The sequence below is a fragment of the Lingula anatina genome, chromosome 3 (assembly GCF_051362555.1).
Source record: "Lingula anatina isolate TDL-2025a chromosome 3, LinAna3.0, whole genome shotgun sequence".
Taxonomy (NCBI): Eukaryota; Metazoa; Brachiopoda; class Lingulata; order Lingulida; family Lingulidae; genus Lingula; species Lingula anatina.
The window spans coordinates 18,192,448-18,478,318 of NC_141769.1; the positions used below are offsets into that span (position 1 = coordinate 18,192,448).

Here is a 285,871-nt window from a genome sequence, read left to right on the forward strand (position 1 = left end):
GATTTCGTTGCGATATCGACATGGACTTCATTAAGGCATTCAGTTCTATTACAAGCGGACAGAAACCCGTTGCACATTTTGTCGATAACTTGCTTATATTACCTGGTTTCATTCGTGTTTGCCAATTGACGGAAATGGGCTACTTATTCATTTCGGTGGTGTGTAATGATTGGTGCCGAAACGTGATATCAATACACCATTCAGTTTGCGATGAAGTACATGGACTTTGTTTTACTGGCAACACGTACGCTTTTAATCAGTTCAAACTAAAACAAAATGTATAGGGGTAAATTACATTGGTCTATTGCGGGAAAGTTGGTATACATGTACCCACTCGAATATTAAGAGACAAAAGGTGAGTTCAGCGAGTGTTACTCAATTAAACAGAGGAACAGATCAGGTGGCAAACGGGAGATTGCTATGTTAAGAACTACACATTTGCCTCTTTAAGCAAAGTAATTCATGGCGAATACTGATGAAACATTTCCGGTTACAATGTCTGGCCTCAGCCAAAAGTATGAACAAATATGTCCGGTTAAAGTCTGACATCGATTTATGTGAGATAAGACAACAAATGCTTTATGGTTAAGTCAACAAATTCAACTCAATCCATGACCTATACATATATAACATCAAAACAGGATTTCAAAGGCAAATCAAGACAAGATAAGAACGCACATTGCGGTAGCAGAGACAACATAGACAATAAGAACATAATCATTACTTTAGGATGAACAAATCCGTGTCAAGTCTGTAATAATCTGTTACCCAATGTCTCATTTTCCGTTGACACAATATACAAGCCAAGAGTTACAGTAAAATTGCTTTGACAGTAACTCGATATATTCTAATGGTGCCAAAGTGTGGCTAAGTGTTGTAGGGCCAATTGAATCAGTCAATATAACTTGTAAAATGTCAGTTGGATAAATCACCCGATGTTAGCCTGGTATAAAACTCAAGGTAGATCGATAAGTAAAAAATTACCTTCATATTAAAAAAGGCGTTTTTCTTTTCTATTACTTATAATACTTATAGTGCAATATAATAGCATTTTCTGAACAGCGCGTGAGATGGTAAAAAGCGAAAAGGGTAATTTTAGCCAAAAGTGTTGAATTTTATTGCACTAAATATTTAGATAAGTCTTGAACACAACGGATACGAGAAAAAAGCTTTGACCAATTAAGGCCATTTCAACGTATCGATCCATCTTAAATTCGTCGGTGAGCTTAGTGGTACAATTTATTTCCAGGATGCAAGAGTTCGGCGTACACCTCGCGGTCTGAACGTCGGGTAAGCTCTAGGCTGCTGTTGTAGACGTTGGAGTACTTGCTGAGCTCACAGGTTGCCGTAGTCTCCAAAAAATTCACTGATAGACAGCTGCAGTCTCGGCAACAGAGGGCGGCACATTCTGTGAGGGAGTGGACGTCATGCTCGGACCTGTATGTAAGGGATGCGTCAATACCCATAACGTAGCCTTGGTGAACCTTAAGCTGTGCACCATAAACTGAAATGGGCATCAAGGGATTCTTTGTATTGGATTGAATTTATGCAGTGCAAACTTATCATATAATTTGGAAATACTATGGAACAAGTAAATAATTAGTATAAAGAAGATTCATGATTTGTTATATAATCATCATTATCATACTTACTAGGCTCTCTGCACAGTTCTACGGTCGTCTGGATCTGTTCTGCAGATAAAGCAGTTCCGTACCATTGGACACACTTCATGGCACCAGAGAAATATCTCGTATCTGCTGCGGAGCTGTGTCTGGCCCCCATACGCACAGGTGTATCGGTGATAAGATTCAGCTGAGGGGTATTCTGAAGCTGACCCACCTCGACCCCGTTCACCCACAACTTGACGATCCCAGTCTGGAAATCGTACGTAAAGCCAGCGTAGACCCAGGCAGTATTGGAAAGTACAGGGAGGTAGTAGGACTGTGCTTCACTATAGGGTTCCTTTATCAAAGGACGAAGGTACAATGATCCACTCACAATAGCCCATATGTGAGTCCCGTATTCATAATTGTTCTCACTACGGCGAAAATTAAAGAGTGGTCCCTGATTCGACATGTCTTCCAGGTGCACGTAAGCTAGCCACGTAAAGGAAGTGACGTTCAATGCTCCATTGTTTGGGATTTCGATGTAAGAAGAAACTGTCCCCGCAAATTTAGCCGAGCCTTCGCCGATTCCATAAATACCTACGTGGATAGCATAAAGTGAAACTGATAAACCGTACAAAGCGTCTTTTTGTGAATTATGAATTGCGTTAAACTGTTCTGTTTGATATTTGCCTCGGTTCGTGTGGCAATTCTCTTTTGCCCCTCGTTAGAAAAATCTCCAGGAAAGTGTACATTACCAAAAAGCCACAAGTAGATTTCAGCCAAGATTTAATTGAATAAAGGAAATAGATGTGCCTACAAATTGAGCCCAGCCTTCCATGATATTATAAATACTCAATTAAATGATAAGTTTTATAATCCTTTAATCTGATACCATATCGCTTTTCTTCAAGTCTGTGATTAATTTACCTGCATCAAAATCGACTCCTTGCACAATGGCATGGTTACCGTTCCCACTAACGTCCAAGCCTCCAAATCGTTTAGTGAGTGGCCAAAATCCAGCTGGGCGGGGAAGATCAGCTAAATATGCAAATACCATATGTAGATAATTTTTTTTTCTCGATAAGTTGTTATGAATGGGACTATGAAAGTTTGTGGTACACTGGGTTGGAGGAGTCATAAAGGTTTTTTTTCCCTAAAGCACTTCTTAATGTTGACAGCCTTACTGTAGACGCTAGTAAAACATGCAAAGTTCGTAGCAGAGAAAAATAGGGGAATAATTATGAAAGTGGAATAGTTTCAACCGGCGAATATCGGCAATTGCCGGTGTGACATGAATGGTACGTGTAGTTATCTAGGAACAGTAGTCTGTACTCCATTATTTTGTACAGGTGACATTCGCCCCATATATAGTTTTAACCCCAATGCTCCGATAAAGCCTAAACTGTATTTATCATATGGGATCCCGGACTTCCATTCCATGATTAAACTTTGTGTAGGTGGGTGTGTGTGGGGGGGGGGGGGGGGGGGGGGGGGTGCAGGAAATTGAAGTACCTTTAAAGCTATACAAGTTCTTTTTTTTACTTTTCCTTGGGCCTGCCGCAATATTCTGTATTTGACACCAGTTTTTAAAAAGAATCGTAATATCATTGTAGAGCAAAAAGTAAACAAAATGCTGGAAATATAGACATAATATAAACATTTACTATAACATATCCTGTCCAATTCAATTGAGAAAATGACAATTTATGGGTCCATTTCAAACTCTTTCTTTCAAAACCTTTTTTAGACCGGAAAGTGTAAATTTTATCAGTCTTCGTCTTCATAACGACAGCAGCCCAAAACCAATACTTAGTACTAATTATATTCGCTCAATTCAAAACCATCAGTTCAGATTTGGTTGGCAGCGGCTGGTGCGATGTTAATGTCTGCCATAAAATTACAGTACATTATCACAAATTAGAAAATGAACACACAAGGGGACTATACTCACAGCTTGTATCGCCAAACGCAATTTCGGCAAGTACGAATACCATGGATGACCAGGGAAGTAATAAAAACATCTCGTGCCCTTGGACGCGTGTAGTTGTTTTAGAAAAAAGCATGAAATATAAAATGTTAAGTTTTCTGACTTTCGGATTTGCTTGTCGTCAATACTGCATACCCCGACAGGCTGACAAAAAGACCGACCAAAGTGTTGTAGGCTTGAAAAGATCGTTTTTATCCAAAGAAAAAGGAAAACAATGTCATCATTCAAAGTAACTATCAAATATTCATGCAATCTAAATTTTCCTTCCGTCTGCTAGTACAAAGAATAAGGCAAATATATATTGTTTCCCGTCGTCACACGTGTCACTTAAAACTCTGGGACCAAGAAGTGCCGGATCCGGCAGTGAAGGCCGTACGGCCAGTATTATGACGGCCAGAGGTTTGTTTTGAAGGCAATCTGTGAAAAGCACACTGCATGTGAGGTTTAATTTTTTCTTTTGCAATCGACCTCAAATTTCGATGTTGTAAATGATCTGGCGCCCAGTACCTAGACCAAAGTAGGGGAAGCGCAAACGCAAAGGTTTCATTGAATGAGCGAAAAGTTCTGGCCTTCATTCAAGAACATACTAGTGTTCTTGCAGTATTTTTCAGGGTGGTCATATTTTGTTGGTGCCCATTACTTTTCGTGTTTATCTTCAATCATTTAACATGTTCTTTACATAAATTCATGTATTTTTACTGAGCAAATGTTTAAATAAGTAACCATTTTGCATAACATTCAAGGCATGATTCCGAAATTGCGGAGGTTTAGATTTGAATGAATAAAAAAGTAAGGAAGAAAAAATGCGCCACTTTAAAGATCTTCAATAATTTCCTTCAAGAAACACAATAATTTCGTTCGGCCTTGTCCATTGCTTTAGATTCCAATATGTGTATTTACTAGATCTATTGCGTAGATGTTTTTCATCGACAGCTTTGTTCTCGTGTTCAAGTTGATGTGTCAAGTAAATCAATACATGAAGTTCCATAACAATGACTATAGTTCCATAATAATGGCACGTCGAGAGAATTCTCTCAATTATTAAACATCTCTTCTATAAGCAAATAAAAAACAAATATTTAAATAGCATTACAAAAAACATATTCCAATGTTTATTTTGAAGACAATCTGTGAACCAGATGTGCGATATGGATAAGCACGTTGCATTTGACATTATAATTTTGCGTGTATTTATTCAAAAAAACGTTGTGTGCATTGAAACCCTCGTTAAAACGAAAACTTAACCCGGGAACGAAAGAAAGATATAATTTAGCTGAAAAACTTTACTTATGATTTGTTGCAATATCGACATGGAATTCTGTTAAGGTATTCGGTTCTTTAGCAAGTGGACAGAAACCCACTGCACATGTCGATTACTTGGTTATATTACCCGGTCTCCATTCGTGTTGGTCAATTGACGGAAATGGGCTACTTATTCATTTCAGTGGTGTATAATGATTCCTGGCGTTATGCGATATCAATACACCATTCAGTTTAAGATGAAGTACATGGACTTTGTCTTATATACAACACCTTCGATTTTAACCAGTTCAAACAAAGACAAAATGTAACTTACATTGGACTATTGCAGGAAGTTGGTAAACCTATTCCAATACAAGAGACATGTGAGTCCATCGTATTACTCGATTAAATACAGGAAAAGAGAGACGCATCGACCCATCTTAAATTCGTCGGTGAGCTTAATGGAAAAATTTCTTTCCAGGATACAATAATTCGGCGTACACCTCGCGGTCTGAACGTCGGGTAAGCTCTAGGCTGCTGTTGTAGACGGTGGAGTATTTGCTGAGCTCACAGGTTGTCGTGGTCTCCACATAATTCACTGATAGACAACTGTGGTCTCGGGAACAAAGGGCGGCACATTCTATGAGAGAGAGGACGTCATGCTCGGACCTGTATGTAAGGGAAGCGTCAATACCCATAGTGTAACCTTGGTGAACCTTTAGCTGTGCACCATATACTGAAATGGACGTCAAGGGCTTCCTTGTATCACATTGAATGTATGCACTGTAAACCTTTATGTCACTGGGGAATACTATGGAACAAGTAAATAAATAGTATAAAGAAGATGCATGATTTGTTATATTATTATCATTATAGTGCAGCCTATGGGTCGTACACCATGCGCCATGTACTGAAAGACACATCTTTTCGTCTAAAATAATATTTAGGGACATGTTCGAATCCCAATTCAAACGGCAGTATCGGAGCACATAAATTATATTTGTAAAGATGTATACAAAGATGTGAAATAATCATACCATTACCATACTCACCAGGCTCTCTGCATAGTTTTACGGTCTGCTGGATCTGTTCTGCAGATAAAACGGTTCCGTACCATTGGACACACTTCATGGCACCAGAGAAATATCTTGAATCTGCCGTGGAAATGTGTCTGGCTCCCATACGCACAGGGGTATCGGTGATATGATTCAGCTGAGGGGTGTGCTGAAGCTGACCCACCTCGACTCCGTCCACCCACAACCCAACCATACCGGTCTGGAAATTGTAGGTAAAACCAGCATAGACCCAGGCAGTATCAGTTAGTACAGAAAGGGAGTAGAACTGTGCTAAAGTATAGGGTTCCTTTATCACAGGACGAAGAAAAAATGCTCCACTCCCAGTAGTCCATATATGGGTGCCATAATCGTAATCATCCGCTGTGCGGCGAAAGTTGAAGAGTGGTCCCTGATTCGACATGTCTTGTAGGTGCACGTAAGCCAGCCACGTGAAGGAACTGACGTTTATTGCTCCATTGTTTGGGATTTCGATGAAGGAAGACACTGCACCTGCAAATTTGGCCGAGCCTTCGCCAATACCATAAATACCTAAATGAATGGCATAAAGTGAAACTGATACATTATGTTAAGCGTGTTTTTTTGTGAGGTACATGTTTGAATTGGTTAAAATTGTTTTAGGCTACTGTTTTATATTTGCCTTGGTTAGTGTGGCATTTCTTTTTTTCTCCCCCTCCCCCCTCCGTGAACAAAATCCTGGTTCCACCAGAGTGTACATTACCAAAAAGCCAAAAGAAGATTTCAGCCAAGCTTTTACTCAATAAAGGAAGACACTGCGCCTACAAATTGAGCCCAGCCTTTTCTGATATTTTACATACTCAATTGAATGATAACTTTTTATGATCCCTTAATATGATAACACATCGCTTTTCTTCAAGTCTGTGATTCACTTACCAGCATTGAAATCGATCCCTTGCACAAAGGCATGATTACCGTTCCCACTAACGTCCAAGCCTCGAAATCGTTTGGTGAGGGGCCAAAAACCAGCTGGGCGGGGAAGAACCGCTAAAATATGTAAATATAAATGCATATTTATATAATATAGATGCAATTTCCTTCTCGATAAATTTTGTACCTAAAGTACTTGTTAATGCCAACAGGCTTGCTATAGGCACTAATAAAACATAGTCATAGCCCAACGAATATCGGCAATTGGTGTCGTGACAGAAATGGTAGCTAGCTAGGAACCGCGTAGTCTGTTCTCAGTCATTTTGTACAGGTGACATTCGTCCCATGTAAAGTAGTAACCCCAATACTCCCACAATCCCTAAATTGCACTTATGGAATATATGGAATCCCGAACTTGTATAGCAAGAAGTAAAAAAAAAACGCTGGAAATATAAACAAAATACAGACTTGACATTTAATAAGGAACATTTTTTCCCAAATTTAAATTCATCATTTTTTTCCTATTTTGCTGACTGATAAATGAAAATGAGGATTAAAATAATATTTTAATAGCTTTTAATAATCTTTCTGGTGTCATTGCGACACCAGTTCATTAACTGGATTAGCCAGTGAAGCAAACAAAACTACATTGACTATTTTAAGTCATACGACAATCATTGAAACGATATTTTCCAATTATCCTCTTTAAAAGAGGTACACACCCCACAAAAGATCCTCATGTCAGTGTCTAGTCACAGCAATGGTCGCTGTTACGCCTGACCGCATCTAGCTGCTACCGCATTTTTAAAGCGGCAAGGTATTCCTTGGGACGGTTAGAGTTTAACCTGGAATAAAATTCCAGGCAACGGTCAAAACTTGTCCAATTTGGTTCAGATTTGTTGCAGGACATGCAGGCCTTTGATTCGGCGAGTAATGACCTACCCACATATTGTGTATGCGGTTCAAAAGTGGCGATTTTGATTACCAAGGGAGCTGCTCATTCCCTTGGTTCTGTAAGTTATCTGCTATTAAAAGTCCTTTGTGTGAACCGGCAATCTCATTTTGCAACCTAAAATTGTTCCTAAGGTGCCCCCTATCAAATGAGAGTCAAGTGGTTCCCAGATTATTCCTTTGATGTGGTTCAGGTTTTCATCGATGACTATACCATTGGTGTTTTGGCACCAATGTGGTATCCACTGCAAATACTGGTGCTGTCAATGTCCCTAGTCACTTTAGAAGCGACACACGCTTCATCGTAGGCCTCTTTAGGATGCCTGCTAACTCTTTTTGACCAGTTGAGCGGTACAGGTGAAATCTGACCTCGATAAAGAAAGCCACGCGGTTTCAGTGTTCTACCAAGAAACGGCCATGGTCCCCAATTCATTAGAGAAACATACGACGATGTTTTGCTGTTTACAGTGGCTTCCTCAGAGGACGTCTGGTATCCTAACCTGCTAAAATCAGTTTGGTGTTCGCTAAGAGCCTCATTCTGAACGGACCGGGTGGTTTTTGTTAAGTTGCAGCAGCATATCCAGAAGGACAGTGAATCCTGTACCCCGGTGGTAAGATTTCGATACATTCGGCGCGGCCTCTGTGTTGGTGCATCAGTCTGGGCATATATCTAAATTGTATGGACCATTCCGTGTGACACAATTATCTGTCTGGCAATGTCTGTATGTCTGCAAATGTCTGCAAAAGCCAAGCACTGGCCAGCCCATATTACACAATACAGCAGTGCAACAGACATGGTATTCAGTTAATTGGTAGCGACACACCTGACTTCACACTTCTCCAGTCAGATATCTTATATGAGATCTGATTTTTTTTTTAAAGAACGCATTTTTACCAAGTTATACTTTTGTAACTGAGATACTCCATATTAACTGTCAAGTCTGTATAAACCATATTACTTAGATATATCCTGTCCTATTCAATTGAGAAAATTGCAATTTATAAATCTGTTTCCAAACTCCTAATTTATGAAATTTTCTAGACCGCCAAGTGTGAATGTTAACAATCCCAAATTCCAATGCGAAAGCAGCTAAAAATCATTAATCGGTATTAATTGTTTTCGCTCATTTCAAAACATCACACGTTCTGTTTTGGTTTTCAATGTTTGCCTCTGACATCAAATTACAGTGCGCGATTAAAAATAAGCAAATGAACACACATGGGGACTATACTCACAGATTGTATGGCTTAACACAATATCCGCAAGTGCCGTCGCCATGTACATGTAGGACCAGGAAAGTGATAAAAACATCCCGTGCCCTTGACGCAGTTTTTGAAAATAGCATAAAATATAAAATGTCAAGTTTTCAGATTTCGGATTTGCTAGTTGCCAATATACCCAAGGCATTCTCGTGTGCCAGTTAGTGTATCAAGTAAATCAATACATGCAGTTCCATAACAATGACTGAAGTTCCATAATAATGGTACGTCGAGAGAATTCTTTCAATTATTTAACATCTCTTCTATAAGCAAAGAAAAAACGAACATTTTAGAAAACATTACACTGAATATAATATTTCAACGTAACTATTAATATAAAATGGTCTGGCTATTTATGTGTTTGTGCATTTGTTAATGAATACAGTAACATAAGGTTTAACTTGCCGTCGGACTGTCATATAGTCGGAAGTTATTTGCCCTGGCATTTGCTAAAATGACTATCTCTTAATACCAGTCAAAAGTGTCTACACACACTGGACAATAGAAGTGTCACCCCTACTGAACCAATACTTTGGGGGAAATAAATGACTGTGGAATGATATGCTCCTGGTATCATTATATTAACATCAAATTTACAAAAAGACCATTTGTACAATTCCAAGGCACACCGGTTTTATACTCATTAGTCACATAATATCTTTACCAGGCATTATAACTGTGATTACTCTGATTCAGGGGGTGACACTTCTATGGTCCAGTGTGTGTATTTAGTTTCCTTAACAGGGGAGAGATTACACGAACTGACGTTGCGCCTCTTGGATCATTCCCAATGCAACTATTGTTCTACGTAGATCGATCCAACTCCACGGGGACTCTCTGAATGCAATCAGACACGTCTTCCCTTGTTTCCAGCGTCCTCGTATATTATCCAGCTATCTGTATTCTATTCAACGCCAGGAGGAGCCATATTAACCTGCTAATCTGATTACATTCAGCGAAATTCCTCGCGGAGTTGAATGGATCTATGTAGAACGACAGTTTCACTGGGAATGGGTCCTCTGATAGAGGATGGTATGAATATAAAATCAAATTGTAACATTTATAGGTGATCGTTATAATTTTGATAAGTCACATGCACAAGTGCCTCTTAGTCTTCATGCAAAATAATGATAATTAAATGAATAAAGAAGTAGATATATAGATAAACAGGAAAAGCTTTCAGAAAGCGAAGACCCCCGCCGAGGCAGATTTTTTAAAATTATATATCCCTTAATTAACTCACTTCTCATTATCATTCTAATTAGTTATTAATCTTTTAACTACGTAATTATCTCAAATGACATGTAGAAAGGTGATGTGCTGTATACTAAAATGAGGTACCAAATTTCAAAAACACTACTAGACTGCAAATTGCATTTTTATATACACCGGATCAATACACTTTCTGCCAGCCATTTGATAAGCAAGTTAAATAAAACTCGAGGAAATATCAATAAATGTTATTTACTCATCTGACATTGAGTCACTTAACCCCGCTTGCCCTTTCCTGTCGTGTGACGCATAGTTGACATTTAACAAAAGCTTCTACTGCAAATTGAATTTGGAAGATGGTTTTTTACAAAGAAATCAATTAACGGTTGGATCCTTTCTTCTGGTAGGATTCAATGTAATTGCGTTCGTGTAATGCCAAACACCCCAGAATGCAAACTTATAGACGTGGGACACAGTTCAGGGGCGGATCCAGGATTATTTGAAAGGGGTTTTCGCGGATGCGAAACCGCCCCCCCCCTCCCACCTCGCAGGGTTCGGGGCCCGCTGAAGGGCCCTAAAATTTTAGGTATTTTTAGAGGGCGAACGGTGCCATTTGGTATGGTTTGAAACTGTGATTCAGTTAGTCAAAATTTCAAGAGGGAACCAGAAGTCGAGGGGGGGGGGGGGATCAGGACCCCCCTGACTCCCCATCTAAATCCGCCACTGCAGTTAAAACTCTGGGACCGTTCATGCTGAGTTGGGTCGCACCACCCAGTGCTGCAGGGTTCCTGGTCTTTTACAAAAGAGAAAACAAATTAAGAATAATATCAAATAGATTAAAGAAAATTACCTTCCTTGTATACAACACTGGAAATCAAATTTTCAAAAGAAGAAAGAGAAAGATTGTTTATTCAAGTTCTATTGTACATAATTTAAAAAGAAAATTCTACTGTGTTAAGAAGGGCAAAATGACCTAAGTATACAGTACAGGGGCGGATCCAGTATTGCTTGAAGGGGGTGGGGGGTGGGGTCCGGTTTTTAAGTTTGACAGGTCGCCGATGCGAAACCGACCCTCGCCAAACCCCCACACTCCCTTGGCGTGAGGTCTTTTAGCAGGCGAACGGTGGCCATTTAGAACTATGACTGGGTTCCCATACCTAGATCGAACTAACAGGATCGATCCATCTCCAACGGGTTTCTCGCTAAATTGCTTTCAGCTTAAGCGGGCGGCTTAGATGTCTGGCACGCCTACTGAAGCTGCTAAACGATAATTGATTATTCCCTAGCAGCTTCAGAAGGCGTGACAGGCATATAGGCTGCTTAAGTTACATGTAATTGTAATTTAGCGAGAATCCCCTTGGGGATAGATCATCAACAGTTGGTACGATATGTCTGGGAATGGTCCCTATGATTCAGCCAGTCAAAATTCTAAGTTCAAGAGAGGACCATTGGTGTGATTTTTTCCAGATATCGAAGGTGGCCAAATTTCAATGGACGCCAAATAGAAAAATATCCGAGATATGTAAGGACATAAGCGGGACTTAAAGACCTTTATAACTATGTCTTCACTTTGCGGTAGCTCAAAAAATAGTAGTTTCCAGACAGACCACATATCGCTATTATTGTGTTGTTAAGTGAATGACTTGCTCTTTCACTAATAGCTGGTAATAATTAATGAGGAATCCAATTATAAATAAAAGGATATGGAGTGATTGAGTGTAAGTTTAATTTCTCTGGGAGTCAACAAGTATGGGAACTGTTTTAGTGTAAGGAAAAGATAAAAAAAAAAAGGTCTAAGTCAGAGACAGTTTAATTTGACCGGTTAATTTCACAATAGGATTGCAATTTTCTATCACGAGTATGAGAACATGAGAATGGAAGATTTCCGATAAGCATGCCATAGACAGTGGAAAAAATTATTGAAAGTGTGATTAATACAAAGAAATAGAGTAAAAATATTTGCCAATTTGTATGATAAGTGAGTTGGTGAATATATGTTTGAAGGCTCCACTAAAAAAAATATTACGCATACCTTGCCCATTCTCAAAGGCAAAATCTATGGTGGTTGAGTTCTACCTCAACCCCAAACACAGTCTCAGTCGCATGTAAACATAATCAAATCTCATTTGATGATGACTTACAAATATGGGTATATTTGGTAATCACCAAAGTCACCAAAGCCAGCAAAAGTGTTCAAATTTCATAAATGAAAATGGTCAAACACAAGCCGAAATAATTTCATAGACCTACATTTGTACCGTTAGCTTACGACCAACCTGAAAGTAGGCCTTCATCAACTAACGGTATGAAAGTATTTCGGCTTGTGTTTAATAATTTGTAATGTTTGTAAGTGACATGAGTGAATAAGGAGCGAGGAGTGTTTTGTAGAGTAACTAGAGTTGATTGACATGCTCATATGGTATTTATACAACTGTGCGTAATGTAAACGGGGGGAGAAGGCCGCTAGAGATTGAATGAGGTAGAAATAGAAATGAAGAAAGCGGCGCGGGTAACAACCGGAAAGTAGTTTAATAAATAATAAGAAAGACTATAACTGAGTTGTATTTGCTACCTCAGGTAACATCATTAGAAGATAAAGACAACAACTTCGTCACAATTTTTTATTTATGATCCAACTACCAAGCTAATGAACATTTCTGCTCATTGTTGAAATTTCCTTTTAAATTACATGCGTGGTATAGGAAAAATTTGCCCTAGAATATGCCGTTGTATATTGTACTATAATAGTACCCGCCCGATGCCAAATGAATCCAGAGAAAGGAAATACATTATAACCTTTACGGCAAAATGTTGCGATAAGGACGCTAAGTCGAGGTGATGATTTCATTTCTTTTAATCTTGATTCAGTATATGGTTGTTTCAAAAATTAATTCAAACTGTTTTCAACTTAAAACTTTCATTCCAGGTTCCACTTTTTGTAGCAGTGTGTTAATTGTCATTTAAACAAAAGTTGATAATTAAAGGGTTTAGGATGGAAAAATTATCAGGAAGCAGGAAAGAATGGAGAAAAGGGCATTAATAAAGCCACCATTCACTCTCTTCGATTTTCTTCTTTCACCCATCCCTTCCTAATTTGCTAGGCCACTATCACCAGGTTCACAATCTAACATTGAGAAGACACTAGGACACAGGTTGAATTAAAAAATACTTATATATAGGAACTAAACCGAAGCCTTAAAATGTAATTAATGATCAATTTTTTTTTTACACAATCAAGATGCAATATAAAAATAGCTTTATTATTATTTTTCAATATTTACAAAAAAAAAGTATACGACTAAAGGTTCCTTTTTCTTTTTTGGCTGAAAAACATGAAAATATTTTTGCTGTGGAGATTTTTTAATCAACTAGTATTTTCTAAATCGAGCGACACATAAATACATAATTATTAAAACAGATGAAAGGAACAAAGAACTATGCGTTAGTAATCAATTTTAATATTTGAGATCTTAAAAGTAACTATGACAATAACACGAAAGCGCACCGAAAGTTGCGCGATGAATACCATTGGCCAGCAACGCCACACAAACTTTCACCCTAGTGTATAGTTCACGTGTTTTAGAAATGTTCCGTTATTATTCTGTAATAAGCCTTACGCATGAAATCCCTCTTTTTAAAAGCAATAGAATAAACTTTAATAATACATTATTATTGATTAACCATTTAGATCCTAACGATATTTTTACAAAGATATATATACAGGGTAAACTTATAGACTTTTCAATGACACTATGAAGTTGCAATGAATATTACGTTGATACGAAGGCGTTGATATATTTACCTGTTCACATTATCTTTAGCTTGAATATTCTGAGGCAGTCATAGGAATATTAATATATTATACGTTTGCCAGCCTTTTCACATGGTCGTGTTTGTAACAAATTTCAAACCAGTGATCTGACCTCGCAAATCAGCCAGGTCACCTTTATCTTTCTTTATTTTTTCTGTTTGCCTATGATCATCTTTTTTATCCCTCCTTTTTCACGACAAAAAGATAAACTCCAAACAATCCGACTACCCTAATTTAACATACATTTTATTTTCTCATCAACGGATATCTCGGACCGGGTTTAGGGGGTGGGGGTGGGGGGGGCTGACCTCCCCTTCGATTTCTGACAAAAATCACACCAATGGTCTCCTCTTGAAATTAGAATTTGGACCAGCTGAATAATAGTTCTAAACCGTACCAAATGACACCATTCGCACTCTAAAATACCAAAACTTTTCCTTTCACCTGGTCCGAACCTTATGCCGGGGGTGGGGGGGGGGGGGGGGGGCGTTTTGGGGGGGGGCTAGTAGACGTTTTATGTGCAAAAAATATTCATTTGTTTCAACTGTCTGGTATAAGTTAATCAAGATATTTCATATAACCTTCTGCTGCTTCCTTTCGTTTCGTAAAATCACAATAACGTGTTTTCTGTTGCTCAGAATAACAAGTCAGTTGATTACAACATATATTTCAGAGTACTGAGTAGGTGGCTGTACATGCTAAGTCCAGTGTACTTTCAATTGACTCACTGCAATTCACTACAAACAAAACACCCATGCTCCCTCAGGCTGCCTCAAAAATGCAGTCACCCTACGTCCTATTACATTATCCTCATTTTGAATCAGTGCTCGAATACCACGCACTATAGGGGCCAGCGAGCAGTTCACAGCTACCTGTACCAGTTTAACGGACATCGTGCCTATCATAATTTTGGGGAGAAGGTATGTTGCTCAGCAATTGTCCTCAAATTTGCCTGTACATTTCGCATCAACAGCTTAATACATATTATTCTTTTTATAAAATAAAATGATAAACAAACTAATCAAAATAAAAATAGTAAATAAAATGTATATGATAATAAGATATTATAATTATTATAATCAATTTTTCGCATCACTGCCAAACGCCACCCCCTATGAACATAATGACCTGTGGTGACGACAAGAACGCCACCATGTGACTATGTATGTCACTGAAGGTATATAAGCGCGAGATTTTGAAATTGCGTTCATTTAACACAGACAGATCTGGAGCAACAAGGAGGATGTACTGCGCCTCGTATCAAGCGAAAAGGACACAGGAGTCAACTCGCATTTCTCCGAATCTTTTCCTCATCCCAAGTCAACGCATCGCTCATCGACAAATGCTGTTTCTTGCACACGCAGTCGTCTGGACGGTGGATTCGACGTTTCTCTTAGCTGGCCAGCTTTAACCTTCGCTTCTCTCCACGAGGACTCGTCACTCAGGAATCTTCGCAGGATACACCATCGTCTCTCTGCTTTTGTGGGCTTCATTGTTTTAGCGTCATTGCATGTGTTTCCATGCATTCCAGGTTATTTCTTATTGCAGGTCCAGGATGCAGAGTGCTGATATAGGTAAGAAAGCTAATTAATCCGTATTTATTTCTGTTAACAGAACTCGATTATGGCGATTCCCGATAGAGCTCCCACTGACAACTGCAAGGAGAAGAGGGCCACGTCTACACTTCAGATACTTCGATCAATCCTTGGTGCCAGCGAGTCCTGTCATGGTCTGTCTACAAGGTGGCTGCATTGGGGGAAGAGTCAACGACATACGGTGTTTCACTGAGATGGAGAATCCTTAAAGGTATTGTGTCATTGGGAGGGGGGAAAGTATAGAAAACTCATTAATCCATTTTACTTTGTTTACAGAACTCAAGGTGGTTGCATTGGGGAGAACGTCCAGCGAGTCCTGCCATGGTCTGTCTACGAGGTGGCTGCATCAGGGGAAGCGGCCAGCGAGTCTTGCCATGGTCTGTCTACGAGGTGGCTGCATCGGGGTAAGAGTCCAAGGCATATGGTGTTTCACTGAGAAGGAGAATCCTTAAAGGTATTGTGTCATTGGGAGGGGGGGGGAGTATAGAAAACTCATTAATCCATTTTACTTTGTTTACAGAACTCGAGGTGGTTGCATTGGGGAGAACGTCCAGCGAGTCCTGCCATGGTCTGTTTACGAGGTGGCTGCATCGGGGGAAGCGTCCAGCGAGTCTTGCCATGGTCTGTCTACGAGGTGGCTGCATCGGGGGAAGCGTCCACGGATATGGTGTTTCACTGAGATGGAGAATCCTTAAAGGTATTGTGTCATTGGGAGGAGGGGAAAGTATAGAAAACTCATTAATCCATTTTACTTTGTTTACAGAACTCGAGGTGGTTGCATTGGGGAGAACGTCCAGCGAGTCCTGCCATGGTCTGTCTACGAGGTGGCTGCATCGAGAGAAACATCCAGAGCATCCTGCCATGGTCTGTCTGCGAGGTGGCTTCCTCAGGGGAAGCGTCCAGCGAGTCCTGCCATTGTCCGTCTATGAGGTGGCTGCAGCGGGGGAAGCGGCCAGGGAGTCTTGCCATGGTCTGTCTACGAGGTGGCTGCATCGGGGGAAGCGTCCATGGATATGGTGTTTCCCTGAGAGGGATAATCCTTAAAGGTATTGTGTCATTGGGAGGAGGGGAAAGTATAGAAAACTCATTAATCCATTTTACTTTGTTTACAGAACTCGAGGTGGTTGCATTGGGGAGAACGTCCAGCGAGTCCTGCCATGGTCTGTGTACGAGGTGGCTGCATCGGGGGAAGCGTCCAGCGAAGCCTGCCATGGTCTGCCTACGAGATGGCTGCATCAGGGGAAGCGTCCAGCGAATCCTCCCATACAAGGCATATGGTGTTTCACCGGGAAGGAATATCCTTAAAGGTATTGTGCCATTGGGAGGGGGGAAAGTATTGAAATCTCGTTAATCCATTTTACTTTGTTTACAGAACTCAAGGTGGCTGCATAAGGGGAAGCGTTCAGCGAGTCCCGCCATGGTCTGTCTACGAGGTGGCTGCATCGGGGGAAGCGTCCACGGCATATGATGTTTCACTGAGATGGAGAATCATTAAAGGTATTGTGTCATTGGGAGGGGGGAAATTATAGAAAACTCATTAATCCATTTTACTTTGTTTACAGAACTCAAGGTGGTTGCATTGGGGAGAACGTCCAGCGAGTCATACCATGGTCCGTCTACGAGGTGGCTGCATCGAGAGAAACATCCAGAGCATCCTGCCATGGTCTGTCTGCGAGGTGGCTTCCTCAGGGGAAGCGTCCAGCGAGTCCTGCCATTGTCCGTCTATGAGGTGGCTGCAGCGGGGGGTGCATCTAAGGCATATGGTGTTTCACTGAGATGGAAAATCCTTAAAGGTATTGTGTCATTGGGAGGGGGGGAAAGTATAGAAAACTCATTAATCCATTTTACTTTGTTTACAGAACTCAAGGTGGTTGCATTGGGGAGAACGTCCAGCGAGTCCTGCCATGGTCTAAGAGGTGGCTGCATCGAGAGGAAGCATCCTGTGAGTCCTTCCATGGTCTGTTTATGAAGTGGCTGCAGCGGGGGAAGCATCTAAGGCATATGGTGTTTCACTGAGATGGAGAATCCTTAAAGGTATTGTGTCATTGGGAGGGGGGAAAGTATAGAAAACTCATTAATCCATTTTACTTTGTTTACAGAACTCAAGGTGGTTGCATTGGGGAGAACGTCCAGCGTGTCCTGCCATGGTCTGTCTACGAGGTGGCTGCATCAGGGGAGTCCAAGGAGGCCTGCCATGGTCCGTCTACGAGGTGCCTGCATCGTGGGAAGCATCCAGAGCGTTCTGCCATGGTCCGTCTACGAGGTGGCTGCATCAGGGGAAGTGTCCAGCGATTCCTGCCATGGTCCGTCTACGAGGTGGCTGCATCGGGGAAGCGGCCAGCGAGTCCTGCCATGGTCCGTGTATGTGGTGGCTGCATCGGGGGAAACATCCAATGAGTTTGGCCATGGTCCGTCTACGAAGTGGCTGCGTCGGGGGAAGTGTTCAGCGAGCCCTGCCATGGTCCGTCTACGAGGTGGCTGCATCGAGGGAAGCGTCGATTATGTCAATTCTCAGAGCTGACAACTTCAAGGTAACCTGTGTTATTGGGGGAGAGAATAAGACTATATTGATTTTCCGTTGTAGTCTGTGCCATAAAGCGATCACCTTACTGGCCATTTGAAACTTTTCTAAAATCTACTGGTCTGAATCGGGGTTCAGTGGTCCAAATACAAATTTCAATAAAACTGGTCTGGATTTTAACATAATATTGTTATTAAAAAGACCTTGACTTTTTTATTTATGTTGTAACAGTTAAAAAGTAAATTAATTCAAAAGCTCTTTTGAAAACTCGCATTAAAATCTAATGGACGTAGCACTTTATTCACACATTCTCAAAGATCTACTTGTCCAAGCAATAATTAGTATGTTGCAGTCATTGATTACACAGAATGTTGAAATATTTAAAAAAAAAACAAAAGTTTGATAATTCAATAAACAGTCTTAGTAGTAATTAAAGGTGTTGCCGTTTTAGACAACAAAACGAAAAGGAGAAGAGACCCTGGAAAACCCCAACGTGAACACGAGCAGCTTGTCAACAAGAAGTGCAGTGACCTGAAGACCTGCACTTGTTTGAAATTAAAGAGAGTTTGGAAAGTGTTGTGTAGTCATTGTAAGTGTAGACATTTGTTTTCTATTTACAACTTCATCAGGAAATTCCTGGTACATACATTTTACAGGTCAAAAGCTCTTTTAATTTGCCATAAACTAAGAAAAGCCCCACTCATGCAAAAAAAAAAAAAAAAAAAAAAAAAAAAAACCATGTTGAAATGCTACCGACCAACATTCAAATCTTCAACAGACTCGATGTGACACCAGTGGCGTTGTGTCAATGGTCTAGAGTACTAGATTGGCCTCCATCTATCTAGGCTTCCTTTTATTCCTCTTATTCTTCAGTCACTTTCTTTTAGTAGTATCTTGGCACTCTCCCAATCCGTAGTGTGGTTTTCTCGTGTTGTGTTGTAGAAGTAGACCAGCTTTTCTGTGTAGATTGTTTTTTTTTTTGACTCGAATGTATTTTTTCCTTTCATTTATCCTTTCCTATTTCTTCCTGTGTTCTTTACCTCTACTGCTCAACTTTCGTATCTCCAAAAATTTTTGCAACACCCCATTGGATTACATGGAGTCTGAAGAAGTTGAGAACCAAAGCCTTATGAAACAACAAAATGCTTATTAAAGGTGTTTAAATACCAGTTACATATGTTCTTTGTTGCAGTTACCACAAGATTTCCATTGTTTTTTTTTTTACTTTTGTCTAAACATGTTGCATTTCATTTGTAGGCTACGAAAGGGAGTTTTCTAGAAATAATACCCGAACGCAGATACACTGTACCATCAAACCTTAACCAAATGTTCAAGATGTAAAACACTTTACGGCGCCAGCAAAGAGCCCATGTAGCCACTTTCATTGATGGTCGGGCGTCCTAGCAGTCTTGGGTTTTTAAGGACGGAGATTGTTCTGCAAACAATTAGAGAATGTGGAATGGTAGTGAAGAGCGATATCCTGAATGCAAGAGGAATACTGGTACAATCTAGTTATGTACCCAAGTCTTTTGGTTATTGAGAATTTTTGTGGTTCATGGGTCACAGATATGAATGGGATGAAATTGCATTTAGAAACTTTTTTCACTTATGGCAGTGAGCCATTTTATTTCAATAGCTAAAGGGAAAACTGAGGTTCAGAATGATCATTCCATAAATGATAAATTGATTAAGATGAATTGTGGTTCTGTATGAAAATTTTAAGTCAGCCTCTACAGTTATTATAATAATTTTTAAAAAATTAAATCAAGATGTTTTATCCACATTCTAAATGCAGATAGCTTTTTACTCACAAAAACAACATTTATGGTCGTCTTTGTTTTATTTCAATCTTGGTGATGTAGTCATTTTTCAAAATTGTGCTTTTGATGATGTGGATTTGTTCGTCAGTATAGCGTTTGAGAAGATCATAACCCGCACACTAACCATATCTCACAACTGTGTAAAATCTGACTTGGTGTAAATGCTTTTACACGAAGAGGTTTTACATTGATAGCCTGTGCAAAATCTGTAATGAAATATTTCACGTTTCAGAAAACATTTCATTATATTGTTTGCACAGTCTGCTCCTCGCGAGGGATGGCTGGGTGCACACAGTCAGCTTTCAAGATTGAGGATCGCACATTACTAATATTACTAATATTATGATTTTCTCGAGTGTTATAGTTGACAAACATATCTAATTCATCACATATGCACTTTTTTCTCCGGATCAAAAAATTCATATTGAAATTTACATGGACGGCCATACAGTGTAATGTGAGATCTAAAATATTTCGAAGCAAGCTTGCTATATTCTTTACTTGCATCATAGTTGCAATGTTAAAGTTTAGTTAAGGTGCCCGAGTTATAATCATGTTATCTTTGTATGTATTTTATACAAAAAAAAGAACTTTAATCAAATTTTGATGGATGCTTTCACTTGTAAAAGGAGAGAGTCGATTTATGACTTCATCCCCTTAGATAAAATTAAAATTAGTCTCGGTTTAATTATGTTAAGACTGTAGTAAATGTCTCAATTGGCTTCAGTGTCTCTTTCTGTAGGAATTACTTTGGTAAATTCTTATGCTTCTTTACGTGTACAAGTATATAATAGTGTATATAGAGGATAGTTTGTAATCACGATTGAAGTTTATTCAGTTGCACCATGCTGTCTAAAACTGGACAATATTCTTCCAATTGTAAGGCGCTGTGCCGATAAAGAAACTATCATGTTATAAAGACTGAAGTCTCCGGGCGTGGGCATTTTCCCGGCATTACCCCACGAAGGGTTTAGACGGGTTTTCCCCACGGCCCTCGAGCATCGGGCATCAGCTTCCGACCACAGGACAAGCATTATCAGACTGTTTGCATTCTGATGTTAGATGATAAAAACAGGAATGGAAAATCTTAATTTTAAGTAATACTAAGTGTTTTTTGAAATTGAATGCTACTGTTAAGATTGTACATTATAGTTGAATAAAAATTATAATCTTTAATTTTTTTTATTTGTTGATAAAACGAAAGACATGAACAGATGGCAAAATAATCACCAGACTTCAAAATTAATGCATATACACGCGGCTCGTTTAATTATCAGTCGAAATTCTCTTCTCTTCAATTGTCCCTTTTCTCACTAAAATTTAATTGCAAATTTTGCGATTTCTGTCACGCCCATTACTTCCATAAAACCAGGCAATGACCAGGTAATGAATTGATTTTTGGTCTTGGAAACAAAGCTGCGGTGTCGCGTACCTTTTTTCTCCGAAAATAACTCGAGCCGATACCAAGACTTAACTGAGTCGGATAAGTCCCTAAAATAGATCTCTTTACATAAATAAATCCCGCTGTAGATGTAAGAACCCAACACCTCCTGATGTTAGTGAAAGGGGACATTATGTATAAGGGCGGATCCAGGATTTCCTAGAGGAGAGTTTGTTTCTATTGATTCCCCACCCAAAGAAAAACAAGCATTTTTTAAATTCAATGTGTTGACGAAACTATTCGAATTGAGCATTTTTTAAATTAAAGGGATAATAGCTCTTCGTATGAGATCTATATTTCACAATAAAAACATTAATCATTAAAAATAACAAGAATTATTCTGACATATATTTCTAGTTATGAGACGTAAAACTCATATCTCTACTCTCTTTGATAATTTTTAACATTAAAAAGGCCATAACCGCGGCGTAAAACTGCCGAACCGATGCAAATGCACATTACGATTTTATAAAGGTAAACAAGAAATTATAAACAAAATTTTAATGTTCACTGATTTACATCTCTCTCTCTCTCTCTCTCTCTCTCTGATCTTCTCATTAATTTCGGAATCCGTGTTTTTGCAAATTCAACTTTTATTTAATAAGACCAAGCGTGCATTTTTTTCGGTCACACAGGCCTACGTTATTCAGGGCCAGATCCAGGATAATTTGAAAGGGGGGTTGGGGGTCGGGGGGGGGGGCGCGGATGCAAAACCGACCCCCACCCCACCCCCTTTGGCTTGGGATTCGGGGCCCGCTGATGTCACATTTTACATTGAAAAGGGGACTTTTGGTGTGATTTTTTTTCGGAAATCGAAGGGGGAGGGTCATGACCCCCCTGACACACCCCTAACCCCCCTCTCCACTGTTATTGCTTTTTTTAAAAAACCTCAAACATGGATCTTTGTGGAAATGAAATAAGGTGTAATAATATTAGACTACGTTTTTTAATGTCAAATCTAGCTTTGTTCTATATGATTTGAAAGAGCAACACCTGCCCTTTTATATGGTATAAAAATATAGGGGGTTACTATTAAATTTGATACTGAAAACAGACCTTGAAAATGACCTTTTTGGCCCTTTTAAGCAGGTTTTTCTATGCGTTATATGCTTGCTGCCGGTACATAACTAATAACTGCATTGATATGACTGAGCCAGCTCAGAGAGAAATTCAGTTTTCGGGCAAGACTTTCAATAAAAACAATCCCCTTCAAGAACAAGAAATTCTGGATCTGTCCCTTGTAAAACGATTACATTTTGGACATTTAAAAAAGAAAATGATTTGAAACCGTGAACTTGGCCTTCGGTTATCACGGACCCGAAGCGGGTTTGATAGACGCCGCAACGCAAACCAACAGCACGCATGTGCCAAAGGAAGTAAACTTGTGCACATGGCAGTCAGCGGCTCGAATCGATCGGTACAACTTACGCTTTCCTTCGAGTTGTTGGAAATGTGGTAGATTCTAGTTTTCGGAGTTTCTTTTCACATTTCTTTCTCTAAGGGCTTGTTGGAAGGATCATTCTCAATTACAAGCGCGTTGTACGTATTGTGAATGCATCAGATGATAAAAGTGTGAGGACGACTGAATCCAAGTACAGCCAGGTCAAGCAGTCAATTGCGAGTAGGAACATTTTGTTCTTTAGCCCTGGTAAATTCTTGGTTAATTAGGTATTGATATATTTAAATTTAAACAAGGAAAGCGGACAGAGGTGCATGCAGACCTCCACCAAGACAAAAAGCTGTCTAATAGTAAACAGTTAATTAATAAATAAATTGGTTTAAGGATATCCTCACCAAATCAGTCAGTATCACTTTTAAGTCGCCCATATCTGACCTATTGTGAAAATTTCATCAAAATTAGTGGCATATGCTGATGACAAGTATAAGGTAAAATACCAGTCATGCTTACAGGCATTTATTGTCAATATATATATATATATATATATATATATATATATATATATATATATATATATATATATATATATATATATATATATATATCTGGGGTAGCGTTAGCAATTTTTTTTCACTTAGCCAGATCACCACATTTTTGTCAATTTGTTATCAAAATGGTTATAATTTGGCTAAAACATGTCATATCAAGCCCTTTTTCTTTAACCAATTTAAGTCAGTTTTAGCATTTGGCTAAATTGGCGAGTGTTAGCGCTACCCCAGTATATATATATATATATATATATATATATATATATATATATATATATATATATATATATATATATGAATCAAACATCTAAGTGCATGTGTATAAAATATGAAAAATTAAAGTAATCTACTACACTAGTCTAGTCTAGTCACTAGTCTAGTGCATAGGAGGAGAAATTTCATTAATTTGTGGACTTACTGTTAAGGATAAAGCAAACTTTTTTGATAAATTTTTTCATCATTGTAGAGAGAACAGGGAGCAGTCATGTCACAAATATTTGAAGAAAATGGGGTAAAAATTGCTGTGAATAAAAATCACACCACTCCAGAGAAGACTGACACTTTCTACAACCCACGCATGACCATATGCAGGTGATTTTTTGTTCATTTTGTCATTGCAAACATAATGATACATTTTTTTTTAGGAGCCAATAATAATTTTCTTTTAGCCAAGAAATATTCATTCAATCAAGTCTTTAGAACTTCAAACTTTTAAAACTTTAAACCTTTAAAATTACATCAATGAAAATAATTTTCCTCTATAAGTCAAACTTCACCTTTAAAAAATTGCATCAGTGGAGATATTTTTTTTTTATTTCACAGGGAAATTTCTTTGTCTGTTTTGAGTGCTTTCTGCTCAGAGTTAGAAGATAAGACACCAGAGTGCCTAGACGCATTTTCAGCTACTGGTAAGCTTTCAAGTCTTCACCAATATACATACGGACACATGCACGCACATGCGTACACACACTTAGACATGCTCATGTGTCAGGAGCAGATCCAGAGATATTTTCTGACAGTATTCCAAATTATCTTTGTTGATCCATCCTCCATTTTTGATGGTCTTCCAACAGAAAAAAATTGATACCCGTCAATGTAAACAATATAAAATCTGACCGTCTTCCAGAACAATGGAAAACCGCCCCGGACCACTATACACAGAAGCACATGTACACATATGTGTACATATCACAGACTTGCAAATGTGTGACCTTTAACAAAATTTAAGTAACAAGACAAGTGGAAAAACCTGAGCTGAAATTTCCCTTGTTGGAAGATTTTCTATTTAGAAGTGGCAAATTTGGTTGAGGCTACACATGTATACAATACATTTTGTGTGTGGTACTGGGTATATATTTTCCTTCTAGATAATTTTCTCAGTGTTCTTGTCTGTTAAATTATTTAATTTTTTAATCAGGCCCGTGGCTTTGGGGGGGGGGGGGGGGGGGGGAGGGTGGAGGGGGGGTTGAAGGAACCACCTTTTTTGTCAGGAAAAAGTCCATTCTTGGTAAAATTTGATCTTAGTACACAAAGATTTCATTGAAAAAGGTCCGCTTTTTCAGAAAAAGAACCCCCCTTTTCAAATTGCTGGCTATGGGCCTGAAAAAAGTTCCTTAATTAGATAATGGCTTAAAATATGTAATTTTTCAATTATAACATTACATCTGATTCAGTGACAGCGCATTGATTTAGTGCACTTACCAACCATATTTTACACCTTTCTGATTTTTCAAAGGCATATCTGGACTACAGTGGAAGAAACACCTTGGACACAAGGTCAAGGTTACGATGAATGACGCCAATGCTGACGCAGTACAGAATATCAAAGACAATTGTGCCTTGAATGGAGTTGAATTTCACCAGAATTTAGAAATCAAACCAGGGAATGGCCAGAATGGAGGACCAGATGTTATTGATAGTGGTGAAAAGCAAGAAGACCTTAGTAAAGTGGAGGTTTTTCAAGCAGATGCCAATGTTTTGTTATACCTAAGGAGTTTTGATTTTGTGTGAGTAATTTAAAATGTTATTTGTTTTCTTCAAACACATCTCCCAACCAGTTTCATTGTCTGATATTGCTTTTCTCGTTATAATTGAGTTAATGCAATTAAAATCTGTTGTGATAGGTCCCTGTGAATGATTCCTTTTATTATTACTATTAAAAACATTTCAGAAATCTGGATCCATATGGATGTGCAGTGCATTTTCTCGAGTCAGCTTTTCGCAACACTCGGAATGGAGGGATCATCGTCATAACCTCTACCGATGTGGCGTCACTGTATGGGAAGTGCAGCCATGTTGGACTGAGGAATTATGGGGCATATGTTGTGAAGACAGACTACATGAAGGAAATGGCTGCAAGGATGGTGTTGGGGGCTGCTGCAAGGTGAGATATACTGTACCCGTAACCCTGATTTTCTCTTTCAGTGATACTGATTTGGATTTAAGTTGTTGTTCTGATTTTACCTTCAATCAAAAGATCTACATATATATATTATGTCTCAAAAATCTAGGAAACATTTAATACAAATGGTATCATGCTGATTTATCATCTGTTTTGAAACTGTTGTTGAGTTGTTGTCAAAGTTTGTAAATAGTATCTTGTCATTTTTAAATCATCTTATGTATGCAGTGTACTAGTAGATGCTACAGGAACTGAACTCTTTGAGGTGTTTTAGTTAGTGTAGTTAAAAGTTATATGTTATCCTTTTTCAAGGTGAGTTACAATATTTAACACATTGCTTTTTCCAACCACTTATACATATTGACTACAGATAATTTGGACAAAACGAAAATGACCAATGGAAATCGTAATACTCAAAAGAATCAGGCCCAGCAATTTCTTATGTCTCTTTTATTTCCTCAGATGTGCCACAAGATGTAACAAGGGGTTTGAGGTCTTGGTCTCCATTGCCGTGGAACATTTTGTACTGGTGGCAGTAAGGATATGTCGTGGCCCGAAATACGCAGATGCAATAGTTCCCCTGGTCCAGCGAGTTCTTCACTGCCAGATATGTGAAGAGAGGGTCTTCTATCCCCCGGCTCACACACCTGTAGGTTAGTATGGTGTAGACTTTCTTCTGTATATTGTTAAATGATTACAGATTTTGACATTTACCAATTGGCAGAGAAGCAGAGTCACTGAAGGTCAGTTATTTTTAATGAGATAACTTCCTGGTCAACAAACTCATTTATATTTTGGATATCCATGGTCACTATATGTCAGCAAAAATTTCTCGATGTGTCTGAACTATTTTCGATTGATTAAAAAATTTGTAATTATGTTACAAACTAGTTAAAGTGGGTTTGGTGTTTTGGTCACTTCAACACTCAACTGGGATAGGCGACTTTGGCATTGGTCAATTATCCCAGCCTCAACCTAGCCAAGAGGTGACCTCAACAGAAGTCAATCATTGTACAGCATATTTGTAGGACTTAACATATCTAGTTGATTGAAAAGATGCAGCAAGGTGTGTATATGACATTTTCTCATGCTTTGCAGTGATTAAAATCACATGCATCTGGCCAATTCATGGCATGTCCTTTAGTTTAACCAGTAAGAACTGTACACCTTCATATATAATATTTATGTGTTTTTATTTTTGTAGAGGCCCCATACACCCTGCTTCCATGTGACTGTACACAGAAGTATCCTGGGAAGACAGCATTGGACCTAGGTCCCGTGTGGTGAGTGGATGGGTGTGATGAATGGGTGGATGGGTGGGTGGGTATGGTACTGAGGTGGGTGGGTGTGGTGAGTGGGAGGGTGGGTGGGTATGGTACTGAAGTGGGTGGGTGGCTGTGGTGAGTGGGTGGGTGTGGTAGTGAGGTGGGTTGGTGGGTATGGTAGTAATGTGGTAGGGTATGGGAGTGAGGTACGTGGGTGGTATGTGGGTGACCCCCGTGAACTTGAGGTACATATTTTTGTGATTATATTTAACCTGGATTATGTGTCACAAGCATGGTGGATGAGTTTTGTGAGAGAAAGGTAGTGATGTTTTGGGGTTGGGTCTTGAAGGGGAGGTTTGAGCTTTTAACATATGGTAAGTTCTTAAAAGAGAGACAATAAAACAAATAAAAATTTGCAAAATAACAATGTTCCAATTAGAATGAGAGGTTGTTGGAAATTGAAAGCAGACAAATTTCTTTCATACTTATTAATTAGGGTGCGGGGACATTTACTCACTCCTTAAATGTGAAATGTTATGGATTTTAAAACTTTTTTATCTGTCAACTGTTAGATGTCAACCTCTTCATAATTGAAAATACACAGTTATTAGAAATAACAACATGAGATAATGTGGATTGTTGCTTTTTTTCCAGGATTGGTAAGATCTTCTCCTGCACGTTCATCAGTAAAATGCTCAAGTCTGCGAGGAATCTGAAGCTGAGTTCTAGACTATGTTCTTTGTTAGAGACAGTGCATTGCGAGGCTTTGTGTCCAGAACAAGTGACACCAAGAACTTTAACTAACCACTCACATCTGGGGATTACAGATGAAATGAGAGGAAAAGAAAGTGGCCTCAATAAAGGTGGAGAAAATGAGAGAGAAAAAACTTTACATAACCAGACCCAGGGATGTGTTAATATAAGTGAACTAGAGGATGCTCCAATTACCAGTAATTTAAAAAATGTGGAAACAACAGAGGCTGTAGCAAATGACAGTCAGGGAGAAACACCTTCATCCCTGAAGAGAAAATCTGAGGCTTTAGAGTCACCAGAGGGAGGCACGGTGGCCAAGAAGAGAAAACCTGAAACCTTGAGTGTTGAGGACCCAGTCCCTTTCTATTACAGTGTTCACAGGCACAGGATAAAGGGAGTGGATTTGCCAAAGTAAGAATAACTGATAAATTGGGATCTTGGATTTTATCAAGTACTAGTATAATAATTATTTTTGAGAAGAAAAGTAGTAATATTTTAATGCCTGACTAACCAAGAGTATCTTCATGAATTTGACTTTGAAACGTGGATGAATATTTGAAAGGAGTTACTTGGATATGTAGAAATGGTCATAATTGCTTTGAGAATTTAATTTTTAAAAAATCTCTTCCAGTAGGTGGACAATTACACAGTTGAATTTTAGCTGGTTTAGACATAAAAATGTAGTTTCTTTTTGAAATGATTAACATTTTATTGCCATCTTTGCTATTATTATAAGGTACAAACTTAAGGTAAGTTCAGCTCCAGTGTGTTTGAATGTGTAATAATACCATTATCTTTTTCTTTCTTTCAGAGCCCCCAAACTAGTCCACTTCCTCCAGTCAGAGGGATATTGTGCCAGTCGAACCCATTTCAATCCAACTGCAGTGAAAACTTCTGCCAATCTTGCACAGTTGAAGGCAGTGTTATTAAAACATTGCAAGACAGTTGATACCACTTGACCAAATTTTGTTTTGATGTCGAGCTATTAGCCAGTAGACAAAATCACAAATTATCAATTTTTCAAAAATGAACAAAATGCATTACAGACACTGAACTTAATTAAGGAAGTGACCTATATAAGAGAAGAGGGTTTTTCACATATTGGCACAGCAAACATATGGAATTTGACTTAGGTCGCATTCACAACAGATGATACTGGTTCGAGGATCAAATATTGCAGACCCTACCTGAAAACAAGACCTTCTAATCCCTTAGTCTCTATATCTTTGCCTTCCCTGCAGGGACCTAGCAATTAAACCATGAAGTGAAGTGGATATTTAATCCATGTGGAGGCGAAGAGACCATAAAAGGATTAGGCGATCTTGCTTTCATGTTGGGTCTGCCATGTTTGATCCGCAGATCAGTAGATCCGAGGATCATCTGTTCTGAATGTAACCTTAGGTGCCCAGACTGGGTTTTTCTTTCAATATTAATACAAAAACTCTGAGCCAGTTTCAAATTTTGTATGTTGTGATTTTGCAATATTAATTTGATAATTTTTTCATCTGCTTTATTGAGCAAAGAATATATATTGTAATATACTAGCCACAGTCTCGAGATAAAATGTTTTACCCCTAATTACAGTGCTTTGTGCAATTTGGAGAAGTTCTTATTAGTTTATTGTAAAATTATGCTATTTGACACACTTGTAATATTGTACGAGCTCAGTAATAGAACATAAAATTTACTTTGAAATTAAGATCAAAATGATGTATCTGAGCCATATTTGAAAATGACAAAGTTTGTATTTTCATAAAAAATTAAATAATAAAACTTCACTGGGTATCTTGTAATATTTTATTTTGTACATATATACAAAAAAATTGGCTTGCAATCTTTACAATTTTGCAATGCTTGGGTCCACATAGCTTTTTAACTGCACAGGCTTTACTTCTAGACTGCATTTTCTGGCACAAGGAAATTTCTTGACTTTTGAGACCCTATGTGTTCTAATAAACAATAAATCTTAGCAGTTGCCCACTTTTATAAACCACAATCTCGTATCTTAATGGGCTTATTTTATCCATAACTTAAAGGTGGGATGGACATCTGATTTCAGCAACACTGCTACAGAACGTGACAATGTAAACAAATAAAAGATACTGAAATTGTTTCATACATGCTACTAGTTACAGACATCATCAATATTAACACATCTTAGCTTGGAATGGACAAATATCACTGAAATGTGTGATATGAAACTACAAATACTTGAATGGGTCAATACATTGCATCACTGAACTATTCAAGAATGGGAAAACATATTGGAATTGTGAAGATGCAATGTGAAAACATGAAGCTCCATGGAAATGCATGCTTATTTTAACTGCACTAGCCAAATGCTTTACATGTAGAGCATTCTATATAAGTAGCAATAATGACAAACACTTGGACACAAATGCCTGGGTCTTGGTAATCTCACCAAGGGGTGACCATCCAACGCCAGATTTATTGTCACCTGTAAGCATCAAAAACTCGAAGAAATGCATTTTTTTTTTACCAAATGGAAAAGTCTTGGTCATCAGATGACTAACTGTGAATTTTGACCAATACGCAAGCCCCCATTGTCCACAATCTATTTGCAGCATGCTCTTGAAAGAATTTGAACATCATGTCTATACCTGAAGATCAGTTCTAGAATACCCAGTATCTAAGAATGAGCAGGATTATTATGACAATAACGATAACTGCTCCTATCTTGGCATATGAGGACTTGAGGTTCAAGTAGTGGGCGTCTTTCTTGTACTTTTGTGACAGTGTGGAAAGATTGGCTGCTTTGGTGTCCAATGCTGAAATGAAATGAAATGAAATATTGTAATATAATGTAATATTGAGCAAATGTTTCTCTGAGAACAAAAGATATGCAGTTAGCCACCATGTTTGAGTGTCTTAGACTCTTACCAACCTGGCCACACTTGGTTTCAAAGGCCCCATTCAGAATAGGGGACTAACTAGTCCAAGGGTCAAATACGGCCGACCCACTTGAAAACTTCCCCATGGGATATCTATTCAGTGTCTATTAGCGGATTAGACGGCAAGATTTGTAGTGGGTCACCATATTTGACCCTCTGACTAGTTAGTCCCCTATTCTGAATGTGGCAATAGTAGCATTTATGTCATATACACAGATACATGCAAAATCCTCTTGTGCAAAACACTTGTGGCTTATATAAAATTGCATGTCTCATAACATCCATTACATATATGACCTAGTAAAATACAATAAAAGAGCATATATAAATATGATACTTAGTGTTGAAGATGCAGAAAAAAACAATGTAAGATTCCATTATATTTCAAAGGACTGGATCTTTGCACCTTTTTCCTTGTCAATGCTTGCAAAAAGTTCCCCCTCTATAACTTAGCATTCACCAATAAGCACTTGCATATAATTCCACATGGAAATCCCCATCATAATCATTAAAATTGTTCATACACAAAGCATTAATTTACCTGATAATGCTTCCCCTCTCTGTAATACATCATCAATGTTTTGCACCATGATTCTTTGGACATCTTGTAGTTCTGTGTTGATATGTCCAAGGTTTCTTCTAGCTCTGGAGTCCATGTATGATTTTTTGGCCTTTTGAATATATGTATCTGAGAAAGACAGGAAACGATTCTATTATAAAATTATAAATGTTATATTCAAGAAATGAAAAAAGGTAGATGCTCACAAAAATATTGCCACATGTTACCTACATAACGTGAAATAAATTATCACTTTTTCATTTTTTTTCACAATTACTGTAAATTATGCCCTTCATTTTTTTTAAACAAAGGAATTTATTTCATCTTTCACTTGTCATAATATTCTACAAATAAATGCTCAAACAAAAATGCATTACTAATTAATTAAATGTATTCCAGTAGCAAAGATATATCTATGCAGCGTTCTCTTTTATTAAAAAAAAAAATGACCAAGTCATTAACATCTTTCCCACTTTGAAAACTATAATATAAATGGCCATCCCAACAGTCCATTCATGAAATAAAACATTCTGTTCATTTTCATCTGAAAGTTGTATAACTCGACTAGACCTACCAAATTCAATAAAACTGTATGGCCTGGATACTGTCTGTATTTTTGTCCCATATTGCATATTAAATTCTGTTTGTAAATCTTCTAGGTATGTGTATGCTAGTCTTTTGGAAAATGATTGTTCACACAGGACAAGGTAACACACCCCTCTCTCAATCAGGTAGCTGAAAAAAAGAAAAGATCTTCACTGCAGTACATCCACCTAAAATTTAATGCAGAATTTGTTAAATATCTTTTTAAGTAATTTAAATGATTATTAGTAACAGTAAACTAGAGACTGGACATGGAAACAATAATTATTCACAGAATGTTCATATGTTATTGTAGATGTTTACCTGTGACAGTTTGTTAAGTATTGTGTCTATGTACATTAAGTTGCATGGACACAATGTTGTGTTAAACTGCTGGTAGGCAAACTCATACGCCACACCCATGCACACACACATACGCACATGCATATGAACATACTCAAAACACACACACACACACACACACACAGACGCCTACTTACTGGAAAACATAAGCACCAGCCTCCAAGCTACATCTGACTGGGGATTGTTCGTTGAGTTTCTTAAACAACTGTTTGGCTTTATTTTGATACTCCATCAACCCTCGACCAGACTGAAAGAAAATTGGGAAAATCAAATCGAAAAATAACATTTACTAAAATGATTTTGCTGTGTTTCATTATAATTATGATAGTTCAAAGAATATGAAAAAGTTTATTTATTAATGTGATTCTTATTGTTAATTTGGTTGAGGTGGGGAACTCTAACATTTAAGTTACTAGTACATCTGTTCTACTTGTGATTCTTCATTTTTTGGGTTAACTTCTAATAATGTAGCCTTGGCTACCATCAACTGTTGAAATCAATGATTTCAGTAATGCATGCAAAATGAACATAATACTGTGAGGATGTTCCCATTCCAGATGATATAATTTACTGTTACCAAATTAGCTGTTCCTATTTGACCATTGCAAAAAAAGGGCAAGGGGGGGGGGGGGAGGGCTTGCAATCTATCATTTCCCATGGATAAGGTTTAATCAGTGCCTTTTCTTATGGGTACTTTTTTCCCCCAAGTACTCATTTCCGCCTTATAATTTTCCAAACTGTCTGTTCCCATTGGCATCATATACCATATGCACCCCCGTTATCATTTATGAGTCCTTACCAGTAATTTAGTTGCTAGTGGTATGTTTAAATAATATCTGTTATCACCATAACTTAAACATTCTGGTGTATAGAATTATCAGACTGGACTGTCAGCTTTTGCATGTTAATCTATCTAATCATAATGATTTGGTATCTTAATTGCAAGTTGGAAAGTCAAGAGTCAATTTGTGTGAGAAACTCTAATAAATTTTCAAAAATCGTTGACACTAAAACTCACCATTACTCTGCCTTTTTCCAAGTGATAAATGTACGTTCACATGAACGCCGAGTTTATCACGCAAGCATGATCTTTCAACTTAGAGTTTACGATAATGTCAACCGAAGAAACTGGCCAACGTGGAACTTGAAGTTTGAACTCGTGAAATGTCCACACTTACCTGTTCGTCTTCTTGCATTGACGCCGCTAAGGGTAGCCCGTCCACTAGACGTGCGATTAGTGTCATCAACACCATTTTGTGTATGTGCTTATTTGATGCTACTTTTATCTGAAATTTGATTAAATCTGGTCTCTCACAGTGACACAGTTAATTCAATAACACTGACGTGGCCAAATGTACGCAAGACAGGAACTATGACCTACTTCATACTTCCGGTATATTCGGCAAAGTTCGTAAGTAAGTTTTGATCAAAATTTTCTTGATTTATTGTTATTTAGTGCATCTATTTTATAAGTGCAGGGGTATATTATAAATATGCCTTTTAATTATTATATATGCTTAGCTTAAAGTTGCTTAAATAAAACTAGGTCAATAAAAACGATTACCGAAAACACGTAGCATCGACTTCGGCATTAAAATGGCCGACCTTACAGATGGTTCCGTGACAGGGGCATATTCGGCTCTTTTTCACAAAGAATAGGTGTTTGAGAATAAAAGGAGACATTGTTAACCCAAGGTAGGTAGAATAGCTCGATGTAACAGCCACACTTTAGGAAACCTAATGTGATTACATGAAAGTTAAGACATAATTCTTATTGAAGCAAACAGCTGTGTATTGACTTCCTTCAGTTTTCTCACATAATGACATTGGCTTTTATAATTAATTTGATATCAAACTGAGAACTGTCTTTAAATTGACTTTGTTGAATTTGAAAATTTATGCTGAATCGATACAGTTCAACCAGATACTAGTCTTTGGTTAGACTGGGTTTTCTTTTTACGTTATGAACGTTAAATATGGAAGTAACTGTTTTACATGTCAGGTACATTACGATAAATATAGGTCTGCGTTCTGTGTGTGATCTCTTGCGTGATAAGCCTGGGGTTAAATACAGGTGCATTTAAGTATGTTATTACGATTCCAAAAAGACTGAGATATTCAAATACAGACTAAGTTAGAAAACCTTATGCAGTGATAGTCACTTAACTGATGTGTAACTTGTCGTACAGATGAGATGTTTATTTACAGCAATCTGAAAAAAGAGGAAAATTTAATTCGAAAATGGTCAAAACATTAATCAGGCCCACCAATTACTTATAAGTGATAACAAATATTTTATTACTAGGTACTATCAAGAACACTTTGCAGCCTGTGCAGATAGAAGAAAATACAATATTGAGTAAAGTGTAATAAGCCTACTTAGAGGTGAGTAAGTGGAAAGTTGAATTTTTACAGCATTTCACACATTTATCGGTTAAAAGTGATAGTGAAATTGTTGAATCTTTTGACTTTAAATAGTGTGCTTATTATTGCTAAGTCTTGTTTTTTACCTGTAGATTGAGTTGCTGACAAGTTTATAAAGCTGTTATTAATTGTAAATTGTTGTGTGTCAAAAAAGCTTTTATGATTAAGTTTTAAAAGTAGTCAAATATTTATATGAAAAAAAATTGTGTCTATGCAATAACAGTTTCAAATTATTTTGACCAGATTTCATGACATGTACAGGACAGATTCTTTTTTTTTTTTTTTGACAGTGAATCATTAATTTACTTAATATTGAAGAAAACCCATCATAACCTCTTTTCTGTACAAAATTTATGTCTGATTGAAATGGAGAATGGTGTGGTTTGCAAGAAGCCATAAAGTAGGAGTGAAAGTTTTCAGCAAATTCAGGTTTCATTTCATTTGTTCATTTGACACTGTTAAGGATACACCATCAATTCATTGTTGGTTGATTTAAAAACTTACAAGTTTAATTTATGTCAGGGCATTTTTATGTACAAACATCACCTGCATCTACCTTGCCCTTTCAGAGATAACAGGGTAAGTTGAAAACTGTTTGACTTTGTGTTTTGTTTATGTTACAGGTTTGTCCAAGATGAGTCAAACACAGCCGTGGCAGGTTCCTGGGTTTGACCCTGCTGCCAGTGGCAAGGTGCAGATGTTCAACCCAGCCCAGTTTGACAATATTCATCAACAGCCACCATCACAACAACAACAACATCAACAGCAGCAACAACAGCAACATAATGAAAACAATCAACAACAACAATACCCAACCACAGATGGGTTTCAACTCAACCCCAATGCAGCCAGCTTTAACAGCACTGGTTTTTCCCCCATGGACCCTGCAAACATGGCAGCCCCATATATTATGAATGGGGGCTATGATAACAACTGGGGACAGCAGAGCTGGGGAACGGACTCCTGGAACCAGTGGAGCCAGCCAGCGGGGCAGTATGGCTGGAATGGTGGGGATGGCAGTGGCTATGGGGGAACTCAGGGGGATTGGCAGAATCTCGAACCAGGGGACGAGTGGGCCACCCAGGGGAATGAGCAGTGGAATACCCAGGGGAATGAGGAATGGAATAGTAATACCCAGGGGAATGAATGGAATGCCCATGGGAATGATGAATGGAATACCCAAGGAAATGGTGGGTGGACACAGGATCAGTCTCAGCAGGATGGGGAACAACTGACCAACCATGTCCAGTCTGGTCAGTTTTACTCCAGTGACCAAGGGCAACATGTAGATGGACATGTGCCACAGAACACTGGGCAGCATGTTTATCAGGAGGACACAGGGGAGCAGAAGGAACAACAGGAAGGTTACCATAGCAACACTGATTATGAACAGTTTCCAAGTTTAAATGTCGATGGTATTGATCAGGTGCCTGATCATGACAATTTGCAACCTGTGAAAAATAAAGAGGAAATACCTGTTACGTCAGATGTTTCTGGTGGTGATCCAACTGTCAACAATCAGTACCTTGCACCAGGCGGACAGACTGGTTTGGTGAGGAATTTATCAAACATAAGTGATTCTAGTCTCGTGACAGTGAACTTCTCCCGTCAGAATTCTGAGTATGAGAGGGATGATAGAGAAAAGCTAAGGGAGCAAGTGGCCACTTTATCCATTCAGGATACCCTAGGGGAGCACAGAGGTGATCCTGCTGGTGCACAGGTCTTTAACCCTCATGCTCACTTCAGTAACCCCGATATGCAATCACACTCCCCCTTTGATGACCTGGTTCAAGGGCAAGGTCATCAGCAGGGTGAAGGTCAGGTCGGAGGTCAAATGGAAGTGAAGGTTGCACCAGGTCACAGTACGGAGAGCTCTTTTAACAAGCCACTTTTTGTTGTAGGGGGTTCTGCTGACACCTCGGCTCACAACAGTGCCGCAGGGTCCCCTGCTCCTCCGGACGTTCACCCGGAACAGCAACAGCAGAATGCTCAGGTACATTCCCACCCTCAGCACATCCAACAACAACCACCACCAGAGGGCAGTGGTGCACCAGTCCAAGACAGACTACCTTCAGACCACCAGCAGCATGGAAGACCTCCATCCTCTCAATCTGTTCATTCTAATGCCAGTGGGCAGAGTGGAGATAGACTGCTCCACAGTCATGGAGAGGCTGCCTCTATTTCTACCACCACTGGTCAGAATACAGAAACTGTGAACCCTGCCAAAGATAATGTACACAGTCCTGGGGTAGACCTTAGTAGCCCACTGCCTCCTCCTCCTCCTATGGTGGGCAAAGGGGGAGAGAATCCTTACAGGAAAAGCCCTATGAATGCACCAGTACCACCAGTGGAGACAACACAGTCGCATCAACCCAGTGTTGGCAGTGGAGATGGCGGCACCTCCCCTGAGGTCCATATGGATATATTTGCCAGCACGATTACACCAAGAAAGGAGAGCCCATTCCAACCCCCGCTGAGGGCGCCCAAGATCCTCCCGCACCCGGAGGCACTACAGCACACAGATACCGCTGCTGGTAAGCCAGAGGTTTCTGAACATTCCAAGTCTGGTCATCCTGTGTCTGTGACCCAGGCGGACCTCAGGAGCGCAGATGCCCCTCCCCCTGGGAGTCCCCAGCGTAGGTTATCAACACAGAGACTACGAGACCATCACAACATGTCTCCTGCAACAACTCTATGGGAAAATCCAGCTCCACTGTCTCTGGTTGCTAATAATATACTTTTGGCTCCAGCAGCCTCAACTATAAGTCCGATGACAGTGGATCGGACTCCAGTTAAACCAGCTGGGCCTGCAGGAGTGCAGCCAACTTTACCAGCTGAAAGTCATTTAGGGATAGTCCCTCATCAAAGTGATAATTACAGTGATACCTCCTCTCTGAAGTCTGAAGACGTCGAGGTCAGTAAGATTACAGCTGCCCCAGGGGGAGAAACTGCCAAACCAACCCCAGTTAGTAAACCAACGCCAAGTCAGCCAAAACAAAATCCAGTCAATACCCCCAGTGCCAATCAGCCTCTTCCTCCTCCTCCTTCTCAACCTCCTCCTCCTCCTCAGCAACATGTGAATCAAAACCTGAGTCAAAAGACAGATGGCACGTCCATTTCAGGAAAAGAAAATGCCAAAGATGAAATCCAAGAGACGCCAAAACGTCCAGTAGAAGATCGCCAGAGAGGCAGTCGAGATCAGAGGTCCAATGAAGATACAGGTGGTGACCGGAGCAGGAGAGATGACCGACCAGATGAGAGGAACTATAGAAGAGATGACGACAGACTACAGACAGACGACAGAGACAGAGTTAGACCAGGAGATAGAGACAGAGAGGAGGACAGGGATCGTAGAAAACCACGCTATGACAGATACGGTCGTCCATACGATGACTATGACAGAGATCGAGACAGGTACAGACCCTCTAGTCGCCAGGGTTACGATGATGACAGATCTAGGGGGGAATATGATAGCTCGGCTGATCCCAGCCCCAGGGGGAGTAGACCTGGTGAGTATGAAAGAATAAATTGAGAGTGAAAAGTTAAAGATTTGTAATGAGGTGAACCAAATGTGAAGAAGTAATATGCAATTACTTGTAGCTTGTTTTGCCTGTTGTCGAATAATTTCAAAGATGGTCAAACACTGTTGATTGCTTCATTGGTTGTTGGTCGATTCAAGCTAGTCTAAAACTGGAAGTTATCCAAATGAAAGTTAAATAAATGATATCATAGAAATTTACATTTTTTTTTTACCAATTGCTTATCACCTACAAGAGGTGAAGTAAGTAGTTAAACAAGTGTTGTCTGATCAATGTGGTAGAGAATTTGATTTCTTGCTTTCAAGAAAGTGAATCCTCTGACAAATGTGTCACCCCTCAAATTTTCAGAAGATCGCGACAGACCAAGATCCAGAAATGATTATGATAGAGATCGACCAAGATACAGAGATGATTACGACAGAGACAGGCCTCGATCAAGGACCGATTACGACAGGGATAGACCCCAATCTAGGACTGACTATGATAGAGATCGACCACGATCCAGGGCCGATTATGATCGAGATAGACCAAGTTCTAGAACTGATTATGATAGAGATCGCCCCAGGTCTAGAAATGACTATGATAGAGATAGGGGAAGGTACCGACCTAGTTCAAGGAATGACGATGGCCGTAGGAGAGACAGGGATTACTATTCAGACAGAAGAGATCCATACTATAGCGATCCGAGATATAGTAAAGGTAGGTTGACAACATAGAATATATGAAGAGGGAATGTTCTAATAGAAAAGTGTGCTACCACCTAAGACTTGTTGGGTCATTGATACTCATCATTTCCCTGTTGAAGATCGTTTGTAGGTATCACAATGTCAGAGCTTTTGATGGAAATTCATATGTGTAGTCTGTTGTACATGGTAATCAGTTTTAACTTTTCACTTTCTACACTATAGCTATACCTCACAATAATTTTTGTAACTCTGTGACCTGTCTCACTCAGTGTGTAATTATGAGACTTAGCACTACTAATGTCTCAGTAATATTGTTGCCCCATGTGTGCCACAATTGGGGTCTTCCCCGGGCCCCATCTCAGCCCAGGTATGGAAACTATGCTGGCCTCACCGAGAGGGGATAGGAATGAGAGTTCCTCAGGCTTGCTTTTTAACAAAAACAGCTGCCATGTTCTAAAAGAAATGTGGAAGTAAATCTATGCAGGTGGTTGTGTTGAACAGTTTATTAACAATGAAGTTCAAATATCATTGTGCTTTTTAAAATATTGAGACACTGAAAAAAAAAGCACTAGCAAAACGGTAGTGATCAAAAATTTTGCAACAGATATTGCTGTGGAAAGCAGTTTTTCTCACTGTCCATTCTGTATTCCAGAATATTATGACTACTACAAGAAGTACTATGGCTATGGCAGTGCTGAGGACTATTACAATAGCTATTACTATGGCAGACAGAGGGACCCCTATAGCAAGGGGTATGCAGAGGAGATGAAGTTACAGGGACAGCAGCCATATGATGACAGGTAGATCTCTCTCGCTCCTTCTCTTCCACTCTCTCCCTCCCTCTCGCCCTTGTATGCCTCTTGGACTACTTTGACCAAATACTGTCTGTGGCAGGAGTTTAAAGAAAAAAAACTTGGATAGAAATTCTGACTGATTGTATAATACTTATGAAGTCCTACCATGTGTTTATGCAAAAGTGAAGTTACTCCTTTGAAGGGATCAATAGGAAGTGGGGTAGAAAACTATATTGAACAGCATTAAAAATCCTTAATTTTTTTCTTATCCAGAAAATATAAAAAAAATTTAATATGTATGTATTTCAGGTATAGAGACTACTATGCCAGGCAGTACAGTGGAAGCCAGCAGTATGGATACAACTATGACTATAGTGGGCGTGGCAGTCAGCCTGGCTCCAGGAGTCAGACTCCAGGAATGGAGTAAGTATTAAACAGTACTAATATCACTAGGCAGTCAGCCTGGCTCCAGGAGTCAAACTCCAGGAATGGAGTAAGTATTAAACAGTACTAATATCACTAGGCAGTCAGCCTGGCTCCAGGAGTCAGACTCCAGGAATGGAGTAAGTATTAAACAGTACTAATATCACTAGGCAGTCAGCCTGGCTCCAGGAGTCAAACTCCAGGAATGGAGTAAGTATTAAACAGTACTAATATCACTAGGCAGTCAGCCTGGCTCCAGGAGTCAGACTCCAGGAATGGAGTAAGTATTAAACAGTACTAATATCACTAGGCAGTCAGCCTGGCTCCAGGAGTCAAACTCCAGGAATGGAGTAAGTATTAAACAGTGCTAATATCACTAGGCAGTCAACCTGACTCCAGGAGTCATATTCCAGGAATAGAGTTAGTGTGAACAAGGCTCATATTACCATGAATAGCATATTCATATATCCGATTGGGGTAATGAAGGCCTTGGATTGGATATATGTTAGTGCGTAGTACAATTTTTTATTTTTTAAAATCATGTATTGAATCCAAATATTTAAACCTCTATATTTTCATTCAGATATTTTGGGCGATTTGCAACCAGTTACAAATATAATCATACTTCTATCACACTTGTATTTCCCTTGTATTTCCCCAGAGATCCATATGCTGGTTACTATAGTGACCCTCACAACCAATCCTATGCAGACTACTATAACCAGTATTACTATGGTGATACGTCATACAGTCAGCAGTCACAGGCAGGAGCTGGCCAGGAGGGGCAGGGTAAGAGGAGGATGCAAACGCTACTACTGTGTATAAACACGGGATTCCTTAAAACATGGGATTCATTGAAATTGCTCTGACTTGTGGTGAAATAGGTTTTTCATTGTCACTTGTCTAATGATGGTGAAAGTGGTATTTTGGTATTTTTTCCAAAGACTTGAGGTGTATTTGGTCCATTTGGCATGTGCTTTTATCTACAGTTTGCATTGATGGGTAAGTCATGTGATTTAGGCTCTTTGATGAGTGATGTTATTACCCTAGCCATACAGGTTGTTTTTGCCTTTGTTGGTTTGTCAACCTTACTCAGAAAATTGTGCATGGATTTTGATTGAATTTTCAACAATATATAAGTGTCTCAAGGTACAGAATTAACAAACTAAGAATATGTTGTATTTTGGTGGTAAATGCTTAATTGATAAATTAATTGATAATGAGAATTGAGCTGCATTGATGGTGGTCAGATCAGCTTTCCTAGTTAGCAATGTAAAACAGTAGGAGCATAGAACAGTGTAGTCATTTAACCAGTATGATATCTTTTAATGAGTTTCAAGCAAAGTCAAACTGACCCACTGAAAGATCATAGTTAATTGAGTTCTTTCTTTTCTCTGCACAGCATCTGAGTCTCTGGAACCCAAGGAACCTGCCCGCATGACTCCCGTCAAGTTCTCCATCCCCCACGTACGTGCCACCTTCAGTGCTTGTGGTCATCTGGTCAAGGTGCTGCCCAACTGTCCATCCAGTGGGGAGCCTGCCATGGTCCACATCAGCGATTTGGAATCTGTGATACCTGAGTCTGACGAGGCAGAGGAATTACGAATATTCCCTGGACCGTTGATAAAGTAAGATGGAATTGAATCATGGATAAAATGCTCTTTTGATAAGAGGATTTATAAAGAATTTTCTATGTTATAGTAATAGGTTATAGGTTTTGTACCTCTGTTGTGACAGATAAAACAGAAATTAACATTGCCCGAAGCACACTTATTAAAATTTTTTATCAAATAAAATATTTGATTATGTTATATTTTTCAAAAGCTATGTTAAACTTGGTTATTTGTTTAAATACAATTTCCTTATTTTTCCAGGGGTCAGACCCATAAGATGTTATTGTTTTAAATACAATTTCCTTATTTTTCCAGGGGTCAGACCCATAATATGTTATTGTTTTAAATACAATTTCCTTATTTTTCCAGGGGTCAGACCCATAAGATGTTATTGTTTTAAATACAATTTCCTTATTTTTCCAGAGGTCAGACCCATAAAATGTTATTGTTTTAAATAAAATTTCCTTATTTTTCCAGGGGTCAGACCCATAAGATGTTATTGTTTTAAATACAATTTCCTTATTTTTCCAGGGGTCAGACCCATAAGATGTTATTGTTTTAAATAAAATTTCCTTATTTTTCCAGGGGTCAGACCCATAAGATGTTATTGTTTTAAATAAAATTTCTTTATTTTTCCAGGGGTCAGACCCATAAGATGTTATTGTTTTAAATAAAATTTCCTTATTTTTCCAGGGGTCAGACCCATAAGATGTTATTGTTTTAAATAAAATTTCTTTATTTTTCCAGGGGTCAGACCCATAAGATGTTATTGTTTTAAATAAAATTTCCTTATTTTTCCAGGGGTCAGACCCATAAGATGTTATTGTTTTAAATAAAATTTCTTTATTTTTCCAGGGGTCAGACCCATAAGAATGATGTGATAGCATTCTGCATGCACAAGGCCAAGGAGTGCAGGGAAAACGTGGACATGATAGACAGGGAGAGCGCAGAACTGCTCTGGAAGTTCCTAGTGCTTCTTATCAAGCAGAATGGGGTAAGTTTGGCCACTTTTACTTCTGGACCTAAAAGGTCTAGTTTGCTATAATTTCCCTTTTCATGTCTTGTGGTATTGTACTTAACTGGACTAGTCCAGTTTGAGAGATTGAGAAGTTAATAATCTTGAGTATTGCGTGAGAGCGTCACCTCAATAGAGCCTGCATGCTCAACTAGGCGCATTAATTAACATGCAGTAGGAAGTGAACTTGAGAAGAAATTGTGACAGGGTTCAAATCCCCCTGTATGGTAATTTGTTAGGAGCTTTCAAAGTTGACCACTTCAGTTAGGAATACCATTTTATGTGAAAAGGGCAAATCTGATTGCTGAAAAATTAGAACGGAAGTAAGGACATTGTTAAGCAATATTTAGAGGATTAATAAGAAAGATTGAGGTGTGATTTAATAAAATCAAAATAAAATTTAAAAAAAAAACTAAATTGGAAGTAGCATTCTCTGGGATACAGTGGTGCAGGATCTGGTGATGAACTTAAAGATCTGTGTGAGATATGTTCATTAACAGGGGGGTAGTTTATTTAAAAAAAAAATTGCAGTTCTCAAATTTAAATTTTTTTAAAATTCCAGACTGTGGTGGGCACAGATGTTTCAGAACTTCTCCTAGAGGGCCACGAGCCGACGACGCGCGAGTACAACCGTATGGGAATGAAGATAGTGTCTAGTGCAATGGAGTTGGATGCCTTGGAAGAGGAGACGGACAGTGTTCAGCAAGATTCTGTTGCCACTGGCGACGACCTCAATAACACGTCTGTGACGAGTGACAGGTCATTTGTGAACAAACGAGGGTTGCTACGAGACGAGAGTGTTGATAGGTTTAGACATTTGTTGCTGTTTGGAAGAAAGAAGGTAAGTTGTTTGCCTCCTCTTTGTGTGCTGTTAGTTTAAATTTTTAAAGGCATTATTTCTACTGCCATGAGTATTTGTGTCAGTAAGTATTTTTTTATATTAATTTAATGAAAGAGTTAAGTTTGGGTTTGTGATATAATTCCCATTATGAATGCATGGATCTTTCAGCTTTATGATCCAGAAAGTTCAACCTCGGGTTCAAGTTTAGAGATGATTTAGTCAGTGTGACTCATTTTTTATGCTCAATTTATTTGATAAAATTCAATATCATCTGTACAGGATGCCCTGGAATGTGCAATGAAAAATCAACTGTGGGGCCATGCTTTGTTCCTTGCCAGCAAGATGGACAATAGGACATATGCCAATGTCATGACAAGGTCAGTCCTGGGTGCCATATAGCATAATGGTCAACTTTTAGCCCAAAATATTTTGTGGTTAATACTTTTTTTACCATAACATATTCATGTGACACTTAATTGCTAGTCTTCTTAATTTGAGTTGTAATTTTGACATTCATTTTGTTTCATTAATAGGAGTAAATGTGTTTTCATTTAAATTGGAAAATAATTAGATCTGTAGTATTTTGATAATGACAAACTACACTGTTTTTCTTAGAAGCACTAAACTGTTATTTTTGTTATTATTTTATTTACTTGAATATTTTCAGATTTGCAAACAGTGCCATGAAGATGAATGATCCCCTCCAGACCATGTATCAGTTATTGTCTGGTAGACAGCCAGCTGCTGTTACTGTAAGTAAACCAACTAGGGTTGAGATATTATAAAAAATGTTTGTACAGATTTGATACAGATTTGTTTATATTGTACTTCACCTTGGTGATAGTCACTTTTCTGATGTTTGGAAAAGGACATATCAACCACAGCTTAAGTCTATAATTGTTTCCAATCATGCACAATACTTTTCTAGTTCTAAGTGCATCATTTTTTTGTCTCAAATTTAGTCAATGACCGTGTAGTATTTGTTTAGTGAAAAATATGGTTATGTATTGTTGTCCGTGTCTCTCAGATGAGAAATTTGGTAAAACTGGGAACAATTATATTGTTTGCTGTTATCCGTCAATTGTTAAATAAGATATTTATTATTTCAGATATTGTTTTGAATGGATCTCGGAGGAAGGGTGAGGGGTTTGAAGTCCATACTTAGTACAATATGATTTTTTTACTGAGTGTTATTGTGATTATTGTTTTCAGTGTATCTCAGAAGAAGGCTGGGGAGACTGGAGACCTCACTTAGCTATGATATTGTCTAATACCACTCCAAAGCCTGAACTAGACAGGAAGAGTATATCAACATTAGGGGACAGCTTAGGTAGGTCACATAACTGTACTTATGTGTGTAATGTATCTTAAATTTGTTTAAGGCATGATATTTTTGTATCTAAAGAAACTGAATATGATTTTTTTTTTTTTTTTTTTTTTTTTTTTTTTTTTTGCCTTGAAGGCAAGACATTTTGACACTTCATCAAAAGATCTCATGACTGACTCGCCAGTGGAACATTTTCCTCAACTTTCACATGAAATAAAAAAAAAGCAAGACTGTATTTTCACTCGGTTAGAAAAATTAAAATAATTGCTGAATCAGTTAACATTTGAATTTCTCTTGTAATATTTTTCAGCTTCTCGTGGCTATCTCCATGCTAGTCATTTCTGCTACCTGATGGCACAGGTAAAGTTTGGAACCTTTGAGAGGAAGACTTCCAAGATTGTGCTGATTGGATCAAATCACAAGTAAGACACAGATCTGAATATTAGGTCAAGGTGAAGGTTAGACCCCTGTCAAGGTCAGCATGTTTTGGAGACTAAGACATAGAAGTCATTGTAAAACAACTTTTTATTTGATAAATCACACAAAACAGAAAAACAGTATAATATTAATTCCCTTACCACAGTGATTTATTAGCATTGCCTATTTCTATGCCTTACTAAATCCATCTTTCTTCAACTGGACTTATTTTCTCACTTTCAGTCTGTCTCTTGATGAGTTTGCTGTCAACCTGGCTATCCAGTGTACAGAGATCTATGAGTATGCCCAGTCCCTGGGGAGTCCATACACTGCCATACCTACCTTCCAGCCATATAAGTTCATGTATGCATGCAGACTGGCAGAGCTTGGCTACTCTGAAGAGGTGAATGTTTTATATTAAGGCATACAATGTGACTTAAATGACTTAAAAGCAAATGGTAATTATGATAATAAAATGTGATAACTTCAAAGCTTTTTCCTAAATCACAAAGATGAGCCCTTTCAAATTAAATAACACTCAGGTTTAAAGATCAAAATATCTCAACTTAAAAAGAAAAACACAATGATATCATACCTATTATTAATTTATAAAAAATATTTTGAAAAGCAAATTGGAAGTTAGCACACTGTGGTGCAGTTTTGCATATTTGAAAATGATAAATGATTGTACTTGAGTGTGCTTGTCCAGCATCTTAACATATGGTGTATTATTTACATAATTTAATATTATCTTGTAGGCGTTGACGTACTGTGAGGTGATATCTAGTACAATCCAGCAGGCACCTGGTGCATACTCCCCTGTATTGGTCAAACAGCTGTATGAGGTACATCACGGTAGTTTTACTTATTGATCACCACTGTGACAATAGTTTAGCAAACTGTTTAAGAGGAGAATTGGATTTGTGGATGCTGTCATATGGAGCCCTGTTTCACAAAACTACTTGGGGGAACATAACTCTTAGCAAAGGCTGCCAAAATATCCCACGTTGAATTTTTTTTAGCCTTTTATTTAGGTCTTTAGAGAGTTTATGAAGATTTTTATTCTTAATGGTGAAAATAGTCTGCATTTAATAAAGAAATTACATTTATTGTGGGCCAACAGTCATATAATAAAAGGGTTTTATATCATAAAATCAGCTTTTCATTACAGTTGTTTGTGATGGAGAATTAAATTAGAGCTGTCTGTTACCCATCTAAATTAAGCCTAAAATGCAACTCTTGAGTAGACATTAAGTCTATTGCACATCAGTTATTTCATGTGTATGATTCTAATTGCAGCTTGGCAGCCGACTGAAGTACCACGACCCTCAGACCATCCACTCAGCTGATGGAGAGTTTGATGATCCTTACTGGCTCAAAGCTATGCCAAAGATCATGCAGGCTTTCCAGGTAATTATTTATTTATTTATTTATTTATTTATTTATTTATTTATTTATTTATTTATTTATTTATGTAAGTATTGTTTGTAATAGAAATTATGTTATGTTGGAATGAGAAAGAAAATAATTAAGATTACTAATCAATCTTATTTGTCAGACATTATAATTTCAAGTTCAGATAATGAACATTATCAAATTGGTAGTCTGTAATGCTTCAAAACGCAGCCAAATTAAAACTAAGAATTGTATTTTATTTCTCACAGTACTTCTTTTTGTAGATCCTGTTATTGTCAGTGAATGTTTTTAAAGTCATACAGAAGAATTAAAATCATGATTACTAGTATATATTATATGAATCAAACTCTGGAACTTGCGATGCAAAATTCTACGCCAAACTAGCATGAGGGTCATGACTGACACCTTGGATTGACTGCTGATTGGATGACCTGGTGACCTGGATTATTTTGCCACCTAATATAATTTTTTTGACCACCAAGGTGCCAGTATTTGATTTCTATATCTTCAAGACCCTAATATTGTAACTTGTGCATAACACAGCTCATGATATTCGTTGTTGGGGTTCATCAAATTGATATTGCGTGATTCTCTGTCTTTAGGACGGCAGTATCCAGTACCTAAGTGGAGCAGACACTCCTGCAGGGTTCCTATCCAGTGCTGGCAGTGAGGACGCGGAGGGATTCAACCAGGATGCGTCCATGACTCATTACCAATCCTCCTGGCAGCAACAGCAGCAGTCTTTATACCAGGGGATAGATAACGTGGATGCTCAGCAGGTGCAGGGATATGATACCCAGCAGTATCAAGGTATTACTTGATTAATAAGTTATTATAATAATGCATCTATAAAGATCTACTATAAAGATGTTATGTCTAATCCAAGATTTCAGTCCCTAGGTCTTCTTCAGGGATTTGAAAAAAATGCCTAGGGCCCAAAACCTTGGAATAGACATTACATCTTTACAGTAGATCTGCATAGATGCATCATTATAATAACTTATTTCTTAAAGATCTATAAAGTGATTTGACTAGAAAACACTAATAAGAGAGGGTAGACTTATTAGATGTTTGAACAGTAGTGGATAAGCTTTTAAATCATGAACATGTCATTTAGCTGATAGGGTTTCAAAAAATGTACTATTTGTGGGGTTGGCAGCCTGATTTAGCATGACTTTGTTGAACTTTAGGTTATTACCAGCAGCCAGAGGATGGTCAGCTTCAACAACAACAACAGCAGCAGCAGGGGGACTACCAGTTCTACAACCCGCAGGCAGGGTTTCAGGGATATGATAGCACACAACAGATACAAGGTAAAATTTTGAGGATTACAGTGTAAAGTTTATTCAGTTATTGTATATATGTGTTATAATTTATTACTGACAAATACATATTATGGAAAATTTATGACCGTTTCGGGTTAAAAAAGAAATGAAATGAGGCTTATTTGAAGTAAAAATTAAAAGGTATCAACTAGAATATTAGGGAAAGTCATCTGATGTATATTTTCACTTTTGTAAATGCTTTGGCTGATATAATTTTATAAATGTAAAGGTATACATATATATTCATTTGTTTATTGATGAGTTAATTGATAGACAATTCCACAATTCCATTGTATGTTTTCTCCACTAGATGTCAGTCAGAGTCAAGACATTCATGATCAGACGGGAGAGTTCAAGCCATTTGGTGGCCACGACCTGAACTTAGCGGAAAGCTATGGCTCAAACTATACGACAACAACAGTGACATCTACAGGAAGCACAGACGACCCTGATTCACCGTTTGCTCAGAGTGCGGCAACGACAACATTTGATTACTATGACATGAATACCGCACAGCAGGTATAATTACATTCAGCTAGTATTGAACTTTCCGTTCTTTTTTTCATCCCTCAAAATAGTCATTCTGATTTATGTTTTTTTCTTTAAAAAAAATTAACCACCACTCTGTTTAATGACAAATTCATTTTGGATTATTAGAATCACGGTTGTCGACTTCTCATTTTTCAAAGTTCTGAAGTTGAAATTATTATTCATAAACATAAATAATAAAAGAAGTTAAAACTAAGTACCTGTCCTCATAAAGCTTTTACAGTTACCAAATTAATAATGTGATGATCTTTGTTTGTTGTTTATGTAACAATTGTTACTCTGCCAACATGTTTTTGCTGCTAACTTTGGTTATGGCTGTTCACAGCGCATGGGTTTGTTCTTATGTTTATTGCTTTTTTTCAGAAATATTTCTGTGCATTAACTTTTTTTCAGAACTGTGTTTTATTTTTATTACTGGTTATGCTTATGTTATTTTCTGGTGATTATTACTATGTGAAAACTTCATGGTCTCCTTAATTTGATTTAATTTGGCATCATTGTCAAAGATCATCCTTATTCCTGTATATGTGAGTTGACCGAGTACCTGCCATCATCATCTCTGTCTTCCTCATATTTTTCTGTCTTCATCTGTCATATTTTATATTTTTTCTAATGAGTTCAGATTTTTCCAAGATTTCTGTAACCACTGGCTCAAATTTATGATTTTTCTTACTCAGTTATATTCTTTTTCTGAGTTTCACAAAATATTAAAATAATCTGTTGAAGACCAGATGTGAAAATGTACATTGTGCTGTATGTATTTTTTTGCCTGTTAATTTTGCATGCAGCATGGAGGTCAGGTGGGTGAAGGTACCGGTCAGTTTTCTGGTCAGTTCTCTGGTCAGTTCATATCTAACAGACAAAAGAGAGACTCCCAGTCCACGGTAGGCAGTGGGTTGAGTGCAGAGCACACCATTACCCCACAAGGGAGCCAGCGCGGCACCCCGGGGGCGGATGCCAAGAGCACCCCAACCAAGGGGATTCAGTCTTATTTTCGTGCATCACAAAATGCCACCCCTCTGGAGTTCAAGGCAATCCAACAACAGCAACATAGAAGGGACAGTTGTATAGACATGCCATTGGGGAGTAGTGAGTCGCTGTTAATGGGTAATATGGGTGTGGCACAAGGACTGGGCAATGGTGGGCAGAAACCCCCGGGGACTTTCACCCCCATCCACAGTACCCCAGGGGGGAGTCAGAGAGGCACCCCGGTGCCAGAAACCACTGGTCACAGTGGTGGACAGGGTGCTGTCCAGTCCATGGTATCCTGGGTGATGAATCATGCCAGGAGTAGCCCTGGTCATCAGGTGACCACTCACAACACCGGTGGTCATCAGGCAAGTCCTTTATGTACTCCACAAGGACCTGGTCACAGTAATGCCCACCCATATGTGAATGCACCTAGCTTAGAACAACACACCAACCATTTGTACTGTGATAGCTCCCCTGTCAAGTGTTCTGCTAACAAGACTGTAGAGGGCACTCCCAGCCAATACAGAACTAACAGTAGCACCCCTGTCCAGTGCAGTGGTAGCAGTAGTATAGATGGCACCTCTCTCCAGTACAGTCCTAGCAGCACTGTAGGTGGCACTTCTGTGCCATTTAGTTCACTCGATCAGGTGCAGTAAACTTTAAGAGTGATAATATGCTGTGTTTTTTTACTTGCCTAGATTTATTTCTTGTTTTTCTTGTATTTTATGTTTGTTGGTATTGATTGCATGATTTTCACCACAAACTGTCACTCATGGTAAGCAGCATTTGTGGCATTTCTATATCTAAGCACTTTGCTGTGGCATAGTAACAGTTTCCATGGAGACAAAAATGGGGATGATAACAAGTACCATGGAGATATTGCATTGCACAATACAGTTACCATGGAGACAAGGAAATGCTAAGCACCATGGATACATTGTACACGTGTCCAATGAATATCCGATCTCATAGACGGCCAAGTGCAGCTATGGCCACTGCTCAAAGTATGGCATGGTTACTATAGACACAGGTTTATTATAATATTTGTCTTCTTCATCTCCTTCAACATCTTCACTGAACTGACTCTACCTCATCCCTGTGTTTGAGCTAAAATGTGTATTATGAGTGTATCACAAATTCATTAGAGCATGGCTTTTGTTTGGATGGTTAAATCTTCGTGGTGTCTTTCCATAGTTTGATGTGGCATTGTGATAGAGTGCATTTTTGTAGATTGGTTAAAGTTTGTGCTGTATTTTATTTAATGGTTGATGTTGCTCATGGTCTTGTGTTTGTGATTCTTCATGGTTGGATCATAATCTAAGTTGTCTGTATACTTGTGATGCTGGAAGTCATAGTCTGTGAGTACCTTTGTTTGTTTTTAGTGCCAAAAACATTATTCTGTTGCAGAAGACTATGGAAATAAATTTTCAGTTTCAGTTATGTGATTGATTGCTGGGCATGGTATATGTATGCTTGATATTGTGAAGATGCTTTCATTGTTTTGACTTTGATTTTTGGACCAGGTGCATTTTCAGCTCTTTAAACTGGAATGATTTCAGCTTCAGTAAATTTTCCAGGGTCTTTGTGATTATTCTTTTTCCCCAGCTGTGCAGCAGCTATTTTGTGCCAAATTATTCTATTTATTTTAAAAGGCATGAGATTTATACTGCATGGTTTGCATGCATGAGGGCACTGTCACTGAACACACAGTTTCAATCCACTTTTTATAGGCAGCAGATCAAGTTGTAGAAAATGCCGCACAAGCCACACGGACACGCACAGTAAGCGGCAGCAGCACGGGTTCCGTGATATTCAGACCCCATAATAATGTCAACAACCTTGGGAACGCGACGTCGCAACGAGTGCGTACCACGAGCACCAATAGTAATGCCAGCACTATCCGCAGATCTAGTTTTCAGGTCTGAATTGATTAATGAATAATTGTTGCCCAAATTGCAGCCCTGCACCTTGTGACCCGCACTTGATTTTTTCGAACTTTTTTCTCAATCTTTGAACACAGTGTGCTTCAAATCTACTAGCATGAATCTGTAAAAAATTAATCAGCTGTTACGCAGGAACTTTGTAAATTTCTTCAATCAGCAGCAAAAATTAGTATTTGCTGTCCAATATTTCAATGTCTGTTTTGTAATCTTTTCTAGGTAATGAGGTTTAGATCTAAATGTTCAATTGATGCTGCTGATTGAAGAAATTATAGATTGATTATGCTTCTGATTTATATACATTTTTTTAAATAGAAAATTGACCCAATGTATCGGGTCTTAAGACTGAAATCCATGCCTGCTTGAAGTAATCCTGGTTATGCCCTGATTTCATGAAGATGAGCTTGATTTGAGGTCACTGTGTGTTGATGTATTACAGCATGATAAATCTGTCATATAGCCTCTTTCTGACATGTAATGGAAATCATCTGAGAAAACCTTGAAACGAGGTTGTCAGCACTACATGATATGGGACTAGAAAATGTACGACGGTCAGAATGAGGTGGGATCAACTTTAGGCTAATATTTTTGACTCTGCTCTCCTCCACAAGTCTGACAAAATCGCACTTGATTTAGTGCAAAGTCATAAGGCTTTGGTCTATCTCAGATGATTCCCATTGCTAATGATTATGCCTGCAACTTACATTTAACATGCTGTAGTAAGTAATCTCTCTGCATGCAATCTGTGTCTCAAACTATATAGCACACTGAGAGATTGAATGTTCTGATTCAACCAGTAGTGCACTATCACATAAGGAAGAATAAATAAATCTTGTGAGTGATAAAGCTTTGATCCAACATTGCAATGAGCACCACCTATATTTCACAGAGAAATGAGGGTCAGTGACCTGAAAGACTGGTCATCTGGCAGGTCAGACAATTGGGTATCTGCTGAAGAGCCCCAGTTCAAGATGTGGGAGAGAGAAAAAATATCTGCCCTTCTTTACAGTTCAGTGACGGGTTTTTTACCACTAGACCATCTCCTCTTTAACTCTCAGTGTTGGATCAATGCTTTACAACTTTGTATGCATATTCATAACACTTTGCCTTTTTAATTGAGATTAATGTTTATTAATCTTTCGTGTGTAATGTAATGTAATGTAATAGATGTTTTCCCCTTGATCTTGGGACAGGTTTCTCGAGATCTGTTAGAACTAGAAATTTCTACTTCCCTTGTAAGTAACCGCTATAGCTTTTAATAACAGCTCAATCTTTATTTCAGCTCGAGTCTAGATAAAACTCCTTAATAACCAGGAGAAAGTTTGTTGCATGATTGCCTGTTCTAATATTTATAAATGCATTTTGGGGCTGTTTTCTCATTCTTACTAGTGAATTAAGATAATTAAATTGGAAAGAGCTTAGTTAAATGTATGCTGTGTTTTTTAGCAAAGTAGTTTATTGCGAAACTAAACTTACTAATAACAAGGAAATGTGTATAACAGTATTCAACATGATACACCCTAATATTGCCATGTAATTATGTAACATATATCACGTCACTAATGTTTTCAAGTAAATCACAAATAATTATGTATATCATACCATAATAATTATGCTTTATATTTCACATTTTGGTCTCATTTTCAGCAGAGAAATCTCCACTTTCAAAAATCCTAGGGACAAAATTGTATTTTAGAAAGTTATAGTAAATGCTTTTCTCCTTAAAGCAGCAGCCAGTTCGGCAAGAGTCAGCTGAAGAAAAGCCAGCAGCACCACCTCCAACGAAGGAAGAAAAGAAGAAAGATTCTGGAGCCAAAAAGGTACCATAATAACTAAACGTTTCAAGTGTCCATTTTTTTCTACATATTTTACTTTTTCATAATTAATCATTTTTAGATGCAAAAAAAAAAAAAAAATGTACTTCCTGACTTTAAATCTTTTTTTTTTTTTTCATATTACCATCTAAAAATTTTATGGTTAAAAGTTTTTACTGATAATTGCACAGTCAGTAACTTCTTTGCAGGGTTGTTTCTGCAGAGTTGTATATTTTTGTATTTGTAAATTTTTTTTATTGCAGGGGGGCTGGTTAAGTGGAATTTTCAGATGGCCTAAGGGAAAAAATGAGATGAAATTGCCAGATGACAGTAACCCTTCTGTAAGTATTTTGTTTTATTCTATGTATTCATCCTGCTTTCTTCTTTTCCACCACTCTACCTTGTCTTGGTTACTTAGAGTTAAGAGTAGAATAGTGCATTTTCATTAGTGTGGCAACTAAATTTTACTGAAATTTAAATCTTTCTTTTAATTTTTTACTTTGAAAAGTGTGTGTTTACATCCCATTGATGTGATTAAATCAGCTGGTGGTACATATCTAGGAGGCAGCTGAGGCTCTTTGCTCCTTAAGTTGTGTTTATATTGTGTTGTAATGGTGATGGGCAACGTGTTTATTATATTTCAGATTGTGTGGGACCCAGTCAAAAACCGCTGGGTGAACACGGATGGAGAAGAGGAGGAGACGACTGCGGCACCGCCGCCAAAGGATACTGACCTTATGGGTAAGTGGAGATTGGTTTGCATTTCTTATCTGTTATACAGGCTTTACAATAGATCCTTTCTTTTGATTATAGGGCTGTGATGGTTTGACAAAAATGCCAGAGTTGTAGTACATTTATTAAGCCATTGACCTTTTGCAAGATGTCAGATTATGAAAAAATAATGGAACAATTCATTTTCTTGCCAGGCAACTATGATTATAAAAAAAGGCTCAGATAAGTGACATATGAAGTAAAAAAAATATTATTATAACTTGTAATGTTGTTGAAAAAATTCCTGACATATTCTGCATTCTAGGTGGTGCCAAGCCTGCTCCAGCTATGGCTCCACCAGGGGGCAGCACAGGTGCAGGTACAGACATGACAGCCCCACCCCCACCTGCTGGGAACAAGTTCTCACGGCCAAAAGCTAGAGGTAAGAGAATACAGACTAGAAAATTGAGAATATGTCTGAGGATCTAGATGCACAATGGTATTGAAAACAGAGGTCTCTTTGGTTTCCTTAATTAACTTAAAATACACTGAAATCTTGTTAAATAAATTGATTTTTGTATTTCAAAGTATAATTGAAACTAATGGTGTTGACTAATTTTTTTGAGAGCTTTTAGCAATTAACCACTACCTTTGAAAAGTTGTTTTATTTTTTCTCATAAGTACATAGTTATGAGTGTCTGAAAATTAGAAATCTTGAAAAGGTAAAATATTAGAAAAAGAACGGTGTTTGAAATTTAGAAATTATTAACTTTTAACGATTTTACTGTGTGTGTTGTCTCTCCCTAGGTGCCAGGAACCAGTATGTTGATGTAATGAATCCGACCAGTGCCTCTGCTGCTGGCCCCCCTCCAAACCTACTGCCCATGATGCCAGCACCATCTGCCCTGCCTGCCAACCTCTTTATACCTCCTCCAGGTCTGTGATGTGCCAGCAACACACACACACACATACACACACATGCAGGCACACACACACGCACGCACCTTGCATGCACACATATACACACACACACACATACGCACCTGGCATGCACATACACACACACACATGCATGCACCTGGCATACACACACAAACACAAACACACACACACACACACACACCTGGCATGTGCACACACACACATACCTGGCATGCACACACACACACACACACACACACACACACGCTATCAAGTATGGTCTTTGCAACTATTCAACCTTTATTGTTTTAAATTTTCTCTATAGAAGGACCCTCAGTATTGATTTTAATAATCATTCAATATTTTTGAAATCAATTATTCCACAGCCTATGCCATTTTTCCATGGAGTTCTAAATTTATAAAATGTTGTCTTCAGCTCCAGAAGGCAGTGATGCACAGGCTGAAGGTGTTGATCAACAACAGCAAAACACTGATCAACAGCAGCATCAACAACAGGACCAACAACAACAACAACAGTTTCAGGATCCATACCAACAACAACAGCAGCAGCAACAGCCACCTCAGTCGCAAGTAAGAATGTATCCTGGATTCCTTTCAAATTTGAACAGCCAACCCAACCAGTCTGTGGGACATTGTAAATTCATCCCCACCCCACCCTACCCCTTAGCTATTTTCATTTATTATGACTCTTGACATTTCTAATTTCATTAAACTAAACACAGTGAAATACCCGTATTACCTCAGTGAAATACTGTTGAATCAAAGTATTTTTTTTTACATTACAGTTTTACAACCCTGGTCAGTTTGCCCAGCAGCAAATACAGGATCAGGACCAGGTAGGTTTTGTTTTCTGTGACACATAAATGGTATAGAGTGTGTGTGTGTGTGTGTGTGTTGTGTGTGTGTGTGTGTGTGTGTGTGTGTGTTGTGTGTTTGCATGTGTATGTGTGAGGGAGAGAGAGAGAGAGGGAGAGAGAGATACAGGGTCAGGGCCAGGTTTATGTTGTGTTCTATGTCAGATAGTATGGAGTGAGATGCTTCTGCACAGACAGAGCAGCCTTTGCTATTAGGAATTAGTCTGAGGAGACACTGGGCTAGTGAAAATTGACATTTTATATGCCACTAGCCCATTTTAAGACCTTGATTTGCCTGAAGGGCTAGTAGCCCAAAACTTTTGTGGCACAGACTGATACGGGTATCATGATAGCAGTGTGTGAGCATGTGTTATCATTTCATGTACTGGAATGTATGCATAGAGCACGTACAAGCACGCACACCCAGAAGCGTGCATACACGTGAAGTCTAATGCACAGCATTGAGTATGAAACAACTTTGTAATTCCCAAATCTCAGATTTTATTTTGATCCAGTTTTACCCGTGTATTATTATGCCATGATTTTCAATAATATTACATGTTCCCCTAGAGCTACATGTTGCATGGCTGTGGCATGTTTTATTCTTTTAATTATATATTATTGTAGTTGAAAGCCTGTGTAATGCACCTATATAACACAAACAGTGCTAGGGCATTGTAATTTGTTAACAACATTAAGTTGTATTTGGGGCTGGTTCCACAAATTTTAAAGGATTTTAGACTGAAAGTAAGTCCTAACTTTTAGATTTCAATTTTTCTTCAGTCCAGGTGTAAATATGCAGTAGTCAGCTAAAATAAAGTGACTAGAGTCTAAAGCAGTTATAGCTTTTTCTTTCCCTTTTTTATTTTGATAAAACAGTGTTATCCTGGACTAAGAGACTAAATAACAAGTCAATAGTAAGAATGAAAAAAAGCCAATTATAAGTTTAAGTGAACCACCACTGATTTGATTGAAAGTGGAAGATTAGGGTCTGAAATTTTAGACAAGCTTTTAGTCAAAAGATCTTTTGTGAAATATGCCCCAGCATTGTACTATGATCTCTGATTATTTGGTGACAAAACTTTTTTATCACAAATATTAAGAACAAGATAGTAAGTTTAATATTTTAGTTACACTTATTAAAACCAACCAAGACCAGAAAATAAATAAATAAATAATAATTAGAAGTAATTAACTAATTTAGGTCTGACTTCAATATCATTACACATAGTAACTTTGCTAAAGTTATGGATGATCACAACACTACTTGGTTCCTAGTGCTTTAAAACCCCTCATCTTTAGTTTTAGAAACTTCAGCTTTACACACTGTATTCTTTATGTTTAAGTGATGTCTTGCAGCAAATTTTAATGCTTGATTATTTTTTCGTAAAGTGAATTTAAAAGAAGCATTCTCTGTCAGTATTGATGCCAGTATCTCCCCCCCCCCCTGAATTTTATAACAAGAAAATATGGTGGGTTTAGAGGGGAGGGGGGGTGCAATAAAAGGCATTTTGCTTTAATGAGTACATAAAAATTGCTTTATGGGTCTGTCATAGTTTCCATTTTGGGTAGGAGGCTGAATTTGCCATTTTGCACATAAATGGATTGGGAGTCACCTAACTTAGATTGTAGCTCTTTCTAGCGTGATGCTTGCTTTTATTATTATTTATTTATTATTGTACCACCAGCGTTAGCGCTGGCGGTACACATGGTTTCGGTCCCGTCCGGATCGTTCCGCCGGCTCCGTTGGCTCCGCCGGCTCCGCCGGACGGCTACTGTTACCGCTTCTCCTCCTAGACCGTAAGGGCCCCCGTACCCATCTCATGGATTTAGGTCACCTATAATCTCAACTCGTTCCACGTAAAATTTGGGCTTTGTCGGTATTGGGGTCTGGGTGTGGCACTCATTGCAATGCACCCTTGTCTAAAAATGGCAAAATTAAATGCTAATTATCTACCCTACGGAAGGAGTTATGGGAAAAATTTCTATAGACGGCTTTCCAAAAGTCATATGTGTAGATTTCAAATATACCCTTGGATTTGACCTTTGACCTCTACTTCAAGGTCAAATGGGCCAAAATTTTCAAAAAAATGAAATTTTTTACGAAAAATTTTTTTTTTGCCCTGTTATTCAGACACCACACAGACTTAACCAATAATATTATTGGAAAGTGTTACCCTTCAGGTCATCTTTCATCTCCATGAATTTGGGGTCAATCGGTGCATTTTCATGGGAGTAGCGGCCATAAGATACCGAAACTGAAAACTGTCTCTAATTCGGGAACCGTTAATGCTAGAGACCCATTCTTTTTTTGCATTTTGTAGAGCATGTAAAGCCCAACACTGGAGGTGGTCTCGGTTTTTTTTGTATTCCATACGGTTTTCGAGTTACGCTGTATCAAAAAGTACATATTGGTGGTAAAAGCAAAATGTGCAGTACGGTAATGGATAATAAATTTTGAACTCTGGAAAAATAAAACATAAGGCTTGGCAAAGCAGACAACTTGTGTTCAAAAATGACATTATTTCATCAAATTTGAACTTCTGAAACTTCAGAGCACCTCCTATTTCAAGAATTTTGACCAAAATGACATTTTCTTTATTTTAATTAATTTTTTCTGTACGAAATATAAGGCACATTATGGTAACTCCAAAATTATAACATCTAGTCCCTTATATCTCCAAAACTGGCTGAGATAGGTCCATAGTTACTATTGAAGTTGAATAGGAAGTCATATACTGGCAATCTTACTATGACCTTGAAATTGACCTTTGACCTACTTTTCACCATGAACTGAACTTTGCAAATTTTTCTTCCCTTTTATCTCCAAAACTGGCAGAGATAGGTCCATAGTTACTATTGAACTTGAATAGGAAGTCATATACTGGCAATCTAAATGTGACCTTAAAATTGACCTTTGACCTACTTTACACCATGAACTGAATTTTGCAAATTTTGCTTTCCTTTTATCTCCAACATGGTTTCGGTCCCGTCCGGATCGTTCCGCCGGCTCCGTTGGCTCCGCCGGCTCCGCCGGACGGCTACTGTTACCGCTTCTCCTCCTAGACGGTAAGGGCCCCCGTACCCATCTCATGGATTTAGGTCACCTATAATCTCAACTCGTTCCACGTAAAATTTGGGCTTTGTCGGTATTGGGGTCTGGGTGTGGCACTCATTGCAATGCACCCTTGTCTAAAAATGGCAAAATTAAATGCTAATTATCTACCCTACGGAAGGAGTTATGGGAAAAATTTCTATAGACGGCTTTCCAAAAGTCATATGTGTAGATTTCAAATATACCCTTGGATTTGACCTTTGACCTCTACTTCAAGGTCAAATGGGCCAAAATTTTCAAAAAAATGAAATTTTTTACGAAAAATTTTTTTTTTGCCCTGTTATTCAGACACCACACAGACTTAACCAATAATATTATTGGAAAGTGTTACCCTTCAGGTCATCTTTCATCTCCATGAATTTGGGGTCAATCGGTGCATTTTCATGGGAGTAGCGGCCATAAGATACCGAAACTGAAAACTGTCTCTAATTCGGGAACCGTTAATGCTAGAGACCCATTCTTTTTTGCATTTTGTAGAGCATGTAAAGCCCAACACTGGAAGTGGTCTCGGTTTTTTTGTATTCCATACGGTTTTCGAGTTACGCTGTATCAAAAAGTACATATTGGTGGTAAAAGCAAAATGTGCAGTACGGTAATGGATAATAAATTTTGAACTCTGGAAAAATAAAACATAAGGCTTGGCAAAGCAGACAACTTGTGTTCAAAAATGACATTATTTCATCAAATTTGAACTTCTGAAACTTCAGAGCACCTCCTATTTCAAGAATTTTGACCAAAATGACATTTTCTTTATTTTAATTAATTTTCTCTGTACGAAATTTAAGGTACATTATGGTAACTCCAAAATTATAACATCTAGTCCCTTATATCTCCAAAACTGGCTGAGATAGGTCCATAGTTACTATTGAAGTTGAATAGGAAGTCATATACTGGCAATCTTACTATGACCTTGAAATTGACCTTTGACCTACTTTTCACCATGAACTGAACTTTGCAAATTTTTCTTCCCTTTTATCTCCAAAACTGGCAGAGATAGGTCCATAGTTACTATTGAACTTGAATAGGAAGTCATATACTGGCAATCTAAATGTGACCTTAAAATTGACCTTTGACCTACTTTACACCATGAACTGAATTTTGCAAATTTTGCTTTCCTTTTATCTCCAAAACTGGCAGAGATAGGTCCGTAGTTACTATTGAACTTGAATAGGAAGTCATATACTGGCAATCTATATGTGACATTAAAATTGACCTTTGACCTACTTTTCACCATGAACTGAATTTTGCAAATTTTGCTTTCCTTTTATCTCCAAAACTGGCTGAGATAGGTCCGTAGTTACTATTGAACTTGAATAGGAAGTCATATACTGGCAATCTAAATGTGACCTTAAAATTGACCTTTGACCTACTTTTCACCATGAACTGAACTTTGCAAAATTTGCTTCCCTTTTTTCTCCAAAACTGGCAGAGATAGGTCCATAGTTACTATTGAAGTTGAATAGGAAGTCATATACTGGCAATCTAAATGTGACCTTAAAATTGACCTTTGACCTACTTTTCACCATGAACTGAACTTTGCAAATTTTTCTTCCCTTTTATCTCCAAAACTGGCAGAGATAGGTCCATAGTTACTATTGAAGTTGAATAGGAAGTCATATACTGGCAATCTAAATGTGACCTTAAAATTGACCTTTGACCTACTTTACACCATGAACTGAATTTTGCAAATTTTGCTTTCCTTTTATCTCCAAAACTGGCTGAGATAGGTCCGTAGTTACTATTGAACTTGAATAGGAAGTCCTATACTGGCAATCTAAATGTGACCTTAAAATTGACCTTTGACCTACTTTTCACCATAAACTGAACTTTGCAAATTTTGCTTCCCTTTTATCTCCAAAACTGGCAGAGATAGGTCCATAGTTACTATTGAACTTGAATAGGAAGTCATATACTGGCAATCTAAATGTGACCTTGAAATTGACCTTTGACCTACTTTTCACCATGAACTGAACTTTGCAAACTTTTCTTCCCTTTTATCTCCAAAACTGGCTGAGATAGGTCCATAGTTACTATTGAACTTGAAAAGGAAGTCATATACTGGCAATCTAAATGTGACCTTAAAATTGACCTTTTACCTACTTTACACCATGAACTGAATTTTGCAAATTTTGCTTCCCTTTTATCTCCAAAACTGGCCGAGATAGGTCCATAGTTACTATTGAACTTGAATAGAAAGTCATATACTGGCAATCTAAATGTGACCTTGAAATTGACCTTTGACCTACTTTTCACCATGAACTGAATTTTGCAAATTTTTCTTCCCTTTTATCTCCAAAACTGGCCGAGATAGGTCCATAGTTACTATTGAAGTTGAATAGGAAGTCCTATACTGGCAATCTAAGTGTGACCTTGAAATTGACCTTTGACCTACTTTTCACCATGAACTGAATTTTGCAAATTTCTTTCTCTTTTAACTTCAAACTTGACAGAGATAGGTCCATAGTTACTCTTGAACTTGAATAGGAAGTCATATACTGGCAATTTACTGTGACCTTGAAATTGACCCTTGACCTACCTTACGAAGAACTTAAATTTGATTGTACCATATATATTTTTTGCAATAGTTTAAAAATTCTTGTTGATTGCATTTTTACAGCTTGTCAAGCATAAAACTGGTGGCTGTGTCCCTTATTTTGTGTATGTGGGGGTCTATACGAATGCGTTTGCTCCAGCTGGTGGTACAATATTTGGAGGCGGTATCGCCTCTCTGATCCTCTAGTTTTATTTATTTTTTTTATTTTTTTTATTTTATTTATTTATTTATTTATTTATTTATTTTTTTTTTTTTTTTGGGGGGGGGGGGTAATAAGAGGTTTAAGCACCATCAAACGCCCTTATACAAACACTGGTATTAAAATGTAGTTCATGGGTTAGTGCCAATAAGCAGTCTCAGCAGTACAAAGAGTAGAGAGTTTGACATGCTGAAAGTGCCCTTTCTACTAGCCATGACAGGTTAAAGGACTGATAAAAAATGTGTTCAGTAGTTCCAACAATTATAACAATTTCCTTTTTGAATTTACAGTCAGTCTGGCAAAAAGTCCTTTCGTCTGGCAAATTTTTCTTAGTTGCCGAGCAAAATGGCTGGCAGTTTTGAAAAGTTTCAGCATGTCCGAAGGTGCAGTAGAGTAAGCTAGCTCCATGTAACAGTAGAACTGATCCTTGCTGTCACCCTTTCAGCTGTCGCGCTCCAGTTCCATGAGCTCTCTATCCAGAGAGGTGCAACAGTTTACTCAGGAGGTAAATAACGATAAGGACAAGATCTGTGCTACATTACATATAGTTCTATATTAATGTGTTCTTTACAAATTCTTCCTGTGGGATTTCAGTGTTGGGAGGGAAATGGGAGATCGCAGGTGACACTTAATGGCAGTGCTTTTGTGTAGTTCTACAGTATGATGTTGTTTTAGACATTAACTTGCTTCGATAAAGTCTGTTTTTTGCGACAGTCTTTATTGAGTGTTTGCTTTTCTTAAAAAAAAGAAGCTTGTTTGAATTGGTTTGATAAATGATGCGAAAGCACTGACAAGGGGTGTCTTCAAAGTAGAGGTTTGACAACTGGTTTCATAAAAAAAGCTTGTGTGTTTACTGTCACAGCTCTTGATAAGATATTTATACTGATTCAGAGCCAAACCAATATTGACAGAAAAATTGAAAATTGATTTTTTTTTTTTTTTTTTTTTTTTTGTGAAACCAGTCTCTACTAGTTGTTAACTTACAGGCTAATACTTCAACTTTGCATGTTATACTGCTTATAGTTTGTTATTCCTGATACTAAAAAACTATTACTTATTAACCATTCTGAGTGTTTTCAGCAAGCTGCAGGGTACCTACCAAAATATTCAGAAAGTTAAATGGTTTTCCCCTGTTGATGTATTCTTTCGATTCTGTTTGGTTGGAAAATTATTTTATTTATTTATTTATTTATTTATTTATTTATTTATTTTAGTTGAGACTTGTTGGTGTTCATAAGATATTTTCGTCAGTCAAAAAGATCAATATGTACATTTTTTTTAAGTTGGGCATTTTGTTCTGTTGGGTATGTCTCTCCATTCACTTATGTAAAATTAACTTTTCACCTTGAAAGTTTTTTTGTGTTTTTATTTGAGCCATAAGATATGGTGTCTTTACTCACCACAGATACAAAATTTTTTTTTTATGTCACACTTTCCTTGTGAAGGTCAAATTAAAGGTTCAGTTAATTCTTCCTTTGTCACATGAAGATGATTATCTAACAGTACTGAGAATATCACATTAGTGTAACTTGTTAATAATGGTCATAATTTTCACCATTAAGTAGGCAGGTGTTATTTCATATCCTTCAATTGGCACTTCGAGGCATTATTGACTTTTACTTCACTGCAATTGAAAAGCTTTTATTGCACTTATTTATTGCCGTTATTCCGTCATCTATTTTTGCTACTTTAGATGTTTTATGGTAAAAGAAAGTTTGACTTGATGTATTAAAAAAATTGTGCTTGGATTGGGCAGAAAATGTATGGATAATTTGTCCATGTAGGGGAAAGTCATTGGTATTGTTGTGTTTGTGTAGAGTTAAGGTGTATTTTTGGGGGTGGAACATATTTTTAGGTGGTCATGTTAAAGTTTGAGATTTTCAATATTGTAAATAGCCTTCATTTTAAAAGATAATAATTATGTTTGTTTTAATTAGTAAGCCATTGTTTGGCACAATATGTGGATGATGATGGCAGGGTTTTTATCCTGGTCATTCCACAAAAAAAAAAAAAGTTACTCTGAGTTGCATCCAAGACGCATACATTTTGTGTGATATTTGAATAACTGTTTGATATCACTTTTCGATTAATTGTTGATTTCTTTCCACATTAAAGGGTATTGCACTATTATTAGTATAAAACAATGTAATTAAGGTGGTAAGACAGAATTATGCAGATGTAACACAAAATGAGAGCATCACTGATGTAACACAGAGAGTCGCTGTTCTTGTGGAATGACCTTTGCATTAGTTCAGATGTAGGACCACTTCTGAGTCCTTTCACGGAAATCTTAAGGTATCACATGTTAAATATTGGAAATTATCTGTGAACAGCAGAAGCACGCTAATTAGTTAGTGTTCTTAGAACACCAGGATCTTTTTAAAGAAGATGAATGTTTATTATTCTGTATAGTCACTTTTCATTAACCCAGTACTTTTTCTGTTCTATTATTTCTAACCCAGTTTATCTAACATTTCATTTTTTCCCGTTTCCTGATAGGTCTTGAAAGGCTGTGGCTTTTTTAATCTCCGCTATCAGCGTACTGCACGCAAGGCATTTTACGCCCTGTGGTCTACATGTTGCTTATTACTCTTATCAGAATCACAGCTAGTTTTTTTTGTTTGTTGTTGTGGCACTTTAAGTAGCAGCATGATAAATGTTTTGTATGAACAATTATAAGTGCTTGTGTATTTTTATTCCAATTAATTTTCCTAGGTTTTGCAAATTGTAGCAAAGAATAAGTACATAAATAAAGATTAATAATAATAATAATAATAATAATAAATAATGAAAAAATCATAAGTATCTTTTAAAAAACAGGTGATGCCATGTAAAAATGCCTATAACTGATAATGCTTGGTTATTTATTTATATAAATTTAACCATAAGATGATTCATTTACTTTTATTTAGTAATTTTGTCTTAATTGTTTCCAGGGCCATGACACAGCAGCTCCCCCTAGTGGCCCGCCAATGATGTTCAACCCAGCGTCGTTTGGTGCTCAGCCCTCTTCAGTGCCGGCTGCAGGGCCAGGACGAGGACCAAAGTATGGCCAGAGGAGGCAGTATCCTCACTGAGGACTGAACTGTGTCCTCACTGAGGACTGCAGAATATCAAATGAGAAAGTTGAACTTAATTGCAGATGAAAGATTTCTGGATTTCTTCAATAATCTGGAAATTGGGGTGGTGTATTTAGGCCCACTGACCTCCATATAGAACTGCGCGCCAATCAGCCCTTGTATTTTCTGGGTTGTGTCATAAAGTCCGCTTTCATCTCTGCTCAGTGGAGTCCAGAACATAAACAGAATGGTTGTGCGAGTGAGGAACAGTGCCCACTATATGACACTGCAGGAAATTAGACAGGATTTTGGGTAATGTTAAGATGGAAATGTGGTCATTCATAAGACAGGCAGCACTAAGGCAAGAGATGGAAAGCAAAGTGATGTTCCAGGATTTCAGTGAAAAGTTTCTGTTAGATAAAGGGAAGAAAGGGAGGGAGAAAAAGGCTAAGCTGAAGAAAGATGATTACTCTATGTAAGCTGTTGGAGGTGAACTGAAATCATTATGCTGGTTTTGTGAACCATTTGGCTCAAGTTAAAAGTAAAGATACAGGCAGTACATGACTGCGTAGACAGTGTAGAATATATTTAGTGGAATGAGGGAAGAACCAGGCATAAATGTACATGAAAAAGAGATTGAAAATTTGCAAAAGGATAAACTGATAGCTAAATAAAACAGGGTCCATGGGCCAATTGACAGATGTGGGATTGAAAAGTTTTGGAACATTTTGGGTTTCTGAGGATGTAACTGTAAGGTTGCACAACAGGAAATACAGACAGACAGGCCCTAAGTTAAAACCAAAAGAAAAAAATCCTTGCATTGTGAACATGTAATAAAACAAAAGGCACCAATATATGGTAGATTTAAATGTTATGCCATGACATACAGATTATTACATAGAAAAGAAAAACCAGAATGCACAGGGAGGCAAGAGATGGATAGCTAAGTTATGAGTTAAGTGAACTTACGTTGTAGTGTGTTCTGGTTGTAGTAAGTGAATAAATAGGTTGTGTTGCATAGGATTTATCCATGAGGAGGTCACACAAATGACACCCTGTCTATTGGCATCAAAATTGATTTTTTTGTACTGCAGCCATGGGTAGTAATGCAAGAGTATGCATCAAAATTGGTCAAGTTTAGAAGTAGCCAGGGTGGTTGTTATACAACAGTTGGTGCTTACATGAATATTTATATGAATGCTAATTAATAAATTTAGAACAGAGGACATGCAAAATATTAAGTTTAAAGGATAATAGTGAAATGTATTCACATTTGCTATATGACATATACATATTATATGAACCTGCATGTACAAATAACTATGTTTATGTACAGATTATTTCGTATATCTCAATTGTACATAGTTTACTTGGTATTAATATTGTGATGATAACATTTGAGTTTATTTTCAGCTAGCATGCCTTAATCAATATACCAGTATAGGATTTCACTATGACAAAGTCTCATTACACATACTAATTGATCTTTATTGCTTTATATATATATTGCACAGATTTGGGCAAAACAGATTGCAAGGCATCTGTTAGTGCAATTATAGGTTGGATGAACATTGATAGAGATGATGCTGTGTAAAACAATTAAATGATCTTTTTTGACATTAAAATAGTGTCAAGAACAAATATTTAGAGGTTAATGTATGCAGAGGTTTGCAATATATGAAAAGTCTTATTCCTAATATATATAAAGAACTCCTAATATTAGTGGGTAGGCTTATTGGATCTTTGCATTGAGCTTAGGGAATATGATTTTTGGTCAGCTACCAGATTTTAATGGACTGATTTCAAAGCTTTCAATTACAGAAGATGAAGGGTAAAGCACAAGAACCAAAATGTAATAGGCAGAAGTAATAAGTGATTTCATATTTAACGTAAGATTTTAATTTACTGATTTGAATGTCATCAAATAATCTTAATGGCTCATTAGAATATTCAGCTGCAGTTGTAAATGTCGTTTGCCAATATATCTTTGATAAAAAACATTGTCAGAAAACCAGTGATACTTCAGATCTATGTAAAAAAAAAGATGCATGCCGATTGGTCACAATTGTCGTGTCGTTTTGTTATGGTTGTCGTGATTGGTCAAATGTTAAAATGTTTATATGTTGATGCTCGCGTGCAATGGTTTACTTTTAAAGATGGACACGGAAGAAGGAACTAGAAGTCCTGACAGTAGATTTAATGTGTTTGAAATTGTATCTAATTATTTATATAGTATAGTATTGAATTTATTACGACGTTAGCGTGAATAACGCCAGCAACGCTGGTATTCTACACTAAATAGAACGACTCCAATGGAAATGTATGATGCGTTTACTTTAATTGTCAGTTGAATGGTATACGTTGTTGAGTGATTTGTGAATTATTTACTTGAAAATTATAAAAGGTTGAAAGAGGTCGCCACTTTTTTTCATGAAGCTCGGAAAGTAGTTTTGTTGTAGACGTTATGCATTACGATAAACCTACATCCAAAAGAAATTATATGGATTATTATCGTTATAAGTACCAATGTTATTCAAGCTCAATTGGCCCATGCTCTCGCTGTTAATAACGGCGGGGTTGATATTGTGGCAAATTGATTGATTGATTAAACGGATCCTATTGTTGCACTTTTGTTGATTTATGATATATGATATTCTGAGTAATAAATTGTCACATCATCGAAATAGCGTTTAGTTTTATGTATCAAGTTTGGTACATATTTTCTGTTATTATAATTAACAATTCTGTTAAAGAATTGTTCCAGTTTGACTATTCACTATCCCCTGCCCATCTGAGACCATTGAATTCTACCGGTGTCATGTGCAAGGTCCGGTGTAACGTGACTGATAGTCCCCTCCCCTATGATAGAGAGTCCGCTTCCCATTCATTTATACAGGCAACCCTCGCCCTAGATTTTGACCCGCTTAAGTCAGGCTAAACCTAACCTTTGTAACTAAAAGGAGGGGGGACTTTCTGTTACACGGACCGTCAGTTTCGTTACACCGGTTTCCATGGATTTAGAAAGCCCCGCCCTAGGTTATAACCCACTCGACTCACTCTAACCCGTATGAATCAAATTTAGGACATCCTCTGTTAAAGAATTGGCCCATCAGTTTCTTAACGTAACATAAATATATGCCTTCCATTGTTTTCCAAAATGAGTTTTGGGCCTCTGTGCATGTCGACCATCTAATACTAGTCATCCTCAAAAAAAAAAAAAAAAAAAAAAAAAAATGGCGACAATGACGGTGTTACTGAAAAGTTGGCTGATCGGGTAGAAGATACCTCGTGTTATCTTTTTCCTAAATGTAGGTACACACGATCCAAGTCATAGACCACTGATTTGATTATTGTTGTTGTTAGGCAATTATCTTCAACGAGTTTGTTGACATCCGGAGATCCAGGGCAGTGCAATTTTATGTGTACCAAAAATAAATAAATAGATAAATGAAACAACTGGATGATTCTACAAATTAGACGTAAATATTTCAAGGTATATCCTCTAAAAGCCGACGACCTTGAGAAGAATATGCATGTTTTTTCATGATGATCCTTCAAATATCCTGCGTTTGTCCTTAAGTAGTTCACCTAAAGTGTATGTGCATGTGATGAATTTGACAGCGGCTTATCATCTTATCCTGACGTTGCGCCACGTACGTGACAACGAGACCCTTTCAGATGGGCTCAAGCTTGACCTCTGCATGGCGAACGAGACATGTCAGTCATAGTGAATTGAAAACTGTTTAATAAATTACTCCTGTAATCCGCTTTACGGGGTTGTATCCTGCAAAGGAGTGCAGAACCGTAGGAGATTAAGGAGAGAAAGTGCCAACACAGGTGTTGCCTTCTAATGCCAAAGATGTATCAGCGTGCCTTCTGGCTTCCGTTGTTCCTTGCAGTCCTCTTAGTCTCTGAAAGCACAGGTAATTTTTTATATAAATTAATAATATTTTATCTTTTGATACACCGTAAAGTGGATCGTTATTAATCCCCGTCTTTAAAATAAACAAACAAATCAATAAAACTGAAGCGTCAACGTAAAGGTAGAACTTAGTATTAACACCTTTAGCTCATGGCAAATAAGCAACGTGACTTTTTTAGTTCCAAGTCAATCTCCTGACACAAACAAATGCCGATTTTAATGGGTTTTGACTGAGAACTGCAATTTCAGAAATCTTACCTAAGTGCCTTCTTGTTAACGCTAACGATGATAAACTGTCACACAGAAAAAATTGATACTTTTTTGTTCTAGAACCATATACACAACTTCAATTTGTAACATTGGTTTTGAACCTTTGACTCGGGCATATCGTGAAATAGCTTGAGTGAAAAAGCTTCCAAAGTATTGAATGCGTACTTTTAGACAAACCTTTTACTTAGTAGTCCAGGAATTTGGTGAAAAATTGTGCATTTTTTACCTACAAGCATGAAATTTGGCACACCTATGGACAATGAAATTCTAAGCAAATTTGGATATATGGGCATGTCTGAAAATTCCAAAATGGCCGTCAAATCTAAGATGGCCACCAAAATACCTTTTCAAATTAAAACTTCAAGTACATAGTCTTCTACTGACTTAAAATATCATATAAAGGTTAGAAAACACCATGGTATGAATCCTTCAGGTGTATAAAATCCAAAATGGCCGCCAAAAGTAAAAAAGCAGACCATTTATTCAAGATATCCATTAGAATGGTGAATTCATCAAGCACTTAAAACTACAAGCATAAAATTTGGCACGTTTGTGGAAAATGAAATTCTGAGCAAGTTTGGATGTATGGGCATATCCAAAAATTTAAAAATGGCCCCCAAATCCAAGATGGCCTCCAAAAATACGGGTCCTTATTAAAACTTCAAGTATACAGTCTTTTAAGGGTTTAAATATCATTCAAAGGTTAAAAAACACCACAATATGAATTCAGAATCAATATCTGCTTCTTGAGGTGTATTAAATCCAAAATGGCCGCCAATAGTAAAAAGCATTCTACTAATCCAAGATATCCAGCAGAGTGGTTTATCAAAAACTACAAGCATGGCATTTGGCACGTTGTAAAACAGGATTCCAAGCACTTATTGATGTATGGGCATGTCTAAAAATTCCAATATATGGCCCCTAAATCCAATATGGCCGACACAAATACCCGTTCAAATTAAAACTTCAAGTATATAATCCTATAATAGCTTAAGATAACATTTTATGGTTAGACAAGACTATGGTATGCATGAAGTATCAATATTTGCTTCTTTAGGTGTACAGAAATCCAAAATGGCCTCCAAAAATAAGAAAAACAGGCCACTCACAGCAGCAGTATGGTGAATTGATCATGCACTTAAAACTACAAGCATGAAAATTGGCACAATTGTACAGAACAGGATTCTAAGCAATTTTTTAAATAGGGACATGTCTGAAAATTCTAATATGGCCACTAAAACCCTTTTAAAGTAAAAAGTCTACTTCATAATCTGACTTACAACAAGCTTTACTCTTTTTTGGTTATTCGCCCTTTTAGTTAAATTAAGATCTAAATGACCGTAAAAAGTGGAACAGGACTCCTTTTGGTCCAGTTGTGACACCACATGCAGCAATTCTATAAATGTCAAGGATATGAAAATGTCAAGGTATTTTCAGAAATAAGTTTCAAATTAACAAAAGTTATTTAATCAAGTAGGTGTTGCACATTTTATGGACGATCAACCTATTACTTTAGTAAATGGACAATATCTCAACAGAGGATAACAGCTAGCTACACCGAAATTTCTACTTATTTGGTCAAATAATTTTCATTTATTTATGTGTGCCTAGCTTTAGTTGTGTTTCCCTCAGCTTTCCCAGAATTTGCCTAAAGCTATAGCTTCTACATGTAATCCACTTTCCCCAACAAAATACCAAGAGGTATTGGTAATTTTTAACACCAGAAAGCATCAGTTTACATGCGTGAGGGTCAATAGGAATATGAAAGTGTGGTAGGGCATATGAGTAGATGTAGGTTACTAGTGTGAGCCCTTATAGGACCAGTCTTCCAATGCTTCTGACTCCCCTCACCACAGTTAGCAATTGCACACATAACTACAAACAGATGTGGTAGGAGCTACCTGCGAAAAGTAGGTTTTGTTATCTGGGTAAGTGAATACTCCCCATGGCTTCATTCTGGATTGTCCCAAAGAGACAATGATGCCGGAAATCTCATGAATTTTTACCTTTCAAAGTCCATATTGCACTAATTTCTTGGTGTAATCCTCAGAATACACTGTGAATTTTTGAAGCTTTGTATGTATTAACTTTCTGGAGGATTTTAATTCTTTTATTTTCATGTTCAGTTATTTGAAAGCATAAGTTTGTAACTAAACAAGTTGCCAAATGATCAAATGAAAACCAAAGTTTGGCGCCTATCAGTGCTTCTTTTTTAGTGCACGAAGTGTGAAGCCTGCAATGCAACTCTTGGATATAGCACGTATCAACACCTGCCCTCTGTTTGGGGTTTTTCTTTGCTCATAAATTTTCAGTAGCCATTACTGCGAATGTACTAAATCCATTTCTTGAAATAAGAAGCTTTTCTAATTTACTTTTGAAGCATAAGATAACATCATAACATTACCGAGTGCAAATGTGCCCCTTCTTTTAGTACTTTACCAATGCAAAACACCAAATTGTTGAGACCTGTATGTTTGATTAGCTGTCATTTTTGTTATATTTGTGAGCATTTGATGAAGCACCATGCACTGATCTAGCTGAATAATCATAACCAACAGACAAAATTGGTACACCCCAAGCTTTTTTATATTTGCCTATTTAAGGCTAAGTTATTCTGGTGTTTCTTTCACATTTTATGGATTTTGCACAATACTTTTTTTCTTAGAAAGGGGGAGTCACTCATGAGTGCCATATAAATAGATCGCTAACTGGGAATTGATGTAATTGAGAATCCAGAGCAAAAAGCCAAACTGCTTATGTTGGTTTATCAAAAGAAGGACTGTTTTCAGTACATAATAAATGTATCATGCTTGATGTTTTTTTTTAACTCTGTAGAATACACACACACCTGTACCTGCACAGGTAGGAATATTCTGATTATACAGGTAGTTGTAAAGCCCACATGCCTATTCACGAGTGATTACAATTCAATAATTGTGGTCCGCTGACTTTTGGAGGCCATTTTGGAAATTTAAAACCTTAAGTGGCAGATACTTATACTACATACATACTATGGTATTTTCTAACCATTAGATGATATTTTTTATTAAAGACTATACAAATAACTTTCACCTTGAAAGGGTATTTTTGGGGCCATATTGAAATTGACTGCCATATTGGAATTTTCAGACATGCCCCTATATCCAACGTTGCTTAGAATCATGTTCTCCACAACTGTGCCAATTTTTATGCTTGTAATTGTAAGTGCTTGATGATTTCACCAAACTGCTGCATATTTTGAGTAAGTAGACTGCTTATTTTACTTTTGGAGGCCATTTTGGAATTCTATACACCTGTAGAAGCGGATATTGATAATTCATTCATAGCATGTTATTTTCTAGCAATAAAATGATATTTTAAACCATTATAGGACTATATATTAGATGTTTTAATTTAAAAGAGTATTTGTGGAGGCCATATTGGATTTGGCGGCCATACTGGGATTTTCAGACATGCCCATATATCCAAAAAGGCTTAGAATTCCATTATCTACAACTGTGGCAAATTTCATGCTTGTAGGTAAAAAACGCACAATTCACCCTTTTTTTCTGCACCAAATTCTTGGACTAAGACGCTCATTATAAACATAAACCTCTTTGCGCTAGTGGTCCATCCTCAGAAAAGTGAACATTGGAGCCACAGAACTGAAGCACAAATTTTGTGTCCTATTTGCATAATTTTGGCATGCCCCATTATTTTCGTTATTTTATACTATGGTTCCCTCAAATGTGGAAAGAAATCAATAGTAATTAAAAACTAGACTGCAACTGGCTGAAGCCAGTGGCGGAGGATTCCCCTGCAAAATAGGCGTGGAAATGCTCTTACAAGGTCATGTGAAGGTCATGGGTTAAATTTGATCCAAAATTCTGAAAGAGCATGTGCAAAATTGGGGGGGGGGGGGGGGGGGGGGGAGTCAACAAAACATCACTTTTAGCCCACTTCAATATTTCTCCATGAAATAGCCAAATGACCTTGAAAATGAGGGTCAAGGTCAAATTTGACATTTGATTTGGGGGTTTTGGGTATATGTTTGGGGTAGTTTACTATAGCATGCTATGACCAAAAACCAGTGTTTCACGGAGAAATTGCCAAACTCAAGATTTCTGCAATGTCATAAATATTTAAAAATCTATATTAAAAAAGTAATTAGGCAGTCGCTACCAAAGTACGGCTAACCTTAGATAAATATATAGGGCATCATTTGCCACTATGATCAGGGCTCTGGGCCTTCCGGTTTTTGAGATCTCGGAAACAAACCTTTTTTGAGCCCGTTTGGCCATTAGTGACCTTGACCTTGACCTACTTGCATAAAAGTAGGTCATTATCTGTGGATTTGGCTCAGTATCATTGGCCATAAGGCCCTTGGCCATATGGCTTATACTTTAGGCCTAATGGTAATTTCAAATTTTACAAATTTTGCCTTTAAAAGCCCCTGTGACCTTGAAAAGTAGGTCAAGGTCACTGAAACTGGGTCTGTGGCATATTCTTACCATAGGCTACATATGATAATTATTTCAGATTTTTTGCGAAAAAAAAACGCGCGGAAAGAATAACTATAATAATAATAATAACTAGACTGCAACTGGCTAAAGCCAGTGGCGGAGGATTCCCCTGCAAAAAAGGTGTGGAAATGCTCTTACAAGGTCATGTGAAAGCCATGGGTTAAATTTGACCCCATATTCTGAAAGAGCATGTGCGAATTGGGGGGGGGGGGGGGGTCAACAAAACATCACTTTTAGCCAACTTCAATATTTCTCCATGAAATAGCCGAATGACCTTGAAAATGAGGGTCAAGGTCAAATTTGACATTTGATTTGGGGGTTTTGGGTATATGTTTGGGGTAGTTTACTATAGCATGCTATGACCAAAAACCAGTGTTTCATGGAGAAACTGCCAAACTCAAGATTTCTGCAATGTCATAAATATTTAAAAATCTATATTAAAAAAATTAATTAAGCAGTCGCTACCAAAGTACGGCTAACCTTAGATAAATATATAGGGCATCATTTGCCACTATGATCAGGGCTCTGAGACTTCCGGTTTCTGAGATCTCGGAAACAAACCTTTTTTGAGCTCGTTTGGCCATTAGCGACCTTGACCTTGACCTACTTGCATAAAAGTAGGTCATTACATGTGGATTCACCTCAGTATCACTGACTATAAGGCCCATAGCCATACGGCTTATACTTAAGTCCTAATGTCAATTTCAAATTTTACAAATTTTGCCTTTAAAAGCCCCTGTGACCTTGAAAAGTAGGTCAAGGTCACTAAAACTGGGTCTGTGGCATATTCTGGCCATAGGCTACCTATGATAATTATTTCAGATTTTTTGCGAAAAAAAAAACGCGCGGAAAGAATAATAATAATACCAAAAACAATAGTATTCCCCTATGGGGAATCCTAATAATAATAATAATACCAAAAACAATAGTATTCCCCTATGGGGAATCCTAATTATATCAAACACATATGCAGATATTAAACAAAATGTGTGTCACTAAATGGGGCTGTGCATTAGCGGCCTGAATACTCATCATTATCTACATATACAATCATCAGCGGTAACACTAGCAGCAATAACAGTGCCATTTTAAAACTGAAACGTATAATATTTGGGGGAAAAAATCCTAACAAAAAGTAAACGTTTCATTACAGCCGTCCTTAAGGGGCTCTGGTCGTTCAATCAAGCCACATACACGCCAGGAAACTCATTCAGCGATAAGTCAACGCAGAATAATAAAGCAATCATCAATTCGGGATCTACGGCAACATTTGGTTCTGGATCTGGAACAGGGATAAAATTATCATCCGGTGCCTATATCTCCGTGTCCAACACTGATGGGGCATTCAGTAGCATGCTTGGAAGCTTTGCCGTGGTAATGGCGATAAAACCAACGGCACTGCAGCCGGCCACTCTGTTTGAGTTCAACAGTGATTATGGATCCGTATACGGATCCAAAATAGAAATGGTTGCGGATCCGGCAGGATCGCTGAAAATCTACGCACCGCCGCCTATCTATGGTGAAATCAATGCAAGAACTGTTCAGGGGATTCTGAAACGTCGCAGCTGGAACTATCTCACCATTTCCTACGATTACCAGACAGGATCAATGAAGATTTACAGCGGGTCCGATTTAGTCAGAGACTATCAACTCACAGCGTTCCCAACATCTAATACAAAAGGGTTTCGGGTAGGAAAAGGGTTCACGACGTCTTCAACGTTTACAGGCCAAGTGGCGTGCGTGCAGGTGCACGACCAACCCATTACGACCAGTGCCAGCCTTAAAAAGATGTGGCAACTCTGTGGATATGAAGGTAGGTCACATATTTCTCTTTCTTGAAATACCTCTTTGCAATTTTTGACATGCTTTATTTGTGATAAAGGCGATGGACCTTCTTTGTTGATATTTCTTCAATGCATTATGTATTATATTGGTTGCATTGATATTTAATACTAAACTAATGACATATTCTATTTAGATTTATTTTCATATTTTAGTCCCTTCGGTTCGGGATTCTCTACCTGCAGGTAAGACTATTTTAAGTCTTCTTGACTTTTGTTAAAGTGTCTCACTCCTCGGTTGCACAGTTATTTTCTGTGTATTATGATCTACAACTCAGATATACAAATTTAATGTCACCATGCAACAAAATATTGTCAAATATCGCATTTTGTCTTTGGCATTTCATGCATTTATAGAAAAAGTAAGTTGAAGGCTTCCTTGACGCTGCCATTGTAGACATTTGCAAATGATCGTCAGCGCACTGAATACGTTTTTGTTATATTTGTACAAAGCAATTAGCATGTATCTCGTGGCATCACAGTCCCATACAAAGTCATGTATTAATTGAATAAATTTCATGAAAAATTGTTATTATCATTGTATCCTTACACTTCATAAGTTTAGAACGCCGTACTGATATGTTTTCATGTTCATGAACTTGTTTGTAACCTATTTGCAAATCTTGTTTTACTCAAATATTATTGCAATAATATAGCATCAGGTTGCCGTGGGTGATATGCTTTATCATGACCAGTATTTTTATTTATCATAATAAACATTTTGCATAATTATCATCACAGAATCTTCTATCAAAAGGTTGCCTAACGCCTATAGACCTCACCTTTGCTCTGGACGGTTCGTCTAGCATGAAGGACGAGCTCTTCAACAGCCAACTGGACTTCGTGCAAAACATGGTCGCCACGTTCGCTGTCGAGCAGTCTAAAGGTACCGCTTCGATCTTTTTTTCCGTCTTACTTTAGGTTAGAAAACATACCTATATACATATTTTATGTCTTAATTGTCGCCAAAGTTTTTTCAGTAATTGCGTTATCAAAGACCGGTGTACAAAGTAGAAAAGACATTGCCACTATCTACTACTGGTATATCTTTTATGGAATGCAAACCATAACACCTGTTTGCAAGTTGTTGCTTGTTTCCCTCGGAAAATTATCTAAACTTAGGACAAACCATAGGGTAGCTAAGTTAAGTTGCTTTTATTATCAGTGGCGGATCGAGAATTTTGTGAAGGGGGAGGGTCCAGTATTTTAGAGATTGACAGGCCTCGGATTGCAAGGCCGACCTTCACCCCCTTGGCGTCAGGTTCCGGACACGCTGGAAGACCCGAAAAAATTGGTGTTTTGGAGGGGAAGTGGCGCCATTTGGTACGCTTTAGAGCTATGATTCAGCTAGATATTGTTTGAAGCGTTTTTTTTTTATCTGAAATCAAAGGAGGGAGAGGGTCAGGACCCCACTGACACCCCCTTAATCCGCCAATGTATATTATCATAACATTGCATATTTTCTATTATTTTAGATCACGTTGGATTTGTAAGCTACGGCACAAAAATTGGCACATCTGTGGGTCTTAACAAGTTCAAAACAACGGCGGAGGTACTTGAAGGTCTTGGAAAATTAACCTCTCCTAAAGGGCTGACTAACACCTATCTGGCGATAGAAGATATGATCAAGACACTGAATAATGGTAAGTTGTGCATGTTATATTACTTACACGTCCGCCCTCCTGTTCGCTCGCATGCATGCAAACAAACACACCACACACACACATAGTAAAATGGATGTGCAACCCGAAAACTAGAATTAGATATATTTTTGAAAACTTTTAATGTTGAAGCTTTTGTATCTTCATTCTAAGACAAAAAATAATAAATTTACATTTTCTCAAATCACCTTTTCATTGTGAGAGAGTCCTAAGATTCATAATAACTCATTTCTCTCTCTCTCAAGGTGCACGCACTAACGTTCGCAAAATAGCCATCATTTTGACGGACGGACAATCTCATAATTCGAAACAAACAAACAAGGCCGCCAAAAATCTACGTGGTTTGGGAGCTGAGCTCTACGTCATTGGTGTAGGGGTAAAAGACACAACGGGAGTGACGAAGTTGGCGGGAGATGCCTCCAGAGTATTTACCACGACCGATTTTAAGAATGCGCTAGATCTGAAACGTAATATTGGATCAGCTGTTTGTGGGGGTAAGTCTTGGTGGAAATGACCCTAATAAATTCTTTGTCGTGCCACACTGTCCACACACTGGAGTTCCGAATACCGATCGATATATAAACTTGTGGAAAATATACATGTGCAAGGTCCCATGTATGTTTTACATTGTACACTTGTGCCATTTTTCCATAAGTTTAATTTGTGTTATACCTACACTTGCTGGTCTTGTCCATCTATAGAGAATATTCCCAGAGACTATTGTCCTAACTTTGGATCGATCTATCTCTAAGGGAGTTCTCACTAAATTGCTATCAAGTTAAGTGGCCTAGATGTCTCGCACGCCCACTGAAGCTGTTAGAGGGCAATTAACTATCGTTCACTGCTTCAGTAAGCGTGTTAGACATCTAAGCCGTTCAAGTTAAAGGCAACCTAGCGAGAAATCCCTTGGAGATTGGTCGATCCAGTTAGGTCGATCTAGGCATGGGAACCCAGTCTATGTCTTTGCAGTAAACGCATCACTTTAGTTACCTATTACTGTATTTCTTGTTGCTCTGACATACAAGTCTTAAACATCTTGTTTAACCATTTGTATGAATAATGCAATTGTAAAATACCAGTCTGCCTCACGTTTCTCTCTTTACATCACTAATAAGAACACACTGTCATGGAAAGAGTTAAAACACTAGTGGAACAAAACTTGAGAACATATGAATATTTGCATTAGTTTTGTTGTAGATAAATGTTCCACAAATGTGTGTAGAAATGGTGGCACGTGTCACATGGGACCTGGTGGTAAAGAACGCTGTGATTGTGCCCCCGTCTTCACTGGCGACAAGTAAGATTTCACTTTCTTTCTTTGTCTATTATGTTAAATAAAAAAAGACCTCACTAAATTTCCTAAAGACTGACATTTGAATCTTGGCAAAAGCGTGTTTTTTGAGCGAATGGTCAAAAATGGTTCGGAATGTGTGACAAAAAAGTACCAAAAGACTCCCAGTATATGATCTCTTAATGGGAACAAATGTAAAAAAAAGTACGCCATGACTTACTTGAATATTCTATTGTGTGATTCAGATGTGAGACAAACATCAACCAATGCGGCCTCAACAACCCATGTTTGAATGGTGCAACGTGTAAGGTGGATCTCAAGACTGCTGCCGTCCTCTGCTCTTGTCCGCCTGGGTTCAGTGGGAAATTGTGTAATATTAAAGATCCCTGCGCTAGTCTTATCTGTGCCAATGGTGGAAAGTGCCTAGCAAATGGAAAGAATGCCATTTGCAACTGCCCGAAAGGGTTCGCCGGTGATAGGTGCCAAACCATAATTTACTGTGCCTCACACCCTTGTCAAAATGGCGGGAGCTGTCAGGAGGGCAATGGGAAATATTCTTGTGTCTGCCAGCGAGGGTTTTCTGGGGTGAACTGTGAATTGCCCATTGACCATTGTTTGTCATCACCCTGTAAGAACGGTGCAAGCTGCTCCAGCGTTCCCGGTCAGTACATTTGTGTCTGTGCCGCCGATTTCACGGGTAAAACATGTGATAAGAAGATAGACAATTGCGCGTCCAGACCATGTCAACATGGCGGCGCCTGTGTGGATGGAATCAATGACTTTTCTTGCAAATGTCCAAATGGGTTTAAAGGGAAAACGTGTAGCGAAATCGATGGGTGCCACTCAAACCCTTGCCAGAATCAGGGTTTCTGTGTCGCGGTCGACAAATTGGGAGGATTTAAGTGTACGTGCCGTGCAGGATTCACGGGAACCAAATGTGAGAGCAATATAGATGAATGTGCATCGCAGCCGTGTGTCAATAACGCTACATGTGTGGATGGTGTGAACTCGTTTCACTGCCAGTGCTATCCGGGTACCGAAGGATCAACTTGTAGCATAGTTACCAACGGCTGCTGGTCAAGCCCGTGTAAGAACGGCGCCACGTGTAAAGGGAGGTTTGGAGGCTACACATGCCAATGTCCACCAAAATATACCGGCAAAAATTGCCAAACTGAGATCAATTTCTGCGCTTCGAACCCATGTCAGAACGGCGCCACGTGCATTGACGGGAAATCCGGATTCAGCTGCCGGTGTCTCAAACACTTCACAGGGCCTACTTGTGGGACAGCGGTGGATTACTGCGTGTCTTCGCCATGTCGTAATGGAGGCACATGTCAACGAAAACTTGGCGGCTACACATGTAAGTGCAGTGCAACATTTCATGGGGCTCACTGTGAGACTGCAGTCGACTTTTGCCGATCTTCACCGTGTTCAAACGGCGGCAAATGTACAAGCCAGCCGAGCGGGTACCAATGCGTTTGTCCTCCGTTTTACACCGGCAAACAGTGTCAGACGCAAATAAATTTCTGCAATTCTTCTCCATGCCTGAATGGAGCAACGTGTAACAGTGTGTTGGGAGGTTACAGTTGTAAATGCAGTCCTTTTTACACCGGTAAACATTGCCAGACGCAAGTAGATTTCTGCAATTCTTCCCCTTGTTTGAACGGAGCAACGTGTAACAGTGTGTTGGGGGGTTACAGTTGTAAATGCGGTCCTTTTTACACCGGTAAACAGTGCCAGATGCAGGTAGATTTCTGCAAGTCGTCCCCATGTTTAAATGGAGGTATAGGGGAGAGCGGGGTGGGTTGGAACGCGGGTAAGTTGGAACATTGGCTTTATTTCTTAAACCACAAGACCGATCATGTGCTCCTTCAGCATAAAAATGTCACGTGGCATGGTCATTCATCCGGTAAACTTGTGGAAGTTTCGAAAATGCAGTAAAAGTTTTATGCGAAAAAAACTTATTTTTGCTACTCGAAGTAAGTTTTCATATTTTTGACATTCATCGTGCTGTAAACTAAAGTATAAGGATTATATCACTGAAATTGTGCATAGCGTTTAGGACCACCTTGATGTTCAAAAAGCTGTCGTTTTTTTTAAACACTTCCCACGTGTTAAAGAAATACAGTGTCATAAGTAGGCCATGACGTCATGGGGGCTGGTCGGAACATTTGACATGGGGCCAGTTGGAACACTGTCAGGGGTGTTCCAACCCACCCCGCACGGTGTTTTTCATTTTTTTAAACCTCTCTAAATATTTTAATTTCAACTTTGAAGAGAGTAGTAACGTAGTAACCCAGTACAACTCCAACTGGAGACGGAATCTAGCTGATAGAACATCTCCATGATGCCGGAATGTACATGCGTTTAGAAGATACAAGGGGGGATGGTCACTGCTTGTTAAATGCAGTTGCTAGCTGTTTGGTCGAATAGGGGTCTGCATGCCCACTGTTGCTTTTTGCGATAAATTGCTTTTAAATGTGGAAGGAAATGTCGATTATTACTCTGCTTTTCGCGGCAAAATGAAAATATTCTAGCTGAGAGCCTATGTTATGGATAAACTATACAACACCAATTCTGCCGATATTGTTTTAAATGCTTTGTGTAATGGATTGGGGGTTGCTGTCAATGTTTAGTGAACGAGGGTACAAAATCCGCCAGAAAAGACAAACATTCACCTCGTAACTTAGGCAAAGATTCAGTTGAAATCTCAGTTGCCCTCACCGGAAGAGGTGCTACAACACACTAAAGCGCACTTAAGAAAACCCCAAAACAGCTCAAGTCCAGAGGCTCACCGTCGCAGTCCAAAGATTAAAAGAAGAAAACGATGCAGTGCAGTACTAACTGACACACCTGAAAATGAGCTACTCGAAAAAGAAAAGGCCAAGCCCAACAAAATTAAAAAGGACAAGCGCAACAAAAATAAAAAACAGTTAAAGATTTCTAGTCGATAGAGAAAATCAAGAAAAAGGAAATTAAAGATGACCAGCGATTCTGTGTCAGAAGAAGAGTGGCCATGTCTGGTTTGTGGGGAGCCGTTCATTAACAGCCGACCAAAAGAGAAATGGGTTAAATGCATTGTTTGTCTAAAGTGGTCACATGAAGACTGTAAGGGTGACCGAGTGTACATATGTCAGAACTGCGATTTTGATTCTGAGTTGTTGAGTTGAAAGAGATACAGTTTTCATTTGTAGGTCTAACATACTGTTATTAATAGGTTGAAATATATGAGTTCAATTTCGTTTCTCTTAAACTACACCACTTTTGTTATCATTATGAAATGAAGTGTAACTGGATATGGTTTATACATCGAAAAGACTATTTGAAAGCAAATTGTAAACGTAAAAAATGCTTACAAACTATGGAGATACGAATACAAAGTAACACTTACTTGTTGGGAAATTAATATAGATAATCCTACTCTTAAAATGAATTATACTTTGAATTTATATGCAAGCGTTCCAACTCGCCCTCTTGTTCCAACTCACCCCACTGCCTGTTCCAACTGACCCCGCGGGTGGGGTGAGATGGAACGTTTTAGGAGGCAACTTTGAGCATTTATAACTCTAAAATAAAAAGACCTACTTGATGTTTTATTTCATAGATGAGTGCGGCATATAATTTTCCCCTATCAGATTTTTTATTTTTGTCCCCAAAGCTTTGACTGCTGAGATATCGCAAAAAACGTGAAAACTGTTCCAACCAACCCCGCTCTCCCCTATGTGTACCTCAGCTTGGTGGCTTTAAATGCACGTGTCCTTCTTTCTACATGGGTAAAACATGCGGTACTCAAATCAATTTTTGTCAGTCTAATCCCTGCCAGCATGGGTCCACGTGTCAGCCTAAACTTGGAGGTTATTCCTGTAGTTGTAACAATCATTACACCGGTATGCATTGTCAGACGCAGATAGATTTCTGCAACTCTTCCCCATGTCTGAACGGAGCAACGTGTAACAGTGTGTTGGGAGGTTACAGTTGTAAATGCGGTCCTTTTTACACCGGTAAACATTGCCAGACGCAGATAAATTTCTGCAATTCTTCCCCATGTTTGAACGGAGCAACGTGTAACAGTGTGTTGGGAGGTTACAGTTGTAAATGCAGTCCTTTTTACACCGGTAAACATTGCCAGACGCAGAAAAATTTCTGCAATTCTTCCCCATGTTTGAACGGAGCAACGTGTAACAGTGTGTTGGGAGGTTACAGTTGTAAATGCGGTCCTTTTTACACCGGTAATCATTGCCAGACGCAGATAGATTTCTGCATTTCTTCTCCATGTTTGAACGGAGCAACGTGCAACAGTGTGTTTGGCGGTTACAGCTGCAAATGTGGTCCTTTTTACACCGGTAAACATTGTCAGACTCAAGTAGATTTCTGCAAGTCGTCCCCATGTTTAAATGGCGGTATATGTGTCCCGCAGCTTGGTGGCTTTAAATGCACGTGTCTTTCTTTCTACATGGGTAAAACATGCGGTACTAAAATCAATTTTTGTCAGTCTAACCCCTGCCAGCATGGGTCCACGTGTCGGCCTAAACTTGGAGGTTATTCTTGTAGTTGTAACAATCATTACACCGGTAAACATTGCCAGACGCAGATAGATTTCTGCAATTCTTCCCCATGTTTGAACGGAGCAACATGTAACAGTGTGTTGGGCGGTTACAGTTGTAAATGCAGTCCTTTTTACACCGGTAAACATTGCCAGACGCAAGTAGATTTCTGCAATTCTTCCCCTTGTTTGAACGGAGCAACGTGTAACAGTGTGTTGGGGGGTTACAGTTGTAAGTGCGGTCCTTTTTACACCGGTAAACATTGCCAGACGCAAGTAGATTTCTGCAAGTCGTCCCCATGTTTAAATGGCGGTATATGTGTCCCGCAGCTTGGTGGCTTTAAATGCACGTGTCCTTCTTTCTACATGGGTAAAACATGCGGTACTCAAATCAATTTTTGTCAGTCTAACCCCTGCCAGCATAGGTCCACGTGTCAGCCTAAACTTGGAGGTTATTCCTGTAGTTGTAGGAATCATTACACCGGTAAACATTGCCAGACGCAGATAGATTTCTGCAATTCTTCCCCTTGTTTGAACGGAGCAACGTGTAACAGTGTGTTGGGGGGTTACAGTTGTAAATGCGGTCCTTTCTACACCGGTAAACATTGCCAGACGCAAGTAGATTTCTGCAAGTCGTCCCCATGTTTAAATGGCGGTATATGTGTCCCGCAGCTTGGTGGCTTTAAATGCACGTGTCCTTCTATCTACATGGGTAAAACATGCGGTACTCAAATCAATTTTTGTCAGTCTAACCCCTGCCAGCATGGGTCCACGTGTCAGCCTAAACTTGGAGGTTATTCCTGTAGTTGTAGCAATCATTACACCGGTAAACATTGCCAGACACAGATAGATTTCTGCAAGTCTGTCCCATGTTTGAACGGAGCAACTTGTAACAGTGTGTTGGGGGGTTACAGATGTAAATGTGGTCCTTTTTACACCGGTAAACATTGCCAGACGCAAGTAGATTTTTGCAAGTCCACTCCATGTTTAAACGGAGCAACTTGCAACAGTTTGTTGGGGGGTTACAGTTGTAAATGCGGTCGTTTTCACACCGGTAAACATTGCCAGACGCAAATAGATTTGTGCCAATCATCCCCATGTTTGAATGGAGCAACGTGTAACAGTGTGTTGGGAGGTTACACTTGTACTTGCGGTCCGTCTTACACCGGTAAACATTGCCAGACGCAGATAGATTTCTGCAAGTCGTCCCCATGTTTGAATGGCGCTACCTGTAAAAGTAACCTCGGTGGCTATCAGTGTATATGTCCTTCGTTTTACACTGGCAAGCATTGTGGGACCCAAATCGATATCTGTCAGCCCAACCCATGTCAGCAAGGGTTCGCTTGCGCTCCAAAGTTTGGGGGCTACGACTGCACCTGCCCGCCTACCCACACGGGAATCCGCTGTGAGCAATGCCTGTGTCAGAACGGAGGTAGATGTGACTACAGTCCTAGTGACGGTCACGTGTGTCGCTGCAAGGCGGGGTTTATCGGGACGAAGTGTGAGACTGATGAGAACGAATGCATCAGCTACCCATGCTATCATGGCGTATGTAGGGACTTGGTTAACGACTATAAATGTGACTGTGACCCCGGATACACAGGTAAAAACTGTGACGTTAAGTCTGGCAGCTTGATTGGTTAAAGTATTGTCAGTTTTATTTACAGTTCAAAACCCTTTCACACTTTTCTGTATTGCACCAATTTGAGAGATTGTCAATTTTGTAGCCTGGCTTTTTCATATGAGAGCCACTTTAACCCTCTACTTGATATGTCCACTTTACAGGTATAATTTTGATCCATAATTAGTATATTGGTGCTTGTTTAAGAGACAAAAAAACCTTGGCAGCGTAATTACACATTAAGAGCAGTCAAACTGGTACGATACAGAAAAGTGTACCCTAAAAAGGGCCACAGAGACTAAGACTAAATGCACATGTTTTTGCTGGAAATAAGTCCTTTAGTTGTAGTTCCTAAATAGCATTTTGTGTTATAATAAACGAACAATGTCTTCATTCTGTTGGCATTACGAGAAGGCATTCGGTCACATCTAGCTTATTTGCGACCATAGCTTTAAGTAATATTTGTCTCTTGAACTTTTATTTGTTTAATTGGATCGCTTAAATTTTAAGAATAGTTTACGGAATTTATGAAATATGTAAGGCAAGGCCTTTAAGTAAAAAAAATGTGACCACAGTCACATGTTTGGTATATACATGGATGTTTTTGTGTGATGCGAAAAGATGCTCCGACTGAAAGCTGCATTGCAATTGGCTGGATTTCAAATTTCTTTGGATTTACAGATTGGTCAACACATTATGTTTTCAGAATGCCGGTGTAACGAAACTGAGGGTCCGTGTAACAGTAAGTCCGCCCTCCATTTAGTTATAATGGTTAGGGTTAGGGGTCAAAATCTAGGGCTAGGCTTACCTATACTAATGAATTGGAAGCGGACCCTCTATAACCGGGGGGGGGGGGGGGGGGGGGGGGGGGGGGGGGGGGGTTGGAGGGGGGATCTGTGTCATGTTACACCGGCCATGTAGGGATGAGCTAAAAGACGTGCTGTTGAGTTTAACCAACTAAATAATTGGTTAGTTCAATTAAGCGAAATCCGTTTATGGAATGACTTATATTACTAAGTGAGGTTGAAATTAGTGAAACTTAAAACTTTCATTAGGAAAACTTGAAATAATGCCTTGTGTTGAATTAAGGCTTGGATGAAGAAAGGGTTTTCGGGTGTATTTTGAAAAGATTCTTGTTTAACTTTAACAAAAACGCTTGTAGTTACATTTAAGAAAATAAAAGATCAATAAATTCAAAAACAATACCAGTTTGTCATTGTACTTGTTTTTATATTCAATTTCTATATTCTATACACGAATATAGGCCAATATAATGATTAAAACAACAACAAGTCGTCTGTGTAATTAATACATATTATTTACATATTACACCACAGTAGCTTACAGTGAATATACAATGAATATGGCGACAAGTTCACACAAATTTTATAAAAAATCATATTGGATGACATTTCGTTCCAATATAAATGACTGACAACATTAAGTTTCTATACCAGCACAGGGACATTGCTTGATGTGAAGTTTTCATTTTAATGGGAAACGAGGACTGACTTAAAAAGTAAATCCATACACAACTACCAATCTATTTATGAGGAACACAATATGTTGAAAAGGTATTTGGTAAATAAATCTCAAGTATATAACATCGCACCTCGTCTTGCGCTTATTATGTAAAGGAAACATTGCACTAAAACTACCGGCATTTCATATGAATTTCCCGATGCAGTAGTAAATACGTATTAATTGCCGTCATATTTACTCAGAAATATGTATCAATCTATCTGAAAAAGAAATCGAAATATGGCGCTGTTGTCCGACACAGCTTTATTGAATGTAGCCCATGGTCTTGTATTGGTTTAAAGCAAATCATCTGACAACACACAGGGAAAAGTGCACATCTATACTGTTCAACATGTAAATAACTTTGTATAGGGATTGATCGCACAGTCTTTTACATAGGTACCAAAAGGCATTCCTTGCAGTTTGATTTAAATATCTTAAGAAATAGGGCACACAAAACTGCATGTCTCGGGGCGTCTTACGTGCTTAGCACATATTTAAGAGGATAAATCTGTCATCTGTATACTATAAATAATGTGGAGCCCCTCATTACGTATTTATCGCTCTAATAAAATAAGTGACTCGTCCTTTGGCAATATACATGTTTGGAACTCCTTATGGTTTTGGACTTTTCAATTAACACTTGGACGATCGCGCGTAAATGATAACATGCAAAAATATTTAATAAAAATATAACCCACATTTTACAAATAAAATACAGCTAATATAAAAGCATCATTACTGAAAGAGTTAAGTTATATCTTTTCTGATATACCAGATATCACGATATACAAAAAATAAGGGTTAGTACAAAACACCTACTTTAAATATCAAGGAACAAATGTAAAACATATTAACAAAGCATGGATGCATTCTGTTACATCTGTTTATGCTTTAAGCCGTTGTTACATAATTAGCGTAATGCACTAATAACAACAGAAACAGCAATAACTTAGGCCTAAACACATTACTTCGACTATGAAGCAAGTGTCACAGTGATGCTAATATAAAACGGGTCAGTTAAAACTTCGTCTAAAATATCACCGTAAAGGCTTAAGCGTGCGTGTGCTTGGTAAAAATTATTTCAAACAAAAACATTTTCAATTTTCACATTTACACAATCACCATCCAAGTTAATGACTAAAATAAGAATCCTGCATCGAGTAAAGTTTGTCAATGGGGTTTATGAGTCCCCCATTCCTACATTCATACTACTAATATATGTTTTCAAGTAAATCACAAATAATTATGTATATATTACCATAATAATTATGCTTAATATTCCACATTTCGTCTTGATTTCAGCAGAGAAATCCCCACTATCAAAAATCATAGGGACAAAATTGTATTTTAGAAAGTTATAGTAAATGCTTTTCTCCTTAAAGCAGCAGCTAGTTCGGCAAGAGTCAGCTGAAGAAAAGCCAGCAGCACCACCTCCAATGAAGGAAGAAAAGAAGAAAGATTCTGGAGCCAAAAAGGTACCATAATAACATAAACGTTTCAAGTGTCTTTTTTTTCTACATATTTTACTTTTTCATAATTTATCATTTTTAGATGCAAAAAAAAATGTACTTCCTGACTTTGAATCTTTTTTTTTTTTTCATATAACCAGCTAAAATTTTTATGGTTAAAAGTTTTTACTGATAATTGCACAGTCAGTAACTTCTTTGCAGGGTTGTTTATGCAGGGTTTGTATTTGTAAAATTTTTTTTGCAGGGGGGCTGGTTAAGTGGAATTTTCAGATGGCCTAAGGGAAAAAATGAGATGAAGTTGCCAGATGACAGTAACCCTTCTGTAAGTATTTTGTTTTATTCCATGTATTCATCCTGCTTTCTTCTTCTCCTCCACTCTACCTTGTCTTGGTTACTTTGAGTTAAGAGTAGAATAGTGCATTTTCATTAGTGTGGCAACTAAATTTTACTGAAATTTAAATCTTTCTTTTAATTTTTTACTTTGAAAAGTGTGTGTTTATATCCTATTGATGTGATTAAATCAGCTGGTGGTACATACCTAGGAGGCAGCTGAGGCTCTCTGCTCCTCTAGTTGTGTTTATATTGTGTTGTAATGGTGACGGGCAACGTGTTTATTATATTTCAGATTGTGTGGGACCCAGTCAAAAACCGCTGGGTGAACACAGATGGAGAAGAGGAGGAGACGACTGCGGCACCGCCGCCAAAGGATACTGACCTTATGGGTAAGTGGAGATTTGTTTGCATTTCTTATCTGTTATACAGGCTTTACAATATAATAGATCCTTTCTTTTGATCATTGGGCTGTGATGGTCTGACAAAAATGCCAGAGTTGTAGTACATTTATTAATCCATTGACCTTTTGCAAGATGTCAGATTATGAAAAAATAATGGAACAATTCATTTTCTTTTTCAGGCAACTATGATAATAAAAAAAGGCTCTGATAAGTGACATGTGAAGTAAAAAAAAATATTATTATAACTTGTAATGTTGTTGAAAAAATTCCTGACATATTCTGCATTCTACACACACTGGACAAAAGAAGTGTCACCCCCTAACTCAGAGTAATAAAAGTAGGCAGATCTTGGGTATTTATAATGCCTGGTCTACTTATAATGTGACTAATGAGTATAAAACCGCTATACCATTGAATTGTATTGATGGTCTTGTACATGTACAGCAAATGTTATTCCTGTCTTCCTCCAATATGGCAAGATACAGGCAATTATCTAACGGTTATAGGTGCAAGTTGTTAACCTGAAGAGGCGGAATATAAGCAATGTCAGAATATCGATACAATTGAATTGTTCAGTCAGAACCGTGCAGAGGGTCTGGTCTCGGTATAGAAACACTGGATCAAGAGACAAATTTCCTCTGATGGGTCGTCCAAGAAAAATACTGGCCGTGAAGACCGACGACTGATTTTGATGTCCAATATGGCAAGATACAAAGTTCGACACTGCTTGTCAGTTGACAACACAGTGGAACAATTTCACACATAAGAATGTGTATGTGAAAATTGCTAGGCGTCGGTTACATGCTCAGAGAGTGTACAGCAGGGTAGCAAGACTGAAACCTCTTATATCGTTACAAAACAGGCAACGTAGAGTAAACTAGGGTCAACAGGATCTGGAACTGGACAGTTCATGACAATTGGTCCTATATATTTTTCTGATGAGTGTCGCTTTGGTCTGACCTCTGATGACAGACGGGTACTATGCTGGCAAACTGATGGTAAAGCATTTGAACCACATGCACTGAATTTTCGAACCCGGAGCAGCATATTCATCATGGTGTGGGGCTGCATCAGCATGGGGGTGTCTCGATAGTCCGAAGGTTCATTGGTCCGAAGGTTCATTGGTCCGAAAAGCGGTAACATTTTTTATCGATTTTTTAATCAAGGGTTCATTGGTCCGAATGTTCTATAGTGAACATTCGGACCAATGAACCTTCGGACTATTGAACCTTCGGACTATTGCTACGGCCCCATCAGCATCCATGGCTTGGGCGAATTGATAGTGGTTAATGGAAACATGAATCACTAGAAATATATCGATGTTTTGGAGTCAGGCTTGCTAGCATCTATTACTGACATGTTTGGTGACAGGAATTATCCATTTGTTCACCAGGATGACAATGCTCCTTGTCACAGGCCCAGAGCAGTTGATGATTGGTTTGACCAACAGGACATTCGCAGGGTGATGTGGCCTGCCCAGAGTCCGGATGCAAACATAATAGAAAATGTGTGGAATGATATGTCAAAACTTTTGACAAATGTCCGTCTAACCAGCAGAGAAACTCTGTTATATTCAGTGTTTCATGCTTGGGCCAGCATAAGCCCTGAACGCATCAGACAATTATATGAAACCTTGCTTCGTAGACTGGCACCTATTATTAGGTCACGTGGTTATGCCACTAAGTACTAATTTTGGACTTGAAACTGCATATTTTGGTAGAATGTATATTTTGTGATTTTTTGTGAAATTTGATGTTAATAAAATGATACCAGGAGCATATCATTCCACAGTCATTTATCTCCCCCATAGTATTGGCTCAGTAGGGGTGACACTTCTTTTGTCCAGTGTGTGTAGGTGGTGCCAAGCCTGCTCCAGCTATGGCTCCACCAGGGGGCAGCACAGGTGCAGGTACAGACATGACAGCCCCACCCCCACCTGCTGGGAACAAGTTCTCACGGTCAAAAGCTAGAGGTAAGAGAATACAGACTTGAAAATTCTTGAGAAAATGTCTGAGGATCTAGATGCACAATGGCATTGAAAACTAGAGAGGTCTCTTTGGTTTCCTTAATTATCTTAAAATACACTGAAATGTTGTTAAATAAATTGATTTTTGTATTTTAAAGTATAATTGAAACTAATGGTGTTGACTAATTTTTTTGAGAGCTTTTAGCAATTAACCACTACCTTTGAAAAGTTGTTTTATTTTTTCTCATAAGTACATAGTTATGAGTGTCTGAAAATTAGAAATCTTGAAAAGGTAGAATATTAGAAAAAGAATGGTGTTTGAAATTTAGAAATTATTAACTTTTAACGATTTTACTGTGTGTTGTCTCTTCCCAGGTGCCAGGAACCAGTATGTTGATGTAATGAATCCGACCAGTGCCTCTGCTGCTGGACCCCCTCCAAATCTACTGCCCATGATGCCAGCACCATCTGCCCTGCCTGCCAACCTCTTTATACCTCCTCCAGGTCTGTGATGTGCCAGCAACACACACACATGCAGACACACACACGCAGACACACACGCACGCACCTTGCATGCACACATATATACACACACACGCACGCACCTGGCATGCATACACACACACACACACACACACACACACACGCTATCAAGTATGGTATTTGCAACTATTCAGCCTTTATTGTTTTAAATTTTCTCTATAGAAGGACCCTTAGTATTGATTTTAATAATCATTCAATTTGAAATCAATTATTCCACAGCCTATGCCATTTTTCTATGGAGTTCTAAATTTATAAAATGTTGTCTTCAGCTCCAGAAGGCAGTGATGCACAGGCTGAAGGTGTTGATCAACAACAGCAAAACACTGATCAACAGCAGCATCAACAACAGGACCAACAACAACAACAACAGTTTCAGGATCCATACCAACAACAACAGCAGCAGCAACAGCCACCTCAGTCGCAAGTAAGACGTTTCTTCTTGATCCCTTGAAAATTTGAACAGCCATCCCAACCAGACTGTGGGACATTGTAAATTCATCCCCACCCCACCCTACCCCTTAGCTATTTTCATTTATTATGACTCTTGACATTTGTAATTTCATTAAACTAAACACAGTGAAATACCCGTATTACCTCAGTGAAATATTGTTAAATCAAAGTTTTTTTTTTTTTTTTTACATTACAGTTCTACAACCCTGGTCAGTTTGCCCAGCAGCAAATACAGGATCAGGACCAGGTAGGTTCTGTTTTCTGTGACACATAGATAGTATAGTGTGTGTGTGTGTGTGAGAGAGAGAGAGAGAGAGAGAGAGAGAGCGAAATACAGGGTCAGAACCAGGTTTATGTTGTGTTCTGTGTTAGCTAGTATGCAGTGAGATGCTTCTGCACAGACAGAGAAGCCTTTTGCCATTAGGAATTAGTCTGAGGAGACACTGGGCTAGTGAAAATTGACATTTTATATACCACTAGCCCATTTTAAGACCTTGATTTGCCTGAAGGGCTAGTAGCCTAAAAATTTTGTGGCACAGACTGATACAGGGTATCATGATAGCAGTGTGTGAACATGTGTTATCATCTCATGTACTGGCATGCATGTAAAGAGCACGTACAAGCACGTACACCCAGAAGCATGCATACATGTGAAGTCACATTTGCACAGCATTGAGTATGAAACAACTTTGTAATTCTTCAAATCTCAGGTTTTATTTCGATCCAGTTTCACCCCTGTGTAACCACGTCATGATTTTCAATAATATTACATGTTATCCTAGAGTTAAATGTTGCATGGCTGTCGCATGTTTTTTATTCTTTTAATTATATATTATTGTAGTTGAAAGCCTGTGTAGTGCACCTGTATAACAAATAGTGCTAGGACATTGTAATTTGTTAACAACATTAAGTTATATTTGGGGCTGGTTCCACAAATTTAAAGGATTGTAGACTGAAAATAAGTCCTAACTTTTAGATTTCAATTTTTCTTCAGTCCAGGCGTAAATATGCAGTAGTCAGCTAAAATAAAGTGACTATAGTCTAAAGCAGTTATAGCTTTTTCTTTCCCTTTTTTATTTTGATAAAACAGTGGTATCCTGGACTAAGAGACTAAATAACAAGTCAATAGTAAGAATGAAAAAAAGCCAATTATAAGTTTAAGTGAACCACCACTGATTTGATTGATAGTGGAAGATTAGGGTCTGAAATTTTAGACAAGCTTTTAGTCAAAAGATCTTTTGTGAAATATGCCCCAGCATTGTATTATGATCTCTGATTATTTGGTGACAAAACTTATTTTTATCACAAATATTAAGAACAAGATAGTAAGTTTAAAATTTTAGTTACACTTATTAAAACCAACCAAGACCAGAAGATAAATAAATAAATAAATTACAATTAAAAGTAATTAACTAATTTAGGTCTGACTTCAATATCATTACACATTGTAACTTTGCTTAAGTTATGGATGATCACAACACTACTTGGTTCTTAGTATTATAAAACCCCTCGTCTTTAGTTTTAGAAACTTCAGCTTTACACACTGTATTCTTTATGTTTAAGTGATGTCTTGCAGCAAATTTTAATGCTTGATTATTTTTTTCGTAAAGTGAATTTAAAAGAAGCATTCTCTGCCAGTATTGATGCCAGTATCTCTCCCCCCCCCCCTGAATTTATAACAAAAAAATATGGTGGGTTTGGAGGGGAGGGGGGGTGCAATAAAAGGCATTTTGCTTTACTGAGTACATTAAAATTGCTTTATGGGTCTGTCATAGTTTCCATTTTGGGTGGGAGGCTGAATTTGCCATTTTGCACATAAATGGGTTGGGAGTCACCTTACTTAGATTGTAGCTCTTTCTAGCGTGATGCTTGCTTTTATTATTATTTATTTATTATTTTATTTATTTTTTTTTTTTGGGGGGGGGGGTAATAAGAGGTTTAAGCAACATTAAACGCCCTTATACAAACACTGGTATTAAAATGTAGTTCATGGGTTAGTGCCAATAAGTAGTCTCAGCAGTACAAAGAGTAGAGAGTTTGACATGCTGAAAGTGCCCATTCTACTAGCCATGACAGGTTAAAGGACTGATAAAAAAATCTGTTCAGTAGTTCCAAGGAACCGTCAACAATTATAAGAATTTCCTTTTTGAATTTACAGTCAGTCTGGCAAGAAATCCTTTCGTCTGGCAAATTTTTCTTAGTTGCCGAGCAAAATGGCTGGCAGTTTGAAAAGGTTCAGCATGTTTGGCCTTGTTCAAAATAAGGGACTAACTAGTCGGAGGGTCAAATATGGCCGGCCCACTTGAATACTTCCCCATGGGATGTTTATTCAGTGTCTATAAGAGGATTAGTTGCCATATTTGACCCTAGGACTAGTTAGTCCCCTATTTTGAATGGGGCGTTTGAAGGTGCAGTAGAGTAAGCTAGCTCCATGTAACAGTAGAACTGATCCTTGCTGTCACCCTTTCAGCTGTCGCGCTCCAGTTCCATGAGCTCTCTATCCAGAGAGGTGCAACAGTTTACTCAGGAGGTAAATAACGATAAGGACGAGATCTGTGCTATATTACATATAATTCTATATTAATGTGTTCTTTACAAATTCTTCCTGTGGGATTTCAGTGTTGGGAGGGAAATGGGAGATCACAGGTGACATTCTGTGGCAGTGCTTTTGTGTAGTTCTACAGTATGATGTTGTTTTAGACATTAACTTGCTTCGATAAAGTCTGTTTTTTGCGACAGTCTTTATTGAGTGTTTGCTTCTCAAAAAAAAAAAAGAAGGTTGTTTGAATTGGTTTGATGAATGATGTGAAAGCACTGACAAGGGGTGTCTTCAAAGTAGAGGTTTGACAACTGGTTTCATAAAAAAAAGCTTGTGTGTTTACCGTCACAGCTCTTGATAAGATACTTGTATTGATTCTGAGCCAAACCAATATTGACAGAAAAATTGAAAATTGAATTTTTTTTTTTTTTTTTTTTTTTTTTTTTTTTTTTTTTTTTTTTTGTGAAACCAGTCTCTACTAGATGTTAACTTACAGGCTAATACTTCAACTTTGCATGTTATACTGCTTATAGTTTGTTATTCCTGATACTAAAAAAACTATTACTTATTAACCATTCTGAGTGTTTTCAGCAAGCTGCAAGGTACTTACCAAAATATTCAGAAAGTTAAATGGTTTTCCCCTGTTGATGTATTCTTTCGATTCTTTTTGGTTGGAAAATTATTTTATTTATTTATTTATTTATTTATTTATTTATTTATTTTAGCTGAGACTTGTTGGTGTTCATAAGATAATTTCATCAGTCAAAAAGATCAACATGTACATTTTTTTAAGTTGGGCATTTTGTTCTGTTCGGTATGTCTCTCCATTCACTTATGTAAAATTAACTTTTCACCTTGGAAGTTTTTTTGTGTTTTTATTTGAGCCATAAGATATGGTGTCTTTACTCACCAGAGACACAAAATATATTTTTTTATGTCACACTTTCCTTGTGATGGTCAAATTAAAGGTTCAGTTAATTCTTCCTTTGTCACATGAAGATGATTATCTAACAGTACTGAGAATATCACATTAGTGTAACTTGTTAATAATGGTCATAATTTTCACCATTAAGTAGGCAGGTGTTATTTCATATCCTTCAATTGGCACTTCGAGCCATTATTGACTTTTACTTCACTGCAATTGAAAAGCTGTTATTGCACTTATTTATTGCTGTTATTTATACGTATGATTGACATCTGTTTTTGCTACTTTAGATGTTTTATGGTAAAAGAAAGTTTGACTTGATGTATTACAAAAATTGTGCTTGGATTGGACAGAAAATGTATGGATAATTTGTCCAAGTTTGGAAAGTCTGTGGTAGCATTGTGTTTGTGTGGGGTAGAGGCAAAAACTTCAATAATGTATTTATTTAATATTTTTTGGGGTGGAACATATTTTTAGGTGGTCATGTTAAACTTTGAGATTTTCAATATTGTAAATAGCCTTCATTTTAAAAGATAATAATTATATTTGTTTTAATTAGTATGCCATTGTTTGGTAGAGTCAAATCCATCTTCTGATGGGCACAATATGTGGATGATGATGGCAGGGTTTTTATCCTGGTCATTCCACAAAAAAAAAAATTCCTCTCTGAGTTGCATCCAAGACGCATACATTTTGTGTGATATTTGAATAACTGTTTGATATCACTTTTTGATTAACTGTAGATTTCTTTCCACATTAAAGGGTATTGCACTATTACTAATATAAAACAATGTAATTAAGGTGGTAGGACAGAATTATGCAGATGTAACACAAAATGAGCGCATCACTGATGTAACACAGAGAGTCGCTGTTCTTGTGGAATGACCCTTGCATTAGTTCAGATGTAGGCTCACTTCTGAGTCCTTTCATGGAAATCTTAAGGTATCACATCTTAAATATTGGATATTATCTGTGAACAGCAGAAGCACACTAATTGGTTAGTGTTCTTAGAACACCAGGATCTTTTTAAAGAAGATAAATATTTATTATTCTGTATAGTCACTTTTCATTAACCCAGTACTTTTTCTGTTCTATTATTTCTAACCTAGTTTATCTAACATTTCATTTTTTTCCTGTTTCCTGATAGGTCTTGAAAGGCTGTGGCTTTTTTAATCTCCGTTATCAGCATACTGCACGCAAGGCATTTTACGCCCTGTGGTCTACATGTTGCTTATTACTCTTATCAGAATCACAACTAGTTTTTTTTTTTGTTTGTTGTTGTGGCACTTTAAGTAGCAGCATGATAAATGTTTTGTATGAACAATTATAAGTGCTTGTGTATTTTTATTCCAATTAATTTTCCTCGGTTTTGCAAATTGTAGCAAAAAATTAGTACATAAATAAAGATAACTAATAATAATAATAATAATAATGAAAATAATGAAAAAATCATCAATATCTTTTAAAAAACAGGTGATGCCATGTAAAAATGCCTATAACTGATAATGTTTTGTTATTTATTTATATGAATTTAACCATAAGATGATTCATTTACTTTTATTTAGTAATTTTGTTTTAATTGTTTCCAGGGCCATGACACAGCAGCTCCCCCTAGTGGCCCGCCAATGATGTTCAACCCAGCGTCGTTTGGTGCTCAGCCCTCTTCGGTGCCGGCTGCAGGGCCAGGACGAGGACCAAAGTATGGCCAGAGGAGGCAGTATCCTCACTGAGGACTGAACTGTGTCCTCACTGAGGACTGAAGAATATCAAATGAGAAAGTTGAACTTAATTGCAGATGAAAGATTTCTGGAAACTTCAATAATCTGGAAATTGGGGTGGTGTATTTAGGCCCACTGACCTCCATATAGAACTGCGCGCCAATCAGCCCTTGTATTTTCTGGGTTGTGTCATAAGGTCCGCTTTCATCTCTGCTCAGTGGAGTCCAGAACATAAACAGAATGGTTGTGCAAGTGAGGAACAGTGCCCACTATATGACACTGCAGGAAATTAGACAGGATTTTGGGTAATGTTAAGATGGAAATGTGGTCATTCATAAGACAGGCAGCACTAAGGCTGCCAAAGTGATGTTCCAGGATTTCAGTGAAAAGTTTCTGTTAGATAAAGGGAAGAAAGGGAGAGAGAAAAAGGCTAAGCTGAGGAAAGATGATTTTCTATGTAAGCTGTTGGAGGTGAACCGAAATCATAATGCTGGTTTTGTGAACCATTTGGCTCCAGTCAAAAGTAAAGATACAGGCAGTACATGGTTGCACAGACAGTGTAGAATATATTTAGTGGAATGAGGGAAGAACCAGGCAGAAATGTACATGAAAAAGAGATTGAAAATTTGCAAAAGGATGAACTAATAGCTAAATAAAACAGGGTCCATGGGCCAATTGACAGATGTGGGATTGAAAAGTTTTAGAACATTTTGGGTTTCTCAGGATGTAACTGTAAGGTTGCACAACAGAGAATACAGCCCTAAGTTAAAACCAAAAGAAAAACCATTGTTGCATTGTGAATATGTAATAAAAAGAAAGGCACCAATATATGGTAGATTTAAATGTTGTTATGCCATGACATACAGATTCTTACATAGAAAAGAAAAACCAGAATGCACAGGGAGGCAAGAGATGGATAGCTAAGTTATGAGTTAAGTGAACTTATGTTGTAGTGTGTTCTGATTGTAGTAAGTGAATAAATAGGTTGTGTTGCATAGGATTTATCCATGAGGAGGTCACAAAAATGACATCCTGACTATTGGCATCAAAATTGATTTTTTCTACTGCAGCCATGGGTAGCAATGCAAGAGTATGCATCAAAATTGGTCAAGTTAAGAAGTAGCCAGGGTGGTTGTTATACAACAGTTGGTGCTTACGTGAATATTTATATGAATGCTAATAAATAAATTAAGAAAAGAGGACATGCAAAATATTAAGTTTAAAGGATAATAGTGAAATGTATGTGCAGCGCTGGAAGATAGACTGCATACATTTGCTATATGACATATACATATTATATGAACCTGCATGTACAAATAACTGTTTATGTACAGATTATTTCGTATATCTCAATTGTACATAGTTTACTTGGTATTAATATTGTGATGATAACATTTGAGTTTATTTTCAGCTAGCATGCCTTAATCAATATACCAGTATAGGATTTCACTATGACAAAGTCTCATTACACGTACTAATTGATCTTATTGCTTTATATATATATATTGCACAGATTTGGGCAAAACAGATTGCAAGACATCTGTTTGTGCAATTATAGGTTGGATGAACATTGATAGAGATGATGCTGTGTAAAACAATTAAATGATCTTTTTTGACATTGAAAAAATGTCAAGAACAAATATTTAAAGGATAATGTATGCAGAGGTTTGCAATATATGAAAAGTCTTATTCCTAATATATATATAAAGAAGAACTAATATTAGTGGGTAGGCTTATTGGATCTTTGCATTGAGCTTAGGGAATATGATTTTTGGTCAGCTACCAGATTTTAATGGCCCGATTTCAAAGCTTTCAATTACAGAAGATGTAGGGTAAAGCACAAGAACCAAAATGTAATAGGCGGAAGTAATAAGTGATTTCATATTTAACTTAAGATTTTAATTTACTGATTTGAATGTCATCAAATAATCTTAATGGCTCATTAGAATATTCAGCTGCAGAGTTGTAAATGTCGTTTGCCAATATATCTTTGATAAAACATTGTCAGAAAACCAGTGATACTTCAGATCTATGTAAAAAAAAGATGCATGCCGATTGGTCACAATTGTCGTGTCGTTTTGTTATGGTTGTCGTGATTGGTCAAATGTTAAAATGTTTATATGTTGATGCTCGCGTGCAATGGTTAACTTTTAAAGATGGACACGGAAGAAGGAACTAGAAGTCCTGACAGTAGATTTAATGTGTTTGAAATTGTATCTAATTATTTATATAGTATAGTATTGAATTTATTACGACGTTAGCGTGAATAACGCCAGCAACGCTGGTATTCTACACTAAATAGAACGACTCCAATGGAAATGTATGATGCGTTTACTTTAATTGTCAGTTGAATGGTATACGTTGTTGAGTGATTTGTGAATTATTTACTTGAAAATTATAAAAGGTTGAAAGAGGTCGCCACTTTTTTTTCATGAAGCTCGGAAAGTAGTTTTGTTGTAGACGTTATGCATTGCGATAAACCTACATCCAAAAGAAATTATATGGATTATTATCGTTATAAGTACCAATGTTATTCAAGCTCAATTGGCCCATGCTCTCGCTGTTAATAACGGCGGGGTTGATATTGTGGCAAATCGATTGATTGATTAAACGGATCCTATTGTTGCACTTTTGTTGATTTATGATATATGATATTCTGAGTAATAAATTGTCACATCATCGAAATGGCGTTTAGTTTTATGTATCAAGTTTGGTACATATTTTCTGTTATTATATTAACAATTCTGTTAAAGAATTGTTCCAGTTTGACTATTCACTATCCCCTGCCCATCTGAGACCATTGAATTCTACCGGTGTCATGTGCAAGGTCCGGTGTAACGTGACTGATAGTCCCCTCCCCTATGATAGAGAGTCCGCTTCCCATTCATTTATACAGGCAACCCTCGCCCTAGATTTTGACCCACTTAAGTCAGGCTAAACCTAACCTTTGTAACTAAAAGGAGGGGGGACTTTCTGTTACACGGACCCTCAGTTTCGTTACACCGGTTTCCATGGATTTAGAAAGCCCCGCCGTAGATTATACCCCACTCGACTTACTCTAGCCCGTATGAATCAAATTTAGGACATCCTCTGTTAAAGAATTGGCCCATCAGTTTCTTAACGTAACATAAATATATGCCTTCCATTGTTTTCCAAAATTAGTTTTGGGCCTCTTTGCATGTCGACCATCTAATACTAGTCATCCTCAAAAAAAAAAAAAAGAAAAAAAAAATGGCGACAATGACGGTGTTACTGAAAAGTTGGCTGATCGGGTAGAAGATACCTCGTGTTATCTTTTTCATAAATGTAGGTACACACGATCCAAGTCATAGACCACTGCTGATTTGATTATTGTTGTTGTTAGGCAATTATCTTCAACGAGTTTGTTGACATCCGGAGATCCAGGGCAGTGCAATTTTATGTGTACCAAAAATAAATAAATAAATAAATAAATAAATAAATGAAACAACTGGATGATTCTACAAATTAGACGTAAATATTTCAAGGTATATCCTCTAAAAGCCGACGACCTTGAGAAGAATATGCATGTTTTTTCATGATGATCCTTCAAATATCCTGCGTTTGTCCTTAAGTAGTTCACCTAAAGTGTATGTGCATGTGATGAATTTGACAGCGGCTTATCATCTTATCCTGACGTTGCGCCACGTACGTGACAACGAGACCCTTTCAGATGGGCTCAAGCTTGACCTCTGCATGGCGAACGAGCTATGTCAGTCACAGTGAATTAAAAACTGTTTAATAAATTACTCCTGTAATCCGCTTTACGGGGTTGTATCCTGCAAAGGAGTGTAGAACCGTAGGAGCTTAAGGAGAGAAAGTGCCAACACAGGTGTTGCCTTCTAATGCCAAAGATGTATCAGCGTGCCTTCTGGCTTCCGTTGTTCCTTGCAGTCCTCTTAGTCTCTGAAAGCACAGGTAATTTTTTTATATAAATTGATAATATTTTATCTTTTGATACACCGTAAAGTGGATCGTTATTAATCCCCGTCTTTAAAATAAACAAACAAATCAATAAAACTGAAGCGTCAACGTAAAGGTAGAACTTAGTATTAACACCTTTAGCTCATGGCAAATAAGCAACGTGACTTTTTTAGTTCCAAGTCAATCTCCTGACACAAACAAATGCCGATTTTAATGGGTTTTGACTGAGAACTGCAATTTCAGAAATCTTACCTAAGTGCCTTCTTGTTAACGCTAACGATGATAAACTGTCACACAGAAAAAATTGATACTTTTTTGTTCTAGAACCATATACACAACTTCAATTTGTAACATTGGTTTTGAACCTTTGACTCGGGCATATCGTGAAATAGCTTGAGTGAAAAAGCTTCCAAAGTATTGAATGCGTACTTTTAGACAAACAGTCCAGGAATTTGGTGAAAAATTGTGCATTTTTTACCTACAAGCATGAAATTTGACACACCTATGGACAATGAAATTCTAAGCAAATTTGGATATATGGGCATGTCTGAAAATTCCAAAATGGCCGTCAAATCCAAGATGGCCACCAAAATACCTTTTCAAATTAAAACTTCAAGTACATAGTCTTCTACTGACTTAAAATATCATATAAAGGTTAGAAAACACCATGGTATGAATCCTTCAGGTGTATAAAATCCAAAATGGCCGCCAAAAGTAAAAAAGCAGACCATTTATTCAAGATATCCATTAGAATGGTGAATTCATCAAGCACTTAAAACTACAAGCATAAAATTTGGCACGTTTGTGGAAAATGAAATTCTGAGCAAGTTTGGATGTATGGGCATATCCAAAAATTTAAAAATGGCCCCCAAATCCAAGATGGCCTCCAAAAATACGGGTCCTTATTAAAACTTCAAGTATATAGTCTTTTAAGGGTTTAAATATCATACAAAGGTTAAAAAACACCACAATATGAATTCAGAATCAATATCTGCTTCTTTAGGTGTATTAAATCCAAAATGGCCGCCAATAGTAAAAAGCATTCTACTAATCCAAGATATCCAGCAGAGTGGTGAATTTATCAAAAACTACAAGCATGGCATTTGGCACGTTGTAAAACAGGATTCCAAGCACTTATTGATGTATGGGCATGTCTAAAAATTCCAATATATGGCCCCTAAATCCAATATGGCCGACACAAATACCCGTTCAAATTAAAACTTCAAGTATATAATCCTATAATAGCTTAAAGTGCAGGTTTTGGGTATGGGGGTCAATTTTGGGGATCATTAGAATACATTTTAAACATTCAATATTTACACTTACTTAACTCCTATGTCAGTCATATTACGTGATATTGCCCGTTTTAGTGATGTTTCTCCGGGAGTAGCCGAGTACACACCGGAAAAGAACGGAAATTAATCAATGACGCGTTTTACGTCAATGGTAGACACTTCGTCGATTCCAAGATGGCGGACATCATAGAAACCCTTCCAGGCGCTAGCGATTCAGAATTTGAAATTTCTGACGATAATTCGGATGCTGGTTCAGTTTCTCAGGAAAGTACGCTTTCAGATGGCAGTTACAGTGAAAGCGTACCGTTTATTTCCGTTCAGGGATATCAGTTTGAGCCTAGGAAACGTGAAAGAGTTGGGCCTCTCCCCGAGAATGAGAGCGTTAACACGGAGGCACAAAGAGTCGGGAATACAGAATGGTGAGTGTTTTTATTATTCTTCAGTGCCGGCATGGTGCTTTAAAATTCAATGTTTTAAGATTTAATTGGGCAACTAAATGATATTGAAGTGAAATGCAAAGTTATTTAGAAAGAGTGCAGTCCCTTAGAGTGCAGTCCCCTTTTCGTCCAAATTTCTGTTTTACATCTGTAGTTCAACAGACTAGATATCTATCTACTGCACTAGGAGCAGTAGCCTTCAACCTCGCTGTATCTTGAGTTTTAGATAGGTAAATATTTAGAAACACTTATCCGCACCGTTCCCCGTCGTGGCTCAAACTTCACTCTGTTTACACCCCCCCCCCCCCCCCCCCCCAACAGACACCATGTTGTGTAGGACTTATGACCCCAGATCGGAGATCAGGAAGTGCTTCCGGCAAGATGAAAATAATAGAATATGCATCGGTAAATGTTTTCTTTTTAATTTACTAGTGTCATTGCTTTTTACAGGTGTGAATGTGGTCATTGTTCAGCTATGACTACAGAGGCAGAAAGTCGCTGTTGTCATGAAATTCCATAGGTGAAAAACTAGCGGAGGAGGGCGGTGTTGATTGCATTATCATGCACCCAGGATTTGGGCAAGGCTGCTTAAATCCATATGCCTTGGAAATTGCATATTTACATCACAGGCAACAATATGGTGCAATTCCTGAATCTCACAGGGCAAATCAGGCTGAGTAAGGATTCTTGTTTTGAAATAATACCACAATTAGCGTGAATTGAAAATTCTATATTATTTTTTCTTTTACACACCATTGAAATTTATAGATAGCTTTTAAATTATCTCAATTGCAAAAATCTATAATACTTTATTTTTATTTAGTGTCATGAAACTTAATGGGCTTTTCTGGTTTATTCTTTCAGAAAGTATCGTTACATTGCCTATCGCCAAGTGGTGCGGTGGTGCTGGGGCTATTTGGGTAAGCACCGCTTGTGCAGTTAGCAAAATAAGAAACACTTTTACAACCAATGGACATTACATGGGTTTCAGATTGCCCAACTTGAGATAGAAGAGAACTCATGGCACCTTAAATGACCTGAAGTTTAATGTTCTTACTGACCTATCCTGGACATCATGTTACAAGAGTCTTCATTTGTGCTCAATTGGAAATATGTACAGAAAAAGTAAATTTAAGAACCTTTTTTTAATGTTTATGAAGTTATATACATGCATGTATCAGATGTACTTTTATGAATTAAGAAATTTAAATTTGGCTGCTCTTGAACACAAAAGTTCACATGTACTAAATGAGTTGACAAAATAAGTACTTGCTGAAATATTCTCATTATCAAGACACCTTTGCTGCTCATTTAACATTTTTCAGAGGTAGAATAAGTAAACTTAAAATGACCATTACTTGGAGTTCACTACATTTCTCTTGCAACTAATCACACAGGTCTTTATGTTAAACAAACATTACAGTTCATTTATTCCACTAATGGTCAGCAAAGCGGTGCACATGTTGCTGTACTGCTTGTCTCTTGTTGGGAACATCCATGTCACTTGAGAGGGTGTCTGGTTGGTTCTGGTGAACCTCTTGAATTGAATCTCGAAGCTGAGCAGGGCTATGAGAAAACTCTTGTTGAAGCCTCTGAAGAATCGTGTCAGTGTAATCTGTAAATGGAAGGGCAGATTTTATTTTTTTTAGTATTGTTTTAATTTGAAATGTTAGTAAATATCTCCAAGAAAGTTGCAAGCTAAATTTATACAAAAATGAAAATGACAAATGTTAAAATAAAGCATGATGATTCCTAAATGGAATCGGAATATTTTGCAAACATACTGTATGTTGGCTGTGTTTTTTCCTTTCTAACTGTGTAGCCACCCTTCTTATACTTTGGAAATCTGTGGGGACTGTGAAGTGCTGGCTAGTGGTTCTTCTAAACAGGACATGTCATTTTGAGAGGCTTCTCCTGTCTCCAATCCATCTAGTAACTAAATAAGAAATATATCTGATATGAGTTTTCGAAAGCTACAATGACAACTATATCAAAATAAACAACTCCCCTTTTGCTGTTGTGAATTAAAATTGATGAGCGGTCGGAAATTGCACGGTTTTCATTTTTCGTTACTCTTATCTACGTAACCGAAATAATTGTGAATATCATATTTATATCATGAGTTAATGCAGTGTTGGGAGGCAAAATGTAACGAAATGACATTACTTACCCTGGATACTTCAAGCTTCTGAACGACCTTCACGCGACGCTTTACCGTCTTCTCGAACTGTTCACTTTCTCCGGTGTGTGGTCGTTTCATTGTCGCATGAATGGTAGGGACAGAATCTTCCTTCAACGTCCTTTTTGTCTTTAAATCCAGCGCGTTCATAAGCGGGGATGCGAAGCAATCTTCCTCGAAGTGTGCCTCACAAAGAACGGCCTGAGACGATGGTGAGGGTGCATTGAAATTCTTCCTTTTTGTTTGCACAAATTTCACCCATTGGCGACGTAAATTAGGTTTTTGCGGAAACCTATGCAAGCTGTGCCCAGTATGCTTCGAGTTTGAGCAGTTTTGGGCAACACACTTTTTAACCATGATACAATACGGACGCTTTTATAGAGAACAACATCAATTTTAACGCGGCACCAGACTAACATAGAAAGCGGGTCTCGTGTATTATATAGGTCAACCCCAGATCTACCAAATACGTGGCAGCCTGTGACAGGCTATATGGTCACGGTGACTTGTTTTTATGTAGGTCAGCAAATTCGCTCTAAAAGCGTGCGTTTTTTATCGATTTATTCACTAAAACGATGTCAGAAAATTTTGAAAAAAATATTTTTGTGCAGAATTAGTGTTCCTACATCAGGTAATAACAATATTTTAGGGTGTAAAACGGGTCAATACCTGCTCTTTAAGATAACATTTTATGGTTAGACAAGACTATGGTATGCATGAAGTATCAATATTTGCTTCTTTAGGTGTACAGAAATCCAAAATGGCCTCCAAAAACAGGCCACTCACAGCAGCAGTATGGTGAATTCATCATGCACTTAAAACTACAAGCATGAAAATTGGCACAATTGTACAGAACAGGATTCTAAGCAATTTTTTAAATAGGGACATGTCTGAAAATTCTAATATGGCCACTAAAACCCTTTTAAAGTAAAAAGTCTACTTCATAATCTGACTTACAACAAGCTTTACTCTTTTTTGGTTATTCGCTCCTTTAGTCAAATTAAGATCTAAATGACCGTAAAAAGTGGAACAGGACTCCTTTTGGTCCAGTTGTGACACCACATGCAGCAATTCTATAAATGTCAAGGATATGAAAATGTCAAGGTATTTTCACAAATAAGTTTCAAATTAACAAAAGTTATTTAATCAAGTAGGTGTTGCACATTTTATGGACGATCAACCTATTACTTTAGTAAATGGACAATATCTCAACAGAGGATAACAGCTAGCTACACCGAAATTTCTACTTATTTGGTCAAATAATTTTCATTTATTAATGTGTGCCTAGCTTTAGTTGTGTTTCCCTCAGCTTTCCCAGAATTTGCCTAAAGCTATAGCTTCTACATGTAATCCACTTTCCCCAACAAAATACCAAGAGGTATTGGTAATTTTTAACACCAGAAAGCATCAGTTTACATGCGTGAGGGTCAATAGGAATATGAAGGTGTGGTAGGGCATATGAGTAGATGTAGGTTACTAGTGTGAGCCCTTATAGGACCAGTCTTCCAATGCTTCTGACTCCCCTCACCACAGTTAGCAATTGCACACATAACTACAAACAGATGTGGTAGGAGCTACCTGCGAAAGGTAGGTTTTGTTATCTGGGTAAGTGAATACTCCCCATGGCTTCATTCTGGATTGTCCCAAAGAGACAATGATGCCGGAAATCTCATGAATTTTTACCTTTCAAAGTCCATATTGCACTAATTTCTTGGTGTAATCCTCAGAATACACTGAATTTTTTGAAGCTTTGTATGTATTAACTTTCTGGAGGATTTTAATTCTTTTATTTTCGTGTTCAGTTATTTGAAAGCATAAGTTTGTAACTAAACAAGTTGCCAAATGATCAAATGAAAACCAAAGTTTGGCGCCTATCAGTGCTTCTTTTTTAGTGCACGAAGTGTGAAGCCTGCAATGCAACTCTTGGATACAGCACGTATCAACACCTGCCCTCTGTTTGGGGTTTTTCTTTGCTCATAAATTTTCACTAAATTCTCAGTAGCCATTACTGCGAATGTACTAAATCCATTTCTTGAAATAAGAAGCTTTTCTAATTTACTTTTGAAGCATAAGATAACATCATAACATTACGGAGTGCAAATGTGCCCCTTCTTTTAGTACTTTACCAATGCAAAACACCAAATTGTTGAGACCTGTATGTTTGATTAGCTGTCATTTTTGTTATATTTGTGAGCATTTGATGAAGCGCCATGCACTGATCTAGCTGAAGAATCATAACCAACAGACAAAATTGGTACACCCCAAGCTTTTTTATATTTGCCTATTTAAGGCTAAGTTATTCTGGTGTTTCTTTCACATTTTATGGATTTTGCACAATACTTTTTTTCTTAGAAAGGGGGAGTCACTCATGAGTGCCATATAAGTAGATCGCTAACTGGGAATTGATGTAATTGAGAATCCAGAGCAAAAAGCCAAACTGCTTATGTTGGTTCATCAAAAGAAGGACTGTTTTCAGTACATAATAAATGTATCATGCTTGATGTTTTTTTTTTTTAACTCTGTAGAATAGCTCCTGCACAGGTAGAAATATTCTGATTATACAGGTAGTTGTAAAGCCCACATGCCTATTCACGAGTGATTACAATTCAATAATTGTGGACCGCTGACTTTTGGAGGCCATTTTGGAAATTTAAAACCTTAAGTGGCAGATACTTATACTACATACATACTATGGTATTTTCTAACCATTAGATGATATTTTTATTAAAGACTATACAAATAACTTTCACCTTGAAAGGGTATTTTGGGGGCCATATTGAAATTGACTGCCATATTGGAATTTTCAGACATGCCCCTATATCCAACGTTGCTTAGAATCATGTTCTCCACAACTGTGCCAATTTTTATGCTTGTAATTGTAAGTGCTTGATGATTTCACCAAACTGCTGCATATTTTGAGTAAGTAGACTGCTTATTTTACTTTTGGAGGCCATTTTGGAATTCTATAACCTGTAGAAGCGGATATTGATAATTCATTCATAGCATGTTATTTTCTAGCAATAAAATGATATTTTAAACCATTATAGGACTATATATTAGATGTTTTAATTTAAAAGAGTATTTGTGGTGGCCATATTGGATTTGGCGGCCATACTGGGATTTTCAGACATGCCCATATATCCAAAAAGGCTTAGAATTCCATTATCTACAAATTTCATGCTTGTAGGTAAAAAACGCACAATTCACCCTTTTTTTCTGCACCAAATTCTTGGACTAAGACGCTCATTATAAACATAAACCTTTTTGCGCTAGTGGTCCATCCTCAGAAAAGTGAACATTGGAGCCACAGAACTGAAGCACAAATTTTGTGTCCTATTTGCATAATTTTGGCATGCCCCATTATTTTCGTTATTTTATACTATGGTTCCCTCAAATGTGGAAAGAAATCAATAGTAATTAAAAATTATATCAAACACATATGCAGATATTAAACAAAATGTGTGTCACTAAATGGGGCTGTGCATTAGCGGCCTGAATACTCATCATTATCTACATATACAATCATCAGCGGTAACACTAGCAGCAATAACAGTGCCATTTTAAAACTGAAACGTATAATATTTGGGGAAAAAAATCCTGACAAAAAGTAAACGTTTCATTACAGCCGTCCTTAAGGGGCTCTGGTCGTTCAATCAAGCCACATACACGCCAGGAAACTCATTCAGCGATAAGTCAACGCAGAATAATAAAGCAATCATCAATTCGGGATCTACGGCAACATTTGGTTCTGGATCTGGAACAGGGATAAAATTATCATCCGGTGCCTATATCTCCGTGTCCAACACTGATGGGGCATTCAGTAGCATGCTTGGAAGCTTTGCCGTGGTAATGGCGATAAAACCAACGGCACTGCAGCCGGCCACTCTGTTTGAGTTCGACAGTGATTATGGATCCGTATACGGATCCAAAATAGAAATGGTTGCGGATCCGGCAGGATCGCTGAAAATCTACGCACCGCCGCCTATCTATGGTGAAATCAATGCAAGAACTGTTCAGGGGATTCTGAAACGTCGCAGCTGGAACTATCTCACCATTTCCTACGATTACCAGACAGGATCAATGAAGATTTACAGCGGGTCCGATTTAGTCAGAGACTATCAACTCACAGCGTTCCCAACATCTAATACAAAAGGGTTTCGGGTAGGAAAAGGGTTCACGACGTCTTCAACGTTTACAGGCCAAGTGGCGTGCGTGCAGGTGCACGACCAACCCATTACGACCAGTGCCAGCCTTAAAAAGATGTGGCAACTCTGTGGATATGAAGGTAGGTCACATATTTCTCTTTCTTGAAATACCTCTTTGCAATTTTTGACATGCTTTACTTGTGATAAAGGCGATGGACCTTCTTTGTTGATATTTCTTCAATGCATTATGTATTATATTGGTTGCACTGATATTTAATACTAAACTAATGACATATTCTATTTAGATTTATTTTCATATTTTAGTCCCTTCTGTTCGGGATTCTCTACCTGCAGGTAAGACTATTTTAAGTCTTCTTGACTTGTGTTAAAGTGTCTCACTCCTCGGTTGCACAGTTATTTTCTCTGTATTATGATCTACAACTCAGATATACAAATTTAATGTCACCATGCAACAAAATATTGTCAAATATCGCATTTTGTCTTTGGCATTTCATGCATTTATAGAAAAAGTAAGTTGAAGGCTTCCTTGACGCTGCCACGGTAGACATTTGCAAATGATCGTCAGCGCACTGAATACGTTTTTGTTATATTTGTACAAAGCAATTAGCATGTATCTCGTGGCATCACAGTCCCATACAAAGTCATGTATTAATTGAATAAATTTCATGAAAAATTGTTATTATCATTGTATCCTTACACTTCATAAGTTTAGAACGCCGTACTAATATGTGTTCATGAACTTGTTTGTAACCTATTTGCAAATCTTGTTTTACTCAAATATTATTGCAATAATATAGCATCAGGTTGCCGTGGGTGATATGCTTTATCATGACCAGTATTTTTATTTATCATAATAAACATTTTGCATAATTATCATCACAGAATCTTCTATCAAAAGGTTGCCTAACGCCTATAGACCTCACCTTTGCTCTGGACGGTTCGTCTAGCATGAAGGACGAGCTCTTCAACAGCCAACTGGACTTCGTGCAAAACATGGTCGCCACGTTCGCTGTCGGGCAGTCTAAAGGTACCGCTTCGATCTTTTTTTCCGTCTTACTTTAGGTTAGAAAACATACCTATATACATATTTTATGTCTTAATTGTCGCCAAAGTTTTTTCAGTAATTGCGTTATCAAAGACCGGTGTACAAAGTAGAAAAGACATTGCCACTATCTACTACTGGTATATCTTTTATGGAATGCAAAACCATAACACCTGTTTGCAAGTTGTTGCTTGTTTCCCTCGGAGGTTATCTAAACTTAGGACAAACCATAGGGTAGCTAAGTTAAGTTGCTTTTATTATCAGTGGCGGATCGAGAATTTTGTGAAGGGGGAGGGTCCAGTATTTTAGAGATTGACAGGCCTCGGATTGCAAGGCCGACCTTCACCCCCTTGGCGTCAGGTTCCGGACACGCTGGAGGACCCGAAAAAATTGGTGTTTTGGAGGGGAAGTGGCGCCATGTGGTACGGTTTAGAACTATGATTCAGCTAGATATTGTTTGAAGCGTTTTTTTAAAATCTGAAATCAAAGGAGGGAGAGGGTCAGGACCCTACTGACAACCCCTAAATCCGCCAATGTACAGACTTGACATTTAATATGGAATATTTTTTTCCAAATCATTTTTTATCAGTTTTTTCCTATTTTGCTGACTAATAAATGAAAACACGGATTAAAATCGTGTTTTAATAACTTTTAATTATCTCTTTGATGTCATTGTGACATCAGTTCATTAATGGAATTCACCAGAGAAGCAAACAAAAACACATTGCCTATTCTATGTCATACGAAAACCTTTAAAAGAGATATTTTGGACCTCCATATTTTCCAAATTATTGTCTGTAAAAGAGTTACACACTCCACAAAGGACCCTCATGTCAGTGTCTAGTCAGAGCAGTGGTCGCTGTTACGCCTGTCCTCTTCTGGCTGCTACCAGCGCTCTCAAGTGGCAAGGCATTCCTTGGGATATGTTTTTAAATTTCAATCTGGAATAGCATTCCAGGCACCGGTCAAAATCTGTCTAATTTGGTTCCGTTTTGTTGTAGGACATGTAGGCCATTGATTCGGCCAGTAATAGCCTACCCACATATTGTCTGTGTGGTTCAAATATGGCGATTTTGATGACCAAGGTAGCTGCTCATTCCCTTGGTTCTGTAAGTAATCTGCTTTTAAAAGTGCTCTGTGTGAACGGGCAATCTCACCATGCCACCTAAAATTGTTCCTAAGTTGCCCCCTATCAAATGATAGCCAAGTGGTTCCCAGATTATTTCTTTATTTGATCTGGTTCAGGTTTTCGTTGATGACTACCAGTGGTGTTTTTGCACCAATATGGTATCCACTCCAAATACTGACGCTTTTAATGACTTTAGTCACTTCAGACGCGGCACACGCTTCGTCATTGGCCTCCTCTGGATGTCTGTAAACTCTGTTTGGACTGTTGAGCGGTACAGGTGAAATCTGACCTCAACAAAGAAAGCCACGAGATTTCAGGGTTCAACCCAGAAACAGTCAAGGTCTCCAATTCATTAGAGAAACATACAGCGATGTTTTGCTGTTTACAGTGGGTTCCTCGGAGGTCGTCTGGTATTCTAACCTGCTAAAACCAGTTTGGTGTTCGCTAAGGGCCTTGAAAAATGCGTTTTGGTGGCAATTTACCCCTCATTCTGAACAGACTGGGTGGTTTTTGTTTAGTTGCAACAGCATATCCCGAAAGACAGTGGGTCCTGTACCCTGGTGGTAAGATTTCAATACATAGGGTGTGGCCTCTGTGTAGGTACATCAGTCTGGGCATTACTCTATAAAACTGTGCGGACCGTTTCTTTTGGCACAATTATCTGTCTGGCAATGCCTGTATTTTTCGCGCCATTCTGCCACAGATTAACAAATTTGTAAAGCACTGCATAGCTCATTTTACACACTGCAAACCCGACCACTTGCATGCAAAATTTCAAATTCTTCTATGCAGTAGTTGCCGACATATGGATAGTTTTTTGACAGAACCATGCTTTGCCAAAACCAAGCCTTGACCTGCCCAAAGGAGCACTACCAAATTAAATCACTGCATATTACATAATGCAGCAGCGCAACAAACCTGGTATTCAGTTAATTAGTAGCGACACACCTGACTACACACTTCTCCATGTGAAAAAAGAACGCATTTTCACCTAGGCATACATTCGAAACTGAAATATTCCATATTAAATGTCAAGTCTGTATTATCATAACATTGCATATTTTCTATTATTTTAGATCACGTTGGATTTGTAAGCTACGGCACCAAAATTGGCACATCTGTGGGTCTTAACAAGTTCAAAACAACGGCGGAGGTACTTGAAGGTCTTGGAAAATTAACCTCTCCTAAAGGGCTGACTAACACCTATCTGGCGATAGAAGATATGATCAAGACACTGAATAATGGTAAGTTGTGCATGTTATATTACTTACACGTCCGCCCTCCTGTTCGCTCGCATGCAAGCAAACAAACACACCACAGACACACACACATAGTAAAATGGATGTTCAACCCGCAAACTAGAATTAGATATATTTTTGAAAACTTTGAATGTTGAAGCTTTTGTATCTTCATTCTAACACAAAAAATAATAAATTTACATTTTCTCAAATCACCTTTTCATTGTGAGAGAGTCCTAAGATTCATAATAATTCATTTCTCTCTCTCTCTCTCAAGGTGCACGCACTAACGTTCGCAAAATAGCCATCATTTTGACGGACGGACAATCTCATAATTCGAAACAAACAAACAAGGCCGCCAAAAATCTACGTGGTTTGGGAGCTGAGCTCTACGTCATTGGTGTAGGGGTAAAAGACACAACGGGAGTGACGAAGTTGGCGGGAGATGCCTCCAGAGTATTTACCACGACCGATTTTAAGAATGCGCTAGATCTGAAACGTAATATTGGATCAGCTGTTTGCGGGGGTAAGTCTTGGTGGAAATGACCCTAATAAATTCTTTGTCGTGCCACACTGTCCACACACTGGAGTTCCGAATACCGGTCTATATAAAAACTTGTGGAAAATATACATGTGCAAGGTCCCATGTATGTTTTATATTGTACACTTGTGCCATTTTTCCATAAGTTTAATTTGTGTTATACCTACACTTGCTGGTCTTGTCCATCTATAGAGAATATTCCCAGAGACTATTGTCCTAACTTTGGATCGATCTATCTCTAAGGGAGTTCTCAATAAATTGCTATCAAGTTAAGCGGCCTAGATGTCTCGCACGCCCACTGAAGCTGTTAGAGGGCAATTTACTATCGTTTACTGCTTCAGAGCGTGTTAGACATCTAAGCCGTTCAAGTTAAAGGCAACCTAACGAGAAATCCCTTGGAGATTGGTCGATCCAGTTAGGTCGATCTAGGCATGGGAACCCAGTCTATGTCTTTGCAGTAAACGCATCACTTTAGTTACCTATTACTGTATTTCTTGTTGCTCTGACATACAAGTCTTAAACATCTTGTTTAACCATTTGTATGAATAATGCAATTGTAAAATACCAGTCTGCCTCACGTTTCTCTCTTTACATCACTAATAAGAACACACTGTCATGGAAAGAGTTAACACACTAGTGGAACAAAACTTGAGAACATATGAATATTTGCATTAGTTTTGTTGTAGATAAATGTTCCACAAATGTGTGTAGAAATGGTGGCACGTGTCACATGGGACCTGGTGGTAAAGAACGCTGTGATTGTGCCCCCGTCTTCACTGGCGTCAAGTAAGATTTCACTTTCTTTCTTTGTCTATTAGGCCACACTTTTTTATTTTTATGGATGACATCCTCTGGGTACCCCAAAATCGGTGCGAGAGGGCGAAAAAAAAAAAAAAACAGTCCAAAAAAAAAAAAAAACTGCTTAAGTAAAGGAATGCTGTCAGTACACAGCTGGAAACACAAATTTAACCACAGAAACACGTATCAAACTAACAATATGTCTTTATCCATGCTCTCAAAATATTAAAGCATTGTGAATACTTCGTAGAAATGTAAAAAAAGTCATGAATTGATATACTTCATATTACCAAATCTATTTAAGGTTATTTCATGCATTCATTTGGTATAGCAATCAATAAAACAAATATCAATCAAACAGTGTGTCTTTATTTGTATTCTCAGAATATTAAAACATTTTGAACACTTCACAGAAATGTTTAAAAAATGATGCAAAGATATGCTTAATACTACCAAATCTATTAAAGGTCATTTCAGACGATGCCATTTTGTCAACTTCAACTCACACGAAGCAGCTAAACTGTCAGGTGGCCTGTCCGACCTTCAGCCCACCAAATACCTCGACGCCCTTGTCGACCCTTTTTTCGCTACAGAAAACCTGGTATTAATGTGCTGCTTTATACAGAATGTCACAGAAATGTTTCGGCCGCCGCCAGCCTTTCGCACAATTGTAAAAAGGTGATATCTCCATGCCCAATATCAATGGCATACCAATCCAAAACGATGGCGCCCGTTCTCTTTATGACTTTTATTGTTGTGTAATTTGAAAGTAATCCTAGAGATGAATTTGACAGCAAAGTGGCCGCATTTCCACGTGGCGAAAATACGCATGCGCAGAAAGCTCATTTCCTTGCAAATTCAATAACAACGTTTGCGACAACCGACTTCGTTGGGGGCTGGGGGGGAGGGCATTTTTTTTTTTTTTTTTTTTTGGAGAACGGGCGAAAATCCGTGCGCGCGCAGGATGTCATCCATAAAATTAAAAAAGTGTGGCCTTATGTTAAATAAAAAAAGACATCACTAAATTTCCTAAAGACTGACATTTGAATCTTGGCAAAAGCGTGTTTTTTGAGCGAATGGTCAAAAATGGTTCGGAATGTGTGACAAAAAAGTACCAAAAGACTCCCAGTTTATGATCTCTTAATGGGAACAAATGTAAAAAAAAGTACGCCATGACTTACTTGAATATTCTATTGTGTGATTCAGATGTGAGACAAACATAAACCAATGCGGCCTCAACAACCCATGTTTGAATGGTGCAACATGTAAGATGGATCTCAAGACTGCTGCCGTCGTCTGCTCTTGTCCGCCTGGGTTCAGTGGGAAATTGTGTAATATCAAAGATCCCTGCGCTAGTCTTATCTGTGCCAATGGTGGAAAGTGCCTAGCAAATGGAAAGAATGCCATTTGCAACTGCCCGCAAGGGTTCGCCGGTGATAGATGCCAAACCATAATTTACTGTGCCTCACACCCTTGTCAAAATGGCGGGAGCTGTCAGGAGGGCAATGGGAAATATTCTTGTGTCTGCCAGCGAGGGTTTTCTGGGGTGAACTGTGAATTGCCCATTGACCATTGTTTGTCATCACCCTGTAAGAACGGTGCAAGCTGCTCCAGCGTTCCCGGTCAGTACATTTGTGTCTGTGCTGCCGATTTCACGGGTAAAACATGTGATAAGAAGATAGACAATTGCGCGTCCAGACCATGTCAACATGGCGGCGCCTGTGTGGATGGAATCAATGACTTTTCTTGCAAATGTCCAAATGGATTTAAAGGGAAAACGTGTAGCGAAATCGATGGGTGCCACTCAAACCCTTGCCAGAACCAGGGTCTCTGTGTCACGGTCGACATATTAGGAGGATTTAAATGTACGTGCCGTGCAGGATTCACGGGAACCAAATGTGAGAGCAATATAAACGAATGTGCATCGCAGCCGTGTGTCAATAACGCTACATGTGTGGATGGTGTGAACTCGTTTTACTGCCAGTGCTTCCCGGGCACCGTGGGATCAACTTGTAGCATAGTCACAGACGGCTGCTGGTCAAGCCCGTGTAAGAACGGCGCCACGTGTAAAAGGAGGTTTGGAGGCTACACATGCCAATGTCCACCAAAATATACCGGCAAAAATTGCCAAACTGAGATCAATTTCTGCGCTTCGAACCCATGTCAGAACGGCGCCGCGTGCATTGACGGGAAATCCGGATTCAGCTGCCGGTGTCTCAAACACTTCACAGGGCCTACGTGTGGGACAGCGGTGGATTACTGCATGTCTTCGCCGTGTCGTAATGGAGGCACATGTCAACGAAAACTTGGCGGCTACACATGTAAGTGCGGTGCAGCATTTCAGGGGGTTCACTGTGAAACTGCAGTCGACTTTTGCCGATCTTCACCGTGTTCAAACGGTGGCAAATGTACAAGTCAGCCGAGCGGGTACCAATGCGTTTGTCCTGCGTTTTACACCGGCAAACAGTGTCAGACGCAGATAAATTTCTGCAATTCTTCTCCATGCCTGAACGGAGCAGCGTGTAACAGTGTGTTGGGAGGTTACAGTTGTAAATGCAGTCCTTTTTACACCGGTAAACAGTGCCAGACGCAGGTAGATTTCTGCAAGTCGTCCCCATGTTTAAATGGAGCAACTTGTAACGGTGTGTTGGGCGGTTACAGTTGTAAATGCAGTCCTTTTTACACCGGTAATCATTGTCAGACGCAGATAGATTTCTGCAAGTCGTCCCCATGTTTGAATGGAGCAACGTGTAACAGTGTGTTGGGCGGTTACAGCTGTAAATGTGGGCCTTTTTACTCCGGTAAACATTGCCAGACGCAAGTAGATTTCTGCAAGTCGTCCCCCTGTTTAAATGGCGGTATATGTGTCCCGCAGCTTGGTGGCTTTAAATGCACTTGTCCTTCTTTCTACATGGGTAAAACATGCGGTACTCAAATCAATTTTTGTCAGTCTAACCCCTGCCAGCATGGGTCCACGTGTCAGCCTAAACTTGGAGGTTATTCTTGTAGTTGTAACAACCATTACACCGGTAATCGTTGTCAGACGCAGATAGATTTCTGCAACTCTTCCCCATGTTTGAACGGAGCAACATGTAACAGTGTGTTGGGGGGTTACAGTTGTAAATGCGGTCCTTTTCACACCGGTAAACATTGCCAGACGCAAATAGATTTGTGCCAATCATCCCCATGTTTGAATGGAGCAACGTGTAACAGTGTGTTGGGAGGTTACAGTTGTAAATGCGGTCCTTTTTACACCGGTAAACATTGCCAGACGCAAGTAGATTTCTGCAATTCTTCCCCTTGTTTGAACGGAGCAACGTGTAACAGTGTGTTGGGCGGTTACAGCTGCAAATGCGGTCCTTTTTACACCGGTAAACATTGTCAGACTCAAGTAGATTTCTGCAAGTCGTCCCCATGTTTAAATGGCGGTATATGTGTCCCGCAGCTTGGTGGCTTTAAATGCACGTGTCCTTCTATCTACATGGGTAAAACATGCGGTACTCAAATCAATTTTTGTCAGTCTAACCCCTGCCAGCATGGGTCCACGTGTCAGCCTAAACTTGGAGGTTATTCTTGTAGTTGTAACAATCATTACACCGGTAATCATTGCCAGACGCAGATAGATTTCTGCAATTCTTCCCCATGTTTGAACGGAGCAACATGTAACAGTGTGTTGGGGGGTTACAGTTGTAAATGCGGTCTTTTTCACACCGGTAAACATTGCCAGACGCAAATAGATTTTTGCAATTCGTCTCCATGTTTGAACGGAGCAACATGTAACAGTGTGTTGGGGGGTTACACTTGTAAATGTCCTGTTTTCTTCACCGGTAATCAATGTCAGACGCAGATAGATTTCTGCAAGTCGTCCCCATGTTTAAATGGAGCAACTTGTAACGGTGTGTTGGGCGGTTACAGTTGTAAATGCAGTCCTTTTTACACCGGTAAACATTGCCAGACGCAAGTAGATTTCTGCAATTCTTCCCCTTGTTTGAACGGAGCAACGTGTAACAGTGTGTTGGGGGGTTACAGTTGTAAATGCAGTCCTTTCTACACCGGTAAACATTGCCAGACGCAAGTAGATTTCTGCAAGTCGTCCCCCTGTTTAAATGGCGGTATATGTGTCCCGCTGCTTGGTGGCTTTAAATGCACGTGTCCTTCTTTCTACATGGGTAAAACATGCGGTACTCAAATCAATTTTTGTCAGTCTAACCCCTGCCAGCATGGGTCCACGTGTCGGCCTAAACTTGGAGGTTATTCTTGTAGTTGTAACAATCATTACACCGGTAATCATTGCCAGACGCAGATAGATTTCTGCAATTCTTCCCCATGTTTGAACGGAGCAACATGTAACAGTGTGTTGGGCGGTTACAGTTGTAAATGCAGTCCTTTTTACACAGGTAAACATTGCCAGACGCAAGTAGATTTCTGCAATTTTTCCCCTTGTTTGAACGGAGCAACGTGTAACAGTGTGTTGGGGGGTTACAGTTGTAAATGCGGTCCTTTCTACACCGGTAAACATTGCCAGACGCAAGTAGATTTCTGCAAGTCGTCCCCATGTTTAAATGGCGGTATATGTGTCCCGCTGCTTGGTGGCTTTAAATGCACGTGTCCTTCTTTCTACATGGGTAAAACATGCGGTACTCAAATCAATTTTTGTCAGTCTAACCCCTGCCAGCATGGGTCCACGTGTCGGCCTAAACTTGGAGGTTATTCTTGTAGTTGTAACAATCATTACACCGGTAATCATTGCCAGACGCAGAAAGATTTCTGCAATTCTTCCCCATGTTTGAACGGAGCAACATGTAACAGTGTGTTGGGCGGTTACAGTTGTAAATGCAGTCCTTTTTACACCGGTAAACATTGCCAGACGCAAGTAGATTCCTGCAATTCTTCCCCTTGTTTGAACGGAGCAACGTGTAACAGTGTGTTGGGAGGATACAGTTGTAAATGCAGTCCTTTCTACACCGGTAAACATTGCCAGACGCAAGTAGATTTCTGCAAGTCGTCCCCATGTTTAAATGGCGGTATATGTGTCCCGCTGCTTGGTGGCTTTAAATGCACGTGTCCTTCTTTCTACATGGGTAAAACATGCGGTACTCAAATCAATTTTTGTCAGTCTAACCCCTGCCAGCATGGGTCCACGTGTCGGCCTAAACTTGGAGGTTATTCTTGTAGTTGTAACAATCATTACACCGGTAATCATTGCCAGACGCAGATAGATTTCTGCAATTCTTCCCCATGTTTGAACGGAGCAACATGTAACAGTGTGTTAGGAGGTTACAGTTGTAAATGTGGTCCTTTTTACACAGGTAAACATTGCCAGACGCAAGTAGATTTTTGCAAGTCCACTCCATGTTTGAACGGAGCAACGTGTAACAGTGTGTTGGGAGGGTACAGCTGTAAATGTGGGCCTTTTTACACCGGTAAACATTGCCAGACGCAGATAGATTTCTGCAAGTCGTCCCCATGTTTGAATAAGGCTACCTGTAAAAGTAACCTCGGTGGCTATCAGTGTATATGTCCTTCGTTTTACACTGGCAAGCATTGTGGGACCCAAATCGATATCTGTCAGCCCAACCCATGTCAGCAAGGGTTCGCTTGCGCTCCAAAGTTTGGGGGCTACGACTGCACCTGCCCGCCTACCCACACGGGAACCCGCTGTGAGCAATGCCTGTGTCAGAACGGAGGTAGATGTGACTACAGTCCTAGTGACGGTCACGTGTGTCGCTGCAAGGCGGGGTTTATCGGGACGAAGTGTGAGACTGATGAGAACGAATGCATCAGCTACCCATGCTATCATGGCGTATGTAGGGACTTGGTTAACGACTATAAATGTGACTGTGACCCCGGATACACAGGTAAAAACTGTGACGTTAAGTCTGGCAGCTTGATTGGTTAAAGTATTGTCAGTTTTATTTACAGTTCAAAACCCTTTCACACTTTTCTGTATGAGAGAGAGAATGTCAATTTCGTAGCCTGGCTTTTTAATATGAGAGCCACTTTAACCCTCTACTCGATATGTCCACTTTACAGGAATAATTTTGATCCATAATTGGTATATTGGTGCTTGTTTAAGAGACAAAAAAACAAAAAAACCTTGGCAGCGTAATTACACATTAAGAGCAGTCAAACTGGTACGATACAGAAAAGTGTACCCTAAAAAGGGCCACAGAGACTAAGACTAAATGCACGTTTTTGCTGGAAATAAGTCCTTTAGTTGTAGTTCCTAAATAGCATTTTGTGTTATAACAAACGAACAATGTCTTCATTCTGTTGGCATTACGAGAATGCATTCGGTCACATCTAGCTTATTTGCGACCATAGCTTTAAGTAATATTTGTCTCTTGAACTTTTATTTGTTTAATTGGATCGCTTAAATTTTAAGAATAGTTTACGGAATTTATGAAATATGTAAGACAAGGCCTTAAAGTAAAAAAAATGTGACCACAGTCACATGTTTGGTATATACATGGATGTTCTTGTGTGATGCAAAAAGATGCTCCGACTGAAGGCTGCATTGCAATTGGCTGGATTTCAAATTTCTTTGGATTTACAGATTGGTCAACACAGTATGTTTTCAGAATGCCGGTGTAACGAAACTGAGGGTCCGTGTAACAGTAAGTCCGCCCTCCATTTAGTTATAATGGTTAGGGTTAGGGGTCAAAATCTAGGGCTAGGCTTACCTATACTAATGAATTGGAAGCGGACCCTCTATAACCGGGGGGGGGGGGGGGGGGGGGAGGGGGGGGTTGGAGGGGGGGGTCTGTGTCATGTTACACCGGCCATGTAGGGATGAGCTAAAAGACGTGCTGTTGAGTTTAACCAACTAAATAATTGGTTAGTTCAATTAAGCGAAATCCGTTTATGGAATGACTTATATTACTAAGTGAGGTTGAAATTAGTGAAACTTAAAACTTTCATTAGGAAAACTTGAAATTATGCCTTGTGTTGAATTAAGGCTTGGATGAAGAAAGGGTTTTCGGGTGTATTTTGAAAAGATTCTTGTTTAACTTTAACAAAAACGCTTGTAGTTACATTTAAAAAAATAAAAGATCAATAAATTCAAAAGCAATACCAGTTTGTCATTGTACTTGTTTTTATATTCAATTTCTATATTCGATACACGAATATAGGCCAATATAATGATTAAAACAACAACAAGTCGTCTGTGTAATTAATACATATTATTTACATATTACACCACAGTAGCTTACAGTGAATATACAATGAATATGGCGACAAGTTCACACAAATTTTATAAAAAATCATATTGGATGACATTTCGTTCCAATATAAATGACTGACAACATTAAGTTTCTATACCAGCACAGGGACATTGCTTGATGTGAAGTTTTCATTTTAATGGGAAACGAGGACTGACTTAAAAAGTAAATCCATACACAGCTACCAATCTGTTTATGAGGAACACAATATGTTGAAAAGGTATTTGGTAAATGAATCTCAAGTATATAACATCGCACGCTCGTCTTGCGCTTATTATGTAAAGGAAACATTGCACTAAAACTACCGGCATTTCATATGAATTTCCCGATGCAGTAGTAAATACGTATTAATTGCCGTCATATTTACTCAGAAATATGTATCAATCTATCTGAAAAAGAAATCTAAATATGGCGCTGTTGTCCGACACAGCTTTATTGGATGTAGCCCATGGTCTTGTATTGGTTTAAAGCAAATCATCTGACAACACACAGGGAAAAGTGCACATCTATACTGTTCAACATGTAAATAACTTTGTATAGGGATTGATCGCACAGTCTTTTACATAGGTACCAAAAGGCATTCCTTGCAGTTTGATTTAAATATCTTAAGAAATAGGGCACACAAAACTGCATGTCTCGGGGCGTCTTACGTGCTTAGCACATATTTAAGAGGATAAATCTGTCATCTGTATACTATAAATAATGTGGAGCCCCTCATTACGTATTTATCGCTCTAATAAAATAAGTGACTCGTCCTTTGGCAATATACATGTTTGGAACTCCTTATGGTTTTGGACTTTTCAATTAACACTTGGACGATCGCGAGTAAATGATAACATGCAAAAATATTTAATAAAAATATAACCCACATTTTACAAATAAAATACAGCTAATATAAAAGCATCATTACTGAAAGAGTTAAGTTATATCTTTTCTGATATACCAGATATCACGATATACAAAAATAAGGGTTAGTACAAAACACCTACTTTAAATATCAAGGAACAAATGTAAAACATATTAACAAAGCATGGATGCATTCTGTTACATCTGTTTATGCTTTAAGCCGTTGTTACATAATTAGCGTAATGCACTAATAACAACAGAAACAGCAATAACTTAGGCCTAAACACATTACTTTGACTATGAAGCAAATGTCACAGTGATGCTAATATAAAAAACGGGTCAGTTAAAACTTTGTCTAAAATATCACCGTAAAGGCGTAAGCGTGCGTGTGCTTGGCAAAAATTATTTCAAACAAAAACATTTTCAATTTTCACATTTACACAATCACCATCCAAGTTAATGACTAAAATAAGAATCCTGCATCGAGTAAAGTTTGTCAATGGGGTTTATGAGTCCCCCATTCCTACATTCATACTACTAATATATGTTTTCAAGTAAATCACAAATAATTATGTATATATTACCATAATAATTATGCTTAATATTCCACATTTCGTCTTGATTTCAGCAGAGAAATCCCCACTATCAAAAATCCTAGGGACAAAATTGTATTTTAGAAAGTTATAGTAAATGCTTTTCTCCTTAAAGCAGCAGCCAGTTCGGCAAGAGTCAGCTGAAGAAAAGCCAGCAGCACCATGCACCTCCAAAGAAGGAAGAAAAGAAGAAATATTCTGGAGCCAAAAAGGTACCATAATAACTAAACGTTTCAAGTGTCCATTTTTTTCTACATATTTTACTTCTTCATAATTTATCATTTTTAGATGAAAAAAAAAATGTACTTCCTGACTTTGAATCTTTTTTTTTTTTTTCATATTACCATCTAAAGATTTTATGGTTAAAAGTTTTTACTGATAATTGCACAGTCAGTAACATCTTTTCAGGGTTGTTTCTGCAGAGTTGTATATTTTTGTATTTGTAAATTTTTTTATTGAAGGGGGTTGGTTAAGTGGAATTTTCAGATGGCCTAAGGGAAAAAATGAGATGAAATTGCCAGATGACAGTAACCCTTCTGTAAGTATTTTGTTTTATTCTATGTATTCATCCTGCTTTCTTCTTTTCCACCACTCTACCTTGTCTTGGTTACTTTGAGTTAAGAGTAGAATAGTGCATTTTCATTAGTGTGGCAACTAAATTTTACTGAAATTTAAATCTGTCTTTTAATTTTTTACTTTGAAAAGTGTGTGTTTATATTCCATTGATGTGATTAAATCAGCTGGTGGTACATACCTAGGAGGCAGCTGAGGCTCTCTGCTCCTCTAGTTGTGTTAATATTGTGTTGTAATGGTGATGGGGAACGTGTTTATTATTTTTCAGATTGTGTGGGACCCAGTCAAAAACCGCTGGGTGAACACGGATGGAGAAGAGGAGGAGACGACTGCGGCACCGCCGCCAAAGGATACTGACCTTATGGGTAAGTGGAGATTTGTTTGCATTTCTTATCTGTTATACAGGCTTTACAATAGATCCTTTCTTTTGATTGTTGGGCTGTGATGGTCTGACAAAAATGCCAGAGTTGTAGTACATTTATTAATCCATTGACCTTTTGCGAGATGTCAGATTATGAAAAAATAATGGAACAATTCATTTTCTTGCCAGGCAACTATGATAATAAAAAAAGGCTCTGATAAGTAACATATGAAGTAAAAAAATATTTTTTTATTATAAATTGTTGCAAAAACAAATAAAAAGGCTCTGATAAGTGACATGTGAAGTAAAAAAAAAAATTTTAACTTGTAATGTTGTTGAAAAAATTCCTGACATATTCTGCATTCTAGGTGGTGCCAAGCCTGCTCCAGCTATGGCTCCACCAGGGGGCAGCACAGGTGCAGGTACAGACATGACAGCCCCACCCCCACCTGCTGGGAACAAGTTCTCACGGCCAAAAGCTAGAGGTAAGGGAATACAGACTAGAAAATTGAGAAAATGTCTGAGGATCTAGATGCACAATGGTATTGAAAACTAGAGAGGTCTCTTTGGTTTCCTTAATTAACTTAAAATACACTGAAATCTTGTTAAATAAATTGATTTTTGTATTTCAGAGTATAATTGAAACTAATGGTGTTGACTAATTTTTTTGAGAGCTTTTAGCAATTAACCACTACCTTTGAAAAGTTGTTTTATTTTTTCTCATAAGTACATAGTTATGAGTGTCTGAAAATTAGAAATCTTGAAAAGGTAAAATATTAGAAAGAGAACAGTGTTTGAAATTTAGAAATTATTAACTTTTAACGATTTTACTGTGTGTTGTCTCTCCCCAGGTGCCAGGAACCAGTATGTTGATGTAATGAATCCGACCAGTGCCTCTGCTGCTGGACCCCCTCCAAACCTACTGCCCATGATGCCAGCACCATCTGCCCTGCCTGCCAACCTCTTTATACCTCCTCCAGGTCTGTGATGTGCCAGCAACACACACACACATACACACATGCAGGCACACACACACACACTATCAAGTATGGTCTTTGCAACTATTCAACCTTTATTGTTTTAAATTTTCTCTATAGGACCCTCAGTATTGATTTTAATAATCATTCAATATTTTTGAAATCAATTATTCCACAGCCTATGCCATTTTCCTATGGAGTTCTAAATTTATAAAATGTTGTCTTCAGCTCCAGAAGGCAGTGATGCACAGGCTGAAGGTGTTGATCAACAACAGCAAAACACTGATCAACAGCAGCATCAACAACAGGACCACCAACAACAACAACAGTTTCAGGATCCATACCAACAACAGCAGCAGCAGCAACAGCCACCTCAGTCGCAAGTAAGACGTTTCTCCTTGATTCCTTGAAAATTTGAACAGCCAACCCAACCAGTCTATGGGACATTGTAAATTCATCCCCACCCCACCCTACCCCTTAGCTATTTTCATTTATTATGACTCTTGACATTTCTAATTTCATTAAACTAAACACAGTGAAATACCCGTATTACCTCAGTGAAATACTGTTGAATCAAAGTATTTTTTTTTCATTACAGTTTTACAACCCTGGTCAGTTTGCCCAGCAGCAAATACAGGATCAGGACCAGGTATGTTCTGTCTTCTGTGTCACATAGTTAGTATTGTGTGTGTGTGTGTGTGTGCGTGTGTGTGTGTGTGTGTGTGTGTTTGCATGTGTGTGTGTGAGGGAGAGAGAGAGAGAGAGATACAGGGTCAGGGCCAGGTTTATGTTGTGTTCTATGTCAGATAGTATGGAGTGAGATGCTTCTGCACAGACAGAGCAGCTGAATTAACCCGAGGAGACACTGGGCTAGTGAAAATTGACCTTTTATATACCACTAGCCCATTTTAAGACCTTGATTTGCCTGAAGGTCTAGTAGCCTAAAAGTTTGTGGCACAGACTGATACAGGGTATCATGATAGCAGTGTGTGAACATGTGTTATCATCTCATGTACTGGCATGCATGTAAAGAGCACGTACAAGCACGCACACCCAGAAGCATGCATGCATGTGAAGTCACAATTGCACAGCATTGAGTATGAAACAACTTTGTATTTCTTCAAATCTCGGGTTTTATTTCGATCCAGTTTCACCCACGTGTAACCACGTCATGATTTTCAATAATATTACTTGTTATCCTAGAGTTAAATGTTGCATGGCTGTGGCATGTTTTTTATTCTTTTAATTATATATTATTGTAGTTGAAAGCCTGTGTAGTGCACCTGTATAACAAATAGTGCTAGGACATTGTAATTTGTTAACCACATTAAGGTATATTTGGGGCTGGTTCCACAAATTTAAAAGATTTTAGACTGAAAGTAAGTCATACCTTTTAGATTTCAATTTTTCTTCAGTCCAGGTGTTTTCTTTCCCTTTTTATGTACAGACACAGATGTGTCTGTACATATAGCTGTCATCTGCGTCTGTCGTCGCCGTCGTCGCTGTTGCCGTCGCCGTCGCCGTGCACTTTTACCGATAACACGATAAGTGGAAAACTGTTTTTTCTTTTGGCTTGAAACTTACAGAACTGATGAATATTCGTAATACGCAGGTCATGTTCGAAAATCAGCATGATCGGGTCACTAATAGGGAATTTATGCTGTTTTTTCACTTTTTTCAGCATATATGCAGCACCGATAACACGATAAGTGGAAAACCATTTTACCTTTTGGCTTGAAACTTACAGAACTGATGAATATTCATAATACGCAGGTCAAGTTCGAAAATCAGCATGATCGGGTCACTTATAGGGAATTTATGCTGTTTTTTCACTTTTTTCAGCATATATGCAGCACCGATAACACGATAAGTGGAAAACAATTTTACCTTTTGGCTTGAAACTTACAGAACTGATGAATATTCATAATATGCAGGTCAAGTTCGAAAATCAGCGTGATTGGGTCATTTTGAGTGAATTTAGGCTATTTTTTCTCTTTTTTCAGCATATATGCAGCACTGATAACACCATAAATGGAAAACCATTTTACCTTTTGGCTTGAAACTTACAGAACTGATGAATATTCATAATGCGCAGGTAAAGTTTGAAAATCAGCATGATCGGGCCATTTTTAGGGAAGTTATGCTGTTTTTTCACTTCTTTCAACATATATACAAAGCTAATAACACAATATAAGAAAAACAGATAGGCCAATTGTCATTATACTCACAGGAGTAGTCAAACTAACTAAATCGCAGGTTGAGTTCGAAAATCAGCATAATCGGGCCATTATTTTAGAAGTTATGCTGTTTTTTAACATTTCCTCAGATTCAATTGTTAGGCATGTTAACAGTCTCATTATTGAACTAATAAGATATGTAAAAGTGTTTGTTTGTCATTTCCTGCATCTTTATAACATTGTTAGTTGATTATGTAAAAATGATGGTAAACTTGTTATTGTGTATTATGTTATAAAGTGTCAAAAATGGAAATAAACAAATATCATTGCAGTTTGTCAGATTCAGTCATCTACTATATTCATTATCTCAGAATGGAGGAAATTGGACATTTAACACTGTTCTATTGATATTTTCCCCATCTCATCAATTTTCTTAGTTGATCATATACAAATGGTAGAAAACTGTTTATTTTGTTTTATGTTAAAAAAAGTGCTTTTAAAATGGAAGTAAACCCATTGCAGAACAGTGCTGTCTTGTTTCAGCATATATGCAGCACCGATAACACGATAAGTGGAAAACCATTTTACTTTTTCCCTTGAAACTTACAAAAATGATTAATATTCATAATACGCAGGTCAAGTTCGAAAATCAGCATGATCGGGTCATTTTTAGGGAAGTTATGTTGTTTTTCACTTTTTTCACCATATATGCAACACTGATAACATGATAAGTGAAAAATCATTTTACCTTTTGGCTTGAAACTTGCAGAACTAATGAATATTCATATTACGCAGGTCAAGTTCGAAAATCAGCATGATCGGGTCATTTTTAGGGTAGTTATGCTGTTTTTTCACTTTTTTCAGCATATATGCAGCACCGATAACACGATAAGTGGAAAACCATTTTACCTTTTGGTTTCAAACTTACAGAACTGATGAATATTCATAATACGCAGGTCGAGTTTGAAAATCAGTATGATCGGGTCATTTTTAGGGAAGTTATGCTGTTTTTCACTTTTTTCAGCATATATGCAACACTGATAACATGATAAGTGGAAAACCATTTTACCTTTTGGTTTGAAACTTGCAGAACTAATGAATATTCATAATACGCAGGTCAAGTTTGAAAATCAGCATGATCGGGTCATTTTTAGGGAAGTAATGCTGTTTTTTCACTTTTTTCAGCATGTATGCAACACCTTTGTGCTATATGATGGTACTGTATGGATGTCAGTCTACAAAATTGTCCCTTGGGTGATCACTAATTAAATTAAGGTCTATAAAGTCACTTGCCTACTCATTAATTTTCAATTGGCCATTAAATGAGATTACATAAAAGACTCCTTGAGATTTCCCTGTAAAGTCCCATAGGTTTAGCTCTCTTAACTGTGTCACAAAATTAGGATTTGGTGATAATTGTGCAGATAAATGGTGTTTAACATTGCAAATAAATTTACAACAAAAAGAATGTGTTATGCCAACATGCTATAGATGAATAACAGTGCTTTATTTTTCTGGTGGGGTTATTAATATCAAGTTAATACAGCTAGATTAAAAGTTTGAATAGCAGCTTTATTGGAATTTTTTACGTTTTATTAAAAATTTTTTTTAAATTATTTTTTAAACACTAGTATCTTCAATATGTGATTTTTTACTCCCATCCACCAGAAGTGCTGTGCATTTTCTGTATTTTTGTATATAATTGTTATTTCTTCAGATTTAATTCTTAGGCATGTTAACAGCCTCATTATGGAACTAATAAGATATGTAAAAGTGTTGTTTTGACATTTTCTGCTTCTTAACAATATTGTTAGTTGATTATATAAAAATGACGGTAAACCTGTTATAATATTGTGCATTGTGTAATAAAGTATCATAAATGGAAAGGAACTCATCATTGCAGTTTGTCAGATTTAATCATTCACCATGTTCAGCATCTGCAAATGGAGCAAATTGGACATTGAAAATTGTTCTATTGATATTTTTCCTATGTCAACAATTTTCCTAGTTGAACATTTAAAAATGACAGTTTATTGATCATTTTGTTTTAAAAAAGGTGTTGAAAATGGAAAGAAAATCATTTCAGTACAGTTATCTCTTGTTTACATTTTGGCATTTTGAAAGTGTGACTCTGAACTTTCATGGCCTTGAAGACCTTCCCAAATCACATTTTCTAAATATTCATGACACTTTTATTTTTTTATAAAAAATTTGATGGTCATTATGCTGTTAAGTATTAAGTTTTATTGCATGAAAGTTGAAGAAAACCCAATTTGGACACTGCTGCCAGGATAGCGATTAAGGGAAAACCATGTTACTTACGATACTGAAACTTACTGGAAGTTTCATAAGACAGAAGTGCAGCTTGTGTTTGAAAACCAGTGTGATTGTTTTCTGTTTTGGAAGCAATGCAGGTTTATAGAGTGCTATACTGGCATTTTCAAGTTGTGACTTATCACTCCCATCTGCCAGGAGCCCTGTACTCTTACTTTGTAACATTTTCTGTATTTTGTTAAGTTACAAGAATGATTCTTAGGACTGACATACAGCAAAAAAAAAAAAAAAAAAAAAAAAAAAAAAAAAATAATAATAATAATATATATATATATATATATATATATATATATATATATATATATATATATATATATATATATATATATATATTTTTTTTTAATGAATTTAAGCAATTTTTTTTTGTGTGTAATTTTCACTGTACCTCATTCTGGCATTTCCAAAGTTTAACTCTTATCAGCCTGACACCTTAGGGACTATTTCCAGACCCTATCACGCTAACTGTGGATCGATCTATCTCCATGGGAATTCTCGCTAAATTGCAATCAATGTAAGTGGCTTAGTTGTCTGTCACGCCTACTGAAACTGGCATGCCAGAATCCTGAGACTCTCAAACTGAAAGCAATTTAGTGAGAAACCCCTTGGAGTTGGATTGATCCTGTTAGATTGATCTAGGTATGGGAACTTAGTCTAATGCTTGATACACATTTTACTTTCATCCTAATCCAATGTTATGCAGAATAAGAATTTGATGTTGGCTATGCAGTTACAGTAAGCATAATACATTAGTTCATCAGAATTGACAGTATCCTATTTCCTGCGTTTTTATTTTCTGGTTTTTGTCTGTACATTTGACAGCTTTGCTGCCTTGTTTATTTTGATAAAACAGTGTTATCCTGGACTAAGAGACTAAATAAAAAGTCAATAGTAAGAATGAAAAAAAAGCCAATTATAAGTTTAAGTGGACCACCACTGATTTGGTTGAAAGTGGAAGATGAGGGTCTGAAATTTTAGACAAGCTTTTAGTCAAAAGACCTTTTGTGAAATATGCCCCAGCATTGTATTTTGATCTCTGATTATTTGGTGACAAAACTTTTTTTTATCACAAATATTGAGAACAAGAAGTAAGTTTAAAATTTTAGTTACACTTATTAAAACCAACCAAGACCAGAAAATAAATAAATAAATAAATAAATAAATAAATAAATAAATGAATGATAATTAGAAGTAATTAGGTCTGACTTCAGTATCATTACACATAGTAACTTTGCTAAAGTTATGGATGATCACAACACTACTTTGTTCTTAGTGCTATAAAACCCCTCATCTTTAGTTTGAGAAATTTCAGCTTTACACACTGTATTCTTTATGTTTAAGTGATGTCTTGCAGCAAATTTTAATGCTTGATTATTTTTTCGTAAAGTGAATTTAAAAGAAGCATTCTCTGCCAGTATTGATGCCAGTATCTCTCTCCCCCCTGAATTTATAACAAGAAAATATGGTGGGTTTGGAGGGGAGAGGGGGGGTGCAATAAAAGGCATTTTGCTTTACTGAGTACATAAAAATTGCTTTATGGTTTTGTCATAGTTTCCATTTTGGGTGGGAGGCTGAATTTGCCATTTTGCACATAAATGGGTTGGGAGTCACCTAACTTAGATTGTAGCTCTTTCTAGCGTGATGCTTGCTTTTATTATTATTTATTTATTATTTTATTTATTTATTTATTATTATTTTTTTTTTGGGGGGGGGGGGGTAATAAGAGGTTTAAGCACCATTAAACGCCCTTATACAAACACTGGTATTAAAATGTTGTTCATGGGTTAGTGCCAATAAGCAGTCTCAGCAGTACAAAGAGTAGAGAGTTTGACATGCTGAAAGTGCCCATTCTACTAGCCATGACAGGTTAAAGGACTGATAAAAAATCTGTTCAGTAGTGCCAAGGAACCGGCAACAATAAGAAGAATTTCCTTTTTGAATTTACAGTCAGTCTGGCAAAAAATCATTTCGTCTGGCAAATTTTTCTTAGATGCCGAGCAAAATGGCTGGCAGTTTGAAAAGGTTCAGCATGTTTGGCCTTGTTCAAAATAAGGGACTAACTAGTCCAAGGGTCAAATATGGCCGACCCACTTGAATACTTCCCCATGGGATGTTTATTCAGTGTCTATAAGAGGATTAGGCAGCATGCTTTGTAATGAGTTGCCATATTTGACCCTAGGACTAGTTAGTCCCCTATTTTGAATGGGGCGTTTGAAGGTGCAGTAGAGTAAGCTAGCTCCATGTAACAGTAGAACTGATCCTTGCTGTCACCCTTTCAGCTGTCGCGCTCCAGTTCCATGAGCTCTCTATCCAGAGAGGTGCAACAGTTTACTCAGGAGGTAAATAACGATAAGGATGAGATCTGTGCTATATTACATATAGTTCTATATTAATGTGTTCTTTACAAATTCTTCCTGTGGGATTTCAGTGTTGGGAGGGAAATGGGAGATCACAGGTGACATTCTGTGGCAGTGCTTTTGTGTAGTTCTACAGTATGATGTTGTTTTAGACATTAACTTGCTTCGATAAAGTCTGTTTTTTTGCGACAGTCTTTATTGAGTGTTTGCTTCTCTTAAAAAAAAGAAGGTTGTTTGAATTGGTTTGATGAATGATGCGAAAGCACTGACAAGGGGTGTCTTCAAAGTAGAGGTTTATCAACTGGTTTCATAAAAAAAAAAGCTTGTGTGTTTACTGTCACAGCTCTTGATAAGATACTTGTATTGATTCTGATCCAAACCAATATTGACAGAAAAATTGAAAATTGAATTTTTTTTTTTTTTTTTTTTTTTGTGAAACCAGTCTCTACTAGATGTTAACTTACAGGCTAATACTTCAACTTTGCATGTTATACTGCTTATAGTTTGTTATTCCTGATACTAAAAATCTATTACTTATTAACCATTCTGAGTGTTTTCAGCAAGCTGCAAGGTACTTACCAAAATATTCAGAAAGTTAAATGGTTTTTCCCTGTTGATGTATTCTTTCGATTCTGTTTGGTTGGAAAATTATTTTATTTATTTATTTATTTATTTATTTATTTATTTTACCTGAGACTTGTTGGTGTTCATAAGATATTTTCTTCTGCCAAAAAGATCAACATGTACATTTTTTTTAAGTTGGGCATTTTGTTCTGTTGGGTATGTCTCTCCATTCACTTATGTAAAATTAACTTTTCACCTTGGAAGTTTTTTTGTGTTTTTATTTGAGCCGTAAGATATGGTGTCTTTACTCACCACAGACTCAAAATATATTTTTTATGTCACACTTTCCTTGTGATGGTCAAATTAAAGGTTCAGTTAATTCTTCCTTTGTCACATGAAGATGATTATCTAACAGTACTGAGAATATCACATTAGTGTAACTTGTTAATAATGGTCATAATTTTCACCATTAAGTAGGCAGGTGTATGGGCGGCCAAAAGGGCAAAAAATCATGTCGTCGATTCAGTTATGTTTCGTCGATTCACTGCCTTCCCATCGATTCAGTTTCAAGTTTAAACGATCCTGTCATAAATTCAGCATCTACTTTCGTCAATTCAATTCTCAAACATTTCTCATCTATGGTGTATTAAAACCAATGCTGTCACTATTTTCGTCGATCGTGTAACTATTCTCGTCGATCGTCTAATCTCGTCGATCGTCCAACTAATCTCGTCGATCGTGTAACTATTCTCATCGATCGTCTAATCTCGTCGATCGTGTAACAATTCTCATCGATCGTCTATTCTCGTCGATCGTCTCATCGATCGATCGCCAGAGGGCGCTGCGGTAGCACATTGGCCTATCAAAAATGGCAGACATGACTATCAAAATGGCAGACAACAAAATGATTGCTAGTGAAATAAGAACATTTTCTCAACAATTTCAATTTTAGTTGTTAATAATTAAAAGATGTTCGGTTGTAGGAACATTTTTTTCTAGTTGTGCTGAACTCTGACCATGGCTGGCCGAGTTAAAAATTACCGCGTGATTGACAGACAGAAGCACGTGTTGCTACCGCAGTGCCCTCTGGTGATCGATCGATGAGACGATCGATGAGACTAGTTACACGATCGACGAGATTAGACGATCGACGAGAATAGTTACACGATCGACGAAAACAGTTTGACGATCGACGAGATTAGTTACACGATCGACGAAAATAGTGACAGCATTGGTTTTAATACACCATAGATGAGAAATGTTTGACAATTGAATTGACGAAAGTAGATGTTGAATTTATGACAGGATCGTTTAAACTTGAAACTGAATCGATGGGAAGGCAGTGAATCGACGAAACATAACTGAATCGACGACATGATTTTTTGCCCTTTTGGCCGCCCATACAGGTGTTATTTCATATCCTTCAATTGGCACTTCGAGGCATTATTGACTTTTACATCACTGCAATTGAAAAGCTGTTATTGCACTTATTTATTGCCGTTATTTTTATGTATGATTGACATCTGTTTTTGCTACTTTAGATGTTTTATGGTAAAAGAAAGTTTGACTTGATGTATTAAACAAGGCAGCAAAGCTGTCAAATGTACAGACAAAAAGCAGAAAATAACAATGCACAAAATAGGCTACTGTCAATTCTGATGCAAAAGTACATTATGCTTAACTGCAAATTCAACATCAAATTTTAATTATGCTCAACAGGTAATACCAATGTAAGTAAAATGTGTAACAAGCATAAGGCTTCAGGCCAATGGGAGTTCAAGTTCACACTTTGAAAATGCCAGAATGAGAAAAATGAGAATTTCACACAAAATTGCATAAATTCAATAATAAATGATAACCCAATTGAGCTGGCTTTCTAATTTGAACTGCATGCCAATCCTAAAAATCATACTTGAAAGTTAAAAATAATTAAAAGTAACACAGTTCTCTTTTCATAATGTTTGTAGTAGCAGTGCAATAAGATTTTTGTCAATTTTGATGTAACATTACATAATAAATTACAGAATAATTATCACCAATTTTTGATTATTGACTATAAATAGCATGGACATGTAGAAAATTTGACTACCATTCGGCTTCATGTCCATGGGAGCTCTGAGTCCCATAATGAATATGCCAAAACGATAATAATGAATATTTCACTAAAATGTATAACTTCCAGAAAAAGAAGCCAATTAGAACATTCAGAAAACGTGACTAGCAAAGGTCTGCAGGCTCATGGAACTTCAAAGTTACACCTTGAAAATGCCAATATGTGAAAAATTAAATTTTCACAAAAAACTGTTTAACTGCCAGAAAAAATTACCAAACCGACTGCACTGCATACTGAAGCTGTATTTCAGCCCCATGTTTCTTTCCTGTAAGTTTGAAAACAGTAAGTGACATGGTTTTTCTTAAATGGTAAACATGAGAGCAGTGCCCAAAATAGGGGTTTCTTCAAATTTTGATGCAATATAACATAATGTTTAACAGCATAATGACCATCAATTTTTAATAATGGAATATTAATCACATGATCATTCAGAAAACGTGATTAGCAAAGGTCTGCAGGCTCATGGAACTTCAAAGTCACACCTTGAAAATGCCAATATGTGAAAAATTAAATTTTCACAAAAAACCGTTTAACTGCCAGAAAAAATTACCAAACAGACTGCACTGCCTACTGAAGCTGTATTTTGGCCCCATGTTTCTTTCCTGTAAGTTTGAAAACAGTAAGTGACATGGTTTTTCTTAAATGGTCATCATGAGAGCAGTGCCCAAAATAGGGGTTTCTTCAAATTTTGATGCAATATAACATAATGTTTAACAGCATAATGACCATCAATTTTTAATAATGGAATATTAATCACATGATCATTCAGAAAACGTGATTAGCAAAGGTCTGCAGGCTCATGGAACTTCAAAGTCACACCTTGAAAATGCCAATATGTGAAAAATCAAATTTTCACAAAAAACCGTTTAACTGCCAGAAAAAATTACCAAACAGACTGCACTGCCTACTGAAGCTGTATTTTGGCCCCATGTTTCTTTCCTGTAAGTTTGAAAACAGTAAGTGACATGGTTTTTCTTAAATGGTCATCATGGGAGCAGTGCCCAAAATAGGGGTTTCTTCAAATTTTGATGCAATATTACATAATGTTTAACAGCATAATGACCATCAATTTTTAATAATAGAATATTAGTAACATGAACATTCAGAAAACGTGACTAGCAAAGGTCTGCAGGCTCATGGAACTTCAAAGTCACACCTTGAAAATGCCAATATGTGAAAAATTAAATTTTCACAAAAAACTGTTTAACTGCCAGAAAAAATTACCAAACAGACTGCACTGCATACTGAAGCTGCATTTTAGCCCCATGTTTCTTTCCTGTAAGTTTGAAAACAGTAAGTGACATGGTTTTTCTTAAATGGTCATCATGGGAGCAGTGCCCAAAATAGGGGTTTCTTCAAATTTTGATGCAATATTACATAATGTTTAACAGCATTATGACCATCAATTTTTAATCATAAAATATTAGTATAATGGATATTCAGAAAATGTGACTAGCAAAGGTCTGCAGGCTCATGGAACTTCAAAGTCACATCTTAAAAATGCCAAAATGTAAACAAGACAGCACTGTTCTGAAATGGGTTTATTTCCATTTTTAACACTTTTTTAACATAAAACAAAATAAACAGTTTGTTGCCATTTTTATATGACCAACTAAGAAAATTAATGAAATGGGAAAAATATCAATAGAACAGTGTTAAATGTCCAATTTCCTCCATTCTGAAATTCTGAACATAGTGGATGATTGAATCTGACAAACTGCAATGATATGGGTTTATTTCCATTTTTGACACTTTATTACACAATACACGATATTTTAGTTTACCATCATTTTTACATAATCAATTAACAATGTTGTAAAAATGCAGGAAATATCAAACAAACACTTTTACTTATCTTATTATTTAAATAATGAGACTGTTAACATGCCTAAGAATTGAATCTGAGGAAATGTGAAAAAACAGCATAACTTCTAAAATAAGGGCCCGATTATGCTGATTTTCGAACTCAACCTGCATTTTAGTTAGTTTGACTACTCCTGTGAGTATAATGACAATTGGCCTATCTGTTTTTCTTATATTGTGTTATCAGTGTTGCATATATGCTGAAAAAAGTGAAAAAACAGCATAAATTCCCTTAAAATGACCCAATCATGCTGATTTTCGAACTTCACCTGCGTATTATGAATATTCATCAGTTCTTTAAGTTTCAAGCCAAAAGGTAAAATGGTTTTCCACTTATCGTGTTATCGGGGTTGCATATATGCTGAAAAAAGTGAAAAAACAGCATAAGTTCCCTAAAAATGACCCCATCATGCTGATTTTTGAACTTGACCTGAGTATTATGAATATTCATCAGTTCTGTAAGTTTCAATCCAAAAGGTAAAATGGTTTTCCACTTATCGTGTTATCGGTGCTGTATATATGCTGAAAAAAGTGAAAAAACAGCATAAATTCCCTAAAAATGACCCAATCATGCTGATTTTCGAACTTGACCTGCGTATTATGAATATTCATCAGTTCTGTAAGTTTCAAGCCAAAAGGTAAAACTATTTTCCACTTATCGTGTTATCGGTAAAAGTGCACGCCAACGGCAACGGCGACGACAGACGCAGGTGACGGCTATATGTACAGGAACTTTTTATGTGGTCATGTTAAAGTTTGAGATTTTCAATATTGTAAATAGCCTTCATTTTAAATGATAATAATTATGTTTGTTTTAATTAGTAAGCCATTGTTTGGCACAATATGTGGATGATGATAGCAGGGTTTTTATCCTGGTCATTCCACAAAAAAAAAAAAAGTTACTCTCTGAGTTGCATCCAAGATGCATACATTTTGTGTGATATTTGAATAACTGTTTGATATCACTTTTTGATTAACTGTTGATTTCTTTCCACATTGAAGGGTATTGCACTATGACTAGTATAAAACAATGTAATTAAGGTGGTAGGACAGAATTATGCAGATGTAACACAAAATGAGAGCATCACTGATGTAACACAGAGAGTGGCTGTTCTTGTGGAATGACCCTTGGCATTAGTTCAGATGTAGGCTCACTTCTGAGTCCTTTCACAGAAATCTTAAGGTATCACATGTTAAATATTGGAAATTATCTGCGAACAGCAGAAGCACGCTAATTGGTTAGTGTTCTTAGAACACCAGGATCTTTTTAAAGAAGATGAATGTTTATTATTCTGTATAGTCACTTTTCATTAACCCAGTACTTTTTCTGTTCTATTATTTCTAACCTAGTTTATCTAACATTTCATTTTTTCCCGTTTCCTGATAGGTCTTGAAAGGCTGTGGCTTTTTTAATCTCCGCTATCAGCATACTGCACGCAAGGCATTTTACGCCCTGTGGTCTACATGTTGCTTATTACTCTTATCAGAATCACAGCTAGTTTTTTTGTTTGTTGTTGTGGCACTTTAAGTAGCAGCATGATAAATGTTTTGTATGAACAATTATAAGTGCTTGTGTATTTTTATTCCAATTAATTTTCCTCGGTTTTGCAAATTGTAGCAAAAAATTAGTACATAAATAAAGATAACTAATAATAATAATAATAATAAAAATCATCAATATCTTTTAAAAAACAGGTGATGCCATGTAAAAATGCCTATAACTGATAATGTTTTGTTATTTATTTATATGAATTTAACCATAAGATGATTCATTTACTTTTATTTAGTAATTTTGTTTTAATTGTTTCCAGGGCCATGACACAGCAGCTCCCCCTAGTGGCCCGCCAATGATGTTCAACCCAGCGTCGTTTGGTGCTCAGCCCTCTTCAGTGCCGGCTGCAGGGCCAGGACGAGGACCAAAGTATGGCCAGAGGAGGCAGTATCCTCACTGAGGACTGAACTGTGTCCTCACTGAGGACTGAAGAATATCAAATGAGAAAGTTGAACTTAATTGCAGATGAAAGATTTCTGGAAAATTCAATAATCTGGAAATTGGGGTGGTGTATTTAGGCCCACTGACCTCCATATAGAACTGCGCGCCAATCAGCCCTTGTATTTTCTGGGTTGTGTCATAAGGTCCGCTTTCATCTCTGCTCAGTGGAGTCCAGAACATAAACAGAATGGTTGTGCAAGTGAGGAACAGTGCCCACTATATGACACTGCAGGAAATTAGACAGGATTTTGGATAATCTTAAGATGGAAATGTGGTCATTCATAAGACAGGCAGCACTAAGGCAAGAGATGGAAAGCAAAGTGACATTCCAGGATTTCAGTGAAAAGTTTCTGTTAGATAAAGGGAAGAAAGGGAGGGAGAAAAAGGCTAAGCTGAGGAAAGATGATTACTCTATGTAAGCTGTTGGAGGTGAACTGAAATCATTATGCTGGTTTTGTGAACCATTTGGCTCAAGTCAGAAGTAAATATACAGGCAGTACATGACTGCACAGACAGTGTAGAATATATTTAGTGGAATGATGAAAGAACCAGGCAGAAATGTACATGAAAGAGAGATTGAAAATTTGCAAAAAGATCAACTAATAGCTAAACAAAACGGGGTCCATGGGCCAATTGACAGATGCGGGATTGAAAAGTTTTGGAACATTTTGGGTTTCTCAGGATGTAACTGTAATGTTGCACAACAGGGAATACAGCCCTAAGTTAAAACCAAAAGAAAAACCATGGTTGCATTGTGAATATGTAATAAAAAGAAAGGCACCAATATATGGTAGATTTAAATGTTGTTATGCCATGACATACAGATTATTACATAGAAAAGAAAAACCAGAATGCACAGGGAGGCAAGAGATGGATAGCTAAGTTATGAGTTAAGTGAACTTACGTTGTAGTGTGTTCTGATTGTAGCAAGTAAATAAATAGGTTGTGTTGCATAGGATTTATCCATGAGGAGGTCACACAAATGACACTCTGACTATTGGCATCAAAATTGATTTTTTTTTTTTTTGTACTGCAGCCATGGGTAGTAATGCAAGAGTATGCATCAAAATTGGTCAAGTTTAGAAGTAGCCAGGGCGGTTGTTATACAACAGTTGGTGCTTACATGAATATTTATATGAATGCTAATAAATAAATTAAGAAAAGAGGACATGCAAAATATTAAGTTTAAAGGATAATAGTGAAATGTATGTGCATTGCTGGAAGATAAACTGCATACATTTGCTATATGACATATACATATTATATGAACCTGCATGTACAAATAACTATGTTTATGTACAGATTATTTCGTATATCTCAATTGTACATAGTTTACTTGGTATTAATATTGTGATGATAACATTTGAGTTTATTTTCAGCTAGCATGCCTTAATCAATATACCAGTATAGGATTTCACTATGACAAAGTCTCATTACACATACTAATTGATCTTTATTGCTTTATATATATATATTGCACAGATTTGGGCAAAACAGATTGCAAGGCATCTGTTAGTGCAATTATAGGTTGGATGAACATTGATAGAGATGATGCTGTGTAAAACAATTAAATGATCTTTTTTGACATTAAAATAGTGTCAAGAACATATATTTAGAGGATAATGTATGCAGAGGTTTGCAATATATGAAAAGTCTTATTCCTAATATATATAAAGAACTAATATTAGTGGGTAGGCTTATGGGATCTTTGCATCAAGTTAAGGGAATATGATTTTTGGTCAGCCACCAGATTTTAATGGACTGATTTCAAAGCTTTTAATTACAGAAGATGAAGGGTAAAGCACAAGAACCAAAATATAATAGGCGGAAGTAATAAGTGATTTCATATTTAATGTAAGATTTTAATTTACTGATTTGAATGTCATCAAATAATCTTAATGGCTCATTAGAATATTCAGCTGCAGAGTTGTAAATGTCGTTTGCCAATATATCTTTGATGAAAACATTGTCAGAAAACCTGTAATACTTCAGATCTATGTAAAATAAAAGGTGCATGCCGATTGGTCACAATTGTCGTGTCGTTTTGTTATGGTTGTCGTGATTGGTCAAATGTTAAAATGTTTATATGTTGATGCTCGCGTGCAATGGTTAACTTTTAAAGATGGACACGGAAGAAGGAACTAGAAGTCCTGACAGTAGATTTAATGTGTTTGAAATTGTATCTAATTATTTATATAGTATAGTATTGAATTTATTACGACGTTAGCGTGAATAACGCCAGCAACGCTGGTATTCTACACTAAATAGAACGACTCCAATGGAAATGTATGATGCGTTTACTTTAATTGTCAGTTGAATGGTATACGTTGTTGAGTGATTTGTGAATTATTTACTTGAAAATTATTAAAGGTTGAAAGAGGTCGCCACTTTTTTTCATGAAGCTCGGAAAGTAGTTTTGTTGTAGACGTTATGCATTACGATAAACCTACATCCAAAAGAAATTATATGGATTATTATCGTTATAAGTACCAATGTTATTCAAGCTCAATTGGCCCATGCTCTCGCTGTTAATAACGGAGGGGATGATATTGTGGCAAATCGATTGATTGATTAAACGGATCCTATTGTTGCACTTTTGTTGATTTATGATATATGATATTCTGAGTAATAAATTGTCACATCATCGAAATGGCGTTTAGTTTTATGTATCAAGTTTGGTACATATTTTCTGTTATTATAATTAACAATTCTGTTAAAGAATTGTTCCAGTTTGACTATTCGCTATCCCCTGCCCATCTGAGACCATTGAATTCTACCGGTGTCATGTGCAAGGTCCGGTGTAACGTGACTGATAGTCCCCTCCCCTATGATAGAGAGTCCGCTTCCCATTCATTTATACAGGCAACCCTCGCCCTAGATTTTGACCCGCTTAAGTCAGGCTAAACCTAACCTTTGTAACTAAAAGGAGGGGGGACTTTCTGTTACACAGGCCGTCAGTTTCGTTACACCGGTTTCCATGGATTTAGAAAGCCCCGCCCTAGGTTATACCCCACTCGACTCACTCTAACCCGTATGAATCAAATTTAGGACATCCTCTGTTAAAGAATTGGCCCATCAGTTTCTTAACGTAACATAAATATATGCCTTCCATTGTTTTCCAAAATGAGTTTTGGGCCTCTGTGCATGTCGACCATCTAATACTAGTCATTCTCAAAAAAAAAAAAAAAAAAAAAAAAAAAAAAAAAAAAAATGGCGACAATGACGGTGTTACTGAAAAGTTGGCTGATCGGGTAGAAGATACCTCGTGTTATCTTTTTCCTAAATGTAGGTACACACGATCCAAGTCATAGACCACTGATTTGATTATTGTTGTTGTTAGGCAATTATCTTCAACGAGTTTGTTGACATCCGGAGATCCAGGGCAGTGCAATTTTATGTGTACCAAAAATAAATAAATTAATAAATGAAACAACTGGATGATTCTACAAATTAGACGTAAATATTTCAAGGTATATCCTCTAAAAGCCGACGACCTTGAGAAGAATCAGCATGTTTTTTTATGATGATCCTTCAAATATCCTGCGTTCGTCCTTAAGTAGTTCACCTAAAGTGTATGTGCATGTGATGAATTTGACAGCGGCTTATCATCTTATCCTGACGTTGCGCCACGTACGTGACAACGAGACCCTTTCAGATGGGCTCAAGCTTGACCTCTGCATGGCGAACGAGATATGTCAGTCACAGTGAATTGAAAACTGTTTAATAAATTACTCCTGTAATCCGCTTTACGGGGTTGTATCCTGCAAAGGAGTGCAGAACCGTAGGAGATTAAGGAGAGAAAGTGCCACCACAGGTGTTGCCTTCTATTGCCAAAGATGTATCAGCGTGCCTTCTGGCTTCCGTTGTTCCTTGCAGTCCTCTTAGTCTCTGAAAGCACAGGTAATTTTTTTATATAAATTAATAATATTTTATATTTTGATACACCGTAAAGTGGATCGTTATTAATCCCCGTCTTTAAAATAAACAAACAAATCAATAAAACTGAAGCGTCAACGTAAAGGTACAACTTGGTATTAACACCTATAGCTCATGGCAAATAAGCAACGTGACTTTTTTAGTTCCAAGTCAATCTCCTGACACAAACAAATGCCGATTTTAATGGGTTTTGACTGAGAACTGCAATTTCAGAAATCTAACCTAAGTGCCTTCTTGTTAACGCTAATGATGATAAACTGTCACACAGAAAAAAGTAATACTTCTTCGTTCCAGAACCATATAAACAAATTCAATTTGAAACATTGGTTTTGAACCTTTGACTCGGGCATATCTTGAAATAGCTTGAGTGAAAAAGCTTCCAAAGTATTGAATCCGTACTTTTAGACAAACCTTTTACTTAGGCATTAACCTAAACATTAACCTGTTTGCACTAGTGTTCCATCCTCAGAAAAGTGAACATTGAAGTCACATATTTTGGGTCCTATTTGCATAATTTTGGCATGCCCCATTATTGACGTTATTTTATACTATGGTTCCCTCAAATGTGGAAAGAAATCAATAGTAATTTAAAATGATATCAAACACATATGCAGATTATAAACAAAACGTGTGTCACTAAATGGGGCTGTGCATTAGCGGCCTGAATACCTACTCATCATTATCTACATATACAATCATCAGCGGCAACACTAGCAGCAATAACAGTGCCATTTTAAAACTGAAACGTATAATATTTGGGGAAAAATCCTGACAAAAAGTAAACGTTTCATTACAGCCGTCCTTAAGGGGCTCTGGTCGTTCAATCAAGCCACATACACGCCAGGAAACTCATTCAGCGATAAGTCAACGCAGAATAATAAAGCAATCATCAATTCGGGATCTACGGCAACATTTGGTTCTGGATCTGGAACAGGGATAAAATTATCATCCGGTGCCTATATCTCCGTGTCCAACACTGATGGGGCATTCGGTAGCATGTTTGGAAGCTTTGCTGTGGTAATGGCGATAAAACCAACGGCGCTGCAGCCGGCTACTCTGTTTGAGTTCGACGGTGGTTTTGGACCCGGATACGGATCCAAAATAGAAATGGTTGCAGATCCGGCAGGATCTCTGAAAATCTACGCCCCGCCGCCTATCTATGGTGATATCAATGCAAGGACTGTGCAAGGGGTTATGAAACGTCACAGCTGGAACTATCTTACCATTTCATATGATCACCTCTCAGGATCACTGAAGATTTACAGCGGGTCCGATTTAGTCAGAGACTATCAACTACCAGTGTCTTCAACATTTAATACAAATGGGTTTCGAGTAGGAAAAGGATTCTCGGCGTCCTCAACGTTTACAGGCCAAGTGGCGTGCGTGCAGGTGCACGACCAACCCATTACGACCAGTTCCAGCCTTCAAAACATGTGGAAACTCTGTGGATATGAAGGTAAGTCATATTTATTTTGCTTGAAATACCCCCTTACCATTTTTGGAATGGTTTACTTGTGATAAAGGCGATGAACCCGTCTCCTTCTTTCTTGATATTCCTTAATGCATTATGTATAAAATTGATTTCATTGATATTTTTATATATTTTTAAAAAATGTTTTTTAAAATACCTCACCAAAGGTATATTATATTTAAATGTATTTTTATATTTTAGTCCCTTCGGTTCGGGATTCTCGACCTGCAGGTAAGACCATTTTAAGAATTCTTGACTTGTGTCAAAGTCTCACTCCTCGGTTGTGCAATTATTTTCTGTGTATTATGTTCTTCAACTCAAATGTGCAAATTTAATGTCGCCATGCAAAAAAAATGCTATATCATGACAGTGACCGGTATTTTTATTATAATAAACATTTTGCATAGATTTCATCATAGAATCTTTTATCGAAAGGTTGCCTTACGCCCATAGACCTCACCTTTGCTCTGGACGGTTCGTCTAGCATGAAGGACGAACTTTTCATCAGCCAACTGGACTTCGTGCAAAACTTGGTCGCTACGTTCGCTGTCGGGCAGTCTAAAGGTACCGCTTCGATCTTTTTTTTTATTTATTTTTTATTTATTTTTTTTTATTTTTTTTATTTTTGCTGTCTTACTTTACGTTAGTAATCATACCTACATACATATTTTATGTCTTAATTGTCGCCAAAGTTTTTTTCAGTAATTGCGTTGACAATGACCTGTGTAAAAAGTAGAAAAGATATTACCATTATCCTCTACTGGTATATCTGTTATGGAATGCTTAATCATCACACCTGTTTGCAAGTTGTTGCTTGTTTCCATCTCGGGCTATCTAAAGTTAGGACACACCACTGGGCTGATATTATTATCAGTGGCGGATCCAGCATTTTTGAAAGAGGGAGGGGGAGGGTCCGGTTTTTTTAAGGATTGACAGGCCTCGGATTGCAAGACCGACCTTCACCCCCTTGGCGTCAGGTTCCGGACACGCTCGAAGAGCCGAAAAAATGGTCTTTGGAAGGGAAGGGGCGCCATTTGGTACGGTTTAGAACTATGATTCAGCAAAGACATTGTTTGAAGCCTTTTTTATCTGAAATCGAAGGAGGGAGAGGGTCAGGACCCCCCTGACACCCCCTTAATCCGCCAGTGTATTATCATAACATTGCATTTTTTATTATTTTAGATCACGTTGGATTTGTAAGCTACGGCACAAAAATTGGCACATCTGTGGGTCTTAACAAGTTCAAAACAACGGCGGAGGTACTTGAAGGTCTCGGAAAAATAACCCCTCCTAAAGGGTTGACTAACACCTATCTGGCGATAGAAGATTTGATCAAGACACTGAATAATGGTAAGTTGTGCATGTTATATTACTTACACATTCGCCCTCCTGTTCGCTCGCATGCATGCACACAAACAGATACACACACACACACTCACACTACACATATAGTAAAATGGATGTGCAAAAAAATTAACCCGCAAACTAGAATTAGATATATTTTCGAAAACTTTTAATGTTGAAGCTTTTGTATCTTCGTTCTAAGACAAAAAAAATGTACACTTTCTTAAATCACCCTTGTATTGTGACAGAGCCCTTAGTTTAATAATAAATCTTTCTCTCTCTCTCTCTCTCTCTCTCTCTCTCAAGGTGCACGCACTAACGTCCGAAAAATAGCCATCATTTTGACAGACGGACAATCTCATAAGTCGACAGAAACAAACAAGGCCGCCACAAATCTACGTGGTTTGGGAGTAGAGCTCTACGTCATTGGTGTAGGGGTAAAAGACACAACGGAAGTGACGAACTTGGCGGGGGATGCCTCCAGAGTATTTACCACGACTGATTTCAAGAATGCGCTAGATCTGAAACGTAATATTGGATCAGCTGTTTGCGGGGGTAAGTCTAGGTGAAAATGACCCTAATATACTTTTTGTCGGGACAAAATATCCACACACTGAAGTTTCAACTACCGGTCGATATAAAAAATATACATGTGCAAGGTCCCATGTATGTTTTATATTGTACACTTGTGCCATTTTTCCATAAGTTTAATTTGTGTTATACCTACACTTGCTGGTCTTGTCCATCTATAGAGAATATTCCCAGAGACTATCGTCCTAACTTTTGGATCGATCTATCTCTAAGGGAGTTCTCACTAAATTGCTATCAAGTTAAGCGGCCTAGATGTCTCGCACGCCCACTGAAGCTGTTAGAGGGCAATTAACTATCGTTTACTGCTTCAGTAAGCGTGCCAGACATCTAAGCCGTTCAAGTTAAAGGCAACCTAGCGAGAAATCCCTTGGAGATTGGTCGATACAGTTAGGTCGATCTAGGCATGGGAACCCAGTCTATGTCTTTGCAGTAAACGCATCACTTTAGTTACCTATTACTGTATTTCTTGTTGCTCTGACATACAAGTCTTAAACATCTTGTTTAACCATTTGTATGAATAATGCAATTGTAAAATACCAGTCTGCCTCACGTTTCTCTCTTTACATCACTAATAAGAACACACTGTCATGGAAAGAGTTAACACACTAGTGGAACAAAACTTGAGAACATATGAATATTTGCATTAGTTTTGTTGTAGATAAATGTTCCACAAATGTGTGTAGAAATGGTGGCACGTGTCACAAGGGAGCTGGTGGTAAGGAACGCTGTGATTGTGCCCCCGTCTTCACTGGCGACAGGTAAGACCTCTCTGATATCCTGAAAGACTGACATTTGTATCTTTGCAAAAACGTGTTTTTTAGAGAATGGTAAAAAACGTTACGGAATATGTTACAAAAAAGTACCAAAAGACCCCAAGTATATGATCTCTTAATGGGAACAAATGTAAAAAAAGTACGCCGTGACTTACTTGAATATTCTATTGTGTGATTCAGATGTGAGACAAACATAAACCAATGCGGCCTCAACAACCCATGTTTGAATGGAGCAACGTGCAAAGTGGATCTCAAGACTGCTGCCGTCGTCTGCTCTTGTCCGCCTGGGTTCAGTGGGAAATTGTGTGATATTAAAGATCCCTGCGCTAGTCTTATCTGTGCCAATGGTGGAAAGTGCCTAGCAAATGGAAAGAATGCCATTTGCAACTGCCCGAAAGGGTTCGCCGGTGATAGATGCCAAACCATAATTTACTGTGCCTCACACCCTTGTCAAAATGGCGGGAGCTGTCAGGAGGGCAATGGGAAATATTCTTGTGTCTGCCAGCGAGGGTTTTCTGGGGTGAACTGTGAATTGCCCATTGACCATTGTTTGTCATCACCCTGTAAGAACGGTGCAAGCTGCTCCAGCGTTCCCGGTCAGTACATTTGTGTCTGTGCCGCCGATTTCACGGGTAAAACATGTGATAAGAAGATAGACAATTGCGCGTCCAGACCATGTCAACATGGCGGCGCCTGTGTGGATGGAATCAATGACTTTTCTTGCAAATGTCCAAATGGGTTCAAAGGGAAAACGTGTAGCGAAATCGATGGGTGCCACTCACACCCTTGCCAGAATCAGGGTTTCTGTGTCGCGGTCGACAAATTGGGAGGGTTTAAGTGTACGTGCCGTGCAGGATTCACGGGAACCAAATGTGAGAGCAATATAAACGAATGTGCATCGCAGCCGTGTGTCAATAACGCTTCATGTGTGGATGGTGTGAACTCGTTTTATTGCCAGTGCTTCCCGGGCACCGTGGGATCAACTTGTAGCATAGTCACGAACGGTTGCTGGTCAAGCCCGTGTATGAACGGCGCCACGTGTAAAGGGAGGTTTGGAGGCTACACATGCCAATGTCCACCAAAGTATACCGGCAAAAATTGCCAAACTGAGATCAATTTTTGCGCTTCGAACCCATGTCAGAACGGCGCCACGTGCATTGACGGGAAATCCGGATTCAGCTGCCGGTGTCTCAAACACTTCACAGGGCCTACTTGTGGGACAGCGGTGGATTACTGCGTGTCTTCGCCATGTCGTAATGGAGGCACATGTCAACGAAAACTTGGCGGCTACACATGTAAGTGCGGTGCAGCATTTCAGGGGGTTCATTGCGAGACTGCAGTCGACTTTTGCCGATCTTCACCGTGTTCAAACGGCGGCAAATGTACAAGTCAGCTGAGCGGGTACCAATGCGTTTGTCCTGCGTTGTACACAGGCAAACAGTGTCAGACACAGATCAATTTCTGCAATTCTTCTCCATGTTTGAACGGAGCAACATGTAACAGTGTGTTGGGAGGTTACAGTTGTAAATGTGGTCCTTATTACACCGGTAAACATTGCCAGACGCAAGTAGATTTCTGCAATTCGTCTCCATGTTTGAACGGAGCAACATGTAACAGTGTGTTGGGGGGTTACACTTGTAAATGTGGTCCTTATTACACCGGTAAACATTGCCAGACGCAAGTAGATTTCTGCAAGTCGTCCCCATGTTTAAATGGCGGTAAATGTGTACCTCAGCTTGGTGGCTTTAAATGCACGTGTCCTTCTATCTACATGGGTAAAACATGCGGTATTCAAGTCAATTTTTGTCAGTCTAACCCCTGCCAGCATGGGTCCACGTGTCAGCCTAAACTTGGAGGTTATTCTTGTAGTTGTAACAATCATTACACCGGTAAACGTTGCCAGACGCAAGTAGATTTCTGCAATTCGTCTCCATGTTTGAACGGAGCAACATGTAACAGTGTGTTGGGGGGTTACACTTGTAAATGTGGTCCTTATTACACCGGTAAACATTGCCAGACGCAAGTAGATTTCTGCAAGTCGTCCCCATGTTTAAATGGCGGTAAATGTGTACCTCAGCTTGGTGGCTTTAAATGCACGTGTCCTTCTATCTACATGGGTAAAACATGCGGTATTCAAGTCAATTTTTGTCAGTCTAACCCCTGCCAGCATGGGTCCACGTGTCAGCCTAAACTTGGAGGTTATTCTTGTAGTTGTAACAATCATTACACCGGTAATCATTGTCAGACGCAGATAAATTTCTGCAATTCGTCTCCATGTTTGAACGGAGCAACGTGTAACAGTGTGTTGGGAGGTTACAGTTGTAAATGTGGGCCTTTTTACACCGGTAATCATTGTCAGACGCAGATAGATTTCTGCAATTCTTCCCCTTGTTTGAACGGAGCAACGTGTAACAGTGTGTTGGGCGGTTACAGCTGCAAATGTGGTCCTTTTTACACCGGTAAACATTGCCAGACGCAGATAAATTTCTGCAAGTCGTCTCCATGTTTAAATGGCGGTATATGTGTACCTCAGCTTGGTGGCTTTAAGTGCACGTGTCCTTCTATCTACATGGGTAAAACATGCGGTACTCAAATCAATTTTTGTCAGTCTAATCCCTGCCAGCATGGTTCCACGTGTCAGCCTAAACTTGGAGGTTATTCTTGTAGTTGTAATAATCATTACACCGGTAATCATTGTCAGACGCAGATAGATTTCTGCAATTCGTCTCCATGTTTGAACGGAGCAACGTGTAACAGTGTGTTGGGCGCTTACACTTGTAAATGCGGTCCTTTTTACACCGGTAAACATTGCCAGACGCAAGTAGATTTTTGCAAGTCCACTCCATGTTTGAACGGAGCAACTTGCAACAGTTTGTTGGGGGGTTACACTTGTACTTGCGGTCCTTCTTACACCGGTATAAATTGCAAAACGCAGATAGATTTCTGTAATTCGTCTCCATGTTTGAACGGAGCAACGTGTAACAGTGTGTTGGGGGGTTACAGCTGTAAATGCGGTCCTTTTTACACCGGTAAACATTGCCAGACGCAGATAGATTTCTGCAATTCTTCCCCTTGTTTGAACGGAGCAACGTGTAACAGTGTGTTGGGGGGTTACAGCTGTAAATGCGGTCCTTTTTACACCGGTAAACATTGCCAGATGCAGATAGATTTCTGCAATTCTTCCCCATGTTTGAATAAGGCTACCTGTAAAAGTAACCTCGGTGGCTATCAGTGTATATGTCCTTCGTTTTACACTGGCAAGCACTGTGGGACCCAAATCGATTACTGTCAGTCCAACCCATGTCAGCATGGGTCCACATGCGTTCCGAAGCTTGGTGGCTACAGCTGCACCTGCCCGGCCACCCACACGGGAACCAACTGCCAAACCCGTGTCGACCCTTGCGCCAGCTCCCCCTGTCTTCACGGCGGTAACTGTATCACACGACTCGATGGAACCTTCCAGTGCACGTGCCAAAAAGTGTGGCATGGGGCCCGCTGTGAGCAATGCCTGTGTCAGAACGGAGGTAGATGTGACTATAGTTCCAGTGACGGTCACGTGTGTCGCTGCAAGGCGGGGTTCATCGGGACGAAGTGTGAGACTGATGAGGACGAATGCGACAGCTACCCATGCTGGAAAGGCACATGTATTGACTTGGTTAACGACTATAAATGTAACTGTGACCCTGGTTACACAGGTAAAGACTGTGATGTCCCGCCTGGCAGTTTAATTGGTTAAAATATTGGCACAATAAAAACCATTTTCACATTGAGGGGTACACCTTTCAGTATGGCGCCAATTTGATAGATTGTCAATTTTGAAGCCTGGCTTTTTTGTAAGAGAGGCACCTTAACGGAGATCCTGCATTTGATATGGCCACTTTTCCGGAATAATTTTTAACTTTAATTGGTACTTTGGGGCTTGTTAAAGAGACAAAAAAAAAAGAAAACCTTGGCAGCGTAATTACACATTAAGAGCTTTACCAGAAGACATTGGGTCTCATCTATTCGGAATAGCTTCTTTGTGACCATAGCTTAAAGTGATATTGGTCTCTTGAACTTTTGATTGTTTTACTGGATCGATTAAATTGTTTGAACAGTTTACTGGATTTATGAAATATATAAGGCAAGGCACTTAAAGTTTAAAAAAAGAGTTTTTATATAGACCTGCTGTGTTTATACATGGATGTACATGTGTGATGCGAAAAGATACCCCGACTGAAAGCTGCCATTGCCTGGATTTCAAACTGCTTGAGATATAAAGACTGGTTACCACATAATCTTTTCAGAATGCCGGTGTAACGAAACTAAGAGTCCGTGTAACAGAAAGTCCGCAATTTAGTCTACCATTTAGTCATTTAGTCCGCCATTTGGCCATTTAGTCCGCCATTTAGTTATAATGGTTAGGGTTAGCCTGACTTACGTGGGTCAAAATCTAGGGCGAGGCTTACCTGTACAAATGAATGGGAAGCGGGCTCTCTATTACGTGGGGGACTCTGTGTCACGTTACACCGGTCATGTAGGGATGAGCTAAAAGACGTGCTGTTGGAAATTAACCAACTAAATGCTTGGTTAGTCCGATTATCGAATGACTTATATTACTTAGTGTGGTTGAAATTAGAAAAAAAAACTTAAAAATCTAACTAAGAAAAGTTGAAATTATACCGTATGTTAAATTAAGGCTGGGATGAAGAAAGGGTTTTCGTGTGCATTTTGATTCTTTTTTAACTTTAACAAATGCGCTTGTAGTTACATTTAAGAAAATTAAAGTTGAATAAATTCGAAAGCAATACTAGTTTTTCACTGTGCTTGTTTTTATATTCATTATTTGTATTCGATACACGAATATAGGCCAATTTAATGATTAAAACAACAACAAGTCGCCTGTGTAATTAATACATATTATTTACATATTACACCACAGTAGCTTACAGTGAATATACAATGAATATGGCGACAAGTTCACACAAATTTTATAAAAAATCATATTGGATGACATTTCGTTCCAATATAAATGACTGACAACATTAAGTTTCTATACCAGCACAGGGACATTGCTTGATGTGAAGTTTTCATTTTAATGGGAAACGAGGACTGACGTAAAAAGTAAATCCATATACAGCTACCAATCTATTTACGAGGAACACAATATGTTGAAAAGGTATTTGGTAAATGAATCTCAAGTATATAACATCGCACGCTCGTCTTGCGCTTATTATGTAACGGAAACATTGCACTAAAACTACCGGCATTTCATATGAATTTCCCGATGCAGTAGTAAATACGTATTAATTGCCATCATATTTACTCAGAAATATGTATCAATCTATCTGAAAAAGAAATCGAAATATGGCGCTGTTGTCCGACACAGCTTTATTGGATGTAGCCCATGGTCTTGTATTGGTTTAAAGCAAATCATCTGACAACACACAGGGAAAAGTGCACATCTATACTGTTCAACATGTAAATAACTTTGTATAGGGATTGATCGCACAGTCTTTTACATAGGTACCAAAAGGCATTCCTTGCAGTTTGATTTAAATATCTTAAGAAATAGGGCACACAAAACTGCATGTCTCGGGGCGTCTTACGTGCTTAGCACATATTTAAGAGGATAAATCTGTCATCTGTATACTATAAATAATGTGGAGCCCCTCATTACGTATTTATCGCTCTAATAAAATAAGTGACTCGTCCTTTGGCAATATACATGTTTGGAACTCCTTATGGTTTTGGACTTTTCAATTAACACTTGGACGATCGCGAGTAAATGATAACATGCAAAAATATTTAATAAAAATATAACCCACATTTTACAAATAAAATACAGCTAATATAAAAGCATCATTACTGAAAGAGTTAAGTTATATCTTTTCTGATATACCAGATATCACGATATACAAAAATAAGGGTTAGTACAAAACACCTACTTTAAATATCAAGGAACAAATGTAAAACATATTAACAAAGTATGGATGCATTCTGTTACATCTGTTTATGCTTTAAGCCGTTGTTACATAATTAGCGTAATGCACTAATAACAACAGAAACAGCAATAACTTAGGCCTAAACACATTACTTCGACTATGAAGCAAGTGTCACAGTGATGCTAATATAAAACGGGTCAGTTAAAACTTCGTCTAAAATATCACCTTAAAGGCGTAAGCGTGCGTGTGCTTGGCAAAAATTATTTCAAACAAAAACATTTTCAATTTTCACATTTACACAATCACCATCCAAGTTAATGGCTAAAATAAGAATCCTGCATCGAGTAAAGTTTGTCAATAGGGTTTATGAGTCCCCATTCCTACATTCATACTACTAATATATGTTTTCAAGTAAATCACAAATAATTATGTATATATTACCATAATAATTATGCTTAATATTCCACATTTCGTCTTGATTTCAGCAGAGAAATCCCCACTATCAAAAATCCTAGGGACAAAATTGTATTTTAGAAAGTTATAGTAAATGCTTTTCTCCTGAAAGCAGCAGCCAGTTCGGCAAGAGTCAGCTGAAGAAAAGCCAGCAGCACCACCTCCAACGAAGGAAGAAAAGAAGAAAGATACTGGAGCCAAAAAGGTACCATAATAACATAAACGTTTCAAGTGTCCATTTTTTTCTACATATTTTACTTTTTTCATAATTTATCATTTTTAGATGCAAAAAAAAAAAAAAAAAAAAAAAAAATGCACTTCCTGACTTTGAATCTTTTTTTTTTTTTTTCATATTACCATCTAAAAATTTTTTGGTTAAAAGTTTTTACTGATAATTGCACAGTCAGTAACTTCTTTGCAGGGTTGTTTCTGCAGAGTTGTATATTTTTGAATTTGTAAATTTTTTTTTTTTTTTTTTTTTTTTTTTTTTTTTTTTTTTGCAGGGGGGCTGGTTAAGTGGAATTTTCAGATGGCCTAAGGGAAAAAATGAGATGAAATTGCCAGATGACAGTAACCCTTCTGTAAGTATTTTGTTTTATTCTATGTATTCATCCTGCTTTCTTCTTTTCCACCACTCTACCTTGTCTTGGTTACTTTGAGTTAAGAGTAGAATAGTGCATTTTCATTAGTGTGGCAACTAAATTTTACTGAAATTTAAATCTGTCTTTTAATTTTTTACTTTGAAAAGTGTGTGTTTATATCCCATTGATGTGATTAAATCAGCTGGTGGTACATACCTAGGAGGCAGCTGAGGTTCTCTGCTCCTCTAGCTGTGTTTATATTGCGTTGCAATGGTGACGGGCAACGTGTTTATTATATTTCAGATTGTGTGGGACCCAGTCAAAAACCGCTGGGTGAACACGGATGGGGAAGAGGAGGAGACGACTGTGGCACCGCCACCAAAGGATACTGACCTTATGGGTAAGTGGAGATTTGTTTGCATTTCTTATCTGTTATACAGGCTTTACAATATAATAGATCCTTTCTTTTGATTATTGGGCTGTGATGGTCTGACAAAAATGCCAGAGTTGTAGTACATTTATTAAGCAATTGACCTTTTGCAAGATGTCAGATTATGAAAAAATAATGGAACAATTCATTTTCTTTTTCAGGCAACTATGATAATAAAAAAAGGCTCTGATAAGTGACATATGTAGTAAAAATTTTTTTTTATAAATTGTTGCAAAAACAAATAAAAAGGCTCTGATAAGTGACATGTGAAGTAAAAAAAAATATTATTATAACTTGTAATGTTGTTGAAAAAATTCCTGACATATTCTGCATTCTAGGTGGTGCCAAGCCTGCTCCAGCTATGGCTCCACCAGGGGGCAGCACAGGTGCAGGTACAGACATGACAGCCCCACCCCCACCTGCTGGGAACAAGTTCTCACGGCCAAAAGCTAGAGGTAAGAGAATACAGACTTGAAAATTCTTGAGAAAATGTCTGAGGATCTAGATGCACAATGGCATTGAAAACTAGAGAGGTCTCTTTGGTTTCCTTAAATATTTTAAAATGCACTGAAATGTTGTTAAATAAATTGATTTTTGTATTTTAAAGTATAATTGAAACTAATGGTGTTGACTAATTTTTTGAGAGCTTTTAGCAATTAACCACTATCTTTGAAAAGTTGTTTTATTTTTTCTCATAAGTACATAGCTATGAGTGTCTGAAAATTAGAAATCTTGAAAAGGTAAAATATTAGAAAAAGAGCGGTGTTTGAAATTTAGAAATTATTAACTTTTAAAGATTTTACTGTGTGTTGTTTCTGCCCAGGTGCCAGGAACCAGTATGTTGATGTAATGAATCCGACCAGTGCCTCTGCTGCTGATGTGTGTGTATGTGTGAGGGAGAGAGAGAGAGAGAGGGAGAGAGAGATATAGGGTCAGAACCAGGTTTATGTTGTGTTCTCTGTCAGCTAGTATGCAGTGAGATGCTTCTACACAGACAGAGCAGCGCCCTTTGCCATTAGGAATTAGCCTGAGGAGACACTGGGCTAGTGAAAATTGACATTTTATATACCACTAGCCCATTTTAAGACCTTGATTTGCCTGAAGGTCTAGTAGCCTAAAAGTTTGTAGCACAGACTGATACAGGGTATCATGATAGCAGTGTGTGAACATGTGTTATCATCTCATGTACTGGCATGCATGTAAAGAGCACGTACAAGCACGCACACCCAGAAGCATGCGTACATGTGAAGTCACATTTGCACAGAATTAAGTATTAAACAACTTTGTAATTCCTCAAATCTCAGATTTTATTTCGATCCAGTTTCACCCCTGTGTAACCATGTCATGATTTTCAATAATATTACATGTTACCCTAGAGTTACATGTTGCATGGCTGTGGCATGTTTTTTATTCTTTTAATTATATATTATTATTGTAGTTGAAAGCCTGTGTAATGCACCTATATAACACAAATAGTTCTAGGACGTACATTGTAATTTGTTAACAACATTAAGGTATATTTGGGGCTGGTTCCACAAATTTAAAAGATTTTAGACTGAAAGTAAGTCATACCTTTTAGATTTCAATTTTTCTTCAGTCCAGGTGTAAATATGCAGTAGTCAGCTAAAATAAAGTGACTAGAGTCTAAAGCAGTTATAGCTTTTTCTTTCCCTTTTTTATTTTGATAAAACAGTGTTATCCTGGACTAAGAGACTAAATAACAAGTCAATAGTAAGAATGAAAAAAAGCCAATTATAAGTTTAAGTGGACCACCACTGATTTGGTTGAAAGTGGAAGATTAGGGTCTGAAATTTTAGACAAGCTTTTAGTCAAAAGATCTTTTGTGAAATATGCCCCAGCATTGTATTATGATCTCTGATTATTTGGTGACAAAACTTTTTTATCACAAATATTGAGAACAAGGTAGTAAGTTTAAAATTTTAGTTACACTTATTAAAACGAACCAAGACCAGAAAATAAATAAATAAATAAATAAATGAATGATAATTAGAAGTAATTAGGTCTGACTTCAGTATCATTACACATAGTAACTTTGCTAAAGTTATGGATGATCACAACACTACTTGGTTCTTAGTGCTATAAAACCCCTCATCTTTAGTTTGAGAAATTTCAGCTTTACACACTGTATTCTTTATGTTTAAGTGATGTCTTGCAGCAAATTTTAATGCTTGATTATTTTTTCGTAAAGTGAATTTAAAAGAAGCATTCTCTGCCAGTATTGATGCCAGTATCTCTCTCCCCCCCCCCCCCCCCCCGAATTTATAACAAGAAAATATGGTGGGTTTGGAGGGGAGAGGGGGGGTGCAATAAAAGGCATTTTGCTTTACTGAGTACATTAATATTGCTTTATGGGTTTGTCATAGTTTCCATTTTGGGTGGGAGGATGAATTTGCCAGTTTGCACATAAATGGGTTGGGAGTCACCTAACTTAGATTGTAGCTCTTTCTAGCGTGATGCTTGCTTTTATTATTATTTATTTATTATTTTTTTATTTATTTATTTATTTTTTTTTGGGGGGGGGGGGGGGCTTATACAAACACTGGTATTAAAATGTAGTTCATGGGTTAGTGCCAATAAGCAGTCTCAGCAGTACAAAGAGAAGAGAGTTTGACATGCTGAAAGTGCCCATTCTACTAGCCATGACATGTTAAAGGACTGATAGAAAAATGTGTTCAGTAATTCCAAGGAACCGGCAACAATTATAAGAATTTCCTTTTTGAATTTACAGTCAGTCTGGCAAAAAGTCCTTTCGTCTGGAAAATTTTTCTTAGTTGCCGAGCAAAATGGCTGGCAGTTTTAAAAAGGTTCAGCATGTTTGGCCCTGTTCAAAATGAGGGACTAACTAGTCCGAGGGTCAAATATGGCCGACCCACTTGAATACTTCCCCATGGGATGCTTATTCAGTGTCTATAAGAGGATTAGGCAGCACGCTTTGTAATGAGTTGCTATATTTGACCCTAGGACTAGTTAGTCCCCTTTTTTGAATGGGGCGTTTGAAGCTGCAGTAGAGTAAGCTAGCTCCATGTAACAGTAGAACTGATCCTTGCTGTCACCCTTTCAGCTGTCGCGCTCCAGTTCCATGAGCTCTCTATCCAGAGAGGTGCAACAGTTTACTCAGGAGGTAAATAACGATAAGGATGAGATCTGTGCTATATTACATATAGTTCTATATTAATGTGTTCTTTACAAATTCTTCCTGTGGGATTTCAGTGTTGGGAGGGAAATGGGAGATCGAAGGTGACACTTAATGGCAGTGCTTTTGTGTAGTTCTACAGTATGATGTTATTTTAGACATTAACTTGCTTCGATAAAGTCTGTTTTTTGCGACAGTCTTTATTGAGTGTTTGCTTCTCTTAAAAAAAAGAAGGTTGTTTGAATTGGTTTAATGAATGATGCGAAAGCACTGACAAGGGGTGTCTTCAAAGTAGAGGTTTGACAACTGGTTTCATAAAAAAAAAAGCTTGTGTGTTTACTGTCACAGCTCTTGATAAGATATTTGTACTGATTCAGAGCCAAACCAATATTGACAGAAAAATTGAAAATTGAATTTTTTTTTTTTTTTTTTTTTTTTTTTTTTTTTTTTTTTTGTGAAACCAGTCTCTACTAGATGTTAACTTACAGGCTAATACTTCAACTTTGCATGTTATACTGCTTATAGTTTGTTATTCCTGATACTAAAAATCTATTACTTATTAACCATTCTGAGTGTTTTCAGCAAGCTGCAGGGTACTTACCAAAATATTCACCAAGTTAAACAGTTTTTCCCTGATGATCTGTTCTTTTGATTCTGTTTGGTTGGAAAATTATTTTATTTATTTATTTATTTATTTATTTATTTATTTTAGCTGAGACTTGTTGGTGTTCATAAGATATTTTCATCAGTCAAAAAGATCAACATGTACATTTTTTTAATTTGGGCATTTTGTTCTGTTGGGTATGTCTCTCCATTCACTTATGTAAAATTAACTTTTCACCTTGGAAGTTTTTTTTTTTTTTTATTTGAGCCATAAGATATGGTGTCTGTACTCACCACAGACACAAAATATATTTTTTATGTCACACTTACCTTGTGATGGTCAAATTAAAGGTTCAGTTAATTCTTCCTTTGTCACATGAAGACGATTATCTAACAGTACTGAGAATATCACATCAGTGTAACTTGTTAATAATGGTCATAATTTTCACCATTAAGTAGGCAGGTGTTATTTCATATCCTTCAATTGGCACTTTGAGGCATTATTGACTTTTACTTCACTGCAATTGAAAAGCTGTTTTTGCACTTATTTATTGCCGTTATTTTTATGTATGATTGACATCTGTTTTTGCTACTTTAGATGTTTTATGGTAAAAGAAAGTTTGACTTGATGTATTAAAAAAATTGTGCTTGGATTGGGCACAAAATGTATGGATAATTGTCCATGTAGGTGGAAAGTCATTGGTATTGTTGTGTTTGTGTAGAGTTAAGGTGTATTTTTGGGGGTGGAACATATTTTTAGGTGGTCATGTTAAAGTTTGAGATTTTCAATATTGTAAATAGCCTTCATTTTAAATGATAATAATTATGTTTGTTTTAATTAGTAAGCCATTGTTTGGCACAATATGTGGATGATGATAGCAGGGTTTTTATCCTGGTCATTCCACAAAAAAAAAAAAAGTTACTCTCTGAGTTGCATCCAAGATGCATACATTTTGTGTGATATTTGAATAACTGTTTGATATCACTTTTTGATTAACTGTTGATTTCTTTCCACATTGAAGGGTATTGCACTATGACTAGTATAAAACAATGTAATTAAGGTGGTAGGACAGAATTATGCAGATGTAACACAAAATGAGAGCATCACTGATGTAACACAGAGAGTGGCTGTTCTTGTGGAATGACCCTTGGCATTAGTTCAGATGTAGGCTCACTTCTGAGTCCTTTCACAGAAATCTTAAGGTATCACATGTTAAATATTGGAAATTATCTGTGAACAGCAGAAGCACGCTAATTGGTTAGTGTTCTTAGAACACCAGGATCTTTTTAAAGAAGATGAATGTTTATTATTCTATATAGTCACTTTTCATTAACCCAGTACTTTTTCTGTTCTATTATTTCTAACCTAGTTTATCTAACATTTCATTTTTTCCTGTTTCCTGATAGGTCTTGAAAGGCTGTGGCTTTTTTAATCTCCGCTATCAGCGTACTGCACGCAAGGCATTTTACGCCCTGTGGTCTACATGTTGCTTATTACTCTTATCAGAATCACAGCTAGTTTTTTTGTTTGTTGTTGTGGCACTTTAAGTAGCAGCATGATAAATATTTTGTATGAACAATTATAAGTGTTTGTGTATTTTTATTCAAATTAATTTTCCTCAGTTTTGCAAATTGTAGCAAAAAATAAGTACATAAATAAAGATAACTAATAATAATAATAATAATAATAATGAAAATAATGAAAAAATCATAAATATCTTTAAAAAAAAAACAGGTGATGCCTGAACTGTGTCCTCAATGAGGACTGAAGAGTATCAAATAAGAAAGTTGAACTGAATTGCTTTCTAGATTTCTGGATTTCTTTATGCCCACGGACCTCCATATAGACTCTGTGCCATCAGCCCTTGTATTTTTTTTTCTTTTTTTTTTGGATTGTATTACAAGGTCCACTTTCATCTCTGCTCAGTGGAGTCCAGAACATAAACAGAATGGTTGTGCAAGTGAGGAACAGTGCCCACTATATGACACTGCAGGAAATTAGACAGGATTTTGGGTAATGTAAAGATGGAAATGTGGTCATTCATAAGACTGGCAGCACTAAGGCAAGAGATGGAAAACAAAGTGATATTCCAGGATTTCAGTGAATAAAGGGAAGAAAGGGAGGGAAAAAAAGGCTAAGCTGAGGAAAGATGATTACTCTATGTAAGCTGTTGGAGGTGAACTGAAATCATTATGCTGGTTTTGTGAACCATTTAGCTCAAGTCAAAAGTAAAGATTCAGGCAGTACATGGCTGCATAGACAGTGTAGAATATATTTAGTGGAATGAGGGAAGAACCAGGCAGAAAAGTACATGAAAAAGAGATTGAAAATTTGCAAAAGGGTGAACTAATAGCTAAATAAAACAGGGTCCATGGGCCAATTGACAGATGCGGGATTGAAAAGTTTTGGAACATTTTGGGTTTCTGAGGATGTAACTGTAAGGTTGCACAACAGGGAATACAGCCCTAAGTTAAAACCAAAAGAAAAACCATTGTTGCATTGTGAATATGTAATAAAAAGAAAGGCACCAATATATGGTAGATTTAAATGTTGTTATGCCATGACATACAGATTCTTACATAGAAAAGAAAAACCAGAATGCACAGGGAGGCAAGAGATGGATAGCTAAGTTATGAGTTAAGTGAACTTATGTTGTAGTGTGTTCTGGTTGTAGCAAGTGAATAAATAGGTTGTGTTGCATAGGATTTATCCATGAGGAGGTCACACAAATGACACCCTGACTATTGGCATCAAAATTGATTTTTTTTTCTACTGCAGCCATGGGTAGTAATGCAAGAGTATGCATCAAAATTGGTCAAGGTTGGATGTAGCCAGGGTGGTTGTTATACAACAGTTGGTGCTTACGTGAATATTTATATGAATGCTAATAAATAAATTAAGAAAAGAGGACATGCAAAATATTAAGTTTAAAGGATAATAGTGAAATGTATGTGCAGCGCTGGAAGATAGACTGCATACATTTGCTATATGACATATACATATTATATGAACCTGCATGTACAAATAACTGTTTATGTACAGATTATTTCGTATATCTCAATTGTACATAGTTTACTTGGTATTAATATTGTGATGATAACATTTGAGTTTATTTTCAGCTAGCATGCCTTAATCAATATACCAGTATAGGATTTCACTATGACAAAGTCTCATTACACGTACTAATTGATCTTATTGCTTTATATATATATATTGCACAGATTTGGGCAAAACAGATTGCAAGACATCTGTTCGTGCAATTATAGGTTGGATGAACATTGATAGAGATGATGCTGTGTAAAACAATTAAATGATCTTTTTTGACATTGAAAAAATGTCAAGAACAAATATTTAAAGGATAATGTATGCAGAGGTTTGCAATATATGAAAAGTCTTATTCCTAATATATATATAAAGAAGAACTAATATTAGTGGGTAGGCTTATTGGATCTTTGCATTGAGCTTAGGGAATATGATTTTTGGTCAGCTACCAGATTTTAATGGCCTGATTTCAAAGCTTTCAATTACAGAAGATGTAGGGTAAAGCACAAGAACCAAAATGTAATAGGCGGAAGTAATAAGTGATTTCATATTTAACTTAAGATTTTAATTTACTGATTTGAATGTCATCAAATAATCTTAATGGCTCATTACAATATTCAGCTGCAGAGTTGTAAATGTCGTTTGCCAATATATCTTTGATAAAAACATTGTCAGAAAACCAGTGATACTTCAGATCTATGTAAAAAAAAAGATGCATGCCGATTGGTCACAATTGTCGTGTCGTTTTGTTATGGTTGTCGTGATTGGTCAAATGTTAAAATGTTTATATGTTGATTCTCGCGTGCAATGGTTAACTTTTAAAGATGGACACGGAAGAAGGAACTAGAAGTCCTGACAGTAGATTTAATGTGTTTGAAATTGTATCTAATTATTTATATAGTATAGTATTGAATTTATTACGACGTTAGCGTGAATAACGCCAGCAACGCTGGTATTCTACACTAAATAGAACGACTCCAATGGAAATGTATGATGCGTTTACTTTAATTGTCAGTTGAATGGTATACGTTGTTGAGTGATTTGTGAATTATATACTTGAAAATTATAAAAGGTTGAAAGAGGTCGCCACTTTTTTCATGAAGCTCGGAAAGTAGTTTTGTTGTAGACGTTATGCATTGCGATAAACCTACATCCAAAAGAAATTACATGGATTATTATCGTTATAAGTACCAATGTTATTCAAGCTCAATTGGCCCATGCTCTCGCTGTTAATAACGGTGGGGTTGATATTGTGGCAAATCGATTGATTGATTAAACGGATCCTATTGTTGCACTTTTGTTGATTTATGATATATGATATTCTGAGTAATAAATTGTCACATCATCGAAATGGCGTTTAGTTTTATGTATCAAGTTTGGTACATATTTTCTGTTATTATATTAACAATTCTGTTAAAGAATTGTTCCAGTTTGACTATTCACTATCCCCTGCCCATCTGAGACTATTGAATTCTACCGGTGTCATGTGCAAGGTCCGGTGTAACGTGACTGATAGTCCCCTCCCCTATGATAGAGAGTCCGCTTCCCATTCATTTATACAGGCAACCCTCGCCCTAGATTTTGACCCACTTAAGTCGGGCTAACCCTAACCTTTGTAACTAAAAGAAGGGGGGACTTTCTGTTACACGGACCGTCAGTTTCGTTACACCGGTTTCCATGGATTTAGAAAGCCCCGCCCTAGATTATACCCCACTCGACTCACTCTAACCCGTATGAATAAAATTTAGGACATCCTCTGTTAAAGAATTGGCCCATCAGTTTCTTAACGTAACATAAATATATGCCTTCCATTGTTTTCCAAAATGAGTTTTGGGCCTCTTTGCATGTCGACCATCTAATACTAGTCATCCTCAAAAAAAAAAAAAAAAAAAAAAAAAAAAAAAAAAATGGCGACAATGACGGTGTTACTGAAAAGTTGGCTGATCGTCTCACTGTTGTAAATACAGGGTGTACAAAGTTTGGCCGACATCATTTCAATGGCTGAGCTCTAATTATGGGAACAGATACAATGTATACACATTTCTTAATCAAAAGTGGTACCGCACACACGTATCATTGAAGAAAGGGCGGCAAATTCAAGAAAAAAATATAGCTATATAACGTCTCTCAAGTTCCTGTTTGCGTATTCTGATCTGAGAAACAGACTGGGTACATTTTTAATGACCTTCGAGTTGCCGGGTAGAAGATACCTCGTGTTATCTTTTTCCTAAATGTAGGTACACACGATCCAAGTCATAGACCACTGATTTGATTATTGTTGTTGTTAGGCAATTATCTTCAACGAGTTTGTTGACATCCGGAGATCCAGGGCAGTGCAATTTTATGTGTACCAAAAATAAATAAATAAATAAATAAATAAATAAATAAATAAATGAAACAACTGGATGATTGTACAAATTAGACGTAAATATTTCGCGGTATATCCTCTGAAAGGTATATCCTCTAAAAGCCGACGAACTTGAGAAGAATCAGCATGTTTTTTTATGATGATCCTTCAAATATCCTGCGTTCGTCCTTATGTAGTTCACCTAAAGTGTATGTGCATGTGATGAATTTGACAGCGGCTTATCATCTTATCCTGACGTTGCGCCACGTACGTGACAACGAGACCCTTTCAGATGGGCTTAAGCTTGACCTCTGCATGGCGAACGAGCTATGTCAGTCACAGTGAATTGAAAACTGTTTAATAAATTACTCCTGTAATCCGCTTTACGGGGTTGTATCCTGCAAAGGAGTGTAGAACCGTAGAAGATTAAGGAGAGAAAGTGCCAACACAGGTGTTGCCTTCTAATGCCAAAGATGTATCAGCGTGCCTTCTGGGTTCCGTTGTTCCTTGCAGTCCTCTTAGTCTCTGAAAGCACAGGTAATTTTTTTATATAAATTAATAATATTTTATCTTTTGATACACCGTAAAGTGGATCGTTATTAATCCCCGTCTTTAAAATAAACAAACAAATCAATAAAATTGAAGCGTCAACGTAAAGGTAGAACTTAGTATTAACACCTATAGCTCATGGCAAATAAGCAACGTGACTTTTTTAGGTCCAAGTCAATCTCCTGACACAAACAAATGCCTTCTTGTTAACGCTAACGATGATAAACTGTCACACAGAAAAATTTGATACTTTTTCGTTCCAGAACCATATAAACAACTTCAATTTGAAACAATGGTTTTGAACCTTTGACTCGGGCATATTGTGAAATAGCTTGAGTGAAAAAGCTTCCAAAGTATTGAATGCGTACTTTTAGACAAACCTTTTACTTAGACGCTCATTATAAACATAAACCTTTTTGCACTAGTGGTCCATCCTCAGAAAAATGAACATTGGAGCCACAGATTTGAAGCACAAATTTTGTGTCCTATTTGCATAATTTTGGCATGCGCCATTATTTTCGTTATTTTATACTATGGTTCCCTCAAATGTGGAAAGAAATCAATAGTAATTTAAAATGATATCAAACACATATGCAGATATTAAACAAAACGTGTGTCACTAAATGGGGCTGTGCATTAGCGGCCTGAATATCTACTCATCATTATCTACATATACAATCATCAGCGGCAACACTAGCAGCAATAACAATGCCATTTTAAAACTGAAACGTATAATATTTGGGAAAAAATCCTGACAAAAAGTAAACGTTTCATTACAGCCGTCCTTAAGGGGCTATGGTCGTTCAATCAAGACTCATTCACGCCAGGAAACTCATTCAGCGACAAGTCAAGGCAGAATAATAAAGCAATTCTCAAACCGGGATCTACGGCAACATTTGGTTCTGGATCTGGAACAGGGATAAAATTATCATCCGGTGCCTATATCTCCGTGTCCAACACTGATGGGGCATTCAGTAGCATGTTTGGAAGCTTTGCCGTAGTAATGGCGATAAAACCAACGGCACTGCAGCCGGCAACTCTGTTTGAGTTCGACAGTGATTATGGATCCGGATACGGATCCAAAATAGAAATGGTTGCGGATCCAGCAGGATCGCTGAAAATCTTCGCCCCGCCGCCTCTCTATGGGGATATCAATGCAAGAACTGTTCAGGGGGTTCTGAAACGTCGCAGCTGGAACTATCTCACCATTTCCTACGATTACCAGACAGGATCAATGAAGATTTACAGCGGGTCCGATTTAGTTAGAGACTATCAACTCACAGCGTTCCCAACATCTAATACAAAAGGGTTTCGGGTAGGAAAAGGGTTCACGACGTCTTCAACGTTTACAGGCCAAGTAGCGTGCGTGCAGGTGCACGACCAACCCATTACGACCAGTGCCAGCCTTCAAAAGATGTGGAAACTCTGTGGATATGAAGGTAGGTCACATTTCTCTTTCTTGAAATACCCCTTTGCAATTTTTGAAATGCTTTACTTGTGATAAAGGCGATGGACCTTCTTTATTGATATTTCTTCAATGCTATGTATTATATTGGTTGCATTGATATTTAATACTAAACCAATGACATATTCTATTTAGATTTATTTTCATATTTTAGTCCCTTCTGTTCGGGATTCTCTACCTGCAGGTAAGACTATTTTAGGTCTTCTTGACTTGTGTTAAAGTGTCTCACTCCTCGGTTGCACAATTATTTTCTGTGTATTATGTTCTACAACTCAGATGTACAAATTTAATGTCACCATGCAACAAAATATTGTCAAATATCGCATTTTGTCTTTGGCATTTCATGCATTTATAGAAAATGTAAGTTGAAGGCTTCCTTGACGCTGCCACGGTAGACATTTCCAAATGATCGTCAGCGCACTGAATACGTTTTTGTTATATTTGTACAAAGCACTTAGCATGTATCTCGTGGCATCACAGTCCCATACAAAGTCATGTATTAATTGAATAAATTTCATGAAAAATTGTTATTATCATTGTATCCTTACACTTCATAAGTTTAGAACGCCGTACTAATATGTTTTTATGTTCATGAACTTGTTTGTAACCTATTTGCAAATCTTGTTTTACTCAAATATTATTGCAATAATATAGCATCAGGTTGCCGTGGGTGATATGCTTTATCATGACCAGTATTTTTATTTATCATAATAAACATTTTGCATAAATTTCATCATAGAATCTTCTATCAAAAGGTTGCCTTACGCCCAAAGACCTCACCTTTGCTCTGGACGGTTCGTCTAGCATGAAGGACGAACTATTCATCAGCCAACTGGACTTCGTGCAAAACTTGGTCGCTACGTTCGCTGTCGGGCAGTCTAAAGGTACCGCTTCGATTTTTTTTTTTTTTTGGTGTCTTACTTTACGTTAGAAAACATACCTACATACATATTTTATGTCTTAATTGTCGCCAAAGTTTTTTCAGTAATTGCGTTGACAATGACCCGTGTAAAAAGTAGAAAAGATATTACCATTATCCACTACTGGTATAGGCTATCTGTTATGGAAAGCTAAACCATCACACCTGTTTGCAAGTTGTTGCTTGTTTCCATCTGGGGCTATCTAAAGTTAGGACACACCACTGGGTAGCTACATTAAGCTGATATTATTATCAGTGGCGGATCCAGAATTTTTGAAAGAGGGAGGGGGAGGGTCCGGTTTTTTAAGGATTGACAGGCCTTGGATTAAAAGACCGACCTTCACCCCCTTGGCGTCTGATCAGGTTCCGGACACGCTCGAGGACCCGAAAAAATGGCCTTTGGAGGGGAAGTGGCGCCATTTGGTACGGTTTAGAACTATGATTCAGCAAAGACATTGTTTGAAGCCTTTTTTATCTGAAATCGAAGGAGGGAGAGGGTCAGGACCCCCTAAATCCACCAATGTATTATAATAACATTGCATATTTTTATTATTTTAGATCACGTTGGATTTGTAAGCTACGGCACAGATATTGGCACATCTGTTGGTCTTAACAAGTTCAAAACAACGGCGGAGGTACTTGGAGGTCTTGGAAAAATAACCCCTCCTAAAGGGCTGACTAACACCTATCTGGCGATAGAAGATATGATCAAGACATTGAATAATGGTAAGTTGTGCATGTTATATTACTTACACGGCCGCCGTCCTGGTCGCTCGTATGCATGCACACAAACACACCTCACACACATAGTAAAATGGATGTGCAACCCGCAAACTAGAATTAAATATATTTTCGAAAACTTTTAATGTTGAAGCTTTTGTATCTTCATTCTAAGACAAAAAATAATAATTTACATTTTCTCAAATCACCTTTTCATTGTGACAGAGCCCTACTATTCATCATAACTCCTCTCTCTCTCTCTCTCTCTCAAGGTGCACGCACTTACGTTCGCAAAATAGCCATCATTTTGACGGACGGACAATCTCATAATTCGAAACGAACAAACAAGGCCGCAAAAGATCTACGTGGTTTGGGAGCTGAGCTCTACGTCATTGGTGTTGGGGTAAAAGACACAACAGAAGTGACGAAATTAGCGGGAGATGCCTCCAGAGTATTCACTACGACAGATTTCAAGAATGCGCTAGATCTGAAACGTAATATTGGATCTGCTGTTTGCGGTGGTAAGTCTTGATGGAAATGACCCTAATATACTTTTTGTAGGGCCAAAATATCCACACACTGAAGTTTCAACTACCGGTCGATATAAAAACTTGTGGAAATATACATGCGCAAGGTCCCATGTAGGATTTTATATTGCACACTTGTGCAATATTTCCATTAGTTTAATTTATTATACCTTCACTTGATGGTCTCATCCATCTATAGAGAATATTCCCAGAGACTATCGTACTAATTTTGGATTGATCTATCTCCAAGGGAGTTCTCACTAACTTGCTAACAAGTTAAGCGGCTTAGATGTCGCGCATGCCCACTGAAGCAGTTAGAGGGTAATTAACTATTGTTTAGCAGCTTTAGTAGGCGTGCCAGACATCTAAGCCGTTTGTGTTAAAAGCAATCTAACGAGAAACCCCTTGGAGATGGGTCGATCCAGTAAGATCGATCTAGGCATGGGAACCCAGTCTATGGGTGTATTTCCAGAGATTTAGATCAATCCAGAGATTAATGTTTAGATCGACCTAACTCCCTGGGGGTTCCCGCTAAATTGCAGTCAGCCGAGCGAGCACCATAGTTAATTACCACCTTACAGCTTTCAGTAGGCGGGACAGACGCTTAAGCCGGCTAAGCTGACAGGAATCTAGTGAGACTCCCCACAGGGATAGATCGATCTAAAACCTATGGAAATGGGATCTTTGTCTTTGCAGTGCATGCATCACTTTATTTACTTATTACTTTATTTCTTGTTGCACTTACGCACATGTCTAAAACAATTTGTTTAGCCATTTGTATGAATAACGCAATTGTAAAATACCAGTCTGCCTCACTTTTATCTTTTTTCACCACTAATAAGAACACACTGTCATGGAAAGAAATAGCACACTAGTGGAACATAACTTGAGAACATATGAATATTTGCATTGGTTTTGTTGTAGATAAATGTTCCAAAAATGTGTGCAAAAACGGCGGCACGTGTCACAAGGGAGCTGGTAGTAAGGAACGCTGTGATTGTGCCCCCGTCTTCACTGGCGACAGGTAAGACCTCTCTGATATCCTTAAAGACTGACATTTGTATCTTTGCAAAAACGTGTTTTTTAGAGAATGGTAAAAAACGGTACGGAATATGTTTAAAAAAAGTACCAAAAGACCTCCAGTGTATGATCTCTTAATGGGAACAGTTGTAAAAAAAGTACGCCATGACTTACTTGAATATTCTATTGTGTGATTCAGATGTGAGACAAACATAAACCAATGCGGCCTCAACAACCCGTGTTTGAATGGTGCAACGTGTAAGGTGGATCTCAAGACTGCTGCCGTCGTCTGCTCTTGTCCGCCTGGGTTCAGTGGGAAATTGTGTAATATTAAAGATCCCTGCGCTAGTCTTATCTGTGCCAATGGTGGAAAGTGCCTAGCAAATGGAAAGAATGCCATTTGCAACTGCCCGAAAGGGTTCGCCGGTGATAGGTGCCAAACCATAATTTACTGTGCCTCACACCCTTGTCAAAATGGCGGGAGCTGTCAGGAGGGCAATGGGAAATATTCTTGTGTCTGCCAGCGAGGGTTTTCTGGGGTGAACTGTGAATTGCCCATTGACCATTGTTTGTCATCACCCTGTAAGAACGGTGCAAGCTGCTCCAGCGTTCCCGGTCAGTACATTTGTGTCTGTGCCGCAGATTTCACGGGTAAAACATGTGATAAGAAGATAGACAATTGCGCGTCCAGACCATGTCAACATGGCGGCGCCTGTGTGGATGGAATCAATGACTTTTCTTGCAAATGTCTAAATGGGTTTAAAGGGAAAACGTGTAGCGAAATCGATGGGTGCCACTCAAACCCTTGCCAGAATCAGGGTTTCTGTGTCGCGGTCGACAAATTGGGAGGGTTTAAGTGTACGTGCCGTGCAGGATTCACGGGAACCAAATGTGAGAGCAATATAAACGAATGTGCATCGCAGCCGTGTGTCAATAAAGCTACATGTGTGGATGGTGTGAACTCGTTTTATTGCCAGTGCTTCCCGGGCACCGCGGGATCAACTTGTAGCATAGTTACGAACGGTTGCTGGTCAAGCCCGTGTATGAACGGCGCCACGTGTAAAGGGAGGTTTGGAGGCTACACATGCCAATGTCCACCAAAGTATACCGGCAAAAATTGCCAAACTGAGATCAATTTTTGCGCTTCGAACCCATGTCAGAACGGCGCCACGTGCATTGACGGGAAATCCGGATTCAGCTGCAGGTGTCTCAAACACTTCACAGGGCCTTCTTGTGGGACAGCGGTGGATTACTGCGTGTCTTCGCCATGTCGTAATGGAGGCACATGTCAACGAAAACTTGGCGGCTACACATGTAAGTGCGGTGCAGCATTTCAGGGGGTTCATTGCGAGAATGCAGTCGACTTTTGCCGATCTTCACCGTGTTCAAACGGCGGCAAATGTACAAGTCAGCTGAGCGGGTACCAATGCGTTTGTCCTGCGTTGTACACAGGCAAACAGTGTCAGACACAGATCAATTTCTGCAATTCTTCCCCTTGTTTGAATGGAGCAACGTGTAACAGTGTGTTGGGAGGTTACAGTTGTAAATGCGGTCCTTTTTACACCGGTAAACGTTGCCAGACGCAAGTAGATTTCTGCAATTCGTCTCCATGTTTGAACGGAGCAACATGTAACAGTGTGTTGGGGGGTTACACTTGTAAATGTGGTCCTTATTACACCGGTAAACATTGCCAGACGCAAGTAGATTTCTGCAAGTCGTCCCCATGTTTAAATGGCGGTAAATGTGTACCACAGCTTGGTGGCTTTAAATGCACGTGTCCTTCTATCTACATGGGTAAAACATGCGGTATTCAAGTCAATTTTTGTCAGTCTAACCCCTGCCAGCATGGGTCCACGTGTCAGCCTAAACTTGGAGGTTATTCTTGTAGTTGTAACAATCATTACACCGGTAATCATTGTCAGACGCAGATAGATTTCTGCAATTCGTCTCCATGTTTGAATGGAGCAACTTGTAACAGTATGTTGGGAGGTTACAGTTGTAAATGCGGTCCTTTTTACACCGGAAAACATTGCCAGACGCAGATAAATTTCTGCAATTCTTCCCCATGTTTGAACGGAGCAACGTGTAACAGTGTGTTGGGAGGTTACAGTTGTAAATGCGGTCCTTTTTACACCGGAAAACATTGCCAGACGCAGATAGACTTCTGCAAGTCGTCTCCATGTTTAAATGGCGGTATATGTGTACCTCAGCTTGGTGGCTTTAAATGCACGTGTCCTTCTATCTACATGGGTAAAACATGCGGTACTCAAATCAATTTTTGTCAGTCTAATCCCTGCCAGCATGGTTCCACGTGTCAGCCTAAACTTGGAGGTTATTCTTGCAGTTGTAATAATCATTACACCGGTAATCATTGTCAGACGCAGATAGATTTCTGCAATTCTTCCCCATGTTTGAATGGAGCAACGTGTAACAGTGTGTTGGGCGCTTACACTTGTAAATGTGGTCCTTTTTACACCGGTAATCATTGCCAGACGCAGATAGATTTCTGCAATTCTTCCCCTTGTTTGAACGGAGCAACGTGTAACAGTGTGTTGGGAGGTTACAGTTGTAAATGTGGTCCTTTTTACACCGGTAAACATTGCCAGACGCAAGTAGATTTCTGCAAGTCGTCCCCCTGTTTAAATGGCGGTATATGTGTCCCGCAGCTTGGTGGCTTTAAATGCACGTGTCCTTCTTTCTACATGGGTAAAACATGCGGTACTCAAATCAATTTTTGTCAGTCTAACCCCTGCCAGCATGGGTCCACGTGTCAGCCTAAACTTGGAGGTTATTCTTGCAGTTGTAATAATCATTACACCGGTAATCATTGTCAGACGCAGATAGATTTCTGCAAGTCGTCCCCATGTTTGAATGGAGCAACGTGTAACAGTGTGTTGGGAGGTTACAGTTGTAAATGTGGTCCTTTTTACACCGGAAAACATTGCCAGACGCAGATAGACTTCTGCAAGTCGTCTCCATGTTTAAATGGCGGTATATGTGTACCTCAGCTTGGTGGCTTTAAATGCACGTGTCCTTCTATCTACATGGGTAAAACATGCGGCACTCAAATCAATTTTTGTCAGTCTAATCCCTGCCAGCATGGTTCCACGTGTCAGCCTAAACTTGGAGGTTATTCTTGCAGTTGTAATAATCATTACACCGGTAATCATTGTCAGACGCAGATAGATTTCTGCAATTCTTCCCCTTGTTTGAATGGAGCAACGTGTAACAGTGTGTTGGGAGGTTACAGTTGTAAATGTGGTCCTTTTCACACCGGTAAACATTGCCAGACGCAAATAGATTTTTGCAAGTCCACTCCATGTTTGAACGGAGCAACTTGCAACAGTTTGTTGGGGGGTTACACTTGTACTTGCGGTCCTTCTTACACCGGTATAAATTGCAAAACGCAGATAGATTTCTGTAATTCGTCTCCATGTTTGAACGGAGCATCGTGTAACAGTGTGTTGGGAGGATACAACTGTAAATGTGGGCCTTTTTACACCGGTAAACATTGCCAGACGCAGATAGATTTCTGCAAGTCGTCCCCATGTTTGAATGGCGCTACCTGTAAAAGTAACCTCGGTGGCTATCAGTGTATATGTCCTTCGTTTTACACTGGCAAGCAATGTGGGACCCAAATCGATTTCTGTCAGTCCAACCCATGTCAGCATGGGTCCACGTGCGCTCCGAAGCTTGGGGGCTACGTCTGCACCTGTCCGACCACCCACACGGGAACCAACTGCCAAACCCGTGTCGACCCTTGCGCCAGCTCCCCCTGTCTTCACGGCGGTAACTGTATCACACGACTCGATGGGACCTTCCAGTGCACGTGCCAAAAGGTGTGGACCGGTGCCCGCTGTGAGCAATGCCTTTGTCAGAACGGAGGTAGATGTGACTATAGTCACAGTGACGGTCACGTGTGTCGCTGCATGGCGGGGTTCATCGGGACGAAGTGTGAGACTGATGAGAACGAATGCGACAGCTACCCATGCTATTTTGGCGTATGTAGAGACTTGGTTAACGACTATAAATGTCACTGTGACCCCGGATACACAGGTAAAAACTGTGACGTTAAGTCTGGCAGCTTGATTGGTTAAAGTATTGTCAGTTTTATTTACAGTTCAAAACCCTTTCACACTTTTCTGTATGGCGCCAATTTGAGAGATTGTCAATTTTGTAGCCTGGCTTTTTCATAAGAAAGCCACTTTAACCCTCCACTCGATATGTCCACTTTACCGGAATAATTTTGATCCATAATTGGTATATTGGTGCTTGTTTAAGAGACAAAAAAAACCTTGGCAGCGTAATTACACATTAAGAGCAGTCAAACTGGTACGATACAGAAAAGTGTACCGCTCATCGTAAAAAGGGCCACAGAGACTAAGACTAAATGCACATGTTTTGCTGGAAATAAGTCCTTTAGTTGTAGTTCCTAAATAGCATTTTGTGTTATAATAAACGAACAATGTCTTCATTCTGTTGGCATTAAGAGAAGGCATTCGGTCACATCTAGCTTATTTGCGACCATAGCTTTAAGTAATATTGGTCTCTTGAACGTTTATTTGTTTAATTGGATCGCTTTAATTGTAAGGACAGTTTACGGAATTTATGAAATATGTAAGGCAAGGCCTTAAAGTAAAAAAATGTGACCACAGTCCCATGTTTGGTATATACATGGATGTTCTTGTGTGATGCGAAAGATGCTCCGACTGTGTCATGTTACACCGGTCATGTAGGGATGAGCTAAAAGACGTGCTGTTGGAGTTTAACCAACTAAATAATTGGTTAGTTCAATTAAGCGAAATCCGTTTATGGAATGACTTATATTACTAAGTGAGGTTGAAATTAGTGAAACTTAAAACTTTCACTAGGAAAACTTGAAATTATGCCTTGTGTTAGATTAAGGCTTGGATGAAGAAAGGGTTTTAAAAGGTTCTTGTTTAACTTTAACAAAAAAAAGCTTGTAGTTTAAGAAAAAAAAAGATCAATAAATTCAAAAGCAATACCAGTTTTTCACTGTGCTTGTTTTTATATTCATTGTTTGTATTCGATACACGAATATAGGCCAATATACTGATTAAAACAACAACAACAAGTCATCTGTGAAATTATTACATATTATTTACATATTACACCACAGTAGCTTACAGTGAATATACAATGAATATGGCGACGAGTTCACACAAATTTTATAAAAAAGATCGTATTGGATAACATTTCGTTCCAATGCATTTTCCTAAAAATGACTGACAACATTACATTTCTGTACCAGCACAGGGGCATTGCTTGATGTGAAGTTTTCATTTTAATGGGAAACGAGGACTGACTTAAAAGTAAATCCATACACAGCTACCAATCTATTTATGAGGAACACAATATGTTGAAAAGGTATTTGGTAAATGAATCTCAAGTATATAACATTGCACGCTCGTCTTGCGTTTATTATGTTAAGGAAACATTGCACTAAAACTACCGGCATTTCGTATGAATTTCCCGATGCAGTAGTAAATACGTATTAATTGCCGCCATATTTACTCAGAAATATGTATCAATCTATCTGATAGAGAAATCGAAATATGGCGTTGTTGTTCGGTACAGCTTTTCTTGGATTTAGCACAGGGTTTTGTATTAGTTAAAAGCAAATCATCTGACAACACAAAGGGCAATGTGCAAATCTATACTGTTCACCATGTAAATAACTTTGTATAGGGATTGATCGCACAGTCTTTTACATAGGTGCCAAAAGACATTCCTTGCAGTTTGGTTTAAATATCTTAAGAAATAGGGCACACAAAACTGCATGTCTTGGGGCTTCTTATGTGCTTAGCACATATGTAAGAGGATAAATCTGTCATCTGTATACTATAAATAATGTGGAGCCCCTCATTACGCATTTATCTCTCTAATGAAAAAAGTGACACGTACTTTGGCAATATACATGTTTGGAACTCCTTATGGTTTTGGACTTTTCAATTAACACTTGGACGATCGCGAGTAAATGATAACATGCAAAAATATTTAATAAAAATATAACCCACATTTTACAAATAAAATACAGCTAATATAAAAGCATCATTACTGAAAGAGTTAAGTTATATCTTTTCTGATATACCAGATATCACGATATACAAAAATAAGGGTTAGTACAAAACACCTACTTTAAATATCAAGGAATAAATGTAAAACATATTAACAAAGCATGGACGCATTCTGTTACATCTATTTATGCTTTAAGCCGTTGTTACATAATTAGCGTAATGCACTAATAACAACAGAAACAGCAATAACTTAGGTCTTAACACATTATTTTGACTATGAGGCAAGTGTCACAATGATGCTAATATAAAACGGGTCAGTTAAAACTTCGTCTAAAATATCACCGTAAAGGGGTCGTTCATGACGTAAGCGTGCGTGTGCTTGGCAAAAATTATTTCAAACAAAAACATTTTCAATTTTCACATTTACACAATCACCATCCAAGTTAATGACTAAAATAAGAATCCTGCATCGAGTAAAGTTTGTCAATGGGGTTTATGAGTCCCCCATTCCTACTGGTCAAAACATGGTGTTCGTGTGCTTGCTCAGCCAATAGCATTTCATCTAGGTTGTCTAGACTGTTTTCCATTGATATTGGCGCCTCGGGACTGTAGATGCTTTCCCCCAATGAGTTCGGTGTATACATAGGACCTGAAGAAGACGCATTTATTTCAGAATATTTCAAACCAATTTCCAAATTATTTGTTATATTCCAATTTTACTCAACATGTGTCAAGGAAACGTGTCACTGATTCTCAATCAAACAAAGTCTGTGCTACTTTTTCTTTAATGTCCTTTGTCAACCTCAATCCTTTCATAATGATTTCAGTGACAAAGGAGAAAAAAATTGTCATAATTTATAAAAAAACATAATCAATAAAGAATGTTTCAACGATAGAATTACTACCACTCCAATATCCAAATATTTCAATGTCTGTAAGCCAGGACCTACATGTATTACTGACAGTAAAATAACATAGTAGATGGAATGATTTTCCAGATTACAATATAAAATGGGAGTGGAATTTTTCACATGGACACTGAATTCATAGTATGATATCCATTTCGAAGGTCTATTTTACGCAGGTGACCAGTTCTATCAATTATATTTATTTATTGCAACAGCAACTGAACAAATCAAAATATACACTTTAGTATAAAGTAAGACAATCACCTTGATGACCGGGCGGGGAGTCGTAAGCCCCCATGTGGTTGGTATATGGATTGTCGCCCATTGGAGGAACATCTAAAATAAAACCAATTTTAAGAATACTCCATTTTCAAATCCGTAAACCCATGTATACTCTAAAACATCTTTGTCCAGCTAACTTTTTTTAAACTGGTCTTAAACTTGGACATACTAACGATATTATGTCCAAGTCTTAAGCTACCACATAATTGCATAATAATTGATCGTTCTTTTGATACCATTCTAGTATGTGGTCTGAATGCTTTTTAAAAATCTAATATAGATAAGAAACTAAAAAGTGAAGGGGGTCAGAATATAAAACTTACTTTGCATGTTGGCTTGGTCAGGCGTCATGGCGTTTATATTGCCCATGTTTTCTGAAAAAGGAAGAAAAGAGTCTCACGTGTAATGTACAACCCATGACTATTTCCCCTTTGCTTACCAGATGATCGTACGTCACATCGCTTTGAAATTTATGCTGTTGAAAAGTCACCAATACGAGGATAATACATCAAAACTTGCGCAAATGACCAGAGAAAATATTTTCCATTGAGACAAAATCAATTGGATGTTGCGGCTCCTGAATAAGACTACTGCATCTCACCTGTTCCATTGAGATCATCTTCATCTTTATATTTCCTTTTCTGAGATTTGTTTTGATTCCCCTTGGAGTCTAAGCCGCCACCGCTTGAGTCCTGGTTTTGACGCCGTGCTATCTTTTTCACCTATTGTAGCAAGAAATCGCATAAATGAGGAACAAAAATAGGACTCACAACAAACATTTCTACTCATCGGTTAAAAAATGAACGCTTTGCATTTTACATGTTGAACGTTGTTAGAACTTTCTGCATAGGAAAGTGCAAAGGTGTACACTACTCGACAGTCCGCATGAAAAACCCGCAGGGACCCGCATAGTAGGTAAGATTAAATTCCGGTGGCACTGTATTTGATGTTGATTTCCTTACCTTGGCCCTTTGGTTCTGAAACCATACTTGGACGACTCGGACACTCAGGCCTGTCTCCGCCGCCAAGGACTCTCGAACCTGAACGAGATTTTTCGAGATTAACTGACAAGTTTTAGAGAATAAAAATATTGAATACAATATCCATGACAGTGGAACTGTTGTTTAGATTTTACTCTGGTGTTATTTTCACAACAAACATTGAGCATATTGTATTACATTGCACTCTTTCTGACTTGCACTCTAGATATTTTAACATGTCATAGGAATGGTCAGTTAAATCATTATTAAATTAAAGATAATATCATATGGTTAACAACAAAGCTCACCTTACGACATGGTTTAGGATTCACCTCAAATGAAGCTTTAAATTTTCTTCGCTGACTTGTAGTGAGAATTGTTCGAGGTCTTTTTGGACCTTTCGTCGTACCACTGTCACTCTCGTTGTCTTCTAAACTACTGTCTTCTTCGCCTAGAATAAAAATGTTCCTCATCCTCAATAAATGCCTGAGTGCTTGAAATTTAAAGACATCCAATTTGCTTTAGATCTTTGTAAAACAATAAATGGAAAAAATAAACAAACAAATAAATAAATAAATGAATAAATAAATAAATAAATAAATAAAAAAGATGAATTATATTTTATCAACATTATCCCATTCACGAAGTCTGAAAACAATTAACCTCTTTTTTCAAGAAGTAGATGAAAAATACTCTCTATTGCCTCGCAATCACAAATGTATGGTAACCATTACGTCAACCAATTTGGAGAATAATCATTTCTTACTTTTGGGGCTTAGAGGTAACATTGCAAACTCCTTTTCAAAATCCAGCCTGCAAAGCAACTGCCCATCCTTCATTACAAATTGCTCTCCTTTTTGTAACTGATGTCCGCAGACGACACAAATAAAACATTGCATGTGGTACACGTGGTCCAGCGCGCGCATTACTAGACCGTTAGGAGGGATCGGCTGTCGACATCTATTGCACTTGGTACCGTAAAGTCTGGAATTCATAAATAAAGAACATAAAATAAAAATAATTTCAAATCTACAGGAAGGGAAGTAAAAGAGGCTGATGAGATATTTTGATTGTCTTCTATGCATGATTTTTGTGTTGATTAGTTTTGTGCTATTCAGTAGGCTACAGCAGATCGACAAGTCTTAACATAAATTAAAGAAGGGGGGTTAATGTCACCCATACTGGTCGTATATCAAACATATACAAATTCTATCACTGGCATATTAGATTTTACGTTTGCTTTAAGATCAATGAGAAGGTGAAATTCATGAAGCACTATAATGTGATCACATACAGTGCCGTAATATATTTAGACGGTAGAGATAATTGTTCGAAGTGTTCATTCCATTTGGTTATAGAAAAACAAAACAGTTTTGGACTAATTAACCAGTAAACATTGATCTCGAAAAAAATTCATGTAAAATTATATGATTTCATAGAAAAAATGCATAAATCGTAGCTTACATATAAAAACTGTCATCGCTTTGTAAGTGAAAAACAATGTTGTTTTTTTATAATTGTTTCGTAACATTTAAACGACAAATTGTGTTTGTTGAGCTGATTGTGTTAGAACACACAAGTCGAGATTTAAAACGGAAGTTTTCCTGCGTGTACCAAAACAATAAAACTACGTGATAACTTGCAATTTGACTCATCCCATTTACCATCCTCCAAACCTCTTAATATGACAACTTGACACATGAATGAAACAATGGACTCCAGATTGCAAACGACATATTAATCATTAAGTGCTTGTTTAATCATAATCTGCGACCCGATGTATCTCTACTGTAATCTGCCAAGATACTATTCCGTTTATCATGAACGCTGGGGGAGTCCTACGTTTGCCACAGGTCCCCAGCTAAGAGCTGAGGCATGCCTTTGGGACATTATGCACCAAAAGGTCTCCGGAACTTGTGACAAAGTCCTCGTGCTAATCGGCAAAAGGGGTACTTGATTTCTCAAGTAGACGGGTTATGTTTTGCTATTCCTATCTTGTACGTTGAATGATAGTGTCAATTTACAGATACTTGTTATGGAAAAAGATGCCATACTAGTTGCTTGTCATGACTATGCGGGGAAAGGATGAAAACCTTTAAGCTTAACTGGTATAGACACATTATGTAATTTTTTCAGCTTCATGCCTAACGAGTGATCCGGTTGCAAGGACAGGCATGGAATATTTGCTGTAGACGAAAACATAATATGAAGTAGCCTCCATACCTTTGAAATGTTTGGAAATTGCTGTGACATTGTAATTTTTTTTTTTTTTTTTTTTTTTTTTTTTTTGTGAATGTAAAAGTTTGAGGAAAGCCTAACCGCATAACTCTTTTTTTTTTAATCGAACCTCTTTGCAAATCTCAAACGAAGCCATGAAGCAAAATGTGTGAGGTGTTAAATGTAAAATTATCGAACAACTTGTGTTCTCACTGTAACGACTTGTCCAAAACACCCCAACGAAACAGGCGGTTGCATTGACGTTGAGATGGATTGTGATAATAATTAAATGTTTATTTGGTTCTCCTGGTGGCTTAACTTCTTGTTTCAAACGGTAGTAAAAATCAATCCCCCTTACTTGTTAAAACAAGCAATATACATTGATTATTGGTATGACAGATAATTGAATAAAAGTCAGATTCAAGGTATAAATGGTGTCACCTCTTTCTCTCTCTCTCTCTCTCTCTCTCTCTCTCTCTCTCTCTCTCTCTGTGTGTGTGTGTGTGTGTGTGTGTGTGTGTGTGTGTCAAAAAAAAAAAAAACAAATAAAAGAAAAAATAAAGAAAAGAAAAAAGAAAGTAAAATAAATCAAAAATGTCTTTTGGGGTTATTCAGTGCTCGATGGAGTCAGCCTCACACAAAAGTGGACAAAGCGTTTGTTGTCATGTTTTGAACGTCTTGGTTTGAAGGCCCCCCTAATGATGAATAATCGCAATGATGCTACTGCCACACAGGCAGTAGGTGCAATAAGATTAGCCAGAGTGAAAAATAATAATCTTGGGAAACTCCCTGACAAAGCCGTGGTGAAATCACAAGATTTTACTTATTATCAAACCCTTTCCTGGGCTCGCTGTATTCGTAGGTTGTTCAGAATGTGTATTGGTGGAGGTAAATTTAGGTTTATCCTGCTTCTGGGCATGTAACACTGACGTTGGCTACACGGGCGAGCATAGGCAAGATTTCGAAATATGATTCGCCGGTGCGTTTCTCATCATTTTTCAATTAAGGTCTATCGATCTTTTACCTGTAAGTGAGCGTTTGTTGACGGGGTTTGACATATTTTGGTCGGAAGAAGGTTATATCGGGAAGCGCCATTAGTGCCATTCTATTAGTAGTCTTATGTCATTTGCAGACCAACACGCAGGCCAACCAAAATGGCCTTACAATCAAAAGTTATAATAAACTGACTTGGTAAATAATTTTATACAAAAATTTCTCACGGAAGGCATCAAGCGTGTACATGTACTGTCAGATTTGTCCCATTATCGCAATTAATCTCACCATTTTTTAAAACTTCTCTTTGGGTATTTTCACAATATTCCATGTGACGCGACTTTACATTTTCCTACCTCAAACAAACACGTCTAAAGCAAAAATTCAAAAATGCGATTTAATAGACAATGTGAACGAATAGTAATACATTTATACCCCCTTATAATATAAGCTATAACTACCATTCTATTTAGGACTACATCTTTGCGATATTAGTCCACACATACTAGTGTCTGAACTATACATGTAATATAGGCCTACACGTAAAATCAACTCAATTTTTTTCATTTTTCTCATATTTATGTAACCTACGCAGTTTTACCTGTAGAACTCAAAAACAAATAACATACATAAAAAAAGAAAATTTGCATCTATTTAAGTCACCCGGTGATAGACGAACGCTATTTGCTTGTCAACATCATTTGCCTCATGCGGAGCGCTGAGCCCTCCCTATTTCTAAACAGCTGGTCCCTCTCTACATGCGAACACCATGGCGACAGGCAGAGGGGCAGGCGCTACATACCAGGCTCGCTATTTATTTTCGGGTTTATCAGAGTTGCCTATCTATTTTGGTCAACAGACTGACAAGTGGTGTTCCAGACTGGGAAAGAGCCGAAAGGAGTCCCGTACAGACAATATTCCAATTTGATACCTTGCTTTTTTAAATATATGTGTACGGTATGTGTACGGTCTGTTGTCTCAGCAAATATAGTGTATTTATATCTGTTTTTATTTTCCATTTAGAAACAAACACTGCATCCGTTTCTACAGCGCCTAAAGAATATTATCTGTTACCATGCACCTATATGAAGTTTTTTTCGTATTATTATAAATACGAAACATCGTTCACACTCCGTTAAGATTTGCTTTAGGGTATATGTTGCGTATGTTTACCTTTCTCTAACAGTAACATATTCAAATTCTGGAATTTGCTATTGTTTTGTTTTTAATTATATGTTCGATATTTTAAAATCATCAATCATTCAAAACAAAATTAAAAAGTAAAGTTGAACATCCAAGTCGACGACATTTGTTTTGAAGAAAAAAAAAAGAAGGAAACGAGGATCGGTATACAGTCCACTGTTAATAATTGAATAGTATGTGCAGTCCTGGTTAGGTTCCTTCACTCATTTACACAATTAAACTTGAACCAATGGCAGTCTGCCAACTGGTACCACCTCCTTACGAGTCTCATGTGCCAATAACGGGAGATTCCAACGGAGCACAGAGCGACAGTCAACAGCTGAAATCACGGAGCTTAAAGGGTGGAATTTGAGCCGCTCTGTAGTAACCATCCATCACACGGGATGTCAGAAACACCTTGGTCACCGTAGAAATCGTTCACTACTCCTGCAATCACTATTGTCTGATCTATCCCCGCGTTCTCAAGGTACCTCCACGGGGCCGCGGGTGGACTTCCAAAGGCCCTATCAGGTTATTTTTAATATCTGATCAAACTGTTCTTTATTCCCCACTGCGCAGTACTTCCACTTTACAAAGCATTGGTCTGCTGGGTAAAATGGCAAGGTCTAGGTAGTTTTATCAAAAAATCTTATCAAGGTGTTCTTTGCTGTCATCAGTGTTGTGTTCGAACGGAACAAAAAAAGAAACCTATTGGCATGCATGCCGCAGCGTTTGCCGGGTCTCACTTCCCGAGGAGATGTACCCAGATACCCGCTCATCCTGTCTCAAACTAAACCTAAACCAGCTTTTATTTGATAAAGATTAGATTACACGAAATAATATATTTCTAGAGCTGTCACCATCTTCTTCCGCTCTGTACAGGGACGAAATTTATGCTACAGTGTTATCCGTGTCACTTATTGACGAATTCCCCACGTATGTAGGTCTATGGTTTTCTTAATGGTATACATTATCATCGGTTACATATTCAATTTCTAGTGGGATCTGAAAAATAATTCAATGCCCAATCCAGATATTACCTTTGGCACAATTTCTTTACATTTTAAATAGTTATGCAGAGTCTAAGACGCAGTGATGAACTATGATAACTACCTCCATCCATAGATGAGGCCATAGTAATACTCAGCTTCTGTCGGGAAGACGCTGTTTAAATATTTCAAAAACGTTTTGTAGTCTGTCTTCAGCCAATGACGGCGAATGACTTGTGGCTTTTTTTCTTATGTCGTTGACTGGTCTGACTGATAATAATAATCCTCTTACACTTACCCTTAATAATAATTATGAACTGGGCGAGAATCACACTGAAAGTACACCGACCAGCTCATCACCAGAAAGAAGGCGATGACACTCAATTTTCTGAAAAAATATTTCTTTATGCATCACTTCACTTCAATAAAAAAAGTTCATCAGATAGTTTCACGTTGCTTCATTTTGTTTAATTCAGAAATGCTGTCCCCAAGGTAGCGCTGCTTATGAATCACATCGGCAAATTCACAGAGTCCAAAATAAAAATAGCAAGTGCTTCTAAAATTCTGTAATAACACGTGCTTTTATGCAGATATTCACTAAGACTAACGTACTTTTGTCGACTAGTATATTTCGATATAAACATGTAACACACAAACACGCTCGAGGACACGAGGACGCGCGCATTAAAGAAGTCAAGTTTTGAACAAATCCAAATCAATCTTATATCATCACTCGAAATTGAGTTACATATATACTTATGTTTGGCACTGAATATTATTTACAGACATAATGTTCCCCAGTGCAGTTTTATCACAACACTCGACTAGATACCAACGTGTGAAAAGATCCCGAGTTTTGACCTGCATAATCAGCCCCATACGCAGTCTTATACGTCACGATTAGATAGCAGCTTTTGCGGCAGGTACAGGTGCCGGTATAGGCCGCTTAACAAGGTATTTGCCGTAATAATTTGTTTGTTGACAAATCCTGAAAGGTAGTATTACTGGGCTATAATTTATTGGCTCATTGATATCAAGCATTGTCTTAAGGCATTATAAGATAAACTAGTAACCCTGAAGTTTACCGTAGAGTGTTAATTGGATGAAGGCTATTCGAATGCAATCTGTATCAATTTGGTTTTGTGATCGTGTTTGCGGTTACCGAGTTTAAATTTTCGAATACGTCTTTAGAAAGTAAAAAAAAAAGAAGATAGAGCTGAAATGTTTGTATCTTAATATGAAAGTCTCCATAAAAAAGTGACACTTTGGTTACACGTGTATCACCCTAAAGCATATAGACTCGCAGATACGGTCAAGTTTATCTGTCAAGATGTTCAAGAATATTTATGAAGGGTAAATCTTCCGCGGCGCTGTGGTGGAAACTTCACACGACCTCCAAATCACTTCGTCTGTAGAAATCCAATTTATCTCCCCTCCCTCTCTGGATAACATTGAGCATCTGGGAGCTCCTAAGTCTTGTTTGTTGACGGTCGCTACTGGCGTTCAATGGACCTAATCTAACGCCAAGACATTAAGGTATCATCCAGGACCCTCCCGCATATTTATCTTCAGTCTCAGATATCCTGGGATTTACACAGAGAATCATTTAGATTAGAAACGGTCATGTTTTACATGTGTAAACAACCATTAACCTTTGGCAAATGGCGCGTGGTTGTTTGTGCTCTTGCGTATTGCCTGGAAGCGATAATATCAAAAAGCGAAAAATACTGATATGGTGGCTTTGATATTGATACGTTTTTTGCACTCAGGGCCATGAAAAAAAAACACAATTTGCCAATTCAAAATTTTTATACGTTTTTTGCGCTCAGGACCTTGAAAAGGAAAACACTCTTTGCTGATTATTTAGCAAATTGAATAGCTTTTGACATTTTATTTAATTACTCGATTTGGATGACTAGTATATAAAGTGTCTTCTCAAATGTAATGACACACGGGCTGTAATCAAGAAATGCTGGTATTAAAATTGGTCTATTTATAAGAATTATTGATTAAATAGTTGCGAAAGGCATCAATAAACATTTGGCCAATCAATAATAATAATAATAATAATAATGATAATGTAATTTTACAACTTCGTCAAACCGTCTTATGGCTGTATACAATAATAAATGCAATTTCACACACACACACACACGCGCGCGCGCGCGCATATATGATTTCAAAGAGAAAACCAGAGAGAAATTTAACAAAAATTGTTGAGTATAAATGTACTGACTGCATATTTGAAAACAAAAATGCTTGGCATTCACTGAATGAAATTCAAAACTGTGCATGTTACTTTAAATAGCAGAAGTGTTGGATTTTTTTAGTTTTTCCCCTAAGTATGCATTTGTAAATTTGGTTTAAATTTTCCGTTTTATTGGGCCAGTGATGAAAATAAGATATCAGTCCATTGCGCAACATAATATAATAATATCAGTATAAAGATGAGTTTAATTTTCCACACCTCTGTGAGTGTTATCCGACTTGAAACGTATCGAAAAAAATAAGGTTTTGCCAAAGCAATTTAAAACAGCCTATACAGCAAAATTCCCAAGACGTACCGCCCTCATAATAAAGCTACTCATTTGATGAAAGAACAGAAGAATAAAGTTTTTATCGACAGTGTTCCCGGCTCGACAGAGGAAGGCTCGTCTCTCTGTCCCCGTTGTTCTGCGCTTAGCAACGGCGGTCAGGAGTGACGAAGACGAAACTTATCAGCCCGGAGCGTCTTGGCATGAATATCGATTGCACTTCCGAAGACCATTTTTCAATTCCTTCGCCGTCCAAAGGTGTAAAGGAGTGATAAAGAAAAACGATTTAAAGCCTGACACTCGCAGGTGGGAGAATTCTCATCGACCCCCTTAATACCAACTCTTCGTTTATGATAAATTAATTGGGAGACATAATTAAACCAAACTAACGCTTAGTTTTAATCAGTATCCATAAAGACAATTATCACCTACGCATCATTTCGCCACGTTGTTAGAGGATGGTAATTAAAAGAAATGAAGCATCCGAAAGTTATTGCGATTAGTATTAAAGAATAATGGCACAGCGGGATGTATGGAGTTTGAGGGTTTTCTACTACTAGAAACTTTTGTAGAAGTTTGGAATTAAGTATAAATGATTAAGATATCCAGTGACAAAACAAAACAATGTTTTCCATCTTACCTCTGTTATTAATGATAGATGATTGCAATCTAAGGTAAAGTATCCTCTTCTGTCATTTTTTGGTCACAATGCGTATTGTACTTCAAATAATTTTATCAAAAACCCAAGGTGTCAGTTCTTCGTAATCATCTACTTGTTAGCATAAATTCTTTTAACCAAGAACCATGTTATTGAAAGAAAGTTATTGGAAGAAAAAAATACGTCATCGTTAACAATTATTTTGAGAGTTCATTAATCTGATCGTTTATTAAAAAACGCTTAGCGTCAGAAAAAACGATAATTCTTTACACTTCTTTTCATGCGTTGCGATTCGATAAAAAAAACAACAATTATTCTGTTGGGATATAAGAGTGAATATGACCGCCCATGGTTCACGAACACTAACAGCGCATTGTTTTAACTTTTTCGTCGTATATTAATAATGCCATCCTTTTATGCGCTCACTGTTTCTCGTAGGGTGTCGTAAGCGCACTGCAGATTTTAATCATTCCAAGTGAATGCTGTAGTTTCATTTGCTGTGTATTCATTATCATTTATATCTTTATATGGTAAAAGACCTCATATTTATTAGTGTTTCAGTATTTTACATTGCTACTGACAAAAATTACATATGATTATAAACACACAGCAACTGACACTATACAGCAGTCTCCAAAGATTTGTTTAATATGTGGCCATGATTGTTAAGCATGACCACGGAGATGTTTTATATCCACTTTCGTCAATAAGAATTTTGTTTGTGTTAAAAAGTTCCAGTAGTTTCAGAGATCATCAAAAGACACTATGAAAATACATTTCACAGATCGCCGTGAGTACTGGCTGGGAACATCTAAAGTGATACTTGTATTAGACCTCAGGAAGTTTTTAAAAAAGGTATTTTGGAGATATATTTTACCTGAAAAGAACATATATTAAACAATAAAATCCTGGTTTGCCTTGAGAAATCAGATTTATAATTGCTTGATAATCACTCAAAACGGAGCTCTCTTGGAAACGTGTGTGTGTGTGTTTTAAAAGTAGTAAATTTTCCTTTAGATAGTTAAGGCTTATCATTTGTAATATAATATATATATAAGAGAAAATGTATAACTACAGGGCCCTCCGTTTTCAAAACTAATTTCAAGCCAGGATTTTAAAAGTCATTATTGCTCCTATTTTTTAAAATACTTTTTGAAATAACGCTTTCTTTTCATATTCATATTTTTGGCTTTTTATTTCGTCATCGAGCTTTCGAATTTCTCAATATCCGTCAACAGCGTGACAAAATTGAGGCAGCGTTTGCATATGTAAGACATTTTGACATTAGAAATGTTTCATAATACTTTCATTATCGTATGTTAAGCGTTTTTATTTCTGGCACTATGGTAATATATCACCCTTAAAGAACATTATTTCTTGCTCTGTCCACTATGAAGGCAATCAAGTTAAATTAATGGCTAACAAACCTTTGTTTGAAAATACGCTCTTATCTTACATTTCCTGTTTTTGACATCTCATTGTCCATACTGAACGCATTTTCTGCTTCTTAACTTGCACCAAACTTGACCGGGACTGAATGATTGTCATCTAAAATTTACTCGACATCCCAAGTTATAAAGTCATGCATTGTTCATATATTGTCAAATTATTATTAGATAATGAGATGACATAAATCTTATCAATACAAACGTATGAATTAAAAATGCAGTGATTTGTTAAGAAAAATACGAGACTTTGCGGGAAACGAAAAACTCCTCAGATGTTGTAAAGTTGTCAAGACACCGCACTTTGCACCCCGAGAAAACTGCCACGTCCTGCGCGGCGTACAGCTTTCTCAGAAGCGATAATTTCTCCAAGAAACACACCTTTGTTGTTTCTTTTCTCTCGGCAAATCGTCGTAAACTCACAGCCAAACATAAGAAAGCATTGCCTCTGCGGCTTTCATCCCGCGAGAAGAGCCCATTCATCACGACTAATCACCAATTGCGCAGATTGAATGTCGGGGCTTTCAATTGGAATTTTATGAATTGTTCTTGTCTCTGACGCTGGCATTATTCATTACAAGGCCCAATTAGAAGCAAAACGATTATGATTTTCCTCTTCTGTCCTTTGATGTTTGCAGACTTAGATGAAAACGTCGATATTTCGCGACCCCGTCTGCATGACGGCATGCCAGAAGCATGTATTTAGGCGCTTACTTCATGCCGCTAAACCATGGTCTTCTTCCCCATATTTTCTGCTTTTTGTCATTTAAGATAATTTTCCCATCATATCAATCCATGCTCTGTCTATTTACTATTGTTTTTGACTTGCGCAGTAAAGATGCGTAGAATATAAGTGTGATAAAATTATCAAAATATTTGCGGTTTTTATCTGTGTCAACGATAAGTCATGTTTGGAAATAGTTTACTTCTCTAGCTACAATTATTACACATGTGATACGCATTTAAATGTGAAAACCGATTGAAATTCAATGAATGATATTGATTTTATTGCAACATAACAATAATTTTGGTTGGTTAACCAGAGTTATATGTCTCAAAATATTTTCCATATTTTATAAACAAAATTAAAATTATTCTTTACAGGAACAAGTCTATTATTTTTTTTTTTCAGTATTATATAATGTAAAGAAAATAGTCTTTTTTTTTCATGACATGGTTTGTTTATGTAAAGGTATAAATATTTAAAAATCAAAAACGTATGAATTTATCGGCCTTAATGAAACTTGACGGATTAAAACGACGCTGAGAACTCTCCAGCCATCTTGTTCGTTATGAAGCGTTAGTCTGCCCTGTTACTGCAATATACGACAAGAAAAGAACCGCCGTATATTCGAGCGAACATTGTATTGAAACATTTTTTCAAAGATGACCACCTATTAAGATGTGATAAAAAGTGATTAAATTGTCTACAGGGCAAAACTACTTCTTTTCATTTTTTTTTTCATCAAAATTTGAAGTTTTATAAGTTGGGAAAAGTAATTAAGAATTTGCCTTTGAGGGCCCTCTTTTGCCGTCCGCTTGTTAAAAAAGACCATGAAAAGTCAAAGCTTAAAGAATTGAAGAAGTATACACATCAACCCACGTGCCCAGACTCACACAAACATCACAACAAGCAGTGATTATGAAATAAAAGAATCATAGCTCCAATCACAAATAATAATAATAATAATAATAATAATAATAATAATAATAATAATAATAATAAAAAACCCGACTGCAAAACGACTAAGTGAGGTGGTGCGAGTTAAATGGAAGGATTCCAAAAAAAAAAAAAAAGGCAGATTATATAAGGAAGTGGTTAGAATGGCCACACATGAGAGGAAAATTTAGAACGCTACATCGGTCTAAGCGGCGAGAGATATCAGTAATTTATTAACAATGATCAAATCGCTGACCACAACACCTGTATTAATAATTTTATTTTTTAAAACTAAATTTTCTTGTGATTGCGCGGCTCCGTGTGTCCGCATGTTCATGTTTACCTTTGCAGTCATGTGTAAGCACGTGGCAGTCTGCGCTTTCACGCGTCTGTGTCTACGCCCGTAAGCGCGTGCGTGTGCATGGTGCGTGTGGCTGTGTGTTTGTGAGTGTCACTTCACCCTTTCCTGACACCTGTTTCCCTATTGTTCCACGGTATCGGGAACTATCAACAGACAAAATAAATAACTTGACACATTCGTGTACCCTTGATGGGTATTAGGACGTTTACGATATCTTTGTCAAGAGACAAGACAAATACACTGACCGATGACAAACACGCTGGACCAATGTCCGGAACGCCGTTAATGGCTTGACCGGGCAACGTTGGGGAGTAACGGATGTATGTCCATTCTTCAAATTCTTAATAAACTGTATACTTATTGCACATTGTCTACTTGTCAAATTAAACGTTCTCTTGTTTGACCGCTCTTCAGATAGTTGAGATCCAATAACATAGACTTAAACAATGGGGTATTTACAATTTTTCTTGCACAATAATAAATATTATTGACAGGCGTGCGGTAGGTAGTAATTAATAGCACACGCGCGCTCCTTATGACGCTGGGGTTAATTCGTGGTTACGACAAGACAGTATCATTTTAATGAAATGCGCTCGACCTCTGACCATTTGAATGCAACGTTTATCAATTAATTAAATGTTACGCTCATTCTTAAATCAGAGAAATAACAATCGATAAAACATCGCAGTGAGCGTTTTAAACCCGTATGGTTATGACTACGTAACGAATTGCGCAAAGCAATTAGGCGCCTAAATACAGAGGCGTATGTAGCTGAATTAATAAAGTTTTGCTTTATTGTATTTCATGGCTGGAACCTTCACGTATTAATTACCTGCTGATGCCGAAAACCCCGAAGTGAAACATTTTTCAAATTAAAACTTGCCAGCAGAAAACAAGCTCCATTTATTAAATATGGCGGGGATATAAGTATAGACTCAAATATATGTAAGGATAAATAATTTGTCGTGTAAAAATCTGTATTACACAACGATCAAATAAAAAACACTGTGGGGAAATATTTGAAAAGAAACTTTTGAAAAATGGAGTGAGATCGGCCATAAAACATTTTATGTGAATTTAACATAGAGCCATAAATGTTACGGTACGTAATTATGAAGTACATATTCTTTAAATGATATTAGCTTTCTAATACTTTACAATATTTGTCTTTTTACAAATACTACTTGTATACACTGAAAACCTCCTCCTGTGCGCTTTTCAAACTATGACATTATGACACTGATTTTTACAGCTTTCTTTTTCGTCTCCTCCCCCCCCCCTCCTAAATAATTTCAACATCAAAATTTTCTGTTTGATTTACCCATATTGAAATTAACTTGGGATTTTCCTTTGATCTGCTTTGCAGAGACACTACCAACCCCCTCCCCTCATCTCTCTATCAATCAACGCTTAACGTTTGGCAAAACGCCAATGTATGTTGTGTTACACAACTGAAAACGAACATCCTTTTGAAATCCAATTTATATCCATATTTTTTTATTATGTTGTTTTCAATTACCGCTCCGTATTCCATCTTATCCTTTCCATTGAGATTTTTTTCTTATTAAGAAACCGCCATCTACACTGTATTTTCACATCTTCATTTTATAATTATTTTATTGAATCATCCTTCCTCCTCCCAACCCTTTCCGATGCTCCCGTCTAACGGAACATGCATTTCTTAATCTCAACTTTTCATCATTTCCCCTGTTTTCTATATTTCAATATGAAAAAATCACCACCACCACCCCCCCCCCCCCCACACACACACACCAACCAAAACTCCCATGTTTTCCTCTCACACCTGTGTCCAACCCCGCAACTCTATCAGCCCGCTATTGTTCCTCTCATGGCTCGAGGCACGGTCCACGTATTGAAGATCAGGCCCCACCACCGCAAGACGCATAACTTTTCGGTGAGTTAACTTTGCTCCCTTTCTTCTCTCCAGTGAGAAGGCACTGACTAAGCTCAGCTTTTCTGTTTAAGGTGACAATGTCCGCTCTTTCGATGTAAAATAGATCAATTTGTGCGGCATTGTGCGTTAACACCGGCCGCTGTGTGATTCTAACCGCCCGCCGGCTACAGATGTTTCATACCTTCACGAAAATTCGAAAATAATGATATCCTGGGTCTGAAGACTTTTAACTCCCGAACAATGAGTAGTATTGAAGAGAGACGAAAGATTTTACTTTGATGTGAACTGGCCTGGGAGAGGATTGAGAGAGTGCCCAAGAAATCTTCAACCCAGGTTCATCCCACTACAAATGTTCATATATCTCTCTCTCTCTCGCACACACACGCACACACACACACGCGCGCACACACACACACGCACGCTTTCTCTCTCTCAGACACACGCCCACACATCAAAAACAGCTCAGTAAAGCGCGTACTACTGCACATATTACAAATGACAGACACATCACTTGAATGATCAATAATAGTTAACTTAACTGTGATATCACAAATGCGCGACAAGAATAACGGGAAAAAATACACAGACTTGTAAGATATATGTACCAAAATAATTATTAAACCCCGGCAAAATGTTGTGAAGTGGACAATAGTATAATAAATATCACTTTTACAGCCTAATCTGTTTTTCGTGATAAATAGAATTGCGTAAAAACAGCCAAAGAAACGAAAATCAAGTTCAGCATTACTCACACACAAACAAATAAAAAATAAAGTATTAAACTGGGTAAAATTGACAGCCAAAGTATCAGTATTAACATAGACTAATATTCAAACTGCTAGTGCGCCGAACGAGTACAATATAAATGATTAATCTATCGCTTTAAACCAATACTACAAAAATCAATATGAGAGCAAAGTTAAAAATTGTGAAAAATAGATATCACTGACAAATTTATCAATAACGTGTTCATCAATGGAAGAAAGCGGGATTGATTATCAAAGAAAAATATAAACGGCACATTTATCTAAATGGTGATAAAAAACAAAAGAATCGAGTGGAAATATATCTGCAGGAAATAAATGTGAATGATAAATATATCTGTGCTGTGATGTTTTACAAAAGAATGCAGAAGTAAATAACTATTGAAATGGTGATTAGTAAATTTATCAAAAATTGCGATTGTAAAAGGAGGAATGGACAGGCACCAGCACTTTCCCCGTTCCTGCGTGATTCACCCGAACCCAAGTTGCTGTCTGTGAAGCCCAATTATTCATTTAACGGTTATGAATACATTGCGCACGCGTCCGACCATACGTTGGGAAAGTGATTACCTTAAACATGTCTTAATCCATCAAAATATAAAACGTTGTGTTTTCTAATAACACGTGGCCAATTGACCATAAAATCATTTTCAATTAAGGCCCTTGTGTCAAGAGCACTCGTGAGTAGGGCAAGAACAATCGGCAAGAAACAGACAAAGAACAGTTAACAAAACGGTACTTAAAATGGCGGAAGTCAATCACAGGACAAAAACGCCGGAATCGTCTGCCTGATTTCTGCGGCACAGCAGAAACTTCACCGACTCGTACACTAGTTGAACTCTCCCATTGTTTTTCTCGAAATCATAATTTATCAACATATCAAAATTAATGATGAGAACGCTGCCGCTTTTCGACTCATAATTTGGACGTGTGGCAAGCAGTCCAAGATAATGATAGTATTTCCCTATTTTACGTTGGCGTGTGAGCGCAGACATAACTTTAATTGATCAAAGGATGCGTTGGTGAAATTGATCGCCATCAAGTTTCGTTTCAATTACCGAATGAATGGGACAGAAAATATTACGATAATGGTGAGCATTTAAGATCGCCCGGACACTAATATTAAGACTCTTAAGCCAGGTGAAACATCCTAACGTTTTTTTTTTTACTACTAAAGATGAACAACAGTATTAGAAAAAAAGATTTTGATTTGCATTGAGAAAGTCAGTTAGTACATAAAGACATAATATGTCTATATTGGTTGCAAAACAGATATTAAAAAGTATACATTTTATAGTGAACAAAGCACTGCAGAAACCAGATAATTCTAAAAAATCTAAAGGGATAAAAACAATCAGTTGCAAAAGGAGTTTCTTCACAATAACAGATAAAATCAGAGTTATTTTCACTCAGATGTTCGGTGTCTTTCCCCTCACTTTCTTCGGGAAATGATCTATAGGAGCAAAATTGACGAACACAATATTATTTTAATTGAGTGTATAGCAAAGACGGTGAAATTATTTAATTAAAAAAACAGTAAGTGATTTTATAATGAAAGCTATTTTATGGTCTGATAACTGATGTTCGTGTATATATGTTATTTTCTTCCTTAATGTTAAATTGTGCTGTATTTGCTCCCTTTTTATCACCAATGAATGCTTCTACTCGTGTGACCTGATTGTCTATTGCTTCTTTGCGGAAGAGGAAGATATAATTTCAGCAGAGGAATTACAAATAAATAAAGGGAAAACCTAATGGTGACAATTCCTCGACAGAGAAATAGTTACAGGATGATTGGCACTATTGTAAAAATCTATATTATTTTGGAATGATTACACATCAGTTTTTGCCACTTGTCTCAACAAAAAATATAGCATATGTGCTTTTATCTAATTTTATGTAAACTAACCTATCCACGTTAAAAACGTCTACATGTGGAAGTAATTCAACATGGCAAAAGGACGCTTGGCAATCTCACCTGACAAAGATGGCGCTTAATTATTGATCACAACTGTCACTTCGTCGTAAACATTTATCAGGGAAATTAATTGTAATGGGGACCTACTACAATTATCGGTTGTAGGGTTCAAGTTTTATTCTCGGGCCATGAAAACATTACTCTTTTCTCTTCATCTCAGCTGTTCACTTTCTCATAGTTCTAGACAGTGGCTTTTTTTTCTTCTCCACTAGATCGTCTGCTACTTGCGCCTAAGATAAGCCGTTATCATGCATACTTGAATCGCCTTGTTTCCAGTTGTCCGACTTATTGAATATCAATAATTAGAAGGCACCACGTCTTATTAATTACCAAAGATTAAAATCTCTTAAACGATCCCGGTGGATGTGGGATCTTGCTTGGTGCGCGCGGTGGCGAATGGTTGCTAACTCGAAGGCGCGTTTTGTATCAATTTTTTTCTATCTCTCTCAAGCCTTGTGTTGCAGTGTTGTAATCCCCCGTGTAGGTAAATACACTAGAGCGGACATATTTGTATAGGTTATAATACCCGGGATGCGGAGATATTTAGTAAGTGTTCGGTCTTTATAGCGTGTGATCGCCCAAGTGTTTGCAGCAAACACGCTACTTGTGAAGACCTTAGGATACACACACATCTTTGCTAACCACGCATTGGTGCTGGACGCTTAAGAGGCCCCACTTGGGGGCTGTTAGTGTCATCGGCGTTCTCAGTGCCCTCAAATATCTGCGACACGGTGTTACATGAGGCCGGTGAAACCTGCTTCATACACGGAGGTATATTTCACAAGCCCATCACACCTTATATACTTTATTCTATGAACAGTTTTCATATTAATTATCACAATCTGTGTCGATCTTTCATAACTGATCATATGTTGTTTTGCCCTGTCGTCAGATATGTCAGCTCAGTGTTACAAAGATCAATCGCGTCACCTTCGCTGAAGTTGTGAAACGACAAGAAATTCTGTAGAAGAAAGATTGCTTTAAGATATCAGTCACACCCAATGCTAAATATAATAAATAAATTATAATAATAAGAAGAAAGACAATAACATATTATAAAAATAACACGTATATAAAATTTGCCTTACATTCTCGATTTAAACAAAGACATAGAATAATACACGCTAAAACTATACAACTAAGTTTGATGTAACACCGTCCCAAGCCCCCTATGTTGCCTCGGCCTTCTTTCAATGGTCGACAGCTGCGCACGGCAGATTCGTATTGTTTGCACTGCAATTTTTCAACGAAGTGTCCCCGCGCTCTGCTCCTTGAGTTCAAGTGGCGAGCTTGCCTCTTCTCTTGTCAAAGCGCCGGTGCTAGGCGATAGAGAGAGAAATGCTTGGGCTATTGTCCCAAATGCCAGTCACAGACAAGTTTAGCGAGTGCTCACTCTTTTTTTTTCTATGGTGCCTACACACCCGTGAAATACGAGGTGGAAATTTTTTTTCATTTTTTTTTGCTGCGGTCGCTATTTACGGGTACGTTATCTGAGTTATGGTAACGCGGTTCGCCTTCGATACATGAGCTTTGCTATCAGGTTCATATCAAACATACGCTACAAAATTAATTCACTTAAATCTTTCTATCTGCATTTTTTTTTTCGGATATTTTTCCATTAGACAAAAAAGAGCATATGTTATTGCTCAGATATCATACCTGAAATATATAAGGCGCAAAACTAACATGGTCATTTTTAATAAATGCTGTATATGGGAGAGGAGTGAAGAGACAGATAGAAAGAGAGAGCGCGTGTCTCTCCCTCTCTCTCTTTCTAATTGTGTGTCTAAGAGAGAGAAAGAGAGAGAGAGAGAGAGAGAAGAAAGGAGTATCGAACTCTCACTCACTCAAACAGTTGTAAAACCGCACTGTTTGCCGAGCGCTGTTCCAACACTAGCAGCTGTCAACTCCTTTATTTATGTTCAACACTTTTATCAACAATCTCATAAATCGTACAAAAACAATAGCAGCACCATAATGTTATCTCCCTCGACTTTGCAGCAGTGCAATAAAATACTCGCCATCCATCTGGTAATGGTCATAAAATTCAAAGCAGTGCAAATGTTTGTGATGCTAAGGGGTGAAGGTGGATTTTAAAGAAGCAATAGAACAGTCATTACGATAAAACATGACCTGTTCATCACAGTCGAAGGAGACATACAGTAACCCGTGGAAATATCTAGGACGCATATTTTAATGTCATTGGATTTAGACTTAAATATTCACCTCTGTTTGTGCTGAAACACGACTGTGTCGCTTCTTAAAAAGTGTTTTTACATTCAGGCCGAATGTTAAGTGTTCTTTGGGATGTTACGTTCTCTTTTGGTTTCATTGAAAATAAAAATATTAAGCAATTTCAAAAACTATATGAATTTGAATTAGGACATGTCTTAGAATAAGGGAAGATTTCTTCCTATATTTTCCTTCCAATTCATAACAATTAGGCCTACTGATATTTCTCGAACCAACTTAGATTCCAGTCGGAACATTTTTTCATCAATTGAGAATTATGGATAGAGAAAAGTTATAGAATAATATATATGACTTATCAATTGGACAAAGCTAAAATATATTTTATATTGCTCTTTGGATTATAATAGTTATCGGGGCATGCGTGATGAAGTATATTTGATTTCATGTCATCTTTTGAGACAAATTATTGTGGTATTTCGTTCTAACAGAGTGCAATCAAACACAATATATAGAGAGAGCAATTAAACGAAAACATTATTGGTGTCTAATGGCAATGAAAAATATAGGAAAAGCAATAATACAGCTGACAAAAAGTGGCTGTACATTATCTAGTCGACGCCTTGCATGACAGGCCTCAAAAACCGTTGAAAAATTTTCCTTATTTCTGCTCCACTTACTTGTCATAATCCATCTTGCAGTAGAGTTTCATATCTTTGAAGAAACAAGATTGGGTGAGAGGCAGACGACACACACAGCATTGAAGACATTGCTCGTGCCACGTGTTCGCCATTACTTTCAAGAAGAACCTATCCTCTATGGCTCGCTGACAGCCGGTGCACACCTCGAGCTTCTTTGAGGTCGGAGAATTTGAAATGAGATTTCCTAAAAAATAATAATATAATAACAAATGAATTATTTTCAATCGTTTTTAAAAAAAAATGCCAAAAACAACCACAGTAGAAAGTAGTATTTCTATGATGTTGAAAATTAAAGACGAAACCAAAAGATCTCGACTTGCACACTTGTACACGGTATACTGAAATTCTTTTTCGACGGTATATGTACTACCGAAAGTTCTGCGTCATATATGGGCCAGAGTTAGGATTGAGATTTAAGTATACAAACAGTATCCAAAATCGTAATTCGCTCTCAATTATTTCCCCCATTCAACGAGGGAATTAAAGCGAAAAATTTTAATAAAAGACAAATATCTTTTAGCAAACATAAAAAGCGTGAGCTTTTTCTCTGAATAAAAAGGAAATGAAAAAAAAAATGATAAAACCAGAGATAAATACAAATTCAATGTATCAATTAGTGAGTGTTTCTGGCCACGTTAAAGGCTGAAGCGCTGTTACCATCATCTCTCTGCAACGAATTTCCGCATGTACATGTCGTTGAGCTTAATTAATAATTTTATTAATCTTCCATCCTTCTGTACATTGTTTTCCTACAGCGTTTAATGTGTCACTGGTTTTTTTCTTGATAGAGAAACCAGATAATATCGATAGAAGCGTGATGAGATTTAATCCTAATATGCCTGAGTGTTGAACTATCAGGAAAAAACACAAGAGAACGGGATTAACTCAAAACTGAAGTAAATAGATAAAAACAGTTTTCTTGTTTCCAATCACCAGCAAAACCTTCCAGAAGCAGATGTCACTGTGGCCATAACCTGTTTCTGTCAATAGGGTTAAACAAAAGGTCACCAGGCGGACTCGATTTTAAGGAGATAATTCAACTTATTTCTGTTGCAAAACGGGCGAGAACAAGAAAATGATTTTCAGCCATGATTTCAACCAGGAAATCTTGAAGATCACCCGGAAACCAAGGAAAGGCGGCGGCAGGTGACTGGCCCTCTTCAGCGCTTCCGCCATTTTTATAATAAATTGAATAGAATGCATATTCAAGGGATCCGATTTTCTATCAGATACATACAGGACAGACGCAGGCATTATGGAAATTAAGACAAACCAGTCTCCAAATGTTCACAGGAATAATTCAATGTCGGCCATTTATAATCAACGCTAGCTTAACGAATTGCAAAATAAAATCAACACAATGTTGTTAACCTTATGCGTTCATACTTACGTATTTCAATATGATTTTCGGACGATCGGTTAAGTATTGCATTTTTAATTGTTGTCCTTAATAAACATGGTGACAGATAGGTCCATGAGGCCGGGAGTTGGCCTTGACATAAACAATTATCTACTGCATGTGTACTTGTGTGTGCCTCTCTCTTTCTCTCCGTGTGTGTGTGGGTGGGGGTTACTCATTCCTAACACTCGCCTTATGTTTAAATCCACTGATTAAAATTCGAGTTTTATAAGCATAGCGCTAATAAACATTGCAATCCATGAATGTCCCTACGTTTAAATGCTTTAAATGCTTTCAGCGTAAAAACTACGAAGACGTGTAATCAATTATGAAAGCTTTTAAGTCTAGCACGCATTGGACTTGATTTAATTAGCAACTTGACATGATCTAAATTAAAATAAGGCCTGTCTCTTGTCAGCACATGTTATTGCAGTCTTCAATCAGCTGATTAATAAGCAAACACAAATCTATCCTCTTTTGCGTTGATTCTTTTCAGTTTGGGGGACATCTATTTGCTTGATTCTCAAGAAACTATTACAATGCACTGCACTGGTCACGTACTAACCTCTGATTTTACAAGTATTGGATACAAATATGCTAGTGATATACATCTCGAGTCATCGGGCGTCTTCCCCATTACTTGCAGTTGCCATGCCGACCTCGGATCTCCAGAACAACGTTTGAAGTCTGTTTGACAATTCACGACTTGAGACAGATTTAGAGGGATTTCGATACAACTAACCGGATTTAGGAGATACAATTGTTTACGATGACAAATGTTACGTGTCTTGACCCAAATCTGGTCTCAAACTTGGCAAAAATTCTGCGCACACCTGTACTTGTACCAGTACATACTGTGGTGGGGGGCCGGTGTCGCCTTCAGCTTATCTTTTCAATTCATATTTTTCTATTTTTTAAACAAGTGGAATGCTTCTTTTAATAGGGGGAAAAGATTGAGAGAAAAACTTTGCGCAGGTTATGGTTAACTTTCAGTTTACTGAGCTAAAAGTATAAAATATGTTAAGATTTGTCGTTCGACCTTCGAATTTGAAAACCGGAAATTAAGATACAAAGGAGAAAAAAGATGTTTCCTTTTTGGTTAATCTCCTTTGTGTTAAAACATTATCTCGCGTCTCAAATGTGACTTTACTCATATTTCGCTCAAAGATAATGAAAATTTGAAACCGGTCACAGTCACCACCAGAACAGTGACGTAACAGGCAAGACGATTTCGTGCAAATGTTTCCCCCTCTCTTTTCTATTAAAAAAAGGCAATATGTAAACGCTATAACTGACGGAGAACGATGTGTTGCTTAGAATTCGTGGAAATGTGCCCTCTTTCTCCAGTCGGAAGTTGAAAGAGGGAAAAAATGAACAAATCAATTATAACAAAAGTGTGTCATATATTAAATGACAAAAAAAGAAGCTTTATCATTTATATTATATTATATTATATTATATTATATTATATTGTTAACTTTTTTAACCGATATTTGGGGAGTGGTATCTTAGGTCATAATGAAAAAAAAACTTGCATTTTTTGCAAACTTACATTGACCCTAGAAGAGGCAAACAATGTTATTTTATTTTATTTATTTTTTGTCATTCTACCGTCATTCTATTCTTCAGAGGTTTCGCCTAAGCCTGCCGCAAGTGGAAACAACAAAGTCGTCTGCGTTTTCTTTGAACTTATTAATCATTAAAACAACTTTTAGCTTCCGCGCACACGACACGTTATATAACACTGCCTTTAATCAAAACGCAGGCGACCGTGCGTTTGTAAGAAGACAAAAGATCCTTGAGCTTCTGATTATTAGAAGCAGCAGCTTTGCGAACACCAGAGACTCTGAAATGAAACGCGAAGCGTTAACCTGGATTTGGAGGGCTTGAACGGATGTATTCGAGTAAAGAGAATAAACTGGCATCCTTATCCAAATTTAACCATATGTATCATAATTTTCAAAAATTGTATATAATACCTGGTCCTTTATTTCCTCATTCAATTCCTTTTTACAAGAAAAAATATGCGCGTTTCAGTGAAAAGTGGGAGAGAAACCGATAATGAATTCGAATATTTTCGAAGAAAAAGAATGGCCGGTGTCATCTTTAACTTTGCAAACCAACACACACAATTTTACAAGAAAATAAGCGAAAAAGTCATCCATTTTTACCAAAGAGAAATGCCATTAAAACACCAACGTAGCAACACCAGTATAAAACTCATAAATTATATTTCAGTAAAAAAAAAGAAATATCGAAATTCAATCACTTGTATAAATTGTACCATTACCATGAAATAAAGAGTACCTCTCAAAAAACAAAAAAAAATCAGGTTCGGTCATTCAAGTTTTCTAATGGTGACATTTTAATCGGAGTTTAATGAATCCCAACGCTTACTACAACGTGAACTAGGCTCTCCACACGCTTACTACTATTGGGGAAATCACAGCCAGCATAGGAAAAAATCACCGGGCGAAATCCACTTAGTCTTGCTCAATTGCGTCTCGTAGATTTCAAATTAAATGCTGCGACAGTTCACTTTCTGAGAGTAGAGACCTTGGATGACTGGGCAACAACTGAAAGAAATCTGCGTGATAGCGTTTCAATGGCGAGGACTGAACAATGAACAGAAATAATTAAAAGTTTGAAATTTTGCTTTGTTTTTGAATCACTTCATAAAATCGATTCACCGGCTACAATGCAATAAATGAATTATCTTTTGTCGTAAAAAAAAGAAGAAGAAAAAGCTGCACACGAAATAAACTTACATTTTTCAGGTCAATATATTTTTAAAATCAAAATTGTCTCCCCTTAACGGATTTCTCTACCCGATAACGACACGCGCCTTACATACAAAGATAACCTTTGTCTGATTAAAAACCTCGATTGAATTCTATCAAATATAAATGCACTGAATAATACGGAATAATATCAACAGTAAATAATCTTTTTATCTCATTACATATTAACGCGTTTATCCTTGCGCATAAGGTTATGAGAAGTTAAAGCTATTTCTAAAGTTGTTTAAATGAAATTTATTCTAAAACTAGCAATTAAGAAAAAGATAGAAGAATTATGAAAGCTACTGACATATTTTATGTAAATGTAATATATAATGGTCTTCAAAAAAAAAAAAAGATGTAAATGTAATATATTATAGTCTTCATAAAGTCAAATCAATTATCAGCTTTTTCAGTCTCTGGTCAGTGATCATCCACAACTGCAATCAGAGCAGAAATATGCGGTCTAAAACCAAATATATTCTATTTATTTTGAATATTTACAGCAGATCGGTCAAGAATCTGGGCAAGGCGCAGAAAACAGTTTTAAAACTTCTGATGTAACAAACGTAACACTCTTTGTTCAGACATGCAGACCGGCTGGCAGTAGCTTTAGACTTTTGGTTGGCGTCCGCTGTGATGTTCAACGTTCTCTATATTCAGTGAAAAGGAATTATTGTATTATGCAACTCAGACTGCCCGATGCATCGTCTTACATGTCAGTTGTCACTACGTGCGCTTTGCTCAAAGTCAACAGTTTTATTAACCGCCGTATACATGTACATTGTAATAATTGAAATCACTTTCATTTTTGCAAGATGAAATTGGCTGACTCCATTCCATCTTCTTTTTATAGGTGCAGTAAGCCACTTATTAATGAGCAAAGATAAGTCAAATAATCTTACAGATATGCACACAAAATAGATGTTAACATAGTTGTTCATCGCCTGTGAACAACATATAGAGAAAAAGAAATTTATGAGTCAATAATTCTGATAGCAATAATGCGTTTTTTTTTCAAGAATTATATTAGCTAAATTCGCCATGCATTTTTAACCTTTTTTTCTAAATTTTAAATTCGCTTGGCATGAAAACATATTTCAGAATTATAACAGACATTTTCTACCGAGTAAGACGAAATAAATAATTGTTTTTAATTTGATATTATTATAGGCCTGGTTCATAGGGACTTGGCAACAGTCTTGCGTGTTGTCTATCACGAGCCCTGAACCTGTATTTCTAGAATTAGGCACACCTGTGCGGGGCCAGGTGTATGAAGAGAGAGAGAGAGAAGGGGGAGAGAGCTTGGAATGCTCAAAGTTCTTAAGTGATCTCTATAATTAACCACTCGACTGTTACAAATCTCACTAAAGTCGCTACTCGTTCTGCACTGCGAGGAACGCAGGTGTCACCGAAGAGAAGAAAACGACAGAGTGCGAGAGAAAACAAACCAAAAATCGCGGAGGTGCTAAATCACACAGAGATAAACTAAATTACAAGAAGCGCCCCTATAAATATTGCATTGCTTGGCTTGGCTTTGAAACGCTTTCGGTTTAATTTTAAAATTCTCATTGTTAACTGGATGAAAAATAAGCATCGCACTGAAAAAGATGAAAATATCATCCAAACTTGCACCTACAAAATGTACGCCCTCCCTCGTTCTTTACTCCCTTCTCCTAAAATTCACACTCATGGTTTTTATACGCATATTTTTTTATGTTGTTGATAAAACGTCCGTGGTTATATTTATGCTGATATCAACGTTATCCAAACTTCAAGAAACTACTGTCGCGCGTATCCAAAACAGACTACCAAACAGTGTTTTCATTAAAAATACTAATCGTATTTTGAGATATCCAAAATCTTTTTATCACAAAGATATGCAAAATCCTTTACCTTGCTGCATCGGGTAAGATATATAAAACTTACCGTATCAAAATTTCGACATGCCGACGTTAACTGACCAAAGAAAGGTGTACCTTCTCCGAGCTCCTCGACATAAAAGGCTAAGAACGCTACAGTAGTCGACAGCATAATCAGACGTCTTCTTGGCAACACCGTTACAAATCATGCGGTAATTTCTATTAAGGTGGTTTTAATACTCACAATCAAATGCAGCGCGGATTTCAAAGCGAAGACCAATTAATCACACGATAAACGGATCAGTCGGAATATCGCAGTGTAATTTCTGTGTTTTCCATTGAAATTTTATTTACTTATAAACAGCTTAGCGGGCCAGAGAAGTCTCATGAGGCTCAGATTGTGCGGGTATTGACAGATTCGCGATTATCGTAACTTGCTCTTTTAAAAACGCCTCCGAACAATTAGACCGGAATTTCGAGTGTTTGCTTGCCCCGGTACCCAAGTATAAATAAATCGGATCTGAAAGACCGTGGACTTATTAATCATATCATATCGTATACAAACATAACACCTTGTGTTCCCTTTTTAGAATATGATTTTATAATATGTAAAAAAAAAAATTTTTCATTTTATACTTATGAATAATATTATATTAACAATCATGTATCCCAGTAATTTTGAATAATTATAGTGAAATGTTCTCTTTACAGCCCCGTAGTATCAGAGTATAAAAGTATATTGCTACAAAAAATTCAATCATTAAACTTTTAACAAAATATGGTAGAGAGATCCAGCTTTGGTTTATGGGGGTATCGACGTTGCATCATTCGCAGACTCTAATACTGCACGTCTCTCTTAGCTTTCCTCAGTCAGTTTCGATATCAAATCCACCCAGGTTAGGCGATTCACATTTTTTTCATAATTTAGTTTCATTTTTATCTTCCCACAATATGTCAGCTGTGATTCAGTTGAGGAGGTTAGTTAATCATTTTGTCTTACCTGTGTTTACGTGATCATAGGCCCTGGACTCGTGGTTCGCAGGTAAGACATTGCAGTTTGGGTCCATAGTCAGGCTGTCGGTGGCTGGGTAAATCCTTTTCTTCTGTTCGCCGCCGACAGTAAGTGATACAGCGAGGAGGCTATCTTCTTCTACGAGAAGTGATCCTATAGTTCTATCACGCGTGTTTTTATCGCAATGACAGCACGGTTGTTGTATGACAGCTTTCAACCCGGCTTTACGGCCAGGCTGCAGTATAGCTAGTGTCACCGTAATAGTCTCCGTCCCTGTGACAAAACACTGTCACCGGGGTGGACTAAATAGCGTCTTGGAGCAGCGTCCGTCGAAGATCATTCGCCGCAGAGGAGGGGACCGGTGTTCAATATTCATAGTTGACCCTGTAAACTTAAAGGCTTATAAATCACAGTGCGCATGCTCAGGGTGGGATGTCGCTCAGCGATCTGTCCCTCCAGTGAGATTAAGATGTTAAAGATCACGACACTTCACACCTTTAGAACGCTATCCGCAGTGCTAAGTAAGAGGGGAAAACGCATTGTTATTTGCAGCTGGGAGTAAATTGAAAGCGATCGGGTTTCAACGTCAAAGCACCGTTTGCGGTGAAGAAGTTGATTAATGAAGCACGCTCTCAGTTTCAGTAGCGTTGTGAATATTGAAAACAAAACAACCCTCTGCCGGAGAACGTAATGTGCAGTTTTCCGGACTTAATGATAATAAAATTAATAACACACGCTTCTCCTTCTAAAGGATCAACTCAAAAAAAAAAAAAAAAAAATGATGGAAAAATAAAAGTAAAAAAGTGTCATTACGAAATTATCCTTTCACTTTTCACATTTCACTATATATAGCATTTTCAATCAAGAAAATCAAATCAATTCTTGTCCCTTTTACCATCAAGTCAATTCTATGATAAAAAAATTGTGTAAAAAAAATAAGACCTGTTACGTTCGACATAATTTGAACTGATGTGACTCATTTGGTAAGATTTTGTCACCTATGTTTCAAAACCCTTCCCTTGAATACAATGTTCTAGGTTAAAGTCGATTTTTTTGGATCGTCATTATTCATTTGTTCTCTTCCAGATTGGCAATTTTCATAATTTCATTTTAGAACCGCTCTCCGAGTTGCCCATTTTCACAATTTCATTTTTCACCCCCCCCCCCCCCCCCCAAATGTATTTTCCTCTTATCTAATTCGAATTTCTTATTTGATACATGTTGATATCTGTTCTTACACGAATTACAATTATCATTTTTAAAGCAATGTTTGAAATAATTGTTAAACTTATCGTATTAAGACAAGTAAATTTTTATTTGCTATTTTTCCACGCGTTGTCTTTCATTGTTAATTTGTTTGTCTGATTGTTTGAATATCTAGTTTTTCTAAATTATAAATTTCGTGTTTTAGAATTTTCTTGAATTTTTACGTGAAGTTTTCACGCCCCCCTTTTTTTTAATAAGCAAGGAGAATACAGTATAAAAATTCAATGCAAAAATCAGTTTCATTTTTTTCCTGCAAGGCTTGTTTGAAAATGAATAAACTGCTTTCATTATGTAACTTAATTCTGATTACTTGCTCGTAAGGTACGAATGCCGTTGACACATTCGAAATTGAAATCCTGGTTCTCAAAAAGTCAACACGGATATTACAAAAAGAGAAAAATTAATTAAGTCTGACGAATATACATCATGAACGACCAGAACCTCATTTCGTCAAAAGGAAAGCTAAATAAGAAAATTAACTTCTATTAAAAAATAAAAGCTAGAGTTGCTTGGTACAAGTCTAAAATGTTATGGCCTATTTTATTCAAGAAAAGAAAAACAATTTTATTTTTTGTTTACAGTTATACAATTTACTTGCACGAGGGAAAATGTTATACTTTTTAGGTAAGCCAACTCATTTAATTCTAAATGTCACGTCAAGTTACATTTCTAATTTATTGAATGGAACTTTTTCATCTTATAAATTTTATAAATATTTAATTGCCGTCTTGTTAAGTTACAGGAAAGTCGATGAGTAGGAAGTCACGTTTAGTTTCGAGAATTATCTAATGAAAACATTATGGAAAATTCACTTCAGCAAAAGCACGCGAAAACGCTGGCTTTTGTAAACAGATCTAGAAGGAGAATCACACACTCTCTCCCTCTCTCTCTTTCTGTTTCTCTCTTGCTCTCTCTTAATCCCGCCTCTCCTTTTCCAACAAATACCGTGCTCAAGTTGTGATCTGAAGCAACTTCGAAGGTGATATAACAGGAAAGAAATCGTCTGCAATATTGGTATAGCGTGCCAAACATGAATATGTCTGCTTGAATCTGCGTCATTAATTATGGAAGTGTCAAACCTGCAGATTTGTCTCACCCAAGGTGTTCGTGCTGAAGACAGGTGCTAAAACACTATGGAGGATGTCTTTAAGTACACATTGTCAGCATTGCAGTTTCGGCTTCTTTCTTTATTGTTTACTTACTTACGTACTGTCTTACTTTCTGTCTTTTTTTATTTATTAATTCATTTTTATCACGTGGAGTTTATCTGTTTCCCCCTGTAGTATCAAAGGAACATTAAATGACAGTCATATCTGGCATAAACGCACTAATATGCTGCAGTAAAGTTATTAGTGAAGAGCTTTGGCTAAAAGAATTAAAACGCCAAATGGTCCTTGTTTTCAGTTTCTCAGAAACGCTTTCGGCGTCTGCATTCATGTACAGCACTTGTGTAGAAAAGGCCTTTGAAGAAAACTATCATATAGTCCAATTACAATTTCAAACGCGGTGATTACCAGAATATGCTGTCTACGCTCTCTCTCTCTCTCTCTTGGGTATTGCTTTACGAATAAATATCCATACCCTCGTGATTATAAGGGAATCTTTCTCAAACAAGTCTGCTCTGTCACCTTACAAAACAAGATTTTTTTGCGGGAAATTATTCCATAAATTCCGAGTGATTTAGACCAAAAGAAAATTCCTCCTGTCGTCTTAAAGGGTTCAACAATGCCTTGGATTGTGAACCATCGATTCTTTGTAAAATACCAAGGTTTATATTCAAAAATTTTTGTCAGTGAGATAGTTTTAAATATTTTGTAAGAATTGTGTAAAAACATACATTTCTAGACACTCTGTACATACGAAGAGTTAAGACAAGGCACATGACTCGTGATAAGAGCGGGACGAGATATCAGACAAATGATAAAACTATAAATAATCACTCTGAAAATAATCCTCGAACGATTGTGCGTCAACCTAGATATATTTTCACACTTGTAGAAGATAAGTAGAACAGTGAGAGGGTATCTTTCATATACCATATTTCTTTATTGTCCCAAATATAGGAGATTCCATACTGCGACAGAGAAAAACAAAACCGACTGGTATGACGTTGTTGTGACTTCAATATTACTAGGGATTACAAGTGCGTTACGCAGGGCAGTTTCTTAAGTCTTTTTTCTTTATCAGTAAATCCCCTCCCTACTTTTATCAAATTTTTATTTTCAAGCTTGCCTCAACATAACAAATCTCGAGATAAACAGAAGAGACGAATATTATGAAATCGTGTCCTCAAATGTATCGACTCAAATTTGTTGATAATGTTAACTCCCCTTTTGCCGAAAGCAATGCAAAATTGTCATGTTTGAACAAAATGCTGCATGTATATAAAAATTTATAATGACATAATTTTTCGGCTAACAAATCCTTTTTTCACATGGAAAGGGAAGTTAAGATGCATAAGAGTATATCCGTTACACGCAACGTGGACACCGGAATGTGGTAGAGAAAATGAATGACGCAGAGCTCTACTAGCGCATTTTAATTTCCGAGTACAAGAAGAGGCTTTTAAGATTTTCACTCAAAACCAAATGAAATATCAGAAATTGTTTTAATACATAAATAAATATAACAACACAAATTGATATAAAAGCCGTTATTATAACGGTAATTTTATGATAATGACCAGTGGATGTATTTTTATGACTCAAAATATAAATTATTTTCTACGCCATTTCTCATGTTGGGTCAGCAAAAGGACTGAAAAGGTTCGCTTTTTTTTAAAATATTTTTTAAAACATCCCCTCTTTTATGCTACCGGCCAAATGCCTGCTTGGCCGTCATTGGACCATTTGTTTTGTTTCTGTTCTAGTCCGAGTTAAATTCACCAGATGGCAGCACTGTAGGCAATATGACACACAGCCCATATTTCCTGATGAGATCTGATCTTATAGAATGTGTCACCTAAGTGTGACATTGACTGACGCCAAGGCTTCCACGGCCCACTCAGGATAGTCTTTACTGGGGAACAAAGCTGACATGAAGTCCTGAACAAACTTTGGAAAACTGTTCTCCATGATGCTTTTTCTTATCCCTCTCATAAGGTTTAACTGAAAAGAAGACATATAGTTGAATGAACAGATCATGAAATCTTGTGGAAGAAATGTTTTTCTTAGGTATAAACTGAAGTTTGTGAACATTGCGTAACTCTACCCTCTACCAGGCTGCAGATTAATATTGTGCACTTTCTCCAACAGGGAGAAATGTGGAGAAATGTGCCATGATATCTGTAAATATCTGTGAATATCTGGTGAAAAATCAATTCTGTGGCACTGGTAGAGGGTAGCCTAACTCAAGTCTTCGTCTAACTCCTGTAAATGTATGGTGCTGCCCCCCCCCCTCCTCCCCCCCTCTCCTCTAACTAACCTGATATTTCACATTGTGGACAGTAATCAACTGGGCCGCCACTGGTTTATGTCCAGCGATAGTGTGGAGGTAGCTACGAGTGTACTGTGAACACGTGGAACACCCACAGTTCTCATCTATGGGGCGGAAGTCCTGGGAGAATTTCTCTAATTTCAAGTTCAGCAGGCCTGTGGGAACTAACGCTGTTCCAAACCTCTGTAATGTGAAAATAATAAGCTTTTTATGTAAAATAAAATAAAATAAAATAAAATAAAATAACATAATGTAACATAACATAACATAGCACAACATAACATAACATAATATAACCTAATAAAATATAAAGTATTTTGCTGTTATTCCTTATCGTGAATATTTCGAGAAAATCAATGAAATATTTCAAGAATATTATACTCACTGCAGTTCTTGTAGGATATACACAATCAAACATATCACATCCTAATGCACAGCAAACCACCAGGTCAACGGCAAATCTGGAACACAAGCAGAATGTCCTTAGTTTCATGACTTTTAAATAGTCAAAAAAATAATGAAAAATAAAAATGACTGTCAAACCTATCACTGTGCAACAGACTGTCTGTTATCAAGAAAAAATACATTCAAGAATTCAAGATGTCAGCTTGCAAAAAAAAAAATAAATAAATAAATAAAATAAAAATAATAATAATAATAAAATTAAATTAAATTTTAAAAAAAAGTAAAATTCAAGATGAAATGTCAATGGGAAATTCACATATCCATGTTTCTGAAGTTTCACTTATGTTCTTGGTCTATACCTAAAATCAAATAGCCAAAACCTTTTATCTAATGATTTCAGTTTATAGGGAAGCTTTTAGTACTGTGCACTATAATTAAACCTATATCAGAAAAAAAGGTCATTTTCTGACCACTGAGTGCCTTACCCCACTCCCATGAGATATCTTGGCTTGTCCAGGGGCAGATGGTCAGTGGACAGAGAGACCATCCGCCAGAACTGACTCTTTTCTTCCCCTCCACTGAGTCCTCCAATAGCAAACCCTGAGACATCTCGCTTTGTTAGCTCTGAAATAATCAAATAGCAAATGCTACAACATCTTGTCTTGTTCTAAAATTATTAGCTATCGCCATCTTCTTGACTATATATATATATATATATATATATATATATATATGCATCTGTACATTTTTTGTCAGTACATACTGACAAATGAGCTACAATAATACTTATATCTAGTTATTTACCAAAATTAAACAATATATCACTTTACCCTGAGCACATTTCTTCCTCAGCTCAGCATCCAATCCGCCTTGTACAATAGGAAAGATACTTTGGTCATGAGGTCTGCCGTGTGCCTTTAAGCAACGATCCAACCAACGGATAGTTCTGAAATAAAAATTACCTCAGTAAGTCCATTTCAGATCTCCTAAGTGCAGTTTCACAAATGAATTTTTAGTATATAAGTCTGTTGCAACAGTGTTACTCTCAAATATTAAGATAAATGGAGTTAGCTTGCACAGGTAAAATTACAACATTACATGTATGTTAGGTTTTATTTACATGCCTTTTAAATGCTACATTAAATAGAGTACCAATATTGTACCAATCTAGCAACTCTGTACCAATGCCATATATGGACTCTGTAGCAACGTACCAATATATAAATAGCTAAGCTCTGGTCATTTATGCTGTTATAGTACAGTGTATAGTACAGTGTATAGTACAGTGTATGAGGACATTCAGAACAAGTTGATCTGCAGACTAACAGATCTGTGGATAAAATATGGCTGACCTACCGGTACATGAAAGCAGAGCCTACTAACACCCCATTTCCATAGATTTTTAGATCGATCTATCCCTGTGGGGAGTCTCACTAGATTACTGTCAGCTTGGCTGGTTTAAGCGTCTGTCCCGCCTACTAAAAGCTGTAAGGGGGTAATTAACTATGGTGCCCGCTCGGCTGACTGCAATTTAGCGTGAACCCCCAGGGAGTTAGGTCGATCTAAATTTTAATCTTTAGATCGATCTAAATCTCTGGGAAAGCACCCTAATCCACTGATGGTCTCCCCGCCTCCACATGCACCGTCCCTGCATGGGTCTAGCAATTAAACCTCAGAGCTGTGATTTCATCTGTGCAGAGGCGGGGAGACCATCAGCAGATTAGTTGGCTCTGCTTTTATGTGGGTCGGCCATATCTCATTCGCTGATCTTTTAGGGCGCTTTCCCAGAGATTTAGATCGATCTAAAGATTAAGATTTAGATCGACCTAACTCCCTGGGGGTTCACGCTAAATTGCAGTCAGCCGAGCGGGCACCATAGTTAATTACCCCCTTACAGCTTTTAGTAGGCGGGACAGACGCTTAACCAGCCAAGCTGACAGTAATCTAGTGAGACGCCCCACAGGGATAGATTGATCTAAAAATCTATGGAAATGGGGTGTTAGTTGGCAAATCAACTTGTTCTGAATACCCTCGGTGATGTACAAACCTCCACATGGCTTCCTCCACTCTAGGTCCTGTAGTGGTACTGTGAACCACATCATCTAACTGCATGATTATGTCAGCACCTGGAACACAAAAGGTAAACTTCTGCCTGGAACTTTTGTGCTTTTTAACTTAAGTTTTGTTTTAACTTAAGATGATAGTATTATCTGATATTATAATTATACCTTTTGTAGAATTTTAGACCTCTATTAAGTCAATATATTAGTGTTATTATAGTACCTAGCAGTAGTGGTACAATGTAAAAAATAAAAAAAAAGACCAAGTCTGAACAGACGCTGCAAAGTGTTTAACAACTAACCAATGGAATTCTGTATTTCAATAGATTTTTCTGGAGTTAGCATCATTGTAGAGCCATCATGTGGTGACTCAAACTTTACGCCTTCTTCTGTGATCTCCGCCAGCTTTAATAAAGATACCATCTGAAAACCTCCGCTGTCCTGAAATTGGGAAGAAATATTTATTCATTTTGTGGAACATAATTACAACTATTCTACTTTACTTCAACTACAATGAAATGCAATTTACAAATCCCACTCTTTTTTAATTATTTGAATCAATTTTGTATGTGTTTCTCCAGGTTCAAGTTATATGTAAACAAGCGACATCTTGTTGCTTACCGTGAGCAAGTTTCGGTTCCAGTTCATAAACTTATGTAGACCTCCTGCCTTTTCAAGCAACTCTGGACCCTATGAATGATAATACAAAACCAATCAAATATAGTACATTAGACATGATACAAAAAGAAACTATATTCAACAAGTAGTTTTAAAGTGCAAAATATACAGTTTCATGAAATAAAGAATTTTAAGATGATATCAGCAAATCGTGGCCATGTACTTCTTCCATCAAGTACAGAATTGGCTGATAGATTTTAAAGTGATAGTGCCAGTTAAACTCAACCAAGTCGGGATACTTGATTTTAATTTTACACCAAAAAAACAATATTAAGTTGTAGTGCACAGCTCTGAATATTTTAATATAAATCATGTTCAATCAAATCTTATTTACCCAGTGTTTTTTTCATAAGAGACACGTGTGTAAAGCAATTTTTAAACAAATGAATTATTATAATTATTATTATTATTACCGGTCTGTGCCCTAGGTGGTAGGTATTGCCAAGAATAATTTGACAGTCCATTTCTTCTAACTGATCTGGTAACATCGCCTTCAAAGTACCCTGTGTCCCGACCGGCATAAACACGGGGGTATCCACTTCATGATGTGGCAGAATTAGCTTACTTACTCTTGCCTTAGTGGTTGAACACTCCGCTAAAACTTTGAAGCTTAACGCATGTGCTTTTCTCGTGGCAGACATGGCTGTCAACTTCCGCTTTTCGCTAAAAATACAATCCAATCAAAATCAGTGTTACAATCTCTACAGTGTTAAATGATTGTTTTAGGGTATATTTACTCATTTTTAAAGGGTGGGAAGTGAGAAAAATTATATTTAAAAACTCAACCATACATTGATCGTAGCAATCACATGCACAGAAGTAATTTGGTTTACAACTTTGAGAACTTTCTATTTTTTTCAACTGACCAATCACAAAACCGATTATAATATCAACAAGCGCATGCGTGTCACGTTGCCGTAATATGGCTTCCGCAAGTGCAGGTGCTTCCGCGAATGCAGACCTCCCGGAATTTCGAGACGACGAAATGGTTAAATGGAAGGCAATTTCACTTACACACGTAGACTATCCAGAAGGTGGGCTGGCGGTGGATTTGTTCCTAATAAGATACTCTTCCTTAGCTTCACACAGGCACTACTGGCGCTGCCACCTTGATTTTGATTTCTGCCGTTTTTTAGATGAATGGGATTTATAAGTAAAAACTGCAGCGGAGATATAAATATATTTCAGAGGGGCTATGTCAACGAGTTCTTGCTTTTGTTTGTCAAAGACAAATGTTACATTTACACTATGGCCTATGAAAAAAGTTATAAGAAATATTGACCACAAGGAATAGAGTTATGTATGAATGTATTAAAGCCAGATAATCCATGCATTAGCACTCCTGTTGACGGTTTTTGTAAGAAGGGGGTACATGTCAAAATCGTCAACAGGGGTGCTAACGCATGAATTTCATGTACAGTTGTGGAGATGTTTTATTAATATCACCCAAGAATTTAAATTATAATATAATTTTTAAGATTATACAGTATTCTCCCTCCTTCAAAAATTGCAAAAAAGATTATTAAAATGAATAAGTTAGACAATTCTACAATGTTTTTTCAAGATATTTTTAGTCCATTTTCAAATCTTATGGGAATGGCAGTCAAAAATGAACATGGTCATCAAACATCAAAAATCTGTTAGAAATTGCCAAACAGATCAATTTGAATGGAAGAGACTGATAAAAAAAAAAAAAAAAAAAACTGCCAGGTAACTGAATTTAATAAAATCAAAGACTTACAATGTGTATATTTGGGGGCATATTGCATAAGTTGTTAAGTAAAAAAAAAAAGAAAAAAATATTTATTTCTTGTTATAACCCTTAACCCTTTTTCAGGTGATATATTTGGATTCCTTTTGGCTTGCTCCAGTCTCCTCCCTGTTTTCATACTGGGATCCTTCTTCACACTGATTATTTTTAGAAGAGACTTGCATACAGTAAGTGAAATGCTGAGGTTAATTCATTTAATACTGTAGTTGAAGAGATGAATGATGATTCAAACACGCACACACACACACACAGGCAAGCATGCGTGCAGGCACCCCCTTTCTCACAGAAAAAAAGGTTAACCTGTTATATTTTTTATGAGCTGTCACAGTATTTTTCCCCAATTATTTTCCATATTTTTATGGACATTATAGATTACATTATAGATTTCATTTTGGAATTTTGTGAATGGAAAATCTGGAAGTTTTGTGAATGTATTCATTAATTAATAATGTTAATAAAAATTTGAATCTGAAAATTTTTACTATTTCAGATTTGTTACTTTGCTGGCTTAATTCTTAATGAGTCAGTAAATTGGGTAACAAAACACATTATTAAAGAGCCAAGACCAAGAGGTAAGTCCATAGTTAATTTTGTTTTGTAGAACTTGATTTAGTGTCACTACATGTATATATAATGTACATAGTGAAATTTTTCCACAATTTCTCCTGTTAGAACAGATCCTTTCTCTTCTGCAAAGGCGTAATAATGAGTGCTTTTTCTTCTAAGAAAATATTAGTGCTTTGATTATGATGTTATTTTGAGGTGTTTCTCATGCTAATTTGATTTTTTTTCTCATTCCAGCCCGATCAGTATTACATACAGAGTATGGTATGCCATCTAGTCATTCACAATTCATGTGGTTTTTTGCAACATATCTCGTCTTCTTTTTATTTATAAGGTAAGTGAAGGATACTTCATGTTAATACTTAAATATATTATTTGCATGTTTTAAATGAACCTTTAGATAAATCTTAAGGTGTTATTAAAACCAGTTGTCAGATCAGTTTTTATGTGTTTGAGATCTAGATAATTAAGAAAACTAAAAGTTGGACAAACTAAGCAATTAATAAATAAATCTTTTATAATTATTGATGATATATAAAACCTGTATGTAAGGCTCTCTATTTTATTTTCATTGATTTAGTCTTAAAATGATTTCTAAAGACAGTTATAATAATACACAAATGACTGTGTCTAATTTCTTTATTTCCACCACTGTTTTTGGCTCTGTTTGTCTTTCTGTCTATTGTGCAAGAACGTATTAACACATCTTGATGAAAATGTTCATTATGTGTGTTAATTAAGACAAATGTAGCTCACTTTATTTGAAATAAATATATGAAAATTTAAAGTATATAATATATATGAACCGAGCTTCGGTGTAGTGTGGATTCCCAGTAACACACATATGGTAATGACTTGATCTTTACACTGGGCAAATAAAACCTCAGACTTTCAGATACACAATTTTATAATCACAAAATTATATATTTCTGTATAGCACTTGTTGTGCTTTTAATGCATAAAACAGAACTAAGGAATACCCTGCTTTTCAATTTTGTTGCTACCACACATAGAAATGTTCTGATTTTAAGAAACTATAACCTATAAAATGTAGTATCTGTAAAGTTCACAATTTTCCCCCATTTGAAAAGATTGAGTAGTTACTGTAAACCACTTGTACTTGTTTCTGATACAACTCTAATAAATTTGACATGCCAAGGAATGAACTAAAGAAATCACTCGATCAACCATAAAAGAGCTTTAAAATGCTTGTTTCCTTAGATTTTTGGTGGTAAATTTAACCTACTTATCTGTCCAACTTATTGGCCCCATTTATATACAGCATAGGAAGCTAGCAGAAAAATCCATTCAAATATCATTTTTCGGGTAATATTAAACAATTTATTTTCAATTGGTTATTCTCTTAGTTATACTATTTGAAACTATATGCTGGCATTTGATAAGCTTTAGTGGCAAAAAAACGGACTTTATGTGCATCTTTAATCTAAATAAATGGCCAGTAATTGACTGTAAACAAAACTTAATAAAATTAGGTCACATGGCATAATTGACAAGTAATGGAATTGCGTGTAATGGAGATGTGATTATTTTCATTTCAGGGTTCATCGGAACAATAAATTTGTAGATGAGCTTTGGAAATATGCAACATTAACTTTTGTGTTCTCTTTGGCCACAGCAGTGGGATACAGTAGGTAAGTTACAAACCAAGATATGTTTTCAAAAATGTTTTTCTTTCTTTTTATTGTATATATTATATCAATCCAAGAGATAAATTTTTAAGACATCAAAACCATAAGATGAAAAATAATATACTGAAAACTGTATTGACACATATGCACACGATTCCATTAGTAAGAGTTGTTAAAAATAAAACGATTTTTTTTTTCACTTAAAGAATGAAAGTTTTGCTGACTTGGCAGAGGCACTAGTATGTGCTGTCTGATTGCTTTAAATTTCTTTTATTCCACACTGAAACAATTTGTTTTCAGAATATACCTGGGGTACCACACATTTCGTCAAGTCTTCTGGGGTGCAGTGTTGGGGGCAATACTAGGGGCCCTTTGGTTTAGCATTGTGCAGTTAGTTTGTACACCATTCTTCCCCCTTATTGCAGCATGGTAAGTGAAGACCACTCTCCACCAAAAAAATTATAATTGATTAAAGAATTTAATTTCTTTTTCTTGAATTTCACTTAAAAAGAGGCATAGAATTTGTGCCATATTATATTTTTATTGAACAGGTATTGTATTTTCACAACAATCTCTCAGTCTCTGATCCATAGACATGTTAGCTTTTTTTTTTGTTTATGCTGTTTTAAAGATTTATATATATATTTATTAATTCATTCATATTTTTTCTATTGAAAACTTCAGTATTAATTTATTTCATATTTTGTATTAATTTATTTTGCCTTTTTTTTTTCAGGCCCATATCAGAGTATTTAATGATTCGAGACTCTACTCTAATTCCTAATGTTATGTGGTTTGAATACACTTCACATAGAACTGAATCTAGGTAAGTTGTGGTTGGGGGGATTTAGTTTAAGTAAAAGTTACATATTTACATGGATTTCCTGTAACTCATATAAACTACTTATACTTGTTTATACAACTTGATTAAAGTCAACTTGCCAAAAGAAAAACCAAATTAATCACTCGGTCAGCCAAAAATATACCTGTAAAACTGCACCTTCATCAAATTCTGGTCATAAATTTGACTTATTTATCTGCCCATCCAGATTTTAAAAGCCCACCAAATTAGGAAGTAATGCTTGATGCATGACTACTGCATGCTCAATAGCATGAACATTTGAGTGAATGGCAGAAACTGCTGAGAGTTATATATACATGCAGCACAGAAAGCTAATAGAAAATATATGTTCAAAAATAGTTTTTCAGGAAGTATGAGACGATGCCTTTTGGTCTTTCCACCAATTAAGTTGTGCTGTTTAAAACTACATAATTGCATTTGGTCAGTTTTACTGGTTCTGTTTTGGCTTCATCCATAACTTTAAAGATATGACAAATAGTATACTATAGAAAATATAGAAATATAATATAGAAAAATTGTTTTTTCTGTCAGCTATTGGAGACTTTCACATATATGTATATATTTTTTTGTGGTTTCCAGGAGCAGATTAAGAAAACAAGGCAGTTGGAAGTCCTCCTGACAACAACAGAAAAATAACCATTATAGGAAATTTTCATTTTGAAAATGATTACTTATTATAACTAAAACTAACTCTAAGAAATATTTCTTTTGAATGTGATATGCCATTTTACTGAAAATTAACCACAGGATTTTTTCCTCTTTTTATTTTGTTTATTTATTCATGTATTTATTTATTTATTTGAAAAAAAGTTATGTAGTTAATATTGAATAAAATAATTTGAACATGTAACTTTACTGAAAAAAAAGTAAATTTCTATTTTGCAAGTGCTTGTATCAAAAGACTTGAAACTAATCATTTTGGAAATTAATGTTATTTGAATGAAAACTGGTGTAACAGGGAAATTAACTATGAAGGGCAAATAGATGTGAAGATTGTTTTTCATGTTTAGAAGTGTATTTGAGTGAATGTAAAAGTTTAAACAGTACTAATGACTGACAATTATTGTAGCAATCAAGTGAAGAAATGGTGTGAGTGCAATCACAAAATAATCAAGACTTGATCATTTAAGCAGGAACAGAAGTGTTTGTATTTTAAGTGTAACATTGTGTTCACTTGCATTGGTAATAGATAATTAATTTGTAAATAGCAGGCATTCAGACACAACACTGTCTCTTCAAATGCACTTGTTTTATATCAAGTGAGTTCATTCCAAATGTTTTCTATGGCTGTTCCAGCTTTTTGTAGGTTCAGGTGTTGGAATTACAGTTTCCTCAACTGATGCATAAAAGAGATATGCATTCCCAAGCACCATTGTAGCCTGTAGGAGGTGGGGAATTAGAGTTTAAATCTGGGAATCTGGACTATTTTCTGATCAATCTTATAGTTGAACTTAGGTACTTGAACTGTTATAATCTAGGTTATATATGTGTACTATAAGGCTCTTCTCACATCGAGCTATACACTGAACTTGTAATTGTGCTAGGTTTGGTTTTGGCTGTTTAGTTATGTTCAGGGGTGGATTTAGGCCGTCTTCTGGGTCTTCTGGAAGATGGTCAGATTTTCAAGTTTACATTGACAGGTATCTAATACTTTCTGTCGGAAGACGGTCAAAATGAAGGATGGATCAACAAAGATAATTTGGAAGACTGTCAGAAAATCTCTCTGGATCCGCCTGGGATGTTTAATGAAAATTAGAAAGCTATGCTGAGCTCATGCCTCTGTGTAAGTGACTCTCTGATGTAATAACCAAGTTATTATGTTGTCACTCTCTCAGAGTGGTCAATTTTGTTGTACTGCTTGATGTGACTAGGGCCTTAATTGTAAATTATCAGGGATTGGAACTGGGTTTGCAGTATTACTCTTTGTGTCTTAAATTGTGCGAGTGGTTTTCTACAGGAAAGTGACACTGAATTAATTTTAAAGTCCTAACAGTGAATTTATGTTTAAAAACTGCTTTTGAATTCAGTTTGACAATAGAATCAACTTAAATACTAATAGACATTTATTTTTGTAGTACTAACCTCAAGGATTTTTAGCAATTTTCCTGATGACAGTACTGATTATGATAGCCAGAGAAGTACATCTTGTTGTTTATCTCTTATGCAATATAATATCTCAGATGAAGAATTGGCTTGTAGGTGGCTTTAATCTTTTCTATGAAAAGGGTAATTTGTAATGATGGGCAAAGTTTAAAAAGAAAAGAATGTTTGCACTGCTATTTTCCTTGCTGATTGGGTGTGTGTTCTTATTTTTTCTTTCACTGTTTCTCTCGAGCAATGCCATTTTCATGGAGAACTATTTGTATAAAAGCCACCGTTATGATAAATAACATTTGTAAGACTAATGCTTTGTTTGTTTTATATATGATGAACTGTGCACTTTCTCCTGAAATGTGAGTTTACAGATCTCTATTACATATTGCAGATGGGGGTGGGGGTGTTCCTGCACTGCTATAAATAACTTCAATTTTCAGAAATTGATGTTATTCATCTTGTAAAATACGAATGGGTGACTAACATACAGAGTATTTGTTCAAACATAGCTGAAGGACACTCTGACAATTTTCACAAAAATACCCTCTGCGTAATGTTCATTATGTATAATCACAACAATCCACTTGGGTTGCTTTTACAGAGAGAAGGCTTGAGATAAGACAAATACTTTCATAATTCTTGAGTCTATAAGCATTTTAAATATTTTTAATTGTCATTAGAATGGAATCACCAAAGTTTAATGTCTTGTGTTAGTTACATAAACATATAACATCTATGGCTAAAATGTCACAACTTTTGGTCCTTTCTTTTTCTTCTTCAACTTTGGGCTCTCATGGAGAGTGGGTTCATCCTCCACATTGGCATATTTATGGACCTTGTCTATGGTTGTGTCTGCAATCCCTGCAAAAAAAGTTTTTAATGAAACAGATGAAAATTAATGGAAAAAGTGACAAACAGACAGGCATGAAGCCAGTGATTTTAAGAGGGGTGCAAATTTTTTTTCTGGTCTGGGAAAAGTCACCCTGAGCTTCAGAGATAACTTGACACTAACCTCTTCACTATAGCCTATCTTCATCGTGTCGAGTTACCTCTGACCACATTCGATTGCCTCCGCCGCCCGCCAATCAAATTTAAAGCCCGCACTCAATGACTCATTGAACGATCTAGCCAATGAACGCGAACTAGTCAAAGCGCGCTTTGTTCAAATCCAGACCATTCAAAGATAAGGCTGAATATCAGGGACTTGCCGTAACCTGTGGGCAGCACGCAAAATACATCATCCCTCAGTAGATAATTATGCAGGGCATCAAACTGCTCTGGTTTCAATTCCGATATACTCCATGCTTTCTTTGTGTACGGTTATGCACTCGGAACTACTCGGATGTCTCCGCACTCGACAATAACTATGTTGTTAGTATGGAGCTTGCGGAATCAGCCGAGGATTGCCGATTATCGGTCAACCAATCAGCGTTTTCACCAAACTTTGGTGAAAAATTTTGAAACATGGATTCGATTGGCTTATATAAACTAGGTCAAACTATTTTCGTCAGAGGTAACTTGACACGATGAAGATATAGGCTATAGTGAAGAGGTTAGTGTCAAGTTATCTCTGAAGCTCAGGGTGGGAAAAGTGCACGTTTTTGCCATTATGTTATAGACCCAAGATCAGATTTTGATTCAGTGCAGACCTTTTTAGACCAAAATAGTGATTGGTTTGCTTGACCCCCATTCGCACCCTCATCCCCAGCCTAGAGACATGCAAACATGTATTTGTGGCACTAGTACACAAACAATACAGAGTCAGACAGGGGCTAATAGTTGGTCAACAGTATAGTACTCCTCTTGCACCCTGAGTTTCAAAGGTTCCCCAAAACTTGCCTATTTACAATCAGCTTGCCTCTACTGTTTTCTGGGACCTTTGAAACTTGGGGGGGGATCCTTCAAAAACACTAACAAGTAGCACTGAGCACAGATTTTTAGGTAAATTGTATGTATAACGAGTACAACAAACTGAAATCAAGACAAAAGCCAAACATGAAAACTTGTCTAGCTGATTATCACGGCCAGACAGTACTGAGATTACCAGGTCCTACTGACAGATAAAAACAATTTGAAATTAAATGCTTCCGGTTTCTTAAATGGAAGTACATAACTACCTTGCTGTTTCTGCAACTCCGGGCAATCCTTTCTGAAATGTTCCACAGATCCACACATCCTACAGCAACCCCCTGAAACGGCACAATTTTATTGTATTTTATTCAGGTCTCTGAGCATCTGGTACAGCAAAATAGGTTTTTTTCATTCTTTCTTGCATAATGCTGGTAAAAATGTAAATAATTTCTTCAAAGATATTTAACATATTTACAAACCCTTCATCAAAAGGCTTTGATAACATGTCATTGACTGACTCGCGGATAAGAGCCATTCATAGGTAGAAAACATGTTTAGTCTCTTTAGAAATAATTTACTTATTTTACCATTTTTATTAGTCAGTAAAAATAGGACAAAAAAGGACATAAGGGCACTTGATTCAAACAAAGCCTGAGTTTTTAAAAGCCATATACTCTTTAATCTAATATTGTTGCTAAATGGTAGCTTAATTTTTATTGTGTTTCTTTAACATTGTCCTGTTGTCAGTGTTTTTGATAATTCTTTAACAGTGTAAGGCACACTGAGATTTTAACTTTATGTGCTATGAAAGAGTGTATTATAATTATCATTTATATTATTATTATTTCACCTTTTGGATACAGTCCTCTTGGGTTATCTGGACACTGCTTAGAAATGTGACCCATTTCAGCACATATAAAACACTTGGCATAGGGGAAGTGACCTGAAGAAAATAAAAACACATTTGAATATCAGATGTGGCCATGACAAAATTAAGACCATGATAAAAGACTACCTCAGTTTAAAAACTCACTGTTTTGATTTCATATTACAAATGCATAGATAGCTTATTATGACTTTAACACTGGTACAGTCAATTAACCAGTTAAAAGGGATCCTAGTCAGTTAAATCTGTTAAATGTGTTACGTGCCAGTTGCTCTGCTTTGGTCCAGTAGATTCTTAGACTTGGGTGACTCAAAGGGCATTTAGGCAAAACCATTTTCTGGCTAACACTGTATATGAATGTGTAGAATTGGCCATCTTTTTCATTTAATACAAATGGACACACATACATACTGAAAATACCAATGACATTATAACTATTTAAAAGCACAAATATAAAATTATACTTTTGTCTTTTTGAAAAAAAAATGGAAATACAATTTACAAACTTTGGCAATCTAAAACTGCTACTACTCACCTGGTTCAACCTTGGCCTTGCAGGTGGCACTGCTGTGCTCTGTGGAGCCACATTTAAAACAGATCCCAGTGCCCTGGTCAGTGTCTCTGGTCACTTGTGGGCAGTCGGCCAGAGTGTGACCGGACTGTCTACAGTTAAAACACACCTGCAAGATAAAGTGTAATCTTAGCATTTATCTTGATAGCAGAATGAAATAGAAAATACTTCAATTAAGCTTGTGTCTACCAAAAATGAACAGATGGATGGATAAATGACACCAACCACATCAGAAATGTCCCAAAAATAAAGTGAAAAACATTTAATTAACTTATTCAGAGGATAAAATATTTCTAAAAATGTCAGCAAGCTTACTTTAGAGAAATAACATCGATGTACTGGTATGTGTATAACCAATATTATAATTCAATGCAAACATGTATTTTAAACACTCTATACCACCTATGTACTTTCCATTAATAACACTGATGAAAAATATATATATCACATAGCTCCCCCAATCAACTAAAAATAAAAATAAACAATTAAATAATTACCCTGGCAGCCTCTCTTTCATTAATCCTCTTCACTCGTCTGTATTCACTTCGAGCTTCCTTGTAGTCCTGACTATTTGCCACATTAAACTTTCCTTTAATAAAAGCCTTCTTGCCAAACTTCTTCTTATGTTTGGCCACACCCCCTTTCTGAGGCCCTTTGTGTTGATTACTTTGTGTTTGGCCATGCTTTTCCAGTTTAAAATGAGTGTGATCTTTTTTAGAATTGGTGTCTGTTGGTTTTGGTTTCTGTTCACCTGTCTTCATCTCTGTCCATGAAGAAGCTGACAGTTCCTTCTTTTTGTTGGCGGGTCCACCTCTAGCCCATCGCGTCATGGTTTAAACTTGTGTAAAAACCAGTTTTTTCTGCAATATATTCCACTTGAAATATCTTCCTGCACTATTAAGAAACAGGTAAATAGGGGTCTCTGAAAAATATGACATTGCAAGAATATATATGAATGTAAGTGTGAACTGTGTTGAGTTTATAATATAAAAACAAGGTCAAAAGTGAAAGTAGTGTTGCTTTGTCTCAGTTTTTCGGTTTTACATGCAGGTTCAAAATAAACACTATAATAAGACAATGTGGCATATTATAACCGAAAACTAACTGAGGCACATGTAAACTGATGCTAAGGCTGGGACTCGTTACAGTTGTTACATGTATTTACTGGTGAACTGCAGTATTTGCGCTAGGGTTACTGAACACCTCATGTATCCACTCTTATATATTTTATATCTAATATCTTAAGTAAAATTTTTATCTCATCTGATTGGTAAAACTAAGTCTGAGATCAATAAAATAGTTAAAACATTAACAAGTACCTCAAAACGTGTCAGCCATACATTGCACGCTACTTCCGGTGGTATCGATGCTGTCTAACTATCCTTTTTCCACATGTGGATAGTAAACACGTGTTATTGAGTCCAATTTGTTGGATCGCATTCAGCGAGTTTTAGATTTTAGCATATCGCACAACAATTGTAAATATCAGACTATGGATCAAGCTGATGACGGGCTTTTGTTAAATTTAGTGTCCTTCGGAGGAGAGGGAGGAGGGAATAAAAGACCCAAGAAGGAGGACAAGGTAACGATTAAATTTAATGGACTGTAATCTTTTAACTCAAATAATTTTTTCTGGGTTCGAGCCCAACAAGTGTTTCACACAGTAGACTAGTGAATATGACATTAATGGCCACAATTCACTTAAATTGATGTTACTTGGTCTATTTTTGGTTACTCTGTAATGCCTTTTTACTTGAATTTTGTATATGTCTTTTATTATTTTTAAATAGAAACAATAACATTTCTGATAAACAACTTTGAGTTTCAAAGTCCTCAGTTTGCATGAGCACACCGTCACATAAATTTTGTTCATTTACTCACTTGTCCTGTTATAATTTTAGTTGACTCGTCTGAAAAGACAGAGAGCGGAAAAGCGAAGAGCTTTAATTTCTTCAAAAATAGCAGCTTCCAAACAAGAAACACCCACAGGAGCCAAAAAGCCAAAATTAGGCACCAATGGCCCCACCATAGAAGAGGACAATCACTCTCCATCACCAGCAGAAAAAGAAAGGAAGATCCCTTCAGAGACAGAGAGCCCTCATGAAAAAGGAAAAAACTTCAGAATTGGTCCACAGCAGATTGTAGCTTCCTTATTCAGAAATAACCCAGAAATACCCAAAGTATCAAGGTTAATTTCTCGATCTTTAGAAAATTTTAAAATGCGATCTATATTTCTGTGTATTACTCTTAAGAGTTTCTATGGTTGAAAGATTTTAGGGGTTTAGATACATTTTACTAATGAAAATTAAGAAAATAACTACATCAGTTTTAGAATAATTTATGATTTTATATTACATGCATGTATTTACAATTATTATTAGGTATTTTTCATGTACCTTTTTAGCCATGCAGTTGAACAACTGAAAGAGAAGATATTCTCTTCCGATAAATTTTCGGAGCTTCAGTTACATCCTTTTTTGGTAAGTTTGTGAAATGTTTCCCTTTAATTTGTTTGCTATTAAAATATCCTTGAAGTGACGACAAATATATTCTGATCAAAAAGGTCTTTAATTTGTTTGCTATTAATTTATCCTGGCAGTGAAGGCAAATATATTCTGATAAAAAAAGGTCAGTTATCTTAAGTTATCCTGAAATCAAAACTGTTAATTCTGTTCAAGCCACTAGTGTCTGAATGTTTTAGATGTAAAAAAAATTGATGTTGAATAAAGTTCATCAGTGTGGTAATGATAGTAAATCACATTATTATGTTCTTCATTATTAATCAGTGCAACTTGAACCAAGTGAAGACGACAGAATGTATCTTATCATATATAATTATTTAAATTGAGACAGAAGAATGTTTTAGCCTATAAAGAAGTTGATTACTAAATAAAGTTTGAAGGTTTTTTATTTGATGTTTAGGCTAAGTATTTGGAAGAGAAAATGGGCCTTTGTCACATGACAAGCATTCAACAGAAAAGCATCCCGCAGATTATATCAGGGCATGACACTTTGGTCAAATCCCAGACTGGATCAGGTATATTGATTTGTCAGTATTGAAAGTGATGATGATGACGAAAATACTAATATTATAATTAATTTTAGTTGTTACTTATTTAAAGTCTAAAATCCAACTTTGTTTTAAATCAGTAGATTTTACTCAGATTTTACAATTTTGATAAATGCAAGTGAGAAGGAAAAACTTGAAAAATACCTTTTATTTCAAGTCTGTTAATTAGCTAAAATTGAATGAATATATTAAGAAATAGGTTTTGTTTAAATACTTTATAATAGTGATAAATGTCAAAGATGAAGTTATATCTCATTGCTGAATTATAATTTAATCTTTAATAATTAGGGAAAACGTTGGCTTTTGCCATCCCGGTGGTCCAACATCTACAAAGTATTGTTCCTAAGATACAAAGGCAAGATGGACCTTATGCTATTGTGATTGTTCCAACAAGAGAGGTAAGTGTTTTGGGGTCTCTGGTATAAATAAACTACTTTCCTTTCTGTAGATAAAAACATACTGCATTTCATTTTTGTTTATAGAAAAATATTCATAATTTCTTTACTGTTTTTATACTGTTTCTTCTGCTAACAATAATGTCAGTTTGAATTATAACAAGTGAATTAGATTTTAAGTGTAATTTTTGTGGTTTTGATAATTAGTTTCAATTTCTACATTTGTTTATTTCCAGCTTGCTCTGCAAAGCCTTGCAATCTTTCTAAAGTTAGTTCAGGTAAGTTATTAAATACCTTTCCAGTAAGATTGAGATGTACTACAAGGTAATGAATTAATCTCTCCTTTGGAATGATGCATGAAAACTCTTTGATGAAGTTTCTTAATCCAAACATGTTACAGATAGGTTTTTGAAGTAACAAATTGTAATATCTGTGATAAATTTGGAAAAAAATCTGGAAAATATTGTTTTATTTTGCAGATGTATAATTTGCTGCTTGAATTCTACTTTAAATTGCTAGTGTATAATTTGATGGATAAATCGGATGTATAATTTGTTGGTTTAATTCTACTTTAAATTGCTAGAATGTCATTAGAAGTAAACATGAATTGGCCATTCATTTCTTTAACATCTTTTTTATGAGCACAATGTTGAAATGGAATTTCAGTGATTATCAAGTAACTGTCCTTAACTTTTGAAAGTGAAAGTTGTCTCGTTTCAGCCATTTCACTGGATTGTGCCAGGGTGCTTGATGGGAGGGGAACGAAAGAAGTCAGAAAAAGCAAGGTTCATGTTTTGTTGTTGTTTCTTAATTAAGAAATGGAATATGTAAATCAAACCTTATATGAAAAATATTTCTGATCAGGTAGGGCTTCAGAGAGTAAGGAAAAGAATGCGTTAAATGTGTTTATGTGTATTTGTAAATGCCGTTTTGAGTGGTGTAAGTGCTAAATTCAAAGAAAACAGTTACTGCTGTGTGGTATTTAATTTTAATCCAGCCTTATTGAGAATATAGAATACAGCTTGATATTTTGCACAGAAGGCTTTGATAGAATATAAATCTTATAGTTTCTGAAGTTACTCATGAATGGTATTAGTTTCCTGAACATAATTGATCATAATAATTATTTCTCATTTGGAAATAATGACAGTTTATAGAAACCTTCTCAAGCATCCATTGTTTATATCTCCAAGGGGTAAGAATGTCTATAACAATCTTGAATCAGCACCAAAAATAAACCAGGCGTATCGTAAACTGCACTGAAGGGTAATACAGTTAGTTGATTTGTACCAGAATTTACTTTAATAAATATTTTCAGGCTGAGGAAAGGCATCAATATCCTCGTGTCCACCCCTGGCCGTCTGATTGACCACGTCCAGAACACAGAGGCTCTGGGACTGACCAAGGTCAAGTGGTTGATCATAGATGAGGCTGACAGGTTGGGATCAGATGGGTCTTTTTTCTTCATCTTTTTAAAATTTAGTTGAATTTTAAAATTATAGTATTATACAACACTCTATTTGTCTGGTTTTTAGTAATTTTCATTTTTGGTTCAATTTTAATTCAAGTATCTAATACACTCTGAATTACTTCATATTAATCAGCCTTTGTCAAAAAGGCTTAAAACTATACTCTTCCAAAGCAGAAACTGTGACCAGTAACAGACCATGTTTACAAAATTATTCTGGCTGGCAACAGCTTTAGTTTTATTTATTTATTTTTTTTTTTGTGACTTGGGACCAGCTTTAACCATCAACAGATCACATTTTCACTTTTTTAAAGCATTGATGAAAGTATATGTCAAGTTGCTGTCCCCATGAACTTGTACATTTAAACAACTTTTTTGACACTTTATTTCCAGGCTGTTAGATATGGGTTTTGAAAGAGATGTTGCTCAGATTGTGAACTCCCTGAATGAGAAACAAGAAGGACACAGACAAACTGTGCTGCTCTCAGCCACACTTTCGCAAGGTATTAAATTGTTACAAAATTTGATAACAGTAATAACTCTGTCTTTTTCAAATCCACTCTACCTCTTGATCTTTTTTTTTTTCTTCTTTTTTTTTAACAAATAACCTCTTCATCCACTAACTCTGTCATTTGCTGGGATTTTCAAACATAATATTTGTATCATTGATTCAGAAATTTAATTTGTATATAAGTTCACTCAGTACTTAAAATTTTACAAACATATTATGAACTTGTTTGTTATGCTTTTTAATTATATTTGATTAAAATTTATAATGAAGGTTGATGAAAGTTTTACAATGAATAAAAATTAAGTATTTGTCTTCTCTACATTGCATTTTCAACTAAATTGTTCACTTAAGCATTGAAAAATACTACTGAAATTGATGATAAATATGTAATAACAGATGTTGATGTTGTGGAATTCTGTTATGTATTTTCAAAAAAAATTTGACCATCGTTTCAGGGGTGGAAAGACTTGCTGGCATGAGCCTTGTCAATCCCCAGCTCGTAGAGGTCTCCAAACCCGTCACGGACACCAAGGTGTCAAAGCCAGACAGCGTGACAGTGACACAGACGACTGATGACAAATTTGTGATACCAGAACACTTGCAGCAGCACTTCATTGTGGTTCCTAGTAAACTGAGGCTTGTCACCTTGGCAGCGTTTATTTTACAAAAGTGCAAGGTAAATAGACATTTTGTTAGACAAAGAGGGGGAATTGAAACACCTGGAAACAGATCCTCATTTCATTTTTGGTGTGTCCTTCTTAATTCCTTATGTCAATTTCACCTTATACATTCATTAAAAAAATAGTAATTGTATTGAAATATATTTGCCTCTCAGCCATTCTACCATTTGTCACTACTATAAGCCTCCATATGTGTGTGATCTTAAAATTTTATGTTTTTTTACAACTTAATCTTTCAGACATGGTATATTATGTATAACAGTCGATATTATGATATTGAAACGCTGTTAGGTCATAAAATTTTTTTTATACACTTATAAATAAAATGTCCTTACAGCTCATACAACATCGTATTATATCCTCACTCTGGTCTTGCATCCTGACCTGTTATATTACAGCCGGTATTTTCTTACTGTGAATTTTGATATAATTTATTTCAGTATGCTGCAGAGAATAACAAGATGGTGGTCTTCATGTCGACCCAGGATTCCACGGAGTTCCATCACTCCCTGCTTGTTAACACCATCGCCAGCTTTAAGGAAGAAGAGGAGGAGGAGGGGGATGAGAGAGAGATTGAGATCTTCAAACTACACGGAGATATGGTACAAAAAGTGAGTGGTTTGTGGCCAGGGGCTGCAGCTGGTTTCACCAAAGAACTTAAGACCAAAAGGTGGTAATTGCATAACTTTTAGACCCAGTTTTTGGTATGACTTCTTTGATTTAAATGAAAATGTGTAGTAGTCCACCATAATAATGAATTATTGGTCTGAAAAAGTAGCTGCTTCTTTCTTTTGAATCTTACCCTTATAGTTTTGAACAATTTTCATTTTCAAGTTCTCATTGACTTATGATTACTGGAGAATTCTTTAGTTTGGCATACATTTGATTTGATGCATGTTCTGTGTACATTGGCCAGTTTTGCTGGCTAATCTTTTTTTCTCATTTGTATCAGAGGTGTTTTTCAGTTGGAATGGAATGCTGAAATTGACTGTGAATCATGTATTTTGTTGTGTTTCAGGAAAGAACTCAGGTTTTCCAAGACTTCTCTAGTACTAGATCCGGAGTACTTCTCTGTACTGTAAGTGTCAAAAAACATTATATTATTGAAATAATATTGATAATAATGAAAAAGTGAAAAGTCTCAATCATTATTGAAATTCATTTAATGGACTGAGCATAATCTAATAATATATATCAATAATATATATATGTGAAAATCTGATGTGGATTGTTTTGTGTAAATTAAGTCACTGTAATATTTTGAGAATATTTTTTTATTTTTATTTTTTTCTGGACTGACAATTTTATGACTTTACGTGAAAATTTCAAAGTAGATTTTTGGTTGTTAGACCTGGTAGTAAGGAAAAATGATAAATCTTTACAAGATTACATACTAGAATGTATGAGGGCTTTGGTAATGTCCAGTAATTATGGTTATTGTGCCTGGGTAGGATGTAGCAGCCAGAGGGTTGGACTTACCCAAGGTGAAGTGGATTGTGCAGTACAATACCCCAGGGACCCCCACCGAATACATCCACAGGGTGGGGCGGACGGCTAGGGCAGGGACCAGGGGGAGCTCACTTCTATTCCTGTCTCCCTCAGAAGTGGACTATGTCCAGGTCCTCAATGACCACAAAATAAGGTGAGGACAGCTGCTGCATTGGCTTGACCAAAGTGATGATTGGTTTTTGATTGGGTAATTTTTGTAATGAGATTGAAATTAAAATAAATCAAAATTCCATTTCATTCTTTTATGCCCATTCTACAGCACTCTTAAGTAGAAATACATGGAAAATTTACTATAAAAAACGTCAAGCATTTTCAAACCTATCAAATTGCAATTGTTTAACATTGTGCTGCAATTTATTTATTTAGGAAAATTCATCTTCATCTGAACTAAGATTAGCCTGGCTTTCATGGTTTATTATTATGATTAGTACTATTTTTGTTCAGTTTTATTTGTTGTTGTTGTATCTTGTCATATTGTATATTATTCTGATGAACCACTGGGCTAAAAGATGAATAAATCTAATTGAGTGGATATTAAATTTGTGAATGTGATATTAATTGGTTTTTTAGTATGGAGGAAGTTTCTATGAAGGAAGTGCTGCAGACATTGATGGTACTTTGTCAGGAGTTGGCAGAAGGAAGGAAAAGCAAGGTATATATGTTGAATTGCATCAGTCTGTACCTATACAGATATCAAATATAAATTTAGTCTTCAAGGGTCATTATGTGCATATTTTGCAGAGAGGGCTTTTTGTCCCTGATTTATCTGATAGCCTATAAAAAAAATGAAGAAATGATCTCTAAATGGAATAGTTACTGAAAAAATGATGTTTGTAAATTTGACTTGAATATTAAAATTGTACCTCTTAGTTTGGATAGTTCTGTGCAGCCATACAGAACAGGGCTTGCAAAGGAGACAATTTTGAGCATTTCTTTTAAGCAAGAAGTTCCGTTTTTATGTATTGAATAATTTTAACATAATTTTGAAATGGTTCAAGCACTCAAATAATACTAATAATGTCAATTAAGTAAGGGAGTTGCTTTTTATAACAACTTCATTCTCAAAAAAAAATTTTAGTACAAAATATTGCACGTAATAAAAGGTGGCAAATTTTGAAGTGTTATATGCTCACCTTATGATAAAAACAACAGGAGTTGATGATTTATTTTAAATAGTATAAGATTGTTTGTTTTTTCTAACTTGGGTGCTGTGGTATTCCAGGGTCGCCATCCACACAGCGTTGAAGAGAGTGCCACGCTGCTTCAGAACAGATTTGAGACATACCTGTACCAAAACAAAGAAAGAATACAATTAGCCAAAAAAGGTAACAGACTGTCATTTAGCTTTGATTTTCATGTTCGTTTTGTAGTAACTACTAACTTTGTGATTTTTATTTTTTGTCGACTTTCAAAAAACATTTTACAGAAATAATGTACGGCTCTGGCATAATGCCTTTAGTTATAATTAAACTGATTAGTTAAAAGTTTTTATATTTTTTTTAACCAAAATAGGGAACAAAATATGCCTTTTTACCAAATTTAAGTATTGCTTTCAAATCATTGACAAATTTTAACATTCAAATGACTTGTGAATTTAGCCAAAAGGTGGATGTGCATAGCATGTTGTACATAAATGTCAATATTGTTTTCAGCTTACCAGTCTTTCTTGAGATCATACGCCACCTATCCATCCAACCTGAAGCATATCTTCCATGTGAAGAATCTCCATCTGGGACATGTTGCCAAGAGCTTTGGTCTGCGTGAAGCTCCAAAACATATCTCCCAGTTCAAAGACAACAAATATGCTGTAAAACTCCAGCGTAAAACTGAAAGGAGGTAAAATTGTTGTTTTTTCTGAATTTTTGTGACTATCTCTTTATTAATATTGCAAGCTCTAATCAATCTTGTTTCTTTGCAAAGTTACATGGTGACTCGTTCACTGATGTAAGCTCTGTATTATGTATTTTTACATGTTTTCACATCACTGTTTATGTTGGAGATTTGAGTTTTAATTGTAAAAGGTTTTTGAAGTTCATACTTTGAATTGAAGGAAAAAACCTCTTTCACTGCAGATACATTGGGTGTTATCACAAAATGGTAATTTATTGGAATAGAATGTAATATCAATATACATAATCAATAAATTTGGAAATGGAAAATTGGATAATGGTAAAAAAAGGAAAGAAAAAATCTCCCCCGTATAAATGACTGTTGTTGGAGTTCTTACACAAATCTAGAAACTTGGGAAACTTGTTTCTTGCAAAAGAGGGAACTGTTAAAAAAAAAAGACAATCCCTGTCCTTTAGAAGCTGTGTATTCATACACATATCTGTTAGCCTTCCTGAACATTGCATTACAATGAACATTTTGCTTGAAATTTCAGAGAACAGTTGCATAGGGAGGCTTCCCTTCCACACAAGAGGGTCAATATGTCTGAATATGCTAGTGGTCTGGATGAGGTAAAAACGGTCAAGAAAAGAAAACCAAGGAACAAAAAGGCTGGAAAATTCAAGAAGAGAAAGTGATGAGAAATGGGAACCAGTTTGAAACCTGAGCTGCATATATAAGTTATTTAAGAACAGGGTGCTGTTTTTCAGCCAATTTAATAATGTAGCTAGTTCAAGCCATTTACAACTATTGCCCAAATTTATTTCACATTAAACTGAGACTGCTGCAGAGGACTAAAATTCTGTCACTTTGTTAAAAATTTAACCAATCAGTGACATATTTATCTTTGTTTGTTGGAAAATTTTTCTTCAAATACAATTTTGTTATTCTTCATTATCAAATCATACTCGCTGAAGTACCCGTTTTGCCCACATGGAGCTATAATTTTTTTATTGTGTTAAATGTTTGTGTCCATCTCTCCAAACACAATCGGCAATATGCGCATTGCTGTTTTTTTTTTTCAAGATGATACAGTTTAATTGAATGTTTTGGTACAATTTACATTGTACTGTATTATTTTGTGACTAAACTATTATTTTTACATCCTTTTGTTCAACCATTGATTAATTTTTTCATTGATATGTGGCTCACTAGACCAAGATTGTTTTTATGAGTAACTTCTGAATCACATAAAAGGCCAAAAAATGAATTTACCTGGGGTAAACGACAATTTTTCCATAATTACCAGTGGTTAATGAATCCATTTCTACATTCAAAGTTAGTCCCTGTTTTTTTTTTTTTTCTTTAAGGTTTTTTTTTTTCTTTTTTGTAATAATCTCTTAAGAGATAAAGAGCTTATTACAGAATAGCCATCTATGGAGGTCACGTGGTCCGATGATAAACAGAGATTTCAGAATAATTGCTATAACTGCCATTTTTGTGGAAGAATAGAATATTTTAAATATCGAGTTGTTTACAATGCATTTATTGTGAAATAAAGATTTTATACGAAGAGTTGTTATCCCTTTAATTTTATTTTTGAAATGATGGATTCGGTACTTTTAATCGCTCTTATATTATTGTGTGAGAGATCTTTATCAGGTTTGTCTCTGACTTTTAAAAGAAAAGCCTTAGGTTGGCGTCGCCGGAAGGTAATGTTATCAAGTTAGGTTGTAAAAGTTGAAAACAAACAGCACACTGTTTTCCAAGAATGTATCATTCACAAACATGTTTGTGTGAAATTACTTGGATGCTAATTATCACATAGCTAATTAATATCCAACATTCAAGATTTGGAGGAAATATTACTTTAAGACTTCCACATCTGGGAAATTGCACCTCCCGCAAGAAAGTAGGTTGTTGACTTTATATGATGTTATGTGTAATTTGACCAAGAAAAACGGAAGTCGTACAGGCGAACGGCTGAGCAAGGGTGATGACTGTACAGTGGCGCCATCTGAAGGCTGTTTGTTACGATTGTCAAAGGTTGACTTCTGAAGAGGCCAGCTGTGCAAAATTTCTAAGATTAACTATTGTTATAATATATTATTATTATTGTTATTTTCCCCAGAATTTTAGAAATGTGAGCAGAAATAGGTAAAAAATCATTAAATGTCTAGCGAAAAAATTCTCCACGGCACTGGTACAATTTAGAAATTATGTCAAAGGCGTGCACCTGTTGTCACATGGATTGGCAATTCTTTTTCTCTCTCATTTTGTTGTTAAGTACTGTTTTTATAAAATATCTAGTCAACAGTTTCTGTGATTGACCAATAATTTATAGTATTGTGGAAGAACGTCTGAGTATTTTATTAATCCTTCATTTCTTTAGTTGGGAAAGGGAGATGGGTTGGGAGACGTTTTTCAGTCCCAAACTAAGACACACTGGCCACTGATTTTTCAGCTGGACAAAAAATCTTAATAATCTATCTTAATTGTCTGTAGAATGTGCACGCCAAGGTCGGTCCGTACTATGGGAGACCTATGCCCTTTGGACTGTTACCTAAAAAAAACATGCCTATGCCAACAATCCCCAAACTGCTGTTCCTCTCAAGAATTTCGAATGGAGATAAGAGAATTCCCCATGACATGTTGAACATTGTTATTATAAACTTCAGTGCTCGAGTAGCCACAGTGATTCAGCGTCTATGAGCTTGGATTAAACGCATTATAAACTACTGGGCTGTGCTTGCAAAATGATGGTGTACGAGGGAAAAAGGCACACCACACAAATCTTATGTGTCTGTGAGACAGGTGTGAGAAAAAATGATAAATTTTCCTTTCAATAGAAAATGATACTTTTTCAATAATGGAAACATCTTTTTGGACCATACTATATTATTCTGGGCCCTGTATCTTGAGGAAAAAATCAAAACTTTCTTGGGATTTACTAGCCTCGATAAAACAGTGAAATTTAATGTTACTGTTAGCTTTCTCATATATATATATATATATATATATATATATATTTTTTTTTTTTTTTTTTTTTTTTTGCAATTGGAGAGGAGACTGGGTGATTGGACATTTTGAAGAAAACCTTTTTATCTAGCTATAATAGACAATTGGTAGGATAAACATATTCTACGGTATAATGTAGGTGTTGGATAGCAGAAGTTGATTTAATCACGTAGAGGATGTTAGCAGTGCAAAGTTATACAACCTGATATACTTTATTATATATTTATGATTATATTGCACATTGGTGGTGCGTTGTGAAATACAAGTATACCGGTGTAACAGGAATGGAAGTCCGCTAGGAACCGCAGTCCGCTCCCCATTTCTTTGTACAGGTGACATTCGTCCGAAATACTAACCCCAGTAATGCAACTAACCCTTACCTGTAATAATCATATGGGACCCCGGAAGCTTAAAGAAGGGCTATGTATCCCCCATATCTCGTCATTGCAAAGGATACCAATATATTTAGTTAAAGAAAAAACAAAAGAAAAAAGATAGCATTGAGACAGATACCATGTGGCGAATTTCAGCTTAAAGCAATATTTATAAACTCGGGATTTGATACAGAAATGTTAGCTCTCGGAAACAATATCATTTAAGCAGTTCAAGATTTTTTAAGTGATCCATAGACTTATGGCGTCTACGCCCCTACAACAATTTGTATTCAACTACAAGAGCGCGAGCGCATGATGATAAACTGTATATGTAAAAAATAATAACAATAACATTGAGCGTGTTCGAATTCTAAAACTCTCTCTCTCTCTCTCTCTCACACACACACACACACACACACACACACGCACACACATAAATGCACACACAAGAATCTAGCCTAGTAGGGATTCCGCGGCAACTTGTATTTTACATTTTTTCCAGTCACTCTATCTCATTCACATACAAAAACATACCCTTCACGGGCAATGTAGTCATAATAATTTTAAGGCAATTATTGCTATCCTATTATTAATGCAAAACATCTGATGGTTAATTTTTTTCCTTTCAGAAATTATTTCTAAGATAAATGCAATTATTGCTATCCTATTATTAATGCAAAACATCTGATGGTTAATTTTTTCCGATCAGAAATTATTCCTAAGATAAATGCAATTGTTCATATTTTTCTGAGAAAAAGTCCCGTGTCCCAGCCACATTAAGACCTGTAGGTTGACTAGTTATTTTCCCGACCTCGGTTTAATCAGCCCCTACAAACCAATTCATAATACTAGATGATCATCCATAATCAACGCTGGTAATACACTTAAACACAACAAACGCCTTAATCAAACCTCATTTTCTTGACATTAAGAGATACAGTTATTTCAATTAATGGTATCGACTTTGCAAGTCGACGTAGAAAAGCAATCCACTTTCTTTAATTACAAGACAAGAACGTAGCGGACTAATTCCCCGGTAATAGGCGGCCTCTGGAAGCCCGGCTTCTGCACGATTTTTGCCCGTAGTGTGCATCAGAAATACAAGGAAAAGGGCATGGGAACTACCAAGGGCAATAGCAACTATGATGCATAGAGGGAAATATCCTTTAATTAGTATTTATACCCTCCCTTGGGGAGAGAATGAGGCCCCGGGGATGTTAGTCGACAATTTGACATACCGTTAATCACTCAGCGCTCAAGGGGGACGCTATAGTAATAAGTGGTTGAGACAAAACTTTTTTTAAGTTGAGAGTAAAGTGTTAGGGCTATTTGGTAATGATGTCTTTTAGTTGGCGTGTTTTCTAACCCACCCTGGAGTAAAACTGAATATATTAACACTTAAATAATGCAATGGGTGCGAAGTCGGGACCGCTCAAGGGAGGAGATTGCTAAGTGTCGTGTTTACCGGAATAAAGCCCCTTTCTTTATTGTTATATAATTAAATTTGGGATTTGGATTTATTCAATTAGCCCGTCAGGTTGGGCCTAGGGTTTCCACTTTTGAAGATGACACCGTGATCAGTTTTTGTCATTTTGCACAGTGCATCTCCCCACGGGACAATTTGGTGTTCTCGCATTTTTATATTCAATTGTACATTATAACCGCTGGCTACACTTATTTATATGTAGTAAAGCATCTTTGGACCTAAGTTGGGATTTAGCCACGAATAAAGGATCTACATCGAATTCTATTGTACATATAAATCGGAAATAATCTCACTTTGATATCAAACTGTCGACAAACGATGGTGGTCTATTTCTCAAGACATCAAATTATCTGATATTCTACTGTCACCGTTTTCTATTTATTTGATTGGAATCTTCACACATGAAGACTTCAACATATAGGCCTACTTCTGCATCATGGGTAATCATTGGCAATATCATTATAAATTGATCATCGATTTCTAAGATGTGAAGTTAATTTTCGCCATACTGTAGCTCAAAAAGACTCATTGCGAATATGATTTTAATTTTCCGGCGAGCTGCTTTGAAGAGACAGATTATATATAACAAACTAATGTTCATTAAAATTTTTTTTATAAATTAGCTTGTCAGGATGAAGGTTAATCATATCTTAAATACTTACGTGGTGTGGTGTGGCGTTTTTGGTTTCACATTTTTGTGCAGTTGAAGAACGATGCGTTTCATTCGAAAATATCCATAATCTCTGTTGTATTGATTTAAGTTTTATCTGTACTTTAAATTTGAATTTCACCATAGCTTAACTTGTTAGACACCATAAAGTAACACATAATTTCTGCTATAGTTCAAGGTATATACAATACAACTGTTTGGTATACGTAAGTTGTTTGACTAAAATCTGCCAGCTAGATGGTTATCGCTAATTGTTTTCATTGTCTGGTAGCAAAAAAATACATTTAGACGTGGAAAATGAACGCCTATCTATATAAGAGACGTCGCACACTCTCCCTTAACCCACCCCTACATTAGTATGCAGTTTCTAATAATGGGATTGCTTTCTTCTTCTAGCGCAGTAAATTGCGTTTGTTTAATTGACCAAGGCTTTTTTCTTCAGGGTATCTCAACCCCTGACTGTTAAACTGTTTATTCTTTTCTTAAAAGAAGGAGAAAAAACGCTTATCAGAAATGACAAAATTGCCCCCCTCCTAATTGCGGGACTTAGCCGTGCAAATGGAACTGAACGCTGCCTTGAGGGGAGAGAAACCTTTCTTCGTAGTCGGGGATGGTGAGAATTTTCTGGTGATGTGCCGTTCTCCATCCATCTCATTTCTGACACATGGGACACGGGAGGATGAGTGCTCACAAGATTTAATTAAGGGACTAAATAAATAACTGAATAAAAATAAACTTCTAAGGTTTAAACCCCCATAACTCCATGATGTTTCCAAATTTCATATATTATGGATCGAATATTTTCTGCAACCGAAAGATGTGATTTTTATCATCTGAAGGACGTAGGCGAAGTTCGCAACTTTTTCAAGTGTGGAATTGTACTGTGAAGGCATCGTGCTTTGCAAATTCAACAGCAATTTAGATAAATAAATAAATAAATAAATATGCACGAACAAGGGTATTAGGCTCTAAAATATTTACTGATTAATATAATAACCGAAGTTCTTCAAACAAAGTTATTTGCATTTGACGAACAAATTATTCCTGCGAACCAGACAATGAGTTGTAACAGTAATTGAAAGGGTCAAAGAAATCGACTAAGGTGATAGATGAAGGGCATTATTCATCTAAAAGATAGATAAGTAAAATAAAATGCTAATAATAATAATAATAATAATAATAATAATAATCTCCAAATATATGCAATGTTTTGAAAAAAACTGACAATAAGCAGTAAAATGGCAATGAAGTACACTATTTGCACCAAAAAGTAAATAAACAAAGTGAAATTGGAAAGAAAAGAAAAAGATGGATGAATAAAAACTGTTTTTATACAGTTTTATACGTTCATACAGTTTTAAATATACTATGGCCCAGTAGGTAAAATACCCCCCCCCCCCCATCACTACTATCCCAACTTCGCTTCATGTGCAATGGTTATAGATTATTAAATGTGCCACTGTTACCTCTGCCATATTTCTTATCTTTCCAAGAAAACACAAAAGCATCAGTCCCACCGAATTAAATGCCATGACTAGGTAGATTTCAGTTCGTGACGAGTTGGCGTGAGTCGGCTTAATGTCAATGGCCTTTTTGACCGCTAACAGCTGTTCTAATGAAAGAAAAAAATAACAGAGACGCTGGTTCTGTTTTTAGATCGTGTCGCACCATCATTCGGTAATGCACGGCTAGTAATCCTATGTTATTGTTGTCAAGGCGTTTTAAGACCACAAACAAAATTTATGGTTTTTGAGGTGTTTTATTGTCCTAACAGTGAGACAGCCCCACCTTTTAAATCGGTAGAGGGCGCTTTATAGTGATGATTATTAGGTTCACTTTACACTTGTTTTTTTTCTGAAATCGAGTTTTTCTTAAAACTATTATCGTAATCTTAAACGAGTCAGAATAAAGATAAACGTAGAGCAAATGATACTAGAATATAGTGATATATATTGATTTGAACTGTTAAGGACATACATAATTTTGATGATAACTGTGTAAGAAAAAATGGTGCTTCACACAAAATATATAAGTTCACACCTATTTAATTTTCATTAACTTTTAAATAATACGAAAAGATATTTAACAGGATATAATCCATGTCTACTACAATAATTTTTAAATTGTCAGTGTGGTCAAATTTCTTCACCGCAAAGACGTAAAAATAACGAACAGAATTCGAACAAAATTGTTTTGCAGCGTACTCGTTAATTTATGGGGGCGTCCCAATCATCCGCAGCTGCAAGTCCCCGATCTTTTCCAAAACCCGGTCGCATCTATCGATTTTGTCGTAAACACAAAAAAGAGGGAGAATCGCGCTAATACATTTGCATGTTTTCAGTAATTTTCCTAAAATTTGTAATTAACATAGATTAGCTTTGCTTTTACCAATCTGATTGCGGAGGTGATGGAAGGACACGACGGGTAGAAGATGCAGAAAACAACGTCATCTGTCATAATAACGTTGACATATGGCGTTAGAGTGGATTTTAACAACTTTCTAGTATAATACCGAATAAGAAAAAATTGAAATCTCCCCTGAGGGAGAGTGATTAAATAATTTTGTGTAAACTTTGTTTAAAAGACAGCTCCTCTTGACATGAGTTTTTTACTATCGTCACTTTAAAGTTGACACGACGGAAAGGGGGCAGGTGATCAACAAATTAACAGGTGCTACGAAAGGATTTTGAAGGCGATAAAAGACTTGTTCGCCCTGAGGGAAAATCTGAAACAAACACATCGTGTCGACTTTATTGTTACTGCAATCAAATTCAAATTATATCAATCGCCCGCATGTGTCCTGTTTTTATTTCAAATTTATCGTGTAGCGTCGTCACTGTAAAACGGAGTTGACATGTAACACTGAAGGCCGAAATGAAAAATGGATATGTGCCAAAGCGCAATGAAATAAGCGATGGCTTGATTGTCCGACTGTCTATCAGCGAGAGAGAGAGAGAGAGAGAGAGAGAGAGAGAGAGAGAAGAGCAGAGAGAGAGAGAGAGATGCTTACGATGTTATCTTCCCGTCCGCAAGGGAGTGTCATAGTCACGCTAATCTACTAAATCCTTCCCTACAAACCGAGCCCACCACCCCAAGCATTAGTAATTAAGACCCGGTGACTTATGACAACTGAGTAATTAAGATGCTTGCATTTCACACAAGTTCCGGCATTGTGAGGTAAGAGGTCCTGATCGTTATCGAACGTGTCGGTAAATGGTCAAAATTATTGCGTCAATGCAATCACTTGTGATAAAAATCGGACTTCCTTTTGTTCTATTACGTCCCGTGATCGCCCGCGCCTCTCTGAATTTATGTCCTAACGTATCCGAGAGATCTGTCCAATTTGCTGCTGATTATCCTGCTAAATCCTTTGATATTTAAGAAATTGACCAAAATGCAACGGAAGGCGACAGTGGACGTATTACAGCTTAATTTGGTGATGATAATCTTAACGCTTACGTTGCATTAAGAAATTATCTAAAAATTTTGCAATTTGATATTCGGTATAGACTATGGTTTTGAAGTGGATTGCATGTTACGGATGAGAAGTTTTGGTGATAAAGAACCGCGACAAGACATTCAATTGTAAATACACGACAGTTTTTAAAATAAATAAATAAATAAATAAATAAATATAAATAAATAAAAAGCAAAGAAAGAAACATGATAATAATAATGATATAATATTTACACATTGTTGAGCGGTATTAAGTCCACAATTTTTGAAAATACTATCCTATAGCTAGGACCCAAAATATCCTCTATTTAAGATTACAGTAAATTCTAAGTATATGGAGATCCGACTAAATTTTCGGCTTTTAAAAACCAGTATCAGTCATGCAACTTGTTTTTCTATGGCAACTGAGGTACAAAGTCAAATAAGACGTTTTAAAACTAACCTTTTCAATATCTAATTTCTGTTACAAAATTATTGTCGATAATTCCATTAATTTGCACCACAATGTTTTTTGGAAAGAGTGTTTCACGTAAATACGGACATGTTTACGATGATAAAGGTGAATATCCTTATTATATTGTCCCATTTGATATTTTAGATAATATTCCAACAATTATTTTGAACAATTGCCACTAACGGTATACCTAATTATCACTTTCTCTTGTCCACTTTCTGGTTTGAAAATCACAAAAACACAAGAACAGAATAACAACCTTCGATACAAAACATACACTGAAACCATGTCGTTAAAAACTGGATGCATTAGAAATTGACTAGCTTTTTGTACCATGATTTATTTATTTATAATATAAACAGAGGCATAATAGCTTCATATAGACAACGATATTTATTCGCAAAAAGCATGTAAAGCTATGTCCTTTTGTCAAAATGCACAAAAATGTTCATGGGTAAAGTGAAATAAAATATTGATACATATATATTAAAAACAATACAAAGGGAATGTAATTGATATGATATGGTGATTATTACAAATTCTCTTTGTTGGCATTTTCTCATGCCGACACACTAAAAAAAATGACACATAAGATGAAAAATAAAAGGAATGAATATGTTGAAGATAAATATAGAAAGAAAATGAATGAATTAGTTTTTAAAAATTCTGAATTTAAAAAAAACAACAACAAATTTTGAAAAGTGCCCACTGTTAACTTGCACGGGTATAAACCACACGCTGTCTGTTTATTCAACAAACTGTTTAACACTTAATGTCACAAGGGGAAATTTATGGCGCGGATATGGCAGCCAGGTATGTTATCACGGACCCTAAGTCCGCTTCTGCCGGAACCAAGACCCTCACTTTCTTAATTAACTTGGACCTATCGCCCGGGCCATCTTCATGCCCGTGTTCCCCTAACCACCCAGTAAAGACACCGAATTCGGTCGGAAATTGACGCCTGCACTTCCCGATGGAAAGATCTGTAGATCGATGTCAGCAGAAAATTGCGCGGATAGTGTTATCATCGCTTCCCAATGTGACGATAATTGGGGCTTAATTCGTGCTGTTCTAATTGAAAAAGTATAATTTTCCAGTTCAGATCTTCCGATTTCGCCTCTAATCGCAGTTTGTTCTGCTATGTTACCGACTAATTTCGAGAAATTTAGATCCATGTGAGATTAAATTGAAGATTTATACTAGTTTTAATGCATTTGACCACGGAGTTTTATCGGCCCACTCCTGTCTCGCCACCCTTGGCTTGCTCAATATTTTGTTCACCGAAGTGATGGCAATTTTAAGCTTGGAAAAATATGTATAATGAAATAACTCTATATTTGGAATAATCTCTTGGATTTATATGTCTTAAATCAGTGCAAATTAAACAGTTGTCCAAGGTGAATTCTTTAGTGGGGATTTTTTGTTTTAGTTTTAAACCAACTGACAAACCTATAAAAATAATCCGATTTTTGGATACATACTTTTTGTAGATCTTATCACTGATTTGGTTTTAATTTATTGTCATTGTAAGAATATTTATGGATTTCATTTTATTGAAATTATTTTTCTACTTCTATTTTTCTGTTTCCATGTTTGAATATCTGACTTACCCAAAACTTTATCCATATTTTCATGAAAAGGGTTGTAAGCTGGTACAATGAACTAATGGTATTTTCACACTTGTTTTATATAATCTTAGGTATTCCCTATGGGTTGGTTTTTAACTGTTAACATTACGTGGATAATAAATCATTTCTAGGACTGTAGAATAGCAGCTCGGAAAGCTTGGTCTTTTATGAGTAATGTTTTGCTGACACAGTTAATTATGATACTGTTGAAATTTGTGTGAATCTACCTAATTTTTTTATATCTGTGGTTTTTATGTTGTGAAGTAAATTTCTCATAACTTAACTATATTAAAAAATGCTATTTTTTCCATACCTGTCAAAAAAAAAAAAAGATCGACATCAGGAAAATCTTTTCGTTTTTGATTTGCAGATCGTTTGTTTAAATGTTGTATAATCGATATCTTTAAACTACAAAATAAGAATTGTATTATCCACGAAGATCTCCTATGAAGAAATTTGTTGATAAACGATAAAGACAGCTTTTATGTCAGTTTCGTAACTGACATAAACTTCTCAGACGTGTAGCAAAAGGTTCAAAGGGCACAGGTAAAACGACAGCTATTTTTTCTTCCTTCACTATTGCGTGTTTTACAGTCACACTGGTATTCAGCTAACTGATTATGTTTGAATGGCGTCAGTTTCTCCAATTTGGCAATTTTCTTCTGCACCTGCCTAATTCTTTTAATAGAACTTGGAAGCGAAAAAACTTGATTTTGACAGGCAAATTTTCTGCCTTAGGCTAAACGAGTGGTCTACTCGCTGTTAGCATTGTTTGGGTGGCAGCCTCTCGCTCTGCCTCGCTGGTCCGTAAAACTGCCAGGGAAAGTTTACGTTGGTGTTTTGTTTTCTATTGTTCCATTAAAATCTAGGACACGAGCATTCTACAATACACAAAAGTCCCAGTCTCCAATAATTACAAAGGCAAGGCCCGCATATATGCCGTTTGGGTAGATAGGCCCGCTCAGCCTTCAAGCAAGTTTGGTCTGAGATGAGAACCACGAAACTTGTATTGTTTGTTCAAACTAGACAGTTTAAAATAAGGATAACAACATACATGTGGAACAGAAACAATAGTGTTTTTTTTTTTTTGGCAAATGGGGGAGTGGGGGGAGGGGGTAAAGTCATTTTCTTTCTAGAAAAAATGCACTGCTGAGTGATTGTATGATTTAAATTAACTTCGGTCAGATTGCCTGCTCCTACAGTAACGATTGTCTTTGTTTACTCTTTGTTTTGTCAAACCCCCTTCCGTTTTCCGTTCAAAAGTAGTACCTCTGTGCTACCCATTTAAGTTTTCCTCTCTAAGGAATTGTTTTTCAAACATTATAACTCTATAAATACATTTTCACAATATTAATTTTCTAAGCCTTCTCTTTTTTCACTTTCCGTCTGCTGATTAGGTTGGGGTGGGGAGGATTTGGAAGGGGACATGTCGCCTTCTCATCTGGCCTTTATGCCCGAGTGACAATTACCTGTCATCTGGAGAAATGAACTGCTGCCTTGGCGGCCCGTTCCCCTAAGCATCCATTCGGTAATTAAAATTGCACTAATTAATGTCAGACTTTCTGATGCGGTGCCGGGTACGACGCAGTTCAGCAAGAAGACACCCTGAAAGACGCCAGGGTGATGACGACCCGACGCATTAAGACGAGCAAACAAAAAACCTTTCTAACAAAAACCATTAATTGTGAAGGCAGCGTTGTCGCGAATGGACAGTGGGCGTCCGCCAGTCCCTAACTGGTCATTATTTCGACTACAACACCGGACATTGGAATTAATGGTTCTTATCATTTTCCCTGATGTAAATAAGATGTCGAAAAAATACCATAGACTAATAGATGGGGTTGAATATGATCTACATGACACCTGTGAAAACAGGTAACTTTTAAAAAAGAGACTTAATGTCCTCCCTTGTCATTTTGCGTTGCCCAAGGGACTTTTATACCCGTAATTTAACGGAGAAATGAGGGGATTCTATTCAAGAAGTCATGTTTCGTACAATGCGTTCAGAGCGGTATAAAATTGCCAGTTACGTCTCGTCAACTTTGAAATGACTGTGTCAGTTAACCTACCTGTTCTGCTACCTCATAGAAATTAAGCTATCACCCCATTCTTTCTTTATCGCCATCAACTAAAGAGCACAATTGTAAAGAATTCCATGTTTTTTTCTACCTCTCCCTTTGTGGTGACTGTTCTTATGCACCTATTTGGTTGTCCTGAGCTGTGCTTTTAAGATGAAATGTATTGATTTATTGCGAATATTTTGGTGAACCTCATGTATAATAATATCAGTCCTCCCCGTCCTCCTTTTCTTTTATATGGTTTTGGATGTCTTATTTCTAAAGACAAAGGAGATGGATTTGTATATGAAAATATCACACAGGTCTTGAGATGCTGTAATTAATTTTACTTATAAAAGTTCAGTATTCGAGATCACGAAACGGCGAAAGATGACACTGTGTTTTGGTTTAGTCAAACGAATTTGAATACAATGATATGGAGAAATACGGTCGAATTCAGAATTTTGAAGAAGTTTGTATTAGGCATCAAGAAATAAATACCAAAAAGAGCATCCAAAATTAATATCAATAGAGGATGAGATTTTATGTATTTGAATCCTTTACACTGTAAGCATTGTCAGTTATGCGCAAATTTTAAGTCACTCGTGTCCTTAGCAAACAATAGTTTTTTTTTTTTTTTTTGCAATTGACTGCTTCCTTTCTTGAGTTCTGTGTTAGCATATGGACACCTATCCAATGGAACTGGGTGTGCATTTGTTTACAAAATAATTTGTTCTGTTTACGGAAAAACACGGTGAGAGTGGCCCGATAAAAAATGATGAAAAAAAAAAATGGACCAATGCTTTGGGCTCACTGTGATTGTTCTCTCTCTTGAAATTTATCCTTTGTCAATTATCTTATCGTTACGTTTTAAATGATGTCCAGTAACTCCTCTATATACCCCCTACACCCTAAAATCTTTCTTTTGCAAAAGTTTAAAAACAATGTTCTTGTGATTACGACTTCTTCCACCCATCAGTACAGCCCCCCCCCCCCCACACACACACACACACTCACACGCACATAGGCACACTCAACGGCTTGAAGGGGTCTTATGTAAGATTGTGTCCATTGATGAAACTGAAAGGGAAGTTGGATGTAACATTTACAGGCAACCGCTTGTCAAAGTGCCACAGAACCAAAAGCGCAGGGGGGGGGGGGGGGGTTGGGGGTAAGAGAAATGGGGGGAATATAAAAGGGTCCACTTTTCAAACAAATAGATATTTCCTTTAAAATGGCTGGCAACAGGCCTGTTGTTACGTGATACCCTTTTAAAGATATCAGTCAGAAGGAAAGTTAATATCTCCACCCAAGTTAGCGTGACTTGGGCGTCTGTGTTAGTAAACTTGATCTGCCCACGTGACCTGCATCGCGCGCCAGTATCTCCGGTGCTAGTCCCAGGTAATTGCGGGACATTTGACAGGACCAATTTATCGAATTTCACGAAAAGAAATTAAACTGTCAGCCGGCTATCATTATCCAGTTGTCATTGTACAGTCGGAGGCGGTTTATCCGGGTCCATTTAATCTTATGTTTTCCCATTGTAAAAGTCGAAGTCGATACGTTGATGTATGGGGCTGACATCAATATTTGCACCTTTTTGTCATTGTTAATCTGCGATTTTAGATTGGAGCCAATAACCGAATGCAAACACGCGTCAAAGTAAGATGTAATGGAACACTGTACATGAGGGTACTATCAGTCATAGCGTGGCACGAAAGACAGCAGGTCGCTTTTTCTCTTTTATTCACTTCAGGTCGATTCAATTTTTTATTATTTTTTATGTTGTTTTTTTTTATTTTTTGCAGAGAGAAGGGAACCGGACGGAACACGAATTAAAAAGCGAAGTCTCTCTCTCTCTCTCTCTCTCTCTCATGTGAAATTTACCCTATTCTTTAAATCAGAAAATGTTCATTTGGAAATGGTTAGACATTGATAATAAGGTCTGTTTAAAAACGCGCGCGCGCCTGCAAGTTTCGATGTTTCAAAATGATTCAAAGTACGCCATTGCACGTCAAGAGAAAGTTTAAAAGAGCGATCAGCGTTTGTGTGTGTGTGTGTGTGTGTGTGTGTGTGTGTGTGTGTACGTGTGTGTGTGTGTGTGTGTGTACGTGTGTGTGTGTGTGTGTGTGTGTGTGTGTAAATATCTTTGAAATAAGTTAATTTTTGAGAGGACTGGGAGAAGAGATTTTAAAGATAAAAACTGTTCGTATGAGATTCTTATTTCACGATAAAAACATTGTCAGTGACTCATAAAAATATAATAAACTCCAATTTACCTCCAAAACAGTGGTTATAACAATAATTCTGGAATTTGTGCTTGTCAGTAGACCATGTGGACCTTCATGGATATTCTTAAGAGATCATACGAAAAAACCTAACTTTTTAGGAAAAAAAAGGACCAAATTAGAATGTCCGCATTGATTCAATAACCATTGGTGAGTATGGAAAAATCGTCGTTTATCCAAGGAAAATCCGTTTTTGACCAAAATTTATTTTAACGAAAAGATTCCATTGAATTTGTAAAATTATAAGTTGTTTTCTCACGAAGAAAAAAACTCTCGAAATAATTCATTATATTTATTATTTATTATTATATTATTCACAGACATAATCGGCTTACAACTGAATATTATTTTCATTTCATACTCATTATCTAATCACCAAAGTTTCTTGTCTATAACTGACAAACCGAACATTTATGCAATCTTCAACTCTAAAAATTTGTTTTCCGCTCTTAGGCTATATAGGCCTATCGTTAAATGCATCAAGAGGTTAATTTTTTTTTTTTTATCAAAATGAAGAGAGGGTTCAAATTCATATGTAGATGACTTTTGGTATGTTAATAACACTCAGTCAGATTTGATTAGCCACGAAAAGAAAAAAAAGTCGTATTTGACATAACACATAATATAATGGGGCCTAGGCTACCATGACAAGAGACTACCCTGCCATGCAGGGTGGGTCGTCTGTCTCTGAGCCTGAAGAAAATTTATTTCAGAATTTTTTTAAAGATATTAAATGCGAATGATCAAAGAAGATGAGTTCGTACAAATGTCATGTGAATTGTGCACCAAACATCGGAGATGATATCAAAATATACAGTGTGAAATTTTATATTTCACGGATAGGGATCAATAGGTCTTTGTGTAGCCAGTTTAGCATGCAGACGGTCGGTCTTAGAATATTTTTCAAATAATTAAAAAAAACATATAAAAATGGTCACTTCCCCAATCATTGGATCTAAAATTGAAATAAACTATCAATCACACATTTTTCATATATTCTTACATAGATCTAGAGTCTAGGCGTTTTAGAAAAATCAATTTGTTTGTTTTCCCTGTTGACGCAACAGAGACCAACCCAATGACTGGTTCACGCAAATTCTCGCGAGATGTTCATGTCACGTGATCGTTGCTAAGCAGGCGCCATTGTAAACTATTGTATGCCTTAGAAAATAGCAACACAACACGTTTTGGTATATAGATTAGAGACTGACAGACCGACGTGAAGATAAACTAACACCATGTTGCGCTTAGATGATTACAGCAAGACGGCCACTGGTATTCTCGGTGAAAAGCGGGAGACCATGTTGGATAATGAGTTACTTTTGAGGGTAGGTGGAATATCATAAATGAAATAAACCAAATTTTAATAGGCATAAATTGATCTACACGGTGCAATGTTTTAACTTATACATATAACATTTGTGTGTTGTTGCAGTTCAAACTAGACTAACATCGCTGTTTATGGTATTTATTAATGGTGAAACTTATCCGTGAATTTTTTTAGATTTTTAAATAAAGCCCTAAAGATTAGATAATTATAACGTGTTGCTAATTAATTTAATATGATGGTCTATGAGCATGTAGCAAGTAACTTATTACCTGAGAGTTTGATCAGCTTTTGATCTCAATTTCGGGTCAAGTTTTAATTTTACCACGTCATGTTTAGTGGTGCTCTAGAGAGATGTACTGGATATAACCTACCTCAGATGGTGAATATTTTACTGATATTTCAACCTGTATATAATTTTTTAATTAATATTATCATTATCATCATATTTTATGTATTAATTTAGCCACAATTAGGCCAGACAATGAGAAGAGGCTACACAATTCCTGATGGCTTCACATTTGGACGTCCAAATGCTGTTAAAGATGGAGGAACTGCTGAAGGTTTGTTCTGATGAATAACATGTACTGTATTTATAATTATAATATTTTAATGTTGGACCTGGCCTCCCTCTATTCCCCCCCCCCCCCCCCACACACACCTTTATCTTATAACACCCACACAAACACACACACATATGTGCACACACATATGCACATGGATACACACACACACACACACACACACACACACACACACACACACACACACACACACAGCTGTGGCTGAAAGACATTTTGTATGTCCATAGATCTTGATATCAGAATTGTTGTTTCCCCTTTTAGATTGTAGGCATTTTATGCTTTCATATTTCAAGAAACATTATATTAAATTTTTAATTTTATCTATATTGCGTGTCACTGTGTGTAATCGTTGTTGTGCATTTTTCAAGCTATGACTGGTTGGGCTGGTTCAATATCTCTTCCAATGCCAAGGAAACACGAAAAACAAAGAGGCCGGGATTTCATCTCTCTTAACAGAGCAGCACTCAATGCAGGTATGATGGCAACAATTTTTTTCCTAGGCTCTAGCATATATTTATGAAATCAGTGTAATTATTGTTAAATATAGAGGCATATATTTATGTGTTGTAGGCCAAAAACCAGGTTGTAATCTCAATAACAATTTCTTTGTTTAACTTGATGAAATCTTGAAGCATACATGTATATTACGTATTAGAACTTAGATGATATAGCACATTATCTAAGTAAGATATTATGTGCATGACCAAGTTTGGTATGGTATGTTATTGTCACATACACTGATACACATTAAAAAAAATTAATTTTGGCAAAAAAGCTAAATATCTCAAAAGGGACTGACTATATTTTTTTGTTTTTGTGATGGATCACATGCAGACAATTCAGTCACATCAAGGATGAATCGTCTAAAAGATTCAAGGATGGAAATGTCATGCTTCAGAAGTGAAAAACACATTTTTTTCTCTCTGAAAACAATTTACTTTTTTTCATCATAAATTGTGTCTATTTGATTTGATTTAAGGTCTGACCAATGCCTCTGACCAGTATCAATTCAGAGCAACTCATGACGTCCGCCTCAAAGCTCAAGATGAGGACAGGAGCAGAAACAGAACGCGTCGAATTCCACCTAGCATGGTGTTTGGAATCTCTACACGGTAAATAGTACATGCAGACATTGACAAATTTCTTTATATTTATTTTTGAAATTACTTTCTTTTGTATAAATGTGGCTTGGTTGTATTTTGTGCCTTCTCTTAAATTTGGGAATCGCTATACATATATGTGTGGAGCACAATTTAGAAAAATGTCCCATCATGCATGGATGCCTGCACATGAACACACACATGCACATGCATGCACTGATTGAGATCGAGAACCAAACAAATGCAGGGTAACTTTTATCAATTAATCAATTTCACAGGGCTTCTGGCTTTATGCTGGCATTGTGCAAAACCTTGCATAATGCTTTCCATGCATTGATTCTACACACATTATGTATATTGATAATATTGAGAATGAGAAAATGAGAATGCCTTGACAAGAGTGAGGTATCGACTATTGTAGAAATCAAGGCTAAGACAGAATTTTTGATTAACTTTCTGTGTTGATATAATTGCTATGGTAAACTGGAAGTTTGGTCTTCTTAAAAAAAACATATATACAACAGTAAAAAGAATGATGTTTTTATTGAAGTGAAGTCAATAAGGAAGCAGATCAATCATAATATTGTGATGCAGAAATAAAAAAAAAAATTGTCAGAATAATACTTACAATGGTGCTATAACAATAAAATGAACATTTCTGATTGTCTTGGATGATGTCAAGGTAAATCATATTTATGTTGTATAGTGATGTACCAGAAACTAAATTTGATTCTCAAAATAAAGATTAATTTTATCTTTTTTTCTTGCAATACAAATTCTCAAGATTGAATATTGATTATTAATGTTGATTGTGCAATTTTCTCTCTGTTGAATAATTTAGTTACTCATTTTAGTGTTCTTAAAAGAAATGTACGAAAACAAATCAAGACGTTATTGATAGAGGTATTGCAATCAATAATAAGAATTGAAATAAGTGGGAAAATGGTGCATTTCCATTTGAACCTTTTTCAATGGAGAGAAAAAGAACAAAACTGTCAGGAGCATATTGAGATTGTCAGTTAAGGTATAAATGCAAAACACTTGTAACCGAGAAAATGGCAATCCAATTAGTGGAAATGATTTATCTTTTAATGAAATTACCAAGCACTAAATGCATGCATGGAGTATTTCTATAGATCAAACGCTTAACTGTCTTTGTATAATCTTGCACTGGTAAATGCCTGAAAACTTACCTTGGGTTTGTAAATGATTTTTATTCGTAGGAGGAAACCCGTCCTCCGCCATTTTTATTCTGAGATCCTGCAGACGGAAATTGGTGGGCAAACAGAGTGCCATGCAGGCAATTTTAGATGCTTGGTGGCGATAATTGCAGCTATTTGTATGTGAATTTATGAAAATGAACAAGCTTGTGAGCAGTTTGATGCAGTATTAGGTGTCTTCCTTGTCCATTCATGCGACTAACACCGGACAAAAGCTGCCTCTGAATACACATTGTTTGCAGGTCTTCAGATCGCTTTCCTGGATGCAGGGCTGGTGCTTACCTTCCCAGCCCCTGAACATGGATAGCAGAAAGAAAAAAGTCACATGATATACATATACTTATTACAGGGCTCTTTTCGGCTGTGACTGGCCCTGTTCGGGGATCAAATGTAGCCTAAGACACCAAAATACTTTTAACTGTGTTTTAGTCAGTACAAAAAGCTTAAATGGATTACATTTTATTCCATTTGCACATATTTCATGGCAAACGATCAAAGAGGGTTTGATACCTGACTATAAAAATATCCCTTTTTGACTTCTAGAGAGGCGTGAATTTTCAGCACTTAATTAAGAATATAATGGCACTTCATATGCAACTTTTAAGATGTCCAATTCATCAGAGCTGACACTAACCCTACTCACGATCAAAGATATAACCACTATTGCTGATATGATATGCATATACACTTCTCTGCAGTTCACCTCCCATTCCTGTTGAAATTGAAAAATCATCAGTGATTGCAGAATATGATTTGTGTTTAACAGTACAATACGCAGGGGAGAATTCCATTCATTTTTCAGCATGAAATATATATTTTTTTGTTTTTCATTTTTGAAAATTCTGCCATAAAGATACTGCTTTGTAAATCAGGGAATTTTTTCAGTATTTTCATGATACATGTTGCTGAGCTTGTTTAATGTTTCTATTAAAACAGTAAAAAAAAAAAATCCAATTTGAATGACATCTTTTAATGCTCTCATGCTCATGCAGGTCCTTAGGGATGGGGGAGGGGGAGCAGGGGGGAGGGGAGAGATTTGAAAAAACACCCTGTTGGACAGAAGACATCTACTCTGCATCAAAAATTGATCCAGAGTAAGTACAATTTCTCAAATTGGGTGAATTAAGGAGGCAAGGGTCCACTTTTTCAGAAAAAAAATTGAAATTTTCTGGCTGCAGTTCTGTGATAAAAGCTTTTGAATCAAACATAACATTTTTTATTAATTTTGTTTTTTCATTTTCTTTTCTTCCAGCCCCTCCACCCCAGTCTTCGAGCTGCTAGAACACAAATACCAGGACATGTGGCTAGAAGAAAGGAGGCGCAGTGAACTGACCAAGAGAGAAAAAGAACACACAAAGAAACAGACAAATAATAAGATATACGAAACTCGAGCATCGCTCCTGCGAACTCATCAGATCCCAGTTGACCCAGCTCCCCTTTGGCAGATGCCTAAATTCCAGGCCAAGGTGTGTACTTTTATAGACCCCATTTCTTTGAGACCCTTATTGCATTGAGTGGTATACTGCAGTGATAGGCCCCATTCAAAATAGGGGACTAACTAGTCCGAGGGCCAAATTTGGCCGACCCACTTGAATACTTCCCCACGGGATATCTATTCAGTGTCTATTAGCAGATTAGATGGCAAGCTTTGTAGTGGGTTGCCATATTTGACCCTCGGACTAGTTAGTCCCCTATTTTGAGTAGGGCCATACGACTGTAGTGATATGCTTTGAATGATTGGCAATTGAATAGCTTACCTATTACATAGTATTATAGTCATCTAAACTGAGCCAGGCCACTCGATATGACTAATTAGTTTACAACGACTAATTAGTTTACTACACAGCAGAAAGCGAACTTGCTGAAAACTTGTGAAAAGGAGAAAAACCCTGCAGTACACATTTTGGACCTTTCAAAGTGTACTTGCGTTGCTGTATCACTTACGTATATTGCTCAATGTTAAAAGGTCCTATTTTCAATTAATTTCTGATCAGATGTAATTTTGGTATGAAAGTTTAGCTGATCAATTATATTACTTGAATTCCTTATAGCCTAGATGAATTAGAAACATATCTTTTAATGTCCATGCCAAAACTCATTTTTTTTACCTTTTGTAATATTTTGTCATCTTTATGTGATTATGCTGATGAAAGGTACTGATGAAAAAATTTGAAAATTCTACATCTTTGTAAAAATTTGTGCTCAGTGTTAGTTATGAATGTAACTCCTCGTTAATGAGAAAATGAAAAAAAATTCAGACAATTTCTTATGACCTTGTGAGCAAAACTCATTTACCAGGTTTTTCGCCCCCCCCCCCCTCCCACCCTCAAGGGAACGAGGCAAACACGTAGTAATTTTAAATAACAATATTTTGTCTCTAGTTGTCAGTGATCCCATTTGCAATTTTCTCATTCATGCCGTATTTGCATGTCATTCCCCCATCAGCTGGACTCAATCTAAAACTACACCTTTCTCGCTGTTATGGTGTTAATAATTTCTTTTGTTCGGAATTGCTCTGTTGATTCATTTGTTTTAATTATTTCTCGGCTCAGCCTCCCCAGGGTACTGATCTGCAATTACACCCCTGGGGTGAGTGATGACAAAAACAAGGAGGACAGGAACACAATAATTTTATAAAAACAATTAAGGTTGTGACTTGAAGTTTGGGTCTGATATAATGCTGTCCTCAAGGGACGGAACAGCTGTGGTGAAATGCTACTTTGTTTTTGTCACAAGTAAAGAGAATTCCAAGTTGGTTTTGCAAATTGGCTTTTAATAAAGAAAGAGAAAAAGTTGTATTGATAAGATTAATGAATGATTGGTGTGTGAGTAGTTTGGTCAGTAGGTGGTTAGTCAGCCCTGCCTGTTGACCAGTCTGTTTGAAGTACTAGGTTGTGGTATGGTAGGTAAAAGAGAGTGACCAGAACACCAGGAAATAGGAGGCATCAAATTTTCTGGCAACATGAAAATTAAATAATAATAATAATAATAATAATAATAATAATAATAATTATTAGCATTATGAAAAATATCTTAAAAATAAAAATCAAAATATTGCCAAAGAAAACAAAAACAAAAAGGGACAGTGCCTTCCATTTAATAACTTCTTTAACATCATTGGTGACAGGGTAAATCACACACCTTATCAACAACACTGACAGGTAAATAAAAGGTGGAATAAAGTACACTCCCCCCCCCTCCCCCCGTAAGAGCCTAGACTGCACTTAGCTCCTTGACATAGCATCTTTATGTGAAGGTAATTGCAGCCGGCAACTTGTACAGTGCTGTAATCAAGGGTTAGCACCATCTATATTTAATGTGCTGCTCAGTAGAGCCTAATGGCTTCCTTTGGTGGCACTCAACACATCTGTTCAAGTGCATGCACGAAAACGGGAATACCGTACAAGTAATCACTTATTAGTATAACATTTTAACGCACAAATTTAAGTTGTTTTGCCTAGATATATTGGTGGAGGGGGGTGGGGGGTATGGTGTTTTTTTCTTTTGGGTGGGGGTGGGATATTTTTTCATATATAACTGGTAGTTAGTTATGTAGTCATTAGGTTAATAAAACATGTTCAAATGGTTTATCACCATTTCATCTGAAATACTACTGCTGGCCAAAAAGGAGTCTTAAAATAATAAATTATAATGAAGGAAGTGCTGAGCTTCTGATGGCACTTTCCAAATATAGATTATGTTTCTTAATTAAGTCTTTCTTCAGCTCTAGCTTATCGAGGTCGGACATTTCCCTACAACAATTGGACTAATTTCAAGTAGATCAGAAGTGAGAATATTCACTTCCTGCCTCTCGAAAGTAAGGCAGACAAACTAACTGATTGATTGATTGATGGCTGGTTGATCAGTGAACTTTGGTGTTAAAGATGGCGATACCGGACACCTGTCTGTCTGTCTGTCTCTGTCACTCTCTCTGAGCTGGCTCACAAATGAGGGCGCCTAGATAATTGGCCTGGAAAGAAGCACTGTGAAATCACATTAACCATTCTGCCTAACAGGGACAGCCAGCGATTGAGGGGCCATTATTGACAAAGCGATGAAAAGTGTCATGCCAAAAAGCAGTTAAATTGATTGTTATTAATTGTGACCCGTGGCAAGAAGGAGACCCCAGAGAGCCTCCATTAACGGGATATTTATCGATATTAGGAAATGATGTTGAATTAAGGCCACGAACAGCGTGAATTGAAAGCCAGTTGGACAACATTCAACTCCCCTTAATTGTCTGGGAATAAGTCTTAATTAATTGTCACAGTGTTGAGACTTAATTATGCACAAGTAATGCTTTGTGTTGCAGTAATTAAGTAACATTTGATCCATCAATTAAGCCAGACAAAATGGAAAGAAAATGTCTCTTGGCAATTGCGCTGCATATGCTGCCACCACTGGAGCAGACTAAGGCCTCTTGGAGCAGACAGAATTATTTCTTCTAAGAAAAAAAATTCCGGGTTCAGCACGTGTTAGCATGAAAAGGCCACATTTACCTGTCCCTCCCTCGAGATCACGTCTTAATTACTTACATTAATCGCCGTAATTAAAAAGAAGTGTTCATTTTAAGGTGGTGTCTGTCTACAGTAGGAAGAAAGAAAAGTAAACAAATTAATAATCAAATGATGATTGTTCAATCGCCTTGCCTCGTTCTCCGTGACCCAACAGTGAAAGAACCTCTCCGATTTAAACCGATCTTAATTTCTAGATAAGCGACAACTGTCAGTATCTTTTATTGTATTTGAAAGATTATTGTTTTATTATTGTTTTGTTATTTATTTTCAGGCTTTACCGCATCTGCAGACCTTCCGCACCGAAAGAAAACGCCGTGATGCCTTCGACCACCACGCTTCCGATGGTATTTCAAGGAAGGGAGTCTTCGGCCATGGAATTTATGAGCCAGCCAAGAGCTAATGGCGCACGCTCTTAAAACTTTATATATATATATATATAAAAGACATTTGTACATAAACTAAACAAGCAATGAAAAACTACTATTTATTGTTGACTATACTCAAATATTGGTGGTTCCTTTTGGAGACATTTTTGTATGGATTCAATGGCAACAGTATTCTTGTCATACCTGAATATAATTTTTGAGTATTTTTATTTCGATAAAATATTTTGCCTAATGGAAATAGAAGAAGAATAAGAATATATTTTGGATTTTTGTGCCATTTTTAGGCCTCCACAGGGCTTTAATCTACGACATACAGTTTTTTATAAATATATTTTACTCGTCATATTGGTTTATGTTTTGTTCACTTTATCCGCAAAAAGATCACAACTGTGAGGTCTATTTGAAATCCTAAATGATTCTCTTTGTCATGGACAAATCTTATCTGACATTGTTTGGAAAATATATGGTGCACGAAAATCAAGGTTGATCTCTACAACCGGAGGGGGAGGTTGATAGCGCAGAACGTCGCCATTGGTGAAGTGGGCAAAGTTCAAGATTTTTGGGACCTTGCCGACACCATAGACGCTCAGAGCGTTCATTGAGATGTGTATCGGCGTCGATGGGAGGCGTCCGGCCCGTCCTACCTCCGCTGCGAAATGCCATTGTTAATGTCTCTTTGTACTTGTTTTATCAGTGGGTTGGAAATTTCGAACATTCTGATAAGTGCCCAGAGAACCTGAACTAATGGATCCAGCCCTTGTGTTATTTTCGTTTGCTCAATGTATCCGACTTGTTGAACGTGTGGTTTTCGGAGGCATTTCAGATCTCAGCGGACTTTTAAAAGAGAAAGTTCATATTGTGTATAATTCGATGTATATGTCATTGTAAATAAAAGCTCATTTTGTAAAATGATAAGAAATTGTATGGTGTATTTATATTTAATAGAATTTGCCGCTGGCTAAAATTCAATGATATGATAAGCTGGATAAACATACCATTTGGCATCGAAAATTGTTTTGCTTTGAGGAATGAAAAATAAAGTTTTCGTTACCGACTAACCGGTAAATTTGGAATATATTTTGCATCTACTGAGCAATTTAAACTACCCCTCCCCTTTCCCTTAATCTGCAAAAGAAAAAAGAAATGTATACAAATGTTTAATATGGGTCCTTTAACATGGGCAACCCCTCGAGGAATATTAAGGAACCACAAATTATTGTTTGTATGACAAACAATTTTATGGCAATGTCCTCGAATTTGCGTAAATGTCCGCCTATCTTTATCAATGTAATTGTAAGTTTTAACGGAAGCGATCATCTGGGCGGATATGAACGTGTAGGTTAGCATAATGACCAGTAATATTTGCTGGGCAATGAATATACTATACGGTCCGGATGATAACTGGTTGAAAGGGCAGTATGGCCGAATGCAGACACAAGAAGTCAATTGCCCATGGGTGACTGGCCCGAATGAAAAAATATGTAATATCATGTGACGCAGTTTTAGCCAATCAGAGTACACAAATTTATAATGAGGTACACTATATTTAACATAACATAACAGGTGCGGATCCCGAACCCCTTGGCATTTTCAAGGTCGAACGGTGCCATTTGGTACGGTTTAGAACTATGATTCAGCTAGTCGAAATTCTAATTTTGAGAGGGCCCATTATGGATTTTTTAAAGAAATCTGCCACTGCATAACATAACATAACATAACATAACATAACATAACATATAACATAACATAACATAACATAACATAATGTCGATGTTACCAGATATTTCTCACGGTCAATTTTCTTATGCTTATAATGAATTCTAATGGGTACTCTGATGTCCAATTATGACTACTTTAAGTTGTAGGAACTTTTCCTTGGAATTCAAATGCCCGTTGGGAATTTTTAAAAGAAAATCCTATGGATTAGATTATGTACGCAGTTAGTACATTATGTCTAAAGTGAAATTATTGTGCTACACTGGAGTTTTAATTCTACAAATTATACGTCAATTCTAAAATTGATATCAAAATTACAAGGGCACTTATGGCGGTGGAGAGGAGGGCAAGGCTGTAAGGGGGAGACAATTGAATAATAGTTTGAACAAACTGAGATGTACATGTGAGGTTCTACCATAAGCCGTAACAACAAAGAAAAAAAGCGGCATAAGATTACTAGTAAAAAATTATTAACTTAGCACATGCGTCTGTAAGGATCATATCAGTTACCTGATTAAACGAACAGCTTAGTTATATTGCTACTCAAAATGAAAGTTAATAATAACCATATAATAACATATTCCCGTTAATGTATTCCGTTTTTGTTTCTCAGCAACAGATTTCTTAACTTATAATGGCATGCGATTAAGTTTTTAGCAAACTTTTTTAAAAGAGGCAATTCCGACAAAACGTCACAGAAAGTGTCAGTAAGCGACAGTAAAATACCACCTCTTCTGATGAAAGCTGTGAAAATTAAGACCCAAGATTCATTGAAAACATTTTAATTATTTGTGAATGAAAGAAGTGCTCTTCAGAGCGTCCGGCAAAAATATCTGGCTCTCACTGGCAATGAAACCCCCTTTACTTCCACTTGTAATGAGATGAAATGGCGGACAAGAAATAATGTGGAAAACCCTCTCGATATCCGTAACACGTTCAGTTCTCTAGAGTACCGCCGTTGACACAAACCTACTTATCAATACTGAAGAACAAGTTGCAAGTTGCCGTGCCAACCCAAGGTCTAATATCTTGCCTCATTAGTTTCTCCAAAATGAAGTGCTTGATCTTCGGTTAGCGTTCCACAGAGGTAATCGCTCGAAGTGTAAGCCCGATTCATACATTTTGTAGATTAATTTCGACTGCTTATCATCGCCTTGCATGCCATGCGGGGAAACTTAGCGAAAAATACAGGAATTATTTATCACTCCTTGCTGCATTTGGAGCAAAAAGTTTTAATTAATTTCATGAGTAATAAGCCAAAGCGTTTCTTTGCGTGTTCTGGCCTATTGGGGCAGGTTAACTTTCTTGAGTTTATATCACAATCACTCTAAATACCCTCCGCAGGGATAAGGGATCCTTTAGTCAGAGACTAGCACAAAAACTTCTATAAAAGATTAAATCCAATTTAGTAATTTCCCTGGATGTTTACGTGTCGGCTCGCTCAACGTTAATTAATGGACTGCCTCATGCATGTTGAAACAGACCTGAAGCTCGGGTGGAGTCCGCGGTCGTGACGTCACCACGGAGACGCAAGAGAAGCTTTTTGCAGACGACTTTAGGGAAAATGTTTCTGCCACAGAATGCCCCAACCTATGATCCTGTTTCTAATTTATTAATGTCTTTGAAGAAGAAGAAGAAAGAGAAACATACTATATGAACTACCATGGGAAAATGCAACGGCCATCAGAATAGGTTGGGCTCGGTTTCCAAAAGGCCTTTGCCGCATAACCTTCATAATCGCACCCTTGTGTGTTGACAATGCCAAATAAATTCTTTCTGAGAAACATCGGTGTATTTCCCTGAAATGAACTTTGATATTGATTTCTTAAGTTACGTCATATATCTTTGCTTTGGTGTCTTGAATGCGATTTGATTTTCAGTCCTTTTAGGTATCATTTAGATTACGAATAGAAATGTCATTTACGAGGTTAAGATGCATTCGTTTCTTTTCTAGATTTCATATATTTCAAATGAATATTTATTTTGAATTTTTCAATACTTGCACAATAAAACAATTCATCTTGCTTGAAGAACATTCACTAATTGTAGATATATTACATCTTACATTTACAAAGTTTGTAGCCACCTTTTTAAAAGTATTTGCTCCTGTTTCATAATAATTAAGCTTATATATAATTTATTTAAATAACAAAAATGCTGTTTGGTCAGTATATGTATGTAGTTAAGTAGTGTTATAATACTGAATCTTTCACATAATGGAGTTTGCGGTATTGCTTCGCCAAAACGCGATCCTCTCGTCTTACTATTATCCATTTCAGTATAGCAATGCCAAGTACATAAAAACTAGTCAAAAGAATCGCATGGCCGAACACACAACACATCATGCCAACACTGTAAACGTTAACCTTGAATTAGCACATGCAAATAAATACAGCTGCACCTAAAAGTTTCTCAAAAAATGCATCATTTTGTTCCAATTATTTTATTGCACAAATTCAAGAACAGAAACTGGGTCCTCTTCCCCCAAATCAGTATGCGAAAACCTGACAACTTTTTTTCGTCGATTGCAAAGAATAACAACTCTTCAAGAGAGATTTCTTGTTTTAGTCTTAACACCTGCTAACGCCTCCATACTAAATAACCGATCTCGAAAACACAAAGATTAATTAATTTACCAGTGGGCGATGAGAACAATAGGCACTTAATTGGACTGGTACTTAACCTAAAAGCGTAAATGATGATAATGATCACATCCTTAATGCCACGAACTGTAATTAGGTACACATAATAATTCACAAACATTTACCACTAAGTTTGTTCAGCATATTGTTTATCCAGTATATACAGCGTCAAAAGTTTGTGCTATTTTCGTATTTTTGTTCCAATGTATTTATCATGATTGAAACTGCACATTAATATGGTTAGATATCGCAGTCTAGTGTTTTTGTGTTATCATGCTTGTTATTGTGCCTATTGTGTAAACCGCAGATGTATGCCTGCACATGCTGCTCCTTAAGTTCCAATAAATGGATATCTTACACAGGGGCGAATCCAGGATTATTTGAAGGGTTAAAATATAATACAATAGTTAAAATACAATACAATAGTTAAAATACAATACAATGGTTCTCGACTTCGTCTGGAACGACAGGCCTCGGATGCAAAGCCGACCATTACCCCACTTGGTGTGGGGTTCGGGGCCTGTTCAGGGTCCCCGAAATTTTTTTGAGAGCAAACAGTACCCTTTGGTACGGTTTAGAACTAGTCAAAATTCTAATTTAATGAGGGAAATATTGGTGTGATATATTTTTCAGAAACCGAAGTGGGGTCAGGCCCCCCCTGACCCCTTCTAAATCCGCCACTGTTACAGGTATGAAAAACTACGTGCTCTGTATTTAATTGGAATGAAAACGCATACGTTTTTAGGAGTAAAAAAGTGTTTAGCTAAAGATCTAGATATAAAACTCAACACTCTCATTTCATTTTAATTTTGGTTTTGAAGGTAAACACTTATCCATGACATATTATTTACCAAATCCGTTTTTCTATACAGATAAATCGGTGCAAAATATTCTCTTCGTATAATCTGATTAATTATTTCATTGCAACTTATATATTGCAATTCTAATTTTAATTTTAATGAAAAAAAATTTGAGTCGCGCTTTTTTCATGTCGTTGTGTTTTAATTGTATTTAAGCAATGGCAATAAATCAGTCGCACATTTCAACGAATTGTTCTTCCCAAAAAGTCCATATCTCTCATAAAAATATTTATTTACTTCATAACAGAATATTGAACTCTTGACTGTTAATAAATCACTTGACCTTTTCAAAATGTACTTTTATTTTTTTAGAATACGACAATTGAGATTCTGCTGTATATTCATCATCATTCAAAAAAAGAAAGAAAAAGGCCTACTGACAATCAACGTTTCAGCAAAGACTTTAAGTAGCATTAAATAAGTACATATTAATGACATTTATGTACGGAGAAGTTATCACAGCAGATTATTATCTACATCCTACAAGTTGTAATTAAAATAAGGTGAAAGTTACCGCTAATTTAGCTAATGAGACTTGAGAAACAATTAGTTTGCTGTGATATAACATTTCTAATGAGAAAGCAAGTACTTTGCCCTTACACAGCGCAAATTAGACATCAGATTTCTATAAACCAGATTTCTCTTTGCTGTCTCGAAATTTGCACATTTACCATACCAGGACATACATTTGCAATATATGTAAAAAGAAAAAACGTTGACAACGCCACTTACGACCTTTCTTAGATAATGTCTTCTTTTACGGGAACATCAGCCTTTAGCTTGTAGCGAAGGGGTAGAAAACCCAGTCTCATTAAAACGTGGATAAGTGGCAGGCAAAATCCAGAAATGACAGAAAAAATTACAATGCTGCAAAACAGCAGGTCTATCCAGTGTCACAAACCCAATTTAATCTGCAAAAACGTACAGAATGAAAATTTGTTTATTTTAAATATACCATTTGTCTGGGTTAGGACACTTATCCTATGACTGTGATGTCCCGTCACGTATCAGAGCTGTATGTCATTGCCTCGAGAGAAATGACAGCTAGAAGCTAATCCTCCAGGTATTATAACATATTGTTAGTGCGGATCAACAGCCCATTTGATCAAGTGTCAGGGTTAACGCTCAATACAAGTCAATTTCTTCTCCCTGTCTTCACTTTGCCCCTGTACAATCAAGCCACTTTGTACGGGAGTCGATAGCTTTATCCACTGAGGGCGGCCCCACCCCTGTGTCTATCGCCCGGAGTGCGGTTTACAGATATCGTGATTGGGATATCCATTTAACCATAAGCCAAATCAAACCACGAGGCCCCAGACCGTGGACGCAACCGTGGCTCTTGACAATCACTTCAATTTATTTAATCTCTTGAACGCGAGTTTCGAGTTGTCTCCAATCTTTTAACCTGTATCTCCTTCATTAAAAGGCTCCCCGTGATTAAATAAGGCCTCTAAATCGCTTCTTGCCATTCTTATTCTGTTTCACTTTAATGTAAAGAGATAAACCTCATCATCGAGGCTTCAGAAACACGTAAATTAAGTCATTTGCAACTATAGATTTTCAACTAAGGGGCCATCTGTCCTGGCTACTGGATAATTACAATAGATAGCAGGGAAGCGGGGATTGGTGGGGAGTACCAAGTAATCAATGCAATAATGAGGAGAGAAAGGCAAAAACTGTTACTGAACAACCGCTCGTCTCCCTTGGGGCTCAAAAGGTGACGCGATGCGAGTCCGTATGAGATGCACCTTTAGAATCTAAACTCTGTCCTCGTGCATTTCATGAAAAAGAAATGTGATACGGTTGCAAGTGCTAGTTATTAACAAGAATTCGAGCCATTTTTGAGTTAGTGGTTTTTACATGATCTGTAGGTGTTACACCATTGCCCATAACGTAAGAGATTAGGAGTACACTCAATACGACTGGGAAATTCTTTTCTAGAATTGATGTGATACTCGTCTCGCTACTCATATATGTGACGGTGATTTATGTTGACAACATGCCTCTACCAGGTCAATGACATGCATTGGAAAAACTGTAAAATTGTTCCTACGCTATTTCTCTCGGAATTCATGCCTAAAAAGCAATATTTGGAAAGGTATAGAGTCATCACCTGCATGTCGAAAACAACCACAAAAGGGTTTTTCATCACTCTCAACTTCGAAGTCCTTTTTAGGATATTTTTGCTACAACAGTTAATGAATTTGTTTGGATATATTGCTCCATTCTGCTGATTACTTTGTAGGCGCAAAATGTTACAATTAATTATGAGTTGCTTTTAGACGGCAGCAGGGTGCTTTCGTGCAAAAACACATCACTTCCTTAACATGAAGGGGGTCGTAAGCTGAAGCACACGCAACTTCGTGGTGAATTTCCTCTTTTCATCGATATTAATAATCATCAGAACCAATCGTCGAGTCATATTCGTCAGTTATCAGTATTACGGACAAATTCGACGAACACAAGGTCTTTGCAAGCTAACATGTCATTTGTAATCCGAGCCAGACTGTAATATGAGAATATTAGAATTTTTTATAAAATTTAATAGGCCCACGGAACAATATAGTTGATTTCATATACCATCGCTTACATAATTACCATTTTGGTATATTGTTTGTTTACGATTAAACTTCAGTTATTTTCACATTAAAAAAAAAACAATTTTGAAGGGAATTTTTCGGGTGAACACATTTATTAGTGGACAGTTCATCTCAGTTTTGCTCACCCATTCCCTCCTCTTCTAACTTAATTCCCGTTTCTGCAACTTCTTTGTTGCAGTGCTTCATCAGTATTCTTACAGAGCGGTGAGAAACGCCGCGGTGTTCCAATATAGCTAATTTAGCACATTAGCCGTAGAGGAAATCTAAATCACGAAGAAAAAAAGTAGAGGAAAAACGATATCTTTCAAACACAGCTATGTCATTAGTTTAGTCTATTAGTCGATACGTCTTCACCATTGTACAAAAATCACTTCGCCGAAAAATGATAATTTACCCGATTTCCTCCTTTTATTACTTTCCGTATGAGCGACCGCCAGAAACGAGTTATTTTTCACGAAACACACGCTGCGCTAAAACGTAATTTGTCTTCAATTTAATACCTATCAGCGCCGATCAATTGCTATAGAGTCGATGTAATAGAAGCAAAATAGAATGAAAACAATATTTAGACGTCTGACAAGAGCTTTGTTAAAGATAGGCTAAGAAGTCGATTGCTCTCAGCGTCTCAAGAACTCAGTTGTGCTACTGAATTCTAAGTGACGGACTAATTTACTGGCTTAGATGAAGAAAAAGGAGTCACTTCCCCCGGACACAGTTCGGCAATCATCGAGGTGTGATCTCTGCGAGTCTGTCACGGCGTCACCATGGCAACGGTTTGTTGGAGGAAATGGGCAGTGGCAAAACAAGAAGACTTCCTAGCGAGCAGTTAGACGAAGATCAATGGATTTCATTATTTCTTTTGATAAACTCCGGGCTCCAAGAATACGACCTTTCGTTTATTTTTCTTAGCGCAAATACTTCTTTCTGGTGCCATTTTCGTTAAATTGTTTTTGTCGATAAATTTGAAGAATGCCAATATATTCGGACATATTGCCCCACACACCATATTTGCTCGATTTTGACCATCCGCATTAAACGAATGGTGTTTAAACTTATGGTGATGATAGAGTTATAGTTGCAAGAATGGCAGCTACAAGAGTATGTCCATATAGAGTGAGACTTATACTACATTGTATATATGGAAATTTCAGGAGACTTGTTTTTCTCAATTCATTTTTACTTCTCTTAACATTGGTGGTACAGACAGGCACTGGCTACAGTTTGATTGTAAGACTGTTTCTTAAAGAAACTATAGTAATATAGTTTCTTTCGGAACTTCCCTTTCCATTACGTCATTATAAGTAACGAACAAAGTCCCGCGAGAAAAAACGAAAATTCCGACCCTTCTGTTGTGAAGCCAGTAATGAAAGATTTGACATGACAAAAGAGAATGAATAGTCAAATGGATAAATGAAAACAGAATATATTTCTTCACAGGAATTTTAAATTGAAATCCATTTGATTATTTTAAAAGGAATGGATTTTCAAAGTAAATACATTTAAAATGCACGTCATTTTGAAGCGGGCGGGGAAAAATACTAGATTTTTATTAATGACAATAAATACAAACTAATACATATTTGTCGCTAAAATACTTTCATTTTTATGCGATTTACCAGCGTTTTATGAAAAATTCACTTGGTGTTGGCCAACTGTTTATGGAGTCAGTTGTAGCAGTTACAATACTTTCCTCAGCTAATTCCACGTCCTTGTATTTTGACAGATTGAGCACAGTTGTTATCAATGGGTTAATGAACTTAATACATTTTCCTTGTAAACACCGGAGAACTGACACCGTTAAAAGCATAGTCATACTGAGGCCTCTCCCACTTCCTTTTTTCTTCAAACTTAAATTCCAAATCCCACCTTTACAAAATCTAGGAAGTTATGCCGCGCCCAGGTAGCAATTCAGCGCCGTCAAACCATTCTACAAACCATATGAGGTTAGGGCGATAAAACTTACAGATACCCTTTTAAATCACGCTTATCGTTAAAGAACCGCGACGATAGGGAAAAATATACGACTCGTTACCTCCATCCGACGATAAGAATCACTGGTTGAGTCGGTGATTTATTATCAAGCGTTGAGAACTATCTAACCTCCGGCTTTTTAACAATAACAGTGTGATCTCGGGGTAATTATGATAAGGGTTGTGTTCCTTGTGACTAAATACTTTTATTTTTCTTACTGCAGACTATTTATGTCGTTACACCCTAAAATGAAGAAATCCGCCAAAGGCTGTGTCCAAGAAAGAGATGGCCTTTGACCAATCAAATGTCGAGATTTGCTCCACATCTAAATTTCTTCAAATTGCGTGTTTTCGAATCACTGTCTTAAAGCGGATTTCAGATAATTATTGTACCTGTAAATGTTACTCATTTCAGATGTTTTAGATAAAAATTAAGCTATGTTTACGTTTAAATAAATGAGTAGGACATATTGAAAGCTAAAGGTAAGAAGGGGCAGATTTCAGTTTTGGATGTGTCAAAGCTCCTGCCAATTTGACTGGCAGATAAAATGCTTAAAAATCAAGACGTGCAGTACAGTGGCACCGCTACTGATCACCGGGACGTCTTGTATTTCTTTGTAAAAATTAACACCGTAACTGAAAATAAACCTCCCATGACACGACAAATGCCAAGACATAATATTCGAAAACAAGTCACCAGTCTCCCGTGGAACCCATGTCGCCGCAGTGGCAGGTATATGTCAGTGCTATTCCGTCTTGTACGATGACAAATGTGTTTTTTATTTGCACGAACAAAGTGGTTCAGTTTTACAGCGATCATTTTTGTTGCTGAGAGTAAGAAAATCATGTCTCGCGGGATCATTTGGCGACCTACAAGCAAAATATAGTTACCCTGTACACACTACACAATGTCGCTATATTGGAGTCTTTCTTATTAGGTGTTTGAGGCCATGACCTACGTATTAAACTGAACTACACACATTTCAAATTACTTAACTACATACGACAAAGAAAAAGATAACGACGTGGAGATTATGCTGGTGTATGGTGGTAAGCTAATTATCTTGAAGGTACTTAAAAAAAAAAAGAAACACAGTGAGATATTTTTTTCAAAAAAATTGTTGGGGTTAGATTTTGGAAAATAAGAAAGACGATAATGAACATATAAAAAAATCCCGGTAATTATATATATACTTATAGATTTTGAAAAATTAAGCAAAAAAAAAAAAAAAAAAAAAAAAAAAAAAAAAAAAAAAAAAACACCTCAAAATCTTCTCTGCTAGGCAACCCACAAATTTGAAACGAGTTGTAGGACCAATAAGAAAAAAATTGAACTTTCTTTTGCTGAAGGACTGGTTCGTCTAATAAATTCTCCCAGGTTCAAGTACGTAGGCACACGCTGTATCTCGTCTCCCCATCGTAGCGGACGGAGACCCGTCACGTGGTAGTGCTAATCTTAGTTTACCGGAGTGTTAACGAGCTTTTCCTAAACCAACAGCTATGAATAATAATTTCTCCACTTCCTCTGTTGACAGAATAGTCGAACTGTTATCATCGTTGAATCTGTATTTGACAACTCGCGCCGCCCCTCCCCAGCGATAGCACTGAAGGGCTGCCGTGTCGTCCATCCGGTCGAAATAAACCAATGAAAACGCAGAAGCAGCTCAGTCACCCGCTAATGACTTAATGCGCTGCTTTACTCACTTGTTAGGAACGCGCGACCCGGGCCTCGACTACTTCTAATGTTTTATCCAAACGTGGGTGAGTACAGGCAGCATCCCTCGTCAGGATCTAATGGCGTAAGGATGTTATAAAGGTGCCCCTAGTATGGATAGTAAAAAACCAGCTGGTGATGGAATCGCGGCGGAGTTGATTATGTCTTTATTACAGTGTATCACTTGTCGAGTGGTGTTAAACATCGACGAGAGAGCGCGGTGGAAGGACATATGATGCCGATGAAAATTTACCACTTAGCCTTGACAGACGCGTAAAGTACCGGGGTAATTCTGTGTAAGCTGCATAGTGGAACACCGACCCAGTGAGCTGTGGACAAACACGAGTGCAACTGCGCTGAGAAAGCTTAGGGGTCGAACTGAGCACGGAATCTCACGTGGAACTGCAGATTTCAGCCCCAGTTGAAATATACAAGAAAAAAGTGTCAACATTTATTAAGCCATTACACATATCAATCGGCACCAGAAAAAAGCAGGGGATTTGGTGAAAATATAGCAGAACTCGGTCACAATGAGTAGTCCGTCGAAGTATGACATAAAAGCTCTGGTGGCGACAAGTAAGACGACAGGTTTAGCTGACACGGGGAATGATACAGGTGAAGAAAAACAAGAGGAACGAAACAGAAAAAGACCCCGGTCTGTGTCACCGGCGTTATCATCCCCGACGGCCTCAGAAGCTGACTCGCCAGCATCAAATATTTCAAAGAGAGGGGAGGAGGCACCGAGTGAGAAAAAGAAACGAAAAGACAGTACTGAGGAGGGGGAGGCTAAAAGCAATGCCCCTGTCAGTGTTACACCGCCCTCCGCGCGTCCAAGCTTTTTGATCACAGACATCCTAAGTGACAGACATCCCGTGAGAGCACCTAGGCCGTCACCCCCGTGTATAAGTGTGTCCATTCCTTCTTCTTTAGACTTTTCCATGAAAAACGTGTCCCCTACTTCCTCAGTCGGGAGCCTGGGGTCCATGTCAACGCTACGAAGCGACCTTACACGAGACAAGAAATATAACAAACTTAAAACCTCTTGGAGCGACAAGATTTCACGATCTAAAGAAATTGACGTTTTAAATAACGAAGATGACGAGGAAGATGATGAGGAGTATGATGACGATTGTGAAGGTAAGATATAGGCCCCCTATCAGAGGTTTTGCGATACAGGTTTTGAATGGCTTAAATAAAAATGACACAAATTTTCAGAGTGTGATCGAGGTGTATTAGGTGTGGATTGTGATGAATCACAACGTTGATATTACTCAATATGTGTTAAGATTTCCAAATAGAAAGGCAGCATATTTAATTCCCATTTTAAAATAACCTAATACATTAAACATTAAAATAAGGCAATGCGTCTTATCCCCTTCCCCCTAAAATTACTTTCGGGGGCTTATTTCTCAGCGGACCAAAGTTGATTAGTAATAAACGTGTTTATTGTCAGTAAAATTTTGGATTCACAAAGTCAATTGTACAGCGTAATACAATGAAGGGGACCCTTTTAAATCCAACCTAACACAAAAATAAACCCCCATACACCTGCTATGTGGACAGTACATTAAGAGAGATGATGCGATGAGGCATGGCCCGAGGCTGGATCGAGGGGCTAGATTTTTTAACTTTTTGTTTCTCGACAAAAAGAAGCAATTTTGTGTATTTAGCGTGCTTCACCTGACATAGGCGTTGAAAGGTTTATGGGAATTTTTGTGATTCTTTTGAACCCCCTCAACTTGGATAGCGCCCCGAGGATAAACAATTTTGCTAATTCCGCGACATTTATGATTATCATTTGAACAGAGCTGACGCGCCTCATAATGGTTACAATGCGAATAAAACAGGTTCATCTTTGTTCAAGCTTTATTGAAATGCAAATTGAGAAAATATCTGTAAAGCAGCCTTCAGAAACGAAGATAAAAGTCATCTCATTCGCGTGCTGCTCAAGGGGGGGCGTATTGTTTTAGAACCGTAGTTAACATCAGAACACCTTTCCAAGTGATTTGCGGAGAAAAAGGAGTAATTTGCGAAGACTAAAGGCTCGTCGAACCGCCGTTTTAATGGAGACAGCGGTGCCTAGTCCCTTAAATAACTGGCAGGTTTTTAACATAACGGTCTTTTATCATGAACTATGTAGGATAAATGACCTATAACCAGAGAACGCTTTTACCTCTGCGTGATGGCTCGTTGGCATTAAAATATTTTCTCCATTCATGTAAACGTTCTCATGATATAATTTTAAAGAACCATTTTTAATTCCTGCAGAATCTAAGATAAAAATATTTAAAATATCATATATTATATATCATATCTAATAGATAATTTAAATTCGAGTACCATAAACAAACTTTCCGTAATTATTATTTTCATTCATTCATACACAAGTAAAAACAACTGAAGTAACATTTTACGCTTGGCTTGGACCAACCACGGATTAACTGTCATATGCGGGAAAACAAAAAAAAAAATTACCATAGGGGTAAAACAATCAGAATAGGGGATTTTACCCAATAAATTATATATATAACCCAGAGTTGAATCGTTGTGATGTCACCCCCGGACCTCCCGTGTACCAACATATTAGGCCAGATTAGTAATTTTCGTGTCAACCCAAATTGCTTTTGTTTGAAATTGACACTGGAAATCGACAATTTTGGTTCATAATTAGCTATACCTGTAAAACAATTGCCGGAAATGCCAGGCGTTACGTTTAATCGACGTAAAACGAGCTAAGAAATAATAGTGACATGCGAAACGTTGGACAAAACGTCCAGGACAAAATATATCTTCTTATTGGACTTAGTCACAGGTATCAATAGTATATAATAACAGGTTCATTCGTGAACAATCGGGCTGGCACCCATATGAGAAAAGGATGTGGCCGGCACCTATTGTGAGCTAAAACGTCCACCCCTACACTTAACCGGTAATTTGCAAAATCTCCTTTTGTTGTGAGAAGTGGCAATTTAATGGCGAATTTGGCGTTTTGTTCATACATTTTCAGCATTTTCTGCTAACTGAAAACACGGTCACTGTTGCTCCTGAACACTGCCGTGACGTAACTGACTTCCGTATCGTATGAGTTGGCTGAATTCTACGGGGGGTGAAATTGACAACGGGCGCCAGTTAATTGGAAATTGTTCTGATAAGTGCGGAGCTGCCAATTTTAAAATGTTAATACCCAATATCAATACTTCTTTTCCAAACATGGGGGTCCTGACAGTTGCTGACAAAAATACGGGAGACAGGGTGTGAAATTGAGTTATATCACGGGAAACAAGGCATAATGGACGGGACCATTTTCGCTAACAGTGGCTGTTGTTTTTTTACGCTTGCCACGTATGAGATATTTCAAGGAAAACATTTTATATGCACTCCTCAAATGATGTTTAGACACAAAAAAATATGATGCCTTTAATTATTCAAATATATTGGACAGGTATAGGCATAACATTTAAGAGGAAAACCTTCCCACGGTCTTTTCATTAAAAAAAAAAAAAAAGAAACCAAAAAGTGCAGATACGCTGAAGGATATGCTGGCTCTTAGAATATATTGTCGTTTGTCGTTATAAGGATGCGGGCTATCGGGTTCCATTTAGGTACACAAAAATAGATAGATTCTCCACACCGTTGACATCTTTTGTGTTCATTTTGTATAAAAGACAATGCATTAGTAGCGTTCCGCTTTTTCGGTCGCTTTCGCAACGTGTGAAACTGTTCTCATTCCATGGAAAATATTACACACTTGCTAGTACGCAACTGTTTCGCTAATTATTGTCGCGAATATTCCATAGCTTCGTTGAATTTCTTTGTGGCTTTTTTAACAACGAGACAAAAGGTTCGACAAAGGACGTTATCATCTTAGATAATTGTAGAATAAATCGGATGAAATTAAAAGAAAGAAAAATTTAAATGGCATTAGTTCCACTGTCTTGTTGGCGTAAGCGTTCACTTTCGTGTCGCAGGCGGCAGTGAACAAAAAAACGCTTGCGTTTAAATGGGTTATTAGCAGCATTTAGCAAGGCTAAATAGCTTAAAAGGAAAAATTAAACCATTTAAAGAAAATTGACTATTTTTTCTCTTTGTGTTTGTAACGTTCTGGCTTGATATTTTCCTTGTTCAACTTGCGAAGGCGAAAGCGACCGACAAATTATCGTCATTTTCTAACATATGCTGCACTTTTCCCTTCCCATTTAATGCATACAGAATTATGAGAAAAAAACATCCTGTGTTTTTAAGTTAAATGTATTCGTGGGAGATTAAAATGTTTTTGTTTTTGGAAGAATATATTTCAAATATCGTAAATTCACATGTGTTTGGTGAATTCAAATGTATGGCACATGTTCATCAGCTGTGCGTGAAATTCGTTCGTTTTACCGTGACAAACGGGCTTGGGCAACCTCATGGACTCTTTCTGATTACCAGAACAATTTTCTCCGTCTAATTTATCAAGTGTCGTAAGAACGTTATGTGCATAGAAAGTACTGACATTCGATATGCCAAAACAATGGGATAAATTATTCATATAATTGCTCCCCCTGTCCAAGCCATACGCCTGGTAAATTGACGCTTTTGTTCCAGAGTTTAAGGGAAAGGGAAAAAAGTCATTATGACAATCACGTGGTCCATTGTGTTTTGCCGATTTTTCTTCGCCATTAAACAGAAAACCAAAAACTTGAATATGCAGAGTAAAAGCGAACGCATTTTGCCACTTTTTGTTTAAATTGCGAACAACTTGAAGTTGTAATTCTTCGAATATTTAGACCAATATTTAAGTGTATGTTAAAGCTTAGTTTGTTATTGATGCGTTGGTATGATGGTTTAATTTGATGTTTAGAATGGCAGTAGTATTTTTTTATTATTATTTTCGTGAATATAAAAAATTTGCGAGTTGAAATCTCCACTTACTTTTTTGCTGTGATACGATAACTAAGCCTTGGGGTCATTGATTGTTTCATGGTAACTTACTGTTTGTTCAGTTTTAAAATCCTTTCGTTTTTAGTGTTACAAAACATGTATTTGTACTTATTTTCTTAAATTTGTTGAACCGTCACTGGTATCGCAGTGATGTACGCCAAGAAGGATTTTTTGCCGTAGAAGAATTAACTACTGCCGCTGTGTGGAGATTAATTTGTTCTCCTTTCGAATAATAATTTCCGCGTTTCAAAAATAATAAATAAATAAATAAATAAATAAATGAATAAAAGTAATGAAATAAGAAATAGTTAATAATACTGACTGACAACTTACTAATAGCGACATAAATACCTCTTACTCATAATAGTGCGTTAAAACTGTACAGCTTCCTTTTACTCTTGACCACCGCAAACACTTAGGACATTACAGTGAATCAGTCAAATGTCTTAAAGTCAAACTGGCTTTTGATTTAAGGACACGATAATTTGTTTGCTGATGGTGTGTAATATATGAGTGGTTTTGCCTGCCAAACGGTCCGACCACAACAATCTAGTAGTCATGCGAAGTACCGGTTAAACTGTCAACAAAATATTCAGCGACAGGGAATTTCCATCTCGCGCTTAAAACCCCAAATCGTTTAGGATTTAAAAACATTTATTTTGATATCATTTGATTGAGGTTTCAGGCCTTGGTTCTCTGATCTTACCCAGAAGCAAAACTCATTCAATAATTCAGAAGATGAGAGAATCGTTTCTTTTTTTATTTCAGTAATTAATTCACTTGTTTTTATTTCCTGGTGGAAGCGTTCAAAATGATAATGCAATACACGGATATAGGAGGGGGACAAACGATTGGGAAAACATTAATGTTTTCATTAAAAAATATTGAAGATGTATAACCACTTCGTCTTGAAATGTCAGATTGCGTGAGGGTACCCAATATGAATCATTCTTAAATACAGGTTACGATTTCACCGCAAGGTGGCAGCTCAACGGATGGTCTACATGAAATCATCCGCCATAATAGCATGTATGTTATCATACATAGTTCACTTTGTTATATATGAGGACAAATTACACGGTTTAGGCTAACGTAGGAAGTTGGTGTTTATATACCTGTAATTATCTGTGCACCTGCCAGTGGGGAAGTTATATGAAAGGACGTCATTTTGTGAATTGCATTGATGGTAAATCTAACTGTCTTAAATATTTTCCGATCGTGACTAAAGTATCAGGCTTATCTCATTATTTTTGGGTGAGCTTGGGGCGTTTCGTAGACGTGTAATTGTGGTTCGCGAGGGATGGTTTTAAAATTTATTAATCACACTTATTTTGTTTGTAATAATGCTTCATGCATTTGTTGTAAATACTGTCAAATATATGTAAATAAATTGAGAAAATCGTTTCATGTTTAAGGGATATGCATCATACAGATGCGCCAACATATTGTCAGTAACACAATGATGGATTTGAGATTTATTCATAGACCCCCCCCCCTCAAAAAATAAATAATAAATAAATAAAAAAGGGGGACGCAGCTGCAACAAGCACATGATGGCAATCATTTATGGACAGTTTGATCGAAATTCATGATAAAGCCTTACAAGACCTTCGAACAGAGCGCGTACAAATGACAAACAAATATATTGTAATTGTCTAATGGCAGTATAACGCAGACGACATAAAATACACCGATTTTTACAGCACCTGACATATTTAGGGCGTGACGCGACTTCTCACATGTTGTTGCACCCCAGGCAGAGAGAAACGCCATTGAAAACATTCACGCCTTGTCGAGATTCAGCAAAGTGAACTATTTGCCTCACACAAAAGAGGTTAAATTCTCATCTGTTACAGAAGACAGATAGTTTTAAAAAACTTTTTGAAACTGTAAACGGCTGCCGTTGCTGTAGGTTATACACGTTTCAGTTAATATTTGTTGGGTTGAAATATTGGAGCAGATATGTGTGTGTGTGTGTGTGTGTGTGTGTGTGAGAGAGAGAGAGAGAGAGAGAGAGAGAGAGAGAAAGAGAGAGAGAGAGAGAGAGAGATTGATTTCTGGAATGTAATATATTTACATAAATCCAATGAGTTAAATTCAATAAAAATATTACAATGATAATAATTACGTTTGTGTCGGTGGCATTTTTACTACCAGAAATGATCAAACTTCAAGCGGTAATTAGTCAACCAACAGGATTGGATAATATTCTAGCTACAATTTAACAAATCCCTTGATTATTTCCAGATAAAAGTGACGACGAAAAATGTCACCTCAACAGTGATGGCAGCCCGGCCGACGCCTCCCAGAAGCCAAAGAAACCTCGCAAAGCTCGCACCGCCTTCACCGACCACCAGCTCAACTGCCTGGAGAGGAGCTTTGAGAGGCAGAAGTACCTCAGCGTTCAAGACCGAATGGAGCTAGCAGCGCAGCTTAATCTCACCGACACACAAGTAAAGACGTGGTACCAAAACAGAAGGTGCGTGATCAAACAAGCAAACAAATAAATAAATAAACAATAAATAAATAAACATATAAATAAATAAAGGAAATAAGCTGATAAATGAATGAATTAATTTGAGAAATAAGCTGACAAATGAATAAAAACTCAAATGATATTTAAAAGTAAAAATTCAAATAAAGAACACCAATTCACATTATAAGTGACTCAAATCCCTAGGATGGAATATATGAGTAAAAAATGAAAAAGTAGTCGTATTCAGGAAGGTATGCGGCTGATGAAAAAGATAAAGATCTCACATGCGCGTTTCGCAGTCCTCTGCATACCGAGTTATGAGACTAATTGATTTTGGTTTTTTTATTCATTCCAGAACGAAATGGAAGCGCCAGACAGCTGTTGGACTAGAACTACTTGCAGAAGCTGGAAATTACGCCGCGGTTCAAAGAATGCTGCAGTCTAATCCTTATTGGGCCGCGTACACCCCTCACATCATCCGCGGGATGGATGCCGTGTATCTACGTCATCCGGCTGCTGCGGGACTAAACTCATCTCTAATACCCCGGATGTACGTCCCAGGACTCTCCCCACTTACTGCCACTTCTACTTCTCCACTGTACGGTGAAAACAGATCATAAAGAAAAAATGAAAATAGATGAACATATGCTCCTTTTTATTTCGATTCTTTTAAACGATTATGATATTGACAAAATTTGCAGATAAACATAGACATCTACCATTAAATTATTGAACAGCCTAATGAATTGTCTTAAAATCTTTAAGAGTCAGAAGGCAGAAAAATATATTAGAGGAGACACAGACTCTTTTCCCTACCTTGACCAGACTTCGTTTGACGCTGTGAAAATGATCTCATTTATTATTTGAATAATACAAACACTATCAGCCTTTCCAAAGATGCATTCGCAGCCGCGTTGAATTTTTTAAATAGCTAGCTACTAAAGATTACAATTTGTTAAAATAACTTCACAAGCCAATAGAACTGGTTTTTTTTAAAAAAAGCTAATGTGATAATAATGTTATAATTTTACAGTGTGAAACTGTTGGTTCTTATCATATAGACCCTGTCCTCTTCAACTTACTTGCTTTTGATTTTTAAAACTTTCAAATCTGGAAGTTTATATCTGGAAGCTTTATTTTGTTGTTTTGACAGATATTGTAATTATTTATTGTATAATTTAAACTGTAAAAGACAGAAAAATGTTACATTGTATTTGTCCAGTACATTACATACTGGTGCAATATGCCATACGTTTTGATGTTTAACTGTGAATAGTATGAGGCCTCTTTAGCATAGATGATAGAGCACGGTATGGGGTTACAGATTTTTTTTTGTACCGATTTAAGATATCGTAAGCATGCCGGCGCCTGCGCAAGACGGGTACTTCTAAACTGTTCGCTACTGGTGCACCAACTTACAGTTGAGGGCTTAATCTTAATGATCAAAGGATGGAAAGCTTTATTTTGAATGTCAATCATTTGTATGTTAATATGTACATTGATATTATTGATATTATTGATATTATTTATATATATACTCAAGTTGAGATTTTGTACAAAAGCTAGCCACTAGCGTTTTTGTTGTTGTTTGTTTTATGTTCTGTAAATAAAATTCATATGGATATTATACAAGGCTTTTGTTGTTTGGAATTAGGCAAAAATGGTCGTTTTCAAATTTGCAAAGAAGCGATTACAGTACAAATATTCATTGGAAATCGCAGTAGTATTAACATTAATTAATATTACACAAAACGCAGTTCTAAAAAATTGTTACAATGACCACGAATATCATTGATGCCAATAAACTCACAATCAATGATAAAAATCGAGTATTGAATTCTGTCATGTAAATGAACCGTCACTCAACCTATATTGATTTACTCGAAATATTTTGATGTGTTGAAATATAATAAATGGTCGTTCCACATTAAAAAAAAAACATTTGAGTGTCGTCAGGGACGCAAACATTTTGTTTGAAATTGCATTATTTTGACTTGTCTCATTATTTTCGCTGTTTTAAACTATAGTTGCCTCCAATAGGGAAAGAAATCAACAGAAATTATAAAGTGGTATAAAACAGTTACAAAATTATTACACAAAATGTGCTTCACTGGCAAGAGTCAAATGCAAGAGTTGTGGAATGACCCAGGAAACATTTTGACCACTCTTACATTACGTTATTGAACAATAAAGATTTTTTGCATTTTTTCTGAGCATATGAAAAACATACATGAATACGCACAGATAAAATTGCCATCTCTCCCCATCTGAATATAGATATAAGGGCAAAGTAATTCCAGTGTCTCTTTCATCTACATGCATAAAGAGGCGCGGCCTCAGTCCTATTTGATGATATATTAACCTCAGTGGAAGTAACATAACCAAATAAAGAACGAAATACATATCCGTCTGTTACATGTGTGCTGCATAGTTAAAAAGTCGCGGCATATCTATTCAATTAAGAGGGTTATTAACGTCACCGCCACACGTTAAATCACCACAGACAGTGCCGCCATTAAGTCCGCGTAATAAGCACGAGATATACTGCTTGTAAGCGCATCAATCTGGCCTCTTGAAAGAGCTTCATCTGTTACCTTGGGGTTGCTATCGGTTGGGATTTTGGGTATAGACAAAGTGGAACATGAGGTTTAGGTTTCGATTGGTTATAAATTGATGATGCCAAACGCTGTGCTGTCTTTTGCATTCGAATATTGGATCATATTTTTTACAAAGTATATCCGCTAAAACGAGAAATTTTAGCATTGTTGTTGAAAAATCTTTTAAATTAACAACGTGTTTCTAATACATGACACTGAAGAAATCACAAGTATTGAATTGACTGCGAATGTATATATATATCATCACAGACGGTGTTTGTTATTTTATTATATATATAATTTTATTCATCTGTAAACGTTATTTTTCTACTACCGCTGCCGGCCAAATGCAATACTGTCCTTGTCCTTGTAATTCCGCTGTTCGACTTTTAGAGACAAATTAATCATTTGTAACAGTTGAATAAAAGATTAAATAGGTTCATTCCGACTCGGTGACTCTATGTAATTCAAAGAAAAATCAATCCAACAAAGAAATAACTGCGTTTTTTTTTCGAAATGAATTTGAGACAAAAGTAATGTTAGGGATTAAACGGCATTAAATGAAAACATCGAGTCGATGCAACAATATCTTCTAGGTCAATACATGGCCATACGGGTGGTTTGGGAAACCATGGGTAATAGTCCCAAGGGAAAAAATGATTGGTTCGACTTTCAAGCTACATTTCCCCTTCGTCTCCTAGTCTAATTGCAAAATGGACTTGTAAACGGAACGGTTAGATTCCCAAATGCTTTCGGGAGGAGGAAATTACAACCTTTTAAAGGACTCGAAGGAAGGTGCGTTCTATTTTTATCACGCTCACGAAAGCGAGGGGCTGCCATTGAGATCTTGCTTGTAAGGTTTTGCTGAACGCACTTTATTTACATAAACAACTTTTTTAATTGTTTCTGGTCCTAAATGTTTATTTATTGCATGATTATTGCCATTTTGACATTTATGTTTAGATTTTACTTACAAGCAATTCCGTGTATGTATAATGTCGACCGACTATAATATAATTGCTATGTCTTTAACATATTTAAATGTATTCTGTACAATGTTTTCGGGCTCAAGTGTGTTCAAACATGACACTATCGGCAAAGCGTATGTGTTTCTGACATATAAAACGTTACATAACAGAACAGATAAATGCCTGAATATCAGTAAAATCTACCACGTTTTGAGCTGCAGAAAGGTTTGATATAAATATCTCTCTGAAAAGAATTAAAATCTAGAAATCACTGACATTTTTCTACCCTATCACAAAAATCTTCCACAGGCATTATTTCTTGTCTCTCAAAGAACCCTTCATTCACTTACGTGTATAGTTAGCTTAAATGGTAATTAAAAAAGTACAATTATATTTATCTAGAACATCTCAAGTAGGATTTGTTTCAGTGTATTTCTTAAGCCGTGTTCAAGTACCGTTCCGATCTTCCTCTTAGAGACGGTCTCCAGTAGTCGAAGCCTACAGAATAGCGGTCTTCTCCGTAGGGACAGAGTTGATTTTATTATCAACCCTTAGTTAAACTAAAAGCATGTGTTTTCTCAATCGTTTCAAGACGTCAGCAGCAATAAATCACGTTAGGAGCGGTGATTGATAATTTGCCTTATAGGATATCCCACTATTGGTGATCTTAATTACGAGTTAACAAGGTTTGTCGTACTAATGCACAAGATAATGCGCTGTAAATTGCGTATAGATTGACAAATAAGCGAAGTGATTTACCATGATAAAAAGAGGAAATTGTCCCAGGAAATCTAGGTGCATATCCGATTCAAATACAGATCCAATTTGTATGACTTAACTTCAGTTGTTGATCGTTAAGTGAGTGCTCTTCAATATTCTTTTTAAAACGAAACCAACCACACAATCTAAAGACGAAAAGGCGACAGGAAACCAGTTGCAAACTATTTTGGAATCTTAACTTCCAGCTTGCTACATTTCATACACTACCTTTAGTATTGCCAAGCGTATGCTGATACAGCTGTGTTTAGGGCTAATGGAATTGTCACTGAATACAGATAAACCGACTTAAAACGAATACGTTAGAACATTTAAATGGCTTATACTCAAACTACAATAACCGTTATAAGAACGAAATGAGACTCAAGTATCAAAAGCAATTTTCTCTATCATCTTAGTCGAAGGAATTATAAAACGATTGAATGAATGCATGGGTAAAGATAGATAGATAGATAGGTAGACAGATAGATAGATAGATAAATGAAGTAATAAGGCAAAAAATGCATAAAACGGTTAGTGAATTAGAAAGAGAAATGCAGACCGACAAAAAAAATGAAGAGGGTCATAGGTAAACAAACAAACAAATGGTTGAATGAAGAAATGATTGAATACACAGATAAATAAATAAATAAATAAACAGACAAACAAATAAATGAATAAGATGAAAAAGCGTCATGAACATTATGAACACCACCGACACCATAATGTACTAGTGGTTGCGTGGTCGTCTTAGTTGCTTTACAGTTTTTTTTTATTCAATGAAAAAACCAAAGTTTACATAGTCACTAAGTACTTTGTTTGATATAACTTAAAGATAATATCATCAATTTAATGTCAACAACCTCCGAGTTGAATGTTGAATAAAAGCCATATAAAAAATTCTCTCGCAATATCTAAAAAAAATATCTTAATTATAATATACAGCGATTCTATCTAATAATAATTTTTCCTGCTAATTTCCATAAGTACAAAATAACCTTTTCAAACTGTTTTTGTGTTACTGTTAAATTATTTACCCTTGCCATTTTGTTTTACAGATTCTTTATCAAACAGAAAAAAGTCATGGAAGTCTTTTTTGTAGCTTAATTAAGAAAATCACACATTTAATATTGAAGGAAGTAGAATTTATTTACGCACACACACACACACACACACACACACACACACGCTTGGATTACACATTGATATCTTTAATTTACTTCAACACAAACACACGGGGAAAACATTTTGTTCAATTAACACCACCTACACTGCACAGCCTAGGAGGTCTTTGTTGTTTTTCTAAAATCAAACTCGAAAAAGCCCACGCATATTTGACACACTATATTTCAAGTTATTTGCAAAGTTAATTGAACAGTGCCACGTACACAACGCGATCATAAATCCTGTCTACGATACATAATAACTTTTAAGTATAATAATACTTATAAGTATATTGTCTTGCATATTTACAATGCACAGAAAGGTACTCAAAATTGACAGTAAAAAATGTAGGAAAATCTCAATACCTCAAACGCCGAGTCCCTTTTAATTCCACACTGCTAACATGTAGTTGAAAACACATCGACCTAAATTTGGAATTTGATTGACAACGCATTCCGTTTTTTTGAAAAGATATATAACACTTATTTTAATCTGGGACAACTTCTTTTAGCACGCAGTCTACAATGCTGTGCTATTTTAGACAGTCCCATTCGGGCTATCAACACATCACTCCGCCACAGGTCACAGGATCACATATATAAAGAAATATCAGATGTGCCCTAATTATGATGAACTCTGGAATTCACTCAGAAACACTAGGTCACATACGAGGGGAATAGTTAAGGCCGACCGATCAATGAAAGTCACAATCACACAGCAGTTACGCGTTGAAAATGCGTTTGCGATGATGTAGATGAACATATCGAAAAGATGTGCACAATCATTGCTGCTGAAGCAGTTTGTAATGCTTTAAAGCGATAGAGGGTAGTCTGGTGAATAATTGTTTAAAGCATGGACATAATGAGTTATGTCCATGTTTAAAGGGAATAGAGTGAATATCTGATGCAAAAATACTCCCTGGACAAGTTTTATCGTACATCCAACACAATGCTATTAATCATCTATGTTCACGTTATCTTTTAATTCATAACAAGAAAATCAAACTTTTTCAAGTGCATTAGAAGGATGTTTTGGAATACTGACGGTAAGTCATTGCCGGTTTTCATTTGCGGGCGGTATATATCTGAAATAATGTCGTTTTTTTAAAAACAATTTTAATTAAAATTAAAATTAATTAAAATTAAGTTTAAATGCATTTATAGATGTAAGTTAATGGTAACTTTTAGTCACTCAACGCTAATCAATCAATTAAGAGTCTCACTTTATTTTGATATACAGAATTACCCCCTACATAGCAATCTCATTTCTGAATTTACATACATGTAGTTTCACTAAAACGAAAGTTCCCCAAACCAAAGTTCTAAATTAACAGTAAAGAAAACTACAGTACTTTAAATTGCTGTTCTACTTTCATTTTCTCAAACATATCTTTCCGATTTCCAAAACTCTTTCATTTTATAGGCTTAGGTAAAGGTGGCCCAACTCGGTCAATTGGCCATTGGTGTCGATGAGACTGATGGTTGGGCATAGAAAGCTTCCCAGACAGCTTTGAAGGCGGTGTGCAAACCAAGCGTACCTGTAGATGAAAGAAGACTTCTCCAACATGGGAATGGCCGCGCGCATGAAATTCTTGATTGGCGTAGCGTCGTACCTCGTCCAGGGACAGGAGAATTCCGTCACCCAGAGTGGTTTTTTCACCTGATTATAGACGGCGCCAAGGAAGCCCAAGAGGTCGTAGGCGTTGCAGGTATAGTGATGGGTTGCGACGTAATCGATGCGGCAGCCGCCCAGCTGGTTGCAGCGCGCGAAGAATCTCGTGAACCATGTTGACAATTGCATGTTGCATGTGTTTTTGTCGTTTGTGTCGCAGGGCGCGGCGGCAGGGCTGACCATCTTGACATTGGCGGGGACGTTTTTCTGAAGTTGAACCCATTTCTCTGCTGCCAACTCCGGGCTGATGTTGGATTGGGCTCTGAAGTTCGGCTCGTTAAACCCTGGGGAACAATTATGAAAGTTTGAAATACTTATTTTTATCAACTTGCGGTACATTTACCGGATCAGTTCTTATTATTGATAGTTACACATTCTGGAATGACAAATTGGTAAACACATTACCGGTACGTGGGGCTCACGTGATGTCGTAACAAAGTGATAGTCACGTGGCTCCCACGTTGTTTCTGCTGAGTGCATGTGACTTTCTGTACAAAGTGCTGCAAATTCATTATATCCTAGCTTTTTTACATTTCTCAGAAAATCTCTAATAGTTAATAGACATGAATACACGTGCACAAAAAGAGCGTAGACCACAAGTTCAACGTATTGTTGCTCATTGATAATATGGTGAATCCAGTAAGTTTTGGTTTAAGGATTTTCCTCTTAGGGACCATTCCCACAGTTATTTGGATAGATCTATCTCCCTGGGAGTCCACTAAATTGCTATCAAGCTTACCGGCTTAAATGTCTGTCACGCCTAGTAAAGCTGTTAGGGGGTAATTATCTTTACCCCCTGGCTGATTTGGTAGGTATGACAGACATTTAAGCCGGTTAAGTTGACAGTATTTAGTGAGACTCCCCATGGCCATGTCTTACCCAGCAAGTATTTGTTTCCTCTGATGTTAGTTATCATTGGCACGTGAGCCAGGTTCCACAACATGGGTACGTATTCCAAGCTGTCGTCTGTAGTACACTGGTCTTTGCCGCTTACCCGCCAATCATACCTAGATTAAATTAAATAAAGTTAAATTAAATATTAAAATATAAGATTAAATATGAATACATATAGGAAAATTGCAATAATATTGATATATAACTAGATAGAAATTAAACATTAAGAGAGCGTAGACCACTACCAAGGGACCTCAATTACCATTATTGGTAACTTAATTGATGAATGAAATATCAACCAAATCCTATCGATTCCAAGTTAGCCCACTTCCGATCTCTTCTGAAAATGTCATCAAAATCCATCCATAAGTTTTTAACTTAGGCTACTAACCTCAAGATGACCATGATGTGTTATTTATTAAGGGAGGTAGGGGAGGGGAAAGAGCATTGGAGAAAAGCAAAATATAAAATACTTGAAGAGGATATGCTGTATCCCATTTAGCTTGTTGAACTATTTATTAATTCTTCTTCTTCCTATATATATATATATATTTTTTTTTTTTTGGGGGGGGGGGGGGAGGGGGGGGCAAAGGGAGAGAAAAGGGTATCGAAAAGCGGAAGAGTCACGGTGGTTTTTCTGTGCCCAGTATTTCACGAATCACTACATTAGTTTGAACATGCGGCTCATCGATTCGACTTTATCAGAGCTCAGCATTTGCCATAGTGTTCATTTCACCAACAATATTATTTTTGTCAGCAGGCAATTTCAACTTGTAGTTTAAGGAAAATTAACAACTATGAAAAAGATGAAAAAACAGTGCGGTATAAATTATACAGTATTTAACCGGAACTGCCCATTCGCAAACTTAATACAGTATATTCTTTAAACGCAATGTAGAATCAACCAGCCCCACTAAGGAAGTATTTGTCTGTGGATATCACCAGGGAGACGGAATGAAATGACTCCATTCGACGGAAATGTTCAAGAAAGAAATTTTACATCCGCGTTCGTCACTATTTATGTTTTCTTCCTAGCAGTGAAATCCTCCAATAGAGAATTCAGGATTGTGCTTTCCTTTGTTGAAGTACTAGTTGTTTTTATTACTAGTTGTGTCTGTTAGATACTCTAAATCATTTATATCCTATTTATATAGGCCTACATTCACTTACCACCATGCCAGTTTCCCAACAAATGGAGTGAAATCCCTGCATTTGAGATCCTGCCATCCAAAACCTAGTCCTTTCTTGTAAGACACACCAGTTACTGAAGCAACTGCGATGGCCAAGAATAGCAGCGTCCACCCGAGCTTTTCTGTCATTTCTTTATATAAATGAAGAATGCAGTGAAAAAAAAAACAAAACATAAAGCATGCAACGTTTGCCAAGAAAAACACGATTTTTGAAACTGAAAAAGATTTTAAAAAATAGTAGAATTTTCAGTATGAAAAAAGTAATTGATAATTTAATTAAACAAATTCAAAAATAGCTGGCATAAAATGAAAGATTTAAAGAACGATGCCTTCAGAAAATCAGAAATATATAATATATCACTAAAACCTACTTCTACACCTTAAACCTGGTCGCAATTGAGAAGAGCACATTTGTTCAGTGCCTAATATATCTACATACATTTATGTAACCCTAGACATAATCCCCGTGGCATTGGACAGGTGGGCTGATCCTTGTACATGTACGTGCTGGAAAGGTCATCGTCCAGGCAAGTGGGGTCTATAGAAATAGAACCTGAATCGATTGCCATTATTTGAGGTTTTACAGGGCCAATCCTTATCAGTTTCTGGCGTATCACTTGCCCATTTTCCGAATATTGCGAAATTGCGCAATATAATTGTCTGCAATGTGGGCGAAGTTATAAGTTGGCGGCACGAACGGAAAACGGTTCCAAAGGTTACAAGATAAACAAACAGATAAATAAATAAATAAATAAATAACATGAAAAAGCGTGATGAACATTATGAACACCACCACCGCGTCGACTAGTAGCAGCGTGGTCGTCCTAGTCGCTTTAATTTTTTTTTTTTCGTCATTCAATGAGTAAGCCCACGCATATTTCACACACTATATGAACAGTCATTTGCAAGTGTAACAGAACAGTGACATGTACACACGTACCTTTAAACGCGATCACATATGCTGTTTACGATACATAGTAACTTAAAATTTACCGTTTTATATATGGACAGTGCACAGTTAAGTTACTCAAAACTGAGAGTAAAGATTGTAAGAAAATCTCAATACCTCAAACGCCGAGCCCCCTTTATTTCCACGCTGCTTACATCTAGTTGAAAACACATCGACCTAAATTTGGAATTTGATTGGCAACGCATTTTATTTTTGCACACATATATAACACTTATCTTAAGCTGGTACAGCTTCTTTTAGCACGCAGTCTACACAACAGTGCTATGCTATTTTAGTTTCATTCGGGCTATCAGTACATCAATCCGCTACAGGTCACGGGATCATATATATATAAAGAAATATTAGATGTGCCCTTATTATGATGAACTCTGGATTTCACTCAGAACTACTAGGTCACATACGAAGGGAAAAGTAACACCCCATTTCCATAGATTTTTAGATCGATCTATCCCTGTGGGGAGTCTCACTAAATTACTGTCAGCTTGGCCGGCTTAAGCGTCTGTCCCGCCTACAAAAAGCTGTAAGGGGTAATTAAATATGGTGCCCACTCGGCTGACTGCAATTTAGCGTGAACCCGCAGGGAGTTAGGTCGATCTAAAACTTAATCTTTAGATCGATCTAAACCTCTGGGAAAGCACCCTAAGACCGACCGATCAATGCAAGTCACAATCACACAGCAGCTACGCGTTGAAAATGCGTTAGCGATGATGCAGATGAGCACAATCGGAGAAGTGCGCACTGAAACAATCATTGCTGGTGCAGCAATTTGACATGCTTTAAAGCGATAGAGGGTAAGTTTGGTGCATAAATGTTTATAGGAATAGAGTGCATATCTAGTGCATCCAACACAATGCTATTGATCATCTACGTTCACATTATATTTTCATCATAACAAGAAATTCAAACTTTTTCTGGAACATTAGATATACAGAATGACCCCATACATAGCAATCTCATCTTTGAATTTACATACATGTAATTTCACTAAAACGAAAGTTCCCCAAACCAAAGTTCTAAATTAACAGTAAAGAAAACTACAGTACTTTTAATTGCTGTACTACTTTCATTTGCTCAAAAATATCTCTCTGATTTCCAAAACTCTTTCATTTTATAGGCTAAGATAGAGGCGGCCCAACTCGGTCAATTGGCCATTGGTGTCGATGAGACTGATGGTTGGGCATAGAAAGCTTCCCTGACAGCTTGGAAGGCGGTGCTCAAACCAAGCGTACCTGTAGATGAATGAAGACCTCTCCAGCATGGGGATGGCCGCGCGCATGAAATTCTTGATTGGCGTAGCGTCATATCTCGTCCAGGGGCACGAGAATTCCGTCACCCAGAGTGGTTTTTTCACCTGATTATAGACGGCGCCAAGATAGCCCAAGAGGTCGTAGGCGTTGCAGGTATAGTGATGGGTGGCAACGTAATCGATGCGGCAGCCGCCCAGTTGGTTGCAGCGGGCAAAGAATCTCGTGAACCACGTGGAGAATTGCATATTGCACGTATTTTTGTCGTTGGTGTCGCAGGGCGCGGCGGCAGGACTGACCATCTTGACATTGGCGGGGACGTTCTTCTGAAGTTGAACCCATTTCTCTGCTGCCAACTCCGGACTGATGTTGGCTTGGACTCTGAAGTTCGGCTCGTTAAACCCTGGGGAAGAATTATGAAAGTTTGAAATTCTTATTTTTATCAACTTGCGGTGCATTCATCTGATCAACTCTTATTATTGCTGGTTACACATTCTGGAATGACAAATTGGTAAACACATTACCGGTGCGTGGGGCTCACGTGATGTCGTAACAAAGTGATAGTCACGTGGCTCCCACGTTGTTTCTGCTGAGTGCATGTGGCTTTCTGTACAAAGTGCTGCAAATACATTTTTATCCTAGCTTTTTTACATTTCTCAGAAAATCACTGAATTAATAGCCATAAATGCACGTGCACAAAAAGAGCGTAGACCACAAGTTTACCGTATTGTTGCTCATTGATAATTTGGTGATCTCGGACCAATAAATTTTGGTGTTATGTTTCTCCTCTTAAAAAGGAAGTAAAGGACTATGGCCTTACTCACCCTGCAAATTAACCAACATACGGTTGTTTCAACTTATGCACTCCCTTTAGACTCGACCATCCTTTCTTTACCTTTAAGTTGCTATTATTATTAATTTAGTATCTGTGTCATACAGTTATACTGTGCCCCTTTCCTTTTCCCTTTTTTGTGGCTTAATAACAAATGCTTCATTTGAAATAGCGGACGCCATGTCTTACCCAGCACGTATTTGTTTCCTCTGATGTTGGTTATCATTGGCACGTGATCCAGGCCCCAGAACATGGGTACGTATTCCAGGCTGTCGTCTGTAGTACACTGGTCTTTGCCGCTTACTCGCCAATCATACCTAAATTAAATATGAATACTTATATGAAAATTCTGATTATATTGATACGTAACTAGAAATTAAGCACTGCACTTAGAGAGCGCAATTCCCATCACTGGAAATTTTATTGATGATTGATAAATCACCAAAATCCAATTAATTCCAAGTTAGCCCACTCTTCTGAAAACTTTGTCAAAATCCGTCCATACACTGTAAAAACAGTGTTTAGCATTTAAATACATACAACACACGTTAGGCACCTATACGCATTTAGAAATCTATGTAAATGCTAAACGCGTATAGCTTTTCAAACGTTTCAGAGAAGAAAAAGCTAGACACGTTGGCAGTGTTACACGTTTAGCTATGTGTTTAGCTTCACCGGCATATGGTTCTATAACAAGTCTATCACAAGCTAAGCACATTGGCTAAGCACTTCCCCTGCTAAGCGCGTGAGGCTGCTAAACATATGGAGCTGCTAAAGGTGTGGAATTCCTTAACGCGTGGAGCTGCTAAACAACATGTTTAGCTTTTCAAGCTCGTCACAGAAAAAAATGCTTCACAATCCCATATATACGATCCCATAACAAGTTTATTACAAG

At 37.1% G+C, this 285,871-nt stretch overlaps 26 protein-coding genes and 1 long non-coding RNA gene across 44 annotated transcripts in view; 17 read left to right on the forward strand and 10 right to left on the reverse strand.

Annotated features, from left to right (window-relative positions):
- Nucleotides 1-535: 535 nt before the first annotated feature.
- Nucleotides 536-4,582, reverse strand: LOC106153009 (uncharacterized). The gene is made up of 4 exons (XM_087010078.1): nt 3,559-4,582; nt 2,535-2,645; nt 1,653-2,204; nt 536-1,504 (listed from the first exon to the last, which is right to left on the reverse strand). The coding sequence occupies exons 1-4, from the start codon at nt 3,668-3,670 to the stop codon at nt 1,227-1,229; spliced, it is 1,053 nt and encodes a 350-aa protein (XP_086866204.1). The 5' UTR covers nt 3,671-4,582; the 3' UTR covers nt 536-1,226.
- A 167-nt stretch (nt 4,583-4,749) lies between these two features.
- Nucleotides 4,750-14,924, reverse strand: LOC147763000 (uncharacterized). The gene is made up of 4 exons (XM_087008032.1): nt 14,825-14,924; nt 6,804-6,914; nt 5,889-6,440; nt 4,750-5,572 (listed from the first exon to the last, which is right to left on the reverse strand). The coding sequence occupies exons 1-4, from the start codon at nt 14,922-14,924 to the stop codon at nt 5,295-5,297; spliced, it is 1,041 nt and encodes a 346-aa protein (XP_086864158.1). The 3' UTR covers nt 4,750-5,294.
- A 324-nt stretch (nt 14,925-15,248) lies between these two features.
- Nucleotides 15,249-21,137, forward strand: LOC106177056 (uncharacterized). The gene is made up of 3 exons (XM_087009885.1): nt 15,249-18,157; nt 18,599-18,736; nt 19,405-21,137. Exons 1-2 carry the CDS (start codon nt 17,771-17,773, stop codon nt 18,680-18,682), a joined length of 471 nt encoding a protein of 156 aa, XP_086866011.1. The 5' UTR covers nt 15,249-17,770; the 3' UTR covers nt 18,683-18,736; nt 19,405-21,137.
- Nucleotides 21,138-22,768: 1,631 nt separating this feature from the next.
- LOC106177045 (tRNA (guanine(27)-N(2))-dimethyltransferase) lies at nt 22,769-29,559 on the forward strand. 4 transcript variants are annotated; one of them, XM_087007851.1, is made up of 9 exons: nt 22,769-23,076; nt 23,822-23,946; nt 24,178-24,263; nt 25,091-25,361; nt 25,526-25,738; nt 26,219-26,409; nt 26,961-27,039; nt 27,676-28,185; nt 28,586-29,559. In XM_087007851.1, the coding sequence occupies exons 2-9, from the start codon at nt 23,840-23,842 to the stop codon at nt 28,731-28,733; spliced, it is 1,605 nt and encodes a 534-aa protein (XP_086863977.1). In that variant the 5' UTR covers nt 22,769-23,076; nt 23,822-23,839; the 3' UTR covers nt 28,734-29,559. The 4 variants fall into 4 exon arrangements, with proteins under 4 accessions (XP_086863977.1, XP_086863974.1, XP_086863975.1 ...); XM_087007848.1 differs by having other exon boundaries at nt 22,769-23,056; XM_087007849.1 differs by having other exon boundaries at nt 22,769-23,029.
- On the reverse strand, nt 29,558-33,562 carry LOC106154620 (vesicle-trafficking protein SEC22b-like). Of its 2 annotated transcripts, none has more exons than XM_013529023.2 (5): nt 33,369-33,562; nt 32,328-32,437; nt 31,820-31,980; nt 31,228-31,374; nt 29,558-30,563 (listed from the first exon to the last, which is right to left on the reverse strand). In XM_013529023.2, the coding sequence occupies exons 1-5, from the start codon at nt 33,441-33,443 to the stop codon at nt 30,409-30,411; spliced, it is 648 nt and encodes a 215-aa protein (XP_013384477.1). In that variant the 5' UTR covers nt 33,444-33,562; the 3' UTR covers nt 29,558-30,408. The 2 variants fall into 2 exon arrangements, with proteins under 2 accessions (XP_013384477.1, XP_013384478.1); XM_013529024.2 differs by lacking the exon at nt 33,369-33,562 and adding an exon at nt 33,209-33,355.
- Nucleotides 33,563-33,695: 133 nt separating this feature from the next.
- LOC106154623 (uncharacterized) lies at nt 33,696-67,403 on the forward strand. 8 transcript variants are annotated; one of them, XM_087007840.1, is made up of 30 exons: nt 33,696-33,885; nt 34,496-34,575; nt 35,238-38,123; nt 38,502-38,852; nt 39,492-39,639; nt 39,943-40,056; nt 40,718-40,845; nt 41,459-41,684; nt 42,525-42,663; nt 43,247-43,525; nt 43,805-43,902; nt 44,193-44,277; nt 44,738-44,855; nt 45,163-45,274; nt 45,513-45,672; nt 46,028-46,114; nt 46,569-46,679; nt 47,288-47,495; nt 47,876-47,998; nt 48,321-48,529; nt 51,262-51,450; nt 53,199-53,291; nt 53,549-53,626; nt 53,930-54,026; nt 54,322-54,438; nt 54,804-54,932; nt 55,354-55,508; nt 55,724-55,774; nt 62,106-62,165; nt 64,597-67,403. In XM_087007840.1, exons 3-30 carry the CDS (start codon nt 35,249-35,251, stop codon nt 64,735-64,737), a joined length of 6,681 nt encoding a protein of 2,226 aa, XP_086863966.1. In that variant the 5' UTR covers nt 33,696-33,885; nt 34,496-34,575; nt 35,238-35,248; the 3' UTR covers nt 64,738-67,403. The 8 variants fall into 8 exon arrangements, with proteins under 8 accessions (XP_086863966.1, XP_086863967.1, XP_086863968.1 ...); XM_087007841.1 differs by having other exon boundaries at nt 53,202-53,291; XM_087007842.1 differs by having other exon boundaries at nt 51,262-51,393.
- A 7,451-nt stretch (nt 67,404-74,854) lies between these two features.
- LOC147763001 (matrilin-1-like) lies at nt 74,855-77,429 on the forward strand. Its single transcript, XM_087008033.1, has 5 exons — nt 74,855-75,226; nt 75,411-75,440; nt 76,012-76,140; nt 76,730-76,897; nt 77,161-77,429. The coding sequence occupies exons 1-5, from the start codon at nt 74,878-74,880 to the stop codon at nt 77,427-77,429; spliced, it is 945 nt and encodes a 314-aa protein (XP_086864159.1). The 5' UTR covers nt 74,855-74,877.
- A 688-nt stretch (nt 77,430-78,117) lies between these two features.
- LOC147763002 (uncharacterized) lies at nt 78,118-80,147 on the forward strand. Its single transcript, XM_087008034.1, has 2 exons — nt 78,118-78,212; nt 78,452-80,147. The coding sequence occupies exons 1-2, from the start codon at nt 78,157-78,159 to the stop codon at nt 80,145-80,147; spliced, it is 1,752 nt and encodes a 583-aa protein (XP_086864160.1). The 5' UTR covers nt 78,118-78,156.
- Nucleotides 80,148-82,151: 2,004 nt separating this feature from the next.
- Nucleotides 82,152-85,207, forward strand: LOC147763003 (uncharacterized). Its single transcript, XM_087008065.1, has one exon. The coding sequence runs from the start codon at nt 82,660-82,662 to the stop codon at nt 84,391-84,393; it is 1,734 nt and encodes a 577-aa protein (XP_086864191.1). The 5' UTR covers nt 82,152-82,659; the 3' UTR covers nt 84,394-85,207.
- Nucleotides 85,208-87,196: 1,989 nt separating this feature from the next.
- Nucleotides 87,197-98,923, forward strand: LOC147763004 (protein transport protein Sec16A-like). Of its 2 annotated transcripts, XM_087008066.1 has the most exons (9): nt 87,197-87,369; nt 87,608-87,685; nt 87,989-88,085; nt 89,953-90,069; nt 90,439-90,567; nt 90,876-91,030; nt 91,253-91,303; nt 93,527-93,586; nt 96,110-98,923. In XM_087008066.1, the coding sequence occupies exons 1-9, from the start codon at nt 87,259-87,261 to the stop codon at nt 96,248-96,250; spliced, it is 939 nt and encodes a 312-aa protein (XP_086864192.1). In that variant the 5' UTR covers nt 87,197-87,258; the 3' UTR covers nt 96,251-98,923. The 2 variants fall into 2 exon arrangements, with proteins under 2 accessions (XP_086864192.1, XP_086864193.1); XM_087008067.1 differs by lacking the exon at nt 93,527-93,586.
- Nucleotides 98,924-99,851: 928 nt separating this feature from the next.
- Nucleotides 99,852-118,950, forward strand: LOC147763005 (uncharacterized). The gene is made up of 9 exons (XM_087008035.1): nt 99,852-100,174; nt 107,717-108,376; nt 108,561-108,590; nt 109,156-109,284; nt 111,505-111,672; nt 111,944-112,192; nt 112,894-112,993; nt 114,212-117,402; nt 117,916-118,950. The coding sequence occupies exons 1-9, from the start codon at nt 100,102-100,104 to the stop codon at nt 118,902-118,904; spliced, it is 5,589 nt and encodes a 1,862-aa protein (XP_086864161.1). The 5' UTR covers nt 99,852-100,101; the 3' UTR covers nt 118,905-118,950.
- On the forward strand, nt 101,476-102,843 carry LOC147763006 (uncharacterized). The gene is made up of 3 exons (XM_087008071.1): nt 101,476-101,894; nt 102,363-102,589; nt 102,777-102,843. Exons 1-2 carry the CDS (start codon nt 101,650-101,652, stop codon nt 102,430-102,432), a joined length of 315 nt encoding a protein of 104 aa, XP_086864197.1. The 5' UTR covers nt 101,476-101,649; the 3' UTR covers nt 102,433-102,589; nt 102,777-102,843.
- Nucleotides 102,941-104,770, reverse strand: LOC147763007 (THAP domain-containing protein 10-like). The gene is made up of 3 exons (XM_087008070.1): nt 104,083-104,770; nt 103,697-103,848; nt 102,941-103,527 (listed from the first exon to the last, which is right to left on the reverse strand). Exons 1-2 carry the CDS (start codon nt 104,446-104,448, stop codon nt 103,744-103,746), a joined length of 471 nt encoding a protein of 156 aa, XP_086864196.1. The 5' UTR covers nt 104,449-104,770; the 3' UTR covers nt 102,941-103,527; nt 103,697-103,743.
- A 3,183-nt stretch (nt 118,951-122,133) lies between the features above and the next one.
- LOC147763008 (protein transport protein Sec16A-like) lies at nt 122,134-139,626 on the forward strand. Of its 2 annotated transcripts, XM_087008068.1 has the most exons (8): nt 122,134-122,205; nt 122,509-122,605; nt 122,970-123,086; nt 123,453-123,581; nt 123,807-123,961; nt 124,177-124,227; nt 130,366-130,425; nt 136,795-139,626. In XM_087008068.1, exons 1-8 carry the CDS (start codon nt 122,176-122,178, stop codon nt 136,933-136,935), a joined length of 780 nt encoding a protein of 259 aa, XP_086864194.1. In that variant the 5' UTR covers nt 122,134-122,175; the 3' UTR covers nt 136,936-139,626. The 2 variants fall into 2 exon arrangements, with proteins under 2 accessions (XP_086864194.1, XP_086864195.1); XM_087008069.1 differs by lacking the exon at nt 130,366-130,425.
- Nucleotides 139,627-139,952: 326 nt separating this feature from the next.
- LOC147763009 (uncharacterized) lies at nt 139,953-149,880 on the forward strand. Its single transcript, XM_087009711.1, has 8 exons — nt 139,953-140,876; nt 141,709-142,368; nt 142,585-142,614; nt 142,819-142,947; nt 143,566-143,733; nt 144,034-144,282; nt 144,977-145,076; nt 145,272-149,880. Exons 1-8 carry the CDS (start codon nt 140,813-140,815, stop codon nt 148,825-148,827), a joined length of 4,956 nt encoding a protein of 1,651 aa, XP_086865837.1. The 5' UTR covers nt 139,953-140,812; the 3' UTR covers nt 148,828-149,880.
- A 557-nt stretch (nt 149,881-150,437) lies between these two features.
- LOC147763010 (uncharacterized) lies at nt 150,438-157,381 on the forward strand. The gene is made up of 8 exons (XM_087008036.1): nt 150,438-150,485; nt 151,581-151,673; nt 151,972-152,049; nt 152,353-152,449; nt 152,818-152,934; nt 153,303-153,364; nt 155,562-155,621; nt 157,298-157,381. Exons 1-8 carry the CDS (start codon nt 150,438-150,440, stop codon nt 157,379-157,381), a joined length of 639 nt encoding a protein of 212 aa, XP_086864162.1.
- A 2,833-nt stretch (nt 157,382-160,214) lies between these two features.
- LOC147763011 (uncharacterized) lies at nt 160,215-162,682 on the reverse strand. Its single transcript, XR_015333507.1, has 2 exons — nt 162,480-162,682; nt 160,215-162,151 (listed from the first exon to the last, which is right to left on the reverse strand). It is a non-coding gene; the product is annotated as an uncharacterized LOC147763011 (long non-coding RNA).
- Nucleotides 162,025-171,742, forward strand: LOC106177063 (uncharacterized). The gene is made up of 8 exons (XM_087009108.1): nt 162,025-162,163; nt 162,955-163,614; nt 163,795-163,824; nt 164,396-164,524; nt 165,118-165,285; nt 165,552-165,800; nt 166,731-166,830; nt 167,026-171,742. Exons 1-8 carry the CDS (start codon nt 162,091-162,093, stop codon nt 170,921-170,923), a joined length of 5,307 nt encoding a protein of 1,768 aa, XP_086865234.1. The 5' UTR covers nt 162,025-162,090; the 3' UTR covers nt 170,924-171,742.
- A 179-nt stretch (nt 171,743-171,921) lies between these two features.
- On the reverse strand, nt 171,922-202,163 carry LOC106177065 (LIM homeobox transcription factor 1-beta.1). 4 transcript variants are annotated; one of them, XM_013559728.3, is made up of 9 exons: nt 201,663-202,163; nt 194,601-194,805; nt 175,801-176,018; nt 175,343-175,485; nt 175,017-175,094; nt 174,656-174,776; nt 174,378-174,428; nt 174,037-174,108; nt 171,922-173,513 (listed from the first exon to the last, which is right to left on the reverse strand). In XM_013559728.3, the coding sequence occupies exons 1-9, from the start codon at nt 201,727-201,729 to the stop codon at nt 173,308-173,310; spliced, it is 1,161 nt and encodes a 386-aa protein (XP_013415182.1). In that variant the 5' UTR covers nt 201,730-202,163; the 3' UTR covers nt 171,922-173,307. The 4 variants fall into 4 exon arrangements, with proteins under 4 accessions (XP_013415182.1, XP_086865733.1, XP_013415184.1 ...); XM_087009607.1 differs by lacking the exon at nt 201,663-202,163 and adding an exon at nt 200,730-200,859; XM_013559730.3 differs by lacking the exon at nt 201,663-202,163 and adding an exon at nt 196,586-196,762.
- Nucleotides 202,164-204,964: 2,801 nt separating this feature from the next.
- LOC106177051 (queuine tRNA-ribosyltransferase catalytic subunit 1) lies at nt 204,965-210,178 on the reverse strand. Its single transcript, XM_013559696.3, has 9 exons — nt 209,932-210,178; nt 209,462-209,530; nt 209,143-209,281; nt 208,828-208,906; nt 207,611-207,726; nt 207,266-207,404; nt 206,761-206,836; nt 206,364-206,558; nt 204,965-206,047 (listed from the first exon to the last, which is right to left on the reverse strand). The coding sequence occupies exons 1-9, from the start codon at nt 210,157-210,159 to the stop codon at nt 205,898-205,900; spliced, it is 1,191 nt and encodes a 396-aa protein (XP_013415150.2). The 5' UTR covers nt 210,160-210,178; the 3' UTR covers nt 204,965-205,897.
- Nucleotides 210,179-210,399: 221 nt separating this feature from the next.
- Nucleotides 210,400-216,769, forward strand: LOC106177054 (dolichyldiphosphatase 1). The gene is made up of 8 exons (XM_013559698.2): nt 210,400-210,552; nt 211,356-211,456; nt 211,780-211,861; nt 212,091-212,187; nt 213,413-213,505; nt 213,803-213,931; nt 214,239-214,328; nt 214,944-216,769. Exons 1-8 carry the CDS (start codon nt 210,441-210,443, stop codon nt 214,981-214,983), a joined length of 744 nt encoding a protein of 247 aa, XP_013415152.2. The 5' UTR covers nt 210,400-210,440; the 3' UTR covers nt 214,984-216,769.
- Nucleotides 216,770-217,108: 339 nt separating this feature from the next.
- LOC106177043 (zinc finger CCHC domain-containing protein 9-like) lies at nt 217,109-221,171 on the reverse strand. Its single transcript, XM_087008672.1, has 6 exons — nt 221,086-221,171; nt 220,264-220,688; nt 219,731-219,875; nt 219,160-219,252; nt 218,576-218,647; nt 217,109-217,319 (listed from the first exon to the last, which is right to left on the reverse strand). The coding sequence occupies exons 2-6, from the start codon at nt 220,594-220,596 to the stop codon at nt 217,198-217,200; spliced, it is 765 nt and encodes a 254-aa protein (XP_086864798.1). The 5' UTR covers nt 220,597-220,688; nt 221,086-221,171; the 3' UTR covers nt 217,109-217,197.
- A 7-nt stretch (nt 221,172-221,178) lies between these two features.
- Nucleotides 221,179-230,801, forward strand: LOC106177042 (ATP-dependent DNA helicase DDX31). The gene is made up of 17 exons (XM_024076498.2): nt 221,179-221,348; nt 221,668-221,954; nt 222,171-222,246; nt 222,689-222,803; nt 223,125-223,234; nt 223,468-223,509; nt 223,952-224,016; nt 224,550-224,669; nt 225,093-225,202; nt 225,666-225,886; nt 226,331-226,501; nt 226,909-226,968; nt 227,342-227,532; nt 227,970-228,051; nt 228,622-228,724; nt 229,052-229,235; nt 229,783-230,801. The coding sequence occupies exons 1-17, from the start codon at nt 221,259-221,261 to the stop codon at nt 229,922-229,924; spliced, it is 2,169 nt and encodes a 722-aa protein (XP_023932266.2). The 5' UTR covers nt 221,179-221,258; the 3' UTR covers nt 229,925-230,801.
- Nucleotides 230,802-245,786: 14,985 nt separating this feature from the next.
- Nucleotides 245,787-254,711, forward strand: LOC106153035 (cilia- and flagella-associated protein 77). Its single transcript, XM_013526801.2, has 6 exons — nt 245,787-245,986; nt 246,452-246,548; nt 246,938-247,042; nt 247,549-247,681; nt 250,142-250,355; nt 253,678-254,711. Exons 1-6 carry the CDS (start codon nt 245,897-245,899, stop codon nt 253,804-253,806), a joined length of 768 nt encoding a protein of 255 aa, XP_013382255.1. The 5' UTR covers nt 245,787-245,896; the 3' UTR covers nt 253,807-254,711.
- Nucleotides 254,712-265,366: 10,655 nt separating this feature from the next.
- LOC106153076 (uncharacterized) lies at nt 265,367-274,317 on the forward strand. Its single transcript, XM_013526857.3, has 3 exons — nt 265,367-266,431; nt 272,462-272,693; nt 273,046-274,317. The coding sequence occupies exons 1-3, from the start codon at nt 265,825-265,827 to the stop codon at nt 273,308-273,310; spliced, it is 1,104 nt and encodes a 367-aa protein (XP_013382311.2). The 5' UTR covers nt 265,367-265,824; the 3' UTR covers nt 273,311-274,317.
- Nucleotides 274,318-279,379: 5,062 nt separating this feature from the next.
- LOC106153065 (uncharacterized) lies at nt 279,380-282,380 on the reverse strand. The gene is made up of 4 exons (XM_013526837.2): nt 282,302-282,380; nt 281,911-282,061; nt 280,726-280,853; nt 279,380-280,130 (listed from the first exon to the last, which is right to left on the reverse strand). Exons 1-4 carry the CDS (start codon nt 282,369-282,371, stop codon nt 279,592-279,594), a joined length of 888 nt encoding a protein of 295 aa, XP_013382291.2. The 5' UTR covers nt 282,372-282,380; the 3' UTR covers nt 279,380-279,591.
- Nucleotides 282,381-282,969: 589 nt separating this feature from the next.
- Nucleotides 282,970-285,871, reverse strand: part of LOC106153038 (uncharacterized) — a 5,305-nt gene continuing 2,403 nt past the window's right edge. For both annotated transcript variants that reach the window (XM_087009450.1, XM_087009449.1), the window contains exons 3-4: nt 285,166-285,293; nt 282,970-284,547 (exon numbers count right to left, since the gene is read on the reverse strand). In XM_087009450.1, the coding sequence (XP_086865576.1) occupies nt 284,009-284,547; nt 285,166-285,293 (667 nt within the window). In that variant the 3' untranslated portion in view covers nt 282,970-284,008. The remainder of the gene's footprint in view (nt 284,548-285,165; nt 285,294-285,871) is intronic.

Bases quoted from the DNA above. Each gene is read 5' to 3' on its own strand.
- LOC106153009 (XM_087010078.1), bottom strand. From the start codon at position 3,670: ATGCTTTTTTCTAAAACAACTACACGCGTCCAAGGGCACGAGATGTTT. The intron at 2,205-2,534 runs GTAAATTAATCA...CTATCCACGTAG, and splicing joins AGGAGTCGATTTTGATGCAG to GTATTTATGGAATCGGCGAA. The intron at 1,505-1,652 runs GTAAGTATGATA...TGCCCATTTCAG, and splicing joins AGAACTGTGCAGAGAGCCTA to TTTATGGTGCACAGCTTAAG.
- LOC147763000 (XM_087008032.1), bottom strand. From the start codon at position 14,924: ATGTCCGTTAAACTGGTACAGGTAGCTGTGAACTGCTCGCTGGCCCCT. The intron at 6,915-14,824 runs GTAGGGTGACTG...TACATATTTTAG, and splicing joins TGAGGATAATGTAATAGGAC to CGGTTCTTCCCCGCCCAGCT. The intron at 5,573-5,888 runs GTGAGTATGGTA...CGTCCATTTCAG, and splicing joins AAAACTATGCAGAGAGCCTG to TATATGGTGCACAGCTAAAG.
- LOC106177056 (XM_087009885.1), top strand. From the start codon at position 17,771: ATGGTCTGTCTACGAGGTGGCTGCATCAGGGGAGTCCAAGGAGGCCTG. The intron at 18,158-18,598 runs GTAACCTGTGTT...TTGCCGTTTTAG, and splicing joins TCAGAGCTGACAACTTCAAG to ACAACAAAACGAAAAGGAGA.
- LOC106177045 (XM_087007851.1), top strand. From the start codon at position 23,840: ATGTCACAAATATTTGAAGAAAATGGGGTAAAAATTGCTGTGAATAAA. The intron at 26,410-26,960 runs GTTAGTATGGTG...TTATTTTTGTAG, and splicing joins CCCGGCTCACACACCTGTAG to AGGCCCCATACACCCTGCTT. The intron at 28,186-28,585 runs GTAAGAATAACT...TCTTTCTTTCAG, and splicing joins AAGGGAGTGGATTTGCCAAA to AGCCCCCAAACTAGTCCACT.
- LOC106154620 (XM_013529023.2), bottom strand. From the start codon at position 33,443: ATGGTGTTGATGACACTAATCGCACGTCTAGTGGACGGGCTACCCTTA. The intron at 32,438-33,368 runs GTAAGTGTGGAC...ATTTTCTTTCAG, and splicing joins CAATGCAAGAAGACGAACAG to TCTGGTCGAGGGTTGATGGA. The intron at 31,981-32,327 runs GTAAGTAGGCGT...TCTTTTTTTCAG, and splicing joins GCTGGTGCTTATGTTTTCCA to CTACCTGATTGAGAGAGGGG.
- LOC106154623 (XM_087007840.1), top strand. From the start codon at position 35,249: ATGAGTCAAACACAGCCGTGGCAGGTTCCTGGGTTTGACCCTGCTGCC. The intron at 38,853-39,491 runs GTAGGTTGACAA...TCTGTATTCCAG, and splicing joins CGATCCGAGATATAGTAAAG to AATATTATGACTACTACAAG. The intron at 55,509-55,723 runs GTAAGAATGTAT...TTTACATTACAG, and splicing joins AACAGCCACCTCAGTCGCAA to TTTTACAACCCTGGTCAGTT.
- LOC147763001 (XM_087008033.1), top strand. From the start codon at position 74,878: ATGGTTGCGGATCCGGCAGGATCGCTGAAAATCTACGCACCGCCGCCT. The intron at 76,141-76,729 runs GTACCGCTTCGA...CTATTATTTTAG, and splicing joins CGCTGTCGAGCAGTCTAAAG to ATCACGTTGGATTTGTAAGC. The intron at 76,898-77,160 runs GTAAGTTGTGCA...CTCTCTCTCAAG, and splicing joins GATCAAGACACTGAATAATG to GTGCACGCACTAACGTTCGC.
- LOC147763002 (XM_087008034.1), top strand. From the start codon at position 78,157: ATGGGACCTGGTGGTAAAGAACGCTGTGATTGTGCCCCCGTCTTCACT. The intron at 78,213-78,451 runs GTAAGATTTCAC...TGTGTGATTCAG, and splicing joins CCCGTCTTCACTGGCGACAA to ATGTGAGACAAACATCAACC.
- LOC147763003 (XM_087008065.1), top strand. From the start codon at position 82,660: ATGGGTAAAACATGCGGTACTAAAATCAATTTTTGTCAGTCTAACCCC.
- LOC147763004 (XM_087008066.1), top strand. From the start codon at position 87,259: ATGCTTTTCTCCTTAAAGCAGCAGCTAGTTCGGCAAGAGTCAGCTGAA. The intron at 87,686-87,988 runs GTAAGTATTTTG...ATTATATTTCAG, and splicing joins CAGATGACAGTAACCCTTCT to ATTGTGTGGGACCCAGTCAA. The intron at 91,031-91,252 runs GTAAGACGTTTC...TTTACATTACAG, and splicing joins AACAGCCACCTCAGTCGCAA to TTCTACAACCCTGGTCAGTT.
- LOC147763005 (XM_087008035.1), top strand. From the start codon at position 100,102: ATGCCAAAGATGTATCAGCGTGCCTTCTGGCTTCCGTTGTTCCTTGCA. The intron at 108,377-108,560 runs GTAGGTCACATA...TTCATATTTTAG, and splicing joins GCAACTCTGTGGATATGAAG to TCCCTTCTGTTCGGGATTCT. The intron at 112,994-114,211 runs GTAAGATTTCAC...TGTGTGATTCAG, and splicing joins CCCGTCTTCACTGGCGTCAA to ATGTGAGACAAACATAAACC.
- LOC147763006 (XM_087008071.1), top strand. From the start codon at position 101,650: ATGGCGGACATCATAGAAACCCTTCCAGGCGCTAGCGATTCAGAATTT. The intron at 101,895-102,362 runs GTGAGTGTTTTT...TGCTTTTTACAG, and splicing joins AGAGTCGGGAATACAGAATG to GTGTGAATGTGGTCATTGTT.
- LOC147763007 (XM_087008070.1), bottom strand. From the start codon at position 104,448: ATGGTTAAAAAGTGTGTTGCCCAAAACTGCTCAAACTCGAAGCATACT. The intron at 103,849-104,082 runs GTAAGTAATGTC...TTTCTTATTTAG, and splicing joins AGAAGCTTGAAGTATCCAGG to TTACTAGATGGATTGGAGAC.
- LOC147763008 (XM_087008068.1), top strand. From the start codon at position 122,176: ATGAAATTGCCAGATGACAGTAACCCTTCT. The intron at 122,206-122,508 runs GTAAGTATTTTG...ATTATTTTTCAG, and splicing joins CAGATGACAGTAACCCTTCT to ATTGTGTGGGACCCAGTCAA. The intron at 122,606-122,969 runs GTAAGTGGAGAT...TCTGCATTCTAG, and splicing joins AAAGGATACTGACCTTATGG to GTGGTGCCAAGCCTGCTCCA.
- LOC147763009 (XM_087009711.1), top strand. From the start codon at position 140,813: ATGTATCAGCGTGCCTTCTGGCTTCCGTTGTTCCTTGCAGTCCTCTTA. The intron at 143,734-144,033 runs GTAAGTTGTGCA...CTCTCTCTCAAG, and splicing joins GATCAAGACACTGAATAATG to GTGCACGCACTAACGTCCGA. The intron at 144,283-144,976 runs GTAAGTCTAGGT...GTTTTGTTGTAG, and splicing joins TGGATCAGCTGTTTGCGGGG to ATAAATGTTCCACAAATGTG.
- LOC147763010 (XM_087008036.1), top strand. From the start codon at position 150,438: ATGGCGCTGTTGTCCGACACAGCTTTATTGGATGTAGCCCATGGTCTT. The intron at 151,674-151,971 runs GTACCATAATAA...TTTTTTTTGCAG, and splicing joins AAGATACTGGAGCCAAAAAG to GGGGGCTGGTTAAGTGGAAT. The intron at 152,935-153,302 runs GTAAGAGAATAC...GTTTCTGCCCAG, and splicing joins CTCACGGCCAAAAGCTAGAG to GTGCCAGGAACCAGTATGTT.
- LOC106177063 (XM_087009108.1), top strand. From the start codon at position 162,091: ATGCCAAAGATGTATCAGCGTGCCTTCTGGGTTCCGTTGTTCCTTGCA. The intron at 163,825-164,395 runs GTAAGACTATTT...TTCTATCAAAAG, and splicing joins TCGGGATTCTCTACCTGCAG to GTTGCCTTACGCCCAAAGAC. The intron at 165,286-165,551 runs GTAAGTTGTGCA...CTCTCTCTCAAG, and splicing joins GATCAAGACATTGAATAATG to GTGCACGCACTTACGTTCGC.
- LOC106177065 (XM_013559728.3), bottom strand. From the start codon at position 201,729: ATGGACCCAAACTGCAATGTCTTACCTGCGAACCACGAGTCCAGGGCC. The intron at 175,095-175,342 runs GTGAGCTTTGTT...AATCTCGTTCAG, and splicing joins ATCCTAAACCATGTCGTAAG to GTTCGAGAGTCCTTGGCGGC. The intron at 174,777-175,016 runs GTAAGGAAATCA...TTGCTACAATAG, and splicing joins TTCAGAACCAAAGGGCCAAG to GTGAAAAAGATAGCACGGCG.
- LOC106177051 (XM_013559696.3), bottom strand. From the start codon at position 210,159: ATGTCTGCCACGAGAAAAGCACATGCGTTAAGCTTCAAAGTTTTAGCG. The intron at 207,727-208,827 runs GTTTGTACATCA...TTTTTATTTCAG, and splicing joins GTGGAGGAAGCCATGTGGAG to AACTATCCGTTGGTTGGATC. The intron at 206,559-206,760 runs GTGAGTATAATA...TTCACATTACAG, and splicing joins TATATCCTACAAGAACTGCA to AGGTTTGGAACAGCGTTAGT.
- LOC106177054 (XM_013559698.2), top strand. From the start codon at position 210,441: ATGGCTTCCGCAAGTGCAGGTGCTTCCGCGAATGCAGACCTCCCGGAA. The intron at 213,932-214,238 runs GTAAGTGAAGAC...TTTTTTTTTCAG, and splicing joins TTCCCCCTTATTGCAGCATG to GCCCATATCAGAGTATTTAA. The intron at 214,329-214,943 runs GTAAGTTGTGGT...TGTGGTTTCCAG, and splicing joins TCACATAGAACTGAATCTAG to GAGCAGATTAAGAAAACAAG.
- LOC106177043 (XM_087008672.1), bottom strand. From the start codon at position 220,596: ATGACGCGATGGGCTAGAGGTGGACCCGCCAACAAAAAGAAGGAACTG. The intron at 219,876-220,263 runs GTAATTATTTAA...TTTATCTTGCAG, and splicing joins ATGAAAGAGAGGCTGCCAGG to GTGTGTTTTAACTGTAGACA. The intron at 219,253-219,730 runs GTGAGTAGTAGC...TATTTTCTTCAG, and splicing joins CAAGGCCAAGGTTGAACCAG to GTCACTTCCCCTATGCCAAG.
- LOC106177042 (XM_024076498.2), top strand. From the start codon at position 221,259: ATGGATCAAGCTGATGACGGGCTTTTGTTAAATTTAGTGTCCTTCGGA. The intron at 221,955-222,170 runs GTTAATTTCTCG...GTACCTTTTTAG, and splicing joins GAAATACCCAAAGTATCAAG to CCATGCAGTTGAACAACTGA. The intron at 225,887-226,330 runs GTAAATAGACAT...AATTTATTTCAG, and splicing joins TTATTTTACAAAAGTGCAAG to TATGCTGCAGAGAATAACAA.
- LOC106153035 (XM_013526801.2), top strand. From the start codon at position 245,897: ATGTTGCGCTTAGATGATTACAGCAAGACGGCCACTGGTATTCTCGGT. The intron at 245,987-246,451 runs GTAGGTGGAATA...GTATTAATTTAG, and splicing joins ATAATGAGTTACTTTTGAGG to CCACAATTAGGCCAGACAAT. The intron at 247,682-250,141 runs GTAAATAGTACA...CTTTTCTTCCAG, and splicing joins GTGTTTGGAATCTCTACACG to CCCCTCCACCCCAGTCTTCG.
- LOC106153076 (XM_013526857.3), top strand. From the start codon at position 265,825: ATGAGTAGTCCGTCGAAGTATGACATAAAAGCTCTGGTGGCGACAAGT. The intron at 266,432-272,461 runs GTAAGATATAGG...GATTATTTCCAG, and splicing joins GTATGATGACGATTGTGAAG to ATAAAAGTGACGACGAAAAA. The intron at 272,694-273,045 runs GTGCGTGATCAA...TATTCATTCCAG, and splicing joins ACGTGGTACCAAAACAGAAG to AACGAAATGGAAGCGCCAGA.
- LOC106153065 (XM_013526837.2), bottom strand. From the start codon at position 282,371: ATGTATGTAGATATATTAGGCACTGAACAAATGTGCTCTTCTCAATTG. The intron at 282,062-282,301 runs GTAGGTTTTAGT...ATTTATATAAAG, and splicing joins ACCAGGTTTAAGGTGTAGAA to AAATGACAGAAAAGCTCGGG. The intron at 280,854-281,910 runs GTAAGTGAATGT...AATTTAATCTAG, and splicing joins GTTGGGAAACTGGCATGGTG to GTATGATTGGCGGGTAAGCG.